General features: G+C 45.3%; 3 protein-coding genes across 11 annotated transcripts in view; all 3 read right to left on the bottom strand.

Annotated features, from left to right (window-relative positions):
- dnmt1 (DNA (cytosine-5-)-methyltransferase 1) overlaps positions 1-7,990 on the bottom strand; it is a 30,845-nt gene extending 22,855 nt beyond the window's left edge. The window contains exons 1-15 of the mRNA XM_056287292.1: positions 7,827-7,990; positions 7,243-7,285; positions 6,716-6,823; positions 6,376-6,619; positions 6,177-6,243; positions 5,927-6,011; positions 5,779-5,819; positions 5,659-5,704; positions 4,364-4,447; positions 3,575-3,684; positions 2,207-2,325; positions 1,970-2,062; positions 1,723-1,874; positions 922-1,109; positions 1-94 (exon numbers count right to left, since the gene is read on the bottom strand). The exon at positions 1-94 is cut by the window's left edge and continues 90 nt beyond it. Of these exons, the coding sequence (XP_056143267.1) occupies positions 1-94; positions 922-1,109; positions 1,723-1,874; positions 1,970-2,062; positions 2,207-2,325; positions 3,575-3,684; positions 4,364-4,447; positions 5,659-5,704; positions 5,779-5,819; positions 5,927-6,011; positions 6,177-6,243; positions 6,376-6,619; positions 6,716-6,823; positions 7,243-7,285; positions 7,827-7,873 (1,521 nt within the window). The 5' untranslated portion in view covers positions 7,874-7,990. The remainder of the gene's footprint in view (positions 95-921; positions 1,110-1,722; positions 1,875-1,969; positions 2,063-2,206; positions 2,326-3,574; positions 3,685-4,363; positions 4,448-5,658; positions 5,705-5,778; positions 5,820-5,926; positions 6,012-6,176; positions 6,244-6,375; positions 6,620-6,715; positions 6,824-7,242; positions 7,286-7,826) is intronic.
- A 2,040-nt stretch (positions 7,991-10,030) lies between these two features.
- On the bottom strand, positions 10,031-33,020 carry s1pr2 (sphingosine-1-phosphate receptor 2). Of its 8 annotated transcripts, XM_056287174.1 has the most exons (3): positions 32,332-32,350; positions 16,119-16,417; positions 10,031-13,188 (listed from the first exon to the last, which is right to left on the bottom strand). In XM_056287174.1, exon 3 carries the CDS (start codon positions 13,049-13,051, stop codon positions 11,936-11,938), a length of 1,116 nt encoding a protein of 371 aa, XP_056143149.1. In that variant the 5' UTR covers positions 13,052-13,188; positions 16,119-16,417; positions 32,332-32,350; the 3' UTR covers positions 10,031-11,935. The 8 variants fall into 8 exon arrangements, with proteins under 8 accessions (XP_056143149.1, XP_056143147.1, XP_056143146.1 ...); XM_056287172.1 differs by lacking the exon at positions 16,119-16,417 and having other exon boundaries at positions 32,295-33,020; XM_056287171.1 differs by lacking the exon at positions 16,119-16,417 and having other exon boundaries at positions 32,332-33,020.
- Positions 33,021-92,412: 59,392 nt separating this feature from the next.
- septin12 (septin 12) lies at positions 92,413-221,288 on the bottom strand. 2 transcript variants are annotated; one of them, XM_056287544.1, is made up of 11 exons: positions 221,005-221,288; positions 186,355-187,968; positions 118,346-118,756; positions 113,210-113,338; positions 109,583-109,664; positions 107,644-107,781; positions 104,991-105,108; positions 103,650-103,745; positions 102,570-102,666; positions 98,214-98,265; positions 92,413-94,706 (listed from the first exon to the last, which is right to left on the bottom strand). In XM_056287544.1, the coding sequence occupies exons 1-11, from the start codon at positions 221,057-221,059 to the stop codon at positions 94,541-94,543; spliced, it is 2,958 nt and encodes a 985-aa protein (XP_056143519.1). In that variant the 5' UTR covers positions 221,060-221,288; the 3' UTR covers positions 92,413-94,540. The 2 variants fall into 2 exon arrangements, with proteins under 2 accessions (XP_056143519.1, XP_056143520.1); XM_056287545.1 differs by lacking the exons at positions 186,355-187,968; positions 221,005-221,288 and adding an exon at positions 132,823-132,892.
- Between the last annotated feature and the right edge of the window lie 67,070 nt (positions 221,289-288,358).

Genomic DNA, 288,358 nt, shown 5'->3' with positions numbered 1-288,358 from the left:
GTAGACAAGCTTGGTAGTGGTTGCCTTTGTGGGGCCTTTACTATCCTTTTCTATCTTGGTTGGGTGACGAATGGCCTGTCTTCTGGCAGCTCTCCTGTCAAAGGAAGGAAAATTGAGCTTTTTTAGAGGATAGGTTTGTCTGAGTTGAAAACACCTGAGGATGCATGGGGTTATGGCATTTACGGAGCCCTCTGGTCGTCAACAAGCCATAGCATCAGGTGTATGAACCATGCAACATGAGTAACAAGCAAAGCGGACAAGACACAGGAAGAATGTACAATGCCTAGTTCACATGAATCACATCTGGGCAGTAAAATGAAAATCAAATAAGAGCCTTGGAAAAGCAAAATAGATACTTAAGACTGTTCCCCATTTATACACAACCTCAGATAGCATCACACCGAAAAAAGAAAAACAGAGAAACAACAAGCAAGCTAAGGATGCATTCAGATCAAGGCCTACCTACCAGTACAACAGCATGCTGCATTAGGAAGTGTCAGAGGAAGGTTAGACATTACAGAGGACAAGAAGCGAGCAGCAGGAAAACAAACTAAAGAAACAATACGGACAACTCAAAACCCCTGAAGCATTTGTGCTGCCAAAGAGAGAAGCAGCTAAGTAAATAAGCTAAAGGTCAGGGAACTGGAGAGTTTATGGGGAGATAGAATATGCAGTTAATTTGCTGCTGATGCAAAATATGAACAACATTAAATTTCCCTTTAAAAAAGAAGCTATGGACAACTTGCTGCTATGAAGGATCAATACTGCAATTTAAAAAAAAAAAGAAAAAGAAAGGTTGTCTCCATCACCTAGAGTTCCAGTCTAGGCCTCATGGTAAGGAAGAAACAGGGCAGTTAGTATTAGGCAAGGGGCAGAGTGAATAAGTACCCCTCCACACCCCCCAAACACCCTTTGCCCTACCTTTTCCCCAGAGTGACTCCAGCCAGCTTGATCAGATCTCGCATGCAGGGAGTAACAATGATAGGCTGCTCATCAGAGTCTCCAGCCTCATCGTAGCTCTCCACCTGCTCCACCACAAACTGGGCATGGCGCAGGAGAGTGTCTTCAGTGAAGCGGTTAAAGTTGAGCCCTGCCGGAGGTACCGTTGTCTGGGGGGAATTGTAGGGAGGACTGTTAGCAATGGCTATATCAAGATGTTACTCCAACCCTCAGCCATATTTAAAGTGAAACAATTTAATAGCGATCAGGGGCATCTGCATTAGCTGGTTTTAAGCAACAAACAAAACAAAACAAAACAAAACAGACAACATCACTGGACTATGGACTGTCATCAAAAATAAAACGGAAAGGTTAAAAAGAATTAGTTGTGAATGGAGGAATTAAAAAAAATCAACTTCCATTGCTTGGTTCCATAATCTCTATCCATGCCATTTTTTTGTTTTCCACTTCAAGCGAATATAAAAGTGTTTGCAATGTTAATGGTAAGATTTTCACTATGTTGGTGTGTTCAGTTTCTTATTTGCAACTTCTTTCTGGTAATTTAGTGCAAAGTTAATTCAATTTGAGGTCTCAATTATAAACTTGCAAAGTTCAATGAGCACACATTCATTGGGGCAAGAGCAGCAGAGATCTATTAATGTGTATACAGATAGAGTTGGCACACTGTGTGTAATGTGGGTGTATCAAACCCTCGGGGAATATTAAAAGCAGCATTTTTTTTGAAGAAAAGGTCTTGATATCAGTCTGTTTAACAATCCTCACCTCAATCTTGTTAAGAAGGTCTTCATAAGAAACGTCAGGGTTCTTCTGCAGGAATTCCACCACTATCTTGCTCATGTAGATCTTCTCCTGCATAAGTGCAAAGATGGGTCCATACTCCTCACTGGGCTGCATCAGGATGTAGTCAGCAAAGGCTACAAGTTTGACATGACATTAATACATCATAAAAACAGGCAGGTAAGACTGAAAAAAAGTTTAATAAAAAGTGTAGCAGTAAAAACTTTGTTACCTGTAGTGAAGCCAATTAAGGCTTTTTCTCCACCATCAAAGCCAGTGATCCACCAGGCATTGATGGGTCCAAGCTTCTTGGCAGGAACTCCACCTGTAAGAAAATGGGGAACAGACAAACTGACATATAGGCATACTTGCTGAAGCCTGTGCTTGATCATATTGGCTAAAAGAAACTTTCAGTCTGATAAAAAAAAATACATATAAACGAATAAATTAAAACCAAGGTATTTCATACCATCCAAGCATGGATTGTCATCATAGATAGGCTTGACTGCACAACTGAAGTAGAGCTCCACATTCTTCTCAATAAGGCCAGAGTCAAAGGGACAAAGGTGGCCATGCTTGTCGTACACGCTGCAAAACAGGAGCTCACGTTTAAGATTACAGGCCTGCAGTAATTCAGATGCTATAAAACAACATACAGCTACTGGTAGGGATGGGTACTGTAAGATTTTAACGGTACTACTACTCTTACTGATACTGCTTATCAATCTGATACTTCAGTTTTTTTGTTATTTAAGAGAAATAACAAAAAAAACAAAACAAAAACAAAAAAATTAAAAGAGAATTAATGTTGCTTTATTTTCTTGTGTCTGGACAGAGCATTACTTTTAAGTCATTTGTATAATTTAGTTAAATCCATGTGGGCTCTAGGCTGCTAGCATACATAAAATACCTGAGGTGGGTGGGGCAACAAGAGATGAACTACAAGCAAGGCAGTGGAAAACTGCAATTCTCCGCATGTATTTCATGCAGTTTCGCTAGATGTTTTCAAATATTCTCAAAGAAAGCTGAATCAGTTCATCTGGACACAACGTTTATTGATGGAAACGTTTCATCACTCATCTAAGTGACCTCTTCAGTCTAAAGAGGTTACTTAGATGAGTACCTCTTGCACATACGACAGGCTCTGAGAGAGAGAGAGAGATCTCTCTTCTGGATTGGGAAAATTGAAAATGCATCATAGAAGAATGTCTTAATTTTATTGCACATTAGAAATGGAGTTGTTGAGATAAAAGGTGCAAGATAATGTTTATGTAGCTTAATTAGATATTGTCTTAATTCCTCCAATAGCAGAACCGTTAACGTCAGCGCTTATCAATATTACGGTCTTTAATAATTTAGCACTGGTACCTGTTTAATACCGGGTTTCAGTACCCATCCCTAGCTACTGGTTCAGTTTACTGGGGCCAATCAGCCCCACTTGGCCTAACCATGTTGTGTAGAAATGAAAATGTATTGTGGCCAGATAAAACAATGAGCTATATTCTCTCCACAGGCAGTGGTTAATGGGTTAGGTGGCCTGTCCTGTCACCTAAGTATTCCAGGTTCAAACCCAGTGACAGACAACCAATGTTGTTTCAATAACCAGCTTTATGTGCAGTTGATAAGCACAGAACAAAGCATTTTTCCCAACTCCGTATAAAAAGGTGCTTTCTGGTCAGCAAGCTGGACAAAGTCTGACATCCAGGCTGCAATGCCCTGTGCCAACAGCAGTCACTTTATCAGTCAAACTGTATGTAATTTCCCTACTCCTTAGCTTACAGAGGACATGAATTATTGCAGATTCAGGTTGCTTAAAACTGTATAGTTCACCATTTACCTGAAGTTTGTAATCTTGTGCTGTGGCAGGTCTTCGTAGCTCTCAAATCCATCTTCATTCGCGTCAAACAGTGAGAGACGCTCATCTGTTAACATCTCTGGCTCATCCAGCTGTGGACGCAAAAGAGCAAAGTGAACTCATTACATGCTCTTAGTCAGTGACTGTGACTACAATGAATAGGAACTATCTAAAAATAAATTGTTTCATGTCAGACTTTAAAAACTGCTTAATGTTACATCATCGTTCTGCTGTTTCAAGTCAAAATGAAAATAGGGAAAAAAATTAAAGACCTTAGGGGACTATCACAAATTGAAAGCAGCACGTGGGCTGCACTGGGGATGTTCATTTCAACACAAACTGTGAGACCATTTGGGGTAAACTGGCAGATATCCCCATTGTCAAAGATAAGATGAGAATGCACCACCTCCTTCTCGAGGGACAAAATCATTTTAAGTTTTGGAGAAAAAAAATGCTGCAATACTACCAGTCAAGTCAACTTTATCAGTGGGAATGCAGGAAACTTATGTATGAATGTATGAACTTATGTATGTATAAACTTATGTATAAATGTATTAATGTATGTATAAATTTATGTAGGTGTTTAAATTTGTCACATTTAAACACCTACATAACTATTCCATTAAATCAATTAAGTGACAAGAGTAATAACAGACAGCTGTATTCCGTTCCAGTTGTTTATTTCAATGGGTGCTAAATCCCACCTTATTGTCCCTCTCAGCATTCAATTAACTCAAGCACAACACTTCCACTTCGGCAAGAAACTCTCACCGCATTATCAGGATCACCCTGAAAGAACTTGAGATCGGAGTCATCCAGGTATTGCCTGCAGTCGGGACATTTTGGGGGTGGTGTCTGGGGAAAAAAAAAGGAAAAAAAACAAAAACCAAAACACAAAAAAAAGAATTTTCTTTTTAAACGACTGGGACTTTACTCCTACCTAAAACGACCATGGGCAGTCAAAAAGACTGCTGGTTTTTAAACTCTGTATTCTGTCAAAATAAATACCCAATTGAGATGTTAATGCACTGCATATGTTAGTATGTCTGTTAGGAAACATCTGACACCAAAGTTAACATTTTAACAACTACAATACTATTTTTAAACAATTTAAACTTCAGAGAGACATGGTCAAATTTGGAATATCAAAACTGATAAAGTGAAAATATTACCAAAAACAAAACAAAACGGAAAACACATATTGCTAATCTAACAAATATAACAAGGCCTATAAAACTTGAAATGTGAGAAAATAACCGAAAATAACCATTGAAACAGTCCCAAACAATGACCAGAACTTAAACACTACTAGAATGACCATGGGCTGTCAAAATGACCAGGGGTGGTCAAAATGACCAGCAGTTTTTAAACTCTATATTCTGTCAAGATAAATACCCAATTGAGATATTAATGCGTTACATATGTTACTATGTCTGTTAAGAAACGACTGACAATGAACATTTTACATTTATTAACAATTAACATTTTAACAACTTTAATACTATTTTTCGAACAATTTAAAATCGCCGCTGTCCAACGCCTGTAAATACTGCAACGCCTCGGTGGTAGTCATGGTGCATCTGAAACAGCGGCTGTACCCAGACACGTTGGCAATAATCAAAAATCAAGTTTAGACTATTACTCTGCACTGGAGAATGCTAGTGTGTTTCTAGGACAGAGCAAAGAACATCGCAAAGGAAATGATGTGACCAACACGTCATAAATAGTGACATGACGCACAAATGACGTGTGGTCATTTTGACCGGTCATGATCGATTTAGGTAGATCTTATCATAACTTGGTTTTTTTGTGCAACTGATCTAAAACTCATTTTAATGCAAATATAGACAATTTTAGGAGCATTCAGGGAGCAGCAGGTCTGTATCTTTTTTTTTCTTTGTCACAAAGTTATTAAACTTTTATTAAACTTTGAAAATCCAAAACAGTCAAAATGACCGCCTTGGTTGTTCTAATGTTTAAAAAGTTTCAAGAGTACACCAACCAGTGCAAATAGAAGATGTAAAAAAGCTACAGTACAATTTGCTGGACCACAGAAAAAACTTCACCTTTGCAGCAGAAACTGGCTTGGTCTTAGGTTCTTCTGGGACTTCACTAAAAAGAGAATAAGTATTAATTTGTGTAATTGTTGAGTTGCGTGGCAATTGCTCAGAGGGTAAATGACTTACTTTTCATCTGAATCCACTTTGAGTCGCTTCTCTTCCTGGCACTGGGAGATTTCAAATTAATGTTATGAATAAGGTTTTTTTTCCATATTTCAATTTGTAAATTTTGATAATGCTCTAAAGAAATGGTAAATAATGGTTATTTCATCACCTCTTCAATATCTTCCTCCTCGTTCTTCACATCTATTTGACCATTTGTTGCTTCTCCATTCACCTCATCTGACTTGCGTTTTTGACTGCAAGTGAGAAGTTTAGTCAGACAAAAAAAGATGCAATTCTCTCCCAGATAAAGCAAATGAGTTGGGCTTCTTACTTCTCCATGTGACGTAATGGAAAAAGTGAATGATAAAATATAAAAGGTAAAAGATCAAGTGAGATTATTATATTTCTACTATACTCACACTTTAGAAAACATTGACAAAATGGTTGGCTGTTTCCCACTGTTCCTAGTGACCCTGGCACTGGTCTCTACAAAGCAGCAGCGGAAAAAAAGGAGGATGAAGATTTCCCACAATCATTTCATAGTTCCAGGTGATCAATTTTTGAATTCAACTTTTCAACAGTTAGAGATTCTCTAACATGCAATTCCACCAAGCTTACTTTTAGTCTCCGAGTCTGCCTTGCTCCGACGTCCACCTTTCCCTTTGAGAGCAGAGGGGGATTTCATGGACTCTGCTTCCTCCTGGGTGTCCATGGTCACCTCTCCATCATCCTCATCTTTGTGGGAACCATTTGTAGCAAAGCCATTTGTCTTTCCATTCTGTTCCACACCATCAACATGTGAACCATTCTCTACACACAGCTCTCTTCCCAGTACAGCCTCTACTTTGGAGAGGTAGCCATCCTGAAAAAAATACAGAATTGTAGGCACAGCACAGGACCAGTGAGATAGAGGCATGGGGATTAAGAAAAGTCTCAGGTCTCAAAGGCAGTAACTGACCATTGAAAGCTCTGAACTCTTCATCTTCTTCTCCAGGCTTTTGAGTTGGTCCTGAGTGTCGACATTCAAGAAGTTTTGCACCAACCTGAGCTTCTCTTTCACACGCTCCTGGGTTGACGTTTATGGGGGGTACATTGAGAAAGGCACCACGATGTAATCAAAAGCATTGTAATGATTAAAAGTAGGAAACAATGATACAATGACAGCGCGCGCACACACACACACACACAATGTCAATCACGAGACATATATTCTGATATTCTTTTGCAAAGCCCGAAATGAATACCTACAGTTGGGAAACATAATTTGCTTAATCAAATGTATAATTAAAAATTCTGACAGTGGAATTTTGTGCTCACTCATTCATCATTAACGATTATAGACGTACAAGTGTTTAAAAGGTCTAAAAAAAATCCTTTCGAAAGTTGCTTTTTTTATCTTCATTTACATAAACAAACCAGCAGGTCGACAATACCAACTAAATAAATTGCGGACGCCCAAAGCAAGAGTCTCACCGCAGGACCTACCTCTTCCGAAAAGCCATCCTCATCCTTTTCCAACACCTGCAGCCTGGGGGGGGGGAGACAAAACAGAAGAGATCGTCTTAAAACTAAATAAAACCTAACAAAAAGAATAAAATAAAATACGCGACTGCACGCTAAGCTGTCAAACAAAATGTCAAGGGAGGCAGAGGGAAGCCGCTAGCCCGTCATCGATGCGCCTATTTGCATGAACACGCAACGTGACAGCGAGCTAGCGGCAAAACTTGAGTGGCGCCAATTCTCCCACGTTGTTCAAACCCACATACGCCAAGCTGCTAACCAGCTAACGTTTATTTCCTTGTTACGACGGGGCTCTCACCCCTTCCCGCATCGGTCTCGCGAACTGCATCGTGTCTCGGCGCCAGCTAACGTTAGCTACAACTTCATGAGAGCGCCGTTCGGGCGACACGGCGATCGAAAGTTGTCCGCTAGTTCAAACACATCACCGGGGGGAGGGGGGGACCGCTGTTATTGTGCGTGTTGCGTTGGACAAAAGAGAGGGAAAAAAATAGGACGATACGTGCATGCTACAATAAACATGGCTTTATTAGCATCAGGGGTTACTATACCTTTCCCTGACATCCTCCGGCAGAGACAAGGAAGTCCTGGTTGGCATTGCAAACGGCTATGTAAACGTGTCACACTTGAAAGATTTAAAAACGTCTTTAAAAGTTGATAAAACGGTGTTAAAACGCGACTCTAGTGGCAACAGTGCGCCTACAGACACTACGGTGTTATCTGCAATGGATGCTGTGAGGAGTCTTTTCGCGCGGTAACCCGGGTATTTTGGGCTGTACCACTATCGCAAAGTCGAGGTGATGCTCGTACCCTTCGGGATATGATTTTTCACGTTTTTTGACTGCTTAGACAACAACGAAAATTATTTTGATATGTTCCATTGTATGATAAAGCTCCTTATTTGTAAAATGTTTATAACTTTGCCACTTTCTCGCCTGTCTTGTATAGTTACCAAATTGTTCACCCCGTCTGATATACTTGGCAATTGACCAAGCGGAAGCAACGCACAGTTCCTCAATAAAGAGTCTGGGGCATAAACGGATTGTTGTCGAGCTTGCGTCTGCGGTAGCAACTTCACTTGTTTCTGCACAGACGTCTGTGAATAAACGTGTGCCTTTTCTTTAGGAAGGACACGTAGTTTAGCGAGAGGGTGCAGCTCATTCTCCAATGTTGGTGATGCAGAAACCCCTGAATGGAGCAAATATTGTAGACTCTGCAATATATTATTTGATACAAACTACTTGTGGAAGAGCAAGCTTTGAAATCTTGACGTTTATGATATAACCTGTACTGGTGAGTTCGTACAGTGAGAAGATAGAAGACTTATTCCCTTGTTCATCTCAGTCATCAACTGGTTGGTACAAGTAAAGGGTATGTACCATATTTTGCCACAGGGTGGCACCATATGTCTATTATTTAGCTTGAAGCCTTGAGTAGCGTTCACAGGTTGTTTCTACATTATTGCCAATTGGACAACCTCGTGGTTTTGCATATTCTCTCTGGCATGTAGTAGCCTTTGCGAACCTCAACTGGCCAGATTTACAATGTCTCGTAATTACAGCAGGATAACGGACTTTTACCATGTTGATCATTTTTCTCGCACTGAGATTTGGCAGTATGACAGTTTGTCCTTAATCAGCCCACTCCCTGTATTGAATAAAACACATAGCTTTGACTGTGTGTTTGCACATTCGCGATAGGATTTAGCTGTGGAGAACCATCATGGAGAAATCCTGCAAGTCTGTTCTTCAAAAGATGTTTGAAAGTGAATCTGTTAAATTCTGCTTAAGTTTGATATTGTTCAGCCTTGTCCATATCATTCCGTGCAGATAAACGCTGGTGTAAGGTCTGCTATAAATGTTTTTTTGTGCACATGAACTTCATCTACAGGTTTCTGAGTCTGATGTCATATCCTGCAGTGTGCTGAAAAGACTTGGCAGTCTTCCCAGCAGTGCAGCCTCCTGGGGCTGATTCAGCCAATGTTCCCACCCAGGAATCCTGGACGTCTGACAACAAGCAGGCCCGACTCTCCCAAGGCCGTACTGTCAGCCTCTCCCCTCACCCAGAGTCTCCCCCTGAGCCAAAAACCTCTCTCAGGGCCTTTCTTCATGCTACTCCCAGACAAACTAACTCACAAATAGCCATTCCTCTGCCACACCACACCCCATTTTCACCCTAGCTGCCCTCTTACCCAGCTTCCCATCATTACCCTATTCTCGCTTAAGCCTCTGAGCAACTAAATGATTTTATTAGGCAAGAGGGCCGTGATTGCTGGGCCAAGATATATTTCCATGTCACACTTAAAACTTTCATGTTGAAACGAGTGTTTTTCTGACCTTGTCAGAGCATGTTAAGATTAAACGCAGCTTTTTGATCACTCCTCAGATACGGGCACTATGGGGAGGCATCTCACGGCCTGCAGACACACAGCTGACATTAATTTTGTTGAGGCTTTACAGTTAAGCAACACCATTCATTTTGAATCATACTTTTAACTAATTCAAGCACACACTGGAATTCTTTTGCCATTTCATTTATTTTATAAAAAGGAATGCAAATAACAAAATGTGTATGTGTTTAACGTCATGTTTAGTGTTTAACGTACCGATTTTACACAGGAAGCGTATTAGACACATAAGGATATTGCACACAAGACATTTCATACAATAACACGCTTTCATACATGCTGTACATAGATACATACATACATACATACATACATACTTACAAACATACATAGTTGTTCATATATTTATTATAAAAAAAAGTCATATAGAGGCAACACAACGAAGTGATAGGTACAGACACGTCTCCATCTGAAAATCCTGGGGGGAAACAGATACCCTTAAAGCTGCCAAAGTGCTTTTCACCGCTTCAACTTGGCTGTCTAAATTACAAATCCTTAACAGAAATGGTGACAAAAAGGAGGGCGGTTATGCATGTGGAGAAGTTTGGCTAAGAGTGTGCATGTGTGTATTTGGGTGTACGCATGTGCATGTCTGTGTGTCTACAGGAAGAAGGTTAAGCCAACCCTGAACAACAGGAACCGGACTATGAAAAACAGGACTTCCTACGGCTGAAGGAAGTTGCGTGTTATGGGTCTTCAGAGAAAGAGGATGAAGCTGACCTCCCATGAGGGTACGCAGATCGCCTCTACTCCTTTGAAATTAGATCTGGTCCCTCTTTGCAGGGGAAGTGAGGAGATTTTGGAAAGACGAGATGCGTTTACTCTGAACAGATCTCGTGCCTTCCTACTTGCACAAGGCATATGTCTAGCAAATTAAACCAGGGTGTTCACAATAGTTTTCTAATTCGTGGCGCTGTTGAAGACTTCACAGTGAGAGTGACCTACCCTGTTCATCCCACTCTCTGCCCATTAAAGACAAGTAAATGTACAAAACTAGTCAATAATACTGTCAAAAGTTGGGGCATTTGCCCCAAACACTTCATACTTACATTCAGCCTCATTTTCCCCTAAGAGGAAGGCATAAACAGAGAGAGCACACTGTTGCTGTGTTGCTATAACACTGTCAAGACAACAAAAAAAAATCCCATAAGAACGTGCTACTCGACACCTGTCATTGAGTCAAATTTATCAGTGCCAACTCACTTCAGGAAATGTGCCTTCTGATTGGGCCTTCCTCTCAGGAAACTGTTAAGATATAAAAGACGACAGTAAAAACAAGAGGGACAGATTACGAGAAGAAACGTGGGGGCGGGGTGTTAATTATGATGCTGGAGCTGAAGCATACCATACACGTTAGCACTTACAAGCAAGTTAGAAATGCATGCATTATATGTGAGTAGAGTACGTAAGTTGGTTGCAGTTAATCAAAGGGCTCTATGCAAGGTTACATAGGTAATACGAAGTCCTGGTTTAGGAGTGTGTGGGGGTGGGCACTGATTTATTGTAATTTGGTTTGTCCCATGTTAACCTCATCACTAACTCCTGGCTCTGTTATGTATGAGCAATGAGTGTGCAGGCGTTATATATGAACAACGGAGACTTATATGTTTAAGCCTTTCATAAGCTAATAGCCTATGAAAAACAATCGCAACACTGCCTACAAATCTACAAAGTGCATCTTTGCAAGCTTTGCACTGGCACAGGCCTTAAAGTTTTTGCATATTATTTGATCCGTTTGTATATTTGGCTTTTAATACACGCACATTTTTAAAAAAAAAGAAGAGGAAAGTCATGTAAATTAAAAAGGTTTACAGCTGCATATTAAGACATTTTCTGTAACTGGTCAGAGTACCCATGAAAAAGCCATTTTTTTCACATTTCTGCAAGGTCTCACGTCAGACAGCGAGTTCATAGAACATTTCCTCTTGTGTTTTTACACCTTTGCATGATTTTAAGCCAATGAAAGCTGATAACATAAACACACGCTATTTTGATTTGTGATGAGATAAAGTCTTGCTTAGTAGAATGTGTCTCAAAAGACAGCTGTGTCTCAGCCATGTGTGGGTCTCCGGTTCCTAGCCGTTTTCTCTCAAGTCTCTTCGCCTGCTCACAGTCTTACTTCTTGGTCTAATATAAACATGCACACTTTTTGCTTTCTCTCTCCCTCTTAAGGATGTTTTCTCTCTCTACCGGTCTCTCGGTCTCTCTTTCTGTCTCATACTGAACATAGACACAAACAACGTCGGTGCGAAATCAGACGCAAGTGGTACAATCCTGCATTATGGGGGTGGTCTGATGTTCATGTTTGTTGGTGCAGTGCTCCAGAGAGCTGGAGCTTTTCAGGGGGACCAGACAGCGGTCAGCGGAGCGTCCGCTCTGCAACAGGCCCCAGCAGCACAGTACGCGCAGGAACTCCTTCCTCATGTCTTTGCTGCGCAGCGTGTAGATCAGGGGATTCAGAGCTGAGTTCAGAGTCGCAAAGCCAAAAAAGACTTCGGCCTTGGAAAGGATGGGGCAGGATTGTATCTTACAGGATGAGTCCAGGAGGAGAATGGTAAAGGCTGGCACCCAGCACACGATGAAGACGCCCAGCACTATGGTAACAGTTTTCAGAAGGGCGTAGGCGGGGGAGTTGGTTGCTTCCTGGTGGCTGGAACGCACAATCAGATAGATCCTTACGTAGAGGATGACGATGGATAGCAGTATGATGCTAAAAATGGTGACAACAAAAAGGATGTACTTCTTGGAGTAGAGGGGCAACACCGCAGAACATTCGGGGAGGTCATTGATGCAGTTCCAACCGATGATGGGAAGGCCCCCCAGCAGGATGGAGGTGACCCAGCAGGTTCCTATGAGGAGGAACATGCGGCAGGTCTTGTTTGAGCCGTACACCTTGACTTTGGTGATAGCGATGTAGCGTTCTATGGCGATGGCCAGCAAGCTGAAGACTGACGCCGTCAGAGCGATGAAAGTCGTGCCCTCCCGAATGAACCACTGCACCGGCACTAGCTCAAAGGTCCTTGGCCCTGATAAAAAGATGTTGGCTATGTAGGCGGAGCCTGCTAGCAGGTCAGAGAAGGCCAGGTTGCCAATGAAGAAAAACATGGCAGAGTGGAACTTCTTGTTGCGGAAAACGGCGATGAGAACCAACAGATTCTCCAGGATGATGATGCTGCAGAGGATCACGATGACAACGTTGAGCGTGGTGAGCCCTTTCTTCCCCATCGTGCGCTCCTCCAACTCCTGGTTGGTCATGTTCTTGGCAAAGGCATAGTAGGACTGGATCAAGGTCCGGTTGTAGTACTGGGAATACTTGCTCTTCATGGCGACGGGGTGGCAGAGCACGGTGGCTTTACGGCATAGAGTCATTCACACAGTGGAGTGGTGGAGCGTGTCCGGGCCGATGATAGTTACTCCCTCCCAGGAAGGGACCGGGCAAGGGCGCAGGCTTGGGAGGGAGACCGCCTGTCCCACAGTCACGTCGCAGGGGAACCTATGTGGGTCACCTGCAGACACAGAAAAAGAGAGCGAGAGATAGTTTGAGTAACCGACACGGGACATTTTGCTACACCGATGCAAGTGGCTGTTTTACAGAGAAAGCAAATGTGCATTCGGAGCATGGTTTGTTACAATAAATAGTGTTCATCAGCTGTAAGAGCAAAACAAAGAAGAAAAAAGGACAAAACAGATAAAATTATAGTGTCAAGGCAAACACCTGTCGTGTACTGTGGTTTGGTTTAAAACTCTCAGATCAAGTCAAATGTATGATGGAAAACACGGTAGAGTATTTTGTAAGCATTCTCATATGTTCACTAGAACCACTTTTTTTTTTTTGCATGAAAGAATGCATTACACATCTTTTCTGGATTTGCAGTACCCGTATTTTAAAAGAGCAGTGGGAGAAAGCACAGGCTTCAATAAAATCCTAAATTTCTTTGACATGACACAACTCCCACAGTAACACGGACGGATTAAGAACGAGGGGCTGGTATTTCCTTTAGACATATAAAGATCTCCAGTCGCAGAGTAAGTGTGAGGGCAGGGCCGGCTGCGTGGTCACCTGCTTACAGTAATGCAAACGCACTGCATTCTCTGCACCCATTTGCTGCCTCCAGCTGAACACCAACACAGGCGGGCGGGCGGTCAGTGGTGGCTGCTAGCCAAGCCGTCAAATGGATTTGGAGAGCAATAATCCGGAAGCTCGGGATTGGAGTTGAGGTAACCACAATCTATTATCATGAAAAATTGCTTTTTGTGGCAAACCTAAAACTTAAAAATCAATTCCAGACACAAAAAGAAAGCAAGAAAGAAAAATCCACTATATTTTCCTGTTTAAAGTGGCGAACTTAAAGCAGATGGAATGACTAACGTGTCAGGCTGAGTGCTGGTGCTCAGACAAGAGCACACACTTTCAGACAGAAAGGGACATTCCATGAACATTGTCCAAGGACTCGGCTGTCAACACACGGCATTGTTGTGCGGTGCGAGCGAGCGCGCGCACACACACACACACACACACACACACAAACACGCACACACACACACACACACACAAACACGCACACACACCCCATTCCACCCGAGTGAATTTACCTCTCTCACTTCCAACATAGCTCCTGGGTCAGACAGGCCCATCCATCGCGACCAGCCCGTTCTGGCTGCTCCACACAGCCGGCAACAAAGCAGACACACACCTTTGACTAAAAATGATAGGAGTTTTCCTGACTTGCTGGGAAAATGCCTCCATTTTTACATTTGGATTCAATGCCAGTTGTTCAAATCAGTCCGTTGTAGTGCCGGTTAGATATCCTTATTTATCCCTATCTATTCTAACAATGTGGAAATAACGCAGGTAGTCTTGCATGTACAGTGGCTTCTAGTTTTTAGGAACGTTGCCTTGGCTGACCCACGACTGCTGAAAATCCCCTAATATTATTTCCAAGACCTACTTTTTTGACAGTGAACACCCCCCCGCCTTTTCTCCCCAACTGCACCCAGCCCCACTCTTCCGAGCCATCCCGGTCGCTGCTCCACCTCCTCCGCCGATCTGGGGAGGGCTGCAAACTACCACATGCCTCCTCCGACACATGTGGAGTTGCCAGCTTCTTTTCACTTGACAGTGAGAAGTTTCGCCAGGGGGACGTAGTGTGTGGGAGGATCACGCTATTCCCCCCCAGTTCCCCCTCCCCCCTGAACAGGCGCCCCGACCGACCAGAGGAGGCGTTAGTGCAGCGACCAGGACACATACCCACATCCGGCTTCCCACCCGCAGACACGGCCAATTATGTCTGTAGGGACGCCCGACCAAGCCGGTGGCAAGACGGGGATTCGCCGGGCAGGCAACGGAACAGACCGCTATGCTACCCTGACCCCCCCAGACCCCCCCTTTTTTTAATGATCCATCTATAAACACACAAACAAACAAACAAACAAATGAGACAAGTGAAAATGGGCTGTAGCTGCTTGGCCTAATAGGAAAAGATGCTGCTGCATTTCTAACAAAGGAAACTTGGAGGCTTGCTTCTGGAAAGCTAATTAAGAGTTGCAGCGGGTGTCTTAAACCTGTCACGGGTCATGCGATCCCTCTGGAGAGCAGCTCCGGCGGAAACTTAACACCGACGCCTCCATCGCTGCCCTCGGCTTTTAGATGGCTGCACTCTGCTACTCGCTTTTACTAGGAGCTGAGCCGCCACACCATTTCTGCCGGGCCGGGACTTGGCTTCACAGAGGGTTATGAGAGAGGGGGTTGGGGGGTGGGGAAGACAAGAGACAGAAAGAGGGCATCCATGTGGAACGGCATCTGGACATAAAGGCAGGAATCTGAGACACTGCTGCTTTGCGTGCTCAACAGGCGCACACAAAAAAACCACGGATGTGTTGCAACACACAGGGCTGCGCAAAGGGTGCACGACCTTCTCTACACACACCTGAGGAGGAGACAGAGACGCGGTCTTCTAGGCACAGCAGTCTGGCTCTACGCAGACAGGTTAAACACACATCTGCACGCGGCTGCCAATAATAATCAGTGCACTGTTTCCTGAAGCATGAACAAAGAACAATAGTCTCCTTCAGTGAGCAGAGTGCTGCGTCCCGTAGCCCCGGTGCGGGACACAGCGCTTCCATTTGGCTACTGCGACTGTATCAGTTGAGTTTTAGTAGACAGCTCAGCACTGCATTACCAGAACTGCTGCATGGGGCCACCGTCTCCCTCCCTCTTTTGGGTCCATTAGGCGACGCAAATAAGGGTGTGAGTGCTGAGAGCACGTGGCCGCACTAACCGAGTAAGTTACACCGCTGCAGCCTTTAATGACGTTGCCGATGGAGCAGCCTGCAAATTCAAACTATATCTGCATCTCTACAGTCTTTGGTTTTCTCACCGACTTCGGTGAGAAAACCAAGGTCCATGACCTTTTTTTTGCTTTTTATTTAGTCTCACCATTGTGTTGGCTCTGCAACTCGAGGCCCCACTGTTGTGGAGGAGTCTTGTGTGTCTGTCATCGAGGGATGTGACAGCGTGTGAAACCTGACGGGCTGGTTTGCCTGCAGTGCTGTCTCGCCGCAGCCCTGCCCTGCTCCCATCTGCTGTGTTATCATGACGTTTACCCCTCCAGCTGCTCGACAGAGGGCGAGTGTCTATGGAGAACCTCCCTGGCAAGAAGGCGACAAAACTTATGCCCCGCGTTTGACCCATACCTCACTGTCACGCTCCCACAATGGACATAAGGCATAAAAAGACTGTAAAAAGAAAAACAAAACAACTTTGGTCACACCAAGCTGACTAATGACTCCTTTCCTATCTGACACAATGGGATAGCGAGAGGCTGAGACCACCCCCTGTGCCGGCAGTGTCTGAAAAAGACGAAAAACCCCACAACGAGGCTGCAGTTTAGAGCGGTGTCACTGTATCTGACTGCAAATGAAGATCTCCAAATCCACAATATTGGCTGTAGAAGTCTGTAGAAGAGAGTAAAGCTTGACTGATGGATGATTTTATTCGCAGCTGCCTAGCCTAGGTGGCCTTACAAGACAAGTTGGTCCATTCATTCACACATCACACTGCTACATTGCATTTTCCTACACAAACTGGTAGCAGAGAGCGACCTCCCATAAGCAAACAGCATGCAGAAATACATGTAGTATACTGTGTAGTCACTTGCCTTACAAAAAACAAAAAGATGGAGACGAAAGAGTTATTTTTCTGCAAAGGACACTCTCCGTCTCATCATATAAAGGAGCTGGTTATAATGACATTAAAAGTCAGTTATAAAAGTCAATCTCCTGCCTAGACTTTACGTTATACGATGATGAGATGAGAGCGAGCGCCGTGAAAAGAGGGGATAAGGGAGACAACTGAGTACATAACAGTGGAAAAATGACAAGGAGACAGAGGACATCGAAGAAACAACAGAACCAACAGGAAGTCCCGTCTGTCAAAGCCCAACACAAACATTTTACTCATCTCCTTGACCTAAATGGCCCATGCTCACGCTTCAGAAAGAGTAAAAAAAAGGGGGCGCCTGGGTAGCGTAGCGATTGCCGGTTCAAACCTGCGTTACCTCCAGCTTGGTCGGGCATCCCAACAGACACAATTGGCTGTCTGCGGGCGGGAAGCCGGATGTGGGTATGCAATAGCGCCTCCTCTGGTCGGTCAGGGCGCCTGTTCGGGGGGGGGGGGAGTAGCGTGATCCTCCCACACGTTACGTCCCCCTGACGAAATTCCTCACTGTCAGGTGAAAAGAAGCGGCTGGTGACTCCACATGTATAGGAGGAGGCATGTGGTAGTGTGCAGCCCCGCCCGGATCGGCAGAGGGGGTGGAGCAGTGACCGGGACGGCTCGGGGAAGAGTGGGGTAATTGGATGGGTGCAATTGGGGAGAAAAAGGTAGAAAAATGGCAAAAAAAAGAAAAACTGGTTAATAAGTGCACAAAGCTGGTGGCCAACGACCATGTTTCCGTTCTGTAACCTCAGGTTGTCCAGTACATGAAGAATCTCTAACACATAGTAATGCCAAAGCAGCAACAAACCCAGTAAGTCACGCTGAGTTTTAAATCTCAAAAAGAGAGAATATTAGACAGGAAGTGATGATTCTGAAACCCTGACCACAGGCGGCGTTTCTCTGTCCATCATGTGACTGACGGTTCGGTTGCACAAAGGCCCCAGGTGCTGTTTGGATTTCCCAGGTACACCTGATAAGCCCCAATTAGCAGTCTGCCTGCTCACAAACACTGCCTCATTACAACACCTGCTACCTGTAAAACACACACACACACACACACACACACACACACACTAGAAGCAGGCTCCAGTTTCTCCTGGCGAAAGTGCTTCAGACCTGAGGCCTGTGTCACAAAGGGAAAAAGTGGTCTGCGATTTCCAGCTACACAAATCCAAAAGGCTGCAATTGCAACGTCTGTAAATAGGATTGTAACTTCCTGTTCTTACTGCAGTGATGACATATGTATTGCATAGGTTTCAGCCGCATTACAGCCGAGGCTCTAAACATGTGCAGAGGAAGTCCACTCTCCCTGCAGAATCCATATGTGATGTGAGCTGTGGCCAGGTAAAGCCATGTCGCTGCACACAGCAGGTTTTTAACACCCTCACCTTGTCTACAGCCCCTCTTTCTATTTGTGTCCTCAAGTTCATTTTTGTGTATAACAGTCAAGAAGATTTACAATCCAAATAGGTCGTCACTATATCATCTACAGTTTATGCACAATAACCTAAACACTAAACTAAAAATTGGTGACATAGGATTGAATTACAAAATAAAAATATGAATATGAACAATACTGGGCAAAAAAAATTAACTTGGGGCAAAAAAATTAACTTTCAAAGATGTTGAACAGATTAATAGCTTTCTTACTTTTAATCACAATGTACAATAATTGAAAATGTCCCCCCCCCCCTTTTCTCCCCAATTGTATCCGGCCAATCACCCCACTTTTCCGAGCCGTCCCGGTCGCTGCCCCACCCCCTCTGCTGATCCGGGGAGGGCTGCAGCCTACCACATGCCTCCTCCCATACGTGTGGAGTCGCCAGCCGCTTCTTTTCACCTGACAGTGAGGAGTTTCGCCAGGGGGACGTAGCATGTGGGGGGGATCACGCTATTCCCCCCAGCTCCCCCTCCCCCCTGAACAGGCGCCCCGACCAACAAGACGAGGCGCTAGTGCAGCGACCAGGACACATACCCATATCCGGCTTCCCACCCGCAGACACGGCCAATTGTGTTTGTAGGGACACCCGACCAAGCCGGAGGTAACACGGGGATTCAAACCAGTGATCCCTGTGTTGGTAGGCAACGGAATAGGCCGCTACACCACCCGGATGCCCCAGAAAACAGTTTCAATACCTTTTGGATGGCCACACAGTTGCATCTGTGTGCATGTTGGTACAGATTTGCATTTATGCATGAAAAATTTGGCTGGAATAATAAAAAGTGACCACTGGAAATGATAAGTGACATCTATCTTTGTTCACAACTGTGCACCCAGATCGACAGGCGACACTTTTGAGAATTGCCCTGTGTTGACCAGTGAACTGGTGGGCAAGCGGGGGTCTTCTCATATTCGGATCCGATAGGCTGGACGTAACCCGCTCCTCTGCAGGTGTGCAGCTCCAGTTACCACACGTGTGTAACGTACCCTGGTTAAAAGTAAAACCTCAATCTCAAAACCCAAAGTGGCCCTTAGACTTGTTTGACCCTGTCGGGTTTTGTTTGTGCTGCTCGTTGTGTGCTGCGGTGGGTGGTGCAGTATAGAGAGTGTTGTGTGCACCAAGCTTGTTGATATATTTTGTTCTTATTTCTATGTCTTACTTTATCTTTTATTTCTATTTGTTTCTGTTTTCTTGTTATCTTGTATCTTGTTAGTTTTTTCCTACTAGAGCGTGAGTGTCTGTAATAGAACCCGGTTTCCCCTCGAGGATGAATAAAGAGTTCTGATTCTGATTCAAGTCCTGACTTACTTCACTAACTCAGGAACGTTGCTTAGCGAGACAGGCCATTGGACTATTGCCTTAAACCTTGACATTGCAGCCTTACACACTTCCAACACACACACACACATTTTCAATCCTGCCCACAATCGCACCCAAACATTTGGTTCCAGATAAGAGAAGTGATAAACTTGTCTTGGGGCAGTTTACATTTGCAACTTACGTTGTTTGCATTGCAGCGAGTTTACCGTTAGTTCACCTCGACCGAATCCCTAAAAGTGTCCACTATTAAATGGTTCCTCTTTGGTAAAGAACTTCCTGGAACGCATCTCGCACTATCTGTCCTTCACGCTCTCTGCTGATAAGCTGCTATAATCACAACACAGAACTAAACGACCAGGGCCCACTTACCAGCCACCTCCTGATACAAACTCAAACGTCTCGAGTTTACCCGTTTGCTCAAGGTGTCCCACCACGGGACCAAAAAGGGCCATTTTAAACCTGGAAAGGATATCCAAAGAGACAACTTTATCTGTTACATTTTTTGGCAACGGGGCACAAGATGTTAATTACTGGAATTTTATTTTGGGAGACATTTTGACGGCTCTAACACTGCCGTGCTTGGTGCCGGATATCCAATGGCGGTGAACACCAGACTATTGTTTCCTCTAGAGTACACTTGTAATCTCTCTGGGTTTTTAGAGCTGCCACAAGGTTATCTATCATGGATACACAAGGTATCTGCTGCTGTGATTTATCTTGTCCTCTGCTGCTCAATCTCAATCCTACACCTACACACACACACACACACACACATACACACACATGCATAAATGGTGAGCGGGTGTGGTTATGAACTCTGAGAGCGCCACTACAACCGCCAAGGAAATCATCCCGCACCTTCTTGTCCCGACATCACTAATCTTGTGTGGGAGTTGCTGACGTAAGTGAAGCAAGCTAGCCGGCGCACAATTTGGGAAGGAAGACAAGGGAGTATCTTAGTCAATTAGCTTAGAGCATGATGCACTTGGATGATGAAAAGCTGAGACACCCCTCTCCCCCCGCCATCCCAGCTGCTGTACATGGTCCACTACCAACCACAGCCACCAAGCTAACAGACTGTCAGGTTTCAGAGGAAAAACCAAACTACAGTGGCACATGAACACTCGAGGATGTCAACCCACATAATTTTTGCATCTTTCCTGTAACGCATAACTTGTAGAGTATTATGGATGAAGAACTACGAGTGAAAGTAAAACTGCTGTAATGCTACCTACACAGGAACCCCTGCTGCAAAGTTTCCCTGCCACAACCACAGCAGTTTCATTCGGGAAATAACAGAAGCAGACGATGACACAAATGATACTCAAACATGTTCCAAGTTGCAAGTATTTCATACATATACTTGGAATATTTATTCAAGGCATACCTCATCATCCTCCGAACAAACCTCAGCTCTATCAGCGGCCTAGTGATCCTCTGAGCCGTCACACGTTTTTGTACATTTGCTAATTGATGCGAGGCCTTTTTACACCAAGCAAAGTCAATGTGCAGTTGCTCTTCGTACACTTGGAAACACAGGTTCAGGCCCTCTCTGCAAACGGTGTTAGCAAAGTGGCCACGGCGCGCCGTCTGACGATCAGTCTTAACCATAAGCTCTTCACACCAGCATGCCGACATCATTGATTGCCCCCACAGTCAATTCTCAGGCGGCGCTGCGTACATTTTCAGAGGAATGGTGTGTGACAGGGCTGGAGGAAGGGATTCATCCCACTGGTGTAACACGACTGAGAGGTGCCGTGGTGGTTTAGATGACCTTGGTCCACCTTGGTACATCACAGTGAATCATATTTGGAGATGGTGGAACGGCTCAGAGTTGGCCTTTCTACTGCGAAGGCCAGGACAGCCCCCTCAAAACCCCCCTCCCTCCATATCATTCCCATGAGATCCTACTGCCAGAGCTTATCTGAGTAAAGAGGAAAAGACATTAGCGATGGACAGCCCTTCACTGCCCTTTTCTCCTCCACCATTATCTCTGTTACACGCTTCAGTGCCGACCCGCATGCTGATAACACCGACGGCCAAAACAAGAGGAGATAAAGAGGCACTGCTGACATGAAAACACCACAGGTAGACGTGCACGTTTGCAGTCAGCCAGACACCGATCAACCCAACTGAAAGGAAAATAACATAAACCTAATTTAGACACCATGCTAACTCACTGAAATCACAATTCACTTACCGTCACATCCAGACACAACATTCTCTTATCAGAGCACGCCATCATCTAAATATCCACAACTGCTTCATGGTCACTTCTTAAACAAAGGAAATGGTAGTAGTAAAGGCCTGAGGAGCGAGAGAGCAAGAGAGAGAGAGAGAGAGAGAGAGAGAGAGAGAGAGAGAGAGAGAGAGAGAGAGAGAGAGAGAGAGAGAGAGAGAGAGAGAGAGAGAGAGAGAGAGAGAGAGAGAGAGAATGGGGTGGGAGCTGATACATGCTGGCAGTGATTACACAAGAAAAGGTGAAAAACACGAGGATCTCTTGTATGAGTATTTATATGTATATAGTATAAATATAAAACGAGTATTTTTTCTAAAAAAAAAAAGAAAGAAAAAGAAAAAAGACAGCAGGTTCAAGGTGAAGCAAAGACAACAGATAATGGATAGAGTTGGTTTTTGAGTCGCTCTGTGACTTGTACTGTTGAGAGCCCACAGAGACGACAGACATGAGATGGGGCCTGTGATATCTCAGAGTTTGGTGCTTTAAGAGGAATTCCAGAGAAGAAACAGCAGATTTAAGACAGAGAGAGAGAGAGAGAGAGAGAGAGAGAGAGAGAGAGAGAGAGAGAGAGAGAGAGAGAGAGAGAGAGAGAGAGAGAGAGAGAACAGCTGAAAAACATCTTGTACTTTGTGTAAACCTGCCAGTGTCTCAGGCTTACACAAATCACATTCCTTTCAGTATTTTCCAAAAGCATAGAGATCCTGTCCTCTTACAAGTCTGTATCAATATCGTTCTCATAATGATTTATCTGTATCACCAGATTAAACCAAAGGGGGGAAAGAGCACAGAAAGACATTTCACGTTTTAATTCCTTGATTGGGCAGCCACTTCTAATTTACTTCCAGTCTGCAATAGCTCTTAGCTTCCTCTGCCTTTGTCCGTTATTATGCTAATTCCAGAACCACGCTTCATTAAAAGCTTGTTTAAGATGCTGGATATCAGGGGAGTGGGTGTCCCCAATACACAGGGTTTAATCACGTAATTAGGGATTACCCTTTCGCTCATCAGACGCTGACAGTTTGGGCACAACCCCCTCAGACGGGGTCTGGTCTGTCTACACGGGTCTGTCAGAAAGACAAGACCTTTATTCACCGTCTCAGTCACTTTGTCCTCTCTCCTCCTCAGTCTGGCTGTGCGACTTTGCTGTGTTTTTGTTTTACGACAGCCGTTCATGCGCTGGTGGGACTCTTAGAGCAAAAGTGAGAGGGAACCGAAGACAAAGAGCCATGCAAAGATGGGCATCACAAGAGCCTCGTGACCAGCAGACATACCCCCGCCACTCCACCCCATCTACTCCCCTCCTCCATCCGCAATTTGGCCCTTGGGAGCCCAGAGGGTGGCGCCTTACAGGCAATTACTGTAATGCATTCACCCTCGGACTGTGCCTGTCAACCAAAGAACTATCCATTTCGAAATTATTCATAAGCTTGTATCACTTTCGCTCTGCATATTTCCCTTTCATCCCACCCCCTGATTTACGGCATCACATTTCCCTCATCCAAACGGCTGCGCCGCCTCCTACTCGCTTCCTAATATATTTTGAAACTTCACGGCAGAGATCAGAAGAGGCGGCCACAAAGAGGTGATTAAAAGCACATCAGGAAAGGGATTTATTTAAAGAACATCTGGGACAGACATGTTCGCGTAGGACCCTATTAAAGACTTCATTATGCCATATTCTGTAGAAAGGCTGGCGATTAAAAGAAGTCTGCTGGCACACTCAAAAAAAAAACTTCTTGCTCAAAAATTGAGTTTTATTCCTAATCCCTTCCCCTGCTGAAGAAGTGTGATAATTGTACCCATGGTTAATAAGTGCACATTTTCTTGTATTAAGATCATAACAGATAAAAAAAAAACGCAGCACCTTCATAGCTAACAACCTAATATCATACATTGGTACTTTAGGTCACTTGCAAGGACCGTGGAAGCAGTAGAGCCTACCTACATGTAAACAATTCGAATCCAACGGTAGCAATATACGTCATACACTCGGCCCCCACACAGCCAATCACAAAGCAGCACATTCTGTTATCTAAAAACGTATTAGCTAATTGTGTCATGTGATGTGAATCAAATTTTCACACACCAACGCTGCTCCCTTCATAAGGTTAATATTAAACCGCCACCACATTCTCTGGTTAGCCAGTTAGCGTTTAGTGAATCATTAAACGCCGAAAAATAACAAGTTTTTTTCCGGGGCAATGCCAGCGAAAGCCGGGGGATTGCCAGACGGAAGACAGTTCTTCGGCAATATTTAAAGAGCAGTGGTGAGTTTGGCGTTTCTTTTTAAATTCAGTACGATAGGACTTATTCTTTAGTGTCTTAACAACGTGTTACCTGTCTAACGTGCACGGATAAGTAGACACGTTGGCCCTTGGCTAACGGTTCGGGACCCTTCAGTCGAAGCGGTTAGCGACGTCGCCCGCGGTGCGGGAGATACGGGTTCGCGTCCCGGCTGTGGCGTTGCTCCCGAGTGCCCACCGAATTCGCTACATTGGTGTGAGAAGTGGGATGGTGAGATCGTGAGGCCATCGGAAGCGTATGCGCCCAGAGGCGTGAAGAAGCTGAAATCCTTAAGCGCGGGGACGCGCTTCCCGAAGGAGGGGGGTGGCGTAACGTGCATGGATAAATAGAAATAGTCGACGTTGTCGCTTGCGGAGTGGGAGACACGTGTTCGCGTCCCGGCTGTGGCGACGTTCTCCCAGACTGCCCCCCGAATTCGCTACACCTGTAATATCATAACGATCGTAAAAGTGGCTCCGGAAGTCAAATCGGTTCAAAGTTGGGGGGTAGTGGCATTGTGTTTGCGTGCGTGCGTGTGTGTGGGGCTGATAGTCCTGACCAAGCGTTCCGCGCGCAGTCTATGGACACTGAAAAAGTCAAACGGTACCGGTGAGGTGCCGTATACTCTTCGGCAGTCCACTGAAACGATGACTGTGATGCGATTTAAGCTCGGCAAGCACGCCTGTGGGCCATCAGGCCCGCGTTAGAGCGACAATGTCGTTCACATTTGTCACAGACGAATGTTGTTCGAGTTGGTCTGAGGTGTCGTATACAAGGTGTGATTAGAGTCTAGGCCATGCAGGATAAAAGTCTAATGATAGTTTTACCAATTCAAAACCAAAAAGTGTCCACCGGCGCTAAGTCTACGTCTCTCTTCTCTACCAGTCCCGACAGGAAGCTGTTCCCAGAATGCCAGCTACAGAATAAACCGAGCTAAAGGAAAACCACCAACACGCATTAGAGAAGTGTGCTGCTGTTCTCTAGTTGGGCTGAACGATAGAGGAAAAAACATCACTTGATATTTTTGCTTTGTTTTTTTTGTACTACATAAAATTGAATAAAAAAGAGATACATGGGCGTCCGGTAGTGTGGCGGTCTATTCCGTTGCCTACCAACACGGATCTTCGGTTCAAATCCCCGTGTTACCTCCGGCTTGGTCGGGCGTCTCTACAGACACAATTGGCTGTGTCTGCGGGAAGAAGCCGGATGTGGGTATGTGTCCTGGTCGCTGCACTAGCGCCTCCTCTGGTCGGTCGGGGCGCCTGTTCGGGGGGGGGGGGGCTGGAGGGAATAGCATTATACTCCCACGTGCTACGTCCCCCTAGTGAAACTCCTCACTGTCAGGTGAAAAGTGGTTGGCGACTCCACATGTATCGGGGGAGGCATGTGGTAGTCTGCAGCCCTACCCGGATCGGCAGAGGGGGTGGAGCAGCGACCGGGACGGCTTGGAAGAGTGGGGTAATTGGCTGGATACAACTTGGGAGAAAAAGGGGAAAAATACCCCCCCCCCAAAAAAAGAAGAAAAAATAAGAGATACATAATTTGACCAGCTATATGCAGCTTTTAACCGTCAAAGTGTCATTTGAAGAATTTGTCCCTCTAGCAATGATCAGGGTGATTTCAGAGGAGAAATAAGGTTGTCCGATAAGACATTAAATCAGAAAAAATCTAATTTGTCAGATGTGCAAGATTACTCCAAAAGCAGTCATAAAAAGCGGAATTTGCTCATTTTTAAAAACGTTTTTTTTTTGTTTTACCCTAACATGAATGGTGGGCCCAATTTGCCTTAAACTGCATCCTTTGTAATGTGACTCCTATACGTGTATGTCAAAATATCGACTCTGAAACAATACACCACATTGTTGAGCCCTATTCTCCAGGTAAACTGGTTTGACCCAGTAAAATCGGATGATGGTTGCGAGATGAAAACTGGACAAGTCTTACTGGCCCTAGTAAGGCAAGTTACAGCGGAACGATATCTGGGGCTAACATTATGCTGCAATGTGGCATTATGGATTTAGACACAGATATGTGCCTGGTTCAGGTTTCAATCATCCCACTACTCTCACACCTACCCATGTTCTTGTCTTGTCTATCTTGTCAATACAATGAATGCTCCACCACCACCTGGCCACCACCGTGCATCTAAAGAATGGCTTTGAACCCTTGTTCTCATCTCCTTTGTCCTGTGGCTTCCTGCTCCCTTTCTACTGTGTCGCTGGAGCCTGGACTCCACCCCATCTCATGTTCCCTGCCTGGTTAGGATATTGTCATGGTCTCGGGAGGGCAACACACATAGATGTGACTATTTCCTGTGTGTCTTGCCAGTGAATGAGTGTGTGTGTTTGTGTGTGGATGTGCGTTGGCAGTGGGGGCATTTGCTGTGACTATGGTCCTGTATGCTCGTTCATGGATACGGATGTTGTGCTCTTTAATTCTTTGAAACCAGCACACAATCACGAGACATCATGCCAAGAGGTGATGATATGGAGGAGAGGAGTGTATGTGGTGTGTGTGTGTGCGTGCGTGTGTGTGTTTGTGTGTGTGGGCGGGTTGATGACAAAGAAAAGATAACAGCTGCACACAGGAGGCACAAAAGTGTCCTGATTGCTTCTGTTTGCTGATAAGATGACCAATTGATGGAGTACCTCCATCTCACCTCATGGTCCAACATAATAACAAAAAAACAAAAAAAACAGGTCCAGACTCCCCTGGCAAACACAGGCCCATTAAACAAGAGTACTGATGATAGGGAAAACCATGGTTGCCTGGAGAAGGAACATTGTTGTGTCCACACATGACAGTGGTTCCTCTGTATTTTAATAATGCTTTATACTATACACACGCAAAAAAGAAGCAATAAAATCTGGCTTTCGGAGCCCGAAACATTAGATATTAACACATATGGACATCCTACTCCCAGAGATTGACAGTATCTATGTGGAACCAATACAAACATTGTGCTGCATGGAAACAAGCTTGAGGTAATAGAGAGCTGTAGCGTTTTGGGGGATATTACGTCCATTTCACTTCCTGGCAAACATCACTTGAGTCAAGTATTTATAAGCAATGGCTCTACAGTAAGTCGTTTGGGTTTTTATGGAGCGCTGTTGAGCCAGCTGCCAGATCTGGTTAGAGTTGCCTGCCAAGGGACATTTTGTAATTGTACAACCAGGTCTGAAAATAATGCAGCTTGCTGAGAGGTAGTGGTTTCAAGGATAATGAGACAACAGCTACTTGACATTGACCTAGACAAAGCTGACCTCAAATGGACAAGTTTGAGCAGCTGTCATGTTGGGTTGAAACAAAACAACATCCACTTCCACTCTATCTGTCTCTTTTAACCAGTCTGAACTCTACCGTGACCTGGCTTGTGTTTGGCTCGAGGTTAGGTCCATCACGTCTTTAAGCTTGAACAGATAACTCAAAGTCAAGCCACCAAAGGGTAAACAAACGGCTTTCTCTAACAAAATACGCCATCAGAGTTGGCTCATGTGTCTTCACTGCTAAGTTACCAGACAATCATATGACGACCCAGAACAGCTTGTCAACAGCAGGGACCTATTCTCTACGCCGAGTTTGACAACTATGCAAACTTTTCTACAACACACCCAGATGATGTATTTTTCAAGTCCCAAAGAACTGGACGGGGGCATTCCGAAAATCCACGAAGACCGTCTCCATCTTACCCTCTGATTTTTTCCCCCTACTTCTGCATTTGGGGGGGGGGGCTGTAATGCCGGTGAGCTTTCCAGCTGCACAAACAAAGCCAGGGAGGATAACAAAGGCTGCCAGCAGAGAAGGAGAAAAAGAAGAAGAAGGAGCAGAGAGAGGATGGGGGTCCAAAAACCACAGCATCTCAGTGTGCACTACCTGCTCCAAGATGGCTGCAGCAGGAGCGTTGGGATTGACGAGACATCAGGAAACCACGACATGACCACAGTGATTAAATGTGCCACTACAGCCAGCAGCAGCCGTCCATAAATCAGGCTGCGTAACCTGTGCAGAGTTAGCAAAGTGCGGCCATTCCCGTCCAAAGCCACAGGCGCAAAACCAAAAACCTTGTGTTAAATTCCCTTGTCATCATTTCTGAAAGATCTGTCATGACGTTTGTGTGGGTGTGGGTCATAGATTAATGAGAAAGAAAGAGAGAAAAAAATCCCATTTAGAGTTCTGCAAACCCCTTTTCGACACAACCACCAACTGGCAGTACATAGAAATAAGGGTGGTCTTGGCTTGAAGTGTGATGTGCAGAATGGCATAACTGCAGCGCAGGATCATTCAAACAACCCCCCTCCCCTGCCGACAAAGTGTTAGGAAATCCTGGCATGCTGTTACAAGCATTATTGCCTGGGCATTTTGGAGGTGGGGTTGGGGGGGGACACTTTTCTAAGTCATCGGAGAGGGAAAAGCATGTAACAGGAGCTTTTAAAGCTGATGGATTCTTTCATGGTAGGTACGAATGGTGTCTTAAAATAGTCAGAACCTGTCTTTTCTCTCCACCAGACATCAGCTCGTGTAAATATTTATGAAATCACACGCGAATGTTGACAGCATCTTCAACATGACCAGACAAGATTATATTTTTTTTTTAAAAAGAGGGATGAAGAAATTCACAGGAGAGAGTGGGAGAGTAAGCCTGTGTGTGTGTCTGTGTGAGAGAGAGAGACAGACAGACAGACAAAGAGACAAGAGAATTAGTTTTTGCACATCTTTGTTTACAGATATATGGATATACAGACATCTCAACCTGGTAAGACTGCGTAAAGACTCCGTTGTATTTGCAGACGGGAATGGGAAACGCAGAGGAGGCCGACTAGATTCCTCTGATCCCAGACACTCCCCGTTGGCCGAGAGACAGAAATCTACATGCTGTCAGCTGTATGTTGCGACTTGCGCTTCGGTAGCTTCCTAACAGAAAGCGTTTCTTTTGCTCCAGTTGCCACACCCAAGGAAAGTGTTTTTCAGGCAAACTGGGGGTGGGTACCAGCTAAAATACTTAGCCCATGCAGCCCAGATGGCTGTGGCACCACAGAGCACTATTAATATCACAGAGAAAAGCCTACAAGCAATTTCTAAATAAATTATCCGCATTGTTGCCTGTGATCTGGTGACCTGCCCGAGCCAGCAAGTCTTTGTTTTTGGAAGTTATGTATTTACCCATTGCCACTGACTGCTTCCTTTTAAACAGGGAGAAGGCCAGGAGCCTCTGGCAAGTCTCTCCTGTTCACCTGTCTGATCTTTCAATGTTTTTACCTCTCCAATATGGTGGCCTTAAGTGCTGTGTGTTGACAACAAAAGAGAAGTCGCCCTCCCAGAGGAAAAGCCTTCTCGTTGCGTCCTATTAGCGGCCTCTCCCAGAGCTGGGCTGAAACACGAGCATCCTTCAGGGATCGCCCCACCCACTCCAAGCACACCCCTGCCTTCAACACCCAAGTGACCTGCCCCCCCCAAAAAAATCCCACACTTCCAGTTCCCACCACTGAACTATCATTCATTTATTTAACCATCCATTCACTTCTACGTCTGTTTATTTATCCTCCCCATCTATTTGTCTTGATTTCTCACGCACCCCTGGCAGTCCTCAATACGAGGGCTGTGATTATAGCGGTCCCCCTGGCCCACGTAGGCGGTGATGATGAAGGCTGGCTGACTGAACACAGCTGGCAGGGTGGGCAACACGACGCTGTCCAGAGACCTCTTCAGCCCCGTCACGTCATAGTCTACCGGACTGAGCCAGTCTCTCGGCTCTGACATAATGGATTTTAAAGACCTGCTATATGGACTGGTAAAACCCATAACGGTGTGTGGGTGTGGGTGTGTGTGCGCTCGCGAGCCAGGGTGCCACAAAATCCTCGTGTGTCTAAAAGGCTTTAGCTGAGCATGTGCCTGGAAATACGGAGCATCCAGCCAAAGCGGTATTGAACCACCCGGTAGCTCTCCTCTGGGCCAAGGATGGTGGAGTGTGTGACAGCGTGTGTGAAGAAGCTTGGCAGCAGCCAGGGGGCTGTGGTGTGGCGGGTTTTGTTCTGGTGTAATGAGCCGCGAGTTCACGTGGCCAAAGATGCAGACGGCAGGCTGGCCGAATCATGCCCGGTCTCCAGCCGCTTCACAGCACACTGAGAGATTCGGCCATGTCACCAAGCAGTACCTGAGAACATAAGCATCCCCCCCTCCCCATAACCCCTACCCCCACAAAAAAGGAGAAAAAGCCACATCACTTTCAGCAACAGCTTCATGTATGGTGTTGACAGAAGCCCCTCAACACTTGATACAGCTACCATTCTCATACCACTTCCTACCGTTAACCACACTTCCTGTCTGCTAACCCTGAATGATGGTCTTCATGTGGTCGGCCTGTTGCAATGTCCAAATGTGTCTGAGGGTTCAGTTTCATTTGGCTTTAGCACTGACAAGCAAGTGATAATGCCACTGCAGGCTTTTACCATTACAGACAACCTGCTAATGAGCACTACTCCATCAGAGTCTACCACAGGAGAGGGGATGATGGATGGAGGTTTTTATCTAGGCAATAAAGGCTAAGCTTATCATCTTATCTTACTGTTATTTGGGAATTGCCCGACAACAAGGAGCTTCGTGGCTGGGCTACTGACTCCTATCTATGCCCCAATGTTGAATTTTCACCCAATGTTACTTTCAGATACAAGGAAACACAACAGATCGCACAGCGGTTCTGTTAGTAGGGATATTGACAAGGTACACCAAGTGTCCCTCTATTTTCTTGGGGGAAACCAGAGAAATTTAACCGCCAGATATAGCAAAGGGCTCAACCAACTCCCAAACATAAACATCACAGTTAAATAACTGTTTTTGGAGATTTAGCTCCACCTTCACAGAGCACCGTAGGGCTGCAATCAACGACTGCTTACATTATTGATTGAGCTACCATTTTCCCTGCTTAGCTGATTAATCATTCAGTTGGTTAAATGTCAGAAATAATGAGATATGCCTATCACAAATTTCCAGAGCACAAAGTGATGTGGCAAAGCTGTTTACTTAGTGTAATGATATGAATCAGAGAAAGGCCAGCAAATCTCAGCATCTGTGAACTTGTGAGCAGCAAATGTTTGACTTGATCGTCGACTTAATCCATTAATCGATGAGTAAAACTGTTAACTGGTCAATCCCCTGTCGATCAGCTCATCGATTTATCGACTCGTCGTTGCGGCACCACACTGTGCGTGTGTGTGGGGGGGAGGGGCTGTCCATAGAGCACACCTAAGTCTGTAATTCACTTCTTTTTGCAGTGAAAGTAACATCCTATGGTTTTGCGAGTTTCATTCTCTGACAGCAAAGCTAGTGCAAGAGGTTAAATCTCTGCCCGCCTCAAACTCCCAAGAGATTAACTCTCCGGTAGAGGGGATAATGGCAGCTTTTGTCTTATTAATGCATCCTTTCAGTACAATGCCTCTCTTGGAGAGACGGATGAACAAGCCTAAACAACATCGGAGGGGGGGGGGCACAGCAGGCCTTCGCAACGGCTTCGAGAAGCTGCGGACCCCCCCCCTCCTTAAAAGGACGCACCAGGGGGCACAGCAAGGCGCACCCTCCAACATAAGCCTGCATAGGAAGGAAGCAAAATTGCATTGATCACACGACCAACAACCGGCGGCGGCTGGTTAATATTTAGGCTGACGAGAGGTTAGTTAGTGATGCATACTCCCCGTTGAACAAATGGAGCTGTCACATGGAGCGCTACCTCCATGTGGCTGTCGGTGGGAAAAACACAGCGTTTTTCGTTGGCGGCGACCCCAAATGTAAACGCGGTAGCGACGCAAGTCGAGTCGCCTCACGCGTGTTGCGCAAATCGATTCGAACTATTTTCGGACGGCGTCAGATACGCCGCCAACTTGCGAGTCCCATTTCAACGCGTGCGATTTAGCATGAACGAGACTCGCATAATGGACTGAATGCGGGGTTGTAGGCGACTGCGGACGACATAACCGAGCCCTGAATTCACTGGGGGTTTTTCTGGTCATGTGTGATTTATGCTAAAGTCGCATATCTAGGTTGAGAGGCAGAATACAAACCGCTCTTGCTTTTGTTCCCCCTTTTCCTCGGATATCTGCGGCACACTGGTTTCAATCTCACCATGATGTTGAACGCGTTTCTCGATGCTGTTCCTTACCCCATGAGAGAGAGGGAGAGGGAGAGTTGGGCGCAGTCAGAGTTGTCCTCTAGTATTCTTCCATGTGGACGCCAGTTTCCAAAACGCTCTTGTCAAAAGTTCACCTCGTCTTTATGCTATTCTTTTTCTTTCCCCCGGGTCAAGATCGAGGGACAATTAGAAAAAGAACAAGTGAAAAAAAAAGCAACACGATGACGATCACAACTTTCGAAGAGCACTAGATGATGTTCCCTGTCTGGTCGCGAGTAAATCCATTGCTGGGCTGCGCCGCCGGATCCGAGTAGAAATGTTAACGCCGCAAAAAATACAACAAAATCGGTACGAGCCCTGAGGAGGAGGGGGGAAAGAAAGATAGCGCGGTACTGAATTAAAAATAATGGATACTTCAAGAGGAGGTCATGCCTTCTCTTTTGTCGCTGTTGAGCGTCCGCCTGATTGTCCTTTGCTCTTAACTCTGGCAACTGCTCCACAGGCTGCGAAACGTCAGTGGGGCGCGCGCACAATACACGGTCACACAAACACACACACACACTCACCCCCACACACACACACTCTCTTACTATTTACACACACACACACACACTCTTACTCACACTCTCACTACTTACACTTCACGCGCGCGCACACACACACACACGCACGCACATCACCACACTCCGTCTTTGGATGTCCCCATATTGACTTTCCAGAGAGAGCATAGTACCCCGATATCGAAATATAATGGCGATCTAGTTAATTCGATTTTGGGACGAGTAGAGTACATTCAGACTGCTTATGTTTCAGTCCCATTTTCCACTCCTGAATGGTACAAATGAGGTCCAGATGTTTTCATCCTGTTCCACCTCCTCACTTCCTCTCTGCTGGTAGATCCCAGCGTGAACGCCAGTACACGAGTTCCCTTTAAAATCCCCGACTAGTCCGCTGCAAACCCATATCCACCTTATAGGACCATATAATAATGATGATGATGATGATGATGTTAACTTTCTTAAACAGAGTTGGAAAGGGCTTTACACGAGGAAACAATGGCGAAGCAGCAATAAATGCAAAGCAGCGGTCAGTAGATTTTCAAATCAGTTTCTATTTCTAAAGCACTTCAGACACAGCACAGTGGATCCGAAGTGCTTCACATGACAACAGAGCAAAAACGACGTCAAACCAGTAGGGGGGCACGTTGACAACACTCACACGTGAGCATAGCACAGACACACAACGTACCCACACACGCCATAAACGAGAAGGCAACAGGAATCAGTTGCAAGGCCAAGTGTTAAAGCGTTTCATGCAGGCTATGCATGTTATTTGTAGACAATAGGCAAAATAATTTGCTTTCTCGTTTTTCACACAGAGAAGCTGGGACAGCTTTTTTGGGCAATTCCCATTTGGCATTAAGATGCTCCTTAAAATGACGTTTTACTATCATTACTGTTATTGTTGCTCTTCGTTGGAGCGGGTAGCTCGTTCTTCTCCATGATAATGCCCGAGGTGTGTGATGGGAGTGTGACGCGAGGGTACGTCGGGGCATGTTAGTCAGCAGGACTGTGTCTGAACTCATACGGGGCAGGTGCTCGCATATAGGAACGGGCCCTTCGCAGAAGCAGAGGGGAGCGTAACGTCTGCACAGTCATTCCCCTCTTTAAGTCAAAGTCGTCTCGAGTAGCAATGTTGTTATGTGTCTGTGACCGCTGCAGGTTGCTAGCTGACGTTGTGATCATGTTTATTAGAGAGAGAGAAACTGAAAGATTATTGATGTGAATCACTTCTTGTAATTGGGGATTCCTCTTTTGCGTAAAATTAGACAGGCAAGCTTTATGAGTTGATTGATGGGATTTAAAAATTTTTTTTTTACGCTTGATTCTTTTTCTGTACTGTCAAAAATGAGCCAAAATGTCCCACAGACGTCTTGTAACAGAAGAGAAATCTTTGGGCAAGATGGAATACATGCCATGATTGTGTTTGCTAAGTTATGCCTCGTGTGACTTGGTCATCACGACAGCTTGCTCGGTTTGGCTGCGTGAACCACAGGCAAGCACGCAATCTGCTGTCTTACCTTCCAGCTCTTCAGTCTAAACTTGTGATGGCTTGGTGTTTCCATAGTGAGGCTTTTGAAAATACAGTTGCAGCAGCCTAGAGAAGGCTGCGTTCTGGTGACACAGCAACCACAGCATGGGTGAGAACTCACTGTGCTCAGCACACCTTTGCGGTGAAGGATTCTTGCCAACAAAAATAAGCATGTTGAACCAAGTTGTTTCTGGTAGATGCCAGACTCTGCCAAAGAAAGGGTTGATCATTTGGAAATCCACTCCTGCAGTACTCACCCCTGCCTCCTCCCTGCTCCAGTTGGTGCGTGGGATGTGCTCACACAGAAAAAGAGGAACTTTTGAAATGACCATAAACTTTGCCGCCACTTTTGTGTTTTTTCACCGCCGCCTTAAAAAAAGTGTGTCTCAACCTTAGGCCTTGTGGTGCTGGTGGTGGTGGTGGAGGGGGTGGGGGGGCTCATCTGTGGTGCCCTTCAGTGCCGTTGCTTTCTTCCCTGTATTTGTCACGTCACCCTCCACTCATGTGTCGGCAGGTTGAATGGACGGCACGTAATCTGGATGTCTGGCAGACGTGCTTTATGACGTTGGCCGCTCCACTGTCAACAGGGTTTATGATGGGGATGAGTTTAGGAGCAGCACAATACTCCTCTGAGGAACCCCATTGCTACGTCTCCCACTTAGCGTAGAGGGAGGGGTCAAGAGCCCTGACCTCACTTCCTGTAAGGGGGCTCCTCACAAGCATTCCATTGTCTGTGAGAATGAGCACGGGCTCATGGGACTCCCCACATCTGGCAGCTGTTATTAGCTAACCTCCTGTATATACCCTCTACCCCCTGCCCTCCACCCACCACCAACCCCACCGACACCACCCCAACCCCCCTAAAACAGACTGGAATATGTTGCTTGTCGAAGTGTCCCCCAACGCACCCCTAAAACAAACTTTTTTTTTGGGGTTGGCATTGTTTGAGAAAAACAGTCTTGCTCGGGCCCAAGGCCTCTGGCTGGGTCTAGTGTGACAGCTGGGTTTTCATTTTATTTATTTATTTGTTTATTTTTGTTTTTCTTATATGGGAAGCAACTCGTGGACCTGGAAAGCCACTCACTCACTGTAAGTACTCACAGCTAGCTGGCCCATCTCTGAGGAAAGAGAAATGGGGCAAAAAATAAAAAATAAAAAATTGAGAGCAGGACTCAGCAGTTAAAATGTGTTCAGCGAGATTGAGAGGCTTCGAAAATAAAAACAGAACGAGAAACTTCATAATTTAAAGCTGTGCACTTTGTGACTGGGGGAGGGGGCGGGTAGTTATTGCAAAAACAGAATGTGAAGAATGACAGTCATAATGCTTTATGTTTGCTGACGGACTCAAAAAATAAAAACGACAGAAAATGACATTGGTCTCGATTTTTAGTTCTCCAAGTTTCCGTGTCGAGTTCTGGTTTTTGTTTTCTCAAGCAATTGCTTCTTGACATTTCTGCGTAATTCTGCTGTTAAGTACATAAGTGATTATAGAGCATGAAATTGTTTGTTTTGGACTTACAATCAATGTGTTTTGATGAATGTGTGCTTTTCTTAGTGTGACAAATAACCTGGCCTCCGCCTCCATGTGCTATAGCACTTGATCCATATATCTCACTAAAGGACGGGGATGACTCATTCTCTCCTGGTTGCTGAGCTGGTCACGGATTTCACTTTCATCGATGCTACGGACGACTTTTGTCTCAAAGCTTCACTCGTATCGTTTCTGAACCGAAATGTCGAGACACATTTTAATAGAAACACAATGAAAAGCTATGACTGTGTACAGCATGTAATGTACCCAAAGCAAATTCACAAGGTCTGCATAGGCTTTGGACTCGATAACAGTCATGCTTCACATCTATGATACTGTATGTCCTTGTCATCCCATAATTCACTTGGGCAATGTCTTCGCACCACTCTTTTCTCCAGTATTATGTGACGTACCGGCCACGCTCTGCAAGAGATGTGGACTTGAGGATGTGCGCAACTCTGCAAATAAAAAGGGGAACTAGAGTAAAGACTTTGTTTTCACCTTTATACCACAATGATCGCAGACGAAGAGTGATTGTTACAGATAGCACTGTAAATGTAGACTGTGGTTATCCGATGTGGCTGTATCCCCTTTGTGAAAGTGAGGTCAGGTCAGGTCAGACACACAGGGAAAACGAGAGAGAGAGCAAAAAGGATGCAGATGCTGAAAGTAGGGCGTACATCTCCCTGACTAAGACCAGATATGCTATTATTCATCTTAATCTATTACCCAACCCTGTACCCCTTCTTTCCAAACAGTTTAAGACCCAAAAAGGCAAGGAGGAAAAGTCTGAATTTCCTTCGATTCTACTTTTAGACACAGGCTTACACTGGGGAAGCCATTAACAGTCAACTACAACTGTTCTCAGGCTCCATATTGTGGGGACTTTCCATCCTTTGTTGATGGGCCTAACCTAATTTCCATACCTTGTATAAGTCAACGTATGGCGTTGGCTGTCCGTAAATGAAAAACAGGGCAATGACCACCTGCAACGAACAGCCTGCAATGAACAGCCTGCAAAAATGATCTCGTTTTCTTGGGCGTATCATTTACTTTAGTGTGTCTTTGAGAACATTTCCAGGGTCGAGTGTTTTGCATAGCCTGAGGGTTTCGGGTTGGGTTGATGCAAAGCAAGCCCCCTAACAGAAAGAGAGAGAGAGATGCAGAAGAAGGATCCTGCATTACTTCCCCTTCTGAAGTCAGAAAGTCTCTTTTGCCATAAAGGATAGAAATAGAAACCTTCCCTTTTCCACAGAGATGCTCGGACACACGCGTATTTTTAGCCGGCAAATCCTCTGTCGGTCACGCAGGGATGAAAAATCCTGTGATTCAGTCAGAGCTGATGCGGTGATTGGACCTAATTGGCGAAAAGAGAAGGAGATGTGTGCGGCCGTTCATACCACCCCTGCAGTGTGCTGCTGACAGTTAAAGGGTATTTTTAAACATTCCTCTTACGTAGATGCAACTCAGTCATCCCCAACTGTTTTATTTGGGGTAGGGATGATGAAATAAAAAAAGGTCTTAAGTGACCATAAAAATTCGTTTTGTTTCCAGTGCCCTTGAGTGTCATCAATGAACATGTACTGATATTAGGAACAAACTGCACTGTGAACATCTCAAAAAATGCACATCTTATTCGCAAGGCGTTCTCACCTTTAACAATCTCAACAACTCAAACAAAAGAAATCTTTTGATGAAAGCTTTTCTGATGCGTCAGCTTGCTTTTCTGGGGTTGCTGGGTAGCTAAAGAACATGATTCAGAAAAGCTAATTTTAGCTCTGTTGCACCGCTGCAAAAACATCTATTTCACAATATCAATGCAAAGTGTCCAAACAGTATGTTGTGTAAATATGTAACATAAGCTGCTCAATCGAACATGTGCAGTCAGCATAGGCGTAATTTATGTTCACCACTTTATGTCATGGCTCATTTCATCCCCACCACTTTTTGAAAGCCTTTAGCTAGTTGAACTTCCATCCATCCCTCCATTGTCTTAACCTCTTATCCTGCTCTCAGGGTCGCGGGGATGTTGGAGCCTATCCCAGCAGTCATTGGGCGGCAGGCGGGGAGACACCCTGGACAGGCCGCCAGGCCATCACAGGGCCCACACACACACACACACACACACACATTCATACCTAGGGGCAATTTAGTACGGCCGATTCACCTGACCTACGTGTCTCTGGACTGTGGGAGGAAACCCATGCAGACACGGGGAGAACATGCAAATTCCACACAGAGGACGACCCGGGATGACCCACCAAGGTTGGACTACCCCGGGGGCTCGAACCCAGGACCTTCTTGCTGTGAGGCGACCACGCTAACCACTGCGCCACCATTTATATGTTTAAATATTCACTTAAATATTCACTAAAAAGGTCTGTCTTTAAAATGTATATCAAGATATTTTGAGACAGAAACAACTTTTCAGTCACAAAGTAAGAGCTGCAATCCCTTTTTGGTGCATGTTATGGGTTGTATTGCCCCTTTAAATGTATTTCAACTGGTAAAAAGGACCGGGTGAGCTATAATCTTTACAATATAACCCTCATGAATGAAATCAAGCCATTTCGAGGCAGAAAAAAACCTTTCAATCACAACCTAGGAGCTGCAATCACTTTCTGGCAGGTGGAAACCGCGGACGGCAATTAGTTTTCGGCAGACGACCTCTTTTTGGCACGACACCTGCACTCAAAATGAAACTGAAGGAACAGAGTTTATGAATAGCCGTATGCAGCGCGTGAGACCCATTAATAATAATAATTAATAACACCTTTATTTATACAGCACTTTTCTAAAAATGTTAATAGAATAAAACATTTAAAATTGAAGCTCAACGGAACCTTAAGGGGAAAAACGCCTCTCCATTAACGTGGTGATTTTTTTTTCTTTTCTGCCCACATGGCTCAAGGGACTGGAAACCACATTGCTTTTGGAAAGTAATCAAGTGAAAATACTATGAAAATAACTATGGACACAAAAGAACACTGTACTACATGGAGAGTTTTTAGTGGACCATATGAAGGTAAGACTGGTTTATTAATAAGCTTTGCTGTTTTAGCTAAGTTCCACGTGTATTTGCCCACAACTGCTTGGGCTATTTTAATGCTAGCTAGCTAGCCTAGCTAAACGTGGGTGTTACAGGCAGCAGGAAGTAGCTGGTGCTAGATAGCTAACGTTAGTCAAGCTGGTTGTGCATTTCAGGCAACAATTAGATAAATATTGGGATATAGACTGATGCGTATAGCAAGGCCAGTCGATTTTCATGTTGGCATATAACAGAGATAGGATAAGTAACTACACGGTTACTTTTGGTCTGGGATATCCTTCTGATGGCCTGGCGGCCTGTCCAGGGTGTCTTCCCGCCTGCCACCCAATGACTGCTGGGATAGGCTCCAGCATCTCCGTGACCCTGAGAGCAGGATAAGCGGTTTGGATAATGGAGGAATATCCTTCTGAAAGAAGAAGACATCCTTCATCTCTTCTAGGGACTGTATTGCACTTGACTAATGTCAGCATGTTTGGGGGCTGACAATGGATGTCAGTTCTACCAGTGACAGCCTTGTTGATGTTGGCACTGATGTCAACATTTCTTGTTTCTAGTGTGCTGCAATATGCTTGGAGTAGTGATATCCATAGGTCTAACAGTGTCAGTATTTAGGAAAACATGCCTAGGTGGTGTGCTTGACAGACATGTCGGTTATGTGGCTTTCATAAACTTTTTATTGTTTTACATGACAGTGACTTTCAAATCACTAGAATAAAAGATGCAGATGTGTCTACCTTTTCATTGTCATCCATGTGAGCAGGTTAACGTTATTGCATTGTAACACATAAAAAGTGCAAGCAGCTTTTAGAGGCGATCCTTAAAGGGGTGCTGTTTACATCTAGCAGCAGTATATGGCCCACTGAAATAAGGTCCCCAGCACTTTTCAAAACAAACTGACGCCCATGGCAGTCAGGACTACAACTATTTCCAATTACAAACTTCAGGCAATGATCCTGCATCCCTCTGTTCAGAGAAAGTCACACAACAGTTTTGCTTTGCATCTTATACAATGTCCTTGTTTTGTTTTTTTTTTGTTTTGTTTTACTGCTCATCCCCAAACACAAGGAGTGGTGTATAGAGTCAGCATGGCTTACCTGTCTCCACTTTGAATTACTGGCTCAAGTGTTGGCTGTGCCACATGTCTCGGCTGTTTACAGGTTTAAAAGGTAATCCACCTCTCCCCAGTGCTTCCCTTTAGACGGTGTAGTGTTGGGTTTCCCCTTATCTCTGGCTTATCCAATGTCATTTTTCCAGCACAATAGAATTCCTGTTCCAGCTTCACTTGATCTGTTCATTGTGGCGGCATGAGGCTCGACTCGACTATTCGCATCCACGTAACCCGATCAGAACAGAAACAAAGGAAAATATGGTGTGGCCTTGATTTGAGCCATTATGTTTGTGGTAATCTTTGACTGAGCATGGGTGAAACCACATTGTTTTCAACCTGAGGTGTTGAGCCTGGTTGCCGGCCTTGTCTATCTGCTGTGTTTCCAGTGTGACGTTTAAACTGGGGCTTCAAGCAGAGTGGCAGACACATCTAAATGAGTGTTTACCTTCTTTGTATTACTCAGTGAGTTATGTGTGCTTGTAGTGTGGCGGACAACAATGCTTCTTCGATATTTCATAGCTCCTTTCTTTGTGCTGAGGAGTCTTTTACAGCCGAGCTACTGAAATGACCGTAGATGCGTGTGTCTGTGTGTTGGTTTCTGTATGACTATTTGCTGTGTTTAATGTTGTGCTTTGCGTGTTGTCCGTCATCTGATCCACTGGGGACAGTTATTTCTCTCAGAGTCGGGCAGGCCAATATACACTCACTGGCCACTTTATTAGGTACACCTTGCTAGTCCCGGGTTGGACCCCCTTTTGCCTTCAGAACTGCCTTAATCCTTCGTGGCATAGATTCAACAAGGTACTGGAAACATTCCTCAGAGAGTTTGGTCCATATTGACATGATAGCATCACGCAGTTGCTGCAGATTTGTCGGCTGCACATCCATGATGCGAATCTCACGGTCCACCACATCCCAAAGGCGCTCTATTGGATTGAGATCTGGTGACTGAGGAGGCCATTTGAGTACAGTGAACTCATTGTCATGTTCAAGAAACCAGTCTGAGATGATTCGAGCTTTATGACATGGCGCGTTATCCTGCTGGAAGTAGCCATCAGAAGATGGGAACACTGTGGTCATAAAGGGATGGACATGGTCAGCAACAATACTCAGGTAGGCTGTGGCGTTGACACGATGCTCAATTGGTACTAAGGGGCCCAAAGTGTGCCAAGAAAATATCCCCCACACCATTACACCACCACCAGCAGCCTGAACCGTTGATACAAGGCAGGATGGATCCATGCTTTCATGTTGTTGACGCCAAATTCTGACCCTACCATCCGAATGTCGCAGCAGAAATCAAGACTTATCAGACCAGGCAACGTTTTTCCAATCTTCTATTGTCCAATTTTGGTGAGCCTGTGCGAATTGTAGCCTCAGTTCCTTGTTCTTAGCTGACAGGAGTGGCACCCGGTGTGGTCTTCTGCTGCTGTAGCCCATCTGCCTCAAGGTTCGACGTGTTGTGCGTTCAGAGATGCTCTTCTGCATGCCTCGGTTGTAATGAGTGGTTATTTGAGTTACTGTTGCCTTTCTATCAGCTCGAACCAGTCTGGCCATTCTCCTCTGACCTCTGGCATCAACAAGGCATTTTCGCCCACAGAACTGCCGCTCACTGGATATTTTCTCTTTTTCGGACCATTCTCTGTAAACCCTAGAGATGGTTGTGCGTGAAAATCCCAGTAGATCAGCAGTTTCTGAAATACTCAGACCAGCCCGTCTGGCACCAACAACCATGCCACGTTCAAAGTCACTTAAATCACCTTTCTTCCCCATTCTGATGCTCGGTTTGAACCGCAGCAGATCGTCTTGACCATGTCTACATGCCTAAATGCATTGAGTTGCTGCCATGTGATTGGCTGATTAGAAATTTGCATTAATGAGCAGTTGGACAGGTGTGCCTAATAAAGTGGCCGGTGAGTGTATATTCTGTGGTGGATGGAGCGCAGCATGGCTGAGTTTGAATCTCGAGGCTTCCTGCAGATTAGACTGATGTTTATAGAGCCTTGCTCAAACACTTCCAGCTGAATACAGCATAATCCACTTGTCAATTTTTACAGTCTTGTCCCTTAAAAGTAACACCGAGAAAATACAAAGCCATGTCAAGGATCTGTCATACAGGAAGTGATTCATCTCCTGTCAGTTGTACTGTCAAAGCGTGCACGATAGTCAGGAGTGTTGTGAAGCGGTTGCTGCAGATAGCATTACTCAACTGAGAACTTTATCTACCTCACCTCCCTCATGTGTACCGGTAAAGGATTTTCTGCTTTTTCCTGACTTTTAATTAGCTCTAACTTAAACAGCATTGCATTTTAATGTACCAAATGTGATTCATAGGACAAGTTTGATTAATTAATTGAGTGAATTGACTGTTATCTAACCCTCAGAAGCAACACAGAGGGCACGGCAACAAAACCTGTTGTTTTGACCCCAGAACATATGGCAGGCATCAGCGGCTCCTCCTGTCATTGGCAAAGAAACCCAACCCTGACTGGTCCAGCTAATACTTTGACCAGAGAATGACTTCAAATGCTTGGTCATAGGTTAAAGTGTGTGCATTTTCACCATGATGTGCGTGTGTGTGTGTGTGTAGGGGGGGCAGTGTGTGTATTTGTGGCAGAGCGGGGGAGCAGTCGTGAGCCAATATGTTGTACATTAATAAGAAAAGTTGATGTTTTTTCGCAGATGAGACTCTGAACTACTTAACCCGGAGCACTCTGACTTGAAGAGCAGCTCTCAAAAGTTGTACAAGGCGGTCATGAGACGCTGGCTGCCGTTCTGTCCCATCTGGGATTACCCGTCGCAACATCTGGTCTGCTTCTTTGACCTCAGCGCTGACTGAATGGAAAGCACTTCACTCAGGTAAAAGACAGGGGAAATTAGAGCACAGATGTTCCACCCCCCCATCCCCCGAACAACAGCCAGAAAAAAAGACCCTTTCCACACCCACTCATCTGTGTGTGTGTGTGTGTGTGTGTGTGTGTGTGTGTGTGTGTGTGTGTGTGTGTGTGTGTGTGTGTGTGTGGAATTGAAGATCCCATAGATGGAGACTGTGTCCCAGGAGGACCCACAGGGAAATGGCCGAGAGGTTGAAAAAAGGAAGTAGAGGAGGGATGGCTGGGTGCGAGCAGGGGAAGTGAGGGAAGTCAAGTGAAGTTGGTCAATAGAGGGTAAAATAAGCTTTCAGTAACCAGGTCAAGCATGCACCTATTGGAATCTCGGCTGGAGAAGCTTGCACGCAGGCTGCTAGCTGTGTCTCGGAGACACGGAGGCCGGAAGCAAACCTCTGTGCATTTCTGGCTGGAGGCAGAAGGCGCGGTATTTGTTTGTAAACGTTTGTACAAAAGAGTGCTTGAGCGAACGTGTGCGTCACGTGCTCTCCTCTCTACCACGCTTTAATGGTCTATGTTCTGGGGCATGCCGACTTGGCTGCTAAGGTCAATGTTTGGGGTCATCAGATAAAAGGGATCAGGGTCAGGCCATTAATTTAAATCTAACTGCATTCACCAGACTCTTCTCATGGTCTGTTTTCTACCCCATACCCTCATTAAAGGTGAACCAACGAGTCGTGGTCGATGTGGTAAAATGGTCATCCATCCATTATCTACACCCTCTTAATCCAATTCAGGGTCACTTGGAGGGCTGAAGTCTATCCCAGTACACATTTGGCATGGAGACACTCAAGACAGGTCACCAGTTCATCACAGGGTACACACACACACACACACACACAATCACTCGCACATCATTCACACCAATGAGCAGTTTAAAGACTCCTATTCACCTAAAATGCATGTCTCTGGACTGTGGGAAGAAACCAGAGCTACCCACACAAACACCGGAGGAACTTCCAGACTCCATACAGGTGGGCTGGGGTCAAACCCGCACCTCCTGCTGGGAGGCGGTAGTGCTAACTGCTGAGCCATCCATCCATTGTCTTAACTGCTTATGCTGCTCTCAGGGTTGCAGGGATGCTGGAGCCTATCCCAGCAGTCATCGGGCGGCAGGCGGGGAGACACCCTGGACAGGCCGCCAGGCCATCACAGGGCCAGATCAGTAACATATATTTTGGAAATGCCACAAAATGTTAATGTGTTGGAGAATTACGATTACTACTACTTTCGGCTGCTCCTGTTAGGGGTCGCCACAGCGGTTCATCCGTTTTCATCTCTTCCTGTCCACCCAGTAAGGGTGATGTGCCCCTCAGAAACAAAAAAAAACAAGGACTATGAGGCAAGATGACAGGAGGGCAGCAGGGGTCTAAATCTCACACTCTCCAAATACAGCCTCAAGTGTTGCTTTCTATAAAACTGATCTCACACACACACACACACACACACACACACACACACACACACACACACACACACACACACACACACACACACACACACACACACACACACACACAGTAAGTGGATTGCATTTATACAGCGCTTTTCTTGCTACAATAGCCACTTAAAGCGCATTACAATCAATGAATGCCTCTCATTCACCCACACACACACTCAAACACTGACGGCGGTGTCGGCCATGCAAGGCGCCAACCAGCTCATCGGGAGCAGGTAGGGGCTAAGTGTCTTGCTGAAGGACACATTGACATTATTGCAAGGAGGAGCCGAGGATCGAACCGGCAACCCTCTAGTTACCAGACAACCTCCTGGGCCACTGTTGCCCCACGTGCACATGCATACACAAAACAAACACTCACACCCATATGTAACCCAGGTCAAAATAACCCAGGTTCAAATAACCTACATATAATTACAGTTGAATCATAATAAATAATCATAATTATTCATTTTGCAAATAAATAGTAAACCGTAGATAAGTAATTCATGGTACCAATAAATTCATATTCATATTGTTGGTTCAGATTGCTATTTCTTGAACGCAGTGCGTGCAGTGCTGATTAGCCAATCAGCTGCCTTGCTCGAGAGGGAGGACGTCTCAGAACCAGCTAGGTTTCAGAACGCCAGGCAAATGCTTGAGAGAAGCCACTAGAACGAGAGATAAAAGATTCTGCTTTGAAATAGCAGTGAGCTACAGTTGTTTCTTTCGTTATCCAAGTTGAGTATTTTGTTGGTCTGGTCATTCTCCGGGCCCTGGGTTTTGTATTGTGTCCGAGTATCGTCCTGGACTTGGTGAGTCAATTGCTAACTAGCCAAACTTTTCTGTTTTCAATGTCTGTGTGCATAAGCTAGTTAAAGCTATAAGTAGCTCAGTTATGTTGTAGATCATAATTTGTGTAAAGATTGTTGAGGAGCTACGTTTTTCTTTTGTGAACCGAATTCAGAATGTATTTTTCTTTTGTGCAAACCGAGTTGATGGGCTGGCTACTTCCAGCTGGGCCGCAGCAGCATGGTGTATCGGCACAGAAATTAAACTGCGTCACGCTTTAGCGGTCGGTAGATTGACTATGTCAATCGGTACTTCTGTTGTTTTCTTTTGATTATTTTATTGAGAGATATGTAAACTAATGTCTTTGCATGTGTGATGTGCCTGTTATAATGCAGGCCAGGTTTTTTCTTGGATTGGGAAGATCGCGCTTGGTGTTTCTTACCCCAAGCTGGAAACAAGATGGCGAGCCACCTATAGGAGCCCTGCTGAATCCACGTGGTCTGTCTGCGGCTTCAGACAACTCATTCTCAGGACAGTAGCCTACAGATTCGAGCACCTGGATTGTGGTAGGACTGAAATGTCCAGTTTGTTACTGCAAAACGAAGTTGGACTCATTGGAGCAACAACGGACTTTCCAAAAAGGACGGATTATAGTCTATATTGATTATTGATTTGATTTTTGATCTGATATTGTATTTTTAATTGCAGTATTGGCTGAGTTTATTACTCATTCATACTGTTCATGGGGTAATGCAATTGTTTGTTACTTTTGGCATTCTGATTTACTGGTTAAGTAACTTAGGTTAATGGAAATTAGAACTGAAACTTAGAGGCCTAATGGAAAAAATAGAACATAAAACAAATTAACATAATTTGTTAACTCAAACAAGAGATAACTTCAAATTAGAATTAAAAGGATCCTAAATTAGAACTAAAATATCTATCTGTAGAGGAGCTCAAGCAGGAGTCGTGACAACTTTCTCTTTCGGCTACACAACGTGCACCATTTATTCCTTCCACCATTACCACTACAACAACAACCCGCGCAGCGGAAGTGTACCACTGTAAACCCGAACCGAGAAAACAGCAGCTGTAAACAAATGTTCCTACCAGCTCAATAAGGGGAATTATGTATCCCCATAACCACTACACACGTCCCCCCAGAATTCGCCTTAATACGAAAAGTCAGTGTGGCGAGGGGGGCGGATCTCTCTGCCCCAACGGCTCCACAGAACAGGAGCTGGGGGCTGGTTAACCGCAGGCAAAGCAGCAGAGTCCTCACAGCTGGACCGGGGAAAGGGAGGGGCTGAGGAAGCAGAGGGCGGCTCGCCGTGGGGGCAGGGCAAGACCAACAGGGTGGTCTAAGTCCAGGTGAGCAGGTTTGAGGCGGTCCACAGAAACCCGCTCCAGCCTGCTGCCAACCTCCAGCACAAAGTGCTTATCTCCAGTGTCCCGTACCCGAAATGGGCCGTCGTAGGGTGGCTGCAGGGCACCGCGGTGCGTGTCGTGACAGATGAAAACATAATCCACCGACCGCAGCTCCAGGGGGCATAGGACTGAGAGCCGCCATGCTGAGAAGTGGGGACCGGTGCAAAAGCGCTGGCTTCCTCCTGCAGCGCAGTCCGTTGGCAGCTGGCGGACCAGGGAGGTGTGGCGGTGGGAAGGAAATCCCCTGGGACCCGAAGTGGCTGTCCGTAGACAAGTTCGGCGGATGAGGACTGGAGGTCCTCCTTGGGGGCCGTCCTGAGCCCAAGCATGACCCAAGGCAGTTTGTCGACCCAGCGGTCGTCCTTGAGGGTAGCCCGCAATGCGGCCTTCATCGAGCGATGGAACCTCTCGACCAATCCATTCGCTTGAGGGTGATACGCTGTGGTGCGATGGAGCCTCACCCCTAAACCTGCGGCGATCTCCTCCCAGAGCGCTGACATGTATTGCGGTCCTCTGTCCGAGAAGAGGTCAGATGGGGTGCCAAAGCGGGCGACCCAGGTTCCCATGAACGCTCGGGCAACCTCAGGTGCTGTCGTGGACGAAAGCGGGACAGCCTCTGGCCATCGTGTGGTCCTGTCGACCATGGTGAGCAGGTATGTGAAACCACGGGAGGGGGGTAGGGGGCCTACCAGGTCCACATTCACATGGTCAAACCTCCTCTCAGGTACCGTGAAAGGTATCAGGGGCGCTTTGACGTGCTTGAGCACTTTGGAGCGTTGGCACTCCACACAGATGTCAGCCCAGTCCTTCACATCCTTTTTGAGTCCATGCCAGACAAACTTTGCCGCCACCAACCTCTGTGAAGGCTTTCTGCCAGGGTGAGACAGCCCATGGACTGCGTCGAAGACCCGCCGCCTCCAAGCAGTCGGAACGACGGGGCGGGGCTGACCCGTAGAGACGTCGCACAGGAGCGTGGCGCCTTCGTCGTCGAAAGCCACATCCTCCAACTGCAGCCCTGTGACGGCGGTCCTGCATGCCTGCACTCCTGGGTCGGCGGCCTGGTCAGCCGCCATCTGGCTGTAGTCGAGTCCCAAATGGGCGGCACCAGCGATGGACCGGGAGAGACAGTCGGCGACCGGGTTGGACTTCCCAGCGACATGCCTCACGTCGGTGGTAAACTCAGAGATGTAGGCCAACTATCGCTGCTGGCGGGCTGACCACGGCTCTGCCACCTTGGCCATCGCGAACACCAGTGGTTTGTGATCAACGAAAGCCGTGAACTGACGGCCCTCCAGTAGGAAACGAAAGTGCCTAACAGCGAGGAAAAGGCCAAGCAGCTCACTATCAAAGGTGCTGTATTTGCGCTCTCTCAGGTTCAACTGCCGGCTGAAGAAGGCAAGCGGCTGCCACGCGCCGCTCACCCACTGCTCGTAAACCGCGCCGACAGCGTAGTCCGAAGCATCTGTCGTGATGGCGATGGGCGCTCCAGACACAGGGTGTGCCAGCATTGCCGCGTCAGCCAGGGCGGCCTTCACATCCTTAAAAGCCTTGTCCCTCTCTGCAGACCAGTCCACGGCATGTTTGGGGGCTGTGCCCTTCAGAGCCTCATATAGGGGGCGGAGGAGATCGGCAGCCCGGGGGATGAACCGGTGGTAGAAGGACACCATGCCATGCCAATGAACTCCCGGAGTGTGTGGGTGTGGAAAGTCTGCGACGGCCTCCACCTTAGATGGAAGGGGGGCCGCCCCGTCCTTGGTGACCCGGTGGCCCAGGAAGTCGATGTTGCTCAGACCAAACTGGCATTTGGCCGGGTTAACTATCAACCCGTGCAGGCTGAGCCTCTCGAAAAGGGCTCTGAGGTGGGACAAGTGCTCGGACACGGAGGTACTAGCAACCAGGATGTCATCCAGGTACACAAAGAGGAAAGGCAGGTCCCGCAATACTGAGTCCATGAGGCGTTGGAAGGACTGAGCGGTGTTCTTGAGCCCAAACGGCATGCGCAGGAACTCGAACAGTTCGAACGGAGTTGTCACAGCCGTTTTGGGGACATCAGCAGGATGGACGGGCACCTGGTGGTATCCACGGACGAGGTCCACCTTGGAAAAGATCACTTTCCCAGCCAGGTGGGCAGAGAAATCTTGGATGTGAGGGACCCGGTAGTGGTCCGGTGTTGTTGCGCCATTGAGCCGATGGTAGTCACCACATGGACGCCACCCACCGCCAGGCTTAGGCACTATGTGGAGGGGTGAAGCACACGGGCTGCTGGAGCGACGGATGATGCCGAGGCGCTCCATGTTCTCAAACTCCGCCTTGGCGACAGAGAGCTTGGTCGGGTCGAGGCGCCGAGCTCGGGCGTGCACCGGCGGGCCAGTGGTGACGATGTGGTGCTCAACCCCATGTTTGGTCGTAGCTGACGAGAATGTGGGCTGAGTGAGGTCAGGGAACTCAGAGAGAAGATGGAGAAACACGTCCTCGTTGGAGAGCATGCTGGACAGCCTGATGGAGCCTGTATCGCTGAGTGCACACGCGTGTGAAGCGAAGGTGACGGCGTCAATCAGGCGTCGATTCCTGACGTCCACCAGCAGCCCATGAGCACAAAGGAAATCTGCACCGAGGAGGGGAAATGCCACGTCGGCGGTGATAAAATCCCAGCTGAACCGCTGTCCATTAAAACACATGTCAATGTGCTTCGTGCCGTACGTACGGATAGAGCTGCCGTTAGCAGCTTCTATGGGAGGGCCGTGAGCGCCCGACAGGGCGTCCACACTCGATGCAGGTAAGACACTCCTCTGCGCCCCAGTGTCGCATAGGAAACGCCGCCCCGAGATGGAGTCTTGCAGGAAAAGTAGCCTGTTGTCCTCCACGCCGACGCCCATGGCCACTAGTGAGCGCCGGCCTTGGCGTTTCCCGACGAGCTGAAATTGCACAGGGAGTTGCACTTTTTCGCCTTGGCCCCGAACTTTGCATGGTAAAAACACAGGCCGGGCTCCTGTCACCGACCGGGGGTTGCCGCGGCGGCCACCATGAAGTCACCAGGTGGTGGCGTGTGGGGGTGGGCAGGGGTGAGCGTGGACGCGCAGTGCTGCTGTTGGCTGGCCAGGAAGAACTTGTCAGCTTCTTCAGCTAGCTTGCGGCAGTCGGTAATGCTGGTGTTAGCCAAAGCGGCCCGCACCTGAGCAGGTAGTTGTCGCAGAAACAGTTGGACAAAGAGGAAATCAGGTGTGTGCGCCGGTCCCAGCAGATTCAGCATTGTGTCCATGAGCTCGGATGGCTTGCTGTCACCCAAGCCTTGCAGAGAAAAGAGACGGTGGGCCCTCTCGGCGTCGGAAAGTTCAAAAATCCTCAAGAGGTGATCTTTGAGCCCCTTGTATTTGTCTGCCGCTGGAGGATTTGTAAGGAGACTCACCACTCTAGTTGCAGTCGAACACCCGAGCGCCGATACCACGTAGTAGTATTTAGTAGCATCATCTGTTATTTTGCGGATAGCAAACTGCGCTTCCGCCTGGGCGAACCATGTCGTTGCCGATGACTCCCAGAACTCTGGCAATTTGAGAGAAACCGCGTTGATTTCGTCAACCATGTTCGTTCGAAAGATTGTCTCTGATAACTACCAAGAGACAAACGTCGGGGTCACCAGTGTAGAGGAGCTCAAGCAGGAGTCGTGACAACTTTCTCTTTCGGCTACACAACGTGCACCATTTATTCCTTCCATCATTACCACTACAACAACAACCCGCGCAGCGGAAGTGTACCACTGTAAACCCGAACCGAGAAAACAGCAGCTGTAAACAAATGTTCCTACCAGCTCAATAAGGGGAATTATGTATCCCTATAACCACTACATATATAAATTATCTGAAACTCAAAATAGTGGTTTAATAAGGGTTAAATCATAAAACAAGAGGTTTCAAGGAATTTATCCATTCTCACTGTTTTATTGTGTAATTGTGTATGTTTCTCTGTCTATGTTTACAGTTCTTTATATAAAAAACAAGCCGGCAGTTCAAACTTTATTTCCTGGTCTGTGGTCTGCAATCATTTGATGCTAGTTATAAACTGTTCCTACGAACCTAGAACTGGTCCTAGTCAACTGTCAACATCTACAGTGCTACACATACACACAGCATGACCTAGGGATAGCCCCTACAACCACCCGGGCAAGGAAATGGTTACACAGGGAACCAGAATTTCAGCTAGGACCACAACCAACTGACTGAGCCATTCATATTTTAATTACATTGAAATGTAAATTGCACCTCTTGCCTGTCATGTTCCTCTTTTAGCATTCAGTTATGGCAACAAACATTGTGACTCTATGCTCATGCTGTAATGTAAAATGAATTAAAAAGGGTAATTTGCAAGCCTTTCGTCACGTGCAAGGTTGTAATTTCAGTCTAGCTGACAAAGATTTGAAAAATAAGGCGTTTGTCAAATGAATCAAATTGATTAATAAAATGGTCAGCATACATCAAGTAATTCAGCAAAACCTACAGTCCTTTCAATTAATAAACTCTCCATAGAATCCATTATCCAAACTGCTTATCCTGCTCTCAGGGATGCTGGAGCCTATCCCAGCAGTCACTGGGCGGCAGGTGGGGAGACACCCTGGACAGGCCGCCAGGCCATCACAGGGCTGACACACACACACACACACACACACACACACACACACACACACACACACACACACACACACACACACACACACACACACACACACACACACACACACACACACATTTTCACACCTAGGGACAATTTAGTACGGCCGATTCACCTGACCTACATGTCTTTGGACTGTGGGAGGAAACCGGAGCTCCTGTAGGAAACCCACCCACACAGACATGGGCAGAACATGCAAACTCCACACAGAGGACGACCCCCAAGGTTTGGACTACCCCCGAGGCTCGAACCCAGGACCTTCTTGCTGTAAGGCAACCGCGATAACCACTGTGCCACCGTGCCGCCACCCTTCATAGAATAGGTTCTGCTGTTTCTCTCACAGATATTCTGTGAAGGGCTGACTTAGTATGTTCTCATTTTGCATTTTTTGCCGTTTGTTTCTTTCTGTGCTGCGTGGGCATGTCATTCTAAAACCACCGCTGAGACGCTACCAAAGGTTTGTGAATAGTGACGTTATGGCTGGGCGCCACCCTGAGACCGCCGCTTTGATCCGTCCGCTCATATGCTCCTCTCATCACCGTCTCACTTCTCCGTCCAGTGGAGATTATTGGCTGCAGCTGGAACACCTCCAGTCCCACACACCCCACCCAACCAGCAGGTCCGGCGGGCAAAAACGTCCCGCTTCCAAAACAAACATCAGCCCTCCTCCATCTGATTTTCACTTCTGCCTGTGAACGCAATCATCGGAGGTCAGGAAGGAAACTCGTCAGGCAGGTTCGGATCAGAAAGGATTTGTCAGTGAAAGGCCACGGCCATTGTAAGCTGAAAAGGGCTGTTAAGCCTGTTCAATACATTACACCATCATCGTGTGACGCCATTAGATGTTAAAAAACAAACAGAACAAAGGTTCGATCCGGCGATCCTCTTTTTCCGTGACCTCCCCCAAGTGTCGTGGGCAGAAAGGAGGTGAGGATGACGAGGCTGCAGCATGCAGGGAGGGACGTGGAGGGAGAAAGCAGTTTTGGTTTGGGCCAAGTTCGGTACTGTTGATACAGCTGCACCATATTAGATGATGACCTCACCGGCCACATCCAGTCCAATTTAAAATAACACACTGGCCACAGCCAATCAATTTGTAATTGCCTTGGCAATTAAAAACAAGAGGAACAGGCACACTATAGCGGAGCGAGTATTGAACTTTCTAACGGTTGCTATTTTAAGAGAGGCGCTGTATAAACACAATATAAACAACACGTGAACAAACGACGCACAATGAGCGCCAGCTCCAGATTCCACAGGCCTGCTCAAGAACTGACAACCCTTCAGGAAACTTAAAATAAACATTCAGGCTTTTAGCCCCCCCCCCCCCCCCCCCCCCGCAGACATCCAGGCTGACACGGCACTATTTGAAAAGATGCCTCCTCATGTTCGATTTCTCATTAAATCATTTTAATAGGAGGCCCAGTGTCAAATGCGTCCATGGGCCCTGGACCCTGGATCCTGGATGCTGGATGCAGCCGTCTGTGACAGAGGTTCTCACGTGACGGCGGCTAACGCTCTCTAAACTGACTCGGCTGTTTACCAGCCGGGTCGGTTGTGCTTAAGACGTTGAGCCATAATAAGTGAGTCATGCTGTTAACAAACACGAGAGTCGAGTCAACACGGAGACTGATAGACTGCTGCATCACCGCCCAGTCTGACAGCTGGTCAGACTGGGAGGGACACTGCTGTGCAAGGGTGCAGAAAAAAACCACGAGAAATCCCCGCAGAAAGGTTTACAGAATGGTTGATGGGAGATATAAAAGTCCAAACATTTTTTTTCCATTTCTTACTGATCCCATTTTGAATCCTCATCATCACACCATCGTCACACTACCTCTTCCTGTGTGCATGCATGATGCATGCATGCGTGTGTGTGTGTACGTGCAGGTTCATGTATCTACGTGAACATCATGTCGTGCTGTGCTTCCTGTGGGTGTTTTAAACGGGTTTCGCGGACAGACATTCGCAATCGTGGAGCAGAGCCAGCATGTTTGTCCCAAAAGTCAGAATCTGGCAGAATACGCAGCTGCCTCGAAGAGCACCCCATAAAATGAGGAATATATCACTGCTGGATAACACAAAGAGAGGCTGGATTAAATTAACAGCTCACAAGAATTCCTCCACGGCTGGCAGCAATCACTTTAATCTGAAGCAGACTGGAAGAGTTGTTTCTTAGGGCCATGCAGCAACACAACCACAGTGGGGACCCACTTTAAGAAGAGTTGTTTTCACAAACTTAGAGAGAGGTTAGTGCCGAGCTTTTGCAGCGGTGCTGCTGGGAATAATCGTTTCATACACCGTTGTGACAATTTTCCTTCAAGCGGTGGGCCCATCAAATGCATATATGCACCCACAACTACCTCAAATTGTTTAAAAGTACTGCGTTGTCCGTTACAACAAATAAAGCGCCAGTTTCCATATTGCATTCATAATTTTATACGATTTGTTTTCGTTTTGTGCTACCGAGTATTGTGTAAGAACGCAAGTCAGGCAAAACGTCGCTTTTCTGATCAAATGGTGGACAACCCATTCTGATGAGAGGTTTTAACTGGTGCTGGGATTGCCCACGGGTGACTCATTATGCTCTTTAAAGTACTGTTACCTCAGTTTCACGTGTCCCCCCCCCCTTCTGCTTCGATCGGGGTCAGCGGCAGTTACCTCATCGTGTGCACCGCTGACCCCAGCGGGCTCCAATAACACTGCTGTTTTTGGTGGGGGTCCAACTTTGAGAAACAGCCTCAACCTCTGGGAGCTGCAGGAGAGACCCTGAAACTCAATGCAATGTGCAAAAAAAAAAAAAGAAGAATGGGAAAAGAGGGAACGTTTGTTAGCTTGCTGGGTTCCTGGTCCTTCTGGAGGTAAGCCGATTTAATGGCCCCGGTGAGATATAACTTCTATCCTGACTTCGGACCACACTTGCCCCTCTTGACCTTCGTAGTCTCTAGCAACCCCCACCACCTCATAACAGCCCCAAATTCCAGGAAAAGTTGGAGTGAAGGTTTGGGGTCCATAAATCACAGTTTCCCTCCCAAGCCACAGTGAAACATCACCCCTGTCCCTTTCTCCACCTCCCCACCAACCATCTTAAAGACCACGTCCAAAAGCCAATTTCCCCCTGTTCCACCCCCCCCCCGTTTCTACACCTTTTTTCACCGTGCTCGGTGAAGATTGTGTCTCTGAAACCACGCGACTGGGCGAGGCCTGCCGAGTCGCATCCTCAGCAAATGGCGTAAAAATAACACAAATTGTAATGCATACGCAAAGGTCGATTTTTGTGCAGTGGCGACGGTAACTACCGTTACGGTAGTTCAGGTTAAGCATTAAAGTTAGTACAGAGGTCATGAAATGGTCCAGTAATCTTGGTTTCCAAGAGGGTGTCTATGGAGATCCCCCCCTCAGCTCTGGAGTCAGGACGAGTAAAACCATTCGTGCCTCACCTGCTGGCTGACGACATGGTCACGTCCTTCGCCTTTTCACTCAGAATCAGGAAAATTAACGTTTTCAGCCAAAATAACCCATTTTGGGCCTAATCTGAATTTTTACTGCATGTACATTTGTATTTTAGTATGCTTAAAGTTGCAACATTGTGGGGCGTCCGGGTAGCGTGGCGGTCTATTCCGTTGCATACCAACACAGGGATCGCCAGTTCGAATCCTCATGTTACCTCCGGCTTGGTCGGGTGTCGTTCTGGGCGCCTGTTTGGGGGGGGGGTTAATAGCGTGAGCCTCCCATGCGCTACGTCCCCCTGGTGAAACTCCTCACTGTCAGGTGAAAAGAAGCGGCTGGCGACTCCACATGTATGGGAGGAGGCATGTGGTAGTCTGCAGCCCTCCCCGGATCGGCAGAGGGGGGTGGAGCAGCGACCGGGACGGCTCGGAAGAGTGGGGTAATTGGCCAAGTACAACTGGGGGGAAAAAAGGGGGAAAAAGCCCCCCGCCCCCCAAAAAAAGTAGCAACATTGCCGTAAAATGTTCATTGCTTGATGTTCGTCGGTCGGGGTCTTTAAAACAGTGCAGAGCAGCGGATGAGTGTTTCATTAACACCTCAGATGCTCAGAATACCTGAAACAGGAAGAGTGGAAAAAGGTGACCATGCTAACCCTTGAAGTAAAAAGCAAACGTAAAGAGTGTTTTTTTTTTTCCATTAAGCAGACACTTGTCACAGAGATCAGCGGGACCTTTGTTGGGAAAGCTCAGCCCAGACTCTGGACGCTCACCGGGTGTCAGATCCTCTCTGAGTCAGCCTCTCGGCGCTCAGATCTTTACGGCCCTGTCAGACTCACCACAGTGGCGTCAAAGTCATGCTGCTTCAACTGCCTTGCCCCGCTTTATCTACTTATTAGTGTTGCTGCATGTGGTCGCAAGTGTTGTTTCCCCATTTTATTGCCCCCAATCCACCGCCACGGTGCCCTTCAGTCCTCACAAACTGCTGTCTGTGATGGCTCTTGCAAGGGCAGCCTATACGACGCCAAAGCACTTGACTTGGGAAGCCTCTCAAGAGGATGTGTGACAGAGAGCTTTTCTCATGAAGGGAAATTAAAAACACGATCTGGGGAAGAGTTATTACATGGGGTGTTAGAAAAGAGAGACAGAGTGTGACACAGAGGCCTTGTTTTGCTGTATGGGTGGAGAAGTGTGTTATTGATTGTCCTGTGATTATGTCTGAAAGGAGCGTGTGACTGTTATGTTCCAGCCCAACCTGTGTGAGTGATCGACCTGCCTCTGCACGCTCACTCAGCGAAGCCTGGGTGATTAATAGCCAGGATTACATTTGCATGTAAATGACATATCCCTCAAAGGGCAGAGTTTCTGGGACAGTCAGGCCGAGGGCTCTGGCAGGAACTCTCAACCCGGCTCTCATGGATAGCACATAAACAGAGAACATCCGTAAACAGTTTACAAGACCCGCTCGGAGTTCGCTCCGAACAGGGGTGGGTGGGAAGGAGGGATGAGGCGAAGAGGACAAGGAGTGGAGGGGGTGAGAGAGTGAAGTTCTGCAGCTGATATTCCCTCTATGGCGGTCCAACGGGGAGGAGCAACATCAGGCCGCCTTGCTGTGTTCCTATGGGACACTCTGCCTGGATAAACAAACCGACCTCAGGCCTCTGGTCTAATGGGAACCAGACCAGCTAAGGAACCAAACACCCCCCCCCCCGAACACACACACACACACACACACACACACACACACGCACACACACGCGCGCACACACGCACCCCTTCTGTCCTCCCTTTACTCTTTCCCTCTGCGTATCTCTCCCTCCCTTCACACCCAGCACTCCAACAACACACATACTCCAGATGAAGGACGCACTTCAATTATCCCAAACAGACCTGAAAATATTCCCTCTCCCGATTTTCCCACACGGAAATGGCTCATGACGTTCCACCTTCCTTTCAGCACACCCTGACCTCCGTGACCCCTCCGCAGCAGCCAGACCCCTAATGCCTTTAACTTATCTCCTCAGACTCTCTCTTCTGCATCAATAACTCTTTTTCCCCCTCTTTCTCTCTCTCTCTCCCTCTATCTATCACACACCAACACAGAGAAAAAACCCCTCTTTCCATGAGTCATGCTGACACTGATCCCCTTTTGTTTTTTCACCTCCTCTTCATTCTTTCATCTCTCTCTTTCTCTGAGCTCTTAATTGTGGGGGTTTTCCATTTGAACTCTATCCTGTTTTGTCGGGTCCCTCCCAAGCATGCTGCCTAATATCGTGTTTAGCGGAACATCACACACTTCACCGGGTTATTAGACCTCTAACTAACGATGGCGTTGTGTCTCCAGCCAACTGCACGGCAACGCGGCGGACTGCCGGGCGCGCGGCTCGTCTGCGACCAGACGTCTGAATGACGTCATTGTGAGAGTTCAGAGTTTATCTCGGCACGTCCGCCATGGATCACTGAATGTCTCGTTTCACCCAACTATGAATATTGGCAGCCCGTCAGAGGGCAGAAAGAGCGGCTCTTAAGAAAACAGCCTCAGCCGCATGAGCTGTGTACCCAGCACAGAGAGGAGGAAGAAGAAGAAGCTGATGAAAGTAGTGACTAGTCACATTCTCTACCCCAAACACTGGGCCCTGTGCTCCTCGCTAAATGATGCAGCCCAATTAAAATGTGCCGCTGTTTCCCTCCTCCCCTAGTAGAGAAGGCTGTGTGTGTGTGTGCCCGATTTCTCGTGCGCAGGCATGTTGGGTATTATCCCCATTTCCAAAGGGTGAGAGCGTTTTTTTCTTCTTCTTTTTTTTGCATGTCAGACTTGGTAATTAACTCCCTGATGAAGAGCCTGGAAGAAACAGCAGATTTGTGTGAGGAAAGAGTGGAAGTGATTCACGGAACAGCGGGTGGGGCAGAGCTCAGGTCCCCCTCTCTCCCTCCCTCACATCTGGACAACCCCCCCTTCCTCACACACACACACACACACACACACACACACACACACACACACACACACACACACACACACACACACACAGACACACACACACAGCGAGCTCCTCTGAGGTGCTCTGTTTTTTTCCTCCTTCCTGTGTGGAACTGCTGTTGGCTCTTCTGGCAAGCGCCGGTGTCTTTGTGGCGTGCGAGCCGGGAGTGGCCAAGCCCAGACACAACCCCTTCAAGGAGCGACGTGTGTTTGTGCAGCGTCAGCGCGAAGCCAGACCCGCTGGTAACAAACGTGTTGCGACTCACTCGCTCCCGGCTGCCCCGGAGAGCTCGGAGCCGGGGCAGGTGTGTCTGGGAAAAGCGGGCGGAAACTGTGAGAGAGCGCGTGAGTGTACCCAGCCTTGGTCTGCACGGGGGCTGTTTTATCGCGTGTACATAATGTACGCGTGAGCTCGATTGTGTGCTCGTGCGTGTGAACGTTGGCTTGCGTGATGACCTCCGCATGCCTTTCTCTCATGCTCAATCGATCGGCTGTAAAATACGTGCTCACATGCCTCAGTTTTGATTGATGAAATGAGAATGGATCGATACTGTAGCGGGGGGCCGCTCGCTCCCCCCTCACCGCCCCCGAACACAAACCTTACGTGTAGTGAAACCAACACAGTCGAAACTGGCACCGATCAATAAGTGTATGGGCCCATCCGCACCGACGTGACCGCAGCTCACATGACTTCACGACTCACATTCCCGCATGAACGTCGTGTCATTGTATCGCAACACGTTTTACGGCGTAATGACACAGAGGTCGCGCTCTTGCGTGAATTGCAACACTGACAAAACACAACCCCGGCCCTGTAAATGTAACCACAAAGAAATTACACTTTATAATCTACCCTCGATAAAGGGCGAGGTGGGTGCGCTCCGACCTGGGCTCTCCCGTGTATTTTCGGTTTAGATTCCGACTGATGTCGTCTGTTGACGCAACACGAGCTTTGCAGGAAGAGGCGGACAAACAGTCAAGGTCGTCGACCCGCTTCAGGACATGCACCAATAGGTTCTGACTGACTTGTCCCTGACAGTTTTGAGAACAGCGCTGATTTAGCTCGGGGGGTGGGGTTGGGGGGTGGGATGGCGAATCGACTATTCCTGGTCTATGTAGATGATATAACTCTTGTCTTTTTTTGTATAAACCTCATCTTTTGTCCTTTGTTGAAGTTCCTTTCTCCCTTTATCCTTCCTCTGCATTGTTCAAACCGCCACGGTGAAGCCCAACGGAGAAGGGGGAGAAGGATGTGGTGGTGTTTGTGTGTGTGTGTTTGTGTGTGTGTGTGTAGTAGAAGTAGGGTGGGGGTGGGGGTACAGACACCTGGATCTGGATCCGTCCAGAACCTCCTGGTTCCGGGGGAAGTCAGCGGTCACGTGATGACGATGACGTCACACATTCTGACAGTGAGAATGTGGTGAGCCAATGGGACTGCCTCCCCCCTACCTCCCTCCCCCGAATCTGACACGCAGGGAGGGATGTGTGGGATTACTCTCACGGGGGGGAGAGCGAACCTACCCCCCCCCTTCCACAGCCATGACTTCCTGCCACATCGATGAGGTCACTGGTCTCAGTGGGAGTGTCTGTGAAATGCCTGCTCAGTAACAGGCCCTCCCTGATGGGAAGGCAGGGTGGTGAGGGGAGAGAGGAGGAGGAGGAGGAGAAGAGAGAGAGAGAGAGAGAGAGAGAGAGAGAGAGAGAGAGAGAGAGAGAGAGAGAGAGAGAGAGAGAGAGAGAGAGAGAGAGAGAGAGAGATCCACAGGGGTAGTGGGGTGGAGGAGTAGATGACAGGTTGATGTGGGTGGTTGGTGGGGGTAGTCGGGGTTAAAAGGGGGAGGAGATGAAGGGAATAAGACTGTCCAGTGCCTGTCTCCATTGAGCCCCAGGCACTTGGCAGAGCACAGCATGTGCTCGTGTTATGGAGAGGACTCTGCACTCTCTTGAAGAGAAAAAAAAATAGACAGAAGGGGTTGGGGTGTGAAAATCACTCAGCCAGGAAAATCTCACGAAATGGCAAAGAATGTTCCAGAAAATGCCCGGCAAACTCTCTACTTTTAATTAATCACAGATGCTTCAGTGAGTAATTGCCTCTTTCTTCTCTGTTCTCTCTTATTTTCAAAGGTAGTGTTTTAAGGTCTTGGAAAAAAAATCTCCGCCTGCGTACTGATAGATGGATCCAGATAAGGCTCTCCACTCCATTAACCAAAACGCTCTCCTCCCCGAGGCTGGCGTCCTTTATGACTGACATTGTGAGAGGCCCTAAACAAGTAAGAGATTGTCTCTCGAATTTTATAACTGTCACGCCGCCGCAATAAAGCAGCTCTACACAGAAGGGCGGCCTAAAAAGAGGCCATTATATACAGTATAACACTGTACAATCTGTGCCTAATCTGTTGAATCGCTTGCTGTTTCCTGTCAGCTGGCCTGCCTCTCATGGACCACTGGCTAATGTCAGTGTCCTTCTGATTAAAGTGTGTGCTGTCCAGCCTCTTTGTGAACTTGCAAGCGGGGCAACAGGGCATCTGTGAGGCAGATGAGGGGGAGCACCTGGTGTGCTGTGCCTCAGGCAGCAAGCCTGTATATAGGTAGGGGTGAGGGGAAGGAAGGGAGGGGCTGGCCGGCCATCCCGCATACAAAGCCATCTTGTTTTAGACCCGGCTCAGATGGAATTGCTCTTGCCAAAGATCCCAGAGCGCTACATCCTGCTGCTCTGTGAAAGGCCCAGTCCTCAAATGAAACTGGATTTTAGAAAAAATAGGAGAGGAAAAAGACCCATACAGGCTGTGTGCTGGATGCACATGCACACATGGATATGTTGATGCACACAAGCACACACACAAACAACAGATCGACTGAGTACACTGTGTTTTGCTACCCATATCTCCCTCCAATCTATGTTTTTACCTCCCCTCTGCCACCCTCAGTCATACCTCATGCATTTCTCAGGAGGTCAAGCTTTCGTTCCCTGACTCCGAAAAAACAATGCAATTAAACCAATCCCTGTAACAAACACACACACACACACACACACACACACACACACACACACACACACACACACACACACACACACACACACACTCCCCCCTCGTCGTCTCCCTGCGTCTCACCCTTGGGCAGTAACAGCCTAATGCCTTCCAGATGTTATAATGTTGTACTCCCCAGCCTTACTCAATGTTGGAAGTGAGTGCCCTTCTTCTCTCATGGTGTTAATGGTGCCCAGGAGGCCTCTGACGGGGGAGGGGGGAGGTCACGGGACCTTTCAAGCGCCTACCAAGCCTACAAAAAGAGCCATGCATCCTTTCCCCTTTCACAAGGTAATCGCAGAGTTTTCCCTGGTCAGTGGGGGTTCCAAGGGGGGGAAGCTACATGAGGAGAACTCAGGTGTGGTCTTCAAAAGACGTGCCGGTCGCATGTAAGGAAAAGAGGTTAGGTCTTGCACACATGAAAACAAAGTCCTCTGCAGCTGTCCCCTGTTCAGATGTGTAGCAGCGTGTCCGTGGAGTTATCGGGTTTCACCGGGCTGGGTATCTCGTGTCGGCTGCTCATCATGGAGCCTTGATACGTTTTCTACCACGCTTTCAAGGCCGCTTCCCTAAGAGTATTTCTCAGTCTGGTCCCATGAGCGTACAGCGTAGAAAATCAATGACCGTTCTCAAGACCCAGCTTGTGTTACTGTCCCATACCCTCCTTCTCCAACCTTTGACCCTCACTAAATGATCTTTTGCCACCGTGTCAGATTTATGCTCCTCGAGCTCTATTAATCCTGTGAAAAGCTTGATCAATAGACCCTATCTGTTCCACAGCATGGCCCCCGAGAGCATCACGGGACAGGATAGGGGGCCGCGGTCCCCGAGGCCCCGCTTTTTGCTATGCTAATCCCCAGAGCATCCATGGATCTCATCTGGCTCAACTAAACGTTGCTACTTATTTATTAATGAAGTGTTGTTGAACAACCGTAGGGTTGCTGTGAGTGGTTAAATATTAATATAGCTGACACAAGACTGTTCACAGGGGTCTTTGTGGCACCCCCCCCCGGGGAAACGCATGATGGCTTGCCTGTCTGTGGTATACTGGCAGCGGTGAAGGAGGCAGACTTGTAAAACCAGATACTAGCACCATCATGGCAGGATTTTACAAGACTTGGCTGGTCCAGCAGGTCCTCAGAAGTGAGGTCATGACTGCTGCCCCCAGACTCAGACCAGAGAAAGCGGGAGCTGGCAAGAGCAGGGAAGAAGTCCAGGCCTCAGGACAGGAGCTCTGTGAGAATATGTCTGTCTGCAGCATATGTTGGAGGCCGCCCAAAACAAACAAGTTAAAATTAAACCACAGAAAGACAGCCGATCTCAGTGTTTAAAGTACTTCCAAACACAGGATTACTGTGTTACCATATCTTAAGACCTGAAAAATAGTTATATTTGTAGTTTGTGCAACCACAACACAACCAATAGCCTTGGTGACAGTATCATCAGTTTCTGAGGAACGGCTGGTCCAAACACATAGGCTTAGTTGCTCTGTGACTCACTTTGTATGTATTGATTTTAAGATCATTTTCATGACTTATTCCTACTGTTTGGGGGGATAACCGGATGATTTACAAGCCATTTGGAGAAATATTTGTACTACTGGTGAGATATCCACCATCTGAAAATAAAGAACGAGACGTTTGATATTTGCTGCCAAGAGAATAAATCCTATAATGAAGCATTTTTAACAGCATGAAATTCTCTATACTTGCTGTTGTCTAACTTTGTTTCTTCTTATAAAAAATAGGAATCAAGGAGCATCCGTGTGGTATGGTGGTCTATTCTGTTGCCCACCAACACAGGGATCGCTGGTTTGAATCCCCGTGTTACCTCCGGCTTGGTCGGGTGTCTTCGGGTGGGAAGCCGGATGTGGGTATGTGTCCTGGTCACTGCACTAGCGCCTCCTCTGGTCGGTCGGGGCACCTGTTCGGGGGGGAGGGGGAACTGGGGGGGATAGCGTGATCCTCCTACATGCTACGTCCCCCTGGCGAAACTCCTGTGAGGTGAAAAGAAGCAGCTGGTGACTCCACATGTATCAGAGGAGGCATGTGGTAGTCTGCAGCCCTTCCCGGATCCAGGGTGGCGTAACGACTGGGACGGTTCAGAAGAGTGGGGTAATTGGCCGGTTACAATTGGGGAGAAAAAGGGGGAAATCCCCCCCCCAGAAAAAAACAGACCCTAACGCGTAAACAATAAGTAAATAAATGTCTGAAAAGGAGCTTAAAAACGGTAGGCCTCCAAAACCCTTCAGCTGCCCCTGTAGCTCCTCCGCACACAACGGAAGTGAAGTTGCTTTTGAAACGGTGAGATAGTGGAAAACAACCATGTGTTGCACGCTACGGGGGGCCATCTGAATTCACGGCTCAGATGAATGACGTCTCCACGAGCTCTGCCTTCCAATCACATTTCCTGCCTAATGACCTGATTAAAGATGACTCAAGCTGCAGAGATGCTGCGTGTTTGTTGACGCTGTGCGGGGGGGGGGGGGAATCAACTACGTCCTCATGGTTTAGATTAAAGCACGTGGTGGACTTCGACCACACATGAGAGGCCCATGCTTTCCCTCCGTTGCTAATGATTAATTCAAGGTAAGTGTGTGAGTAACACGAATCACATGTTCCGAGCACGTTGGCTATGGCCTCACTAATTGTGTTTTCCCATGAGTGATGTTATGGCCTCAGACTGACTGTATGCGGTCGCTGTGGTTGCCACTGCTGAGGTTTTTTCAAATCCATATGATATCAGATTTGTTGTTTTAGACCTCGTCCCCCAGCTCTTATTACAGCAACTGGCCTGCTGTACCGGTTTCTGTACAATTACAGTTATGGCGTCCTGCTGGTTACCAGAAAGTGTGTGTGTGTGTGTGTGTGTGTGTGTGTGTGTGTGTGTGTGTGTGTGTGTGTGTGTGTGTGTGTGTGTGTGTGTGTGTGTGTGTGTGTGTGTGTGTGTGCGTGTGTGTGTGTGTGCGTGTGTGTGTGTGTGCGTAAATTCGTGTGTACATGTGTGTATAGAGAGGAGGACAGAGACCAACCTTATCACTATAGTGCATGCTTTTTAGGCCACCCGTATGCTCGGTTTTACATTGTGCTGCTACCTAGTGGTGGGCCTTAATAAACCCGTGCAGCGTTACAGTTTCCTCACATCTGCTATTGTCTTTGAGAAACAAAGTAACTTCCTCCTTTCGTAGATTTTGCTTCATTCACATTAGCCTTATCGGCAAGTCGTGCACCGATACCTATGCAGGGCATCTGGAGGGATTAGCTGCGGTCAGCCATTTGATTTGGGCTCTCTTGAGCCTGTATTTTACATACGTTCTGTTATATCAGACACATTTCCTCTAATATAACGGGCCGAAAGAGTGCACAACCAAATAGGCTTCATTTCCGTATGAGGAAACCTTATACCCTGCAAAGAGATACCTGCTTTTGCATGACATCATCTTTCACAATCCCCTTGCTCAAGCACGTCCCACCCTAAAACCCCCTTTTTCTCAAACGAGGACATTCTTTTAGCCTCATGTCAATAAAACAAAAACCACAGTGAAGGAATAAGGATGAATGATACCCTGTGTTTTTTTTTCTCATTCATTACAAAGTGGTTGGTGTGAGGAAGTGATGGACTGCGTTAATTATTAATGTCTGTCTATTGAGCTGATGGCATTGCTGTAATGTTAATGGACATGAATTAATCTGTATCCATCCATCTATTATCTTAACCGCTTATCCTGCTGTCAGGGTCGCGGGGATGGTGGAGCATATCCCAGCAGCCATTGGGCAGTAGGCGGGGAGACACCCTGGACAGGCCGCCAGGCCATCACAGGGCGAATTAATCTGCATTAATATGCAAATATAAAACAAATTTCATCAGTCTGGATTTGAGTTGTCTGAAGAACAGAAAGGGACTCGATCTTGGCCTGCAGCCATCATGCATCTCAGAGAACAGGAAATCAGGTTTAACGGTTAGGAAACTCTCATAAAGGTGCAGACTTGGCCCTGTTTTCATGAGTAGGAGTGGGAGCACACTGCCTCTCTGCAGCAAGATCTCTTGCACCCACCAGTATTTAGGAGTGCTGATGGCAGGTGGCGCTGAGTCCAAGACATGCACATACATTCTGTGGCAGACCTGCTTGAATGAATTGGGTTTATGAATATACATATGAACTTTACCTGAGTGGAAGCCTTTTTTTTTTGACTGACCTTATCTGTGATGCAAATTCTCCGTCAACGTTGAGATCTTCTTGTACTATCTCTGCGGAAACAAAAGGATCTTTGCGCGCGGGCGTCCGGGTAGCGTAGCGGTCTATTCCGTTGCCTACCAACACGGGGATCGCCGGTTCGAATCCCCGTGTTACCTCCTGCTTGGTCGGGCGTCCTTACAGACACAGTTGGCCGTGTCTACAGGTGGGAAGCCGGATGTGGGTATGTGTTCTGGTCACTGTACTAGCGCCTCCTCTGGTCGGCCGTGTCTGCCAGTGATATGCCGGATGTGGGTGTATGTCCTGGTCACTGCACTAGCGCCTCCTCTGGTTGGTCGGGGCGCCTGTTCAGGGGGGAGGGGGAGCTGGGGGAAATAGTGTGATACTTCCACGCGCTACGTCCCCCTGGCGAAACTCCTCACTGTCAGGTGAAAAGAAGCGGCTGGCGACTCCACATGTATAGGAGGAGGCATGTGGTAGTCTGCAGCCCCGGATCGGCAGAGGGGTGGAGCAGCGACCGGCTCGGCTCGGCTCGGCTCGGAAGAGTGGGGTAATTGGCCGGAAACAATTGGGGAGAAAAGGGGGGGGGAATCCCCCCCCAAAAAAGGATCTTTACGCTTCCAGGCCAGCGAAAAAAATAAACAGCAAAACGTCAACAATCAAACTTTTGATTGTCCTGACATTTAGCGTGCAGTTTCTTTAATTTTCCCACTACTCAAAGCAGGGTTGCCAACTCTCCTGTATTAGCCGGGATGTCCCTTATATTGGGCAAATTGATTTGTCCCATACGTGACCTCCTTTGTCCCGTTTATTGACTGCTACTCTGCTCTAACCCCTACAGGGCAATCTCACAGTTGTATAAAATTTGATACAACAGCAGTAGCAGCAGTGCTGATTACGACGGGTGAGAACGATCACCTGTCATCGTCCAATCACAGCCCCCCTCACGCGCATCCGTTGTACATGTACAGTAAATGCGCCAATTCCTTCAAAAACAGAAAAAGTTCCGGGGTATTCTGGTGCTGTTCAGTCGGTTTGGCATGTGGAAATATGGATTAACCTGAAAATATTGATAAACCTGCAAAAAAGAAAAGGCTGTGCAGCTACAATAAGCAATGGGAAGTAAAAAAAAGATGTGGGGTAAGCCCGTCAGTGGTGAGTCAAACAAAAGCCTTCTGTACTTAATGTCGTAGGGAATTTTCAGTTGGCCGTGGAGGTGAGAATGACCCGACTCAGCATGCTTCCACAGAAATACACAAGAAGGCCACACTAGCTAAAGGTGCAAGTAATACCGCTGCATTCCTCGTGGCATCTACTGTGGAAAATGACAAAATTGCGGCAAGTGAAGCCTCGTACGTGTATCATACTATTAAACATGGACTCAGCTACAACAGCACCGACTGTCTTGTTAAGCTCAACAGTGCGTTGTTTCATGACTCAAATGTTGTGAAGAAGATGCACTGCGGAAGAACGAAAGCTGAGATGATCACAATGAATCTTTTAGGAACAAATACTGTGCAGGATATTCTGGATGATCTGTCCCCGACTGAAGGTGAACCTGTGTTCCACTCGACTGCCACCATACCTCAAACAAGGGGAATAGAAAAATGTTTCCAGTGTGTGTGAGATATTTTTCTGTGTCTGATGGAGTGCAGTGCAAGTTACTTGACTTGTATGAAGACAGTGATGAAACTGCAAATGGTATACATCAAGCTCTGATGAACTGTCTAGACAAGTATGAACTGGATATTAAGAATATCACAGCCTGTGCAGCAGATAATGCCAATGTCAACTGTGGAAAACACCACTCCGTTTACCAGTTATTGAGCAGTGCCAACAGTCGCATTCTGAAAGCTATTGCCCGGCTCACATGGCTCATAACACTGCAAGCACGCCTGTGATCAGCTGTCAGCGGATTTGGAGTCTCTCGTGTTAAAGATCTACAGCCACTTCTCAGTATCTGCTGCCAGAAGAGAGGAACTGCGCGCATACCCGGTATCACGACTTTTGGTGTCATCGTCACGAATGATTAATCTATGTATTCGTGCCGTGCTACGTGCTGACCAGCACGAAATACAAGTATATATTCAGTTGGAAGTTTGTTTCGTGTCTGCACCACGTTTTATTTTGATGTCAATCGGGACTCGGGAGCACAGAAGCCGTATAGGTTAGGGTTAGGGCCGGAGAGGGTCCGTCGCATATCGACCTGTGGATTTTAAAGACATCGTTAACATTTCTCAACACAAAAACACGAAAGTGTCCCTTGATACCTCAACAATATGACAGGCTAATGTTACACCCATCCGTTTTCATTATTTCTCCTTCGATTCTGAGAAACCAAGCTTGTTTTGGTCGGTTTCAATAGCGGAAGGCTACGTTAGCCTACCCATGATCCTCAGCAAGTTTGAAAGTCGTGCTGAGTGCTACGAAAAACGAAGAAAAATTCGTGTCAGTGCACACGAATCAATAGATTAAATGTCGTGACTATTTCACGAACTGTCTTGATCCCTTGTTGTTTTTTGCCTTTGTTGACATTGAGTGGCGTAAAATCCTGCGTCATGTTCGCACGCGATGGCTGTCTCTTCATCCAGCTGTTGATCGTCTCCTGCAGAGCTGGCCAGCTCTCATCTCATACTTCAGTCCCTTGGGGAGACCTGTCCTGTGGCACTGAAGAGGATTTTTGAGGACGAAGAGAAAACCGGAGCTGCTGAGATTTATCTGTGCTTTTTCCACAACACGGGGTGTGGTTTTTTGACACACTCGTTAGAAAGCTGGAGGAAACAACGCTCTGCATCACAGATGTTTAAGAGGAGGTGGGACAATTCAAAGCGATGATGCTTCAGTGGAAACAAGACAGCTTTTTGGATATCAGACTGAGCAGCTGATGGATAAACAGTGTCAGTACAAAGACCAAAACAGCAAAAGGGCTTTCGGGAAGTTCTATGACTCTGTCATTGCATACATAGACAAGTGGTTTGATTTCTCATCTACATGAGCAGCTCTCCGTCACTGACCTGGAATAGGTTGTGGCTGCCCTCAAAATGACAGAGACAGTCAGTATGGACCAACTCTATGAAGAGTTTTGTGCTAGCAGGGAGGAAATACAGAAAGCCAGACAGGATACAACAAAATCCACCAATGAGAAGTGGGTGGCAGTTTTCCAAAAACACAGGGTAAGCTAACTTGATCAACATGTTCAGGATTGTCTCATTTGTCCTCAGTCTGCCAGGCTCAAATGCCTTTGTAGAGAGGATTTTCTCTCTGATGACCATTAAATGGTCAGACTCAAGAAACAGATGCAGCACAGAGCTGATCAAACATGAACCTCAAATATCTGTGAACTGTGACTTGTCATGTAAGGACTTTTCTCTGGCTGCACAAAAGGACAAAAGACTGCTTGACTCGATCAAGAGCACCAAAAAATATCCATGGAAAAAGTAGACTTGGTGAGCAGAGGCATGCCCCTCTTTTCCTCTTTTGCATTGAAATGTTGTTTTGGGTTTTTTTGTGAGGGTCCAAATTGTTATTTCCATCTTACATATAGTTTTAGTGAATAAGAATATGAAGCATTCATTCCCCACCACTGTTTGTGTACACAGAGGGTGCACCTTCTGTGAGTCTCTGCTGTTTGATTCCTCTGCAAAACTACAGCATACAGCAGCTATTGTTACGTCTAGTTTGTCACTTGTAGGATTAACAAGAAGGGGATAACTTTTTCTCATCTACAGTGCAAGAGTCACAAGTGCTTTGACTTGGACTAATGGTAAAGGTAATAGGTAATAGGTAATGGTTCAAAGAAAGGACTGTGTTAAAGGTGCTTGCTGTACATTAATAAACCATTATTAAACCTACCGTATGTTGCCAAGGCATGAGAGTTGTATATTGATCTTTAATTTGAATATAAGAGATTAACTATCATTATATAAGTATATATATAAGTAAGATATCATCCAAACTCCACATGATTATGCTTTCCTCCACTTCGTTATCTGTTCTGAAAAAGGCACCCCGTAACGTAGAGTCGGAAATGAAAAATTACTTTACAGAAATGTAAAGCGCTTTGAGTGGCTGTTGAAGCTAGAAAAGCGCTATATAAAATGCAACTTGATTGATTGATTGATTGATTGATCATTATGACAAATGGCTTAAAACAATACAATGTATAGTCACACAACACCATACCCACACCGCCGCGGCACGCCACCCTTTTCCCCTTTATTTGGTAGTGAAAAAGTTGGCAACCCTAATCCAAAGTGACGTAACAGAGATAAACCACCTTCTGCAACACGCCATGTTTCAAGGCGCTGTTGTTGGTTATTCGTGGAAACTATATCAAGATTATTGGCCTAAGTGTGTCCAAGGATGCACTTGTGAATTGTAATTGACATCACCCCGGCGTATATAAGCAAATTGCACTGGATTCAAACCAATTGATTTTTTAAAAAATTGTATTTCTGATTTTTCCCTTTTTCTCCCAATTTAGTGGTCAATCGATCCCTATTTTAATTCAAACACCCACCCTCGTACTGCAAGCGTTCGCCAACTGCATCTCTCCGGCCGGCAGTCTCGAAGGAGACGCCTCGCCACTTTCGTGACAAGGTGAATCCAGGTCTCGCCACTGCCCCCCCCTACACACACACACACACACCCACACACACACACAGACGCATTCATGTGACGAACCAGAGCCCTAGAAAGAGAGAGTTACGTCAACTCCGTAGACGTCAATGGGCCAATTATTTAACAGCAGTGGCGGATCATGGGAGCCCCGGATAGTTCCAAACAGCGCGACCCGGGGCAATAGGATTTATATGGCGAAGGTATGTTTCTCACATTAATCAAAAGTTAATTTACAGGTAAGAAGCTACAGTTGACATTTTAATGATGACCATTTTACAAGCACGTTTGAATCAAATTAACGATGTAATTTAAAGCGTGATAGCTCGTCAATTTCAAACAAAATATTAGTTTTAATGTTCCTACACATGCACATAGAATATGTGTCATGTTGGAATATATCTATATATAAATTTAAAAATCTGAAAATATTGGTTAGGAGTTACCAGAAATCGCGGCTAAGCAGTTCATTTAAATGACCCGCCAAGCTTCCTTGGAACTCTTCGGCGACTACATGAACCACGCGACCCTCTCGCGTTTCTGACCCCTCATTGACGTAACTCCCTCTTTCTAGGGCTCTATGACGAACACAAGCCGACTCCGCCCCCCTCCCGAAGACAGCGTTGCCAATTATCACTGCTTCATCGACTCCGGCCATAGTCGGATCTGACGAGACCGGGGCGCGAATACTGGTCTTCAGTGGGCAACTGCATCGACACAAAGCTGATGCTTAGACCGCTACACCACGCGGACCCAAACCGATTGATTATTGATGTAAATTGCTGGATGACCCGGGTGCAGGCAAGACTCAAGGGTGCTCAGTGAAAGTGTTCTCAAACTTTTGTTTGCACACAGCACACTTCCTGGATGTCACTTTCCTGGTGACGAAGACGTTTACCAGAAATGTGTTGTTCGTGTTTTTCTTTATGACTAGACATTAGGCCTATTTGATGAACAAAACACTTGCTAGTTCCTTGATCATCTCAGCCCCTTTCTGTAGAACTGACCCTATACAAAACATGGGGACACCTACTGGAAATACTGCGTATTGCACATACAACGTTGCTGTGTATGCAGCATATTATCTACCGTTCAATCAAACTGACTGACATGATACAAACACCAATAACACTTCTTAAAGCATTACAGCAATCGCATTGTTCGCTATAACATCCATGAAACTTCCATTAACAGTTTCAGTGGCAGGTAGTATTCGACTTTTCTACTTTATAGACGCAAGTTTACCACGAACTGTAAGCTCTTCATTGTCACCATTTCTCTATTTTGTTTTTCTTGTCAAGGATACACTCACTGAGTTCCAAACAGTTTTTTTTCTTTGTTTTCTTTTTTTCTTTGGGGGGGGGTCGTCCCGGGATCCCACAAGAGGACCTTTTTAACACATAGTTTTGGAATATCAGCACGTGTGTTTGTAACTGTGTGACATATCACCTGTCACCTCATTATGTTTACTCTCCTAACTAAAACAGGTCTTGTGTTTTCAGGAGACTGTGGTGTTTTCTTCTGAGGCAATATCCTTCCCCGGTGTTGACGTACAGGACATCGATCCTACCTCCTGGAGAACAGGAACCTTCCTGATCTGTGTGTGTTCTTGGTCTTGAATCCCGACAGCATCCTCCCTTGTGAGTTTGTCCTTAATGTTTAGTTGACTTGTCAGATCAGCATCTCAGACATTGTATCTCAGATTCACCTTTCTATTTGGCTTTTCCTCTGTGTAGCATGGAAAGTGCAGTGGGAGGCTTGCAATTCATGGTGACAGTCCATAGAAGAAGTCTTGCAACTCAGGTGAGCTAAGTAGGAATCACACCTGCTGTCTGTAGCTTCCTTCAGTAGCAGCTCGACAATGTGAACTCCCCTCTCGAGCCTTGCCATGTGCCTGTATATGAAGCGGACTAGACGTGACATGCAGCAAGTAATATTGTTTTACAAACTGCAGCCACCCCTTGCTGTGGTAACTTGAAAGTTGTAATTAACATCAACCTTTGGTATGCCGTGCCTGACAACGATAAATTTAATCATCTGGATTATATTGCATAAAGGGAAAAAAAAAGTTTGGCTGTTTTCCCGTACGTCTGAAATCCAGTTGATCCTAAATATGGAAACACGACACTGGTAGGGTTGCAAAATATTCCTTCGCCCATTGATATTGTGGTGAATGGGAGTGGATGTTTGCACTGGTGAGCTGGAGATGAGTGGGCATAGTGAAGCTGCCCAGCATAAATCAGTGAAGGAGAGGAGAGACAAGCTGTCATTTCACACATCCTAAAAAAACGGAGTAGGGAGCCGTCACTCTTACCTCATTTTAGTTTTACTTTACTGTCATTTCCAAGTCTTTCTTGGTAACTTTGCCTTTGTGAGTCATGAGTCAAAACCCTATGAGTCAGAAACAAAAATAACAAAATTGGCCTAAAGCAGTTTTCAGACTGGAATGACGGCTAAAATGCAGCTGCATGTTCACTTAAACTGACAAAGAAAATTATGAGGATCTGAGTCTCAACAACAGAGTTGAAGGGACAGTTTATGGCCTTTACCCTGTCTGGGCCGCCTATAGTAAAGTTCCCCCATACCAAGCAGGTCAAGGTCAGAAAAATAATAACCAACCCGAAAATTGGGTCCTTTACAATAACTTAAATGACAGGATTTACAGCCTTTATTCAATGTGGGCTAGCCGTATTGAAGTTCTACTGTAAAGAGCACCTCGTGCACTGTCCCAAATCATTATCCCACCTGTCCCCTGTTTTGTTTGTTGTTTTGACATGAATGGACTGAGACCTTTTCCAAATTCACTCCGAAGCTTTGATTTATCCCACATGCCAGACTCTGTGTTTGTACCTCGCGACCTCTGACCTCAGCACATCACTAGCCTGCAATGTAACATCTAGGATTCTGGGTAACGCAGTTCCTAACAAAGGCATATAACACCACAGCTTCCCTTTAAAAAAAAATCAACAAAAAAACAAGTCTTTCCTTAAGGATGAACAGCATGAAATATCTTAAAATACAATAAACATAAATAACTTCTTTTTTTTTACATCTCAGACACCTTCAATTAATCTGTCTGATTTCTTAATAATCCTTCTGGGTCTGCTGCATGTTTCAGCAGATGTTTTGACCTCAGGACCTGCAGCATCTGTTTGCTTCGGTAAACCAGAACAAACCTGTTGATTTCTGGCATGTCCCACTGTGTCTTCAGAGGTGTCACTGTTTTGATTTGGCTCTTTTATTTTGAACTGACTTCGACGATTGCGTCTGAAGATTTGTCTTTCCTCCATCCTCACAATGAATGACCGTGGAGCTACTTCTACTGTGGCTTTCGTACTCCATCCATCAGGATCCTCAATCCTGACTGTATCATTACTAGACAGCAGTGGAAGCTGCTTGGCTGTCTTGTCATAAAAGGACTTCTGCTTCATCTTTTGTTGCTGTAGCTTTTGTTCCAGTTTTGGATGTTTATTCTGCTTTAAGTAGCTCGGCGGTGTGGTGCGCAGCTTTCGATTCATCAGCAACTCAGCAGGTGACAGTCTACACTCAAGTGGTGATGCTCTGTAGCTGAGTAGAGCGAGATAGGGATCTGACTCGCTGCCAGCAGCTTTCTTCAGGAGCTGTTTGAGAATGTGGACGCAATTCTCAGCTTTTCCATTTGATTGTGCATATAGAGAACTAGATGTCACATGCTTGAAGTCGTACTGTTCTGCAAATTTCTGCCACTTTATGCTGTTGAAGCATAGTCTGTTGTCACTCACCACTGTGTTTGGTGTGCCGTGTCTGTCAAAAATGTATTTTGTGTGTGTTATGACACAGGTTGACGATGTGTTTGACAGCAATGCCATTTCAGGAAAGTTTGAATAATAGTCAATGACCACTAGAAAGGCTTTACCTTTGAGATGAAACAAGTCCATTCCTACTTTGTGCCATGGTGCTGTTGGCACATCTGCTATTATCATAGACTCTTTGGTTTGCTTGTTTCTGTGTTTCTGACATGTCTCACACCTGCTTATCAGTCTCTCAATGTCTTTATTAATTCCAGGCCAGAAGACTGTCTCTCTTGCCCTCCTTTTGCACTTCTCGACACTGAGATGACCGTCATGTAGTCTTTGTAGTATGTCCTGTCTCAATTCTTGTGGGATGATGATTCTGTTTTGCTTCAGCAACAACCCATCAACAACACTCAATTCATCTCTGATGTTGTAGAACAGTCGACAGGAACCTGCAGGCCATCTATTTTTTATGTTCTCAATGACACATTGCAGCTCTGTGTCTTTTGCTGTTTCCTCAGCTATTTGTCTGAACCTTGTGTCTGATACAGGAAGCGCAGCAGACACCATGTTCACACGATCTTGAACATCCTCCTTGGTTGTACTCATATTTTTCCCTGTGGGTGCTTTTGAAAGTGTGTCAGCAAGTATCAGGTGCTTTCCTGGAGTGTAGATCAGCTCAAAGTCAAATCTCTGCATTTTCATCATGAGCTGTTGAATTCTTGTTGACATCTCATTCAGGTTCTTTTTGATGATGGCATCTAGTGGATGGTGGTCTGTCTCTACAGTGAAGGTGAGTAGGCCATATATGTAGCCGTGGAACCTTTCTAGGCCAAACACTAACCCCAGGCATTCTTCTTCTATCTGAGCATATCGACACAGTCTCTGTCATGGACCTGGGTGCATAGGCCAGTGGTTTCCAATGCTCACCTTCAGCCTGTAAGAGTACTGTACCAATTCTGTCCTTAGAGGCATCAGTCGATACTTTCACCCTCTTTGTCAGGTCAAAGAATGTCAGCACAGGTGCAGTTGTGAGTGTCTTTTTGAGCTCCTGCCACTCATGCTCATGTTTGGCTGTCCATTTGAACTCAGTGCCTTTGTACAGGAGCTCAAGGATGCAGGATGTATTTGCAGAGAGTATAGGAATGAATTTACCTATAAAGTTAACCATCCCCATGATGCGTAGCACACCTGTCTTGTCTTGACCATTGGCATGTCCTGTATGGCATTGATTTTTTCGTGGTCAGGTTGGACACCTTGTGCAGAGAGCTTGTCTCCAAGGAAAACAATTTCTTGTGCTCCAAACTGGCATTTGCTCTTGTTGAGTTTCAATCCATATTTTAGTACCCGCTCCAGCACTTTTTTTTCCAGTCTTTCATTATGTTCATGAAGTGTGGAGCCCCAGATCATGATGTAGTCCACATAGACTCTGACACCTTCCAGCCCCTCAATGATGTGCTCCATTGCTCTGTGAAATATTTCTGATGCTAAAATTATTCCAAAAGGCAGCCTGAGGAAACAATATCTGCCAAAAGGTGTATTAAAAGTACAGTATTTGGTGCTGCTTTCATGCAATTTTAAATGCCAGAAGCCTTGTGGTGTGTCAAGCTTTGTGAAGAATCTGGCACCTGCCATCTCACTGGTGATTTCTTCATGCTTGGGTATCTGGTAGTGTTCATGCTTGATATTTTCATTTAAATCTTTCGGGTCCATGCATATTCTGAGGTCACCATTCTTTTTCTTTGCGCACACTATGGAGTTGACCCAAATCTGTTGGTTCCTCAACCTTCTTTATTACACCAAGCATTGTCATCCTTTCCAGCTCTTTTTTAGGTAGTCTCTTAGTGGTGTTGGAACTCTTCAAGCATCATGCACGACTGGCTGTGCATTTTCTTTCAGCTGGATTTTGTATGTGAACGGCAATACACCAACACCTTTGAAAACATCTGCAAAGTTCTGTATAATGGAGTCAACAGAGTCACTTGGTGTGCTCACGGCTGTCTTGATGCAGTACTCTTTTCACCAGCCCCAAATCTTCACAGGCTTTATCACCCAGTAGTGACTCAAGTCCTTCAGCAACAACAGAGAAGAGTAGGTGGTGTGTTTTATTTTTCACCATTACTTCAGCTTGCATGTGCCTAAACACTCGATTCTCTGTCCATTGTAGTATTTCAATTTAGGTGTTTTTTTCTGTAATTTGGGCCGATCTTTAATTTCTTTTATGCCAGCATGCTGATCAGGTTTGCTTTTGCACCAGTGTCCAGTTTCATTGTGACTAAAGTCCCATTTATTTGCAGATGTGCTACCCATTTATCTTCTCTCACAGCATTAATTTCTTTCTCTGGCTCATTTTCAAAGTTCACTATGCCAAAAAAAAAAAGTTTCACTTAGCTCAGTGTCATCCTCAGTGTTTACATATTTTATTTTATTCCCCTCTTTTCTTTTTGAGAAACACTGTTTAGCAAAATTATTCGTTCCCTGGCAATTAGAGCATTGCTTACCAAAGGCTGGACACTGTCTTGGCTTGTGCTGTGAACTGCAGCGTTTGCAGCTGAACACCCCGTCGTCTGTCCGCTGTGCAGGTCGGGTCTGTGTGCGTCTTCTTCCTTGGCTTTAGACCGCATCGCATCAACAGCCGCGCAGTCACTCACAGTCACTGTGCCCGCCGCCATGTCGCTGAACTTCCTCACATGCATTTGGGACAGCTCACTCGCCAGGCAGATCTTAATAGCTCCTTCTAGCGTTGGCTCCGTTTCCCCCAGTAGCCTTTGGCTGACCTGTTTATCCTTCACTCCAAAAACTATCTGGTCCCGGATCACGGAGTCTTTCAGTGTAGCAAAGTTGCATGACTATGCTTCTAGTTGCAGGTCAGTCAGAAAGCTATCAAAAGGCTCACGTTGTTGCTGCACACGTGAACGAAATACATATCTCGTATGTTTCATTTTTCTTTGGAGAGCAATGAGCATCACATTTATCAAGCAATTTATTGAGTTTCCCTTTGTCATCTTTGTAGTGTACGGAGATACACACGAAAGCAAATGTTTTTATTTGCAGTAATATGTATTTTATGTTTGACCTCTGACCCTCGATGTCTATTGGTTGTGTATGTTGTATAAATGTATGCCCGCCACTCTGGTGCGCGCCCCTTGGAAGAAGACAGAGCAAGAGGGCCACTCGTGTTTTCGTGCCTGCTTAACGCAGTCGTTTTGTAATGTTAGTACGGTCTTGTAGAGCCGAAGGAACGGAGAAGACCGTAGGTTCACACTTTAGCCGTGTAGGCAACTTTCTTTAATCAACGGTAAATCGGAGAGACAACAAAACCACAGCTCGACTGAGCGGAGGTGGCAAGAATAACCAGAAAATTGGCTGAACAACCATAACTTAACCCTGCGTTAACCTGCCAGGGCAACCCTGACTTAACCCTTAGTTCCTGGGGTGAATCCTATCCCCAATACGTGTCCACCACATGAGCTCCCCCAGAATTCGCCCTAGTAATCGAAGTCAGGCGCACGGATGGCTTACCGCCTGGATGAGAGAGGCCGTGCACAGCTTCAAACACGGGGCGTCTCCAGCTGTCCGGGACGATGGGCCTGGGCTGTCCTGTGGAGACGTCACACAGGAGGGTGACACCTGTGTCGCTGAAAGGAACGTCCTGCAGGCGGAGCCCCGTGTTGGAGGTCCGGAGACAGAGGATGCTCGGGTCCGTGGCCTGGTCAGCGGCCATCTGTGCATAGTCCAGGCCTAGGTGGACCGCTCCAATCACTGCCCTAGAGAGGCAGTCAGCTACCTGGTTAGACTTACCAGCGACGTGCTGGATGTCGGTTGTGAATTCCGAAATGTAGGAGAGTTGTCGCTGCTGGCGAGTGGACCATGGCTCGGCCGTCTTGGACATGGCAAACGTGAGGGGCTTGTGGTCCACGTACGCAGTAAACTCGCGGCCCTCTAGCAGGAACCGGAAATGCCGGACGGCGAGCCAGAGACCGAGGAGTTCCCTGTCAAAAGTACTATACTTGCGCTCTCAGGGTGTAAGCTGGCAACTGAAAAAGGCCAAAGGCTGCCAAGCCCCCTCCACCCACTGCTCGTGAACCGCACCAACAGCATAGTCCGATGCATCCGTGGTTATGGAAATAGGCGCTGTAGGTGAAGGATGCGCTAGCAGGGTAGCCTGGGAGAGCGCAGCTTTAGTCTCGGTGAACGCACGGTCCCGCTCTGCTGTCCAGTCGACCGCCTGGTTGGGGGACTTGCCTTTCAGCGCCTCGTGCAGTGGCCGGATGATAAAGGCGGCTCGGGGAATGAAGCGGTGGTAGAATGTCACCATCCCGATGAACTCCCTGAGCGCACGAGCTGTTTGGGGGCGCGGAAAGGCCGCCACCGCTTCCACCTTTGAGGGCAGGGGGACCGCCCCATCCCCAGTGATGCGGTGCCCGAGGAAATCAATGGCCGTCAGCCCGAACCGGCACTTCGCCGGGTTGACGATCAGCCCATGCTGGCTGAGGCGTGTGAAGAGGGCGTGAAGATGGGACAGGTGTTCTTCCTCGGAGGCGCTGGCGATGAGTATGTCGTCCAAATAGACGAAGATGAAAGGAAGGCCACGGAGCACTGAATCCATCAGCCGCTGAAAGGACTGGGCCGCGTTTTTGAGTCCAAATGGCATTCGTAGGAATTCAAATAGGCCGAATGGGGTAGTCACCGCTGTCTTGGGGATGTCCGAGGGGTGCACGGGAACTTGATGATAACCACGGACCAGGTCAACTTTTGAGAAGACGCGTTTGCCAGACAGGTTTGCAGAAAAGTCCTGGATATGCGGGACAGGATAGCAGTCGGGCGTGGTGGCGTCATTTAGTCGGCGGTAGTCCCCGCATGGGCACCAACCTCCATCAGGCTTAGCGACGATGTGGAGTGGGGACGCCCACGGGCTGTCAGAGCAGCGGATGATCCCCATGCGTTCCAGGTGCTCGAACTCAGACTTGGCAATGGTGAGTTTGGCGGGGTCGAGACGCCTGGCTCTGGCGTAGACCGGGGGCCCCTTCGTAGCAATGTGATGCTCCACCCCATGCTTAGCGGTGGGTGCAGAGAAGGTAGGCTGGGTGAGGTCAGGGAACTCAGCGAGGAGGCGGTTGAACTTGTCTGCCTCTGAGAGAGAGTTGGCTAGACCTGCATAGGCCGCTTCCCCCCGCGTACATGCGAAGGAGGAGAAGGTTAAGGCGTCGACCAGACGGCTGTTCTGAATGTCCACTAGCAAACCATAAGTGCACAAAAAATCAGCTCCGAGGAGGGGAAGCGTTACGCTGGCCATGACGAACTCCCACGTGAAACGTTGTCCACCAAAACACAGTTCTACAGACCGCACGCCGTAGGTGTGGATAGGGCTGCCGTCAGCCGTCGCCAACTGGGGGCCCCGCTCCCCGCCCATGATGTCGACGTCAGTAGCAGGGAGCACGCTTCTCTGTGCGCCCGTGTCACAGAGAAATCGCCGACCGGAGATGGTGTCGAGGATGAAGAGTAGCCTGCTCGTATCGCCAACACTCATGGCCACTACTGAGTGTTGGCCCTCTCGTTTCCCGTCGGCCTGTAGTTGCAGGGGGAACGGCACCGTTTAGCTTTCGCACCAAATCGAGCGTGGTACATACAGAGTCCAGAGGGCTTGTAGCGGTCTGACGCTGTGGCGCCACCGTCGGGCCACGCCCGCGATGTCGGCGGGGGGCCAGTGAAGGTAGGAGCCAGCACCCCGGCATGGGAGGAACGTTGTGTAGCGACGAAGAATCGGTCAGCCTCCTTTGCCAGCTCACGGGGATCAGTGATGGTGGAGTTAGCGAGCGCAGTCTGGACGTGGGGCGGCATGTTGCGCAGAAACAGCTCCATAAACAGGAAACATGGCTTTTCTTGACCCAGTAGATTTAACATCCTGCTCATTAGCTCCGATGGTTTGCCATCTCCCAAGCCCTGAATTGCGAAGAGGCGACGTGCTCTCTCCGTTGTTGACAGTTCAAAAGTTTCAAGGAGGAGATTTTTAAGTGCGGCGTATTTACCATCGGCCGGTGGGTTGGTTATGAAACCGCTTATCCTGGAAGCCGTAGCGCCCCCCAGCGCTGCCACTACGTAGTAGCACCTGGTCTCGTCTGCTGTTATGTCTCTGAGCGCGAACTGTGCCTCAGCCTGCGCGAACCACGTAGCCGCGGAAGACTCCCAAAACTCCGGCAGTTTAATTGCAACGGCGTTCGTAGCCATAATGTGTGTAGTTTCAGAAAACTTATCCGAAAACCGACGTCGGGGTCACCAGTGTAGAGCCGAAGGAACGGAGAAGATCGTAGGTTCACACTTTAGCCGTGTAGGCAACTTTCTTTAATCAACGGTAAATCAGAGAGACAACAAAACCACAGCTCGACTGAGCGGAGGCGGCAAGAATAACCAGAAAACTGGCTGGACAACCATAACTTAACCCTGACTTAACCCTTAGTTCCTGGGGTGAATTCTACCCCCAATACGTGCCCACCACAGTCTAGCAAATAAAAGAGGAAGACCAAGATACACCTTGATCGTTGTACAATTCAGTTATCCTGTATGTCATGTACCGGTTTGGCATGTAAGGGCACCCGTATGTATGTGACGTCACCTGTTGACGTGGGGAGAAGCGCGAGGAATATTGTTCGGGCAGTCTTGCAATACGGTGGAATAAAGCAAGCCACGTTAGGCATTGTGTAATAACGGTGTGCCTAATCATTTATAATCAAGGACACCTAAATAAGCATATAGGTGGGAATAACGGATCAGAACAATGGCGACGAGTGATGTACCGAGCCTAAGCTAAGTGATGAGCTAAAGTTCGTAACGTTTAGTTAGATCTGAAGTGTAGCTAACAGTTGTAGCTAGCTAGCGCGGCAGCATGGACAAGACAGCACGCATACCGGCGTTTGATTGCTACTCCGACCCGGCGACTTTGGGGCCGCGGTGGACAAGATGGCTTATGTCATTTGAACTGTTTGCTGATGGGAAAGGTCTGATCATCGAGGATAACACCGAGGATGCAGTGAAGCAGCGCCGGAGAGCACTTCTTTTGCATCACGCAGGTCCAGACACACAGGACATCTTTTCAACTTTGGACGCCACCGGAGAGGTGACTGATTATGATGCCGCTGTTGCAGCTTTGAACAGATATTTCGTGCCCCAAGTAAATGCTACATTCGCCCGCCAGACATTTCAGAAAATCTCTCAGAATCAAGGGGAGACAGTACAACAATTCGCTACACGCTTGAGACGTGCGGCAAAAGACTGCGGTTTTGGTGGAGACACAGACGATCAGATTAGAGATGCAATTGTAAGCAAATGCACGTCAAGTTATGTTCGCCGTAGACTCCTTGAGGAGCGTGGTTTGGTGCTTGCTCGCGCTCTCGAGTTGGCGGCACAGTGTGAACACATTGAAGAACAAATGGCGGAGATGTCTGTGAGGGAGGGGAAAGCAGAGGCGACTGTGAGTTGTGTCTCACAGAAAGGAGGGAAATATCAGAAGAGAGGACAAGGGAGACCGGGCGCAGATAGAGGAAAAACGGACAAAATGGACAAAACGTGTTTTAGATGTGGACATTCAGACCACTTTGGGAAAGACCCCAATTGTCCCGCGCGCGGCCAAACGTGTCGCAAATGCAATGGTAGAGACCATTTCGCAAAGCAATGCAAAACAAAAGGTGCAACAGGAAAGGAAAAAGCGCATAAAATAGAGATAGAAGAACATGATTATGCCTTTGTATTGAGTGATACAAACAAGTCAGATAGGCTCAACATAAATGTGGGAGGAGTTAGCTTGAAGATGCTTGTCGACTCCGGGGCTACTTGCAATGTGATAGACGAAAAGACCTAGGAGGGTTTAAAGTCAGAGAAAATTAGGTGCCACTCATAGTATGTCCCAAAGCCGGAAAGGAAACTATTTTCTTATTCATCTAACCAACCTCTACCCATGAAAGGGGCGTTCACATGCAAAGTAAAAATAGGAGAACACTGTGAACAAGCAGAATTCATAGTAATCAGAGGTGATGGAGAACCACTACTAGGAAAAGAGTTGGCCATGAAACTAGGTGTACTGAAAATAGGTGCCAACATATCAGCCGTCAGAGACATGAACCGATCACTTCAGCAGCAATACCCGACTGTATTTCAGGGGGTAGGGAAGCTGAAAACAAAACAGATAAAGCTACACATAGACCCAGAGGTGACACCAGTAGCACAGCCACTCAGGCGTATACCCTTCAACCTACAGGCGCCTGTGGAGGCCAAGATAAAAGAGCTCCTAGATCTAGACATAATAGAACCGGTCGATGGACCAACACCATGGGTAAATCCAGTGGTCATCGTGCCCAAGGCAAACTCAGAAATAAGACTGTGTTTAGACATGCGACAGGCAAACCTTGCCATCATCAGAGAGAGGTATCCAATACCCACTGTGGATGAGCTACTACAAGGGATCGGTGGTGTTTAGTAAACTGGACTTAAAGTGGGGCTACCACCAACTTGAAATGACCCCAGAATCACGCGGAATCACCACATTCGCCATCCACAACGGAGTCTACAGATACAAGAGACTCATCTTCGGCGTGTCTTCCCCAAGCGAACAGTACCAGCATGAAATCGCCGCTGCACTGGCTGGTATAGAAGGTGTGGAGAACATCTCAGATGATGTCATAGTCCACGCTAAGGATGAGGAGACACACAACGAGCGACTACACACAGTCATGAGGAGACTGGAGGAGTGCGGACTGACGCTAAACCCTGCCAAGTGTCAGTTCAACATGGATCGACTGATTGTCATGGGAATCCTGCTGTCTGAAAAAGGAATCGGTCCTACAGAGGAGAGAGTGAGAGCCGTGAGCGAGGCGAGAGAGCCGGAAAACGCATCGGAGGTGAGAAGCTTCCTCGGGCTCGTAAGTTACAGCAGCAGATTCATTCCACAGTTTGCAACAGTGTCAGAGCCGCTGCGACGCCTGACAAGAAAGGACACTCCGTTTGAATTCGGTCCAGAACAGAAACAAGCGTTTGAGGCGCTGAAAGAGGGCTTAGCCAAAGCAGGGACACTAGCCTACTTTAACAAAGACGCACCGACCAAAATCATTGCAGATGCTAGTCCAGTGGGATTAGGAGCAGTGTTAGTACAGACCCAGAATGGAGAAAATGTTCCCATTTGTTATGTCAGTCGTGGTCTAACCGACTGTGAACGCAGGTATTCTCAGACAGAGAAAGAGGCCTTAGGTCTGGTATGGGCGTGTGAAAGGTTACACCCATACATCTATGGTAGACGATTTGATTTGGTTACAGACCACAAACCTCTTGAATCTATATACAGCCCACGCTCGAAACCATGCGCTCGTATAGAGCGATGGGTCCTAAGGTTACAGCCTTATGATTTTAAAGTAGTACATATCTCGGGCAAAAAGAACATAGCAGACCCACTATTACGTCTGCTGGGGATCAGCGCACTGAAACAGAAACATGCACACGGATCCGACGAGTATGTGAGATTTGTTGCAGTGAGTGCTACACCCAGAGCATTGACAACCCGCGAGGTGGAGGAGGCATCAGCCTACGACGAGGAGCTGATCGAGGTGCGTAAAGCTATTGAGAGTGGACACTTTGAGAAGTGCGCAGCATATGCCGCAGTGGCTAGTGAGTTATGTGTAATAGGACAGTTGGTTCTACGTGGAACGCGTATTGTGCTGCCACAAGTACTGCGGGCACGCGCTCTCTCACTAGCACACGAAGGACACTTAGGAATTGTCGGAACTAAACAGCACCTCAGGAGCAAAGTCTGGTGGCCAACAATGGAAAGAGCAGCCGAGAGACATTGTAGGTCATGCCACGGATGCCAAGTTGTTGCTCGGCCAGACGCACCGGAACCGTTAAGATCAACAGAGTTACCAGAGGGGCCCTGGCAAGATATTGCCATTGACTTACTCGGACCCCTGCCGACAGGTGACTCGATTCTAGTTGTAGTTGATTACTACAGCCGCTACTATAAGTATGACGTGTTAAAGTCCACAACCATGTCAACAGTGATAGACAGTCTAGAGACAATCTTCAGTCGACATGGACTTCCCGTCACACTGAGGTCGGACCAGGGTCCTCAGTTCAAATCAGAGGAGTTCAGTGAGTACTGTGACACCAACGGAATCAAGCATGAGAAAACAACGCCACGATGGGCGCAGGCGAACGGCGAGGTAGAACGTCAAAACGCCTCGCTGATGAAGAGGATTCGCATCGCTGTTTCAGATGGACTCAATTGGAAGCGAGAACTTAGAAAGTATGTGACAGTATACCGGAGCATCGATCACGCGACCACAGGGAAGAGTCCCGCGGAGCTGCTCTTCAAAAGAAAGATGAGGGGGAAGCTGCCAAGCATTACAGCAGCACACGCTGGTCTGGAGGTAAGAGACAGAGACGCAGAACAGAAAGGACAATCAAAGATCTATGCAGACGAACGGCGTCACGCCAGGTACTCGGATGTCAATGTCGGTGACACGGTCCTGGTGAGACAAGAAAAGACTGATAAACTGACAACACTATTCAACACAACGCCACACAAGGTGGTGAGCAAATCAGGAAACCAAGTTGTCGTTGAATCTCCAACCGGAGCCAGATACACACGGAACACAACATTCGTGAAGCGATACACCAGTACTCAGGAGACACCTGCCGGAGCAGAAGCATCACAGGATGCCGAGGACTGCACATCAAACAGAGAGACACTGGGTGCTCAAAACGCAGAGCGGAGCAACACCAGCAATGACACCCCGGGGGCAGACAGGCCTCCAAGAGAGAGACGCTTGCCATCAAGGCTGGCAGACTATGATATGACATAGACTGGAGAAATGTAAAAAAAAACCTGTTGGGTCAAGTTCAGTGACGATTGTTGTTTGATGATGCAAATGTGAAATTAACATGTTTAAAAGGTCTTATGTGTTTACAGACTGTTCATAAGTGAATATGTGTTAATGGAGAATTAATACATGGTTCTAATTAAGGTGAAAGCATACATAATATGTGGTATCTGTTTTGGTTAGGAAAGTTTTGATACTGTCATTATATGGGTTCATATTTTTGAATTGAAAATAACCTGAAGTTTATTTCCCAGAAAAGGAGGGATGTCATGTACCGGTTTGGCATGTAAGGGCACCCGTATGTATGTGACGTCACCTGTTGACGTGGGGAGAAGCGCGAGGAATATTGTTCGGGCAGTCTTGCAATACGGTGGAATAAAGCAAGCCACGTTAGGCATTGTGTAATAACGGTGTGCCTAATCATTTATAATCAAGGACACCTAAATAAGCATATAGGTGGGAATAACGGATCAGAACACTGTAGATACACGACAAGCTTTGGCGACGAGGATGGGATTTTCCTCTGTATTTTTATGTGCAACGGGTTGCTCCCGTCTTGACCAGTAATTTTTGAACGATGCTAGCAGCTTAGCAGCTAACGTACGCGATGGCACTGTGTAGTACTGATACAGGACTGCAGTTCGACGAGACGGCAGAAACCTTCGACAATTATGAAGAAAGGCTTATGCAGTTCTTGTCTGCTAACAACATTGAGCAAGATAGGAGAAGAGCCGTATTTTTGTCCGTGGTTGGACCGAAGAATTTTGCCTTGCTAAAGGACTTGATATTGCCGGACAAGTTCAGTGAAGTTGCTTTTGCAACCTTGCTACAGACGTTGCGGGATTTTTACACGCCAAAGAAGACCGTATTGGCGGAAAGATTAGCTTTTAGAAGCCGTAGACAACAGTCTGGAGAGGCTTTTGCTGATCACATTGCTAGCTTGAAAGGATTAGCTTCTACATGCCATTTTGGCACGAGCCTGGAGGAGCAGCTCCGAGATCAGCTCGTGTGTGGGACATCTAACATAGAGCTGTGCCGGAAGTTACTGAATGCCGCCATTGGCGAGGGGTTAACATGGCAAAAGAGGGCGGAATTAACGAACAATTTCGAATGCACGAATTCTGGATTAGAAAGCATGCAGAAGGGAGAGTCATCTGTGCATATGCGAGCGGATCATGTCGGAGTGCGGAGACACCGAGAGCCCAGGACTGCGCGGAACCAGAGGGAGGTCCGCGACAGCCACCGGGACTGCTACAGGTGCCTCGGGAAAGGACACGGACCGGGGAGCTGCCGCTTCAAAGACTTCCAGTGTCGCGGATGTGGCAAGAACGGACATCTGGAGCGAGCCTGTCGGAACCAAGGGGTGCGGTCGGCTGGACATTCGTCTGCCCGCCCGCTTCGGACCAAAGGCGGCCCGGAGGTGAACTTTGTGGACCAGGCAGACGCAACTCGCGAACCGGACTCAGGGACTGATTCTGAACAGCAAACTGATATGAGACTGTATTCAGTAAAGACTGAGTGTGAGTATGTGAAACCTTACAAGGTGATGGTAAAATGCAGTGGTTTTAGGATGTACATGGAGGTAGATACCGGGGCAGCAATGTCAGTTATCTCAGAGAGCCTGTACAAATCGAAACTGAAAGGGTCGAAACTGCATTCATGTGATGTTACATTGAGAACATACACAGACCAACCGTTAGCTTTGTTGGGTTAAATCCTAGTTAATGTGCAATGTGGGAAGCAGCATTTACAGCTGCCCTTGCTAGTGGCCCGTGGTAAAGCACCGGCGCTGATGGGGCGTGATTGGATTCGAGTGCTCAACTTAGATTGGTCAAAAGTGAATCGCGTTGCCGCATCTGAGCTAGTGGAGCAAGTGTGCTCAGAGCACAGAGCAGTTTTCAGCGCAGAGCTGGGCCGTGCAAAAGGCGTCACTGCATCCTTGCGTGTATCACCGGATGCTATACCAACATTTTGCAAAGCGAGGCCAGTGCCTTATGCACTGCGTGAAGCCGTGGATAAAACGTTAATCGAACTAGAACAGGGAATTATCTCTCCTGTGCAGCATAGCGAATGGGCTGCGCCGCTAGTGTGCATTCCGAAAAAGGATGGATCAGTGCGTATTTGCGGAGATTATAAGGTGAAAGTAAATCAGTGGCTTGATGTAGACCAGTACCCACTTCCAAAACAGCAGGATTTATTCTCCACTTTAGCAGGTGGAAAGCATTTCACTAAACTTGACTTGACGCAGGCCTACACTCACCTCGACATGGATGAGAAAAGCAAGCCGTTTCTCACCATCAATACACACAGAGGTCTCTATGTATGCAACCGCTTGCCATATGGGGTCGCTAGTGCGCCCGCTATTTTCCAGCGCACTATGGATGAAGTATTACAAGGGTTTGATGGCGTGGTGTGCTACTTAGACGATATTCTGATAACAGGAACAGATACCACCGCACATCGGCGCAATCTTAAACAAGTGTTACAGAGACTGGAAGAACATGGGCTTAGGTTTAACAAAGAGAAATGTGCCTTCTTTCAGAACAGTGTGGCCTACCTCGGGCATGTAATTGATGCTGAGGGTGTGCGCCCAATTAAAGAGAAAACTGAGGCTATTGACAAAGCTCCTGTGCCAAAAAATGTGACAGAATTGAGGTCGTACTTTACTATGGCAAATTTATACCAAACCTGTCTAGCGAGATTAAGCCTATGACTGAGCTCCTACATAAAGATAAAGAGTGGGATTGGACAAGAAAATGTCAAGAGGCGTTTGAGCGTACTAAAGCACAGCTCGTAGCCGCGCCAGTGCTTACGCATTATGATCCTAAACTGCCTGTAATTTGGGGATGTGATGCTTCGCCTTACGGCGTAGGTGCCGTGATTTCACATCCATTTCCAGACAACAGTGAGAAACCTATAGCCCACGTGTCTAGGATACTCACTAAAACAGAAGTCAGTTATTCTCAGATAGAGAAAGAAGCACTTAGTATCATCTTTGGGGTGACCAAGTTTAATGACTATCTGTATGGACGAAAGTTTACTGTGCTTACAGACTACAAACCACTCCTAAAGATACTAGGGCCCAAGACTGGAGTGCCTACATTGGCAGCAGCTAGGCTGCAGAGGTGGTCATTAATTTTAGCAGCATACCAGTATGACATACGTTACAAGCCATCCTTACAACATGCAAATGCGGATGCATTATCGCATTTACCACTACAGACTCAAGAGGCAGACTCAGATTATAGTTCTGTGTTTAGGGTCTCATTGTTGGATAAAGTGCTAGTGTCTTCACAAGAGATTGCAAAACAGACAAAGACTGATGCAGTACTACAGAGAGTGAAGCACTTCACATTGAATGGTTTGCCAAAGCATTTGAATGAAGATGAGTTAAAGCCATACTTCATAAGAAACACTGAACTGACTGTTGAATCTGACTGTGATGTGGGGTTTCCAGGTAATCATACCAGAGGTGTTAAGACCACAGATGTTACGTGAATTGCATGAAAATGACCAAGGAATGGTAAAGATGAAGGCATTAGCCCGTAGTCACTTTTGGTGGCCAAACCTTGATTCTGACATAGTCACTGGTAAACAGTTGCCAGACATGCCAGTTAAACAGACACCAACCTGCCACAGCTCCTGTTCACAATTGGAGCTGGCCTAACCGTCCTTGACAGAGGATACACAGATTATGCTCAGAAGGGAAAGTTCAACTTCCTAGTGGTCACTGATAGCTATTCACGTTGACCAGAAGTAGCTTTGATGAGTAGCACTACATCTGAAAAGACCATAGAAGTTTTGAGGGGATACTTTGCCACTTGGGGTCTTCCAGACGAACTTGTGTCTGATAATGGACCACAATTTGTATCTGCTGAGTTTGAAACATTCCTGAAAAACAATGGGGTGAAACACATTAAGAGTTCTCCTTACCACCCAGCTTCTAATGGGGCTGCAGAGCGTTTGGTGCAGAACCTGAAAACAGCTCTTGAAAAGGGAAAGAGTAGCAATATGACGTTGCAGCACTGCATACACAATTTCCTATTCTGTTATAGGAGTACACCACAGTCTACTACAGGGGAAACACCTGCAGAATTGTTTTTCAGACGTCAATTCAAAAACAGGTTGTCTCTCGCCAAACCTAATTTCGTAGAGTCCATGCAACAGAGACAGGACAGTCAACAGTCCAAGCAAGCAGATAAGTTGGCACAAGTCAGACACTTCCTACCAAAACAGAAGGTGTTGGTTCGAAACCACAGGGGAGGGGAAGGTGTTAAATGGATATCTGGGTGCATTGTAAAGGCACTTGGTCCTGTCACATATCTTGTGAAAGTGTATGGAAAGGTGTACAAGAGACATGTCAATCAAATGATCAATACTGAAATTGAGAACTGTAATGTGTCAGATGAATCTGATGATGATCTGAGGGTTGTTCCAAATGTATCACATGCATGTGTAGCAAGGCCTGTAAATGTTCCAGAATCCACTGAAAGGGTTGTACAGCAAGGATCCAGTGAGACTGCTCCCTGCTCAGTTGCAGAGGGTGTCCAGAGGCTGCAGCGGCATGTGAAGCCGCCCGACAGATTAAATCTGTGAGAACCCAGTTGTTGTAACAATTTAATGTTGAAAGATGTAAAAAAAAGAAAAAAAAGTACTGTAAATGTACTGAGTTCAGATTTCAGGGGAGGAGTGTAGTGTACGCCGATACAGACGAAAGCAAATGTTTTTATTTGCAGTACTATGTATTTTATGTTTGACCTCTGACCCTCGATGTCTATTGGTTGTATATGTTGTATAAATGTACGCGCCACTCTGGTGCGTGCCCTTGGAAGAAGACAGAGCAAGAGGGTCACTCGTGTTTTCATGCCTGCTTAATGCAGTTGTTTTGTAATGTTACCATGGTCTAGCCAATAAAAGAGGAAGACCAAGATACACCTTGATCGTTGTAAAATTCAGTTATCCTGTAGATACACGACAGTCTTCATTTTCATACACGAAAGTATTGTACACTTTAATGGCGTGTGTGGGCCTGCTATCGTTCGCAGTAACGCTACCCTCCTAGCAGCCGGCTTTATTTCCAGACCCATGGCCGCTATGTACAGTTGAAACTGCTGCTTGAAGGCCCGCCATTTGCTGTCGACATTCCTGGTAAGTTTCAAACTCTCCGGTGGTTTTAAGCTCGTCACAATTTACACCTCACTGTATTTTTACTCCTGGTACCATGTTTTGTTTGTTGTTTTAAAATTAATGGGCCGAGACCTTTTCCAAATTCATGCCGAAGCTTTTATTTATCCCATATGCCAGACTCTGTGTTTGTACCGCCCAACCTCTGACCTTAGCACGTCACTAGCCTGCAACATGACATCTAGGATTCTGGGTAACGCAGTTCCTAACAAAGGCATATAACAACATGTCCCCTATTATTATTATTATTGTTGTTGTTGTTGTTGTTTTTTTTAAATTTTTTATTTTATTTTCCTCCCATTTTGCTTCCAATTGTAATTGACTGATTACCCCACTCTTCTGAGCCGTCTCGGTCGCTGCTCCGCCCCCTCTGCCAATCCGGGGAGGGCTGCAGACTACCGCATGCCTCCTCTGATATACGTGGAGTCTCCAGCTGCTTCTTTTAACCTGACACTGAGGAGTTTCGCCAGGGGGGGTGTAGCACACGGGAGGAGCACGCTATTGCCCCCAGTTCCCCCTCCCCTCTGAACAAACGCCCCGACTGACCAGAGGAGGCGCTAGTGCAGCGACCAGGCGCTGGACCAGGACACACACCCACATCCGGCTTCCCTTCCCGCAGACATGACCAATGTGCTCTTTTCACAATAATTTCCGCATTCTACTTAATACTGCTTGTGTGTTTCCGGTCTATCGATGGTTAATGCTCTGTGCTTTATCAGTTGTTAGTTCTCTCACAAATGAAGAGATGCCGTTTCTTGTAATAGAGCAGTTCAGAGAGTGATCAGGATCCCATTTTGAAGTCCCGAAGATCTGCTGAAGATCTGCATCAACCGCTATGAGTTGAAGCGATATTTTGACAGTCCCAATGAACACTTAAAACAATGTCATTCCTGGCGACGAGACCTTTCCTTATATATAATGACATATTGATGATAGAACATGAGGAGATGACTTTCTTTATGAAATCATCATCATCAGAGACACCAGAGGCACTTTGGACAGCTCATTACTTTTCTCATTTCTGCTACTCGAATCACTTTTCTATTCTGCTACAGACACGTATTTGCTTTGTGGAGAAAGGTGTTCAAGCAGTGCCAAAACCAGTGTTTTTTCATATTTGACAGTTGTCTGCTGGTGCCTCCTGTTTTGTGTGACTGAAGTCACTTGATTTGAGTTATTTGACTAACGACTCGGTTTCTGTGGCGGTGGCCTTAAGTCACTATAGCCTACTGTTTACTAGCTTAATATAATAAGCATATGAAGTAATGAACTGCCCTATGTGAAGTTAAAGCCAATGATGGGAGGTTGACCACCCGCCTACCTGGTGCAGCCAGAACAACCTGGATCTCAACCCCCTGAAGACAGTGGTGGTCCCTCCCACACACACACACACACACACACGCGGACCCTGTGTGACATCACTTCGTTTCCAGGGCACCACCATTGATCAAGACCTCAAGTGGGAGCTCAACATCAGCTCCCTCATCGAGAAAGCACAGTAGAGGATGTGCTTCTTGCCACAGACAATGATGGTGGATTTCTAGACCTCCATCACTTAGTCCATCCTAACCTCCTCCATCACCATCTTGTACGCTGCTGCCACCACCAAGGACCAGGGCAGGCTGCAGCGCATCGTTCACTCAGCAGAGAAGGTGATTGGCTGCTACCTCCCATCTCTCCAGGACCTGCACGCTTCCAGGACCTTGAGGCAGGCAGGGAAGATAATTGCCGACCCCTCCCACCCTGGACACCACCTTTTTGAGACTCTGGCAAGAGGCCAAGGTCCATCAGGACCAAAACCTCATGCAACAGGAGCAGTTTCTTCCCTGTAGTAGTTGGACTAATCAACAGGCCCCCTGCTCCCCACTGACAGAGTTAGTTTCCCTTTTTGCCCCCCCCCCCCGGATGTTTATGTATAATGTGTGTGTGTGTGTGTGTGTGCACGCATTTGTATGTATATTTTTTGTTACATATTCTATTTTATTTTCTGTACAAACAACACCGAGCTATATTCTTAGTGCATGTAATAATGCACATGGCAATAAAATAACTTCTGATTCTGATATTGCCATGGATCAAAACTGCGATATTATCCATTCTTATAATCCATTGTAATCCATTCATTTTGCACTCCACCAATTCAACCAATTATTCTGTTTGCTGAGACGTTATTAGTCTCAGCTTAAAACTTAAATGTAAAACTTGTGTGTTTAGGTAGATGCAGAATTTCAGAAGTCTCCTTCACACTTCTAATTAAATTAAGTCAACACTACAAGTGTAACACACTTGTAGTGACAAGTGTGTTACACCTTATGTCCCTGAAAAAAAAAGCAAAAAAAAAGAGGGATGGTTGAGCCAAGAACTTGAACTGAGAGCACAGGCAATTTTTAGTGTTTGTTGTAGACTAGCCCCTTTCACATCAAACTAAAATCCTGTTGTTAATGGGATTGCCTTTGGTGTTGAAGGCATTGTGGCTGAAAATCCTGGCATGCTGTTTCTGGGTGCAGCACGGAAATCCCCCTGTGGCATTGGCACAGCGTTGTCCTGCAAGTGTTTTGGTGTGAAAGGGACTCCCAATGAATTCCCAGCATTCACACATTCAGTAAGTTGTGTTCGACACACAACCAGTTATATTCCATGTGTGCATTCAGGGTGTGCATGTAGCAAAGACGATGGCTTCAGACAACCATATATTCACTCTTATTGTAGCTGCTCTGTGACGCTGGTGTAGTGACAACAGCAAGAAAGCAACTACAGGTTGTGCAGATAGTAGTAACGTACGACAAACAGGAACCCATCAGAGTAATCTTGGTCCACCTGACATTTTCCGTGTGGACGATGTGGAGGTGATCATAGGACAGGATGGGGACCGATGTGTGGGTTTGCTGAGCGGGCGTAAAAGCGGCTTCCTGAGAAAAAGCTAGAAACAGCTTGGTAGCGTTAAAGTTTGGCTTATTTAATCACAGAATTTGAAACCCAGCAGGGTTTTGGTGTGAAAGAGGCTTCAGTAAAAGCTGGTAAAAGATTGTGAGACAGACCCCGGTGGAGCCCTTTATTCAAACGGCGTGAATATAGCTCGGGAAACAGGAAGTAAACAGTAGAGAGAAGCTTTACAGTGCCATAGTCACTTTGGCAAAGCAATGTTCATATTACACACTGATATAACAAGTGGATCCATCAATGAGGACGCTGCCCCCATTGTTCTCCATCAGAAATACCGTCAGTGCTAACAAGCATATTAGGAGAGCAGGTCAAGTGGAGACATCTTTACCCAAGTAAAGTTAGCTGTATTAAATATGTTGTTAGTGTCACATATCTCTTAAATCCCTGGAAAGTAACACAAAGTTATCTCTCTTAGATGGTGTCAGGCAGTTAGCTTTCCAATCCTTCATTTGGTGTTAAACTGCTTTTTCAGACTGATGGGTCCCACGTGTACATTCCATACAGCAGAGATATGAAGAAATACACACCATATAGGTGGCGCTAGAGCCAACTGTGCTTTATTAAGATCAAAGTGGAGTGTTGTCTTCGCATTACAACACGACTAAGTGAAAGCTCATTTTAGTACTTCTGGGTGTCGCCAATGGAAAGTGTCCACGTGATGCTCTCACCCAGCTGTGCATCCTGGCAAACTCTTAACGGTGGTGGTGGTGGTGGTGGAGTCACCGTTTTGGAAAAGCCTCTATATTTTTTGCCAAACAGCTCTCGTCCTCGCTTCATTGAAAAAAAGGCCCCTCGACGTTATCCTACCACCTGACACGAATAGCCAGGCTATCTACAGTCACTCACTAGACCGCTCACAAGCTGTTATTAACCAAAAATAATCTTTTATTAGCAAATCCAGCATTGTAACCTTTTACTAGAAGATAGTAAAAATTATTTAAAAAAAAGACTGTTTCATGAGAATTATTATTCCCAGGTTTGAGTGGTCCCAAATGACCCCCGGTGACTGAACTCCCCGTGTATTCACATATACTAATGGTAGATCAGCTAACTGATGAGGAAGATGCTTTTTTACTTTATTATCAGTGTGTGCATGTGTGTGTGTTGTGTGTGTGTGCATCTGCATGTGTGTGTTTGTGGTTTAAGAGCTGAATGACATTAAAATGTAAGGAGTGTTACATGCTACAGGTGTGTCCACTGAACTCTTAACATTTAGTCTGAACGTCTGACATCTAAATGCCCCAACGTAACATCAGTAACGTCAATAACTCAAGTCAGAATGTTCCAGATGGTTGTTCTTTGTCCCTGTGGGAGACATTACAAAGAGCTACATTTGACCAGCACGTGATCAGAAAGGCAGGCGTCCTCTGAAAGAGATACACAGAATCACATTTAAGCGTGGCGTTGCATTGTGGCGTTAACGCACCTCCGCACGCGACAGTAAAGGTCACTATGAGCAAAAATTTTCAGCACTTCAGATCAGGAGCTCATCGAGTACTTTTTGATATATATTCAGACACGTATATTAAAATATAAACAGGGCAGCGTTTGGAAAAGAAAGTAATAATCGTATATAATTTTTTTTCCTTTTTATCATTTTTCCACATAAAAGTGTTAGCGCGTTGAAATGGGTGGATTTGCTTTCTGTATTTACCGTAGCTATTTTCCTTACTTCTTGGTCACATTGTCGGTTTCAGTGTACGACAAAATTCTGGGCGCGGAGCGGTCCTCATGCATCGCTCCGGCTTACAACAACATCAGGTCACGGCCATGCTGGGACATTTTAGCATGAGGACGCAAACAACAGAGGATCGTTCTAGCCGAGACCATGCTGGAGTCCCCAGCCGTCGGCTCCCCACTTTCACGATGCCCTGTGTGTGTGTGGCGGCATCCTTCCAGAAAACATATACTTACTTTCGCAAAAACATATTCATATTTGATGCTTTAACGCATTATTGTTTTGCATAACATCTCAATAGAATTTCTAATTTACGAAAAAAAAAAATCCACTAGTTGGTCCCAAAACAGGAAAAAAAAAATCATCTCTCCATTATGGGGCAAAAAAAGGGTTCCAGCTGTTTCTCCGTCTCAACTTCTCTTTTTCTCTCTCTCGTTCTGGTTGGAAGACAAGGTAACGGGGACTCTTTCCACCTGCAGCCGCAACAAACGGGAGACCGTGGGAGGGATCTGGGTCGCTGTTCTGCACACAACTCCTCCTGGCCATCAGAGGTGGCTCTCCGACTCGCTGACATCGGCTTTTCCGTTCTCCACTGGATGGGGGGAAGGTAGCAGTCCATTGAGGTTAATGTTGCTCTCGTTCAGCCGCCGCACGCGATACGTCTCATAGTGGATGTTGTGGGTCACGTCTTTCAGGTCCTGCAGGTGAGACCTTTGGAGGAAAACAAAGCACATGTTCACGTCACAATATTTCAGTAGCAAGACAGTTAGCACTTCCGGCTGCACTTGAATAGAACAGAAATTACAATAGAAATTCTAGTTGATTTTAGCTGACTTTTATTTTTCATGTTTTGGACCCCCCCCATTGTATCCGACCAATTACCCCACTCTTCCAAGCTGTCCCGGTCGCTGCTCCATCCCCTCTGCTGAGCCGGGGAGGGCTGCAGACTTCCACATGCCTCCTCCGATACATGTGGAGTCGCCAGCCGCTTTTTTTCACCTGACAGTGAGGAATTTCGCCAGGGGGTTGTAGCGCGTGGGAGGATCCCTCCAGTTCCCCTTCCCCCCCCGAACAGGCGCCATGACCAACCAGAGGAGGCGCTAGTGCAGCGACCAGGACACATACCCACATCTGGCTTCCCACCCGCAGACAGGTCCACTTGTGTCTATAGGGATGCCTGACCAAGCCGGAGGTAACATGGGGATTCGAACCGGCGATCCCTGTGTTGGTAGGCAACAGAATAGACCGCTACGCCACCCTAACTTTCATTGTTGTGCAGTACTTATGAGAGAGAAGCCAGAGGAAAATGGATGTACCTGCGGCAGAGGAGAAAATCCCTGCAGCCGTAGGGCAGTGCAGCGCTTCATGCCTGGCTGCGGTCAGTACAGATCTTGAGCCTTTCAAAGTGCACCTAGTCTTAATTCGACATAATGTGTCAATGTAACGAGTATCTGTGATTCTACCTGCAATTAAGTTGGCAGTATCACCAAAGGCATTACCCTGCCTTTGGTGATACTGCCTTTACTCCAGTGGGGACCCTTGTACATTGCAGACCTGCAGAGAGATTTTCCTCAGTCTGCTGTATATCACCCTAGTGGTAGGTAGAAAACTTCACCAGCACGATAAAAAGTTGATCTTTTTTTTTACAATTGTATCAGTTGTGAATTACGCAATCCTTCAGTTTTGTTTTAAACATTCGGTAGCCCTTAAATCTGAGTTTTCCATTTTTATTTCGGGCAATATATAACTTAAAGTAGGACAGCTATTTATCTCCAGCGGCTGTCAGGTTGCTTTCTTTAGTCCAGTATAGTGTTTGGGACAACAAGTATGTCGAATATATCCTATAATACCAGGCACATCATCTTAATGTTTGCATATTTGGTTCTTGTTAATACTTAAATAATTGCTCAGCCCGCTGAATAACATCCCAGTATCCAATACGGTGCAGGGCTTTGACTCTAGCTGCAAGATCTCCTGTCTTCACCAGATAAACGACACAGTTATGAACCGGGGGGCCAAAGACAGATCAGACTACATTTTAAGGAACATCACAGCACAGAGGTTACATGGGAAATACATTGCCACACTCCAGTCTGCTGCAGCGGTTGTTACCCAATGTGTTGCAGAACCTGACAGTGTTTGTCTTCACAAAAAAATACTGAGCTGGAAGGACATATACATAATCCTCCATACAGAGGGTGTACTTGAATCTGTCTGTCTCTTGATCTTCAAGCGGGACAGAGGCCATGGTAGCTTTACACCTTAACTTGGACCAGTGGAGAAGCTACAGTATGTCTGGTTGGTTGCATTTACAACCTAACCATGTGACGTGTCCATTGCTTGGAAAAGCATATGTTGAAGTGTGCTTAATTAGGCTACTATTAATTGTCCAGCATGAAGTACATCCTTATTCAATATTTGGCAGTTTCTGAGACCACAGGCAATGGACCACAGGCAATAATGTGCATTTTATATATTAAGTGCACATCACATTCTTTTGTTATATCACTTTATTATATTTTAACATATCTATTATATATATTCATTCATTCACATTATCCAAACCGCTTATCCTGCTCTCAGGGTCACGGGGATGCTGGAGCCTATCCCAGCAGTCACTGGGCGGCAGGCAGGAAGACACCCTGGACAGGCCGCCAGTCCATCACAGGGCTGACACACACAGAAACAGACCCCCCCCCCCCCCCGGGACAATTTAGTATGGCCGATTCACCTGACCTACATGTCTTTGGACTGTGGGACGAAACTGGAGCACCCACCACCAACATGAGGAGAACATGCAAACTCCACACAGAGGACGACCTGGGATGACCCCCAAGGTTGGACTACCCCGGGACTCAAACCCCAGATCTTCTTGCTGTGAGGAGACTGCGCTAACCTCTGTGCCACCGTGCCACCCTATTATATATTATATTAACTTAATTACATCTGTAAATAATGCTGTGGATGGTGTTGGGTTTTAACCACCGATGCTGTTCTAACACCAAATGTCACTGGTAAAACTGCATGCCGCCCACCACATCCAGCCCATGCAGGAGTCTGAATACTTCTTTAGTGGAAGAGGAAAGTTACTTAACATGATTTCTCAAACAGATGGGTTGTCAGCGCAGGAACCAGAGGTTTCATCAGGGTGCACTCATGCATGGATGCTGTAACCAGCGAGTCGCTGAAACCCAGTCTTTAAGATGCCACAGCAGACTTTCACAAGACACCAAATTCCAAGACACCTAACCGACTATTTAAAAATATCCCACAAAGCTTTGTAGGATCATACATGTAAAGAGGGAAAATTATAGAGCTCCCGACCATGAAACAAATTGCTTTTTCAAGGGGAATGTTTGATAGATGCTGATTTGCTGAACACCGAATGAGGTTAAAATCACAGTTAAACATGACGTTAGCTTTTTTCTTTTTTTTTGTGCGCATTTGAGCCCATATCGCTCAAAGGCACATCTGAGCTCACATCATAACATGGCAGCCAGAATCTGCTGGGACTTGATAATGACTCTTCGTCCAACCACATATCGTAATTTCAGCTTCCACAGTTATAATCATAGAAGTCAACATATAGTCATGTAATGCCTGCTGTAATATTCAATTCAGCACTCCCATGCATGCCCCCTTTGCTACTCCATCCATCACCACATGCTGCAGCAGATCACAGCTGTTATGTGCGAGGTGTGCAGCATCTCGGTGTGAGCACATCTGTCGTCCCACATGACTAAGCATGCAAGAATCAAGAACAACAGAAACGGTTTGTGTTCTGCTATAACAGGTGTCTGAAACCGAGATTTGACCAGAAATATAAAGCGCTTTGAGTGGCTGTTGCAGCTAGAAAAGCGCTATATAAAATGCAACTTGACTGACTGATTGAACAGCTGAGCTCCCTGCTGCCGTGTGCTTAAACCTCAGTTAGATGTGAGCACATGAGCGCTTAGCTGACATTTTCTCAGCTCAGACACCAAGTGAGCTTGTGTTAAACCCACTGGAGATGGGCTTATCCCCTCCCCCAAGTGTGAATGTTCAATTATTTTTGCAGGAAAAAAAAAAACAAGTCCATTTGGAAATATGTAGGTTAGATGCCCGATGATATTACACAGACACCCCAAGATCCATTACATAACCCTATAATGAACAATCTCTCATTCTTTCTTTCTCTCTTTTTCATACATATATTAGCCTACCCATAGTCCAACTCACCTGATAAGCAGATCTCTCAGGTTGGCAAACTCACAATGTGCAACATTTTCAACTGAGGACAGAGAAAAAGGGTAGATTAATATACAACAGACACTAACACACACCCTTGTCTGTTTCCTTTCAGTTTGAAAAAAAATGTGTTATTTTCATATGCTGATATTGTATAGGTTCCCCCCACCCCCACCCCCTTTTCTCCTCAATTGTACTTGGCCATTTACCCCACTCTTCTGAGCCGTCCTGGTCACTGCTCCACCCCCTCTGCTGATGCGGGGGGGGGGGCTGCAGACTACCATATGACTCCTCCAATACATCTGGAATCGCCAGGCGAGGAGTTTCGCCAGGGGGACGTAGCGCGTGGGAGGATCACACTATTCCCCCCAGTTCCCCCTCCCCCCCGAACAGGTGCCCTGACCGACCAGAGGAGGCGCTAGTGCAGCGACCAGGATACATACCCACATCTGGCTTCCCACCCGCAGACACGGCCAATTGTGTCTGTAGAGACGCCCGACCAAGCCGGAGGTAACACAGGGTTTCAAACCGCCGATCCTTGTGCTGGTAGGCAATGGAATAGACCATCACACCACCCGGACGCCTGATATTTTATAGGTTAAATTCTTTAAAGGCCTTGCAGAATGTGGGTTGCTGGAGGGAAGGTGCACCCTGGGTATTCACCTTGGGTCTCTAAGGGTGCTCACATAGTCTCTAAGTACAGGATGCATACACTGTGAGGACAGACCACACCTTTTCATCGTCTTTTCATAGTCCAGTTGTACCAGCGCATACCCAAGGCCTACATTTTCCACAATCTTTGCGCTTCATTCTCCTTTTCTGCCAGAATTTACAGACTAAACAACATGGTGCTGTCCATGGATGAGGAAGAAGAGCTGCTCTGTTGCCAGGCTATGCTGGGAAGAAGACCCTCGTGGAGGTGGTATGTTCGACCACTTAATGACGGGAGGGATGGAGAGGGGGAGTTCAGCATGTTGGTGAGGGATATGAGAAGTAGGGATGAGGAAAAACATCATCTCCATACTGTATAAAAGTTGTAAAGCCACGAAGAAGAAACTAAAGAAGGTTTCCGGCGCCACACGAAATGCATGTCGATGTGAAAGTTTCATACGGGGTCATGTTTTGTGCGACACCAGTACGCGGACACTAGGTACACACAGTCACAAAAATTGAGCTTCACATGGACATGTGCAGGCGGACGTACGCTGAGGTCCGCAGTTGCGTCATGTTAGTCCACGCGGACCCCTGCGGAGTACGGTCCATGTATGGTACCACGTCAAGACTACGTATGAATTGGCCTTATGTGTGTGAGTGCTGCTGAAGACTCTCATACTGGAGGAACACAAGAGGGAACTGTAACGCCACAACCAGTCATCATCTTTCCTTCCCATTTTACAGGTTGATGAAAATGTACAAGATATCATAAAACACAATGTGCAAGATGTAAACATAATGTTGATCATAATGTATATAGCTGTTAGTATTCGTGACCACAGGTGTGATTTGGTTGGTTGATGGTTTTTTTGTACAAAACATCATTCACATGCCCCAAACCAGCGCTTGGCTCCTGAAAAAATGAGTAGGTGAATCATCGATTTAGCTTTATTTGGCCACTCTTCTCCTGGATCGCCACCTTGCTGTTGTGGAGATGCTTGCACGTACCAATGATCCCAAGAGCTATGCCGTCCGGAGCTTGGCTCCTGGTAGGGTCACCCAAGGCGGACAGGTCAAGGGGGAGGTTCCAGATGAAGCACGATCCAACAAAGACCTCAACGGCGGAACTGGCGGAAGATGTCTCCAGTTCACAACGGCAGTGAAGGCGAATGAAGGCTGCAACAGAGGGTGGTCCCCAATCATCTTGGTCCTCCATGTCATTGGACTCTGGCCACCCCCTGCCAAGGACTGTGTGGTGGCTGCAGGCACATCAGTCACTCCATGTAAAAAGCTGTCACGCGCAGGCGTCCTCCCATTATGCGGCTCCAGGGTCGGCCTCTACACCCACCTGAGGACCCAGAGGGACTTAGAAGGAGGACAGTCATACTCGACCCCGAGTGACCGCCGATGATGATGATGAATTGGCCACTGTTTGTTATACATGGCTCTCTTTCCTGGCAACATGACAAACGTTACTTCACTGCACAAGAGTAGGAGGGTGCCAGGGCTCAAGGTACACCCAGTATACATGCAACCATCGCCCCAGCTGATTTAATGTATAGTGATTTAGATTGATTTTGTGTTATGACAAATACTAATATGTGTCTTGTTATTTTATTTTTGTTAGAAAATTGGAGTGTATTTGGCAAGGACATTGCAATACAATAAATAAAAAAAATAAAAACTAACAGCGGACTACACTATATTCTCAGTTTAGGAACCCCCCCCCCCCAATTCTTGAAAATGGAGAATGAATAATTCCTACAGAGAGTCACATGACCATGGCTTGCAATATAAAGGATTCTTTAAAAAAAGGGCGGCACGGTGGTGCAGTGGTTAGCGCGGTCACCTCACAGTAAGAAGGTCCTGGGTTCGAACCGTGGGGTTGTCCAACCTTGGGGGGGGTCATCCCAGGTCATCCTCTGTGTGGTGTTTGTATGTTCTCTCCATGTCTGCGGTGGGTTTCCTCCGGGTGCTCTGGTTTCCCCCACCATCAGAAAGACATGCATGTTAGGGTTGATACTTCTGTCTGTGCCCCTGAGCAAGGCATGGCAAGACGAACTGGAGTTGGTCCCCAGGTGCCGCATGGCGGCTGCTCACCGCTCCTAGCCACACAGCTAGGATGGGTTAAATGCAGAGCTTAATTTCCCCATGGGCATCAATAAAGTATCTCTCATCTCTCTTCGAAGGATTTACTGTTTGATCAAATGTCAGACTGGGCAAGAGGAGCTATCTAAGCGAGTGTGACCTTAATAGGTTTTCTGGTGCCAGTTGTGGTGGTTCCAGAACTGTTCTCCTTCCTGAAAGATTTTCCATTCATGACAGTGTCTTGGATTTCATAAGAATGGCGTCACAAAAAACCCCTCCACTAGGTGGCAGTCCTGTGGGAAAAATAGCTCACCGATGAGAGAGGTCGGAGGAGCATGGCAGAATTAAGAAAACTGACAGTCGGGCCACAAACAGCCAAATAAAGGTGCAGTACAACAGCGGTGTGCAGCATCGTAACCCAGAATGCACAACTCCACCTAGACACAGACGAACTGTAGCACAGGATGACCACACTGGGTTCCCGTCCTGTCAGCTGAAGAAGAAAAGAGGAGGAAGTGGCTCCAGCGGAAGAATGGAAAAATATTGCATGGTCTGACAAAACCCAGGTCCAGATCCATCATGCAGATGATAGGCTAAGTGTTTGATGGACCGTGGACTCATCCTGTCTGGGTCAACAACACAGGCTGGTGGCAGTGGTGTAAAGGTGTGGGGAGTGTTTTCCTGGCACACATCATTTCCTTTGATATCAAGTGAGCAGCGTTTGAATGCCACAGCATACCTAAACATTGCTGATGGACACCTTCATGGCTACAGCTTACTTTTCATCACATGACTACTTCTAGCAGGATAATTTGCCGTGCCAAAAGCACATGCTGTGTCAGAATGGTTTCAGGAACATGACGGTGAGTTGTTTCCTCGAGTGGCCTGTGCGGTCCCCGGACCTCAACCCAAAAGCTCAATTTAGGATGCATTGTAACAGGTTGGGTGGCACAGTGGTGCAGTGGTTAGTGCGGTCGCCTCACAGCAAGAAGGTCCTGGGTTTGAGCCCCAGGGTAGTCCAACCTTGGGGGTTGTCCCGAGTCGTCCTCTGTGTGAAGTTTGCATTTGCATGTTCTCCTCGTGTCTGCGTGAGTTTCCTCCGGGTGCTCCTGTTTCCTCCCACAGTCCAAAGACATGCAGGTCAGGTGAATCGGCCATACTAACTTGTCCCTAGGTGTGAATGTGTGTGTGTGTGTGTGGGCCCTGTGATGGCCTGGCAGCCCGTCCAGGGTGTCTCCCCGTCTGCCACCCAATGACTGCTGGGATAGGCCCCAACATCCCCGCGACCCTGAGAGCAGGATAAGCGGTTTGGCTAATGGATGGATGGATGGATGTAACAGGCTGTTCAAAGTCTGAATGCACCACCATCCAACATCCAGAAACCGTGTTGCCATTGTTTTAGTACGGACCAACATCCCTGAGGAAAGTCTCCAACAGTTTGTTGAATCCTGCCCTACAGCATTCCCATTGTCCCGGGCACTGCGGGGGGTTTGACCCAGTATACCATGGTTGTACTTCATAAACTGAGCACGGAGCGTGTGTGCACTGTATTAAAAGTGTTTGATAAACCTACTCGAGGGGATCAAGAGAGAATCTGGTCCTTACCTTCAATAATTCCCCACTTTGTTTTGCGGCCCAACACGGTGTTCCCATTCACCTGGTGTTCTTTGTCGGTGCCCACAACTGCAAATGGAATACTTTCCTGTAGACACAACGACACAGTATGAGACATGGACCCATTTAAATAAAGCAGCTCAAAATAAATCTCTATCGATGTTTGTTCTGTATCAACATTACCTTGCATGAGAGTAAAAACACTGGTATTAGAAGATGTCTGCAATTCAACATATGCAGGATTTAACCATTTGTACTTTACATTATGTAAATTGCACAGATAACACAATGAAGTTGCATCCCAAATGGGTTTTTGGAAGGAAAGCTTTCTCTTAAAACCACTGGTGGTGAACTTGAAAGGAGGCTTTCAACCCCTTAGTTTTTGATAGCATGCTCATTTAGCAGTTGGAGCGCCTGACCCATAAAGGTCACAATAAGTTGCCTTTATTAATCCCCTTGGGGGAATTCAGTTACTGCAAATTAACCCATCCTAGCTGTGATCTGTGTAGCTAGGAGCAGTGGGCTGCTGCCTTCATGCTGCGCCCGGGGACCAACTCCAGTTCTGTTCCTATTGCCTTGCTCAGGGGCACAGACAGGAGTATCAACCCTGACGTGCATGTTTCTTTTGACGGTGGGGGAAACCAGAGCACTCGGAGAAAACCCACCACAGACAGGGGGAGAACATACAAACTCCACACAGAGGAAAACCTGGGATGACCCCCCAAGGTTGGACAACCCTGGGGTTCGAACACAGGACCTTCTTGCTGTGAGGCGACAGCGCTAACCACCCGGCCACCGTGCTGCCCATAACAGGAACTCATCATGTTTGATCTCGGTGCTGTTTGAGTGTCCTTAAATGACTCAGGAAAGCCCAACCTGCTCCATCTTTGTCAGTCACTTCTGTTAAGAGTGAAGCTAAACGCTTGCTACCGAAGCAAATCAGATCACTCAAATATGAATTGTTAACACTGGGCCACCTCTGCAAAGGAAGGTAGAATAAAAAAACAAAAACCGAGATGTCTGAATAACTGGCAAGATAACTTGACTGAATCAGTGCAGGGGAGGAGTTACCCTGATCCTCTCATTAAGAATATGGTCCTCTGCATCCTCATCATATGCTTTCTGAGGGTAGACACGGATCCCATTGGCCAACAGGTCCTGCTTTATCTGCAGAAAAATAAGCAAATAACACTTACTTAACCAATAATACTCTCACAGATACACCGATTTCATGAACTGCTTCATAATTTTATTTTAAAAACTCAGTTAGCAGAACACGATTTCGTAAAACTGGCTGTTTAATTAAAATAGATGATGTACTGATACATTACCAGACTCAATCGTTTGGTCAATAAGATCCATTTTTATCACTATATTTAAGATTGCAACTAGATATACGTATGTATATGTATAAACTGCATAGGTCATCTGTCATTTGGTGCTATACTTGACGGGTGTTGTGCTACAGCAACGTGTTATGGGGTGTATGTCTGGTAACATCGGGTGCACAGTCAAAAGATTATTTGCTCATGCAGCATGCATCTGTGATTCTACCTTACACACACTCAATAAACAACACGCTGCAAACACAACAAACTCATTTCACATCATATGTGCATGCATGGAATGGAAACGGATGAGCCGCTGTGGCGCCCCCTAACGGGAGCAGCCGAAAGTAGTAGTAGTAGTAGTAGTAGTAGTAGTAGTAGTAGTAGTAGTAGTAGTAGTAGTAGTAGTAGTAGTAGTAGTGCATGCATGGAATAGGTTCTGGTTGGTCTGAACACAGACTAGTCTCAACACAGGAGGCTGAGGGATTTGCGTTGCATAATAAGGAAGGTAAACATCATCCTCTAGTGGCAAAAAGCCATAGTGCTGTTTATTGATGGTGTCCAAGGGAAATTTCACTGATCGTTTTGTGTATGTGCAATCAGTACTGACGAGTAATTTAGGGGATTCAAGCAATAAAGTCCTTACTGTCTACTATACTGACGGAGAAATCGGTGCGTTGTCCTGCTCACAGCGCTTACATGTACCAGAATGCATTGCGCACAAGCCTCTGTATTGTCGTCCATAAAATCATCTACGCTAGTGTTGTGGGACGTCATTTACATCCATGGAACTGTTGCTTAGTCAAGAGAACGAGAGTGTGTGTGTGTTTTTGAAAAGCATGTTTAGAGTAGATTAGAGTATCATAAACCCAGCTAGGCTGTATGTAGTTTTTCCGGCGGCCAAATGACATCACAATATGTCACTTGGCGGCCGGAAAAAACTCTGTTTCACTGTCACTCTAGAGATGCAGAAACAATGAGGAACAACTGCAGGTGTTTTTCATGTGCCATCCCTGTCGCAGATAGACAGACATAAAGTTGAAAATGTTCCTTTGTTTTTTGTGTGCATGTGTTATTCCCTTACCCTCTGCTTGAACTCTTGTCTCTCCTCGATGGTGAGCGTGTCAGCTTTGGCGATGACTGGCACGATGCTCACTATTGTCCCTAACCTCTTCATGAACTCGACGTCGATGGGACGTAACCTAAAACAGCAATGCATAATGTGTAAAGAAAAAAAAAGATGAACTAGTCTTTGATATGCTAACATCCTTTACATAGCTGTGTCACGCTATATTACGTACACCCTATACAGCAACTAATGTCAGAAGTCAAATGCTTCACATTGAAATTTGAATTACTGAACATGCAGGGATGCTTGGAAGTTTGTGAACCCTTCTGGAGTGGCCAAGTCAAAGTCCTGACCTTAATCCAACCGAAATGCTGTGGAAGGACCTGAAGCAAGCAGTTCATATGAGGAAACCCACCAACATCCCAGAGTTGAAGCTGTTCTGCACGGAGGAATGGGCTAAAATTCCACAAAGCCGATGTGCAGGACTGATCAACAGGTACCAGAGGATCACATACTTTTGCCACTCATAGATATGTAATATTGGATCATTTTCCTCAATAAATAAATGAACAAGTATAATATTTTTGTCTCATTTGTTTATTTGGGTTCTCTTTATCTACTTTTAGGAGTTGTGTGAAAATGTGATGCTGCTTTAGGTCATATTTATGCAGAAATATAGAAAATTCTAAAGGGTTCACAAACTTTCAAGCACCACTGTAGATAAAAAGAAAAGAAAGGAGTGCGACAGAAGGTGGCCACTCTTTCAAGGACGAGGATGTGCACATCCTTGATAGGGAAGAACGCTGGTTTGAACGGGGAGTCAAAGAGGCCATCTATGTGAAGAGGGAACGACCATCCCTGAACCACGAGTGTGTGTGTGTGTGGGGGGGGGGGGGGAGACAAGAGTACATCTATCGCCATCTTACAACGCTGTGATTGCAAACATTTCCCAGTCTTCGGTGATAGCACACATGGCCATTGTAACTCTAGTTAATGGTCAAGGCACCTTGCATATGAGAGCAGTGATAGATCGCTGGTTTCAGTCACTATGCAGCTGTACTGTTGAGAAGGCTGAGGATACCTGCAGTCAGCTGAGACTGATAGAGTCACTTAGATGAGTGATGAAACGTTTCTCCCGCTAAACCTCTTGCCCAGGTGAACTGATTCACCTTTCCGTGCTTACTTACCATTGCTATCTTAGCAATAACCATAACATTTAGGCCGCAAAGTATATATATGTATTAATTTTTTTCCTGTATCCATGTTGATATGTATATATATATATATATATATATATATATATATATACATACATATCCCCCCCCCCCTAGAAATTAGCAAACTTAGCAAATTTCTCAGCAAGGAGCTGACAACAAGGCCTTTGGTGCACTGTTGAGTAATACAAGATATAAGAATATATGAAGTGATCATTAACGATGGCAAAACTACAAGGAAAAAAGCCTAATTCATTCTGTTTGCAAAAAAAAAAGAAAAAAAAAGAAAAAGGGAAAAACCACATCAGCTGTCAGTTATAGTTTAAGATGATGTCTAAACAAATCAAAAGCACTCAATTTTAATTAGACTTTTCATATATCTTCTGTCAGGCAGTGAAAACTTGATTTCTGATGCAGAGTAGCAGCCTACTCTGTCTGGTGCCGGCACTAATCTACCTCTCCTGCAGTCTGCACTGGTACAAAAACCTGCACAGTCCTGCAGCGGGGGTCCTAGCACCAAACATGGAGTGGAGAAAAGTTAGGATGTAGTTGGACAGGATAATTCTTGTCTAATTTATCCAACCATTTAGAAATTTCTTGTCAACCCACTTGATGGTAATCAAGATCTTATACTGCCTGTGACAGGAGTTACTGGCTCTGTTGAGATTTATTTCATGGCCTTGAAGACGTTCCGCTACTCTGCAAAGTTCACATTGTATTGTAGGCTGAATATGATTTATATGTTAAACCGATGCTGTGTCGGGGCCGTTCTTGATGGTGTTCTTTCTACTGGGGCCAGAAGGACCCTAAATAGACATGCATTATACTTTATAAAGGGGATGTGAAAGTTGTAAAGGGATTATTTTCCCTCTTCTTTTTCTAACAGGGTAGTCGGGTACAGGTACATATAATTCGGGACGGTTCTTTAAGAACTGAACTACACTAAAACTACATGTATGCATAAACATCAGCCTGCTTGCGAGCATGTACAATGTATTGACACTGCTGTGTGTACAGGTGTTTGCCTACACTGCTGTTGCTTTTTGTTTTTCTTGCCCTTTTGTATATGTTTAAGTGGGAGAGTACTGCTGGCGTCGTGTGAGGCTGCCGCTTCTCCCTGTCGTAGCCCCCCTTCCCATCCACCCCTGTATGTCCATGTTATGTTTATCTGTTGTCTTGTTTCGCCCCGTTTATTGTAAAGCGACTTTGAGTGTTAGAAAAGCGCTATATAAGATCGATTTATTATTATTATTGTTATTATTATTACACACTTGCACATACACCTTGTGTGTCCTAGAGGGCAGTGTTGAGTTTACAAACTAATCGTCCCTGTAGTAAAATATGAATTTTTATGCATGAAAGACTTTGAGAAGAGACGGGGGGAACCTGGTTGTCTCCGTTTTGTGTATTTGTTTTTGCTTCCTCTGAAGGTTTAGAGGCGAACTTCTACTCACCGATGTCCAGTAGCAGGAAGGAAGTAGACACAGCAGTGGACACGTGTGTCAGGGATCCTCCTCTTACGATTGACGTGCAGCTCCTCTTTCAAGTACTTCTCATACTGCTCATTGACGTACTTCACTATAGGCTCCCAGCTGGTGAGGAGGAGGGGAAGTAATGGGGAAAGGAGAGGAAATTGGGAGACGTTTACCTCCTTTACATGCAACCTGACGCCTGCTGACATGTTACGAGCAGAGAAACAGTAGAAACCCAATCATCTGCTGATGACTGTGAGGAAATACATCATATATTCTAGCTGTCAGTTTAAAATAACGCCAACGTGGGGTCCGGTTTTATATGAAATGGAAGTTCATGTGTTCCTTTATGTAAGTTTTATGGGGACCCATGATATCCATGGCATGATTTAAAAAAGGAACTAATGTAAGTCTGAAAATAAGAGTGACGTCGTTCATTCATGAACATTTTACTTTTTGGAGATATTGATCTACATGCTAAAAAAAAAAGATTAAGTCTAATACAACATGCAGTTTATATGGCATTTTTTTAGCTGCATTAACCTTTTACTGTGGGGGAATTGGACTCTCTCTTAGTATTTAAATGTCGACTCAAACCCATTTCAGTCAGCGTGGCAATATAAATTTTGAATGTATTGCATCTGCATATGAAATACACTAACATCTATCAAGAACACGGAGTAAAATGTTCCTGTATGGTACACAGAAGCAGATCCAAACAGGTGGCGGGGGGGGGGGGGGGTCAGGGGAGCAGGACCCCCCAAAAAATCATTACAGCAACACTGCAAAATGGTGTCCACAGCCTGACCTTTAGCAATGGTGACTGTGGTTGGTGTGTGGTTAATACATGACATTGGGGTCAACAATCGGTAAGTTCCTGCGACTTGACTTGCCCCACCCGTTTATTCAGCCCCACAGACAACTCTTTAATGTAATGCTTTAACTTTAACTAATGCCTTTCTTTAACGCTTTAACTCTTTTGGTTCCGACATGTCATTTGTCGACTTCTTCTATTCCTACCCCAGGGTTGACCGATTAGATCATAACGATGACAGATAAAATCATAAAGATGAGCGATAAGATTCACATCCTCTTTTGACCCTCTTCACTTATTCATTAAAAGCATCCATACCATCTCACACCAGAACATCATGCAACTTTTCCTAGAAATCAGTTCAGTTGGTTTGATATCACCTGAAGCTCTAGCTAGTGCAACAGAAACACCTTTCAAGCATGGAAGTACAACCTCCCACCTGAACAGTGCCTTTGATATGTTGAGTGTGTAACGTTTTGCATCACAAATAGCAACACTAATGGATCTGTGCATTTTTACCTATTGGAATATTACACAAGAAAAATATTTTGGCCACATGTACATAGACTTGGGTAGTACTATAGTGGCAGATAGAAGCTTATATTTTCAGGATTACTGGAGCTCTGACATTATCAGTACAACCCTACAGTGCAGGTTGTGGGGCCAAATAATCCAAGTACTGTATTTTCCGGGCTACAAGTCGCACTCAGCAAAAAACATGTGTTGTGAGGAGAAAACCATATATAAGTCGCTTTGGTGTATAAGTCGCATTTATATGGCAGTACAGTTTTTTCAATTGAGTCACAAGACTAAACAGTGCCATCTCGTGGCTTTGGTTGAAATGCAGAATGTTCGTCTGACAAAATCACATTGTATAAATCGCTTTGGAATATAAGTCGCAGGATCAGCTAGACGAGTGAAAAACAGCAATTTATAGTCCGGGAACTATGGACCATAACGTATATATACTTGTACGAGCTAGGCCAAAATAATTTTTTTTTTCAAATGTGCGAACAATGATTTTTTTTTTTTTATCACAACATTCTGATCAAGGGCCAAACTGACAACATCTCCCTTCCTCCCACCTCACCATCTCTCCAGACTCACCAGTTTTCATTGTTGATCTGGTCTCCAAACCCTGGGGTGTCGATCACTGTCAGCTTCATCTTCACCCCCTTCTCCTCGATCACTGCAAACACAACAGAGTCAGAGAGGAGGGAGGAAAGCTTAGAAAACAAGGTATTTCTGTCTCAAACGTCACTGCATACCATAATTACAGCATGTGCTTTTTTCTTACGAAACAATGTGATTTAACTATCCATGCAACCGCAGGAATCTGCTGAAATGGAGCGTCTGTGGGGCTCAGCCGGTCCAGTCTTAGGCAGACTGGCAGAACATTTCTGATGCAGTTAAGGAACGAGACAGACCGTCACAGCCAACAGCGAGGTGGGCGCAGCTCTGAAAATTTACAATTTTGCATCAGGCGACACGGCACTCATTTCTTACAAGCTTTAGTTGGAGTCAGACTTTATTACTTTTTCTAAAAAGATTGCTTTTTTTCTTGTAAGGCCTTCACTAGAATAAGGAGAAAGAGAAAGACGTACACAATGGCACGTAGGGCTGGCTGCACATTCTTGTACGTGCAGTAGGTGAGATATGGTAGGCGACAATATGAGAATGAAACGTACAATTTGCCCACAAAGTAAACACAAATAAGAAACATAACCCTCCCAAATTAATAGTCCAGATGAACGGATTCACCTTTCTGTGATTTTCTTACCTGGATTACTGAGCATGCATAAGCACATACTGTCTAAATATGCTTTTTGCATACGTAGAAATAATAATAATAATAAAAAAACCCTTGAAAATAAGCCCAAGATTTTTTTTAAAGAGTTTTCTCCCCAATTGTACCTGTCTCATTACCCCACTCCTCCAAGCTATCCCAGTCGCTGCTCCACCTCCTCTGCCGATCCGGGGAGGGCTGCAGACTACCACGTCTCCTCCGATACATGTGGAGTCGCCAGCCACTTCTTTTCCCCTGACAGTGAGGAGTTTCATCAGGGGGACGTAGCACGAGGGAGAATCACTCTATTCCCCCCCAGTCCCCCCCCAACAGGCACCCCGACTGATCAGAGGAGGTGCTAGTGCAGCAATCAGGCACACACCCACATCCGACTTCCCACCCGCAGACACAGCCGATTGTGTCTGTAGAGACGCCCGACCAAGCTGAAGGCAACACGGGGATTCAAACCAATGATCCCCGTGTTGGTAGGCAACGGAATAGACCGCTACGCTACCCAGACGCCTGGAGAAACTAACTTTTATGCCTGTTGCTAAATGTAAAAAGGTTCTGCACTTCATGTCTCACTATGCACTCAAAAAATCTCAAAGATAAGGAAGCAAAATGATAAAGAGAAGAAATAAAAAAGATAATAAATAATTAATAAACACGACTGTAGATGGCTCGACCGGGGGAAATGAAGACGACGACGGACAGAGAATACGTAGACATGCAGAAAATGGAGCAAAACAAGTGTGAAATTGAATTGCCATTCTGGGATAAAGAAAGCTGTGTGAGTCTGAGTCTGAATCTTCTAATGTGAGTCGGGCGGTGAGAGAGATCAAAGTTTCCGGTATCACACAGACGAGCACATCCAAAATAACTGCATTCATACACTCGGAAGAGCTTAACAGTGCAAACACTCCTGTTTGGCTTAGTTCTTATCAGGAGGCTTGCAAGTTAAGTGTCATGTGTATATTCGTGTGTGTGTATGTGTGTACATGTGTGTCTCGGTGTGTGTGTGTGTGTGTGTGTACACGTGTCTCGGTGGATACGTTTCATTTCTGTGTATCACATTTCTTGATGTGTATCACATCACTTTTATTTTTCATTTGATTTCATGTACCTCATTGTACTACTTCGTAGCCGATCCAGTGCCAGGAAAGACTGATCTTTCTATTGAATAATAACACTCTCATTGAAGACAGTCTGAGAATTTATGTATTTTAGGAGTTGTTTCCATCAGGAAGCAACCGTAAAGGAAACTTTATGGTGGCTGACCTAAGATCTTAGCTGTTCCTAGGACTGCACTCCTCTGGACAGAGACCTCAGATGTTGTTCCTGGAATCTGCTGGAGCCACTCTCCCAGTTTACAGGTCACAGCCCCTAGTGTTCCTATTACCACTGGGACTACTGTGGATTTTACCTTCCACATCCGATCTAGTTCTTCCTTCAGCCCTTGGTATTTCTCTAGCTTCTCATGCTGTTTCTTTCTGATGTTGCCACCAATTGGGATTGCTACATCGATCACTACTGCTGTCTTCTGTTCCTTGTTTGACCACCATAATGTCTGGTTGGTTAGCCAACATCTGCTTGTCAGTCTAGAACTTGAAGTCCCACAGGACTTCAGGCAGCTGGATCGCAGCTGGACAGCTCAGTAGGTAAGAATGCCGGCTTTCTTGCTGGAGATCGGGGATTCAAACCCTGGTTGTGACAGGTCTCCAGTAAGAGTCTGTGGCTTAGACTCCTAATGCTATACAAGCAAACTACCTTAGCTATGAGTGAGAGTAACATGAATAGAGTCATACCGGCTCTAGATATGAGTGAGAGTAACATGAATAGAGTCATACCGGCTCTAGATATGAGTGAGAGTAACATGAATAGAGTCATACCGGCTCTAGATATGAGTGAGAGTAACATGAATAGAGTCATACCGGCTCGGACCTTGTCTGGGTTGACAAGGTCTGCATCAGGTGTTGGGGAACTAGGGCAACCTAATGAGAAATGGCCTACTGCAACAAGACATTCATGGACATAGTAGCGTTCCATCAGTTCCAGGTTCTCGGCCCTTGTCCATGAATGTCTTGTTCCAGTAGCCCATTTATCATCAGGTTGCCGGGTACTCGTCATGAGCACAAAATCGAAACACCGTGTACAAACAGTATACCAATTTTTTTCGTCAAGTATGTAACAAGCAAATTCTTAGTCTCACATGAGAGAATTTATTACTACATACTACGACATGATGATGAGAGGTTGTAATGAACAGTAACTGGACACACAAGTTCCTCAAATTTATCATTAATAAAACTGAGGCTATCCTACTGCCAAGTTCAAGTGTTACCTATAACCCACCTCTCCTCAACTGGTTAAACCAAATCCTTGATCCCCCTCCTCAGAAAGCTAACCTCCCTTTAAAGAATGTTCCTTAGAGGGATCTCTAGCAGGCGCTCCATCACATCCACAGCAGTGTGACAGCATCTTCATGAGTGTGGATAAATACCCAACAGATCTGCCTGGGCTCCTGTCTCCCTTCAAGTGTAATTCAAAGCCCTTGCCACCTGACTTTCCAGTGAATCCACAGAAAGACCCCTCCCAGTATCATGGATCTCATCAGCCCACACATCTTTATTCAAACCTCCAGGTCAGCCCTTACTGCAGCGTTGCATTATCACCTGACACTAACTTCAGCGTCTGGCACCAAACTGCTCGTTTGGTCTTGTTTTTCCTTTTCATTTTAATTCGCTGATGTACAATTGGTTTACCTTTCTCTGTACCTCATTTTCCAAAAATACATTATTATCATTATTATCATTACTGCCATGGGAAAAAAAGCCTTGTACGTGTGTTTTCGGGTGAGTGTTTTCATATGTGTGTGTGTGTGCGTGTGCGCACGTGTGTGTATGTATATGTGTGTGTGTGTGTCTGTGTGTGTATGTGTGAAGACTCACTGTGGCTGATGGACTCTAGTTTCACTGTCTTAGAGATCTTCTCTTCATAGTTGGGAGTGCAGGACTTTCGGCTCACTTTGGACTTGAACAGAGTGTTGACCAAGGTCGACTTCCCCAATCCACTCTGACCTGTAAACACACACACACACACACACACACACACACACACACACACACACACACACACACACACACAGGTACAAAGAGGAAGAAATCAGTGTTTTTGCATGAGCGCAAATGCGTGTGTGTGTGTGTGTGTGTGTGTGTGTGTGTGTGTGTGTGTGTGTGTGTGTGTGTGTGTGTGTGTGTGTGTGTGTGTGTGTGTGTGTGTGTGTGTGTGTGTGTGTGTGTGTGTGTGTGTGTGCTTACTGAACTCCAATGACTACTTAGTGGTACAGTGGCGCAGTGGTTAGTGCTGTCGCCTCACAGCAAGAAGGTCCTGGGTTCAAACCCCGGTGTTGTCCAACCTTGGGGTCATCCCAGGTTGGACATGCAAACTCTGTGTGGAGTCTGCATGTTCTCCCTGTGTCTGCGGTGGTTTTCCTCCGGGTACTCCGGTTTCCACCACCATCAAAAAGTCATGCATGTTATGTTAGGGTTAGTACTCCTGTCTGTGCCCCTTACTGAGGCATGGCAAGAACAACTGGAGTTGGTCCCCGGGTGCTGCACGGCGGCTGCCCACTGCTCCTAGCTACACAGCTAGGACGGGTTAAATGCAGAGCCTAATTTCCCCACGGGGATCAATAATGTATCTAAAAAAAAAACACCTGATCATAAATATGTTAATTTCTGACTAGTAGCGCATTTGCTTGTTTGGAAAACATTTGTCGCTGTGCTTAAGTGTTGTGTGTGTCTGTGTGCTGTGTCATGATGTCTTTTCGTTCCTTGGTTTCATAAACACAGACCCCATTAGTAACAGAAACTCTCAGGTATGTATGTTCAGTTCCCCCTTCTCGAAGCTTTAGTGTGTGTGTGTGTGTGTGTGTGTGTGTTACTATAGTCCTGAGGTCGGGCACTTGACAGCCCACCTTTCTTGTGAGGACCGACTTGGTACGTGAGGACATTTTGACCAGTCTTCACCCCTTCAACGGTCTATAGTTTAGGGTCAGGACTTGGGTTTGAGGTCAAGGTTAGGTGTGTAGTAATGATTTTTAAGGTTAGAGGTCGGGGCCAGGGAATGTGGTCAAAGATGGGTCCTCACACTTAGGTGTGTGTGTGTGTGTGTGTGTGTGTGTGTGTGTGTGTGTGTGTGTGTGTGTGTGTGAATGAGAGAGAGAGAGAGAAGAGAGAGAATGTGTATTATTATATTATTATTAAGATGAAGTTTCCTTTATTAATCCTCTTGGGGAAATTCAGTTACTGCAAATGACCACATCCTAGCTGTGATCTGTGTAGTTAGGAGCAGTGGGCTGCCCCACCCTCATGCTGCACCCGGGGACCAACTCCAGTTCTGTTCCCATTGCCTTGCTCAGGGGCACAGACAGGAGTACTAACCCTAACATGCATGTTTCTTTTTGATGGTGGTGGAAACCGGAGCACCCGGAGAAAAACCCACCGCAAACACGAGGAGAACATGCAAACTCTGCACAGAGGACGACCTGGGATGAACCCCCCTCCAAGGTTGGACAACCCTGGGGTTCAAACCCAGGACCTTTTTTGAGATGACAGCGCTAACCACTGGGCCACTGTGCCGCCACCGTGTGTGCACATGTGTGCATGCACGTGTGTGTCAGTGTGCTTGTGTGTGTCAGTGTGCTTGTGTGTGTCAGTGTGCTTGTGTGTGTCAGTGTGTGTGCTGAGATTGACTGTAGGAGGCAACTAAATGTGTATGTGTGTATGTATACCCAGAGAGCAAATAAGAAGCAAAGCAAACAGTGAAAGTTTGCTGCACTAACTAGCTTAAGAAACATGCTTCTCTGTGCTTAGGGGTGTTGTGGGCATGTATTTGTCAATGTGTGTTGGGGGGGGTGGGTTTGTATTAGTGTGCTTGTGCATCAGTAAGTGAATTCATCAGCATATGACGGGAAAGAGCAGAAATCCCCAACTCTCATAACCACTTTCTACTAACAGCAGCCCACTTCCTCTCTGACTCTTCCACCATGCTCCCTACTCAGAGAGAGACAGAAGGAGGTCAGCCCCAACTACAGACAAAACTGAGTCACTCTGAGAAAAGGACAGACGACTACACAACAGAGAGACCGGCAAACGGTCAAAAGACAAGTAGATAGAGTCAGCGAAAATCTTTCTCTTTCCAGGTCACCCTCAGCGAGTCAGCGGCCACGTGCGGTGGCTGTTTATTGGTTGGGCTCTAAGCTTGCCACTCTGTCGGCCTCTGCCGATAGGCTGAGCAGAACCCGGCCCTCTGTGCAGAGCTGGCGGTCGGCCGCAGCTCAGTGTTTTATAATCACAGGAGGTTCGGTAGGTAAGGCTGCAGAGGAATGCTGTCTCTACGGCATGCACACAACGGGAATATACACTGCTGCAAACACCACACAAAAAGTCGTACACGTGCACAAATGAGTGCAGACACCAGTACTGGTTAGTGCACACAAATTTATGCTTCCATATGAGACAAAAAAATGTAACAGAGACAATGGACAACCAAGATGCACGAGTGTGTGCGCATACAAAAGGTGTGTTTGTGTCTTGAGCCAACGCAGTGGGTGAATGAAACAAAAGAAGGAGCCACTCAGCGAACACAGTGTGCGTTCGGCGAGGCTGACTCAGTGTTTGGAGCGTGAAGCGCATGACGATCCTTTGAGGCATTGGAAACGGGTGGGAGACGAATTACGGAATCAACAGCTTCCAAGGAAAAGGTTTTTTTTTTGTTTTTTGAATTACAGAGATGGTCAACCCAGATCACATGACTTTTTTGGAAAACGTGCAGAACGGGGGTCAGCAGCACAATATGAACTAAAGGTCATCACCCTTAACACTAAAGAATGTCATCTGGGTCAGTCACTGAATACTTTATACATACTGTATAACCCCCAAATGTCATGCTATTGCTTTGAGAAGGATGATGAGCACTGGTCCCCCCCCCCTTTTCTCCCCAATTGTATCTGGGCAATTACCCCACTGTTCCGAGCCGTCCTGGTTGCTGCCCCTCCCCCTCTGCCGATCCAGGGAGGGCTGCAGACTACCACGTCTCCGCCAATACAAGTGGAGTCGCCAACTGCTTCTTTTCACCTGACAGTGAGGAGTTTCACCAGGGGGACGTAGCAAGTGGGAGAATCACGCTATTCCCCCCCAGCCCCCTGAACAGGCGCCCCGACCGACCAGAGGAGGCGCTAGTGCAGTGACCAGGACACATACCCACATCCGGCTTCCCACCCGCAGACATAGCCAATTGTGTCTGTAGGGATGCCCGAGCAAGCCGGCGGTAACACGAGGATTCGAACCGGGGATCCCCGTGTTGGTAGTCAATGGAATAGACTGCTACACTACCCGGACGCCCCAGAGCATTGGTTTCTGATAAATTAGGGGATTACTACTTGTTAACGAGAGGACTGGGTCAGTTATGGGGGTTACCCTCAAAACGTCAAAGAAGGTAAACAGGAAAGAACTTGCTGGCATAAAATGTGTGTATGTGTGTTTCCATGTGTTTGAATGTGCCAAGGGTGCAATTTCGGGCAAAGACAGTATAGGAACAGTTTAAGGCCCATTTATTAAATCACATCAAGTTAAAATTTGTTTCAAACTTGTTGTGCACTTCATTGGCCAACTCCTCGCATTTAGACTTCACTGAGAAACATGTTAAGCTTGAGGGAGAAGGGCATCCAGGTAGTGTAGCAGTCTATTCTGTTGCCCACCAACACGGGGATCGCTGATTCGAATCCCCGTGTTACCTCCGGCTTGGTCAGGCGTCCCTACAGACACAATTGGCCGTGTCTGCGGGTGGATGTGGGTATGCGTCCTGGTCACTGCACTAGCGCCTCCTCTGGTCGGTCGGGGCATCTGTTCGGGGGGCTGGGGGGGAATAGCGTGATTCTCCCACGCGCTACGTCCCCCTGGTGAAACTCCTCACTGTCAGGTGAAAAGAAGCGGCTGGTGACTCCACATGTATGGGAGGAGGCATGTGGTGGTCTGCAGCCCTCCCCGGATCGGCAGAGGGGGTGGAGCAGTGACCGGGACGGCTCGGAAGAGTGGGGTAATTGGCCAAGTACAATTGGAAGAAAAGGGTGGGGAAGGAAAAGAAAAAAAAAAGAAAGAAAAAGAGGCTTTAGTCATCTTTTGTTGCTATTTTTGAACGCACAAGTGTGGTGGGATATAATTGGCTGCTCTGTGGCAACAATGACACAGACCCGATACACCAACCAATCCCTGTCATGCACCGCTCGCTACATACAGCCCACCCCGAGAGCAAGTGTGGTCTGGTGAGGAGGACGAGACCACAAATACAGCAAATGACAATCCACATCCATAGGCTGATCTGCATGACAGGCAGCATGCAATAACACAAAAACAAAGAGCCACATGGTGACTTCCTTTACCATTAGTCTGTCGTAGTAAAACCATCTGTTAACTAGAAGAACCGCAAGAAAAAACAAGACCCATTTGGACTTGGCTAACTGCACAAGTGAACAACGCAAACAAGCAACGAGTGACAGTTTTATTTTTTAGTTTTCATGACAGACGCAAGGCTCTTTTTGTCAATAGGTTGATCTGACTCAAGAGAAACAGCTCCCAAAATAAATAAATAAACCGATTAATTGATAAATAAACCGTAAAAAAAAAAAGCAGCCAGCTAGCCAGGGGCTAGCACTTGTGGAACACACGGGCCAAGCTTCATCAATTTAAGAAATTCGGCTATCCATTGCTCATGTTGACTCTTAATGACACGAAAATAGGGCTTAGGTTAAAAAAATACACAGGTTTTCCTTTCAAATAGAACATTTTGTGTGTGTAAGTGTGTGTGTGTGTGTGTGTGTGTGTGTGTGTGTGTGTGTGTGTGCGTGTTAGCTAATAAGGGGAAGTTAGAGAGGTTGTGGACAGTGTTGTGATACCAGTGTTTGCATTAGATTTCATAAACGTGTATGTGCAAACATGCCCGGTGCGTGCATACATGAATGCATCTATCTGTGTGTGTGTGTGTGTGTGTGTGTGTGTGTGTGTGTGTGTGTTTGCATGACTCACCTACAACCATGATATTGAATTCGAAGCCGGTCTTCATTGTTTTGCGTCTCATCTGATCCAGCACGGCTTCAATGCCCACATAGCCAAACAGGTCACTGCCCCTGATGGTGTCCATCTGGGAGCTTGGCACGGACTGGCACACTGTGCTGGCCAGAGTAATCTCTGTCTCCACCTCTGTCTCTCTGTTACCGCACGCCTCTTCCATCCCTGTTTCCTCCTCCGTTTTCACTCCCGGGGACTTCTCCTCCTCTTCTTCTCGGGCAGGGTTTGGGGTGTTAATGCTGGGAGTCACGTCTGTGGGTGTCCATTCCTCGGTCTCACCATTTCCTTTCTCTTCTCTTTCGGCTCCTTCCTTCCTCATTCTTTCCTCTACCAGGCCAGGGGCGTCCATCTCCAGTGCTCTCGTTGAGCCTATGGGGAAACAGCCTCCGTTAGCACACTTCGGTTTACATATGACACGCGTTCAGATGTAACAAACATAATCACAGGAGGGGCTAGTTTAGTTCGGGGGACTCTGGCTGACAGTGGATGTGGTGGGTATCAGCCCGGTAGTCACCACACACACACAAATTACAATAAGTGCAACTGCAGTAAGCAATTGCATCGCACATATTGCGTCTACTAAGAGGTCTGTCCCTTTAACTGGAGAAACTACCAGTCAGTGTTGAACATCTGCAGCATCTGCTATTATTCACCTACATCCACTCTCCTCACCCCCTCAGTGGATCTGTTTCTATATACTGTACCCGGGGGGGGGGGGCTCTGTTTGACAGGTATAGTACACTCAAACCATAGTACATATTGGCAGATCCATTCATTGCCGAAGCTAAAAAAACAACAACACACATTCCCCATTGTAATTCTGATAACATGCACTTTTATTCTGACATAAATAAGCTATTTAACGTGGAGAGAAAGTAAGAGAGAGGGGGAGACAGAGAGAGGGATAAGAGAGGAGTATACCCAACCTCGGCCACACGTGTATGTAGTCTTACAGACCTGTGCAATGTGCACATGCTTAGAATATCAGACCCATGTAAACCCACAGCATATTGTAAACATGACACAGTTGGAGTGTAGATGTCTAAACTCGTGGGTGGGGGGTGCACACTGGCCACGACACCCTCATGTTGCGGTTATCTGCACTTTATTCGTATCGGCGTCGAACCTCTGTCAAGTATGTACTAACAAAGTCTGAGGAACAAAGACGCCACAACCACACACACACACACACACACACACACACACACACACACACACACACCACTGGGTCTAGGGGCCCCCTGTAGGATGGGAGGGCAGGGCCCTCAGCCCAAAAGAATATTTTCAAAAGCCGCCCGCGTCTTCTCTAACAGTCAGTCCTGGTGCTCAATTCAAATCCATTGAACCGACGGCCGGGTCTTTACTTGTGTAGCGCGTTTGTGCAGACCGTCATTAACAGAAGAGGCAGTCTAGATTTGCTGGCGTGTGATGGAGGTGGACAAATTAAACAACCCGTCCTTTCCTTTCATAGAACTATAGAATACACAAACAGGACAGAATAAATGCAGCAAAAGTTGCCAAATTTGCAATTGTGTCTTATGGCTTTATAGATTATAAAGCTATTGGTTCAAAAATCTGGATCTTTCTGTTAAATATAATGGGATTTTGAGATTGCCTGCACAGTGTACTGTCTACTGAGCTCACAGGTCGCAGGAGTAGTCTGCATTTCCTTTCTATGTATTTTTCATTAAATTTCAATATATTCTATGTAATTGTTTATCTTATATTTCTAATGACACTAGCTGATAAATTAAATTATTCTCAATGAAACTGGGACTGAATGTACTATTAGATGTTCACCATAGCATCCTCAGCACAATTTACCGTCAATGCTGCAAAATAAAAGATGCAATGAGCTCATAACTTCTGACAGGTCCGACCTTATTTACCAAAATCAACTTTTGAGTGAGGCATGTAGCATTTGGGCCGGTAAAATTAGTATAAAAAAAGTATAAAACATAATAGTTGTCTCTTCCAAATGCTTACACCACATGCCAACTGACTCAGCAAAAGTTGTTATGATGAACATGCTCTTGTATGTAGCATGCTAAGGTAGGTGCTGTGGCTCAAAATGGCACAAGGTATGCATGTGCGAGAGATGAAATTATACATTAAAACGTCATAAACTCAGTTTAAAACCTTCCCCTGAGAATCAATTATAAAGCACAGAGGTTGAAGTTGTGGGGCTCCTGTGTGTGTTCAAGCCAGGCGATTTTTGATGCTAAGCACGACCAACCCAGACAGATGGCTGGGGGCCTCCCTGTCTGGAGCTTTCCTGCACTCAGGGGTTGTGGGGGTCCTCGCTACGCCATAGCAAACACACACACACGCGCACTAATGCATGCACACACACACACACACACACACACACACACACACACACACACACACTCATGTACGCACGCACACACACACACACACACGCACAAACACATGCACAAACATGCATGCACACACTGCACACACTTTAAACTGAGTATGTGAAGTTTTAATGTATAATTTCATCTTATCTCTCTCACATGCATACCTTGTGCCCCTCTGAGCCATAGCACCTACCTTAGCATGCTACATACAGAGCATGCTACATACAACAGCATGCTACATACAGAGCATGCTAGGAGCATTAAAAGGTATGTGGTGTTTTGGGGCAGCTTTGACACTTGGAGACAAAGACAACATAAACAGCATGTCTCCCTTATTCTGCCTGTCTATCACTCTGTCTTTGTGTTGTCTGACTACACAGAATATCCAAATGAAGCAGGCTGCTCAAAGAGTAACACACACACACACACACACACACACACACACACACACACACACACACACACACACACACACACACACACAGACAGACAGACAGACAGACACACACACACACACACACACACACACACACACAGAGTTCTGGAGACATGTTATTTAGCTGGTCTATATGACGGAATGATACAGGTCCAGCCCGTGTGTGTGTGTGTGTGTGTGTGTGTGTGTGTGTGTGTGTGTGTGTGTGTGTGTGTGTGTGTGTGTGTGTGGTCTAGTCTGGCTCCCTGGCACAGCCCTCTAAGAGGATTGGCTGATGGGGTCAATCCTCCTGAGAACAAAAAAAAAAGAGTGCTACACACATAAATCACATACATATGATGAATGAGGATGCACCATTATAATACATTACTGACAGGAGGACAAACGAAAGACTGGGAAAGAGGTGGGGAGAGAACGAGTGAGTCAGTAAAACCAAAGCTAGAAAGGTTGTGCCTGAACAGACAGTCTGACTGCTGTGCTGCTCCAAGTTACCAATCCCTTCTTCTGTGTGTGTGTGTGTGTGTGTGTGTGTGTGTGTGTGTGTGTGTGTGTGTGTGTGTGTGCCACTTGTAATATGACATCATGGCCACCCCAATTAAATATCTACTTTGCCTTTGTTTCACAAAAAAATTAGACAAACACACACACACACACACACACACACACACACACACACACACACACACACACACTGAAAATCATAGTGGCAGTAGCGGCAGAGACCGCTGGCTAGCAAGACTGTCGGCTACTGCAAGTTCACATAATTTAATCAGCTAAAAATATCCAAACCTATCGGCACTGGAGCAGAACTAATCCGAGGCTAATGGTGCTGCCTGAACACCGGGGGGGGGGGGGGGCTTGAGACGGACACATGCATGGAGGCAGCTAGTAAGATACATACTGCAGAAACGGATGTGAAAGAAACAGTAAGATATGTCAACAAAAAAAAGAGGCAAAAAGTGAACAAAAAAAGAGTAAAGATAATACCAAGAAAACACACACACACACACAAACACACACACACACACACACAGGCTGTGGGTTTGAGGAAATGACTGAGCAGTGGGTCTGAGGGACGCATGTGAAAAGCAAACAGAAGCGGAGCGGTGGACAGCTGAGAGAAAGAGCCATGACGGGACGCAGCATTTGCAGAGGGAACTCGAACACGGAGGAAAAAAGCCCGTAAGAGAAAGAGCCGTTGTCCAGACAGACTGGTTTTACTTCTTCACCACGACTGAAAGCTAGGAGCGAACACTGTCTGACAGTCAGATATGTCTGCATGGCCAGAGCTGTGGGTTTTGTATAGGCTTCAGTAATCTTCAGATCAAACACACACACACACAACTTCCTTCTCACTGTGTGTTTCCACAGATGCAACCAAACAACTTGAATACAGAAGCACTGAACAACATCGTCTGTAGCTTTAGTTTGTCGCGACTTCTTAGATTATGATCTAACTCATGTCTTCCTGCAAGTTGTTGATCTCGTTGCAAAAAAATACTCAAACATGTACTTCTAAAACTCCCTTAGATGCTAAAAATATAATTGTAGATGGATTACAGGTGTGGCAATGTCATTTAATGTCCAAGGTTCAAACTTAACTTACTTTGTCTCAGTGGGATGCTCCACATAAAGACAAAAAGCGATGTAGAAGAACCTATTACATGCAAACAACTCTGCATATCTGCTCGATTTGTAATTTACACTTTGACTGTCGTTTAAATCTTTCCAAAAATCTCAAAGGGATGACCAACAATCATTTCAGCTCACTGATAGATGACAAGATGACAACCAGAATACATAGCACCCGCAAGAGAACACATTTTTAATCTCTTTGCAGCTTTGTTATGCAATGCAATGCAAGAAAAAGAAAAAACAAAACAAAACAAAAAACCCCCAAAAGGCATATTGTCGGAAAACACTACCAGTGCGCACTGAAATAAAGCCCAACTCATTCAGGCTTTGTCTACTCAACTGCCATCCTCCAAACCTTTTAAGCAGGATTCAGCTGTGCTTCCTCAGCTTGAGGTTGCAGTTCATGTGAAGTCATGCTACATGAAGTAGCTAGGTCTTGCTGAGGTGCTTTTAAGATGGACATTTTAAATGTTCTCAGCTAACAACAGAGGACTTTCCATCCATTCCATCCATCATCCAAACCACTTATCCTGCTCTTAGAGTCACGGGGATGCTGGGGCCTATCCCAGCAGTCATTGGGCGGCAGGTGGGGAGACACCCTGGACAGACCGCCAGGCCATCACAGGGCCGACAGAGGACTCCGCAAATCCTAAATTTGAAAATGGAAATGACAAGTCCAGATGGTGACTGGGTTTGACAGACGCAATATCTGAACTTAATTTTCTGGAGATTTGACCCACGGTTGAAAGGACCATGGTACCACGAGGTTTCTAAAGATTGGTGACGTTAACCATACTCAGCAGTAAAGCACATGTGCCATCTACCATCAGCAAGCACTTTACATCAGGAGTGTTGTCAATACTCAACTGTACCAAGCTTTGCAATCGCATGTGACATCAGACAAAAAATATTAGCTGCATTCATTCAAGTGAGCGAGACACTCTTTCATGTGTCTTCATGATAGAGACCAACACCTATCATCAGTCTGGGGATTACTGTGCTAACAACTCAATAATGGATAGTGTTTTCAGTGATTTCTCTAAATGATCAGCAGAATATTGTAATCTGGTAGCTGGCAGAGCCCCTTCTGACAAGCAGGGGTGTGCAAGGTGATGACAAACCTGGGTAATTTGCTAAGCAGAAGAAAGGTGAGACATCTTCTCATCGGTTGTGTAGGCAGGATTACTGGTAGCCTGCCTGACATAAATAGCAACAGCAGCTTCATGACTGCCAATGGTGAGCTACAGATCAGATGCGTCCTGCACACCACAAAAACTTGTTGGCTTCCCAGGTGAGAACCAGATGGCCGGTTCAAACTCTGGATGTCGGGAAACAAAAATGTTTGCCAATTTCTTGGTTTTGTGCTTTTTTCAATTTCTGTTCTTTGTCCTGATTTTCTGGGATGACTCATGTATCAACAAGCAAAAGTAGATGGGGAACAGCAGCGTTGCTGAGAACCAAATGAGGGTGGTGGAATAAAAGGTGCAAATGTAACCATCCCCAACTCAATGTCCGCAAGACTAATGAGATTTTAATTAAGAAGCAGTTATTTAAGAGCTTTATTAAGGAGTCAATTGAGTGCTAAATTCTCAGTGTACCATGGAGAGCTTTAGGAAGTCCTTCGCCCTCAAAGCCATGACACTTTTAAGGACTCTCTCTTGTGCCTGGGACTGCAGGGGACCATCTCTACTGCCTACCTCTGTAACTACCATGTGCCATTTCATTATAGATCTTTGCTATGATCTTGTCAAGTATGCAATAACATCATATCTGGAACTTTAATACGTGACTAGTGCAGATACAACCCTGTTTTACTCTCTCACAACCATCATTAATAACCATGCGAATTCATTTTAAGCATCTATGTTGGACACTACCGCTGGTGTTCTGTTTCATGCCTCTTGCTTGTTCTCCTTTTGCAGTACAAGTACATGCAGTTTAATTCCTAATTTCTGACCATACAAGTTCCTGCTGTTGACCTGTCAGGCTGGACATGTGATTGATACTGCTAGGAAATTCACATTTCTTTGTGTAATTGTCAGTGTCAGTTCTGGTGCCCTGTCAGTTCATTTCTTAGGTAGGACGTTATTTTTCAGGGGGAGCCTTGGTCCACATTACTCAATGCAACTGCTTGTTTCTTGCTCTGTGCCAGTGGAAGTTAGTGGGATTGTAGTCTTTTTGAGTCTGCCTCTGCTGCACAATTCAGCCTCCCACATGAATGAAGAAATGAAACAGTTTTATTTTGCCATATTTTCCCCTGTCTTTTTTCTGTTTGGTTTATCGCTAGGTAGAAAAGCTTGCTCGAGCTTTTGGTGAGTATTCCCCAGCATCAAGTCTGTTCATGTTGGTCCAGTGACATGGCTGGCCAGCCCCCACCTCGAAAACACACACCGAGTTAGATGTATTTCTGTGAAGCAACCCAGCTGAGCCAGTATTAACGAGAGGAAAACACCAGTGAGGTTAAACGAATCCCTTAAATATCAGCAATGTCTGCTGATCAATCTGTACTTATTATTTACTGCTTGACTATGACAACCTATTAAATCTTATTATGTCTTTACTGTAAATGTGGAAGGCTTTCTCGGCCAAGGGAGCAAAGAGAGAGAAAAGTGAATGGAAAAAGTGATGATGCCATTAGAAGTGGACCATGATTACATTATCGCCACATGGAGAGCTGCTGTGTGACAGTTGACAACAACAACTGGTATTAGTTTGGTCGTGGACCCTCACAATAGAGGCGCTCTTGGGGACCCCATTTTTCCAGGAAAATTTTTTGAATCCAGTGTGAAAGAGATGGTCTGTATCTCCATGGTAAGCATGTCCTGCGGTCCCACAATGAATCAGAATGGCTCGGAGTTGTAACTCGGAGCAACAGGTCCCCTACTCCTTTCTCACCAATCACCTTAACTCCATATTCACTTATGACGGTCTAATCTTTTTCTTGACCCCCTGCAGAGCGGCATCAGCATAACACACAAAACAGCAGGTTAGCAATAGCAAGCTATGCACATGCAACACAAATGTCATCATGCTAAAATGGACGCTAAGTGACGTTTCCTTGCACTACAAAAGACGCAAGGACACCAAGTATGCTGGAAGAAGTCAGATGTTTACCGGTTGACAAACACAGCTTATGCTAAATTTTCCTAATGCCGTTGTATTAGCCACAACACACCAAAGTTCAGAGCAACAGCACTGACATTGAAACAATTCAATGATTCAATCAAAGTGCATGCTTTGAAAGAGGGCATAATGTTTCCCTTCCCCCCTTTCCTCACTGCCAAAGTGGACCAATCCTATCAAGCTTCATTGTTGCAAGGGAATTAAGCATGGTCCACAAGACCCATGGGGGGAGGATAAGAGAAGAATTCCTACCTTTTCTCATTCACAACACAAAGTTCTCTGGCTCCTTCTTGAGACATGCAGTTCGCAGGCACCCAGAGAGTGAAGGCCTCCCTGAAAAGGCGAGGAGGGAAAAAACGTCCTTTCCTTTTGAACTCGTCTTCTGTGCACAACTTGCAACCAGAAATAGTGATGGTCCTGTGAGCTGATGTCCTCTCTCTCTCTCTCTCTCTCTCTCTCTCTCTCTCTCTCTCTCTCTCTCTCTCTCTCTCTCTCTCTCTCTCTCTCTCTCTCTCTCTCTCTCTCTCTCTCTCTCTCTCTCTCTCTCTCTCTCTCTCTCTCTCTCTCTATCTCCCTCTGCCCTCTTTCACTGTAGTTTCCCTCTCTCTTCTCCCCTAGCCACTTCTCTCTCTGTCCCTCTGTATTTCTCTAATGTGAGAACTAGAGGGAAACAGAGAGAGTGGGGTGTGATGGCTAAAGTAGCTAGCCAGGGCCATTCACATGCAAATGGACCAAGGAGCTTCCACTAATCCCATAGAGGAGAATCTCAACGCCTCCTCCTCCCTCACCCCTCCCTCTGCTCAGCTCACCGCAAGGGCCATTTACACACGAGTGCATGTGCTGTCAGTCAGACTCCAGGGGAGAGAGAGAGAGAGAGAGAGAGAGAGAGAGAGAGAGAGAGAGAGAGAGAGAGAGAGAGAGAGAGAGAGAGATGAGAGAGAGAGAGAGAGAGAGAGAGAGAGAGAGAGAGAGAGAGAGAGAGGGACCGACCACCTTGCTGACTGCAGATTCAAGTGTGTAAATAAGTGGCATTTAAAATCAATTAGAAGAGGGAAGCCAACCTTATTTTCTTTTGATTCCTCTTGTCTCAGTTTCTCCCTCTCTTTGTTAGCGCCACACACCTCTTTCATCATGTCTTTCTTGCCTTTTATCTTTTTATTTATGCTACTGCACACACACACACAGACACACAGACACACACACACACACACACACACACACACACAGCTGGCACCATTAATTTTCTATACAAAATCCAGTGTGACCAAGAAAGGGGTTAGCGGTTACTTCACTTCATCTGAGTGTCAGAGTGTGTCTGTGTGTGAGTCTGTGTGTGCACTTGCGAGTGGGTTAGAAATACAAAGCAAGTGCATGCCTCTGAGAGAGAGAGAAACTGAGATGGGAAAAAAAAGGCTCTTGTGAATGTAGTGTATGTGCATCAACGATGCCTACCCTGTGATAATTTAATGAAAATAACCGTACAACAAATTCATGACAACATATCAAATCTCACTCTAGTTACAAGTATGCTGTGTTATAATGTATTTTTAATTATATTTTTATGTCCTTGTCAAGTCCTTAAGCTTCTAAGAGTGAAACGCCATTTAGGGCACAAGCTCGCCTACTTTTTCGATGGGAAGGGTAGGTCTGCTTTTTCAGGGTCGCCTTTAATGTTGGGAATTTCGGAGTTTGTGCATGCGTATTGCGTAGCTGAAGGCGACATCAATGGACGAGGAAAGGCGCTGCTTATGGCGGGAGGGCGAGCCAATCAGAGCCATCAAGCTGCTAAATTGCTACAATGTCATAGATATTTGTGCTATCAATGTAGCAAGCTAGCTCATTTGAACCTGAGCAGCATAGCTACACTTCAGAGCAAAATCAGTAATGTCGACCATCGTACCTCTTCAGAGTTTTAATAAACTGGATTACCAGCAAAATTACTTGTCATCAAGCAAGGCAGGCCTACACCAGCGTAAAGGGCAGAAAATCATCCCATCATTCCACCTGGAGTGGTGCATAAGGAAAGAGTGGCTATGCGGCTCTGATGCGACCACCAGCAGGCTGTACTGCTTCCCCTGTTTGCTGTTTTCCAGAGAGCGGGTCAATGTATGAGTAGGTGCCGGCTGCTGTGACCCGAACAACCTGCCTGGAGCGCTAGTCAAGCAGGAGCAGTCCAGTTCACACATTCAACATCAAATAGTATTGAAAACCTTTGGAAACTGCACTCTGATCAACCTAGCATTAAACGATCAACCTAGCTTTAAACGATCAACCTAGCTTTAAACGATCAACCTAGCTTTAAATGATCAACCTAGCTTTAAATGATCAACCTAACTTTAAATGATCAACCTAGCTTTAAATTAGGCTACCAAACAGCAAGTCTCTGCACACAATGCGAAGGTGAGGGGAAAACCGTGAGATTCTGAAGGACTCGATACGTGCTACTTGCTACTTAGGGAAACAGGAATTAGCCTTCAGAGGAAACAAGGACAGCACCGGCTCATCAAACCGGGGAAACTATGTGGAGCTCTTAAACCTCATTGCGGAGAAAGACCAGCAGTTGGTGACACAACTTGAAATTTCTTCAGTGTTTTCCGGAACATCGAACCATATTCAAAACGACCTTATTATCTTGGCAGTAAGTGACACTCTTCCACAGGACATTCAGAAGGTGGATGATTCAGAAGATGATGCAGATGAGGTAAATGCAGCCTCTTTTGTGTCCGTACAAGTCGTTGAGACCATTGACACAACCAACAAAGTGCAGCTATCTGTTGTATTGCAGTATGTCTGCCTAAATCTCTGCTCATCTTTTCAGGTAATGTTTCAACAATATTTACAAATAGTATCTCATAACTGCTGTTTGTAGGGACTGCAATGAAACCCACGATGGTTTGGGCGCTCGAAAGGCAATGGTGTTACTCAGTAATTTCACAGCTGTCAAAAACCATATAAACCAAGAAAAAAGTAGTTCATATATACTTTGACAATCTTTTTGTTAAGGTTTTCATTTGGAATGTAGTTCAGCCAGGGGGGCACACTATTCTAGAATTCTGTGGCAGTTGGAAGAACGAAGAAGGCTCAGATTGTTATAAAACATTAGAGGGCACAAAAGGATGTCCTTTGGATTTGTGAATGCCCACTGCCTACCCAGCTACTGACCTCACCGCACGTCACTGACTATGCAATCTTCCACTAAGATGATGCTCGGTCTTAAAGTGGCCAAAACCAAGAAAGAAATCCGTGGTCCATGCCACAACCAGATCCTACTGACTTTACATGACTGCTTTACGCTGCTAATTGAAATGAGCAAAATACACCCTGAAGGACAATACAAGTTTCTGTTCTTCTACTCTGGTTAACTGAACTACACAATCCCCACCCACCTTTTTTCTCCCCAATTGTATCCGGCCAATTACCCCACTCTTCCGAGCTCTCCCGGTCACTGCTCCACCCCCCCTGCCGATCTGCCGATGGCTGCAGACTACCACATGTCTCCCCCGATACATGTGGAGTCACCAGCCGCTTCTTTTCACCTGACAGTCAGGAGTTTTGCCAGGGGGACGTAGCGCATGGGAGGATCATGCTATTCCCCCCAGCTCCCCCTCCCCCCTGAACAGGTGCCCTGACCGACCACAGGAAGCGCTAATGCAGCGACCAGGACATATACCCACATCCAGATTACCACTCTCAGACATGGCCAATTGTGTCAGTAGGGACGCTTGACCAAGCCGGAGGTAACACGGGGATTCGAATCGGCGATCCCCGTGTTGGTAGGCAATGGAATAGACTGCTACGCTACCCAGACGCCCAACTACACAATGTATCCTGTTCATGTATTGCTTCGACAATACATTTACTAAAATGTATCCTTTTCACATTCACACATATTAGCTGTCACATATTGTACCCACAAGCTCTCTCTCTCTGTCTCTCTCTCTCTCTTGCTCTCTCTCTCTCTCCCTCTCTCTCCCTCCCTCTCTCTCGTGCAGTGTTAAATGGTAAGCAGAGAAAAAGCTGGAAGGATGAGTAAGTTCATGCTGCCGGTGGAAAGAGAGACTAAGTGGTGGCATTGCTGTAGAAAAAGTAAGGCTTCTACCATCTTCCTGTCCTCCATTAAAGGTGCACCATGGTAAGACACCCCCCCCCCATGTGCAGACATATAAAGAATCAAAATCCAAACAAAAACATCTTGGCCTCTTCCATTAATCCTCCATCAACACAATCACACAAGCGCCAAAGGAAAAAAGGACCATTACTATAACTTCTAGTGGATGATGGAGAGTGCTTTTGCCCCAAGCTGATGCCAGGTAAGGAGGAAATGGACTACTGTGTCCACTTGTCAACAGAAATGTATGCATTGCAACAAGAACGTTGCCTTTAGCATATGTCCATACCAGCCATCTGTTGGTACTGCAGATAAGTGCATCTTGCACACACGTGCGCACACACACACACACACATACACACACATACATACACACACACAAACACACAGAGTTTTAAAGAGTGTTTTTATATGCAGACTAGTAACCCGTTCATAAGCTGTTTGAGACATTACTCCGACTTCAGAACCAGCCACATAAGTGGCTTCATCTGATTATCATTATCTAGATAATCTAGATTATGGCACCTAGATTTCTGCTCAATCTTTCGGTTTATTAGCACCTGTAATTAGCTTAGTCGGGTTATAATCATCTTTTTTGCAACCGTGCATGCAGGACACCAGACAGGATAAACAGGATTGTTTAGACAATATAATTCAGCGTTGGGAAATTTACCACTTTGCTGAATCTCCCTGCCAGGCTTCAACACAGTCCAATGGGGCAAAGACTGAAGCCCCCAAAAACCATGATAATGAGGACTGCTTCTTCGGAAAGCTCACAGTACATTCACACATATCTTCATTTATTTCATGCTGATCTAGATTTTTCTTTTTAGATACTTTACTTTACCCCGTAGGGAAATTATACTCTGCATTTAACCCACCCTAGCTGTGTAGCTAGGAGCAGTGGGCAGCCGCTGTGCAGCACCCGGGGACCAACTCCAGTTCATCTCGCCATGCCTCAGTCAGGGACACAGACAGGGGTACTAACCCGAACATGCATGTCTTTTTTTCTATGGTGGGGGAAACCGGAGCACCTGCAGAAAACCCACCGCAGACACGGGGAGAGCATGCAAACTCCACACACAGGACGACCTGGGATGACCCCCAAGGTTGGACAACCCCGGGGTTCAAACCCAGGACCCTCTTGCTGTGAGGCGACAGCGCTAACCACTGGGCCACCGTGCCACCCAATATGTTTTGAATGGGAGCACAATTAATTAATGAAGAGCTAAATTTAGAATTACGTTTTGCAGATGACACGGTCCGTCCCAACCATCTGTTAATTTCTGCACGTTTTAGCTTGGCAGCTCCACAGAATAGGAGAAAACAATTCATGGGCGTAGCAAAGAAAATGTATCTGCATTAGTGCAAAGTAAAGTAGTTTTAATGAGGCATGGTTTGTGACTCTCCTGTGACCTTCCTCTTTTTGAAAAAGAAAAAAAAAGGAAAAAAAAGACATTTATCATGTCTTTATGCATGCTCAGTAATCCAGGTCAGCTATTGGGAGTTCAGGTAGTGTAGCGGTCTATTCTGTTGCCTACTAACATGAGGACCGCGAGTTCGAATCCCCGTGTTGTCTCCGGCTTGGTCGGGCATCCCACAATTGGCCGTGTCTGTGGGTTGGAAGCCGGATGTGGGTATGTGTCCTGGTCATTGCACTAGTGCCTCCTCTGGTCGGTTGGGGCGCCTGTTTGGGGGGGCGGTAACTGGGGAGGGGGGTAGAGTGATTCTCCCTTGTGCTACGTCCCCCTAGCGAAACTCCTCACTGTCAGGGGGAATGAAGCGGCTGGCGACTCCACATGTATGGGAGGAGGCATGTGGTAGTCTGCAGCCCTCCCAGGATCGGCAGAGGGGGTGGAGCAGTGACCGGGACAGATCGGAAGAGTGGGGTAATTGGCCGGGTACAATTGGGGAGAAAAAGAAGAAGAAGAAGAAAAAAAAAGAAAAGAGAACAGTACTAACCACAGCCTAGCAAACTACTGGAACCATAATGCTGTGGAAACGTACCTTTAAGTGGCACAGGCTCAGCACCTACTGCAGGCATGGCGAGTGACCGTAAAGCTCTGGGACTGAAACGTGGCTTGGGGCTGAACAAATCACATCTGACCTGACTTGCTATACGTCTGTGCCTCCATTTTAGATTACATTTATTTGCAGCAGCAGCGGACTCAAAAATGTGTTTTCCTACTTAGCCAGCATGAGAGTGTCTGTAAAACAAAAAAAGAAGACTGGCCAGCTGATGGTAATTTTAATGGTACTATGCATGGTTGTGTGCTAAATGTTGGGGGTTTACCTCAAAACCTCAAACCGTTCATTACCATCCATGTTCAGTGCAGCTGCACTACACATCATGTCGGCACAGTCACAGCACTTTGCAACGAATACGAATTGGTGCCAGCTGTTATTTCGCCTGCACTTCCTTAAACAGTCCTTTTTTCTTTTCTTTTTTACTTGCAGTTCGCAGTTTAATTTGTGTGTTTCCTGACTTGCAGCAATGTACGTATATCTACTTTGCACTCTGGTTTCCCTGTTCTCTGCCTCTACATGCGATACGGCACACGTGCACACCAAATGCATGCTGAGATTTTTTAGTTAACAGCGTTTCGAAACGGAAACCTTTAACACGTCAAGGCCCGCATGAGGAAACGTAACTACACAATACCAAAGCAACCTACTCTGAGTTGGAGCCCAAAGTGAGTTTTGTGCTGGAACGAGGCTATTCTAAAGGGACAGTGCAATGAAAAACAGGAAGCAGAAAGCTGTTCTTTACCTGATGCGGCACGAAGAGCAGTCAGGGAGCAGCACGCGGTGACACGGATGCTGAGCGGCTCAGGGCATCAGAAGGGTGCATGTCGGGAGGCCTGCCTCTCAGTGTGAGTGAATGGGGGACATGTCAAAACCGTGCATGTGGGTGCGCTTGTCAGTGTTTTCAGAGAGTGATGCGTTTCCTGGTATGCGGGCAAACTGTTTCCTGTTAAGGACGTCAGCTGGCTAAACAAATGATACCATTATCTTTTTTTTTGGTGTGTCCCTCATTTTACACTTCTCCTTTTCTAACGTCTCTCACTGAGTCATCACTCTAAAGCGAGGTTCCTCTCTTTATTCCCACATCTCTTTCCCTTTCTCAATTTCCTCGTTTCCCAGACTCTCACTTCTTGCCGACTATCTCCAGCTCACTTTCAGGCTTTCCTTTTACTCTGCAACTGGTTTTTTTCTACCCCTGTCTCTTTCCCCCGTCTTATTTCACATCCTCCGTCTCCTTTCGTTGTGCTGAGGGATCTGAACCCCCGCAGCTCAGGCCACGGCCCAGCAGGACACACATTCCCACATCTACTCTCTACCGCACATCGCACCGTCCCCATCGAACGGCGTTACTTTCCCGCTCACTTTATTTGCTCTTTATAAACAAGCCTTAGCTTAATTTCTGCACAGGCACTTGGCTCTTCAATAACTGCCCCCCCCCCCAGTTGTCCCCCTGCAGGACACCTCAGCAGGTAACTATGGGAACCGAACACACATCCTCTGCTTATGAGATGCCCTACGCAACCGCTGGGCCGTCCTGCTACGCCACTGCTGCACAGCATATATATATATATATATATATATATATATATATATATATATATATATATATATATATATATATATATACACACTACCGTTCAAAAGTTTGGGATCACATTGAAATGTCCATATTTTTGAAGGAAAAGCACTGTACTTTTCAATGAAGATAACTTTAAACTAGTCTTAACTTTAAAGAAATACACTCTATACATTGCTAATGTGGTAAATGACTATTCTAGCTGCAAATGTCTGGTTTTTGGTGCAATATCTACATAGGTGTATAGAGGCCCATTTCAAGCAACTATCACTCCAGTGTTCTAATGGTACAATGTGTTTGCTCATTGGCTCAGAAGGCTAATTGATGATTAGAAAACCCTTGTGCAATCATGTTCACACATCTGAAAACAGTTTAGCTCGTTACAGAAGCTACAAAACTGACCTTCCTTTGAGCAGATTGAGTTTCTGGAGCATCACATTTGTGGGGTCAATTAAACGCTCAAAATGGCCAGAAAAAGAGAACTTTCATCTGAAACTCGACAGTCTATTCTTGTTCTTAGAAATGAAGGCTATTCCATGCGAGAAATTGCTAAGAAATTGAAGATTTCCTACACCGGTGTGTACTACTCCCTTCAGAGGACAGCACAAACAGGCTCTAACCAGAGTAGAAAAAGAAGTGGGAGGCCGCGTTGCACAACTGAGCAAGACGATAAGTACATTAGAGTCTCTAGTTTGAGAAACAGACGCCTCACAGGTCCCCAACTGGCATCTTCATTAAATAGTACCCGCAAAACACCAGTGTCAACATCTACAGTGAAGAGGCGGCTGCGGGATTCTGGGCTTCAGGGCAGAGTGGCAAAGAAAAAGCCATATCTGAGACTGACCAATAAAAGAAAAAGATTAAGATGGGCAAAAGAACACAGACATTGGACAGAGGAAGACTGGAAAAAAGTGTTGTGGACGGATGAATCCAAGTTTGAGGTGTTTGGATCACAAAGAAGAACGTTTGTGAGACGCAGAACAAATGAAAAGATGCTGGAAGAATGCCTGACGCCATCTGTTAAGCATGGTGGAGGTAATGTGATGGTCTGGGGTTGCTTTGGTGCTGGTAAGGTGGGAGATTTGTACAAGGTAAAAGGGATTCTGAATAAGGAAGGCTATCACTCCATTTTGCAACGCCATGCCATACCCAGTGGACAGCGCTTGATTGGAGCCAATTTCATCCTACAACAGGACAATGACCCTAAACACACCTCCAAATTGTGCAAGAACTATTTAGAGCAGAAGCAGGCAGCTGGTATTCTATCGGTAATGGAGTGGCCAGCGCAGTCACCAGATCTGAACCCCATTGAGCTGTTGTGGGAGCAGCTTGACCGTATGGTACGCAAGAAGTGCCCATCCAACCAATCCAACTTGTGGGAGCTGCTTCTGGAAGCGTGGGGTGCAATTTCTCCAGATTACCTCAACAAATTAACAGCTAGAATGCCAAAGGTCTGCAATGCTGTAATTGCTGCAAATGGAGGATTCTTTGACGAAAGCAAAGTTTGAGGTAAAAAAAATCTTATTTCAAATACAAACCATTATTTCTAACCTTGTCAATGTCTTGACTCTATTTTCTATTCATTTCACAACATATGGTGGTGAATAAGTGTGACTTTTCATGGAAAACACAAAATTGTTTGGGTGATCCCAAACTTTTGAACGGTAGTGTATATATATATATATATATATATATATATATATATATATATATATATATATTGCTGTAGGTGAGAGTTTACACAAGCTGTCAGGAGTAATGGAGCAAATTCAATTAAACCAGAGCTCCAGCAAAACCACACAGGGTCCCAATAACTAGCTGTTAGTGCTCATTAGAGCAGTTCTCCATGCTGTGCAGGACATGTACACACACACACACACACACACACACACATCTGGGACCCCTCATTGACCACATTTATTGCGTAGCCCTGAAACCCTAACCTTAACCATCATAACTACATGCCTAACCTTAACCCTTACCCTAACCTTAACCTAACCCCAATTCTAAACCCACCCTTACCCTAACCTTAACCCTAAACCCAAGCCCTAACTCTAAACTACACCCTTTTCCTCATGGGGACCCATAACATGTCCCCACAAGGTAGGTGGTTTCAGGTTTTTCTGTCCTGATCCCCATCAGGATAGAAAAACCTGGTACACAAACGCACACATGTCACCATATACTTGTGGGGACCCCCTAACACACACACACACACACACACACCACATAAACCACAGATAACGCGAGGCCTTCTTGGGTATGGAGAGAAAGACAAAGAGAAGACAGACAGCACACAGGAAAGTAGAGCAAGGTGAGAGAAAGTTAGAAAGACTGAGAGAGGTAGAGGGAGGGAGTTAACAGTTACTACCGATGTCGTTTTAAATCACACACACACACACACACACACACACACACACACACACACACACACACACACACACACACACACACACACTCTAAAACACACGCACACACACACTCTAAAACACACGCATACACACAAATCCACCGTCTGACAGGAATCTGAGGCGTTCGCCCGCTAGCAAGTGTCAACGTGCAAACACAAGACGACATGCTAAAGCCGCATAATTCCCCCTCTCCTTCTCCGTCGTTTTATCAGTTCACCCATCCACGAGCTGCTATGTCAACTATGACATCAAATCCTCACTTCTCTTTTTTCAGCACCTGGGACGCTGCCAAATGCAGCACACTGGTGCAGTGGAGAGACAGGGCCAGGGAAGCAACACGGGAATGAGCATCGATCATTTCCAAGACACCCAGCAGTTCACTCGGTCCTCCTCCAAGCTGCTGGAAGGTAAAGCTTGTTGCATGTCGGTGACCTCAGTTCAAAACTATCCGACTGCCGCACGGGTCATCCTTAACCGAAGCCTGTCAACGCCGGTGTTACATGACAGCCGCGTCGTGAAGCGCTGTGTAATTACGCTACACCGAACGATGTTCTCACCTGCTCATCCATCACTCACCGCTTGTTTATTCAAACGCTCTGACTGGGAAACGGGGAAACGGGGAAAACAAGAGCTGCTTTTGCGGATTACAAGCAAGCTAAATGCAAATGTTGGTACTGTTAAATACACAGCAATCATGTTAAAAACAAATTACTTTTAAAACAAATTGTGAAAAGCGGGTGATTACTTGTTGGTGAACAAAATCACGTGTCAAGAGAAGAAAAACTGAGATTACAAGGTTGTACACTTGATGATTTATCTATTTATGTGACCAGAGAAGTTCAGTATATACATGAGACTCAAATTCCTCCCACATCCTGTCAAGTCAAGCAAACCGCGCCTCAAAGGAAGTCAAACGATATGGACGACAATGGCGGCTTACTGCCCCCAGGTGTTGAAAAGGTGCAACTGCAACTCCTGACACACAAACACACACACACACACACACACACACACACACACACACACACACACACACACACACACACACACACACACAGTACAAAGACCAGTCAGAGTTTATGTGAAGATATAACCCACATGAAAGAATAAGGAGTCAATAGAATTTACAGTTTCACGTTGGTAAACAACAACAGCCAGTCTCACATCAGCAAGACATAGGATTTCGTGTTAGATTAATGGCTTTGTCAACCTGATAAAGGCTTTTCTTGCTGCTAGGAATTTGACCTCTTGTCCGCACATTTGATTCACTGCAATCCTTCTGATCTCCTCTGAGCAGTAATTACTAGTCACTCCTCTCAGATTTCTCTGGCCGGCTCTTTCTGGCTCCTGATAAGAGAGCAATTGACTAGGAATACCTTCTTATTTGCAGTAGTGGCCTCTGGGTGTAGCTGCAGAGGCAGGAAGAGTTGACAAGCTTTCATACATGCATGCACAACAGAGAGAGGTTTGCAAAACACGATTCAGATTTGTAGTTTTTGGACGACAGCCTGGGCAAGCCTTCCAGTTAGACGTACTATACCTCTCCAAGAACCAAGTTAATGTAAAAGGATTTTAGTCTTGTTAAGGTTTTATGAGCCCCATAATTTTTCTCTCTCTCTGCAATTCATGAATAATTGAGTCCTTAATGAAAAGAATGTGATATTTGTCTGTCAAATTGTGTTCTGAATCACACCCATTCACAGTCTGTAAAAGTCATTACCTCCCCCATAGTTGTAGTAACGAGTTCAGGCTTGTTGTATATTGTGTTAAAAGACCCTCATTTGATTTCTCTTCATGGGCTGTAGTTGGCCTCACATCAAAATAGGCTGCTAAGCCTTCTTTCTCTGTCTTTTTCCACTCCCCCCCTCTCTAACTCTCTTATTTTGCCAGAGGGTATTTCAGTTCCCACTCCAATTACTTTATCAAAATATTTATGCAGAAACAATACTGCACAAACAGTATACAAAAGATGGAAGATCAGACCCCGTGGAGCCCCAATTCAGACCGATATCAACTTCCATGTGATGAGAAGCATCACATGGCATCAACAGCCTGCGGTGTTGATGCTTAATTTTACCTCAATCTACCTCTATTTGCTTGCATGCAAGGGTGAAACCATGGTACAGACATTGTCCAGAATTTGTTTTAAGCGCATTTCCCACAATTCTGCGATACTTATATAGGAAAACCTAGAAGATAGTTTTGAGGACTTGCATTGTGACCAAATACTATTTTACCAGACTGACTGACCTTGATGGTCATTTTAATTCGAATATCCTGCTTTTATTACTAGTTTTATTTACTGCCGACATGTACGCCTAGGTTAAAACTAATGTTATCAAGCTATTTAGTCTCGCGTTCCAGTTTATCATCAGATCTGTATCTCCAGAGCACGTCCGTCTGGCCACTGCTTTCAGCATGCCTCTCCCTGTCTCTTTGTGCTGCCTGCAATGTGGCCAGATACCATTATTTTACCAGGAGAACGACGACTGACCTTGATAATCACTTTCATTTGGTACATTGAATATTCTGCTTGTATTTCTAGTTTTATTTGTTTTAATGTTAATGAACGTGTAACAACTAATCTGATGTATAAGGAGATTTGTTCTCTGAGTTTGATGCCTGGATTTGTTGATCACTTCAGGTTATAGGTCTGTGATGTATTTTGTTTGTCTCCTCTGGACACTTCCCTAGGCTGCCGTTAGAGGGCGCCAGTATATATATATATATATGTGTGTGTGTGTGTGTGTGTGTGTGTGTGTGTGTGTGTGTGTGTGTGTGATGCCCATATATATATGGGCATCACTGTTTCCGGGTTGTCTTATTCTGCGCTCTCCCTCTGGAAAGAAGCCGGATCACAGCACAATGAAATTCCGCTTCGCTCCTGTTATTGTATTACGTACTTCAAGTTTAGTACAGAGAAGTCGGCGACTTCCGTCCGTGAATCTAACAAGGTCCTTATCGCGTGACGTAAAAGCTGCGTGCGCGCAGAACGTGTGGCTAACCATAGCCGAGAAACAACGTGCGTACCTATGAAACGCACAGATGAAAACGTATAAAACTTATAATTAAATTGAGAAAAGTTAGAAATGTGAGAAAATGGAAATCTCAGAATGTGTTGACGGTCTGAGCAAAGAAGGCAGAAAGCATTACGAGTCGAAACTTCCGCTAAGCACAGGAGAAAAACTTGCCGATCCGTTTATGATGCTGAAGCTCAGCGGACAAGTGACGTCACCAAGTTGCCAAACATCGATCGGCTGCAGGGATGTGACCGAACGCCTCACAGACACACCGAGTGTGTTTACGAAAGAATCAATGAAGGCGTACAAGTCTTTAGAAGTATACCATTACTTTGTTGGTGGACATGTTCAAGACTGCTTTTACCATCCATTTTCGAAGGAAAACAAGTTTTGCTTCATCAAATCAAAGGTAAGCCCTCATAGTTTAATTGTTTGTACCGTTGAATTGTTTGTATTCAAGAAATGTAAATTTTTTTGTACGGTTATGAGACCGAGGCTGGAGTCAAATTATGACCTCAAACACCATGACAGAAGAAAGCTGATGGGATCGTTGTCAAACTTGAGGAAGGCGAGGCATCAACAGCTCAAACTTTGGTTTGGCAGTTGCTCTATTAGGACAGTATCACATTTAGAGCTGTTACTTACGTATGTTCAATCACAATACTTATTCGTGCAAGAAACGGATACACACCAGATGTGACATGTTCTCCGTAAATCTAAGCGTTTGATATTTGCTCTTCTGACCACGTCTTACAGTCCTCCCGACGGATTACATGAATCCACACCTATCTTCGTTTTGCGATTGGAGTTTTCCCTTTCGGCATGCGATAAAAATGCTTGTTTTTACCATCTTTACGATTTACACAACCGACAGCGCAACAACTATGAGGCATTTCGTTTCGTGACGATCTCTTCGAAATGAACGTAGTAACGTTTACAAACACAAGACTCGTGGCCCCTTTCTGCCTCACAATCTGCGCACGCACATTCGGCGCACGTAAACAAGGGAACATGTCTATTGGCAATGGATTATTTGTATGTTATATATCCTGCTTATTTACATGTTTGAAATAAATAATCATTCATGCAATGTTAGCATGCTGTTTAGCTAGCTATATAGTGTAGCGAATTCGGGGGGCAGCCGCGGGAACCGCCACAGCCGGGACGCGAACCCGTATCTCCCGCTCCACAAGCGACAACGTTAGCCAGTTGACTAAAGGGTCTGACCCGTTAGTCAAGGACCACCGTGTGTATTTATCCATGTTATTTATTCCCCCCTCCTTCGGGAAGCGGGTCCCCGCGCTTCAGCATATCAGCTCCCTTACGCCTCTGGGCGCATGCGCTTCCGATGACCTCACCTCACGTCGACTGGTTAACGTGTCGCTTGCAGAGTGGGAGACACGGGTTCGCGTCCCGGCTGTGGCGACGGTCTTCCATACTGCCCCCCCTCCCCAAATTCGCTACAATAGTAAGCGTACAATGTACAGGAGTAGCAACTACCTGAAACGTTAGCTATTGCCTTATCTTCTAAGCCAACTCTACTTATTTAGATATCTAGTTAATTCCTGTCTGGAACCCGCCCCCCAAAAAAACCCTCGAATGTCTGGCTACCGGTGTCGACATGTGTCGTGCGAAGGTACGTATCCCCTGATATAAGTGTGCCTCTGGCCGAAACCTGAGCTCGCTTTTCGTTATTCACCAGACCGAACAAACACCAAAACGTTCAGCGTGTCCTGCTGAACCCAGCGACCCCAAGTGTGAAACGCCGACTCTGGACGCCGTCGGAAGTTGCCCTCTGATAGAGGTGTACCTCTGGCCGCCCCGAGGGTCGTAGCATCAGACGTAGAGGTCAGATTGCTGCGACCCTGGCACCAATTGATTCAGTAGAAAACACTGAACATTTCTGCTGCACAACAGGTGTATGTTTGAAATGGTGGGGCCGAACACAGAAGTAAATAGCCATCTGCTGGCAGATCCCCACAGAAACTGCTTGCTCTACAAACACTTCGTGTGTCTTCGGTCCCACATTTCTAAACTAACCAACAGACACATTTTATATATAAAAATGTTCAGCGTTTTCTGTTGAATCCAATGGCACCAGGGTCGAAGCAATCCCAACCCATGACCCCCTGAGCGGCCAGGGGTACACTTTCTATCAGGGGATACGGACCTTTTGGCACGACAGCGGTCCTGCTTTCTCCGCTTTCTAGGTAACGTTACTTCCTCCTTCGGTTAGCTCCACTGACTGACCAAAAACACAAAAACCCGTCAGATTACCATCACAGCACAGGACAACGTGAGATGGGTTAGAACGTTAGGCGACCTGATTCTGAGCTTTTTTAGCGAACATTAACGGCAACATCGATCCATCCATCCGTCCGTCCATCCATTATCCAAACCGCTTATCCCAATCAGGGGCGCGGGAAGCTGGAGCCTATCCCAGCAGTCATTGGACGGCAAGCGGGGAGACACCCTGGACAGGCCGCCAGTACATCACAGGGCCCGGGCCCGCCCACTCACTCACTCACTCACTCACTCACTCACTCACTCACACACACACACACACACACACACACACACACACACACACACACACACACACACACACACACACACACACACACACACACACACACACACACACCTAGGAACAATTTAGTGTGGCCGATTCACCTGACCTACATGTCTTTGGACTGAGGGAGGAAACCCATGCAGACATGGGGAGAACATGCAAACTCCACACAGAGGACGACCCCTAAGGTTAGACTACCCCGGGGCTCAAACCCAGGACCTTCTTGCTGTGAGGTGACTGCGCTAACCACTGCGCCACCGTGCCGCTAATAATAATAATAATAATAATACTAATAATAACAACAACAACATGCTAAATCACAACAACATGTGCTACAATTGAGGGGGGTGTGTGTCACACACTTCTGTTTTCCTTACAAAACGGAAATAAATAGGAAATAACAAGAGACAGATCCGTTGACAGGGTTCATAAAGGAGAACATATTTTCTACGGTAGATTGGGGGGGCAGATTGGTATTTTCTCAGTACTGGGGGCACAACCCCCCCCCCATAGAATGTGTGGCTACGCCCAAGCTTGCATGTGTGCATACCGTGCATAACAGAAACCCAAGTGACAACTGCACAATTCAGATATATTGTTACACAGCAGTTATTGTAGAAGGCTGCATTCTATGAAACAAACACTTTCATTGTAAGGTCTCATTTCTCGTTGTTCTGCTCTCACCAGAGAATCAAACGTGAAGGATCACTGCAAGTTTCACATGTTTTTGTGCCTCCAATTTTGGAGCACAGTCAGTGAAAACGAACAATGTTGACACATCTGGGTAAAGCATTTTTGAGACCATTTCTGCCCCTCTAATTTTCTCTTGAAATCTACTGTTTTTGCATTACTTTTGCATTAGATGAGCTTTTTGTGTTGGCGGCACGGTGGCACAGTGGTTAGCGCGGTCGCCTCACAGCAAGAAGGTCCTGGTTTCGAGTTCTGGGGGTAGCCCAACCTTGGTGGGTCATCCCGGGTCGTCCTCTGTGCGGAGTTCGAATGTTCTCCCCGTGTCTGCGTGGGTTTCCTCCGGGGGCTCAGGTTTCCTCCCACAGTCCAAAGACATGTAGGTCAGGTGAATTGGCCGTACTAAATTGTCCCTAGGAATGAATGTATGTGTGTATGTGTGTGTGTGTGTGTGATGGCCTGGCGGCCTGTCCAGGGTGTCTCCCTGCCTGCCGCCCAATGACTTCCCCGCGACCCTGAGAGCAGGATAAGCGGTTAAGATAATGGATGGAGCTTTTTGTTTTCACACAAACATGGGTGTGGTCTTGACCATTACTTAATGTGACATTGTACCGACTGTCTCAATTCTATGTCTATAGATATGTTTTGTGTACACACACACACACAGACACAAGCTATTAGAATGTATTTGGTGGATGAGAGCGGTATTCTCGGTGTTTCAGTTGTACGAGAGGTTAGACACAGGTTTGGGAGAAGGATGCTGAATATGGAGCTGCCAGGGAAGAGGAAAAGAGGAAGGCCAAAGAGGAGGTTTAATAATGTGGTGAGAGAGTACATGCGGGTGGCTGGTGTGACAGAGGAAGATGCAGAGGACAGGAAGAAATGGAAACGGACGATCCTCTGTGGCGACCCCTAACGGGAGCAGCGGAAAGTAGTAGTATTGTCGTAGTAGTAGTATTGTAGTAGTAGTAGTATTGTAGTAGTAGTATTGTCAGTGTTTCCAGGGTGAAAAGTTTAGCACATCAGTGTTGGGTTGTTCAGTGACAGGCATGGGCAAAAGCCCATGAATACTGGGCTGGCATCCAGCGCTTCACCTGTGCCCCCATCCATAGGGTTAGTGGTTGTACCAGGAAGGGCATCCGTCATAACATTTTGCCAAATCAGTATGCGGACAAGACAGGGTCATATCGGATCGGTCGAGGCCCGGGTTAACAACAGCCACCATTGGTGCTGTGCCCTCACAGGGTACCGGTGGAAACTGTAAAATCCGCTGTGGCGATCCCTGAGAAACAGGGAACAAGCCGAAAGAAGAAGAGAAGAAGAAGAAGAAGAAGTATTGCGACACCTCCTCTGGTGTGTCTTGTTGGAGACATCTGCATGGACTATGGCAAATGTAAAGAAGTGTTATTGTCATATTCAGTTTTAATTTCACTATTCTGTGAGCATCTGTGTGTATCTATGAATGTGTGTATGTAAATGTTGGTTGGCTTGTAGGTGCAGGTCCAATGTCTGTGTAAGAAAAGTCCCCCGACTTGCCCCAGTAATGAGGGCAGATCGGATATGAGAATGGCGATCAGATGACAGCTGACCTCAGTGTAAGTCTGTACCAGGAGACTGTACGCACTTCACCCTGATGCCCAGCGGTGTGCGTCTGTGTGCATGTGCAGCTCTGTGTGCATGTTTTGCTGTCGGTGTCAAATGGCATTTGAAACACGACATGTAAAACATTCGTTTGTGTGTGTAGTTGGGCAGGTGTGCGTGTGTGTGCTGGGTGGCACAGAACATATTGTCCCGATAATCACATGGGATTTTATGCAATATCCATATTATCATGATATCTGCTTAGGTAGGCTACTTAAGCCAAAACGCCATATTTAAGAAACCAAGTTAAAGTCTCCAAAATGAACGGTGTGCCCGTGTAAAGTTTCATGTCAAACCAAAAATAAATTTAGTAAAACAACCTCACATATTTCACACCTTATTCTGCAAGAACATTTTAGGTAATATATTCTACCTGATACATGAACAAACCGTGTATCACAATATGACAATATCTGAATTTCATCCCATTACAGGACCAGTGAGAGAGTGTAAATGCTAATATTGCCCAGCCCCAGCAGGGAGGGGTTTGCCGGTTTGTTTTTTGTTGGTTTGTGTGTATTTCTCCTTTTCTCTCTATAGGTTGTTCATGTTGCTGACATATAAATGTGCATCTGACAGTTTGTGCACGTGCGTGCACTTTTGCGTACTCTATCTGTAACATGCTGAACGCATGGAATCATTGCTGCAATGTGCGTGTTAGTCAAAGTGGTGTGTGTGTGTATGTGTGCTCTCAAGATTGTGTGTCTGTGTGTTTAGATTTCAGAGCAGAGGTGTAGAATAACGTGTACATATTTGTCTTGTTTGTGTACATGTGTGTATTTCGTGTGATGTTGTAATGCATGGAAAAATCATTGGTTCAGTCTAGGTAGTGTGTGTGTGTGTGTTCATAATTCTGTATGTGTGTGTGTGTTCATAATTCTGTATGTGTGTGTGTGTTCATAATTCTGCATGTGTGTGTGTGTGTGTTCATAATTCTGTATGTGTGTATGCGTGTGTGTGAGTGTGTGTGTGTGTTTGGATATCAGAGGAGAGGTGTAGAATCATGTGTGCATATTTGCCCATATGTGTGTTTGTGTTGTAAAGGTTAACCATTGATCCATTCTTGCCCAACAGCAGCACAACTTCCTGTGTGAGAGCAACCATTACTAACGCTGGATAGACAGACGTGTGGCTGGGCTGCTCAGTGGGCTGAGAGGAAGGAGAAACAAAATCTGGAGATAAATCCTTGCTCATAGGATTTCAGAAACTGCCGAGGCATTAAAAGCCGGGTCACATTAAGGGTCACTGGGTTGGCGCAGCAGCAGAGGATTCAAGTCTTATCTAGGGAATTTACCCACGGCCAGGGAGGAGGTTTTATGACCAAGACAAGGGCTGTGAGAGCAGTACACTTCACCTCTCTGGTACCGTCTGTCTGTTATTCTCTCTCGCTCTCTCCATCTCTTTCTCCCCTTCTATGGCATTTCCCCTTTCTCATCCTCTTCCCATCCCTTCCTCTCTCCATGTTTCATGAAAACAAAATGGATTCCATCTCAGCTTTCAAAACACCTCCCGTCTCCTCTTCCTGTGTTTGTGTGAGAACGTCAACAATCTTTTTTTTTTCTTTTTAATCACAGCCCCGCTAATTAGGTGATGGAGTATATGTGTATTTTTGTTAGTCTGTTTTGCACACATGCATCCTTGTGCAACTGTGTTTGCTGAACGGAGTGTCAGATTACCGTAGTTTGCTCTTTGCTCAGCAAACTGCTTCGCCAGACGGATATTTTCTATTGACAGTAACCAGGCTGGTAATAATACACCTCTACCTCAATATTTACCGTATATCTACATCGCCTGTCCGAACAGAAAAAAGCTTTGGGGGTGCCCAAGGTGGCGTGGCGGTCTATTCCGTTGCCTACCAACATGGGGATCGAGGGTTCGAATTCCTGTGTTACCTCCGGCTTGGTCAGGCGTCCCTACAGACGCAATTGTCTGTGTCTGTGGGTGGGAAGCTGGATGTGGGTATGTGTCCTGGTTGCTCAACTAGTGCCTCCTCTGGTCGTCAGGGTGCCTGTTTGGGGGGGGGGCTTGGGGGAATAGCATGATTCTCCCACGTGCTACGTCCCCCTGGTGAAACTCCTCACTGTCAGGTGAAAAGAAGCGGCTGGTGACTCCACATGTATCGGAGGAGACATGTGGTAGTCTGCAGCCCTCCCCAGATCAGCAGATGGGGTGGAGCAGTGACTGGGACGGCTCGGGAGAGTGCGGTAATTGGCCGGGTACAATTGAGGAGAAAAAAAAAAGGGGGGGGAGTCAAGTGCTTTGGGAGATTCGTTTAGGTGTTACCATAATTTTCTCTCATTGGACACCGCATATAGGACATTATGTCTTAAATTCAATTTCAAGTGGAGACTCACAACTTCAGATTCAATCCGTTTTACAAAACCCTTCAGCACTTCTGAGAACCACAAGTAACCACCACAACTTCTCCTGCGGCTCATTTTGAACTTTTAAGTGGTAATTAATGAAAGTGATTCAATTTAAAACGTTTATTCAAAAGGGTGAAGAACTTAGTTGTCATCAGAATGTGAGAAGGGCATGATTATTTTACTGTGTTGCTACTTTTACCCTTACTATTAGCACTTTTTGTCTTTGCTTCCCAACGGGAGTTTGGTGTTCCCTGCTCTGTTTAAGTTAATGTGCACAGCCTGCACTGAAAACAACTATTACTGTACAAAGGGGGTAGTTTCTTACACAACTGTTGGTATCATAACACCCATCAAACAACACACACACACGCACACATGCGCACACATGCGCGCGCGCACACACACACACACACACACACACACACACACACACTAAGTCACAGCGAGGGAGATGCGCACATGACACATGCACACACATACTGTGTGTCAACAAATGAACACATGTGATACGAATGTGTACGAATGAGTCATGCCATAAAAAAAAGGTTTGCTTGAAAGTGGTACTTGAAGCTTTACAGTTTCCTGTTGATGTGAAGTTAAGTACAGTACTGTGCAGCCCCCTGGGTCCACCACATGAGTTAACATCCCTACAGACACACAACCTTAATGCAGTCATTCGTTTGTAATAGGTGGGGAAATAGAGGGATGTGTTACTTCCTCAGTGCAAGGAAAAGCAGGAAATGTTAAAGCATCAAAAGGTCTACTTAACAAGGAGGAGGAACTGATCTGAGTTCTTTAATATTCCACATTTTTCATTTTCTCAAGTTCACAGACAGCAGTGAGCACACGGTGCAGCAGGTAATCTAATGCAAATCACAAAAAGAAACTGCAGACATATGCAACATGACACCCACAGCAGCCATGCTAGCCCTAAACTAAGGTGCTAAACTTGTTTTAACATCAATCATCAGTTCTGTAACAGCTGATGCTTCAACAAGTCTCTTCCACCACTCCCTATCCATCGCAGCTCTCCCTGTCTCCACTACGCTCATCTGTAGCCATTCTCCGATGTTGTTTATCCAGGTTTTTCTCGGTCTCCCTCTCTTCCTAGTCCCTTCTACCAGGCCTTGCAGGATGTCCTTTGCAAGTATCCTTTCCATTCGGCAAACGTGCCCAAACCAGTTTAGTTTCTTCTCTTTTTTTTTATACCATTGTCAGTAAACTATCATGGTGACCCATAGCTTCCTTAACCTTTTTCAGCACTTCAATGTTGGTGACATGCGCTGTGTATGGGATTTGCAGCATTCTTCTCTATGCTCTGAGTTCAAATCCAAAGGAGTTGAATCAAGTGCAACTGGACTTGGTATATATCCGTGAAGACGTTTCGCCTCTCATTCAAGAGGCTTCCTCAGTTGCACTTGATTCAACTCTTTTGGATAACCATGACCTGGATGAATGAGAACATTCACAGACATGTTCTGAGTTCAAAGGCTTATATATTTTTTCTCCATAGCTTTTGTTAGGGTCCAGGATTGTATAGAAGAGTTGCTATTATGATGGTGTGGAGCAGTAGCATTTTTGACTTCATTCCAAGGTTTCTCTCGTTCTAGATTGTGTTGAGCTTGGTCACCGCGCTTGTTGCAATGGCGATTCTGCTCCTAATGTCTTTTTCCAATCTTCTGTCTTCGCTAATCACAGATACGAGATATTTGAAAGATGTGACTTCAAGTTTTTTGCTGCCAACAATGATTTCCGTGTTCTGCTCTTCAATCTCCCTCTTCAGGTGATCTTGTGTTGTCATGTTTTTGCTTTTTTGAGTATTGATCAACATACCCATGTCCTTAATTAGCTGCCTTGTCCAGTCTTCTGGTTATTTCAGCTAGCTCTTCCCTGTTGCTGGCGATTAGATCTATGTCACCTGCAAAGTGAAAGTTGGTGATTTTTCTTCCGCCGATTGACAGAGTTGGTTCAAAACCCTCCATAGCATTGGTGACGGTCTCTTCAATGAATACATGGAAAAGGCACGGTGACAGTACACAACCTTGTCTCACTCCTACTGTTGTAATGAACCAGTCGCTGGGTGTGCTGTCCACTAGCACTGCGTTTTTCGAATATAAAGAGCTTCGATAACTTGGACAAGGTGTTTGTTGATGTTATGTTTTCTCACCATTTTCCATAGAGCCTGTTGCCACACTCTGTCGAAAGCTTTCTTAAAATCAATAAAGTTGTGATAGACTTCTCGTTGATGTTCTATAAATTTCTCACAAAGAACCCTCAAATTGGAGATTTGCTCGGTTGTGCTTCTTCCAGACCTGAAACTAGCTTGTTCTTCTGCAAGAATCTGCTCAACTTGTGGCGTTGCTCACAAGGCTGATTAGACTAATGGTTCTATAGGTGCTGCATAATTTCAAGTTTCCCTTTTTTGGAAGTGGAATCAGTACCGAAGGAGTCCACTGCGTAGGCCATTTCTTCAGGCTATAAATTTTGTTGCAGATGCTAAGTAAGATGTCTATAACTATGTCACCGCCATTTTTGATTAGTTCCGCTGGTATATTGTTTGCTCCTGGTGCTTTGTCGTTTTTCAGATGTTTGATGGCTTCTTCAACCTTGCAGCTTAAGATGTGATCTTTGTCTTCTGCGTCTTTGTTCTCATCAACCATCAGTTGGTTGTATACTTCCTGATTTTCATTGAGTTTACAATTGTAAAGATCACTGCAGTATTCCGCCCACGTCTTTGCAATCACTTTTTTGTTTAAACGCTGGTGTTACATAAGAATGTTCCTCATCACCAAACATAAACGTGGTTTCACCTCCCAGTGTTGCAGAATGTGCTGGTGTAAGTCTTTAAAGTTGACCTGTATTGTTCATTTGGCTCAACAGACATTTGTACATATTGTTACCTATATTGCTTTGACCAAGAGCAACCCAGCACCATCTAGGCCACTTTCGGGGTGAAGGGCTTGGCCCAAAGGCACAACTGACACACCTGGGACACTGATAGCAGCAGCTCAGACCACACCAGGCTTACCCAGCTGGTCCTGAGATTTGAACTCCCTCACCAATAGGTTTCACCCAGCCCCAGTTCTGGTTACGTAGGTGAACTGCAAAGTCACAACCATCTACAGGAGGTTGTTTCTACAAGTTTAAACTGCTTTCTCATTCATCTTTATATCTGGTGCACTTGATGGTTTGGTTTGGTTTGGAGGATAACAGCCTGTGTTTCGAGAATTACGTGTCAAAGGGAAGGGACAGGTGTAATCTGGTGTCATGTGGATATGAAACAGAAGGTATAGGCCTACCTCTATATAAAATGTTATAAGTAAATGAATAATACATATGAGTTTTAATCAAGATACATTGCACAATATCAAATCCTAATTCATATCTTTGATCCTTCTGATTAACAATGGATTTTGGAAAATTGGGAAAATTTTTGGATCCCCTTTTGCTCTGCACTTTGAATTAGAATGTTTTTGATATTTATCATATTATACACTACATGCTGTTGAACAAAAGACACAAGAAGCCTTTGATAAGGCCCACCATGCAAGACATAACAGACCAACTCAAACAACATCTGTCTGTCACAAATGTGGAAGATATTGTCACTCTAATGCAGGCCTGATGGCCCACAGGCGTGCTTGCCAAGCTTAAACTGCATCACAGTCATCATTGTTTCGATGGATTGCCGAAGAACACTATACATGGCTTCACTGAATTTACAATGGATGTGTGTATCAGATTAACAATAATAATAATAATAATAATAATAATAATAATCATCAATCAAACTTATGTAGTGCTTTTCTAACAGTAAAAGTCGCTTTACAAGAAAAGGCAGTGAAACAAGACAACAGATTAACATAATACAGACATACAGGGGTGGATGGGAAGGGGGGACTACGAGAGGGAGAAGTGGCAGCCACACACGACGCCAGCAGTACTCTCTGACTTACAGATACAAAAGGGCAAGAAAAAAAAAAAAAAAAAAACAACAGCAATGTAGACGTTGATTTTCTGCAGGGGTTTACTCCTGTAGCCTATTCCTCCCCCGAGGTATCATCTAGGCAGTGGCACTATTTAACCCATAGCTGGGGGCTGGTCCGTGGGCATCAGGGAATATCCACACACCAGTGGGCCTGCGTACCACATGTCTAGGGGCCAGACCTCCTCCATGGAGAGTCCTGCCTGATCTTGTCCGTCAACCTGTCCCTCACCATTGCAAACAAGAAAGGGCTCAGAGCCGATCCTTGATGTAATCCCACCGCCACCTTGAACCCATCTGTCATTCCAACCGCACACCTCACCATTGTCACACTTCCCTCATACATATCCTGCACCACTCCTACATACTTCTCTGCAACTCCCAACTTCCTCATATAATACCACACCTACTCTCTCGGCACCCTGTCGTATGCGTTCTCTAAATCCACAAAGACACAATGTAACTCTTTCTGACCTTCTCAATCAACATTCTCAAAGCAAACATCGCATCTGTGGTGCTCTTTCGTGGCATGAAACCATACTGCTGCTTGCTGATCATCACCTCTCCTCTTAACCTAGCTTCTATTACTCTTTCCCATATCTTCATGCTGTGGCTGATCAACTTTATACCTCTGTAGTTGCTACAGTTCTGCACATCACCCTTATTCTTGAAAATCGGTACCAGTATGTTTCTTCTCCACTCCTCAGGCATCCTCTCACTTTCCAAGATTGTGTTAAACAATCTAGTTAAAAACTCCACTGCCATCTCTCCTAAACACCTCCATGCCTTCACAGGTATGTCATCAGGACCAACTGCTTTTCTACTCTCCATCCTCTTCATAGCTGTCCTCACTTCCTCCTTGCTAATCCACTGCACTTCCTGATTAACTATCCCAACATCATCCAACCTTCTCTTGCTCTCGTTTTCTTCATTCATCAGCCCCTCAAAGTACTCCTTCCACCTTCTCACCACACTCTCCTCGCTTGTCAGCACATTTCCATCTCTATCCTTGTTCGCTCTAACGTGCTACACATCCTTCCCAGCTCGGTCCCCCTGTCTAGCCAATTGGTACAAGTCCTGTTCTCCTTCCTTAGTGTCTAACCTCTCATACAACTCACCATACGCCTTTTCCTTTGCCTTTGCCACCTCTCGCTTCGCTTTACACTGCATCTCCTTATACTCCTGTCTACTTTCTTCATCTCTCTGACTATCCCACTTATTCTTTGCCAACCTCTTACTCTGTATACTTTGCTGTACTTCCTCATTCCACCACCAAGTCTCCTTGTCTTCCTTCCTATCTCCTGATGACACACCAAGTACCTTCCTAGCTGTCTCCCTCACTATTTCTGCAGTGATTGCCCAGCCATCCGGCAACTCTTCACTAACACCCAGTGCCTGTCTTAACTCCTCCCTGAACTCCACAAAACAGTCTTCCCTCTTCAACTTCCATCATTCAACCAGTTGATCCTTGGCTCTGCCTTCAATCACTTCCCCTTCTTGGTCTCCAAAGTCATCATGCAGACCACCATCCAATGCTGCCTAGCTACATTCTCCCCTGTCACCACCTTGCAGTCTCCAATCCCTTTCAGATCGCACCTTCTACATACAGTCCACCTGTGTGCACTTTCCTCCACTCTTGTACGTCACCCTGTGTTCCTCTCTCTTCTTGAAATATGTATTCACCATCTGTCCTTCCACATTTCTGTCCTTGACACCATGCCTACCCATCACCTCTGTTCCCTTCACCAACATGCCCATTGAAGTCCGCTCCAATCACCACTCTCTCCCCCTTGGGTACACGCTCCACCACTTCATCCAACTCACTCCAGAATTCTTCTTTTTCTTCCATCTCACACCCAACTTGCAGGGCATATGCACTGATGACATTCATCATTACACCTTCGATTTCCAGCTTTATACGCATCGCTCTGTCTGACACTCTCGTCACCTCCAGCACGCTCTTGACATACTCTTCCTTCAGAATTGCCCCTATCCCATTTCTCCTCCCATTCACACCATGGTAGAAGAGTTTGAACCAACTTCCGATTCCCCCTGGCCTTACTCCCCCTCCACCTGGTTTCTTGTACACACAGTATACCTACAGTGGTGCTTGAAAATTTGTGAACCCTTTAGAATTTTCTATATTTCTGCATAAATATGACCTAAAACATCATCAGATTTTCACACAAGTCCTAAAAGTAGATAAAGAGAATCTAATTAAACAAATGAGACAAAAATATTATACTTGGTCATTTATTTATTGAGGAAAATGATCCAATATTACATACACTACCGTTCAAAAGTTTGGGATCACCCAAACAATTTTGTGTTTTCCATGAAAAGTCACACTTATTCACGACCATATGTTGTGAAATGAATAGAAAATAGAGTCAAGACATTGACAAGGTTAGAAATAATGATTTGTATTTGAAATAAGATTTTTTTTACATCAAACTTTGCTTTCGTCAAAGAATCCTCCATTTGCAGCAATTACAGCATTGCAGACCTTTGGCATTCTAGCTGTTAATTTGTTGAGGTAATCTGGAGAAATTGCACCCCACGCTTCCAGAAGCAGCTCCCACAAGTTGGATTGGTTGGATGGGCACTTCTTTGAGCAGATTTAGTTTCTGGAGCATCACATTTGTGGGGTCAATTAAACGCTCAAAATGGCCAGAAAAAGAGAACTTTCATCTGAAACTCGACAGTCTATTCTTGTTCTTAGAAATGAAGGCTATTCCTTGCGAGAAATTGCTAAGAAATTGAAGATTTCCTACACCGGTGTGTACTACTCCCTTCAGAGGACAGCACAAACAGGCTCTAACCAGAGTAGAAAAAGAAGTGGGAGGCCGCGTTGCACAACTGAGCAAGAAGATAAGTACATTAGAGTCTCTAGTTTGAGAAACAGACGCCTCACAGGTCCCCAACTGGCATCTTCATTAAATAGTACCTGTTAGAGCCTGTTTGTGCTGTCCTCTGAAGGGAGTAGTACACACTGGTGTAGGAAATCTTCAATTTCTTAGCAATTTCTCGCATGGAATAGCCTTCATTTCTAAGAACAAGAATAGACTGTCGAGTTTCAGATGAAAGTTCTCTTTTTCTGGCCATTTTGAGCGTTTAATTGACCCCACAAATGTGATGCTCCAGAAACTCAATCTGCTCAAAGAAGTGCCCATCCAACCAATCCAACTTGTGGGAGCTGCTTCTGGAAGCGTGGGGTGCAATTTCTCCAGATTACCTCAACAAATTAACAGCTAGAATGCCAAAGGTCTGCAATGCTGTAATTGCTGCAAATGGAGGATTCTTTGACGAAAGCAAAGTTTGATGTAAAAAAAATCTTATTTCAAATACAAATCATTATTTCTAACCTTGTCAATGTCTTGACTCTATTTTCTATTCATTTCACAACATATGGTGGTGAATAAGTGTGACTTTTCATGGAAAACACAAAATTGTTTGGGTGATCCCAAACTTTTGAACGGTAGTGTATCTGTAATTTTATGTCCATAATAATTCTGTTATCCTCTTTCAATGTTGTATTATGTAAATTGCGTGAACACAACATCCATTGCACGCTGTCCGTCTTGGGAGAGAGATCCCTCCTCTGTTGCTCTCCCTGAGGTTTCTTCCTATTTTTTCTCCCTGTTAAAGGGGTTTTTTAGGGAGTTTTTCCTTATCTGATGAGAGGGTCTAAGGACAGGATGTTGTGTTGCTGTTAAGCCCACTGAGGCAAATTTGTAATTTGTGATATTGCGCTATACAAATAAAATTGATTTGATTTGATTTGATATGTGAGTGACAAAAGTATGTGAACCTTTGCTTTCAGTATCTGGTGTGACCCCAAGTGCAGCAATAACTGCAACTAAACGTTTCTGGTAACTGTTGATCAGTCCTGCACATTGGCTTGGAGGAATCCATTCCTCCATATAGAACAGCTTAAACTCTGGGATGTTGGTGGGTTTCCTCACATGAACTGCTCGCTTCAGGTCCTTCCACAACATTTCGATTGGATTAAGGTCAGGACTTTGACTTGGCCATTCCAAAACATTTTTATTCTTCTTTAACCATTCTTTCGTAGAACAACTTGTGTGCTTAGGGTCGTTGTCTTGCTGCATGACCCACGTTCTCTTGAGATTCAGTTCACAGACAGATTTTCTTAACAATTCGCTGATATAGTTCAGGATTCATTGTTCCATCAATGATGGCAAGCCTTCCTGGCCCAGATGCAGCAAAACAGGCCCAAACCATGATACTACCACCACGTTTCACAGATGGGATAAGGTTCTTATGCTGGAATGCAGTGTTTACCTTTCTCCACAACACTTCTCATTTAAACACAACAGTTCTATTTTGGTCTCATCCGTCCACAAAACATTTTTCCAATAGCCTTTTGGCTTGTCCACATGATCTTTAGCAAACTGCAGATGGGCAGTAATGTTCTTTTTGGAGAGCAGTGGCTTTCTCCTTGCAGCCCTGCCATGCACACCGTTGTTGTTCAGTGTTCTCCTGATGGTGGACTCATGAACATTAACATTAGCCAAAGTGAGAGAGGCCTTCAGTTGCTTAGAAGTTACCCTGGGTTCCTTTGTGACCTGGCCGACTATTACACTCCTTCCTCTTGGAGGGATCTTTGATGGTCGACCACTCCTGGGGAGGGTAACAATAGTCTTGAATTTCCTCCATTTGTACACAATCTGTCTGACTGTGGATTGGTGGAGCCCAAACTCTTTAGAGATGGTTTTGTAACCTTTTCCAGCCTGATGAGCATCAACAACGCTTTTTCTGAGGTCCTCAGAAATCTTCTTTGTTCTTGCCATGATACACTTCCACAAACACGTATTGTGAAGGTCAGACTTTGATAGAGACCTGTTCTTTAAATAAACCAGGGCGCCCACTCACACCTGATTGTCATCCCATTGATTGATACCACCTGACTCCAATTTCACCTTCAAATTAACTGCTAATCCTAGAGTTTCACATACTTTTGCCACTCACAGTTATGTAATATTGGATAATTTTCCTCAATAAATAAATGACCAAGTATAATATTTTTGCCTCATTTGTTTAATTGGGCTCTCTTTATCAACTTTTAGGACTAGTGTGAAAATCTGATGATGTTTTAGGTCATATTTATGCAGAAATATAGAAAATTCTAAAGGGTTCACAAACTTTCAAGCACCACTGTACCTTTCTTCTTTCCATCATATCAGCCAGCTCTCTCCCTTTTCAAGCCATACTGCCACAGATTAAAGCTATTATCAGTAATTTACTTGAATCAAAATGCCATATTTGATACATTTTCCCAGCCACAGCCAGTCAGTACATTAGCGTTCTGTAATTGCTCCTCTCTATGCTAGTTTTTATTGGTGTCGGTGGAGTCCTTTCCCAAGTATTCAAATGTGATGGCTCATGTGAAGGAAATGTGTTGAGTCTGCCGCAAAAGAAGAAGAGGAAGAAGGACCATGCATGTCAAACATGGAAGAGCAAGCGATAGGTGGTAAAATGCAACGCTAAATATTATCCAATGTTAGCTTTAGTCAATGTCTGATATGTCTTAATGTGTTGCTCAATATTATGTCAAATGATATTGTTCAAAATATGTACACTACCACCTGATTATCTTCTCAAAGCACTCTTACAGCCATAGTGCCTAGCCAAGCAAACCATGCTGGTGTTAATCTGCAACCATGGAAAACTGGCCTCCACATGCACATTTTTGTGCGTTCAGGATCACATGCATTTTGTATTGAAATCTGGGATTTGCGGTATACAAGTGAACGATTATGACAAGAGGCCGCTGAATCCATCAAAATTGAAAAAAAAAATTAAAGATAACAACTCATGTTACCTTCATGTTATCTGCTGTTAAAAAGCTGCATTATCTTGAACATTTGATTTTAGCCACATCACACTTATGTCAACTTTAATGTCTCCAGTCCAGCCTGTATAGTGTCTCTGTGAAGGAAGGTATGGACAGAACAGTATCTTAACATAATCAAGAATGAGTTGACGTTTGCAAGGTGCCGCTTTGCAGGTTGCAGCATTGTTAATCTGTGACTGAATCTGCTGGCACTTTATAAACAAATCCATTTCTTCTCCTTCTGACTGCTGATGCACAGTCAAATAAATCTGTTACAGATTTGCACTGACGCTGCTTTTGTAAACTGCAACTACGCCAAACTCACAAAAAAGGCTCTGGGGTGAAAATGTACACCTCTTTTTATGATGTTATAAATGTAATAATCATGGCACAATAAGTTGCTGATACTCCTTTTGGCCTATTATGGTATTTGTCAATGACAGAAGTAGCCTTAGGTAGGAAACTAAATCATCAAAGGCCTATTAAAGTTTTCCTCTTGTTAAATAACATGCCGCTGGCTGTAACTTGGGAAGTGGTATGAGAAGCACAAATGCATGTACATTATACAGACACATACACACACTTACACACAACCTGCTCACTTCTGCCAGAAAATCTCTCCACCTGCAGCAGGAAGTACTCTCAAGCTGGTATTCATTCTTGTCTCACTTCTTCTGTTTCTCACTTCCCAACCTTTCCTTTTCTCTCTCTCTCCTTCTTTCCATCTTTTAACGTCTTTGTTTTCGAAGTCACGCAGTATGTTATTTTTCTTTCATCTCTACCACTGTTTTAGATGGGGTGGGGGGGTGGGGAGGGGCAGGTGGGGGTGTGTGTTTCATAATGATGCCCCCCCCCCCAGCGCCCAAGGACAACATTTCTAGGAATCTAGTTACACATATGATAGGAATGCTTTCAATTATGTGCATGCTTTTTTGGAGCAGGGATAATAGTTTGGGATGCTGGCAGCCATGAAGGGTGGAGTTCTGTATATCAGGTCTAGCAAATGGGTTAAGCTGAAAGAATGGTGGGAAGCTCACTTAAAGGTCACACATGGTATGAAGCAATCACACCCAGTCTGAGTCCTGCACTATACTGTAGTGAAAAAGTATGGCCGTTTTTTTTTTAAATCACGACTTTCAACCCATTTCTACCACGGTGAACACCTTCTAACCTTCAAATGAATTGTGGTAGTTCACACAGGGAATCAGATTCCCTATCTGTCTGATTTACTGTAAACACAGCTCTTTGCAGAGGGAATCCAAGAGGAAACGATGGTGCCAAATTAAGGCACTTCAGTCTATTGTTTGGCATGAAACTTAAAAGCTACCACCATCTATCATATATTCAGACCCATCTATGGGATAAATTAGGACTAGATGTTGTAAATAATAATGAGGCTAGATTCCCAATATTCAATGTACAGTGGAAACAGGCCACGGTAAAACAATATATCATTATATTAGTACAACTGAAACTCTTCTGCTGTGCTACACCCAGTGTTTTCTGCATTTAGGTCAAGGGAATTTACACAAATGAGTGCATGAACAAGTGTGTGTGGGGGGGCCCTGTGATGGATTGGTGGCCTGTCCAGGCCCCCCCCCCCACCTGCTGCCCAATGACTGCTGGGATAGGCTCCAGCATCCCCATGACCCTGAGCAGTTTGGATAATGGATGGATGGATGGATGGATGGATGGATCAGTTTGGAGAGGTCACATCCATTGTGTATTTTGGAGAAAAAAATGACACCTGTCATTTATAATTTAAATCTGTAACATATGGGTTGATCATGTCTCTCTAAGGTAACCACTTTATTATGCAAAGACTTGAGCTAACTACTCTAACAATGAACAGATTTTCTTTTTTTCCTAGCAATCATCTAGTCGTAGTGTAGTTGACCTTTCTCCGGCCGATACCTGGTCCGAGTCCAGCCTTTTAAGAAACGCGTCTCCTGCATGTGGGGTGTGCAGAGCGTTGTCTCCTGGGCTCTTTGCAGTAATTGGACATGCCAAAGGGCAGTGATGTTAAGACAATTGAACAGATTCGAGACAAATTCAGACCAACGCTTACAGCAGGTCCTGGCTTCTTCTATGCGAGACACACATTTACACACGCCCACAAACACAGAAACTGGTCTGTACGTGCCTACCGACAGACATTCCCTCTTCCTTCACACATGAGCGCTGTGAGTGAGCGAGACGGCGTCGTGACACATCCTGTGTTTTTCTGACCTCTCAGTCTGAAGCATTCTCTATGAGATGTCGGCGCTGCACCCCAACATGTACCAACCAGCCTCCTTCCCGCCGTTTACTGAGCAAAAAAAACCCAACACAGCCAGTATCACTGCAATGAGGAATCCCTTTAACAGTTTTTCCAAAAGGTGCTCATGAAATAGCAGTAGAAAAAAAAAGGATTGTCAGATGTGCTACATTACTGCATTTCACTGCGCTAATGAATATATTTTTCTTTTGTTGTGGATTTTCCCCCTTTTTCTCCCAATTTTATTCGGCCAATTACCCCACTCGCGTGAGCCGCCCCAGTCGCTGCTCCACCTCCTCTGCCGCTCCGGGGAGGGCTGCACCCTACCACATGCCTCCTCCCATACATGTGGAGTTGCCAGCTGCTTCTTTTCACCTGACAGTGAGGAGTTTCACCAGGGGGACGTAGCGCATGGGAGGATCACGCTATTCCCCCCAGTTCCTCCTCCCTCCCGAACAGGCGCCCTGACCGACCGACCAGAGGAGGCGCTAGTGCAGCGACCATACCCACATCCGGCTTTCCACCCACAGACACGGCCAATTGTCTCTGTGTTGGTAGGCAACGGAATAGACTGCTGCACTACCGGGACACCCCTAATGAATACTTCTTGCAGCAGCTATTAAGTTGTGATGGCCCACATAGGCGTCAGTCAAACCAGTAAGTGTACAAAACACTTAAGGAAACCCATTCATTACAACTGAAATGAATGGGTTATCACATAGGTCATCATTTTACTGCCTGTGTCGCCCAGACTGGGAGCAGCGCAGCAAAAGGTGAACAGCAGCATCGTCTGGGACAGTCAGGGTGAGGTGCCTTGCCCAATTGCACAACGGCATGCTGGTTGTTTATGGGATCCTGGGACAAGCAACCCTCTGGCTGTCACAGCCGCCCCGGCCCAACTGAGATTACCCAGGCTGCAAGTATTTAAATCTGCAGGCGTGCAATTACACCCGTCTTATCTTACCACAAGTTTACATGCAACCCTTTTCAGTATGATTTACTTCATGGTTACCTTCCGAGCTCTGTCTGTCTCTCAGGGCCATCTCTTTCTCCTGTCCTTGCTATCCCTCCTACACGAGTTTTCAGGCAGTGTCACTGTTCTGAAAGGCGAGCTCGAGCTTTCTACTAATGATGTGCCAATTACATTCCGGCCATGATCACATGGACTTTATTTCCATGTATGTTTCCTATCTGGCCCTATGTGAATTAGATTATTCACACAGGGCCAAAATGCAGTTAAGAGTTTATAACTCTGGTCAGAATCAGAAGTCTTTACGACAGCCAGTTGGGAGTAGCTGTGTTCACCAATGCTGTCTGCAAACTGCATAAAAGTGTCTGTCTGAAATAGAGGATAAGTCACGTAAAATAATCCAATCTCGATAAGGCTTTATAGAAATATTCACCACTTCCCCACCACCTAATCTGTTTTTAATTACAACCCAGATCCACAGCTTAAGCCCCGACTTAAAATGGCCCCGGCCGACAGGTCCTTTCCCTAAAATGTCCTCTCATCTTCTATGTAGACCTCTAGTTGCTCAGGCCCACTAGCAAGCAAAAACAAAAACAACACACACACACACACACACACACACACCGTGTCTCCCTATACTTGTGGGGACCCCTCATTGACTACATCCATTCCCTAGTCCTTATCCCTAACCATAACCATAATAACTACAAGTCTAACCTCAACCCTTACCTTAACCTAATTCTAACCCTAACCCTTTTCCTCATGGAGACCCATAAAATGTCCCCACAAGTTAGACTTCAGGTTTTGTATCCTAATGGGGACATTTGGACCCAATTACGATAGAAAAACCTGGTGTACACACACACACACACACACACACACACACACACACACACACACACACCTTGTGGATCAACAACACACCACAATTTTGAACTCATAGCTTTTACAGGTCTTCCCTGTAATTAGATCTCCTATAATTTATATTTGTTTGGTTCACGGTGCACATGTTCACTTGTGACTCATTTTTTAATTAGAAATCTTGAAGTCATCCTCCTCTCCTTGAACTTCTTCTTCTGTCTCCCTAATTCACTATTTAACTCAAGAAATGAAATCCAGACCAATGTGCATTTGCATTGATGTCGAACTTCAGTCTTGTGCCCAAGTCTGTTTGTGTGAAAGCACGTACACCCATACACCCCTGCCTGGCTGTCTATCTGCTGACTGGTCTCTAGTCTTCCTGCATCTGTGTTTTATCAACGTCTTCTTCAGGATCCTCTATTGATGTGTGTGTGTGTGTGTGTGTGGACCAGTGGCTTGTATGAAGTTGTGGCCTTAGCGTTGTTGGCGTGCTGACCTTATCTGGTGCAGGAAACACATTTCAGGGTCCTGCACCACACAACTGTAGAGGAAACAGGGTCCTATCTCACTCACTGGGAAAAGCAAACAAACAGTCCTGTAACAGCTACAAATAGTGCTAGAAAGGAGGCTCCCCCAGGAAATGCTACAAAGGGCTATTTCCTTTATCCGCTGGGTTTTCGGCCTGTTTTTCTGTACTTCTGTCACTTTATTGACTCTCTCCTTCAGTCAGAATCACTGCTTTACTCATTCATGACCACTGAATAGTTCACTTTTTAAATGCTTTTCAATTCCAACCTATGTCCTCTCCTCCCCCGTCTACAAAAGAAATACGCGTCATTATTTTCCTCACTTGCAACCTTATTGACTATTAGACTGATTATGCAGCCATTGCCTTGTAAGCCTTGGGGCCTGTATGAGATTCATCCTCACCATTTCTCAAAATCTCTTATTGGCGGGAATCCAAAGCTAAATTAAGACCATTTCCTAATTTGTCCCCCCCCCACTCCAAAAGCTCACTTTCACCCTTCTCTCCATCTCTTCTAGCAGCGTTATCAGCTCTTTGTTTTTTTCATTGTCCTCCCCGAGTGGCTCTCTTTGTTGTATTCAATTTGTTGTTGACATTCATTTACCATTCATATCATTTCAAGGTTGTCCAAAACGGTTGTCATGGACTTTGAATCGATTCTAGTCTTTAACAGGGTACATTTTCCACACATCTTGATTAATATTCGCCCTAAAAATATTGTTTGAGAAGAAGAAGAAGAAGAAGAAGAAGAAATAATTACACCAGTGGGTGGCAGCATTGCACTAAACCGTGCCTAGTCTGCCGGAAAACTGACGAAAAAGAAAATGTCTGTCAACAAACCAAAAGCATATCCCGAGAGTTGTTTGACTATTCTGGAAAAGAAAAGAGAATGGTGAATGAATGAAGTGGGAGTCAAAACAAGTGTGTACCTGAGAAATAGTTATCGCAGTTATCTCAACATCGACACGGATGGTTCCAAGAGCAAACAGGAATGTGTGGGAATTGGCGTGTATGTCCCTGAGTTTAAAATATCTATTTCCAAAAGAATATCTGACCAGTTATCAGTAACCATCCATCCATTATCTGAACCGCTTATCCTGCTCTCAGGGTCGCTGGGGATGCTGGGGACTATCCCAGCAGTCATTGGGTGGCAGGCGGGGAGACACCCAGGCCATCACAGGGCCAACACACACACACACACACACACACACACACACACACACACACACACACACACACACAGACACACACATTTAGGGATAATTTAGTACAGCCAATTCACCTGACCTACATGTCTTTGGACTGTGGGAGGAAACCAGAACCCCCGGAGGAAACCCACGCAAACACGGGGAGAACATGCAAACTCCACACAGAAGATGACCCAGGATGACCCACCAAGGTTGGACTACCCCAGGACTCAAACCCAGGACCTTCTTGGTGTGAGGCGACCACGCTATCTACTGCGCCACCGTGTCGCCGACAGTTATCAGTACATACAGCAGAAATAGCGGCAGTCATCATTGGGTTACAGTGGTTGAAGAGGTCAGACCTGATAGGGTGGTGATATGTACAGATTCAATAGCAGTGTTGGAAAGTATAGTCAACAAAAACTGTCAGAGAAGATTTAGTCATTGAAATTTACCATAATTTGCTAAGAGTACACAGATGTGGTATAGATGTACAATTCTGTTGGGTACCAGCACATGAGGGACTGAAAGGGAATGAGTGTGCAGATAAACTAGCAAAAAGGGCACTGCAAAAAGAAATAGCAGCATCAGTCAACTTGGAAAAGGAGAAGGAAAAGCAGTGATTAAGAGGAAAGGATTGGAGATATGGCAGAAAAGGTGGGAGGACGACCAGAAAGGAAGGGGATTTGACAAAATGCAAAATTCTGTCATAACAAAGAACTGTAAAGAAAGGAACAGAAGGGAGGAAATCATAATAACAAGACTAAGAGTGGATCACACAGGATTAAATGGCACTTTGTTTGTAATGGGGAAAAGGGAGAGTGATAAGTGCGAGGACTGTGGAGTTAAAGAAAACGCTGAACATGTAATATTGCATTGTAACATGTATGAAGTGGAAAGAGAAAGGTTACAGGATAAAGTCCGAGAGGCGGGACGGGAGTGGAATCTGATGGGGCTACTGGGAACAGAAGGGGAGAGAGAGGGGATTAAAATCACCAGGAAGGCACTATTTACTTTCTTAAGTGACACAAGGTTGATGGGTAGAATTTAAGAAATAGGGTAAAATGACATGTTACACACTCATGTACAGTAGGTGGTGGTATGCACCTTAAAGTTGTTTGCAAGCCGCCAGTAAACCGAGAGGGGAAAGAAGCGGAGTTGGGACACAGAGAAGGGGGACGCCGGCAGGTTTTTCGAAATCGTTTCGCAGAAGCACGATAACGGGAGAGAATCCGGAAAGAGAAGTCACAAATAAACTGGTTTGTGACTGGATCAGGATGGCGACTCAGGTAGATGAAGAGGATGATGAGATGAAGTTTCATGACTGGGCTGAAGTTTCTAGTAGGAGAGGACGAGGAAATAGGGGAAACAAGCAGAGGTGGAAAACTCCGCTTCAGAAAGTAGACGTACTAACCATGTATTTGCTCCACCCATGTACTAAACCAGCTGATTCTAATTAGCACAACCCTTCAGCTAGGTAGGAGAACTAATTAGTGAAATCCGCTGGTTTCATCCCTGGGTGGAGCAACCACATGGTTAGTACTTCTACTTTCTGAAGCCGGGTTTTCCACCTCTGGAAACAAGCGAGATGTAAGACAGAATAATAAAAGAAGCTTGGAAGACAGCTGTTCAGATGAAGACAGGAGAGTTGTTCGGCAAAAGGTTGTGAGGGAGGATTTTAAAATAATCCTTAAATTCAGAAAAAAAATGATGAGCAAGTTCACCTTAGTCCAATGGCATTGTCAAGAGAATGAAAAAAGAAGCTTAAACCAGAATTGGAATTTATTATCAAAGTATATGATAGTTTCCACAGATAGGGGGGAGGGCAATGGCGGAGGGTGTATTATATTTTTGACGCAAAAGATGCAATATAGAGTTTTGGGGAAAGCAGCAGAGTTGGAATATTTGGTTACTGAAGTTTGGACAAGACAGGGAAATGTTAAAGTTGTTAACTTTTACAATCCATGTAAGAAGCTTTCGACAGAATTAATGTACATTTAGGAGGGAAAGTGATATGTTGTGGTGATTTTAATGCCCGTAGCACATTATAGGGTAATGGTAATGATGACAATGGAATGTTGATTGAAGAGTTAATGGAGAATAAAAACCTAGTATTCCTAAATGACGGAAGTGGTACAAGAATTGATAACAGAACAGGCACAGAATCGGCATTAGATCTTACACTAGCGTCAGATTCATTGGAAGATGTTTGCTTGTGGGAAGTAATTAGAGAAACGACTGTAGTAAGTGACCACTATCCTATAGTGATGAAGTAGGGTTGGGTTGAGAACATGATACTGATGGGTTACAGAAATGGTCTTTCATTGGTGCTGACTGGGAGAAATTTACATATACTGGTGAACAAGAAATGCAAAAAATTAATATTAGTGAAGATATTGATAGTTTAAATGTTGCTGTTTGTAAAGCTATTCTAAAGGCTGCAAAGAAGTCCATTCGGATGAAGGATGGTAAGCACAAAAGGAAGATTGTACCATAGTGGACAAAAGAAAGCGATAAAGCAATTAAATCTAGAAATTTAGCTTTTAAAATGTTGAAAAGGAATCAAAATTTTCAGAATCTTATTGAATATAAAAAGATGCAAGCAAATGTAAGAAAAATCATAAAAAATGAAAAGAAGGAATTTTGGAGGTCATTTTGTAACTCAGTGGGGAGGGAAACAGAAATCGCTAAAATCTGGAGAATGAAAAGAAAAGAATGAATGGGATCAAAAGAGAATATGAGTATCTAATATTCAATGATGGTGAAGTAACAGCAGTGAGAGATGAAGGGAAGGCAGAGATGTTGGCAAAATTTTTTGTTAAAATTCATAGTTCCAACAATATTAGCGAATAATCAGAATACTTTATTTATCCCTGAGGGGAAATTGAGTAAGGTAAAAGAGGAAGGGGAAAATACAAGAGCAGAGAATGAAGAGCTATTGCAGCTAGAAGACACCAATGACCTATTAAATAAGCCATTTACAAAGACCGAACTGGACCGCTCTCCCTAGAAAACCAAGATGTCAGCACCAGGAAAAGACCAGATCTGTTATTTAATGATAAACCATCTTAGTGAACCATCAAAGGATATTTTATTGGAATTATATAAGAAAGTTTGGGAGGGTGGAACATTTCCACAAAACTGGAAGGAGGCTGTTGTAATTCCAATATGTAAACCAGGAAAGGGTTGTACAAACCCAGAAAACGATAGACTAATTGCTTTAACATCCAAGATATGCGAAATAACGGAGAAAATGATAAATGAAAGGTTAACATATTGTATTGAAAATACAGGTTATATATCTAAATACCAGAGTGGCTTCAGGAGAGGAAGAACTACCATGGATCCAGCTGTATGTTTAGAACATAAAATCAGAAAAGCACAGATAAACACAGAAAGTGTAGTGGCTGTCTTTTTTGATATAGAGAAGGCATATGATATGATGTGGGGGGGAGGATTATTAATTAAACTTTGTAAATTAGGTATCAAAGGTAGAATATATAGATGTATTAAGGACTTTTTGCAAGGAAGATCAATACAAGTTAGAATAGGAGAAAAATACCAGCAAAGTTTGTTGTTGAAAATGGAATACCTCAAGGAAGCATAGTAAGCCCTTTATTATTTTCCATAATGGTAAATGACGTATTTATGGGAATGGAGAATGAGATGGGCCTTTCACTTTTTGCAGATGATGGGGCAACTTGGAAGAGGGGAAGAAATGTGGAATTCATTATAAAGAAACTGCAGGGGGCTATTATGAAAGTAGAAGAATGGTCATATAAATGGGATTATCTTGTCTCGCATGCACGTAACCCTGTGCAATCTGACAAGCAGCTAAACATGTTCTCCCATCAATCACTGGAGACTGGTATCGTCTTGCGTCAGTTCATTGACAGAAAGAGGGTGAAACTGAGAAATAAAACACAATTATCAACGTCACTTAAATATAGAGATGAGTCACAAATACCATACAACATACAAGTAAAAGAACTTAAATCGACTTACATATAGCATAACACAAGGTAAGTGTAGCCAACTAGCTTACTAAACATACTAGCATGCTGCTGTCCCGATGTGAGCTATCAAACAATCATCGTCATCAAAATACTAACACTGCACATCAAACTCAGTAAGCATAATCAACGAATGCGTTAGAACAGTATGTCAGTATGCATCTGACGTACCGAGAATGCTACCAAAGGCATGGAACGTAGAAGATTGAAGCGGATTTGAAAAGGCAAATGGAGACAAAAACCATCACGCCGTTGGGCTCACAATCAACTTCCTGACTGAGTCACATGATACAAGGTCACATGCCTACATGCATAAACTGATGTTAGACAAGGAACTGCCTGCAGGGGGAGATAAACCAAACTAAAAGAAAATGTCCTGATGGGGACAGAACAGGGGTTTTAAATTTTCAGTTGATAAGACAAAGACAATGTTCTTTACAAGGAAAAAAAAGATAATGAAATAAAACGAAAATTATATAAACAAGAATTGGAAAGAGTGAAACACTGTTTTTATGGATATGGTTTGATGAAAGAATTACATGGCATATACATAATCAGAAAGTAGTAGACAAATGTTAAGAAGTTACTAAATGTAATGAGGTGCTAAGTTGGAAGTGAATGGGGAGCAGACAACTGCTTTGAAGGCCATATATAGTGGTTTAATTCGGTCAGTATTAGATTATTGTTGTGTGGTGTATGGGTCAGCAGCAAACACTTCTCTAAAAAAAATTAGATAAGACACAGTATCAGGCTTTGAGGCTATGCACAGGTGCATTTAACACAACCCCAACAGCAGCATTACATGTGGAAATGGGAGACATCCCACTAGAAATGAGAAGGATACAGCTATCACTGAACTACTGAGTTAATTTACAGGGCTATAGGATCATCCAACACTAGACACTGTTAATCCCTTGTTGGGAAAAGGAGAGGAGGGAAACAAAAAGCTTTGGCTGGACAATGACACAGAAAGCAATAGAACTTGGGAGTAGATCAATTAAACATTAGTCCAACAGTGCCTATGCCAGCAATACCACCTTGGATACTTCCAGATGCCACCGTGGATTTCACATTATTAGAAAAGAAGAATAAAGATAAGGAGCTTGGTTATGATTCATGTACCATACAGGCTTATATTGATTACCACAGTTACGTCCAGATTTATACGGACGCATCAAAGAGTTCAGTAAATAAAGTAGGAGTAGCATTTATTGTTCCAGAATTTCATATTAAAGTAGGGAAAAGGATCAACGAGGAAATATCAGTATACACAGCAGAAATGCTTGCAATATTGTTAGCAGTGCAGTGGATAGAGGAAACAAGACCAATGAGAGCAATTATTTGTTCAGACTCAAGTTCATCGCTGGCCAGTTTACAATACAATCATTCAGAACGCAGATCAGACAGTTTAATAGAGGTACAACAAATATTATATGGAATTCAAATGATGGGTCTTACCGTATCATTTTTATGGGTACCGGCACACATTGGCATTGAGGGGAATGAAATAGCAGACAAGGTTGCAAAGAAGGCTACAAAACATAAACGCATTGATTTGGTAGTTACTTTAAGCAAGACAGAAATAACGAGCATTGCAAAGTACAGATTGAAGGAAAGGCGGCAAAAGCAATGGGAGGAAGTCAGGAAAGGACAATGGTTTTACACAGTTCAAAGGACAGTGGGAGAAATGTGGTGTGCAGGAAGGAACAGGAGAGATGAGACAATTTCAAGACTCAGATTTGGACACCCTGGACTTAACTACGGTGGGCCTGAAGTGCAAATCACAACACCATTTCAGAAAACGGCCCTGAGGTGCAAAACACAGGACCACCGTACTAAACAGTACACTTTTCAAAATAGGCAAACACAATTCAGGCAGATGTGACTACTGTGGGCAAGAAGAAACATTAGAACACGTTATAATATTGTCAGAAATATGAGGCTGAAAGAAGGCGTCTGATCCAAAATCTCAGAAAAATAAAAATGCAATTTGAATTAGTTGATATTGTAACGTGCATGGATAAGAAGACACGCTGGCCGCTGGCTCGTGAGTCTGACGCTTTAGTCGAGCGGTTAGCGATGTCTTCTGCGGTGCGGGCGATACGGGTTCGCTACCCGGCCGCGGCAGTTCCTGTGGTTGCGTTGTCCCCCGAATTCGCTACAATATTCTATAGAAAAAATCCGCCGAGTGTTACAAAATCTTGTTTCAGTTTCTGAAGTAACTAATTTAATTAAGAAGATTTGAGGGGTTTTTTTGGGGGGGGGCGGAGGAATAGCGTAAATAAGGCATTCTGCTCCATACCAGCTGGTGGCGGTAATGCGCCAATTCGTTGTTTGTCAACCGCCAATAAACAAGAAGAAGACGAAGAAGCAGAAGAAGAAGAAGCAGAGGCAGAGGAGCGTGTTGTTTGAACTGCGGTAGTGCGTCGACTCTGTCAAGGTTTTAAACGGCTTTAACTTGGTTAATAAACATGGGGACGGAGCATTACCAGTTCATGGATATCCTGGGGGGAAAGCGCGTCAAGCTGACCCTCAAGAACGCGTCATTGATCGGCACAGTGACGCGAGTCAACCGCAATAAAACTATCGTTTTAGCGGAAGTTGTCGATGTCAAGGATGGGAGGAAATACCCTGGAGCGAAATTGTTCTTTGCCCGTGAGATTGTGAACGTGGAACTTTCTTTAGAAACCGAGATCGACAGTGGACCTGTTCTGGAGGGGTGCCTGACCGGAGAAGAGCTTGAGCAATACAAGAACAACATATTTGAGGATGACGTCGAGTGTGTCAACTATGTGGTCATTCATGTGTTAAATGATCAGTTTGGGTCTGCTGTAATGGACATTAAAGATAAGCAGGTGATTGGGGTTGCAGCCTTTGGGATGGATGCATACCAGCATAGACTGTGTTGGCTACTGATTGCGACAAAGCGCAATGTTTACTTGTTTGACATCCTGCTGCTCGGAACTCAGGCCTTTAAGAACGGTCTCTCCATGATCCTTGAAAATAAACTTATACTAAAGGTCATCCATAACTGCAGAGGCATTGCCAGGTGTCTGATGGCTCAGTTTGGAGTAAATCTTACAAATGTCTTTGACACACAGGTGGCAGATGTCATGTGCTTCTATTCCGAGACGGGAGGCTTCCTTCCAGATAGAGTCAGTACTCTTCAGGAGGTGGTGAGCCTCTACCTGAAGGTGCCTTCCTCCATATTGCCATCCCTTGAGATGCAGTCACAACTCACCAAGGATATTTGGTACAGGCGTCCATGCCCTTCACCGTTGTTGAAGATGATGGCTCTGTCGGTTGTTTTACTGCGGCCTGTCAGACCGGTGCAGCTTCACACTCTCATGAATGACTGCATGACACTGGTGAAATCCTACCTCAGCAGCAGTCAAAAAGGACCTGGCAAAGTCGACATAAGCATGAGCAGTGTGATGGAGTTGCCCTGGGAGCTGCAACAACTGAAGCATATGCATCAGGAGCGTAAGGAGCAAGCCCTCGCTCGCTACCCTGTCACAGAACAGCGCTTGCTGGATCGCTTCAACCCCTGGCCCAGCCCCTATGCCCCACCAGCAGAGAGACATACCCAGGATCCTGAGTGCCACATACAACCTAAGTCCCCTTCACCTACAACTCTGGGGCCTTCCTCCTCAGTACAAGCTAATTTTTCTTACTCCCAACCCTCCAGAAGTGCCCGAAGTGTTGCCTCTGTCCAATCTACTACTGTTTCCCCTGCAGGCATGCCTTCTGCCTCTGTCCCAGTAGCTCAGGCCCCAGTATCAGCCCCTATGACAGACCTCAGGGAGCAACCATCTCTTAACAGCCCTGTGTCTGCAGATGGAGGCCCAGGACTCAAGCAGATAATGTTAGATACAATGGGGAGAGGGAGGCCTTTGGAAACGGCCTTACAGCCATCCTTTCCTGTCTTCCCCTCTATAGGAAGAAGCCTTACCCTGCAGATACCACGACCCCACGTCCCTAAGGAGAGTCCCGGGGCCGTGAAGGCTCCGGGTAGGGTGGAGATGGCTCCTCCCAGGTCCTGGATCCTCCCAAGTCCCAGATCCAGCCTTTCTCAAGATGAAGTAACACCCTGCCTTGCCAGCAGTGGTAATGCCCTGCGTGGAGTGTCCCTGCCCTGGGGAGAGGCAGCTTTATCTCAACTTACCCGGCCTGCCCCTCCCTGATGAGTCAATCTTTGACATGGAAGAGCTGTTTAGATTTGCTTTTTAATTGTTTCTCTGTTCACTTTGTGTTACTCTACGTTGGGCAGTAGATGGCAGTAATTATTCTTTCATCTAAATGTTTATAATGAAACCAAGTGTTAGTGTTGGGAAATTATGTTGGCTGTTGGTTCTGTGTTTGAAAAATGTCTCTTTTTTGTATTTTGAGAATTACTGTTTACATTTATTATTTATCTGACATTTGTTTAGTTTGAGGCATATGATTGCTGTTTGCTGTTGCATTTTGTTTGTATTCATGTTTCATATAACCAGCGCCATGTTAATAAAGCTAACGTTTCTTTGTTAAGAAGTTTGTTCTCCTCACTATATGTTGTATCTATTTGTATTTATTTGCCTTATGTGTTCTGTGGAGTGTTCGTGTTTGAATGTTGCCGCTGCTACACAGCAATTGCCCCTCTGGGGACAAATAGAAACCTACTTTGACTTTGACTTTGAGTTCAACTGATCCATTGTACTCTAAGGTATGCAGTCATTTCTTGGATGGAGACATCTCCTTTGTAATTAAAAACATTAAATTGAAAAAAGTTAATTTTCTTCATGCAAATTACTGTAAAGTCAGGCGTGGATCTAGCCTCTGTCTGGCTCTCTCACTTTCCATGTTTCGTTCTGTCTCGCTTGCCCTACCTTGTCCCAAACCCAACCTTTTCGGAGCCAGAGGGCTTATAATGAGGAGAGGATGAAGGGGTGGGGGTTTAGACATCTGCTCGAGAGGAATTTATTCCCTAAATCACTGTCATTAAAGCCTGAATAAGAAAGAGAGAGGGTGGGACTTGTCCAGACAGGTCTTAGCATGATAGCCAGACACTAAGAGGGGCAGAGAGATGTGTGAGGAGAGGAGGTGAGACGAGTGAAGAGATGGTGATAAATTGGGGGGGGGGGGTGGAGTGACAGGGGACATCCACTTTCTTTCATATGTGCAGATGAAGGGTAAGAGGTAGAAATGAAATGCCCCAAGGCAGCGAGATAAGATGGAGGCAAAAGGTGGCCCCTCTGGCAAGCAGACATCCACTGTCCAGCTCAATTCCCAGTCAAAACTCTATTCCACAAGTCATTCAGTGGCCATACATGGCTCATATCGTTCTCTGAGGTGTTGGCACGGTTTGAATTGTTAGACTTTGTGATGTCTTTTGTGATTGTGTCTTGTGAGGTAGGGACTGAGTTGCATGGCATGCATCACGACACATCTGCACCCAAATTGACACCAGCCCTACATTTGAGATTTGAGATCCTTTATTGATCGCTGTGGGAAAATTACATTCTGTGTTTAACCCATCCTAGCTGTGTAGCTAGGAGCAGTGGGCAGCCGCTGTGCAGCTCCCGGGGACCAACTCCAGTTCATCTTGCCATGCCTCAGTCAGGGGCACAGACAGGAGTATTAATCCTAACATGCATGTCTCTTTGATTGTTGGGGAAACTGCACCACCCGGAGAAAATCCACCGCAGACACGGGGAGAACAATGAAAACTCCACACAGAGGACAACCTGGGATGATCCCCAAGGTTGGACAACCTCAGGGTTCGAACCCAGGACCCTCTTGCTGTGAGGCAACAGCGCTAACCACTGCACCACCATGCTGCCGTACATATGCGTTTCAGTAGGTGAGACAGGAGTGGGTGAGACCCCTGACCATGTGTTTCAGTGGGCAAGACCCCTGACCACATGCTTGGAAGCCTGGGAGGGACATGTGGACTAATGCTTATAACAAAAAGAGTTGACCTGGTGTACACATAGACTGTTTTGGATGATGTTAAAATTGAAAGCCATGACTGTTCTCCCTTAATAAATCACTACTTTATCGATCTGGACTATTAGGTAACCTGACTTCATAGTCCAGATGAATAAAATAATGATTTTATCCTTCTGGACTTCATAGTCCAGATGGATAAAATCATTATTTTATCCATCTGGACTATGAAGTAAGCTTACATAATACTAACTGGCATCTTTACATTGGTTGGAGACACCCTCCAGGTCTCTGTATAAGGCTGTTGAAATGTTTTGACGGTGTAATACTGCTGCACCGGCAAACACAAAATGTAATCCTGATGTGGCAACGGCTCTGTTGAACAGACAACCAGCATTACTGGAGAGACATACTGCCATATATCTGATGAAGTCTGTAATCCATCAGGTTGCCTGCATTAGCTTTGGTGCAAAGACCAAAGACAAGGGTGGGAAGATGGCACCCAAATGATAATGGCTGCTACACCTTGTTTGTAGACTGAGAAAATCCATTGCAACAGGTCTCCCTCTCCACCTCCTACATTGGACTATATAAGAACATTGTACTGTAAGACTGACTGCCTGTCCAACAGATTTGCTAGGCCGTTATCATGTCTGAAATGGATAACATGCATGATTACAATTATTTATTTATTTTGGGGGGACCCCCCCTTATTTATTTTTTGGGGGACCCCCCCTACTTTTTCTCCTCTATTGTATTCAGCCAATTACCCCACTCTTCCGAGCTGTCCCGGTCGCTGCCCCACCCCCTCTACCAGCCCGGGGCTGCAGACTACCACATGCCTCCTCCGATACATGTGGAGTCGCCAGCCGCATATTTTCACCTTGACAGTGAGGAGTTTCGCCAGGGGGACGTAGCGCGTGGGAGGATCACGCTATTTCCCCCAGTCCCCCCCCCCCAAACAGGCGCCCCGACTGACCAGAGGAGGCGCTAGTGCAGCGACCAGGACACACACCCACATCCAGCTTCCCACCTGCAGACACGGCCAATTGTGTCTGTAGGGACGCCCGACCAAGCCGGAGGAAACACGGGGATTCAATCCGGTGATCCTCGTGTTGGTAGGAAATGGAATAGACCGCCACGCCACCCGGACACTGATAACATGCATCATTAATGAAGAAAAGTCGCAGTAAACTTTAGACCGAGCAATCCAGGTACATTATCATTTTCTGCCTAATAAAGTGCACAGTATTGCTCATCTCCCTCATGTCCTTCCTGCTAAACACACCTTGTACAGCATGCTGTCCTTACCTTCATGGTCTGGCTTGGCTTGGCCTGTATGGACTGGATTTCATGTCTAATAACTGATTGTCTAGTATCTAATAACTGATTGCCTGGTATCTAATAACTGGTTGCCTGGTATCTAATAACTGGTTGCTTGTGGTGTAATGGTACCGGTGCATTTTTGAGTAAGCTGTTGCAACTCAAATAGGTTTGAAGTAAGAAAGCAAAACAATCATTCCACCGTGGAAACTGTTTTCACACCACTGACTTGTTATTTACAACATAAACACAGATTACTGTGTCTGTGTGCGCGTGCACACGAGCACGTATAGTGTCTTTTTACCTACAATGACAGGTAAAAAGAACAAGAAATAGAAGAAGAAAGCAACTGTATTTAGGTCTGTGTGCTCCCTCATGTTTGCAGGTCTGCATTCAAGCATGTTTGCATGTTCATAGGACCAACTTCACAGAATGCACAGAAATTCAACGACACCATGAAACCGTGTTGACTTTTAACACTAATAATGGACACACATTAGCATATGCAAGCAAGCAAACACACACACACACACACACACACACACACACACACACACACACACACACACACACACACACACACACACACACAACAGCAACAAATACACAAGCATCTTTGTTTCTGTCTGAATATGGCTGTGTAAAAGGTGTGCATGTGGAAAGTTGGTTTGGGGGGGATTTTGCTTGTTTTTCTATTTTATTTTATTGTTTCTGCATAGTGTGTAGAGTGATAGTTTTTTTTTCAACTTTAAATGCACTGAATAAAAAAAACAGGTTGGATTTCATTATGGTGGAGGCGCGTCGTCCTGCATGCTGCACTGTGGACTTCAGGTGTCCTTGTGACAGTAGAGGAGCTTCCGGGGGCTGCTGGGAAGCTGATATGTTGGCTCAGTGTCTGGGGTGAACAAAGTGGGCATATTCATAAACCAGGAATAGTGTCTGCATTGTTTGTTCAAGAGTGGCATTTATGTGAACGGACTTTATGATCAAATCAACTGGCTTCATTCATGCACCACGTAAGTCTGAGAATGGCCTCCAGTTTGTACACAGACAATGCTTCGATTGTGGGAATGCAAGACGGGACAGCTGGAGTCAAGATGAGAATGCAGACAAAGAAAACCAGAAAGAAGTCTATGCAGCATGGCTAATGCTGAGCATTTCAACCAGGACCTTCTCAGGGTATGACTATGGTGAGGGAGAATGCTGTCATAAGCCACATACTTTGATTTCAACCAGTCTCTTGTCAAGTTTTTTTTTTTTTTGCGTCATGCGCAAAACTCCTGCATGTCAATGTTCGCCATCCGGTCAACTGGGACCACCTCCTGCTGGGTTTCTATTGTGCCAGGTAGCCAATTTCATTCACCCGTGTGCCAGGTTTATAAACCTGCCACCTGCGTCTGGGTGGCGTGGCGGTCTATTCCATTGCCTACCAACACGGGGACCGCCCGTTCGAATCCCCCGTGTTACCTCCGGCTTGGTTGGCTGTCCCCACAGACACAATTGGCGTTGTCTGTGGGTGGGAAGCTGGATAAGGGTATGTGTCCTGGTCGCTGCACTAGTGCCTCCTCTGGTTGGTTGGGGCACCTGTTCGGGGGGGAGGGGGAACTGGGGGGAATAGCGGGATCCTCCCATGCGCTACATCCTCCTGGAGAAACTCCTCACTGTCAGGTGAAAAGAAGCAGCCAGCGACTCCACATGTATCGGAGGAGGCAAGTGGCAGTCTGCAGCCCTCCCCGGATCGGCAGAGGGGGTGGAGCAGCGACCGGGACGGCTCGGAAGAGTGGGGTAGTTGGCCAGATACAATTGGGGGGGAAAAAAGGGGTAAAATCCTAAAAAAAAACCCAAAACATTGCAGCCATATAGGGAGGGAAACCATAGTGAGCACATAGGGAGTATGAAGAGTCATGACAGCAGAACTATGAGTAAGGAAAGAAGATATGAGGTTACATAATGGGGAGAACTCAGTGTGATTAAATGTTTTTAATTTACTGTAATTGCTTTTCTGTTTCTTTCTCAGGCATCACTTAAGGATAGCATCCTTCTATTTGAAAAGGAGATAAGACGGCCTTGACTTGAATGGAAATTTAGAATGAAAGCCCTTTATTTGACATTGCATTCTTACAATGAAGTTTGTCTTCTGCATTTAACCCATCCTATTGTATAGGAGCCGTGGGCAGCTGCAGCGCCCGGGGACCAACTCCAGTTCTTCTTTCCACTGCCTTGCTCAGGGGCACAGACAGGAGTATTAACCCTAACATGCATGTCTTTTTGATGGCAGGAGGAAACTGGAGCACCCGGAGGAAACCCACACAGACATGGGGAGAAAATGCAAACACAGAAAGAACCTGGGACGGCCTGGGGTTCGAACACAGGACCTTCTTGCTGTGAGGCAACAGTGCTGACCACTGGGCCACCATGCCAATAGATGGCTGTTAGAGCGGCTTTAACAAGAAACACATAGTGTTAACAAAGTAGACAGGGCGATAGATTAGTTAGGTGAATGTGACTGTGCTCATGTGTCTAATGCTATTTTGGGAGGAGTCATCATTTTAAAGTGTGGTCTATGGGGAAGGATAGAGGCTACAGTAGAAAGAGAGAAGATGCAGGTTCTAGTGACACAGGCTGATAGTCAGGGTTTTAGATTTCTAAAACCTTGTTTTGGAAATATAAAATATAAACCTTGTTTTAGAAATTTCTGTTGGCTGGCACGAGGTAGGAAAGAGTGGGATTATTCCAGATATTGGAGAGGGCCCCCGACTTGTTGCAGTACTAGGTGCGGATTGTAAGCATGTACATAGTGCAGCTTATAGGGGGCCAGAGTCAGGCAGGAACCCTTACTAACAGTCTGTAAACCTGAGAAAGCTCTTCAGCAACTACTGAGACAGTCTTCATGGGCTGGATTATTGTAACCAGGGTAGATATGCTCGATGGGCTCTCACCACATGCTGGGTGTTGATGTCAGCTTTACATACTTTTCTCGACATAATTATACTGGTATATCAATTTCAAGCAACAACAAGATGGGAATTGTAATATTTTTTCAGTTGTGGATCTTTCTGAGATAATTTTATCACACCGTATGTAGACAGTGCACTATATAAAAGCCCCCATAAAAAAAAAAATCATGGACGTCTGGGTGACATGGTGGTCTATTCTGTTGCCTACTAACACGGGGATTGCTTGTTTGAATCCCTGTGTTACCTCCGCCTTGATCGGGCATCCCTATAGACTGAATTGGCTGTGTCTGTTGGTGGGAAGACGGATGTTGGTATGTGTCCTGGTCACTGCACTAGTGCCTGCTCTGGTTGGTTGGGGCACCTGTTTGGGGGGGAGGGGGAACTGGGGGGAATAGCATGATCCTCCCATGCACCACATCCCCCTGGTAAAACTCCTCACTGTCAGGTGAAAAGAAGCGGCTGGTGACTCTACATGTATCAGAGGAGGTATGTGGTAGTTTGCAGATCCTCAGATTGGAAGAGGGGGTGGAGCAGCGACCAGGACTGCTCGGAAGACTGGGGTAACTGGCCAAGTGAAATTCGGGAGAAAAAGGGGGAAAATCCCAAAAAAGAAAAAAAAATCATACCGTTTATTCAGCAGCCTATCATATCTCAACCACATGTGGTGACCAAGCTGTGCAGGGAGGAGGCCTTTTTCTATAGGGAGGTTAAGCCTGAAGAGCACTTGTTCTCACGCTACTCTACGCTGAGGGACTTGTCAGCAGATAGACCAGGGCTGATGCAGTATAGAGCTGGGAAGTTACTTCCCCTAAGAGTTAGGAGGGCAAGCTACATGGTGCGTCTGCCCAGCGATTGTCTGGAACGGGCTAAACTAGCATACTTGAGGAGAAGAAAGAGAAGGAGAAGTCAAGGTCGGGGTTAGAGAAGGCAGACAGGATTATGCCGGGGTTGATAGCGTCAAACCTCTGGGTGGAATTTTCCTGTAATATGTTAGTGGGTAACATTCCTCAATTTGTTGTTTTGCGGGGTGTGGAGACAAGGCAACGTTTGTTTTGAGAAAGGAATGCTGGAAATAAATTCTTAAAATATGAGCGTTTTAATGTTTTTCTGATTACTTTAAAGTTGTAACAATACCGCAGTCATCTGGATTATACAGCCAAAAATTGGGTCGAAAAACGCCTCAGAACTGTAATCGTCTGTCCCTTTCTTTCCCTCTTTTTGTCGCTCTCTCCTTCCCTCTCTCTCTTTCATCCACTCCCCCCCATTTCGTCCCATCTCTCCCACTGTCATGTGAGCCTGCATTAGGGGAGATCAAATTGAGATGGGCTAAAGAAAGATCTCTAACATCACACAGGAATTCAGGTAATTCCCCTTAAGATACCGGATGAGGGTCATGAGGGGAAAATCCCCAGAGGCATGTAAACAGCCTACCGACTTTCTAACCGTCTGCTTCACTTTAGTCAGGCTGCAGGTGAACGACTATGTTGCTCATTGCTTTATGTCTGAAATCCAGATGAAAAGGTTCTCAGATGGACGAATGCAGGAATAGATGGAGGAGAGAATCAGAAATCTCAGTTTAGTCAGTCACTAGCCATATCAATATCATATCCCTCCCATGATTTGAATATCATAATACAAATTGCTCTGTGTTCCATGTAAATCGCCTTGAGTCCTCAGGGTTTCCCCTCAACTATGGACCAAGTCCACATTGTTTTGGGATTACAAATGAGCAAACCCATCCAATGGATTAAAGAGAGGTTTACCAGAGTACGGTAGACTATGTAATCCACACATTCCAAAGTATATTAATCATTAACTATGTAAATATACAGTACCCCCCCCCCCCCAGACGTTTTTATGTTTTATTGCTTTACAACACTGAATCACAGTGGATTTAATTTGGCTTTTTTGACACTGATCAACAGAAAAAGACAATTTCATGTCAAATCTCTTAATTAATTGTAAATATAAAACACAGAATAATTGATTGCATAAATATTCACCCCGTTTGATGTGACCCACCTAAATCATGACTGGTGCAGCCAAGTGGTTTTAGAAGTCACACAACTATTAAAATGGAGATCACCTGGGTGTTTCAAGTGATTGTAGTTTAAATACACCTGTATCGGGAAGCTTCAGTTACTGGTGAGTCAGTAATCAGAAGAAAAAAAACTACACATGGCGACAAAAGAACACTCCAAGCAACTCTGCTAAAACGTTACTGAAAAGCACAAGTCTGGGGATGAATACAAGAACATTTCCAAGTCACTGAATGTCCCTTTGAGTACGGTTAAGTCAATTAAGAAGTGGAAAGAACATGGCACAGCCATAAATCTGCCTAGAGCAGGCCATCCTCAAAAACTGAGTGACCGTACAGGAAGGGGACTAGCGAGGGAGGCCACCAGCAGACCTATGACTCCTCTGAAGGAGTTACAAGCTTCAGTGGCTGAGATGGGAGAGCCTTTGCACACAACAACTGTTGCCTGGGTCCTTCACCAGTCACAGCTTTATGGGGTAGTGGCAAAGAGAAAGCCTCTGCTGAAAAAAAACCCCAAAAACATTAAATCTTGGCTCGAGTTATCCCAAAGGCATGTGGAAGACTCTAAAGTCAGCTGGAAGAAGGTTCTATGGTCTGATGAGACCAAACTTGAGCTTTATGGCCATCATAGATGCTATGTTTGGAGTAAACCAAGCACAGCGTCCCCACCGTGAAGCATGGTGGTGGCAGCATCACACTGTTGGGATGCTCCTCTGCAACAGGTCCTGGAAGGCTTGTGATGGTAGAGGGTAACATGAATGCAGCACAATACAGGGAAATCCAAGAGGATAACCTGATGCAGTCTGCAAGAGAACTGCAACTTGGGAGACGATTTGTTTTCCAGTAAGACAATGACCCCAAGAGTACAGCAAAAGCTGCACACGAATGGTTTAAAACAATGATGTCAATGTTCTGGAGTGGCTGAGTCAGAGTCCAGGCCTCAATCCAATTGAGAAATTTGTGGCTGGACTTGAAAAAGACTGTTCACTCTTGATCCCCATGCAACCTGACAAAGGCTGGACAGTTTAGTAAAGAAGAATGGGGAAAAACTGCAGTGTGCAGATGTGCAAAGCTGATAGAGACCTATCCATACAGGCTCAGGTCTATAATTGCTGCCAAAGCTGCATCTACTAAATACCGACTTGAGGGGGGTGTATACTTATGCAATCAATTATTTTGTGTTTAAAGAGCGACGCCATCTGCATTCTTTTCTGGGTTGTTCAAATGGAAACGCCCACTCAGCCGTTAGCAAAAAGCAGTGAAGCGAGTTAGCGCTTATGCCAGACCCCCCCCCCCCCAACACACACACACAGAGTTCGCTGACAGTGTAAGCATAGAGAGCAATGAAAGTGCCTAAACCTATCTCGGGTCACATGGGAAAAAGTTTTTAGAGGGGCTTGAGAAAATAGTATTTTGATGCAAAAACATACAACTTCAACCAAAATTTGAACTTTTGGATTTGCATACATAGGGAATACTACTGGGAAGCCACAGAATGATATAAAAACCTCAACCCCCCTCCCCCTCCACCCAGCCACCCAAAAAATGGACCCCTCCTTTAATAATTGTAAAAATTTAGAACAATTTTTAATGACACAAAAGTCTTTTTCTGTTGATCAGTGTCACAAATGTCAAATTAAATAGACTGTGATTCAAAATTGTAAAACAATAAATCATAAAAACTTCCAAGTAGGTGAATATCCCAGAAAGTTGAATCAGTTCATCTGGACACAAAGTTTAATGGGAGAAATGTTGAAAGTGCAAATGCTGTGACCATTAATTAGTAACAATGACCACGTGTACTAATTCTAATTAATGGTCTAATTAATGATCATGCCCATATTTGCATATGAAACTGGTCGTTGGTTTCGGTCATTATGCCACTGTATTGTTCATAAGGGTGGGGACACCTGCAGTCAGTTTAGACTGCAGAGGTCACTTAGATGAGTGATGAAACATATCTGTCAATAAACGTTGTGTCCAGAGGAACTGATTCAACTTTCTTCAATTTCCTTACCTGGATTATTGGGCATGCCTCAAGACAAGGGGGTGAATACTTTTTATAGGCACTGTATATGGCAAATATCCATCCATCCACCTATCTACCTGTCCATAAATATATATACTATATATATATATATATATATATATATATATATATACACTCACTGGCCACTTTATTAGGTACACCTTGCTAGTACCGGGTTGGACCCCCTTTTGCCTTCAGAACTGCCTTAATCCTTTGTGGCATAGATTCAACAAGGTACTGGAAACATTCCTCAGAGAGTTTGGTCCATATTGACATGATAGCATCACGCAGTTGCTGCAGATTTGTCGGCTGCACATCCATGATGTGAATCTCCCGGTCCACCACATCCCAAAGGTGCTCTATTGGATTGAGATCTGGTGATTGTGGAGGCCATTTGAGTACAGTGAACTCATTGTCATGTTCAAGAAACCAGTCTGAGATGGTTCGAGCTTTATGACATGGCGCGTTATCCTGCTGGAAGTAGCCATGAGAAGATGGGAACACTGTGGTCATAAAGGGATGGACATGGTCAGCAACAATACTCAGGTAGGCTGTGGAGTTGACACGATGCTCAATTGGTACTAAGGGGCCCAGAGTGTGCCAAGAAAATATCCCCCACACCATTACACCACCACCACCAGCCTGAACCGTTGATACAAGGCAGGATGGATCCATGCTTTCATGTTGTTGACGCTAAATTCTGACCCTACCATCCGAATGTCGTAGCAGAAATCGAGACTCATCTGACCAGGCAACGCTTTTCCAATCTTCTATTGTCCAATTTTGGTGAGCCTGTGCGAATTGTAGCCTCAGTTTCCTGTTCTTAGCTGACAGGAGTGGCACCCGGTGTGGTCTTCTGCTGCTGTAGCCCATCTGCCTCAAGGTTCGACGTGTTGTGCGTTCAGAGATGCTCTTCTGCATGCCTCGGTTGTAATGAGTGGTTATTTGAGTTACTGTTGCCTTTCTATCAGCTCGAACCAGTCTGGCCATTCTCCTCTGACCTCTGGCATCAACAAGGCATTTTCGCCCACAGAACTGCCGCTCACTGGATATTTTCTCTTTTTCGGACCATTCTCTGTAAACCCTAGAGATGGTTGTGCGTGAAAATCCCAGTAGATCAGCAGTTTCTGAAATACTCAGACCAGCCCGTCTGGCAACAACAACCATGCCACGTTCAAAGTCACTTAAATCACCTTTCTCCCCCATTCTGATGCTCGGTTTGAACTGCAGCAGATCGTCTTGACCATGTCTACATGCCTAAATGCATTGAGTTGCTGCCATGTGATTGGCTGATTAGAAATTTGCGTTAACGAGCAGTTGGATGGGTGTGCCTAATAAAGTGGCCGGTGAGTGTATATATATATATATATATATAAAATAATATTATATATAATATAATAATATAAAATTATATATAATAATAATAATAATATATAATATATTATATATAATAATATATTGATGTCATAAGCAATCATCAGCTGTCAATCACATTTGACAGCCCATAAAGAATTTATTGACTTATTGGATTTTATATATATATAATGGATGGAAATGGATGAGTTGCTGTGGCGACCCCTAATGGGAGTGGCCAAAAGTAGTAGTAGCACATACATATATATATACACTACCGTTCAAAAGTTTGGGATCACATTGAAATGTCCATATTTTTGAAGGAAAAGCACTGTACTTTTCAATGAAGATAACTTTAAACTAGTCTTAACTTTAAAGAAATACACTCTATACATTGCTAATGTGGTAAATGACTATTCTAGCTGCAAATGTCTGGTTTTTGGTGCAATATCTACATAGGTGTATAGAGGCCCATTTCAAGCAACTATCACTCCAGTGTTCTAATGGTACAATGTGTTTGCTCATTGGCTCAGAAGGCTAATTGATGATTAGAAAACCCTTGTGCAATCATGTTCACACATCTGAAAACAGTTTAGCTCGTTACAGAAGCTACAAAACTGACCTTCCTTTGAGCAGATTGAGTTTCTGGAGCATCACATTTGTGGGGTCAATTAAACGCTCAAAATGGCCAGAAAAAGAGAACTTTCATCTGAAACTCGACAGTCTATTCTTGTTCTTAGAAATGAAGGCTATTCCATGCGAGAAATTGCTAAGAAATTGAAGATTTCCTACACCGGTGTGTACTACTCCCTTCAGAGGACAGCACAAACAGGCTCTAACCAGAGTAGAAAAAGAAGTGGGAGGCCGCGTTGCACAACTGAGCAAGAAGATAAGTACATTAGAGTCTCTAGTTTGAGAAACAGACGCCTCACAGGTCCCCAACTGGCATCTTCATTAAATAGTACCCGCAAAACACCAGTGTCAACATCTACAGTGAAGAGGCGGCTGCGGGATTCTGGGCTTCAGGGCAGAGTGGCAAAGAAAAAGCCATATCTGAGACTGACCAATAAAAGAAAAAGATTAAGATGGACAAAAGAACACAGACATTGGACAGAGGAAGACTGGAAAAAAGTGTTGTGGACGGATGAATCCAAGTTTGAGGTGTTTGGATCACAAAGAAGAACGTTTGTGAGACGCAGAACAAATGAAAAGATGCTGGAAGAATGCCTGACGCCATCTGTTAAGCATGGTGGAGGTAATGTGATGGTCTGGGGTTGCTTTGGTGCTGGTAAGGTGGGAGATTTGTACAGGGTAAAAGGGATTCTGAATAAGGAAGGCTATCACTCCATTTTGCAACGCCATGCCATACCCAGTGGACAGCGCTTGATTGGAGCCAATTTCATCCTACAACAGGACAATGACCCTAAACACACCTCCAAATTGTGCAAGAACTATTTAGAGCAGAAGCAGGCAGCTGGTATTCTATCGGTAATGGAGTGGCCAGCGCAGTCACCAGATCTGAACCCCATTGAGCTGTTGTGGGAGCAGCTTGACCGTATGGTACGCAAGAAGTGCCCATCCAACCAATCCAACTTGTGGGAGCTGCTTCTGGAAGCATGGGGTGCAATTTCTCCAGATTACCTCAACAAATTAACAGCTAGAATGCCAAAGGTCTGCAATGCTGTAATTGCTGCAAATGGAGGATTCTTTGACAAAAGCAAAGTTTGATGTAAAAAAAATCTTATTTCAAATACAAATCATTATTTCTAACCTTGTCAATGTCTTGACTCTATTTTCTATTCATTTCACAACATATGGTGGTGAATAAGTGTGACTTTTCATGGAAAACACAAAATTGTTTGGGTGATCCCAAACTTTTGAACGGTAGTGTATATATAAAATTGTATCCCGTTGTGTGTAAATGTACACGTGTGTGTGTGTGTGTTTGTTTTGTGCATTGGTGCTCCGTATTTTTATATCAATGGCACTATTTGATGGAAAAGCATTGACGTGGGTGTGCCTGCTTGGTTCTGTATCCTGAAAAAAGACAAACAAATAGAAAAACAATGAGACGGAGAAACACTGAGGAAAACATCTGCTGCTGCTGAGGTTTTTGGAGGGAGTTTTTTGTTTGTTTTTACCATTTGAAAGAATATGAGGCTCATGTCATCTTGGGATGAACTGAAATTAAAATTCTTGACCAACATATGGTAAAAAAAAAGAAGAAAAAAAAAGAGTTTGCTTGGTTATTTGAGCCAATGAACTCCAAGACCTGTTAAAGAGTACCTTTTGTTTTGGCACCGTCCCTGTCAACTTTCATTGTGTACCCAAAGACAGTGGCCATCCGTGGTATGTTGGGGGGAGTGTTACTTTCTTTCTTTCTTTTTTGGGGGGGGGGATTTTTTGTCCCCTTTTCTCCCAATTGTATCTAGCCAATTATCCCACTCTTCTGAGCCATCCTGGTCGCTGCCCCACCCCCTCTGCCGATCCAGGGAGGGCTGCAGACTACCACATGCCTCCTCCGATATAGTCGCCAGCTGCTTGCTTCTTTTCACCTGACAGTGAGGAGTTTCACCAGGGGGACATAGCACATTGGAGGATCACACTATTCCCCCAGTTCCCCCTCCCCCCAAACAGACACCCCGACCAACCAGAGGAGGCGCTAGTGCAGCGACCAGGACACATGCCCACATCCGGCTTCCCACCCGCAGACACGGCCAATTGTGTCTATAGGGATGCCTGACCAAGCCGCAGGTAACACGGGGATTCGAACTGGCGATACCTGTTCCTGTAGGCAACGGAATAGACCGCCACGCTACCCGGACGCCCAGCAGTGTTACTTTCTCACTTGACATTTTATTCTTGTATTTGGTATGTTAGTTGGAGTGTTTTGTTTTCAGGTGGTAAAGTAGTCTTTCAGCAGTGACGTTCTTTGCCAGTGCACACCCTCTCAGATTACTTCAGCATAGCTGCTTTAAAAAAAAAAACCCCAGCTATTTTGTGTTCTTTGTCAGAGATCTTGAAATAGGCTCCATACTGCTGACATTTCAGCTCTCGTTAAGCCATCAGGCTGTCATTCATTCAGAGCGGCCACGAGGTGCATGGTGTTCTGTGTAATGTAGACTAAGAAGGACATAGTAAGAGAAAGAGAGCATTTAATACAGATAAAGAATTATCTTCCATAATTTTGGTCATTATTATTCCTAGTAGGTGATATCAAAAAATGTCATTGATGCCAACCGAGGGCCGAAATTTCAATGCTTCTCTACTGTCACATTTTGTTTAGATGTGACTGGAACACAGTCGTACAGTAAGCAGGGCAAAGGAAATTTCATCCAGAGTGCAAACACACCCTACTTGAGGATCAAGCCTACACATCACACCCCCCCCACACACATTCTTTTTTAACTTTATGAAGTTTATTGGCAGGATATACCCTTTGAGATGTAGCATCTTGTTTCCAAGGGGGCCTTTCCATCTGCAGCGAATAAATTGCACTTGGTAATTAGAGCCAGCTCTTGTTTTCTGCTTTCTTCACTCATCTATGACTCACCTCAAGTCCTCAACTGACCTGGAATTGATTCTTGGGATGAAGTGCTCTCTAGCGCCACCTCTTGGATTTTCACCATATACGAAGTGGCCTGGCATTGTAATTATGCATCCATCAGTCCCTTGCTCCCCTTTATCTTAAAACTTTATAAGAATGTGTTTGTCCAATACAAGGGATTGAAAGGGTGGAAAGAGAGAAAGGAAGTTAAGCAGAGAGAGTGTGCTGAATAGAGTCTTTCATGTCTTCCACTGCGAGTATTGGATGACATGATGTGAATAACACAATATTTGTCTTATGAGGGGAAATGTGACACCGCAGCATCTGTTTGTGCTGCAGCTGGTTGATGTCAGTAACACACGGATACACACACATAAACTCATGAACACATACCACCAACCACTTAGTTAGCACATAGCCAACACTCAGTTGACGTGGCCTGTTGTGACTGTTTTGCAGTTGGCTAGCACCGTGCTTACTGATACCTTGGTGCAGCAGGGTGCTAAGTTATTGTCTTGATAACTGGCTAGAGTTTGCTGGGTTGCTGGAACTTGCAGCAGTAGGTAGGACTCAATAGCTAATTAGCATTTGGAAACATTTACTTGACAGCACTGTGTCTACCATATTAGTTCACCACTCCCATAGTGGCCAGTATTTGTTGCATTTGGGTACAAATGAGTAGCACATGCATGGCTGAGCTTACTGATGTGAAGCAGCAAGCAACAAATAGCTCAAGCTTACTCTTACAATAATTTAATAATAATTTAATAGTAATTGATTTATGTGATGCAATCTAGTTTCTAAAGTGCTGAGTAGACCATTTCAAGCAGACATTTAGCTGTCCCTTTAGTCTGTTAGTTTACAATAAATCAATATGACATCACTATAACAACAAACATACTTGCAGGTAGATAACATATCCAGAGGATACCAGCCACCATATGCATAGCACCCCAGATAGAAAGTCAAGGAAAAAAAAACCCCAAATTACAATTAAAAAAAAAAAAAAAGTGAAATACTGCCCATGTTTATAAACTCAGCGTACCTTTAATGTACGCACATTTATAATGTATCAGTACACTATCTCTAAAGCCCCTTAACCCATGTTGCCTGTCTCTTTGCATCAGTGCTTGACACAAAAACACAAACATAGACTAGCAGAAGTAGTGGCCCTACCTTCTTTGTTATTCTTCCAATGCCTCTGAATAGGTGTGGGTTCCATTACTGCAGTGTCTTGATGCTCCGGCTTAGGCGACACACTGGCGTCTCTCTTCATACCATTGCTGAGGGTCCTGGGAGATGTGGTCTTAGTTGCTGGGGAGATGTCAGTGGCAGCAGGCCGAGAAAAGGAGGCAATCCTTTGTAAGATGGAGCCCACGCTTTCTCTTGCCTCATCTTGGGTGTCCTCCAGAAGCCTCACTGGAAAGGGGCCAGAACCTGAGGGGCCAGGGCTAGCGGCTGCCACACTGACCCCCTGTGGCCTAGAAAGCGGCTCCAGATGGGGAGTCTGGGCTGGGGAGAGTGACACAGGAGAATGGCTCACTTCGGGGACAGGGATGGCACCCTGGGAGGGAATCTGAGAAAGCTGAGAGAAAGGTGAGAAGGGGTGGTGAAAAGAAAGTAGGGGTGTTTCAGAGGGGCTGTCCAAGCTGCTGAGAGAAGGGGAGGGGCTGGCTGAGGCAGAGGCAGAGGAGGGACTGGGGGGGTACTGGGGGCCTCCCGTGCTCGCTGGAGGTGGTTTGAGGCGATTGGTTTTGGGACTCAGGACTTCAACTTGAGGTTTGGTGGTGGAAGTGGTAGAGACACTGCTCACCAAGTTGTCCAGGTCCAAAGGGAACTTGTTGAGGCGTGGGATCTCTTTGGCCTTGGGCTGAGGGACCTGAGGTGGTTGAGGGCCCTCTTGCTGGTATTGATTGTTGGAGCTACAGTTGCCTTCTTTTCCCGAAGCCCTGGTATTATGCAAATGAGTGTTCCAGTTGGTATTGGCACTGGCACACCTCAAGCCTGGAGACATCCCACCTCCTCCTTTCTGTATAGCCACCATCCTCCCTCCTCCATCCCCAATTTGTAAGTCTAAGCTGGGCATGGATCCATGGCTCATCCCACGTGGCTCGGGAACATTTCCCAATGCCATGCCAGGACCAACCTCCATTTCAGAATGGAAAACACTACCATGGGAGGAGAATTTCTTTAGGGTATGATTACTTTGCAGGCCCACCTCCCTCCCCAGGTGCTGTTGCTCCACTCTGGGCTGCTGCTGCTTGAGTTGGGGTGGAGGCCGATGAAACTCACCCAAAGCTGGTGGGCTGTGGAAAGGCCCAGGTTTGGCCAAAGGGAGCACTCCTCCACTACTGCCAGAATACTCCAGGCTGGATGAGGAGCTGTGGAGGCTGTCATCATCGCTGCCAGGCCCAGAAAGGGTGGAGGAGAAATACCCATTCGGGTTAAACCGGTTCTGGAAGGATGCAGCTCGGGTGACCCCAGATGTACTGTTATTGTTGTTGATTGCAGGTTTGTTCATGGTGCCACGATTGAAGGACAGACTAGTGACCACCGTGCGTGACTTAAGCATGGGGCTGGGACTGGAAGCCATGTTGATGCGAGATTGGTACGCAGCAGAGCTGGAGGTGTAGTTGTTGAAGGCTGCTGTTGCTGACTGCACACCTCCTCTCCCCTCAATGTCTTTGTTGTGGTTGAGTAGAAGGAGGGAGGAGGTGGGGGAGATGGGCGAAGAGATAGGTGAGGCTGGGATGTCATCCACATCTTCAATTTCAAAGGATTGCTTCAGTGCTAGAGGGGATTTGAGAGAAATAAACAGTCATTAGCGGCACTGTAATCACTGTTCGGTCTTATTATTAAGTCGACAGTTTGTGTCGCTTGGCATATAGGCAAAGTATACATTAATGCACATGAATATTTTTTTTGTCGATTTGGGTTATTCATCACAATATATGTTTTGCTGCAAAGGTTGGAGTTTGTCTTACTATGCATGACTGCCATTCATGAGTCAACTTGTAGGGCATTTAAATTTCACATATGCTGAAAGTGGCTTTTTATGAGGACAGTGTGAGCATGACACATCAGATGTTTAATGTGTTTTGCAGGCTGAGGCTATCGCATCCTTGCAAAGCTTAGCCAGTAGAACCACCAGGGTAATTTTTACTAATAAAGAGACAATAGTCTCTTTGATAAGTTTGTCTATGTTTGTAAGGTTGGGCCTTCATTTACAAACTATTGCCAGATTTGCTCGTGTCCTGTTTTCTATTTCCATGGAAGTGCATGTGCATCTGTGATGCATATATGCAGGTCTGTGCATGCATATATTTTTTTCTGTATGCTTTTGTGTTCCTAGGTGGTCTAGGGGGGACCCTCTAGTTGGGTATTGACAAGCTGATGGATAGTCTAAAGACTTTCTTACAGCAGTGGTTACCTACTGCTGTCCTTGGGACCCACAGCAGTGCTTGTTTTCAATGCCGTCAGGTATTCCAGCTGTGTAATCATGCAGATTTTAGAGCTGGAATAACACGTGAGTATAATGAACTACCTGTCAGAATGGAAACTCAGCGGTACTGTGGCGCTCAAGGGCAGGAACTGAGAATCACTGTCTTATATTCAGAGCACTGTGACGGTTCAAGATCACATACTTATAGGATATACAAATATAAATAGTAAATTCTCACTACTAATTCAGAATGGATTATAAATTCTAAATGACTATATCAGCAGTGTCTTTACTTTTAATCATGTAAATCACTCAGGTGAAAATTCAAATTTCAGTTTAGAAGCCCATTGGACAACACACTTTTTTTTTTTTGGATTCCCCCCCTTTTTTTTCTTCTCAGTTGTATCCAGCCAATTACCCCACTCATCCGAGCTGTCCTGGTCACTGCTTCCCTCCCTCTGCTGATCTGGGGAGGGCTGCAGACTACCACATGCCTCCTCCAATACATGTGGAGTCGCCAGCCGCTTCTTTTCACCTGACAGTGAGGAGTTTCGCCAGGGGGACGTAGCACGTGGGAGGATCACGCTATTCTCCCCAGTCCCCCCCTCCCCCCGAACAGACGCCCCGACTGACCAGAGGAGGCGCTAGTGCAGCGACCAGGACACTTCCGGCTTCCCACCTGCAGACACGGCCAATTGTGTCTGTAGGGACGCCCGACCAAGCCGGAGGTAACACTGGGATTTGAACAGGCGATCCACATGTTGGCAGGTCACGGAATAGACTGCCACGTCCCCCTGGCCATGCACTTTTCAACCCCTTTTTGTGACACTATTTTACACGTTTGTGTTTTATGAAGTAAAACATTTGTTTTCTGATTTGCCTTTGGTTATGAAAGATGAAAAAGGCTTGTTTTCTGTGTTTCTCTCCCGGCTAGGTCTCTGCGTTTCTCTCCCAGCTAGGTCTCTGTGTTTCTCTCCCAGCTAGGTCTCTGTGTTTCTCTCCCAGCTAGGTCTGTGTTTCCCTCCCAGCTAGGTCTCTGTGTTTCTCTCCTTGCTAGGTCTCTGTGTTTCTCTCCTTGCTAGGTCTATGTGTTTCTCTCCCGGCTAGGTCTAGGTCTATGTGTTTCTCTCCCAGCTAGGTCTCTGTGTTTCTCTCCCAGCTAGGTCTCTGTGTTTCCCTCCCAGCTAGGTCTCTGTGTTTCTCTCCCAGCTAGGTCTCTGTGTTTCCCTCCCAGCTAGGTCTCTGCGTTTCTCTCCCAGCTAGGTCTCTGTGTTTCCCTCCCAGCTAGGTCTCTGTGTTTCTCTCCTTGCTAGGTCTATGTGTTTCTCTCCCAGCTAGGTCTCTGTGTTTCTCTCCTTGCTAGGTCTATGTGTTTCTCTCCCGGCTAGGTCTAGGTCTATGTGTTTCTCTCCCAGCTAGGTCTGTGTTTCTCTCCCAGCTAGGTCTCTGTTTTTCTCTCCCAGCTAGGTCTCTGTGTTTCTCTCCCAGCTAGGTCTCTGTGTTTCTCTCCCAGCTAGGTCTCTGTGTTTCTCTCCCAGCTAGGTCTCTGTGTTTCTCTCCCAGCTAGGTCTGTGTTTCTCTCCCAGCTAGGTCTGTGTTTCTCTCCTTGCTAGGTCTCTGTGTTTCTCTCCCAGCTAGGTCTGTGTTTCTCTCCTTGCTAGGTCTCTGTGTTTCTCTCCCAGCTAGGTCTCTGTGTTTCTCTCCCAGCTAGGTCTCTGTGTTTCTCTCCCAGCTAGGTCTCTGTGTTTCTCTCCCAGCTAGGTCTGTGTTTCTCTCCCAGCTAGGTCTGTGTTTCCCTCCCAGCTAGGTCTCTGTGTTTCTCTCCTTGCTAGGTCTATGTGTTTCTCTCCCGGCTAGGTCTAGGTCTATGTGTTTCTCTCCCAGCTAGGTCTGTGTTTCTCTCCCAGCTAGGTCTCTGTGTTTCTCTCCCAGCTAGGTCTCTGTGTTTCTCTCCCAGCTAGGTCTCTGTGTTTCTCTCCCAGCTAGGTCTATGTGTTTCTCTCTCAGCTAGGTCTCTGTGTTTCTCTCCCAGCTAGGTCTCTGTGTTTCTCTCCCAGCTAGGTCTCTGTGTTTCTCTCCCAGCTAGGTCTCTGTGTTTCTCTCCCAGCTAGGTCTCTGTGTTTCTCTCCCAGCTAGGTCTGTGTTTCTCTCCCAGCTAGGTCTGTGTTTCCCTCCCAGCTAGGTCTCTGGTTTCTCTCCTTGCTAGGTCTATGTGTTTCTCTCCCGGCTAGGTCTAGGTCTATGTGTTTCTCTCCCAGCTAGGTCTGTGTTTCTCTCCCAGCTAGGTCTCTGTGTTTCTCTCCTTGCTAGGTCTATGTGTTTCTCTCCCGGCTAGGTCTAGGTCTATGTGTTTCTCTCCCAGCTAGGTCTGTGTTTCTCTCCCAGCTAGGTCTCTGTGTTTCTCTCCCAGCTAGGTCTCTGCGTTTCTCTCCCAGCTAGGTCTCTGTGTTTCCCTCCCAGCTAGGTCTCTGTGTTTCTCTCCTTGCTAGGTCTATGTGTTTCTCTCCCGGCTAGGTCTAGGTCTATGTGTTTCTCTCCCAGCTAGGTCTGTGTTTCTCTCCCAGCTAGGTCTCTGTGTTTCTCTCCCAGCTAGGTCTCTGTGTTTCTCTCCCAGCTAGGTCTCTGTGTTTCTCTCCCAGCTAGGTCTCTGTGTTTCTCTCCCAGCTAGGTCTGTGTTTCTCTCCCAGCTAGGTCTGTGTTTCCCTCCCAGCTAGGTCTCTGTGTTTCTCTCCTTGCTAGGTCTATGTGTTTCTCTCCCGGCTAGGTCTAGGTCTATGTGTTTCTCTCCCAGCTAGGTCTGTGTTTCTCTCCCAGCTAGGTCTCTGTGTTTCTCTCCCAGCTAGGTCTCTGTGTTTCTCTCCCAGCTAGGTCTCTGTGTTTCTCTCCCAGCTAGGTCTATGTGTTTCTCTCCCAGCTAGGTCTGTGTTTCTCTCCCAGCTAGGTCTCTGTGTTTCTCTCCCAGCTAGGTCTCTGTGTTTCTCTCCCAGCTAGGTCTCTGTGTTTCTCTCCCAGCTAGGTCTCTGTGTTTCTCTCCCAGCTAGGTCTGTGTTTCTCTCCCAGCTAGGTCTGTGTTTCCCTCCCAGCTAGGTCTCTGTGTTTCTCTCCTTGCTAGGTCTATGTGTTTCTCTCCCGGCTAGGTCTAGGTCTATGTGTTTCTCTCCCAGCTAGGTCTGTGTTTCTCTCCCAGCTAGGTCTCTGTGTTTCTCTCCCAGCTAGGTCTCTGTGTTTCTCTCCCAGCTAGGTCTCTGTGTTTCTCTCCCAGCTAGGTCTCTGTGTTTCTCTCCCAGCTAGGTCTGTGTTTCTCTCCCAGCTAGGTCTCTGTGTTTCTCTCCCAGCTAGGTCTGTGTTTCTCTCCCAGCTAGGTCTATGTGTTTCTCTCCCAGCTAGGTCTCTGCGTTTCTCTCCCAGCTAGGTCTCTGTGTTTCTCTCCCAGCTAGGTCTGTGTTTCCCTCCCAGCTAGGTCTCTGTGTTTCTCTCCCAGCTAGGTCTCTGTGTTTCTCTCCCAGCTAGGTCTGTGTTTCCCTCCCAGCTAGGTCTGTGTTTCTCTCCCAGCTAAGTCTATGTGTTTCTCTCCCAGCTAGGTCTGTGTTTCTCTCCCAGCTAAGTCTATGTGTTTCTCTCCCAGCTAGGTCTGTGTTTCTCTCCCAGCTAGGTCTCTGTGTTTCTCTCCCAGCTAAGTCTATGTGTTTCTCTCCCAGCTAAGTCTATGTGTTTCTCTCCCGGCTAGGTCTAGGTCTATGTGTTTCTCTCCCAGCTAGGTCTGTGTTTCTCTCCCAGCTAGGTCTCTGTGTTTCTCTCCCGGCTAGGTCTATGTGTTTCTCTCCCAGCTAGGTCTGTGTTTCTCTCTCAGCTAGGTCTATGTGTTTCTTTCCCAGCTAGGTCTGTGTTTCTCTCTCAGCTAGGTCTGTGTTTCTCTCTCAGCTAGGTCTATGTGTTTCTCTCTCAGCTAGGTCTATGTGTTTCTCTCTCAGCTAGGTCTATGTGTTTCTCTCCCGACTAGGTCTGTGTTTCTCTCTCAGCTAGGTCTATGTGTTTCTCTCCCTGCTAGGTCTATGGTTCTATGTGTTTCTCTCTCAGCTAGGTCTATGGGAGAATGAATACCATGCATATGGCTAATGAGTTAAAACTGAAGACAACGAAACATATTGGGACTAAATCTTGGCTTAGTCTCTTAATTTTATTGTGATGAGGAAAGAAAAGTGCAAATAGATGTATTCATTTTTTTACACATAAGAATCTTTTGAACATTTTATTTTTCCCATGAAAGTAGTGACGGTGTTTAGATAGAAACCAATACTAAAATTACACAGCATTATCAGTTAAAGGCAAGTTGATGAACACGTTTTTCACTCGTTCATTGATCGAATCACTGACACGGCCATGGAATATGCTGAACATAATCAATGTTTGTCGCTCGGTTCATGACAGTATGCCATCTGTCCCAGTAGACAGGCATCTAACTAGCTAAAGGCGGTTTCATGTTTCACGTCTCCATAAAAGCACGCCATTTGCTGGTCACACCGTCTGGCGACCTTTTACATAGGCAGTTCAAAAAATAAATAAATAAAAAAACAAACGACAGCCAGCTAAAATGTTTACATGTTCTAACGAATCACATCATTGAGCAAAACTCTTAATCCTTTAATCCTGTTGTGCTTACTTGGATTTTGAACTTGTCCCAGTAAAGATAATCAGATAAAGGTGGATATATGACTTTCTCTAAAGTCCAAGTAATGCACTTACAGGTAATGCATCAAATTATACGTCTGCTTAAAAACAAATTCTTAATCTCTACCTCTATTCAACAGTAAGCTCACAAACACACACACAAACTCATGCATGCATGAACCCACACACGCATGCACGCGCGCACACGCACGCGCACGCACACGTCACTCCTCCCTCCAGCAGACACAAAGGGTGGATTGAGGTCTGGGACTGCAGTCGGAGCATCCAACGAGGTTTTGAATTGCAGGACAGACAGACTGCAACATAATTCAGAACTCCTCCTTCTAAAACGCAACAAGGACAGGAACAAGGGGGCGAGGGGTGGGAGGTGTTTCTATTTTGTCCCACCTCTCTACAGGGACCAGCAGAAGAAACATCCGATACATCTGGAGGGAAACAGCAGTCACAAGGAAAGGTCAGCGCTACCACAAGCCATTCTTATTTTGGCCGTTGTTGTTGCCGACTCAGGACTACAGTGCAAAACAAACCATTTTCCAGAAAGGTTGTGGTCATATGACCTGTGCGGTCATCCTTCCAAATCCATCCTCCTAACCCCGGAGCAGACTTCTGGCTAATTTACTTTCAGTCTAAATAATTCATCAACTCTTCTTTTTTTTCTTTCTTTAAAAAAAGAAATGGATGAGAACAAATGCTCCATGATTACCTAGTTAAGTCTTTTGACTGCAGGGGAGGGAAAGAAAGCGATAAACAGACAGATAGGGAAAAAAAGAGCAAAAGCACAGCAGGAGCAGAGAGAGTGCGTAGGAAGAAGTGTCGTGTTTCTCATGAAATGACTTTAACGTACAAATACACCTAAACCCGGTTGGAAGTTTTCCCATAAATGTTCTGCCCAATTAGCTTAATGCTAGGTTTTCGCATGTGACATATGATACAGTATAGGAACTACCGGGAGCTGGTAGTTTTCCATGGCTAGGGGAACATTTGGCTCTCTCCTATGTAAACAGTGCTGTTATCTAGCCTGCTCTATCACACCATTCCCTTCACTGCTGCAGATCTTATCATCTGCCCTCCTCGCAAACGGCTTGCCCCCCGGGGCTGGAAATGTGTGTGTGTGTGTGTGTGTGTGTGTGTGTGTGTGTGTGTGTGTGTGTGTGTGTGTGTGTGTGTGTGTGTGCATATGTGCATGGACGTAAGGGAGAGAGTGAGAATCTACATTGGTCTGCGAAATACACTCCAAAATTTGGGAGTAATTCAAAATGCTTCCCACAGTATGGCGTAAACAAGTTTATCGAAGAGGAAGTAGATTTTTAATGAATACACATAACGACACATGCTGGTTTGGCTCCGCATGCCAACATACTATAAAGGGGGATGTAAAAGACAGATGCAGCTTGTTCTGCAAAGTCCCAGCCTGTGGTGTGGGGAGCATTGTGGGAGACGGAGACATGTCTGTTAACCTGGGGCAAGGAGATGAATCTCTGTCTAACAGTCTGACATCCATCCAACACAGGATGGTATGACACACTTTTTTTTTCTTTTTTTGAAAGCTGCTTGGTCAGGTCATCTTGACAAATGTTAAATTTATGTCCAATATTGCTTGGTTTGATCAGCTTGAAGGCGTGTAGACATGCGTTGTACAAAAAAGATGATTTAGCCTAGTTTTTTTTTTATAACTCTGACAGATTCTGCCCCCAGTTTAAGAAGTGGGTAAGGAAACAAGACTTGCATATCACATACTTTTTCCAGCTTCAACCCACATAAATATGATTTTGTTTTCTGATCAGTCATTTTGTCTTGTAATTTTTTTCAAATTTGTCATAGTTTTTAAATTTTTTGTTTGTTTTGCAGTTTGGTGTTTTGCGTTCATGTGTTATTTTCTGATTTGGAAACTTGTTCTGCATCTCGGGGGCCACCAAACCCACTGCATACTCTGCAACCCACTTAGAGGCCACTTTATAAACACAAAATACAGTTTCTTTAATATTTTAGCCCATTTTCAAGGTATGATGCCTTGGCGACAAATAGAGAGGATCTCCCATATGCTAACTATCTGAGTTTCTGTATGCTATTGACTACCCGCCGACTATTTCCATGTCTCTCCTCTCCTTTGTGTTTATCTGTTCATTTGGATGAGATGGGCTTTTGTCCAGGCAGAGTACACTAAGAATAATAATGCAAAGTTTATAACAATTCACCAGAAAGTCAAAATACAAACATATTCAGGTTCGCAATCATCAGTCTTTTACTATATGAGGCATAGCTTCCTGATAACGCTATGAGAAATGCTTTCTATTAAGCAGTTGGCTATAAGGAAATGTCCTATATGACGCTGCTATGAAAATGCTTTATATTGTAATGACCAAGGATGTGTACACTCGCTAGCCCTTGGCTAATAGGTCAGACCACTGGTTAACGTAGTCGCCCGTGGTGTGGGAGATCCGGGTTCGCGTCCCGGTGGTGGCACTTCTCAGCTGCCCCCCGATTTCGCTACATTGGTGTCAGGAGTGGGATGGTGAGACCGTGAGGCCATCAAAAGCGCGCGTGCCCAGAGGCGTGAGGGAGCTGAAGCCCAAAGGAGGGGAGTAGTGTAATGACCATGGATGTGTAGACTTGTTAGACCTTGGCTAAAAGGGCGGACCCTTTAGTCGACTGGTTAATGTAGTCACCCGTGGTGCGGGAGACCCAGGTTTGCGTCCCAGCTGCGGCGATTGCCGGCTGCCCCCTGACTTTGCTACAATATTAAGCATGTTCTGGCTAGACCGCAACCCAGATAGCAAAATTGCTGTGGCCCAGACCCGTCCCACAGCCGACACTTTCATCCGGCCCAAATATTGCGTGGAATGATGGCACTTCGGCGGTCTGCTCCTGTTTGCCAGATCTGGGCCAGAACCAAGCCATAGCAATTCCGCATGTGCCACATATTTGCCAAAGGTGGCCCATATTTGTTTCGTGATATTTGGGCCATATTTGCTATTATACATGTGGGCCACTTCAGGCTCACATCCATTTTGTCAGGGTCAGAAGAAGGCCATCAGTGCTGCATCATTGCCTGAAGTGGCCCACATCCAGATGTGATCTGGGAACAGTGGCGCCAGCCCTACACAAGCTGTTGTCTACGACTGAGCGAGTGATGGAGTTTCCCCATTGGTCGGATGGCCGTGTTGCAGTTTCCCCATTGGCCGTGTAAACAGTGTTCTATTATGTCATCAGCTGTTCACAGAACCGATGTCAAAACAGCCGCTTTTTAAATGTACTCGTGCAAAAACAGCCGTTTAATAAATGTAGTCGTGGTCCAGCCATATACGAGGTTTTAAGCTGATCTTGTTAGTTAGCAGTAGAGCCAGGTTATTATCGGGAGGTGAACCAATTACTGGTAAACACCAAATCTGTGCTTCTGGCCTTGGCGCCGAGAAGTAGGTTGTGTTCACTCAAATGTTTATTATATCACAATTTCTAATCGGATATGTTACATTTATCAGTCTTTGTGACACAAAGGTGTATTAAAATGAGTCCCTACGTTAGGCATAATAATACAAGCATGTTCTTAGAATGAACACAGTTACATGCAATCTATTAATAACTTGGTAATTGAGTTTTGTTTTTGTGGCATGGATTAATAGTGAATGGCAAATTGGCTTTTCCAATACTTGTTGCCCTGATGTTACTGCCTGATCATTGTAGCGACAATCCTCAAGCGTCTCACATCATTTTGTTCAGCTGTATTTGTGTTTTGTATTGTGTACAGCCAACAACCCATTCACTGTGTCTGCTAGCCTCCAATAAGCTACGCTGGGAAAAAAAGCGAATAGTAAAAATATTAAGTGTGTATAACGCTCACTCCCATTTTGACCTGCATCCCATTAAAGATAATCAGATAAACTTGTGCAGATTGTTTCTTAAATCACAGTAATGTCTTTGTTGGCCTATGAGCAGGTTAGTAGTCTGCATGTACACAAACCCAACATGAGTTTGACGGGAAAAGACCACCGTTCATGTAGGCATGTGTGTATTTCTGAGTGTGGTCAGGCTGCATTTGTAGCCCAAAAAACACAGTGCGAGTACAGTACATCCTGCACATTAACCCCAGAGGTCTGCAATATCCTTTCTGGATCATGAGAAAAATATTTTTGGAAATTTTAGCTGCCCATAAAACCCACTAAGTCACAGTTTGCTACAAAACAGTGAATGTGTGAACACAGATTGGCTTTATTGTCAAGCTGCAATCAAAATGAGACGGTATCTTTCACCAACCAGTCAAAACACCTGTGTAACTACACTTTAAACACGCCGCTTGGTTTTCTGGGGTAGAAGTAGAAAAAACAAGCTTTTTGCATTCAGAGGCCACTAGACTGAAAACTCCAACATGGTTTTAATGTCTGAGGGGCCAGTTTTTTTCTAATGTGGTGACATCACCATTATTATTATTACTGGGAACCGATAACAATTAGCAATCAATGGGTCATGATGCAAATGTTACCCTAATGTGTGTAAATCATTTTAACCCTGGAATAAAAAGCGAGGGGTGGGTGGCAGGAGGAGGCTGGGCTGGCGGGACTACAAGTGTGAACCTGTCCACGACGCCACAGTGAACAGATAACGAGACCCCGGTATCAGGTAATTGCTGGCACCCTGTCAAACAGCGGGGGGGGGGGGTATGTTTGCAGTGGTTGTGTCCAAGCTCTGGCTGTGTGTGTGTGTATGTTTAGCAGTATGTGGTGTGTATGTGTGTTTAGGAGTGTGTGGCGTGTGTGTAGTGTGTTTAGGAGTATTTGAATGTGAGTGTGTATACTGTGTTTAGGAGTGTTTTTGTGTGTGTGTGTGTGTGTGTGTGTGTGTGTGTGTGTGTGTGTGTGTGTGTGTGTGTGTGAGATGTGTTTAGGAGTGTGTGTGTGTGTGTGCCTGAATGTGACTCCACCCCTTTCTTCCAACACTCATCAGACCTTAACTCACTCCTCTTACACAATGCCTCCTACATCCGATGGAGAAGACAAGCAGTCCCTCACATAGCGTATGTTCACATGCAGACTAATACTTCAACCATACACTGATAAAGGCTTTGCTCCACCTGCCATGCTTTAATCTGATTATTTTTTATCAGGGAAAGGTCGAAATGGGCCTGAGTATAAAATGACTAAGAAACCAAGACTTTTTTTTTTGAATTCCCCCCCCTTTTCCCCCCAATTGTACTTGGCCAATTAACCCACTCTTCTGAGCCATCCCGGTCACTGCTCCACCTCCTCTGCTGATCCGGAGAGGGCTGCAGACTACCGCATGCCTCCTCCGATACATGTGGAGTCACCAGCTGCTTCTTTTCACTTGACATTGAGGCATTTCGCCAGGGGGACGTAGCGCATGGGAGAGACACACTATTCCCCCCCAGTTCCCCCTCCCCCCTGAACAGGCATCCCAAGTGAACAGAGGAGGCGCTAGTGCAGCAACCAGGACACATACCCACATCCGGCTTCCCACCTGCAGACACAACCAATTGTGTCTGTAGGGATGTCCGACCAAGCCGGTGGTAGCTCGGGGATTCGAACCGGCGACACCCATGTTGGTAGGGAATGGAATAGACTGCCATTCTACCCGAACGCCCCAAACCAAGATTTTTGCCCAGTCATTAAATGTTTTGCTGCAGTATCTAAAAGGGGTTACTTCTGGCTTTAGGAAACCAAGTATGCAAATGCAGTCAACATGTTTTTTATTCATACAGTTACTTGGCAAACAGCTAATGCTCAGATAGGATGGCTAACGCTCAGATAGGATGGCTAACGCTCAGATAGGATGCCTAACTATCAGATAAGATGGTGAATAGGAACTCTGCCATTCTGCAATAACACATAAAAGAATAAACAAGTAAAAAAAGATAGGCAGAGAAAAAGATCCGACTGTCCTGTGTGAGGACCGTCACTTCCAGTCGGGCTGACCATGGACGAGCTGTTTCAGTAGAGTCACTTTAACCCCTCATCAAGAGAATCCACTGATACCCAGATATAAAATAAACTGCTTTATTTCAAGTCACGTAATCACTTGTAACAAAATATTTCCTCAAACTGATTATTTCCATTATCTGGGGTATTGGTTTGTTTGCAAATGTACTCACAATCACGCTAGTACCAAATCACATACATATAGAAATATGTATGTATATATGCTTAAACACACACACACGCACGCACGCACGCACGCACGCACGCACGCACGCACGCACACACACACACACACACACACACACACACACACACAGTGTTGTGTGTTGAAAGAGGAATAGAGATGGTAGGACAGGGTAAACCCTCCATGCCTGCAGGTCAGTTTGCTGGAAAATGGAGATGTGTGAAGGGGAAAGGGTGCTACGGTTTCTCTGTGGTGATGACAGCATGCTTCCTGGGGGGGGGGGGGGGTCCTGGGTTGAGGAGAAAGCATCACTTTGGTTAATGTTGTCGAAGTTGGCTGAAACAACAAGGGAGACTGAATCAATGGTTTAAAACTGCTGTCTCGCGTGGGACTAGGAAAACACTATTTAAAAATGAGGTATTAGTTATAGCCCTCATCTCTAAAACAGACCTACTATATTACCATCCAAGCATATAAAACAGGCTTTTTTCCCCAGCTGAAGCTCCTGACAAAAGTTTAAATGCACTTCTTGTGGAGAGCTGGGTTGTCTAATCAACAAATTCCCCGAAAGTTACTGCAGCCATTTCAACAATCAAATATGTATATATACTGTATAATCTGTTTTCATTAGAAAAGTTATTCCAGTAATTGAACAACTTAAATGACTGCGACATACATCCAGGACAGTTCCACAGGATGCCCCGTGTTCCTTTCCAAGCTCAAATCTCTGACACTGGAAAAGTCAAGAACCACAGTTGCTGTTACTCTGGCACAAGGCCAAAACTCCAGGGGGGGGGGCGAGAGAGAGAGAGAGAGAGAGAGAGCAAGAGAGAGAGCAAGAGAGAGAGGGAGGGAGGTAGGCAGACAGACAGACAGACAGACAGGCAGGCAGGCAGACAGAGAGAGACAGAGACAGACAGACAGACAGGCAGACAGACAGAGACAGACAGAGGCAGACAGAGAAAGAGACAGAGACAGACCGAGAGACAGACAGACAGAGAGAGAGCGACAGAGAGAGGCTGACAGACAGACAGACAGACAGACAGACAGACAGACAGACAGACAGACAGACAGACAGACAGAGATAGAGAGTGAGAGCGAGAGATTTTAACAATACTTTAATAAAAATGACAAAAAAGTCACAACACAATAAGCAGGATAAAGACCAACATGGTCAGTAACATCTGAGTCACAGAATCTGAATCATTTCAGTACACCCCCAAAGATCAGCTCATCATCCACAATACAGCAAAGCACATTTTTGTAAACCACACACTGCGAAAACTTTCAAGATTTTTCATCATTTTGAAGTAGCAAAGATCTACTTTTAAACATGCTTTGAACATTCTATAAACACAAAAACAGCATCATCATCATCCCCAGCTTCCTCCATTCTGTTTCTTCTGCTCAGATACACGACCATCTTTGCACTCCCCAGAATGAAATGAAAAAGCTGGCATTTGACCTTGTTTTTCTGAGTGTGCCTGTAGCCCAGAATGAACATGGGTTTGGAAAAGACTTCCCCAAGCAATCCAAAAACATTTTCCAGCATTGTAAAAAGTGGCAGCAGTCGACAACATTCCATGAAACAATGAAAAACAGTTTCACGATTAGAGCAAAATGTGCAACCATGGCTAACCTCAGAATTAACAACAGACAAAAGCATTAACAGCCACAATACCATGTAAAAACCTCCACTGCAGGTCTGCAGCTCTTTTGACCAATGGTGGTTTGTACAGCGCTCGCCACTCAGGTCCAACACTGTCACTCAGACCCAAGTGAGCTCTCCATGGAGTGTCAGGTTTACCATGTAATTTGTCCCTGTTCAGAACTTTAACAAACATTTTATACACTGACCTTCCATTTGGATCCTTAAAAGAAAACAGAGGAATTCTCACTTTCTAAAAGAGGTCCTGTACAGTCCTTAAAATCTGGGGAAATGTTCATTGAAGGGAAAACATCCTTCTCATCAGGTCTAACACAGCCATTATAAGACTGGATCAACAGTGTTCGCTCACCACTTGTGAGAGCTTCCCTCTGTTTGTTAAGCAGCAGAGTGATGACACGAGTTGATCTCAGTCCCAAGCGGGAGGCAAGAGGAGCTGCATTGTCCATGTTTGGGCCTGCAAGCTGAACTACATGTCCCGGAGTCACCAAGTTCGACACATAACCGCCTGAGCAGAGTTGGCCCCACTTGACAGACTGTACTGAAATGGGTGCCATGTATGATTGGTTCCTGGAGCAGCCAAAACAAAGAGCCGTGTTGTCTCAGTCTCTTTGTTTAACAAATTCCACACCTTGAACAGCCCACAGTAGAAGTCAGGTAAGTCCTTGATGTTAAGCTGCTTCAAGTCCATCAAGACCAAAGATCTGTTCAGTACCAGTCCACCTAACTGACTCAGAATGGTGCAAGCCAGCGACCTCCACACTAACTCAGTAGGACTGTACAGAAACCTTTCTAGGAACTAGAAATGGAAGGTAGCCCCCCTGCTGCTCAGGTGGATCAGGCCCTGCCCTTGGCAGATACAGCATACGCTGAGGCACCCAGTGCAGTTTGTCCCAGAAGAAGTTGACAAGAGCCTGGATCGTAGACAGCAGGTCTGGTAGGGGGTCAACAACTGGCAAGTGATGTCATAAAATTGATGATATCAAGTTGTTAGTGATCAGGACTCGACCTCTGTAGGACATCTTGGTTAAAATCCACTTCCACTTTGCCAACCGACATTTTCAAGAACATTTTCCCAGTTTCACCTAGAAACACTCCTAAATATTTCAGCCCCCCCACCTTCCAAATTAACCCCCCAGGTAAACGGAGCTTTTTCTTCAGTACACCCCCAAACACTGACAGCTTCGCTTTTGATCCAGTTAACTTTGGCTGAAGATATTAAGCCAAAGTGGATGATGTCCCTAACCAACATGTCAAATTTATGTCAGATTCATGTCAGATTTACTAAATCATCTACATAGGCTGACAGTTTTAAAGGTGCACTAACCTGGGATAGTTATACCCTGAAGGTCAGATCTAAGTTTGTGTAACAGAGGCTCAAATGCTAGGGAATACAACATGCCTGAGAGGGCAGAGCCTTGTTTAATTCCCCTTTGCATTTGAAAAGGAGCACTCAAACCACCATTAATTTTCAGCACACTCTGAATGTCACAATAAATCACCTTAATTTTGTTAATAAAGCCAGGACCAAAACCAAAGGCACTCAATGTGATCAAAAGCATTTTCTTGATCAATTGATACGATGCCAGCTTTGAGGCCAAGCATCTTACAGATCTCTAAAAAGTCTCAAATCAGAATGATGTTATCTGAAATCAACCTGCTGGGTACACAGTAGGTCTGGTCACGATGAATCACTTGGTCCATCACTTTACTCAGCCTGGCTAATAACACTTTTGAGAGGAGCTTATAATCAGTGCAAAGCAGTGACACAGACCTCCAGTTTTTAATGGACTCTGGGTCACCTTTCTTAGGCAGTAACGTGAGAACCGCCCTCCTGCAGCTTGATGGCAGATGCCCTCTGGTGAGACTATCATTTAGCACTGTCAGCAGATCCCCTCTGACCACCGACCAGAAAGATTTGTAAAAATCAACAGGTAGACCATCAATTCCAGGAGCTTTCCCACTCTGCATACTCTGCAGAGCAGCATAGAGTTTGTAAGAGGAAAGATCTGCTTCCAACTCTACATTACGCTGCTGTTCAACCTGAGGGAGATCGGTATAAAAACTCTTGAGCCACTGCCTGCTCCTCTATGCACACATTTAAACAGGTTACTGTATTAACTGACAGCACACTTACGAATTGCAGTATGGTCAGTCAGCACCTGCCCAATGTCAGATTTTAAGCTGTGAATGAACCTCTTCTGTCCATTCTTATGCTCCAAACCAAAGAAAAAATGTGATGGGACATCCATCTGGGCTACAAGTTGAAAGTGGGACCTGACCAAAGCCCCCTGAGCTGAAACACCCAGCAGGTTGTTTAAACGAGACTTTTTCACTGCGAGTGCCTCAGTATGGTGTTGGTCTCCTGTGGCCTCAGCCAAGCCCTGGAGTTCCTCTACTTCAGACTCCAGAGCTTTCACTGAAGTCATTAAGGTTTGTGTGACATCCCGAGTGTACTGTTGACACAGTTGTCTTATTTTGACTTTTCCAATACAGACACAAAATCAGATTTTTTATTTTGGTGTTTTTTCCAAAAACAGACAAAAGCATCCTTGAAGTATTTATCCTCTAGTAAGGCTGTGTTAAATTACCAATAGGCACTATTGGGTTTTACACATTTTATAAAGACAGAAACCATTACTAGTGAGTGATCAGAAAAACCAACAGGGCTGATAACACAACTTTTGAACACACTGAAGTGATGTTTAAAACAATAAAAACTATCAAGCCTGGCCATAGACATCAAGTTATCCTTAACATGTGTCCAAGTGTATTGTCTCTGTTTATTATGAGATCCTCTCCACACATCACACAATTCATGAGCCTCAGTAAGATGAACCAGATGACTGTGAGAAGCAGTGTGAGGCTCTGCATGGTTCCTGTCTAACCTGCTGTCCTCAGTACAGTTGAAATCTCCACCAATAAATAAATATTCCTCAGTTACAATTCTCACTAACTTCATTTAAAACATCTAGGAAGACTAACCTCTCCACTCCCACAACTGGAGAATAAATATTAATAAACACCATTTTTACCTGTTCATAAACTGCTGTTAATTTTAACAGGCGGCCTTTAATAATTTCCTCAGACTCGACAGACTGAGGAATAAAATTCCTGGAAAAAAAGAATCCCAACTCCACCACTGTTACTGGTTTTGTGACTTAAAAAGGTCTCACCAGTCCATTCTGTCCTCCAGTCAGCCTCATTATCTGTGGTAACTTGTGTCTCTTGGACAAAAAAAACACATCTAACTTTTTAAGGGCACACAGCTTGAAAAGAGAGGCCCTTTTCTCATCATTCCTTGCTCCATTTAAACTTAAACTACCTATTCTTATGTCTGCCTGTCTGTGAATGTTCTCATTCATCCAGGTCATGGTTATCCAAAGGAATTGCATTGAGTGCAACTGGACTTGGTATATATCCGTGAAGACTAGCTTGGTCTAGTCAGAAAGGCACGAACTGATGAAGCCTCTTGGATGAGAGGCAAAACGTCTTCACGGATATATACCAAGTTCAGTTGCACTCGATTCAATTGCTTTGGATACTTATGTCTGCCATAATACAGAAAAAAATTGTAAAACAGAAACAAGTGGACAAAGAAAGAATAAATGGAAAAACTTGTTCATCATCCTCTAACTGCTTTTTGACCTTTTGATCTATTTTTTAAAACTAAGTTTCCTGTTCAGTGAAAGCTTTCTCCCCCAGACCACCAGGACTTCTCAGAAAAGTCTTCACTGAATCAGGAAGAGTTGTAAATCAGGGAACACTTTTTCAACGTGTACATTTCTAGCTCCCTTACTATCCTGCAAGAACTTCTTAATACTCACTAAAGAGGATCCATTCTTTTTTTGAGTCCACGTTTGCGAGGAAGCTAGAGACTCCACATCACTCTCCTCATCACCTTCACTCTCATCCGACTGCAGACACCTACTCTGACAAGAAACCTTTGTCGCTATACTAGAAGGCTGAGACACCTCATCAGGTTTCCTCTTCTTATCCTTGACATTAGAAGAGTCTTTCTTTATCAGCAGCTCATGTTCCTCCTCCACAGAACATCCTGCTTCATTAGTTTCACACTGTGTGTCCATTACATCACAGTTAATAATATCTGTGGGACACTTTTCAACAACCTGACAGTATCTTTATGTGTAGGGCCCGGATCAGCAGCACCTGAACCCACAGCCCCCGAACTTGCCGAACCCATCAGCAACTGAACCAGCAGCCCCCAGTTTAGCAGAACCTGGATCAGCAGCACCCAAACCAGCAGCCCCTGGATTAGCTGAACCAGGAACAGCAGCACCTGAACCAGCAGCCAGAAACTCAGCTTCACTCTGGGGTTTTTTTCTGCTGCGTTTTTTCCTGCTTCGAGCTCGGTGCTGCAGTCCCAGTTTGCTCAAAGCTCTGTGCTGCCGTCTCACCCTCATTTGGCTCAGCAGTTGGTTTCTCTGGACAGGGACGTATGAGATGACCCTCCATTCCACGGCCAAAACATTTCATTGTCTCTGAAGATACATACACATTGTATTCAAAACCATCCACTCTGAACTTCAATATCAAATTTAACTCCGTGTTGTCCTCAGAACCATAAAGACCTGCCCTCTGAAGGAAACAACATGTTTTAAATGTGGAGATTTGCAGCTCAGAAGAATCAGTTTTATAGGGGACATTAATTTTCCGTGTCTTGTTAGTTCTCTCCGTTGCTAATGAACAGAGGAAGTTTGGACAAAATTACCTTTTTGGCCGGATTAACCTGCAGCACCACCTGAACAAAGGTGTCTTGGATTACCACGCCTTGCTCCACAACCACATTGACTTTATCAATACTGTCAAGAAACTCAAGGACTCCACTATTCATTCTAGATAGACAACACATTAACGCTGGAACGCACACTCACTCTCACAGACTCCCGCTCCCAGCATGCACTCCGAGAGAGACAGAGAGAGACAGACAGACAGAGAGAATGAGAGAGAGAGAGAGAGAGAGAGAGAGAGAGAGAGAGAGAGAGAGAGAGAGAGAGAGAGAGAGAGAGAGAGAGAGAGAGAGAGAGAGAGACAGACAGACAGACAGAAAGAGTGCGAGAGAGACAGACAGACAGAGAGAGCGAGAGAGAGACATAGACAGACAGACAGAAAGAGAGAGCGCGCGTGCACGAGAGAGAGAAAGACAGAGAGAGAGAGGGAGCAAGTGAGAGAGAGACAGACAGAGAGAGAGAGGGAGCAAGTGAGAGAGAGACAAGGGGGGTAGGGGGTAAAATATGAACAGGACAAGCCTGTGAGTGGTGAATTGTACAGGATATTTGTGGTCAATTTCCCCTTGAGTGTGGAAGAAGAACATCATTGTGTACATGTGTGCGGGTGTGTGGGTGTATGTACGTATGTGGGCATGTTAATGTGTGGTTGGGGTTACATGCTTGTGTGTGAGTGCAGAATCAGGGACTTGAAGACATACAGGAATCAGCCAAGGACAGGCAAACAAAATAAAGCCTGAGACTTAAAAGTAAGGGAAACGTGTGTGTGTGTGTGTGTGTGTGTGTGTGTGTGTGTGTGTGTGTGTGTGTGTGTGTGTGTGTGTGTGAGTGTGAGTGGTGGTCTAAGATAGCATTTTGCATGTAGCCAGTGAGAGTGCTGCCTCGGACCATCTGCTTTCAGCAACTCTCCCCTGACTAACGCTCGCCCAGAACACCCTCTTCCTTCCGACTTGCCTCAACTCCCCTTCATCAATCTGCAGCACAGTCGACTTGTCGCCCTGCCTGCCTCTTGGATTCGTTACACACCCCTTTAGGATCAGTTTCCCATTGGTCAGACCTTTGCTTTTTAATTGCATTGACAGTTTAAAACCGATTCCTCTGTTTTGGATTTACATGTGTGACTGAGAGAATGACGGAGGGAAAAGTTTGCTGAACGATACAACTTAGCATGAGAGAAGTGTTTGCAGCTTCTCCTCTTTAAAATTACACCGAATCGGGACGTAAATAGTTCATAGTAACAGGATCTATAGGGGTATGTAAAGCGAGGAGAACCAAAAGCAGGAAACCCTGGAAGGGATTATGTGGAAGGCAGAGGGGGGGGGGGGGGGGGTTGGGGTGCCACTGAGGACCCAGGCTACTTGTCTTGCAGGGGAAGGTTAGCCTGTGGACAGGCACGGAGGGAAGGATGTGTCTGGGCATGTCTTGGTACATTATCCCCCCCTTCCCCACACATTCCATGGGGGTTTGATGACCCCAACACAGAAAAGAGCTTGTTCCTCACTACATGCTCATGCACACACACACACACACACACACACACACATACACACACACGCACACACACACACACACACGCAAATAGAACTATATACACATCTTTATGGGGTGGCAAAAATGTAAACTTATCCATACATCACTGCAAATACATACGTGTGCCCCCCGCCCCACCCCCACCCAGCTTGGTTCAGCGGTGACGACCACTTCCCATTACAAAAAGCACATCTGGAAGATGCATTCCAAGCAGGCTTTTGAAATGTCATAACATTGAAAATAACATAGAACCAACCCCCCGACTCACGGACACATACACACACTCACATATAAAAACAAAGGCTTACATCACCTCGCTTCAGACCTCCAGCTACTGTTAGCAACATAACAACCTGTTGGCTGTAATATCATGTTAGATGTCAGCTCGGCCCTATTACAAACCTCCTGTGCCAACACTTCATAATGAACTGTGGGTTCCTGCCGTAAGGAGTGTCTGAAAACAACGGGAGAATTTGGTCAAATTTAACACGACGGAGCCAAAATCTAGTGTCGCGTCACAACATTTGCCATTTAGGCTGTATTCTGATGGAGGATACCCACCGTTTGAAAAAGTGACACAAACATTTTTTTTTGAGGGGGGGGGGGTGTTTCTCCCTTTTTCTCCCAAATTGTATCCCGTCAATTACCCCACTCTTCCGAGCCGTCCCGGTCGCTGCTCCACTCCCTGTGCCGATCCAGGGAGGGCTGCAGACTACCACATGCCTCCTCCCATACATGTGGAGTCGCCAGCCGCTTCTTTTCACCTGACAGTGAGGAGTTTTGCCAGGGGGGCGTCACGCGTGGGAGGATCACGCTATTCCCCCGTCCCCCCCCCTGAACAGGCGCCCTGACCGACCAGAGGAGGCGCTAGTGCGGCGACCAGGACACATACCCACATCCGGCTCCCCACCCAAAGACACGGCCAATTGTGTCTGTAGGAGGTAGAACGGGGATTTGAACCGCCGATCCCCGTGTTGGTAGGCAACAGAATAAACCGCCACGCCACCCATGTGATTCTCCACATTTTAGAAATATTGAACATCTCCCCCAAACAATGATAGAGAATGTAATGTAGAATGGGGAGAAACAGACAAAACACATAATTAGACAAAACGATAATCTGGACAAAAAGGCATATAAGGTTAACCCTGACCGGAGAGATCACTGGTGACTTACCAATGGGAAAAAAAAACAAAACTTATTCCACATTTAAGTTCCAATCAACATTCCTCCTTTCCATCTGATCAGGTCGGCCTCCGTGGCCATTCCCTCACACGGTGTATGGATCACATGACAGATGACAGGCCTGGCTCGTTTCCTGCTTTGGCTGAGATGTAGGCTTTCACATACATTGACTGGACTGTTGTAGGATATAGGAATGCTACTTTCATCACAAACCCTTTTTATTTTTTATTTTTTTGACATGGGGCCAATGCTACACTTACTCTTCACCTACACTAGCAATAACGTTTCTGTTTTTTCGGAAGGGAGAAGTCAGTGTTTTGGATACAGCTTTTCATATCAGTAACTGGAATATGGAATCTAATTGGCTCATTAGAATCTACAGTGTTTAACGAGCTGATGGCTCTGACAGGTCATGTGCCCTGCTCACTTGTCTCCAATATGGAAGAATGGCTTGGCACCAGGCAATAAGCCCAACCCAGGGTTACGTGTGTGTGTGTGTGTGTGTGTGTGTGTGTGTGTGTGTGTGTGTGTGTGTGTGTGTGTGTGTGTGTGTGTGTGTGTGTGTGTAAGTGATTAAGGAGCTCAGGATAGAGACTTTCCTTAAGGGAAGATTAGTGAGGAGCTGCTTGGTAGGTAGGGAGGGAGGGATAAAGTTGAGTATGATTGCAAGTAAGTATATGTAATTGTCTCGTGAATCCTTATACCTGTTACTGGGAACAGTATGTTCCCATCCAAATGTTGCCAAAATTTTTAGCCGATTTTTGAAAAGTCAACATGCAAATTTGTGGCATGGTGGTCTATTCTGTTGCCTACCAACACGGGGCTTGCCGGTTTGAATCCCCATGTTGCCTCTGGCTTGGTCGGGTGTCCCTACAGACACAACTGGCCGTGTCTGCGGGTGGGAAGCCGAATGTGGGCGTGTGTCCTGGTCGCTGCACTAGCGCCTCATCCGGTCGGTCGGGGCGCCTGTTCGAGGGGGAGAGCGGGGTGATTGGCCAAGTACAGCTGGGGGGGGGGAATGGGGGGAACATGCAAATTCGTGTGTTTGCATGGAGCGAAAGGCAACATCTCTTTTCCAAAACCAAACTGTGTATATGTGGGAATAGGTCAAGAAATCTGGAAAGGAAAACAAACACACTCGGAGAACACAGAACAGTTCCCCCGCTGTGTTGGCAAGCTGAAATTGTTGCAGACTGGTTATATTGGTTTAAATTGGTCATTTGAATTGAATTACTATATCATCAATGATTTACTCTCCAGGAGATTCAAAACATTCTGCCATACTTTTCATAAAAAAAAGAACTTAAATAGAATGTGTAATTCAATGCCACAATCTAATCAACTGTTGGGAAATTATCAGTGAGAAATCCTACAGAGATATCTTACTAACAGATCGATAAACAAACAACCGAGGGAAAAAACTTAAACCTCCTCAGTAAAACAGAGCACCAAAACCCAGGTTATCACCTCCCTCTTGGTTCTGTGGTGTACTGATTTGTCTTTGTCTGTTGAGTTGTGTCTGACTTTATTATGGATTATTGCCTACGGTGTTGGTTTCGCTATGACGTCCTGTTGCCAAATACGACATCGTCAGTCAGCGTTAGCATGAATGCACCGTCTGGATGTTAGAGGCGTGCACGTCTGCATCTCTGCAAGTCAATGCCAGCCACAGCTGAGTGCAATGAAGGAGTTTAAGTGTACCTCCACAGGAGCATGGCCTGCTCTTATCGTCTTAGATGGTGTGCTAAGTTATGTCCGAAAAGCAGAAAAAAAAGAAAACTAGAAAAAAAATAACAAAACAGCAGCATGTGACAGTTACAATGTTCTGAGAAATAAGTTTTTCTTTTCCTACATGTGACAGATCAGACAGCTAACATGACATCTAGGGGCGTCCGGGTGGCGTGGCGGTGTGTTCCGTTGCCTACCAACACGGGGATCCCGGTTCAAATCCTCATGTGACCTCCAGCTTGGTTGGGCGTCCCTACAGACGCAATTGGCCGTGTCTGCGGGTGGGAAGCCGGATGTGGGTATTTGTCCTGGTTGCTGCACTAGCACCCCCTCTGGTCGGTCGGGGCGCCTGTTCGGGGGGGAGGGGGAACTGGGGGGAATAGCGTGATCCTCCCATGCGCTACGCCCACCTGGTGAAACTCCTCACTGTCAGGTAAAAAGAAGCGGCTGGCGACTCCACATGTATCGGAGGAGGCATGTGGTAGTCTGCAACCCTCCCTGGATCAGCAGAAGTAATAATAATAACAATAATAATAATAATTATTATTCATATAGCACTTTTCTAGACACCCAAAGCACTTCATATTGAAGGAGCAATTATATACATATTATACATGTATACATATATAAAAACAGTTTCTTTCCGCAGGCTGTCATTCAAATGAACACTTTTTCCTGTTCGATTACCATCTGTTGCAATTCAGCTCACTGGATTTTACATCACTGATCCGGTCGTGCAGTATATATCATAGAATCGGGACCTCATCTCGGGGGTGAGAAGGGATGAAATCAACTGAGGTGGTAGAGCAGTGATCAGCAAGGCTCGGAAGAATGGGGTAATTGGCTGGATACAATTGGCTGGATATCTGTATTTTTTTTTTTCAGGGGACTGTGTTGTTGGGAGGGAGAGGGATGTGATGGGGGGGGGCTGTTATATACCCCCTCCGTTCTTGTTTGTTATATTTTGTCTTTAAAAACCCAATAAAAAATGTACAAAAAAAAAAAGAAATCCCTGTGTGTGTGTGTGTGTGTGTGTGTGTGTGTTTGTGTGTGTGTGTGTGTGCGCCACTTCAAGATGTGCTCGTAGTTGGTAAACTTTCTTTAGGCCTTTGGCTACTACGATCAGCTACACCTAACAACATAGTTCAACCTAGTTCATTCCCATTCATCAATGTGCTGCCCTAAGCTTTTGTGCACCAGATCCCAGCCAAACAAAGCATTCATCTTGCAGCACGGGTATGCTGAGATGCCCCTATCCATAGCTGTATGTAGTCACTCAGGACAATGGTCGGTGTCTGGATAATTATTTAAAATTCTTAAAACTACTTTAAAAAAAATCACCTATAAATGAGAAAGGGGGATAGATAAAGAAAGAATGTGGACATTTAATGGTGTTGGTTCTGGTGGACGTTATGGGTGCAGAAAACATACGATAGACAACTTGATGCTAATGAGTGCAAACACAGCCAGAGCCAGGCATCGCTGCTCACCTGAGAGATTCAAAGATCTGCAAACACACAGATAATGGACACTCAAGTGCGGGTGGGATTAGAGTGTGCGTGAGACGACTATTTCGTGATAGCATCAAACAAGAAGAGCCTATTCATTGTTTGTGAGAAAAAGGCAAAACAGTACAGTCTTTCTCAGATTGACAGAGGGTTGGAATATTCTTCTGTTCTTCTGAGTGTGAGGGGGAAAAAAGCTAAGGTTGGATGCAGGGGGTTCACAGCCCGTTCTTTAGCCGGAGCGTTCAGAGGTCTGGGCACCGAGGGAGAGAGGAGGAGGAGAGCCATTCAGTGTACCACCGATGCAGCAGAGACTCAGAGGGCCTCAAGATGGCTGTGGCTCAAAAGAGGAGAGCCTTGGAGTCATAAGTAGCTAGCCATATGGACACAAGCTGGGGTCTGACCAGCCCCGGCTGGAGGAGGGTGTATGATGTCGAAAGACCAAACACCCCATGGTTCCGGGAACATCACTGAAGATGTGTCCAAGGGCATCAGTAATCCCATATAAGGATTTCTCATCTTCACCAACTAGCCCTCTATACCTCTTCAGAGACACAGTTAGGAGTGCTGAAGGCCTCATTGCTCGAGTATGTACAGAGATTTAAATACAGAGATACTATCAGAACAGATTATATAATTTAGCTGACATACCCTTGGTGCATACCGTTGGTGCAAAACCACCGAATGCCCAGTGTTGATTAAAAGTACAGATACCTAAGCCCACTAAATCTGATTAACAGGTAAAAATACATGCTGGTAACCTGAAGATCAAAAAGGGCCATTCCATTTTACATTTATTGAGGAAGTCTGGCCATTCATGTGTAGTCACTAATTGGGTTGATTTAGTGTTTTTCAGATCATTTCACAGCCAATAATGAAGGTGGTCTGGAGAAATATATCAGGGTAAATGATAATGTAGGTCTTTGCAATGGACTTCAGTTCAAGTGAAGGTTGTCAAAGATATAACACCCAAGTGCAGCACAGACACATCTAGTAAATACTTACATACACATACACTACCAAACGATTTCTACCTTCTAACTTTGCCTTGGGATGGGCGATATAATATTGTTCACAATAATACCAGTGCAATTTTAAAGCTGCATAAGAAAGACCTTTTTCACAAACATGGCCGACTACTTCCTGTTGCCCGCAATGTTAAAAAGCCAACTTTCTTTGAGAATCACAAAATGCAAACAGCCCCGGAATTAACGTTAGCCTATAGTATTCTGTCACCCTTGATCAAATCTCTTTTTCATAGATGCACAGTTGTCCAACAGAGACAAAGACATGTCAGTAACAACAACTGTGTTGTGTCATACGTTGTGCTGAAATATTTTTTCATTTGTGTATAACCAACAAAATCACAGCATTCGACTTCAATTTAAATAGCATAAACATTGCATACACATTAGATACATGCTTGTCTATAATTATGTAAAATAAATCACTTCCCGTGTGCCAGTAAAAATATCACAGAAAAGCATGGGACGTGCTCAGCAATCCACAAATAGGTAAATCAGCAAATCCATGTAAAAAGGTTGTTTTTTTATTTACATTGGTACTTGGGGGGGGGGGTTAGTGGCCATTAGTGTTAACTAATGGCCATTAAAAGTTAATATTTTACCATCAAAAAATTCCCAGTGCAGCTTTAAAAACAACTAGGCTATGCTTTTGGGATAATATGAATATGTAATGTAAAGATGAGCAGTAACCCCTGCTTTTCAACACACGGTGGTTTTCTGGTGTGAGCATACTGTGGTTTGAAGTTGCACCGGGACGTAATGATGCAAAATTATAAGTTGAGTAACAACAAGCTAGTTAGGAGGAATCAGAACATGGCTGAGCAAGTGCCACTGGGAACAAGATGATTACTAAAAAGGGAGTCACTTCCCAGTTAGCAATTTTTGGGAGACTAGCCGGGTGAGTAAACGTCTAGCCGTCTCGATCCAGCTTTGGGTGAAAAGCGAAAGTCTGCGAGACGTCTCTTGTAAAACGCCTTCTAGTCGCAGTGCAGATAGCTCTTAACGTTAGAATATGGTTAGTGGGCGTAGGTAGGTATTATAAAATGCATTTGTTTAAACTTAAATATGATAGATATTTCATTTAACTGCTTGAGCTAAGAGGAGTCTAGACTTTTGGATTCCTCAAACAATATTTTTTTAATGTTTAAGATTGTCTTAGTCAGGCTAGATGACCAGATAGGACACACTGCCCATTCGGCACTCATAATCGCAGATTGGAAGGAGGGGACGCTACAATGGATGGGGCAAGGGACTGTGATCTCTCTTTTGTTCGCTCAGACAAATTTTTCGGAGCAAATTTCATAGTAAAGTTGTTTACTGCTTGTATGTTTTTTTTAGTTTTTTTTTGTTTTGCTTTGGTCTCTCTGTTTTTGGAAATCTGGATGTGTTTTTGTCTTTTGTGTTGCACTGCTGTGGGCTGGGTGAAGCGAAGTTTCGTTTCTTTTGTGTACTCAAGTACATGATGGAAGTGACAATGGGTTGTCCTTGATTCTTGATTCAAATGCGACGATATTTGTCACACTGTACATCCCCGTCTCTTTTGCAACACTAGGTACATACAAAATGTCCTTTTCAAAATAACAGGACAATTGATCTTGATACTGTCTTGTTACAGTGCTCTACGGTGACAGAAACACTCGAACACTCACATAAACCCGGCAATAACAGCCATCGCTGGCTAGAAGGTGAGGTCATTTGTTTAGCCACATAGATAAACACCTGTCAAAACAGAGAGATATGGAAAGAGGGGAAGAATTAGAGTGAGAGGGCAGCTTTTGTTCTACTGTCCCTGCAGGGTCTCAGCAATGATGGATCATCCTGTGGAAGACAAGTTTCCTCTTATTTAGTCCCTTCTTTCCCTCGCTCTTTGTTCTCTTGTGCTAAATATTTGTAGTTATTAAAGCATTCCTTTCATTTGTTCCATAAGCTTATCTGCTTTTCATTTTAGCCCTTTATTTACTAAGTCTTTTCGTTTAACTTGAATCACTTTCATCATTCTGTTCCAAATCTCCTTCTTGCTCCCTGGTTTTTGAATTGGTGCGATGATGGAAGCCATAATGGTTGCTACAACTGCACGATCTGAGGCACACGGGGCAGCGTTGCAACAGAGCAACCCCGAGACGCCGAAGGTCTAAAATTGGCAGCGGGGGTTCTCGTGGGGCTCAGTAGTTTGGGTTTCCAAAATATTTTAGATGCAAGCTTAAATTTGTTACAGGTAGAAATGCATGTGGTTGCTGTCATATGAGACTGGCTACGACCCCCACGAAACAAAATACATAAGAGCCTCTCAAATTATACACAGAACACAGCTTTTTTCCATTTGTCACTCTGGCCTGAGGACTGCAGGTCTGATCAGGTATGAAAGGAAGTATTGGAATGTAAAATCACACCATTACTATAATTAGCATAAGTATTGGCAGTAACAGCAAAGTAAAAAAAAAGTGCCAATATTTAGCATTATGTAAAATCTTATCATAGAGTAACAAACAATTTCATGGACATATCTTGTTTGGCCTGAGCAAAACATCAGGTCCTGACTTTAACTTAATGGATACTTTCAAGTATTTCACAGTTGGGGATGTTTTATGTTAACAGTGATAAAAGAAGAGTAAAACCATTCATCGATATGGAGTGGGTGCTCATCATGTCCTGCTAACTAGTGTAAAAATCATGCCAGTGGCTGCTGTCAATTCGTATTGAATTCTAGCGATACAGAAAGAAACTTCCCTTATAAAAGTGGAAATCTTTTTAAATAAACAGCTTGTTCAAAAGCCCATTTTTAAGCTGTACACTTTTTTTGTATGCTTTCTAGTGAAATACATTTATCCTCAACAACATATATTAACAGTTCTTCATTTCATGAAGCCATTTCTACAGACAACATCATAGATTTCCCATTGGTTGAAGGGGAACACCCTGGTGTAAAGCCCTGCACGGCACTGTTTTCTTAACCCCACTCTGGCTGCATTTCTGACCATTACTGCCTGCACAATATAGTTCCATTGATTTTGTGTCTTCTCCCATCCCGCAGGGACAACACGTTATTTTACTGTGTAGTATTAATAAAGACATGCGTACCTGTCAGTAATAAGGTAGCAAAATTAGGCTCTAGTGCATAATTACATTCATAGTAGAGCAATAATTACAGTTATTCTAGTGTATTCATGCATATTCCAGTAGTAGTAGTAGTAGTAGTGCAATCAGTACACTACACCTATTCTTTGGCAAAGTTACACTGTATTAATTTATTTTAGGACATGTGGTGTTGGGCTGTGTTTGTTTGTTTTGCTGAAGTTGTTTTATTTTTTTCGTTTCCCTGTGTACTTTAACGCACTGATCAGGAGTATTTCGTACTACAGTGGTTGGGTGAGGCAGAACATCTTTTACATTGGGGTGGCATGGCTCAGGAGGTAGAGCGGGTTGTCTAGTAATCGGAAGGTCGCTGGTTCGATCCCCGACTCCTGCAGAGAGCGTGTCGAAGTGTCCTTGAGCAAGACACTGAACCCTTAACTGCTCCTGATGAGCAGGTTGGTGCCTTGCATGGCAGCCTTCACCATCAGTGTGTGTGTGTGTGTGTGTGTGTGTGTGTGTGTGTGTGTGTGTGTGTGTGTGTGTGTGTGTGTGTGTGTGTGTGTGTGTGTGAATGGGTGAATGTGAGGAGTACACTATAAAGCGCTTTCAGTGGTCTGTAGACTAGAAAAACTCTATGTAGTACAATGCAGTCTGTTTACCATTAAATTTGCCGTATTTAGCGGGTACGTTAACAATGTGTTGAACTATGTCAATAAAGCCTTTCACAGCAACAAAGTCATATGGCCGAATGTCTCTACAGTGCGACTCATTTCTCGATAGTATCTAGTTTAATATGTGCAGGAAGAAGTACTTTATCTTTGAAGGAGAGCTTACTTTGACCGGGGAGAATGGAGCAGGCATGTCGCTTCAACCCAGAGCTGCCACATTTGTGCCCATTGCAGATCAATATTTGCACATTTGTCGCAACACATTTCAGTTCATTTCCATCTTTGTAGGCTACAACTGAGAAATTTTTCCAAATGTCAGATTTGCCTTTCCTTTATTTTGTATTGTATTGCTCTGATCTTCTTTTCAACTTCATTTGTTGACTCCATCCTTCTGGTTAGCGCTAGCTAAATCCTGGCACCCGGTTTATTTTTCGACCGATTGCTCCTGTGAGATTTGCATTGGGTCTTGTGGGATCTGCGGGATCCCAGTCTCAGTGCAGTCCTTTACCCTGGTGGACTTCTGGTCCCAACCCAATTGATGATTTACAAGTCGACTATAAAGCCGCATTCAGACACAACACAATTTGGGCTGCGCTCACCTTTGGGTTCAGCGCAGAGGACAGCGCAAAATAGGCACAGTTTTCAAAACTTCTAGCGGGACTTTTCAAAACTCCAAGCAGAAGTTTGTCATTTTGTTGGTGTCAAAAAAACTGAATCATTTCTCAATTAAGAAACTTTAATAGGTCTGTAGCGCTATTGAGGCGAAACACTTTGTAAACCATATAACAAACATAGGCTATGTTTATCATACAGGTGACACATATTGCCTAACTACAAGCTACCTGACTGTTAAAACACATCTGATATGCCTACTTGGTTGGAAACGCGTTTCCAAGCGAGGGTTTGAAATCAATATTAAAATTAAGATTAAGATGTACTTTATTAATCCCCATAGGGAAATTCATCCTCTGCATTTAACTCATCCCAACACACACTGGAGCTAGCAGCAGTGGGCAGCTGCCGTGCTGCGCCCGGTGACCAACTCCAGTTCTTCTTGCCATGCCTTAATCAGGGGCACAGACAGGAGTATTAACCTATGCATGTCTTTCTTGCCGAGGTCTCTATACAATTTTAAACATGTGTTGTACAACTCAGAGAATTCTGACACACACAATATTAACTTTTCCTCCACTTTGCCTTCCGTGCCTGGCTGGCTCCCTCATTGTTATTGGCTGCACAGGTATTCATCACACCATTCTGCTGTGCCCAAGGTTCAACCAAGTTGAACCCGTTGTCGCATTGTGTCTGAAAGCTCCTTAACATGTAAAACGAAGTTTGGCTTAGGACATATTTTAATATATAATTACAAAATAAATTTGAGGAATGGTTGAATGAGTAATTTTGAACCCCATTTTCAAACTCTGCCAAAGACTCTACTGCTGTCCCAAGGGCTTGAGCTGGAGGTTCAAATGGATAAGGCTTAGAAACCCCTAAACGGCATAAGAGCTGTGAGATTCCATGTCCATCTCCATAGTGTAGCCTAAACTAAACATGTAGGTGCAGTAGTGAGACTCTAAGCTGAGCAACTCTGTGACACTCCATGCAGGACGGCAGTAGGGCGGCTCAGTGGCTAGCACTGTTGCCTCACAGCAAGAAGGCCCTGGTGCCACCTGGGCCTTTCTGTGTGGGGTTAGTATGTTCACCCTGTGTTCATGTGGGTTTCCTCCCACACCAAAGGCACGCAAGTTAGGGGTGTACTCCTCCACTGTCTCTAGATCTGAACATGCTGGAGAAATGGCTGTCCTTTGCTTCTGATAGTCAAGCTGGGTGAAATGCAGTAGACAAATTCTGGGTATGTGTAAAAATGTACTTAATTAGCACATTAATTCCCCTTTTATGAGATGTTTTAGAGGCAGGGGAAGGCTGAGAATAGGCTGTTTCAGTGTTCACGCTTCTATTTAAGAGCATTACTGCAACTCTAATTTGGTTCATAAGTAGTGCTGGTTCAAAGCATAGGTGACAACAGTAGTCACCCAGAACGCAATCTGTCTGGGTGCTTGGCAGGCCGAGAGAAAGGAAATCTCTGAATTAGGATAGGTTTGGAGGAAATAAATAAAGCCTTACATAGAGGGGCTATGGAGGGGAATACATTAACTTTCCTGTTAATTTTCATTTGATGCAGACTTCAACAAGCGAATCTAATGCTTTTTTTCTGGCTGTATTAGGCTAACTAGCTATTTGGCTCCAGCTAGTTAGACACAGTTAAAGCTTAACCCTGAAGAGTTATAAGTAAACAAATGTCCTTTTTCACACTTCCTATCACCAGCATATTTAAGACAATAACTATATAAAATGATGAATGATTTTGTAATTTCTAATTTTATTGGTTATTGTCAGTAAGGAACTTCCCAAAAAAATGAAGACACAGTGCTCAGCATTTAACATCTTAACCATAGCAGCTGAATACGCAAGAGCAAGACAGGTAGCTTCGAGTTGGAGGACGAAGCAAAGTAAATGTAGCTAACAAGCATATACTGCAGATCAAACTCGCCCCTACCAATATACAACAACATTAACAGATTCAGCTGGGTTTCAACCATGTTACTTCCTGCAGTGGTGGTAATGGTGTTGACACAGCAGCATCAGATCTATTTCATATCGGACAGATCGCCCAGATTTTAAGTGGTCAAAAATCAATGCAATTACCAATATCACCAGAGGTATCAGGGATGATTGTAGCTTTAACTTACTAAACTAAAACACGTGCAATGAAGGCTGCAGCCATACATCTGTTGGGGAAAAACAGACGTTATCTGCAGTCACCAAATCTAGTTCTGATTCTAGTTTGAGCTTCAGAGATTGACTGCACAGTGGGAATAGGCTCATCATTTGGTATAGTTGGTACTTCTCAAGTCAGTTATGTTGCTCAGGGGCAGCAAAATGGCAAAACAGACTGCCAGGCAGGCTCACAGAATACCAAATAATATCATACATTCAAATTCAGGTCTTGGTCGTAATATCCTACATCTAAATGTTAAAGTATAAAATTAGGATTGATAGAAATTAGTATAAGACCTCTAGGAAGAAAAGCAACCGGTGTTCAGAACTCAGTATTACTTCCTTGCGAGTACTTAACTGGTATTTTGCCATTTCTACCAGTCAGATAAAACCTTACTTGAACTCTTGTAAACAGGATTTGATGTTTGTGTTTTTCAGCTGGAGTTTGAGAAACCCTGCGTGTAATATTGATGGGATGTTGGTTTGTAAACACCCATTGATCGGGCCGCAGCTCTGGCTCAAGCGGAGACCCTACTCGAAGTGGAGGTAATGCAGATGAGAGGAGGGCTATGTGCTCACCCAACTAATGACAGATGAAGAGTGCAGGGGACACACAGTATGGAAGGTCTGTCAGAAAACCACACTGTCCACTGTAACAATTCAGAAAAACAGGTTGTTGCTATGGGGAAAACTGATGGGGAGACCAAGGCAAGGTGAACAGATTCACCAGAATTATGCAACCCTTAATACAATACACTACATCACTCTCTCTTGCTCTCTAACACAGACACTGCTCTACAGGGGATTTGGATTTATAACTCAACACACTAAATAACATATGGGAATGTTTGATGAGGTGAACTGAGAGGCATTTCAGCATATGCAAATGGACAAATGTAAACGCAATGAGAGGATGACATTTTGAAAACGCAGAATACCATGAGAGCCAAGAAATATACCTGCGGCTGCCTCTAGCGATGCCTCATTATTAAGAAGTGCCTTTACAGTCCAATAAAGGATCGGCCTGAGGCCAGGGCTGTTCAGGGGGTACAATTATCCCATCTCTCTCTCTCTCTCTCTCTCTCTCTCTCTCTCTCTCTCTCACACACACACACACACACACACCTTCCTGAGGGCATCCACTACAGTCAGACACACACACACACACACACACACACACCTTCCTGAGGACATCTACAGTACAGTCAGACACACACACACACACCTTCCTGAGGACATCTACAGTACAGTCAGACACACACACACACACACACCTTCCTGAGGACATCTACAGTACAGTCAGACACACACGCACACACCTTCCTGAGGACATCCACTAGAGTAGTCACTCTCTCTCACACACACACACACACACACACACACACACACCCCTTAGCTTGCCTCTGTAAACACTGCCGCTTTTCACACTTAGTGCCGACTTCTTGGTGACAACATCCTGACCTCCCTACCTTGTTCAAAGACGAAACAAATCTCTCGTTATAAAAACGAGGCATTACGCAAAACGTGTGTCGTCCAAACAAACTAAAGAAAACGAGATTCCCTCATAGTTAGCGAGAACTTTTCGGGCTGAATTTCACTCAAACGGACTCCGCCGGGTGAGAGTGGTCGGCGGGTCGGTTCGCTGGCCGTCTCCGTAGTTACGCAGACACCCCGCTTACCTTCAAAATCCGATAATATCCCCTCAAGGTGGTCGTTCACGGACAAATCCGACATCCTGATGCTCGCTGCGCGTCGCAGATCCTGTACGGACGCCGCTCTGAAGTCGAGGGGGGGAAGGAAACGAGGGCCAACAGAAGTAGGGGGGCTTTATGTAAAGCAAAACGCCCTTTCGCACAACATAAAGGACACTCCTGGAGCCACACAGAGGCGGTCAAGGGTTGACTGCTGCTGCTGCTGCTGCTGCCGCCGCCGCTGCAAATGTGGCGGGTCCGGGTCCGCTGGGCGACTTTGGGGCAGAGTGCGGGACTGTGGTTGCGTAGGCGCCGCCTTCTAAACCCCCCCCCCTCCAACCCCTACCTCCGCCTCCCTCCACCGGGAGGGGTGTTGCAGGGGGAGCTTGGGGACGACCGACCAAACAATCCCCCTTTCCTTCAAACTCCTGGAGATTTTGGAGTCACAAAGTTTTCTTTTTCTTTCGTTTGCTTTTACATTGCGTTTACTAACTCGCCCCCCCCCACACACACACACTTCCCCACCTCCCACTAACAGGTAACTTAACTAACTGATTGGGTGACCAGATGCGAACAGTCCTAGTGCAGGGCAACCCGAACATTTGGGGACAGATGTATGATGCCCACTCTTTATGGGCTGCCAGCGCAAAAAAAAAAGAAAAAAAGGGGCAGCGCAATTTTGATGTAACGTGTACGTCGGTCTTAATTAGAGTTAGTTTTAATTATATCCCGCCTATAGTTTCACCCTTGCCCACTATCAATGCACAACAATATGTAATATATAAGAATAACAGATCAGAAAATAAATGGGTGCTTTGTTGCTGTTTTTTTTGGGGGGGGGGGTTGACTGAAAAGTGCCTCAATTCTGGTACATGAGAGCAGAGACAACTATGAGAGGATGCCAGAGATTATAATGAGAAACTGATCGTTTAACGTTTATGAGTGCAGCCGTGCTGACTCACTGGCTCAGCACCTCTAGCCACTTTCACACTCCACACGAATCAGAAAAGACAAGTCTTGAATCCAAAGTGTCTTCCTTTTTTTGTTTTGTTTTTACTGGGAAATTAAACTTCAGTGCAAATTAAAATGATGAATTCTAGACTTTACAACAGAAATGACATAACGTGACGGTGTGATGCTCTCTGGCCCAGCGCTTCTAACGGGACATTTCCGGGCTCACCTAGTCATAGTAGCTTCAGCAGCCAATCAAAATGCATCACACTAAATATTGTAACATCCATGGATAAGTAAACAAGTTAACCGACAGATTCAACCCTTTAGTCGAGCGGTTAGCGATGTCTCCTGGGGTGCGGGCGATATGGGTTCGCGTCTCGGCCGCGGCAGTTCCTGTGGTTGCCCCCCGAATTCACTACAATATTTTCATATGTGAGCTTACATATAAAGATTCCATTTCTCGCATTTAAACATGTTCACTAAATATAAAATTATGTCCAAGGTATAGCACAAAATAACAAATATGCATATTAAATGACTTTACAGAAGTGGCTCTAACAACGTTTAAATGGAGGAACGTGTAGGTCGAATGTGGTTCTTCTGGTTCAAAATACGGAAAGATGTGGGTCAAAATCCTGTGCAGTTTAATGTAAAGCAGGCACTGGTGGACAGCGGGCCCCATGTTAAAAAAAAGTTGCAAAAGTGCCTTTTTGGATGTCCCTATGGTAGCTAAAAGACGACTAGTTTTCATTTCTTTTTTGTTTGTTGGTTGTTTTTTCTTGTGTGTGTGTGTGTGTGTGTGTGTGTGTGTGTGTGTGTGTGTGTGTGTGTGTGTGTGTTTGGGTGTGAGTGAGTCAGCAAGTGCTAGAAGCTGCTGTGTACCAGAGTCAAATTCCTCGTATGCATAGGCACACACTTGGCCAATAAAGCTGATTCTGATTCTGATAAAGTGCCCTCCAGGGTGGCCCAATGTGCAAGACAACATGATAAAGTGCCATCTAGGGTGCCTTTCCAGTGGACAAAACTTGATAAAATGCTCCTAGAGTGCCTTTTCAGTGGTCAAAACGTGATAAAGTGCCATCTAGTGTGCCCTTCCAGTGGACAACATGTGATATAGTGGCCTCTAGGGTGCCCTTCCAGTGGACAAAATGTGAAAAAGTGCCCTTTTGGGTGCCCTTCAAGTGGACAAAATATGATAAAGTGCCCTCTAGCGTGCCCTTCCAGTGGACAAAACGTGATAAAGTGCCCTCTAGGGTGCCCATCCAGTGGACAAAATGTGAAAAAGTGTCCTTTTGGGTGCCCTTCAAGTGGACAAAATGTGATAAAGTGCCCTCTAGGGTGCCCTTCCAGCGGACAAAATGTGATAAAGTGCCCTCTAGGGTGCCCCTCCAGTGGACAAAACGTGATAAGGGTGCCCTCTAGGGTGCCCTTTCAGTGGAGACAAAAATATCCAGTGCATTTAATGGGTGCCCTTCCAGTGGACAAGATGTGATATAGTGGCCTCAAGGGTGCCCCTCCAGTGGACAAAACATGATAAAGTGCCCTCTACGGTGCCCTTCCAGTGGACAAAACGTGATAAAGTGCCCTCTAGGGTGCCCTTCAAGTGGACAAAATGTGATAAAGTGCCCTTTAGGGTGCCCTTCCAGTGGACATAACGTGATAAAGTGCCCTTTTGGGTACCCTTCAAGGGGACAAAATATGATAAATTGCTCTCCAGGGTGCTCTTCCAGTGGACAAAACATGATAACGTGCCCTCTAGGGTGCCCTTCCAGTGGAGAAAACACATTACAGTGCCATGTAGACTGCCCTAGACCAGAGATTCAAAGGGACAAATGACACTCCAACTGGGGCAATCCTATCTTGTCTTTACTGCCTTACCATCAATCAATCAATCAAGCTGCATTTTATATAGCGCTTTTCTAGCTGCAACAGCCACTCAAAGTGCTTTACATTTCTGGTCAAACCTGAATTTCCAACACCTGTTATAATAGAATAAAAGTCGTTTTCTGTACAATTCCAAGTCACTGGAAAGGCATGGCAGATGACAGAGCTGCTCTCTCTGTTAGAGATGTTTGCTGGTTTTATCACAAGAAAGAAGAAAACTTTGTCACTGAACACAAGGTGTTCGTTCTACTCATCCTATGCTCTTCCAACCAAGCTATGCTAAGGTGCCATAAAGTCAATGATGTGGACACAGTTTTCCATACCCTGACCAAACTCCTCAAAATATATACCACATTGCCAGCAATGTTGGAACCCATCGGCTATCGTCTGACAACGATTTAGCTATGGGGACAACGGATAATATTTCAGGGCTTCCGGTGTAACTGCTGGTTGCTCGCCTCGGTTTCCTATGTAGACTTCCTCTTCCGTTCACGTGTCTTTGTTTACAGTCTGATTAGCAACTTGATATGCGAGAATGGAGTTAAAGTTGAGAGACGACGTCTACCATCTCGGAACCCATTGTTTATTTTCTGATGATGATTACACAATACAGAAACATCGACAATTCTTGTAGGTGTTTTAGGCCCAGACGACATTTCGGCCAATGACTTCCGCCTCTTTCGCTCCCCACATGGACTCTTTACCGGCATACAACCAAAGCATGTTCCTGTAGAGATCGGTGCCTATTTAGACGTGATTAGTAAATACTACTCGGACTACAACGGAAACGGAAACCAGAAACTGATCAAGACCCAGTTCAGGAACAGATGTGGGGAAGGCAGGTCTCTCAGATCTTCTGCTACTATCCATTGAGAGGGACATACTAGTTGACCCAAATGAGGTCATACACATGGCCAAAAGAAGATTTCTACTCTGATTCCACCACCCTGACTATCCCCCTACGATGACTAAGCTCCTCAATATAAATCTCATTTTCACTGACATCATCATACATGTGTTTTTGTGAAATAAATTATTAAATAATTAATCATTCCCCGTGTGTTTAATTTCAGAGGTGCAGTAGTTATATTCACATAGGGACAGCTCAGGTTGGACGGTTTGGAGACAAAGCAAGAGAGGCAAGATTGAAATGGTTTGGACATGTGTGGAGGAGAGATGCTGGGTATATTGAGAGAAGGATGCTGAAGATGGAGCTGCCTGGGAAGAGGAAAAGAGGAGAAGAGGAAGGCCAACAAGGAGGTATATGGATGTGGTGAGGAAGGACATGCAGGTGGCTGGTGTGACAGAGGAAGATGCAGAAGACAGGAAGAGATGGAAACAGATGATCCGCTGTGGCGCCCCCTAATAGGAGCAGCCGAAAGTAGTAGTAGTAGTAGTAGCAGTAGTAGTTATATTCACATAATAAAACAATTTTAATCTTAACCAGGGTTTGTAACTGTTTCACCATAAATGCATCATGACTTTCTGCGTGCTGGTGCCCTTTTTATTTTTTCTCCCTTGCCCCTCAAACAGCCATGGAAGGCGGGTCACCTCGCTACCCCCATACAATTCTAAATGTTATTTTCAATACCTGAATACCTGAAAATCAGAAAGAGCAAAAACATTCTTTTGAAAACTTTATATTGGGGCTGAAGGATACAGACAAATATAGCATTGTAATATGTTTGTGTTTTACAAAAGTAACCTATGGCAGAATTAAATAAAGAAATAGGAGTTGCATAATTTCACCAGAAATATGCAGCTTTTAACTTTCAAAGCTTCATTTGCAAAGAATCTATTACTCTAGCAAAGATTAGCATGAATTCTGAGGGGGGAATAAGGCAGTTACCCCAAAAAGTCATTAAATCAGACCAAATTATATCATTTGTCAGAAGTGATAGAATATTTTCCTTCAGGAGTATTCATAAAGAAGCGGCTCTTGCTACATTTTTGTTTTCTATCACAAGAAGAGTTTTAACTTTCATCATTTGCAATGTGACTATTTGTATGTTTATTTCGCATTGTTGATTCTGATACTAGGTATTTTTCAGCCCTTCTTTATACTTTTTCATACTCTTGCCTACTACTACTACTACTACTACTACTACTACTACTTTCGGTTCTCACTTATATCCTAGTATATAACTTACTGTACTGTATGGTTTTATCTAGCCACTTTACTCTGTACAGTTTCTTGTAATTTATTCTCTCTATTTATCTATCCTTTTTTTGCCAGCCATTTGTGATTTTATATTCTTATTCATCACGTTGTGGGAGTGCAGGAATGAGGAGACGGCGAGATCGAGTCGAGTCAATCCCGATTATTTGCCACATAAAACAACACCGATACAGCACAATCTCTCGTGGCAACCAGCTAACCGCTAGGCTGCTGCAAACATGGCTCCCCCGGAAACCCTAAGCAGTGCCTACGTCAGCACTCTGAATGTCTGCCTTAAAGGAGAAGCGGCCCCTGGTGAATCTACCCCCAAATGTGTATCACCACACAGCCCCCCCCAGAATTCACCATCACGAAAAAACGCAAAACAGTAATGCAACACAAAAATACTCAGTGAAACACAAACAGTCAACAGGCGAACAGTCCTCATTGAAACAGTCAACGTCTCGGGGGCAGACCAGGCGGCCAAAACGGCTGTGTTGAATGGGTATGGGGGCGGGGGCAGGGGCAGGAGACAGAGCCGGAGCCCGGGCAGGGGCTGAGGCTGGGCCAGGGGCCTGAGAAGGGGGGCATCCATGCCACGAGGGCAGGGCCAGTTTGACCAGCCCACCCAGGTCCAAATGGGCAGGCTTGAGACGGTCCACCGAGACCCGCTCCGGCCTGCCCCCCATGTCCACCACAAAGTTCTTAGGCCCCGGCCAATGGTGCCCACTGGCTGGCGACACCGTGTTTTTGACGTTATCCATGGCCTTTCCCACCCGGGTGTGAAGGCGTCCACTAAGCTGGTGGGGGCCAAGTTCATCTGGCCCGGCCTCAGGAAGGACGTCAAGGCCTGGGCTGATTCCTGCGTGGCATGCCAGAATTCCAAAGTACACCGTCATACCAAAGCCCCCTTGGCTCCATTCCTGGTGCCTGAGAGGCGTTTTGACCATTTGAATGTGGACCCGGTGGGCCCCCTGCCCCCTCCCACGGGCTCACTCACCTTCTCACCATGGTGGACAGGAGCACCAGGTGGCCAGAAGCTGTTCCCCTGTCATCGACCACTTCTACTGAGGTGGCCCGGGCGTTCATCGGGTCCTGGGTGGCCCGTTTTGGCACGCCGGCTGACCTCACCTCTGACAGGGGTCCGCAGATCACGTCGGGGTCACCAATGTGGGAGTGCAGGAATGAGGAGACGGAGAGATCGAGTCGAGTCAATCCCGTTTACTCACCACATAAAACAACACCGATACAGCACAATCTCTCGTGGCAACCAGCTAACCGCTAGGCTGCTGCAAACATGGCTCCCCCGAAAACCCTAAGCAGTGCCTACGTTAGCACTCTGAATGTCTGCCTTAAAGGAGCAGCAGCCCCTGGTGAATCTACCCTCAAATGTGTATCACCACAACGTCATGTTTTCATTTGTGATTTGAAGTTGCCATTCATGGTTTATTGTCTTGTGCTGACTGCCAAGTCCAAATTCCTGCATGCCCTTCACATTTGGTGATAACATAAGTGTATTTCTGATGCTGATTAATGAAAAATACTCCAATAAAATGTAGACTACAACATACTAAAACCAACTTTTGTTAGAAATCAACAGCAGAGTGGTTCTGTTGAATTGTGAGATTGACTTTACAACTTGGTCGCGCACCCGCACCTTGACAAATATGCTTTCAAGCATGCACACATATTGAAAGGCAACTTTAAAACTCAAAACATGTCCTTTAATTCACTCTTTGTCTGATCTAGATTCTATATAAGCTCAAAAGGCCACACATATGCACACACAGAGACGTGTGCACACACACAAACACAAACACACACCCATCATGCAGAACATGAAAAGTCTCTGTGACGCTAATCCTCCTCACTTTGAGCAACATGGCTTATGAATGCTCCTCGACCCTCAAGCCTAACAGCAGTCTATTGGTGTGTGTGTGTGTGTGTGGGGGGGGGGGCAGAGTGAACTAAAGGAATTCTGTGAATGTAATTCTGTGTACGCTTGGAGGTATCTTGTTGAAAAAGAGTCTGTAGAGTGTGTGTGTGTGTGTGTGCATGTGCATGTGTGCGTTCGTGCATGCATGGATAAGTGTGGGTGTGTGTGCCTGGAAGTCATGGCTGTGGGAATTCAGTCACATGAATTTCAGGGGCTAAATTGGCATGTGTTTCCTGTGATAGGCTTGTTAGCGGCACACACTTAATCTGTGTGTGTGTGTGTGTGTGTGTGTGTGTGTGTGTGTGCACAATTACTTTCAAGCCTTTCATCACTCGCTACTTCATGTTTGTGACAAATAGTTCATGCCTTGTAACAGTGTGAAGTAGCTCATGCCAGTGTAATTTGCAAAGAAGGATTTCCCTCTAGGCAGTAGTGTGCAGAAACATGAAAGGTAGACTCACAACAGTGAACAAACGAGGCTGATTTGTAAGACTCCACTCTACAAGTTTAGCCCTGTTAAGTACAAGGAGAAAGACTATGCAAACTAAACTAGGAGTTCATCAGAGGATATTAATCACAATATCTTTACCTGAAAATTCACTGTGCAAGTCTGCAAGGTCACGAGACATCTCAGTATCTCTTAATACTCCCATTCGTTAATAGAGGGACCACTGCATCCATTTGCATCATACACAAGTTGCTGTTACTTGGTATTGCACTCAACAACCTGTAAGCCACTCGTTGACTTTCAAGCCAAAAGGTTAGAAAGCTAGAAAGACGTTATCGGCATCACCACAGAATAGCGTATCTCTCTGGAATGCAAAATGCCAGATAGGGCTGGGCATATCCTACCATGCTGAAATAGGAACCGAGTGTTGGGTAGGGTTCCCTCAGAGCTCTGCTCCAGAAGATCAATGGCTCAATTGTTGGAAGAAAGTCCCGCAGGAAATGCCCTTCCTGATGAAGCTGAAATCTCCCAGGAACAACCACTCCATTTTTTGAGATCATAATTAAAAAGCATACGCATCTCTGCTGCAGTTGGACATAGCTCTGTTTCATTGTCTTGTTTCAGGGTCGGGATCAATTGAGTTGCTGCACTGCTTAACACGTACTTGGCAGTCATCACTAGTTGTCAGCAGCCTCCTGTCAGAGAGCTGCATGACACCGGGGCCAGGAAAAAGGACAGGAAGGATATCCATCAACCCTGCCCACCCGGCAGCAACCTCTTTCTAAATCAAAGTTTGCACCATGCACACCCATGTGTATTTCAGACCTCGAATATGACGATTTTCAGCCTCAGAAAGGCGTCGTGCAGTCTTAATTATACCTTAGACCTCCAAAATGTTCTGCTCATGGCTCAGGGGAATTATCCAAAACCCATCCAAACCTCAAGATTTTCTCTTCTTCTTTCCTGTGACACAAACGTAGATGAGTGCACAAATCGCTTAGTAAAGTGGAGCCATATCAGCTAGGCGTCAGAGGAATTCAGGCTCTCACACTTCGACTGTGTGCTTTTCCTATTGTCATGTTTCTTTTTGGGAAAATTATTGACTGGCTGCTACGCCTCGTTTATGGCTCTTGCTGCAAGAGGAAAGAACAGATTGAGGAAACCGTGGATTTCAGCTTTAATATTGTTTTTTTTTCCTGAAATAGCAAATAAATGTTTTGTTGTTAATTTTGACCGTCTTGTTTATTCCTCTGTAAAGATGCTGCTCACATTTAATTTCACTCCTTTGTTGTGGATGCTCATAATAATCTTGGGATGCTTTGACAGCATCTCCAACAACCTGATGAGATCTTCATTTCTGATATTTCTAAAAGCACCGTATAATCACCTTCCAGTGCTATGAAATGTATTTGGATATTGTCATGAAGATTCAAACTAAAATCGCCACTGTTTGATTAAATATCATAGTATCAGTACTTTTCCTCTGAGGTGCTACAGGTAGGTTTTGGGGGTTCTTCAGAGTAAACAATTTGTTGAACCCCAGAAGGTTAAGTCAAGTCAAACCAAGTCAATTTTATTTGTATAGCCCAATATCAAAAATTACAAATTTGCCTCAATGGGCTTTACAGAAACACAACATCCTGTTCTTAGACCCTCGCATCGGATAAGGAACAACTCCCTAAAAAAAAAACCCTTTAAAAAGGAGAAAAAATAGGAAGAAGCCTCAGGGAGAACAACAGAGGAGCGATCTCTCTCCCAACATGGACAGATAGATGTACAATGGATGTTGTGTGTACACAATTTACAGAATACACCACTGAAAGAGGATAACAGAATTATAAGATATATGAAGAATATGATGAGGAGGATGCCAAGCAGTATCCAGATGCCACCGGGAACACATAGGACCTGTGCCACGTGACCACCATCACCATGTAGACCCTAGCAGGAGGACAGACTACACATGCACACAGGGGAGACTCACGTCACGCCATTCACATACATAGGAGAAAAGACAAGAAAAAACAGTCACATGAGAGAAAGAAGGATATAACACTGAAACAAGATAACAAAATTATATGGATTTACAAGATATATACAAAATGGTTTGCATGGTCGCTTCACAGCAAGAAGGTCCTGGGTTCGAACCCTGGGGTTGTCCAACCTTGGGCGTCATCCCAGCCATCTTGTGTGTGGAGTTTGCATGTTCTCCCCATGTCTGTGTGGGTTTCCTCCGGATGCCCCGGTTTCCTCCCACAGTCCAAAGATATGTAGGTTAGGTGAATCGGCCATACTAAAATTGTCCCTAGATTTGAATGTGTCGGCCGTGTGATGGCCTGGCGGCCTGTCCAGGGTGTCTCCCCACCTGCTGCCCAATGACTGCTGGGATAGGCTCCAGCATCCTGCGACCCTGAGTGGGATAAGCGGCTGATAATGGATGGATAGATGGGTGATGATGGGGATACCAAGCAGTGTCCAGGTGGCGACCACCATCACCATAGAGACCTGGGAGGAGGACAGACTACACATGCACACAGGGGAGACTCACATCACAACATTCACATACACAGGGAAAGAGAAAGGAGAAGATGTCATTCAGAGAGAGAAAAGATGTGAGAGAAGAGAACAGTTTGCAATAGTCACTCTATACTCTCTAATCTCGTTGCGTTGGCAGAACAGTGCTTAGTAAATTCATTGAGACAGAAACAGACCGCCATGCAGTACAGGTTGTGAAGTACTCAATTTAAAAGGCAAAAAGATGAGTTTTAAGTTTGGATTTAAAGGACTCAACAGATTCTGATTTTTCCGACGGCAGCAGGCAGGTTATTCAACACCCTGCCACCAGCTGACTTCTTTTTAACTTTGGGTACACACAGGAGCCCTGTATTTTGAGAGTGGAGAGCTCGAGATGGAATGTACAGTTTAAGGAGATCAGACAGGTAAGATGGGACAAGCCCATCTAGGATTTTATAAGTCAGCAGAAGCACGTTGAAATCTGATCTAACATGGATAGGAAGCCAATGAAGGGAGGCGAGAATTGGTGTAATATGGTCAAATTTCCTAGATTTAGTTAGGATTCTAGCTGCAGCATTTTAAACCATCTGAAGACGTTTAGTACTACTAGCCTGTGGCAGACCTGAAAACAGAACATTACAGTAATCAAGTCTGGATGAACCAAATGCATGTATTAGAGTCTCTGTGTAAAACGTGGAAAGGAAAGACCGAATTTTAGCTGTTAGGTGATTTCTTTAATGTGCTTATCAAAGAAAAGACAAGATCAGGTTACCTGAATTGTTTCATTAAAGCCTTGAAGGGACTCTACACCTGTTTTTCTCTTTCACTGGCGTTCAGAGGAACCTGTTTTTTAGCAGGGAGAACTTAGCCAAATACCTCCCACAAGTATTTCCTTGAGGCCACCCAAGGAGTTTTGCCAGAATTTAAGAGGAGCCCCATAAATAGACACAGAAAACCATTTAATTCAACAGCCTACGATTTAGGTGAGGGTATCTGAAAAAAGGTCAAGGTCCAACTGACCTTTGTGCGTTTTTGTGCTAATAGCTCATTAACGTTATCTTTGCTAACCTTGTTTTAGCAGCCGCTGCTCTCCAAACAACCGAGGCGTTTAGGGGAAGCACAGTGTGCTACTGTACGGCCGGCTTTATCTCCCGAATTAGTAATCCTCCAGGAAATGAGCCCAGAGAAAGTCCTCATATGTCTGGTAGAACGGGGTTTTCTTAACTCGGGCCACACAGAGGTCAAGTTACGGTGGAACCAAGTATATGTGAATGTGTCCTTTATGGGAAACACGACTTCATCCTTTCACAGTGTTTTAAATACCAAACTGACAGTGGGTGTGGTTGGAGTGTAGTGTGTGTTCTTTTTTTATAGCGTTTTGTTTTCCCCCCACACACCCACCACATCTATAATGTGGAAGGGTAAATGAAAAGAAAAATGTACTTGTTAACACTTTGATGAAAGTGTGGTTGACACTGAATTTTTAAAATGTGACACGTGAAAACAGTAGATACATTAAGTTGTAGTCCACCTTCTTCCACTTGTTTCAAATGCTAACGAAAAAGTATATTTTTCACCACAAAAAAAATCCTTAAAATGAAAGAGCATTTTAATTTTTGTTGCCTCCTTACTGCAAAGCTCCATGGTGAATGTAAAAAGCTCCATTGGGATAACGAGCTTCTTCTAACAAGCTGAACAGGTTAGACTCAAGGTGGAAAATCCCCGTATAGGGTAAATTAAATGAACATTTGTTACTTGATTACACCTCTGTCCTTGCCCGTAATGGGACATCCGTAACATCTTTTCCTGGCATCTCTCTAAACGAGCTCCCAAATGGTTGCTCCATCAGAAGTTAGACTTGGTGTTGTTATCGTAAACTGTGTGTGAGGGAGGGGCATCGCTGGGGAACAGTGTGACGCTGTGCAAACAGCACACAGGAAACAAACAGGGCGGCCTTTTTACTGCTCCTGCAGGTATGAATGTAAATGAGTAGGGGGCGTCCGGGTAGCGTGGCGGTCTACTCCATTACCTACCAACACGGAGATTGCCGGATCGAGTCCACATCTTACCTCACGTCTGGGGGTGGGAAGCCGGATGTGGGTATGTGTCCTGGTCGCTGCACTAGCACCTCGTCTGGTCAGTCGGGGCGCCTGTTCAGAGGGGAGGGGGAACTGGGGGGAATAGCGTGATCCTCCCACGCGCTACGTCCCCCTGGCGAAACTCCTCACTGTCAGGTGAAAGGACGCGGCTGGCAACTCCACATGTATAGGAGGAGGCATGTGGTAGTCTGCAGCCCTCCCCGGATCAGCAGAGGGGGTGGAGCAGCGACCGGGGTGGCTCGGAAGAGTTGGATAATTGGCTGAATACAACTGGGGACAGGAAGGGAGGGGGGTCCAAAAACAAACAAAAAATGGAAATGTGTTAAACCTTTTTTTTTAATAAATACGTAGTAGTGGATGTGCAGCAAATTAACAGAGGGTCTTGCCACATATCTTGAAATTTGTGATGTGCTTCTTTGTTTGGTGGCTCTTGTGTTTGCAAAGTACGTCCCCTTGGACTTGAACTGTAGTGCGTTTTCGATATAGTTTTTAATGTAGTTCTTTTATCTTATTGATTTTTACGAAGAACAGACCCCAAATGCATAAAAGATAAAGCAAGGCCAAACAGATTTGGGAGACTGCCTAGTCGTTCGTCATCACCCTGTGGAGAGTTACGTGCTGTGCTGACTCAGGTCAACCAGCATTAAACTACAAGGGGGCAACGTAAAGGAAAGGGCCTTTTTCTTTTTTTTAAACAACTCATTTTCAGGTTTGATTCCAGGTCTACGCTGTTGAATATCAAGTCGATCATCTACTGAACAGGAGGATAACGGATCATGTACTGAACAATAATACATCAGGTACTGAACAATAACACACCAGGTACTGAACAATAACGCATCAGGTACTTAACAATAACACACCAGGTACTGAACAATAACACACCAGCTACTGAACAATAATACACCAGGTATTGAACAATAACACACCAGCTACTGAACAATAATACACCAGGTATTGAACAATAACACACCAGCTACTGAACAATAACACACCAGGCAGCCGTGCCTGACCATTTGGATTTGGGAAACATTTTTTGGATAACTTTTTAATCAGGTGTTATGACTGAAATCAGAATTGTGTGAAACACGCATGCATATGAAAGAGGATACTAAGAATGACACTAGTTTAACTACTTAAGGAAATGTAAAATTAAGCCCCTAGTTCCAGTATGTTAACACACATTAAATGTTGCTTGACAATCCCTGTTTGAATCCAGCAGCAGCTGTCTTTGACAGGGATCCTTCTAGAGTGGGACAGCTGTACTTATGTGAAGTGGTGGATACTCAGTCAAAAGACAATGTAGGTCTGACCCCATCTCACCCTGTGGACAAGCTGACCCTACACCTCTGATGGATGTCTTCCCAAAATTATTATTACTGAATTTTATTATTCAGTCATTCATTTTCAGCCGCTTCTCCGGGGTCGGGTCGCGGTGGCAGCAAGCTATGGGCACTCCAGACGCCCCTCTCCCCAGCAACGCCCTCCAGCTCCTCCTGGGGAATTTTATTATCATAAATTACAATTATAAATTAATATATATATAAAATACAAATAATAAATTATAAATGATTTAATAAATATATAAATGAATAAATATAAATAAATAAATAAATTATAAATACATTTTATATCAATTATTAATATAATAATAATTATTATTTTACCCTTATCAAATATGACTGGCATGTGAGACATGCATGCACATGCGTACCATATATGCATACATGCAAATGCACATTTGCGCACGCACGCACGCACGCACGCACACACACACACACACACACACACACACACACACACACACACACACACACACACACACACACACACACACACACACACACACATCCCCAAAGCTGAGAATCCTCTAGGGGTCGGTGTTTCGAGATGAAAAGTATTTGGACCTGGAGGGGAGATTTTTACAATCTAACAAAATTCCTTTTGCTGTGTGGTAAATCAATAATGCAGTCTGTAAAATTGTCACATTTTGTTTGTTTAAATGAAATTCTTTCTTGCTTGTTATTATCTGGTAAATTCCTCTTCAATTTATTGGCTTTAACCTGTGGCATTCGACCATGTGCTATGGAAAGCCATGTGTACGCAGGTCTTCTTTCTAACCCAACACGGGACCATCTGAATTTCACTGATTAACACACCCTCAAGACACAAGGTTGGATACCACCAGCTCAGACAAAAGTAGGTGTGTGTGTGTGTGTGTGTGTGTGTGTGTGTGTGTGTGTGTGTGTGTGTGTGTGTATATATATATATATATATACGTATATATATGTGTGCATATATGTATATATATATACATATATGCACACACACACACACACACACACACACACACACACACACACACACACGCGCGCGCGCACTAAGCACAAAAAGTAAGGAAATGTGTGCCTGTTTATCCCCCTTTTAAATGGGGCCACGTGTGTAAGGAACATGCATTTGTGGGATGAGCAGCAGAGCTGAGTATGTGGGTTGCACCCATGAAACAGTCACCAAATCTTCTCTGCCAATGCCAAACAGCTTATTTTGCTGTTGCTATTGACTCTTGTTTTGGGCTTCTGGTACCCCAGGTGCTGACAATCAGCTGCCTGATATAAGATTTATTGCCAAGAAGCATTGTTGCAACAAGGAAATAATCTACCAAACACACATTTCCTTACTTTTTGTGCTAAGTTTATATATGTACACACACACACACACACACACACACACACACACACATTATATATATATATATATATATATATATATATATATATATATATATTAGGGCTGGGACTTTAACGCGTTAATTCGATAATCAATTATAGGAAAAATAACGGCATTAAAAAAATTAACGCATTTTATCGCATTTTATTTTTACACTCCAGTCAACACGGAACGCTTCTCAGTGCACTCGTTTCTGGCATACAGCTTATACCGATGCACCGAGTGACGTCAGTCAAGCGGAAGGCGGGGTAGGTCAGGCTAACAAGTTAGTATGCTAACAACAGATGTAATGGACGACAAGGATGACACCGTGTTGCTTAGCTCTGTGGATGGGAAATTTACGATTAAAAAGCGGTCGGATGGAAGCCTAGATAAGAGCACTGTTGTGTGCAGACTCTGCAACAAAGAGTTGGCATTCCACCGCAGTTATTCAAGACTCCGGTACCACCTAAATGCGAAACATGTTGCAGCTAGTACGAACACCGGAGCTAATGCTAACGCTAACGCTCCTAGTACAACCAAGCAGAGTCGCCAACCGACTCTCCACCAGATGACCGGTTTCAAAGCCAAGACGAGTAAGTCCACGTCTGATAAATTAACAAACTCACTGGCGAAATGGATTGCTGTGGACTGTAAACCACTTTCAGTGGTAGAAGATCAGGGGTTACAAAAAGTACTGTGTTTACAAAACAAACTTGTTTTGAACAAAACAAACAGGATTTTGTTGTTTAAACTTATGTATGTGTCTATTCATTGATTTAGTCATCTACCGAGACCTGTTTGAATTGAAAAATGTTGCTTCTGGTGTCAAATATCGATATGCGATTAAAATGCGATTAATTACGATTCATTAATTACAAAGCCCATAATTATATATATATATATATATATATATATATATATATATATATATATATATGAGCTTTATTGACAGATCATAATTGCTTATGACATGAAACAGGCTTTTACTGTCTCAAAGAATTTTCTTGACTCACTGGATTATATATATAGCGTTTTTTCCGAAACCATCAATGGTGTTGAGTGCTCGTCTAATGAGTGGAATATCAACATATATATATATATTTATATATATAAAAATAAATAAAACGTATGTATGATTTAATCTCTCTGTCTTTCTCTCACTCTCTCTGAGTATCTCTCATAGAGTGCCATATGATGCCTGTCCTTCCCCAGAAGGGAACAATTAGCGGTTTAGATCAGGCTATTTGAACAATACGTGACCCTTGACCTTTGCCCTCACCTGCCTATGGGGTTGGGTTTAGCCAAGACCATCTCTGTGGGCAGGTATGTCCCTCGAGAGGCGCAGCTGAACGCAGTGCTCCCCCAGAGCACATTGACCACCACTGATACACCAATCACGGAGAGCCCATAGCGACCCGCGCTCTCTCTCAACATGCAAAATGATAGAGATCCACACAATTGTAAGCCGACGGGTGAATCAAAACTGACACGCGATCGCAACTCCTCAGTTCCTCTTTTCAAGATGTCTTCATGCATGCTCAATAGGTAGGTATTCATGTAAGGAAATCAAAGGTTGAATCAGTTCACCTGGATACGACATTTATTGACAGAGATGTTTCATCCTTCGTCTAAGTGGCCTCTTCAGTCTCAGCTGACTGCAACAGTTGGCAGGCACAACACAGGAAAGCCAGCACGGCAGGCCGGGACTCCGCAGTCTACACCATCTACAGGCCAGTGGCCACTCTTAAAAGGATGAGGATGTGCACATCCTGGATAGGGAAGAACGCTGGTTTGAGCGAGGAGTCAAAGAGGCCATCTATATGAAGAGGGAACGACCATCCCTGAACCGAGGATGAGGGGGTGGGGGGATGCCTAAGAGTATGTCTGTCACCATCTTACAGTGCTGTGATTGCAAACATTCCCCAGTCCTCTGTGAACAGTACACATGGCCATTGTAACTCTAGTTAATGGTCACACCCATATTTGCATATGAAACTGATTGTTGTCGGTCATTATTGTTTATAAGGGTGGGGATACCTACAGTCAGTTTAGACTGAGGAGGTCACTTAGATGAGTGATGAAACATATCTGTCAATAAACTTATCCAGATGAACGGATTTAACTTTCTTTGACCTCTTTTCAAGCGTTTTTCTGTTCTTTCCTTCATTTCTCTTTGCTCTCCTCCCTCGACTATTGATCATTATGCTGAAACACGCTAAAAGGAGAGAGCCATACATTTCTCTCATAAGAAAGAGTTGCTTCGGTGTTGCTTGTGCCCTCCAGTTGGCATATATGGGTTTCGCCACAAAGTAATATGGCATTATCTACATGCCATTTTCTAACATTCCTTGGGATGAGATGCTATGGTCCCGCCTGGTGTCATGGTGAATTCAGCCAGTGGCAGATGTGTAGACCTGATGATGTACTAAGTTACGGGCAGTGTTTACTGAGGTATTTTCCCAGTTTGTATATTTACTCAGCTAAAAACATGGATGACAGTTTTAGATTCAGGCATCGCATTTATTTCATCATCTAAACCGAATCAAGCCAGTCGACTGAAACAACCAATCAGTCAGTGCTTCATTACATGCCGACAAGGTTATTTTGTGTTTCAGTAACTTCTGGTGAAATCAGAATTCTGTTCGGGCCTTGCACCACAATTTAAAATGATTAGTGAACGGCACAGATGAATAAACCCAAGAGAGCCTACGTAAAATACTAAATAAATATGCATTATCTACTTTCCAATAAGTGCCGGGTTGTTTCTTTAAACAGATCAGGAGAGGACGGTTTAGGTTTGGACAGAAGTCCGGGGTTATTTGGGTTCCACGCTGGGTCATTTGGCGTTTTGATGTTTAGTAATGTTTGCCCAACCCTGTGCCCGGGTCATCAGTGCCAGGCAACCGGGTAAATGTTTGGGCCATGCTGATCTTCCCTCATCAGCAAGTTGAGGAGTCTTTGGCAGTCCTCTCATATTCATTATCTACTGGACGTCCCCACACAAGACTACGGCCAACACGTGGTGCAACAAGTAGACCATGCCTGCTGGCGACAGGGCCATGCCATTTGTCGGGAGGCACCTTGGATAGCTAATAGCTAGTTTTTATGCATGTTAAATTATGTATTTCTTATTGATTTGTTCTTTCTACAAGTGCGAATATTGTGTTTAAGTACAGTGAATCTTACTTAGACATGATTTGATGAACTGCTGTTACCAGGAGGACCAGTGGCTTACTCGTTTAAAGGAAAAGTAAACCCATGGTGAGAATACATCTAGGACTATAGATTATGACACACACAAATGATTCATGTGCATGTCAGAGCCCTAGAAAGAGAGAGTTACGTCAACTCCGTAGAGGTCAACGGGCCACAGCAATGGCGGATCATGGGAGCCCCGGATAGTTCCAAACAGTGCGCATAGAATATGTGTCACGTTGGAATATATCTATATCTATATATAAATGTAAAAATCTGAAAATATTGGTTAGTAGTTACCAGAAATCGCGGCTAAGCAGTTCATTTAAATGACCCGCCAAGCTTCGTTTGCAACTGTTAGGCGGCTACATGAACCATGCGACCCTCTCGCGTTCTGACCCCTCATTGACGCAACTCCCTCTTTCTAGGGCTCTGGTGCATGTTTGAAAATAAAGAGCTCACACAACTGACCACAATTGTATCTGGCCAGTTACCCCACTCTTTCGAGCCGTCCTGGTCGCTGCTCCACCCCCCTCTGCTGATCTGGGGAGGGCTGCAGACTACCACATGCCTCCTCCGATACATGTGGAGTTGCCAGCCACTACTTTTCACCTGACAGTGAGGAGTTTCACCAGGGGGACGTAGCGCGTGGGAGGATCACGCTATTCTCCCCAGTCCCCCCCGAACAGGCGCCCTGACCGACCAAGACACATACCCACATCTGGCTTCCCACCCGCAGACACGGCCAATTGTGCCTGTACGGACTCTCGACCAAGCCGGAGGTAACATGGGGATTCGAACTGGTGATCCCCGTGTTGGTAGGCAATGGAATAGACCGCTTTAAGCAGAATTGACGTTTCATTGGTGCCGGGATTTAAACTATGCCAACCATTCGTATAAATTCTGCACACGGTGGGTAAGACTTGAAGCATTAAGAGTGCAGGCCATTACATCCACCTTTATTTTCAGTTTATGTGTTTCGTCCCTTCTGCACTGAAGCATGATGCCAGCCGGGTTTGTCAGCATTGAACCAACGTTACAGCACATGTTCTGCGACCAGATAGCACGGAGTCTCCTGGTGGCATTTGAACAGCGTTACAAATACACACCACTTTCTCATAAATAGTCAAACATGCCTAAAACTTTTCCCACAGGCTCTCAGTAAAACAGGCTACCAGCCTATACATCTTTTTTACTTTACTTTTTCTATCCCTTTAAATTAGAATGTGAGCCTGCTGATAAGGCACAATTCCACCATTCAGAAGGCTAATATATGTATATTAACAATTATTCAAGGATAATTAATCCACTTTTCCTCCGATGAAGGCAAATCATTGCCTGGAAAGGACGGTGCAGTAATATTGTCACCTCTGCTTCAGAGAGTAGTGTCAGCCAGCAGTATTTTTGACTAGACGGAGGATAAACCGTACTTGCGCAGGACCCAGTACTGAATGCTGGGTCATATCCTGTTCTTTCACAAAGTGCACGAGCCAGATGATCAACCCAATGTTTAGGCTCAAACAGTTGGGTCAAATTCCCCCATCGTGTGCCGTCCCATAGCGACTCAGAAGCATGGTCATATTTAAGGTTATTTTTTCAACATATCACCTTTTTAATTATTTCCTGGCTGGACCGATGGCCAGAATCAGATCATATTGAGACCATTTTCAACTTCACAAACTGGATGCATGCCCCCCCCCCACTCCTTATTTTCAGCGTGCCCACAGAGCATCCAGGTAGAACTAACCCAGGGTGGAGACATGTGCAAAGCCAGAGGGCATAGTAGTCCCTAATAATCTCCAGAAAAATGCAAATCCTTTTTCAACACCTGTGTTGGAGTTCTTCAGTATCCGTTTCTTTTCTTCTGATACAACACGTCTATAAAAGAATACATCTGGAGGGAAGGACACCATTTTTTTCTTACTAAAATACAACTGACTGGTGGCAGATGCACTGGCATTAAGGGTAAATTCAAGTTTAATTGCAGCTTCTTTTTTTCTTTTTTTTAAACTTTTTACAGTGTCTTAACAGAAGGCGATAACAAACGCCATTCTAATGGACCTGGTGATAGGATGCAGCACGCCTCTCGCAGTCACACAGAACCAGCATTTCCGACACTTCCACGCCATCCGTGTAGTGTGTGTGTGTGTGTGTGAGAATTAATTAATTGAGTGGCTGTTGCAGCTAGAAAAGTGCTATAAAAATGCAACTTGATTGACTGATTGACTTTAAATCAAACTTGCTTTGTTTGCTTAAGTAGCGAGAACTTACTTGAGTTACTTGCAGTGGTGAATCTCTACCAACAGCGAGGACCTAGGAAAGGGAAGCTGACCCAGCACCTTCCTGTACGAGCGTCATTTTTTCCAAAGCTGTCTGGAAAAAAAAAAAAAAAAAAAAACAGGAACAAGATTTCAAACTCATTTTAAGGCCAGATGTGTGCGCGTGCTGAAGTTAACTGGGTCATTCCAGAGTATTTAATTTTCCTATCTGCCGGCAGCTTTTTCCAGTTAAAGTGATTTGATTGATACCTTCGCTGACTTCAGAAGATCTTGGATGACATGTGGCATCCAGTAAATGAGGCCGTCATATTAACAGTACATTTACGTAATCCTCTGGCCCACAGGGGGTAATGGTTTTTGAGCATAGAGAATGCCATTCAATCTGAAAAGGTTAGTGTCACCAGAGGCAAAAGGCCTCATATCATTCCTTCATCTGTCAATCACAGTCTACCATCATCTTTGCATTAGCATGTCCCTATTTATAGGTTAGGTTAAAGATAAAGAAAGATATTTATTGTAAATACCAGCACACCGAAATTTTAACAAAGTGTCTTGTAACAAAAACAAGATTACACTCTATTACCAGCAATTATCTAGGTTTTTTTCTTTCCTTCTATAAAGCACTCTCCTAAAAGCCTATAGCAGTGGGTAACCCTCACGTTAAATCAGTCAGAGAAACAAGGAGGCAAGAAACAGCATTTGTGGAACATGACTGCCATCAAATGGTCAGAGCCAAAGCCTTTTTTTAACGTGACACCCAGTTACTTTTCCATCCGATGACATCCTGTAGTACCATCTCTCCAAGTAACCTCCATCCATATTCAGTTACATCATTAATAATGGACCATCTTTTCTCTCTCTCTCTCTCTCTCTCTCTCTAGCTTTTTTTTCGGAAACCGTCAATGGTGTTGATAAAAGTGCTCAACAAATGAGGAGCGGAATATCGATATAGATGTAGGAAAAAAACTTTTAATACATAGCAGTACAAGCTTGTTTCGTGCGTCGCACACTCATCAACTGCTAATATCATTATCCCACTCTATAATATATATATATATATATATATATATATATATATATATATATATATATATATATATATATATATATATAATAGCTCAAAAGTTGTTAAATGGCAGAACAAGCCTGTTTCATGCTCAGTGCACTCATCATCTGCCTCCAGGTGATGAGTGTGCTGAGTTTTGTGCTGCACTACCGCAGCACAAAACAAGCAGCACAAACAAAACCCGACAGGGTCAATCCAATGACCGTTAACTCCGAGTGTCTGACAGTCTGAATCTGAGGGAGGAGTCGTAAAGTTTGATGGCCACAGGCAAGAATGACCTCCTGTGGCACTCCTTAGTGCTTTTCGGCGGAATGAGTCTATTACTAAACCTACTTCTGTGCCCAACCAGCATGTCATGGAGTGGTTTGGAGACATTGTCCATGATGGCACATAATTTCAACAGCGTCCTCCTCTCAGAAACCACCGCCAGAGAATCCAGTTCCAGCCCCACAACGTCACTGGCTTTGCGGATCAGTTTGAGCCTGTTTGCATCTGCTACCCTCAACCTGCTGCCCCAACACACAACAGCAAACAGGAGAGCACTGGCCACCACAGACTCATACCACATCCTGAGCATTGTCTGGCAGATGTTGAAGGACCTCAGCCTCCTCAAAAAGTAGAGACGGCTCTGTCCCTTCTTGTAGAGGGCATCAGTGTTCTTATCCCAGTCCAGTTTGTTGTCTATATACACCCCCAGGTACTTGTTGTATTCCATAGTGTCCACACTGACCCCCCTGGGTGGAGACAGGGGTCACTGGTGTCATGTCCCTCCCTCAGATTAACAACCAGCTCCTTTGTCTTAGTCACGTTGAGCAGCAGATTGTTCTGCTCACACCATGTGACAGTTTCCCACCACAGCCCTGTACTCAGCCTCCTCACCCTTACTGACGCAGCCGACTATAGCAGAGTCATCAGAGAACTTCTGAAGATGGCAGGACTCTGTGTGGTAGTTCAAGTCCATGGTGTAGAGGGTGAGAAGGAAGGGAGACGGGACAGTCCCCTGTGGAGCCCCAGTGTTGCTGATCACTCTGTATAACACACAGTGTTGCAAGCGCACATACTGTGGTCTACCAGTAAGGTAGTCAAAAATCCAGGACACAAGGGGGGCAACTACCTCCACTGCTGTCAGCTTCTCACCCAGTAGAGCCAGCCGATTGGTGTTGAAGGCACTAGAAAAGTCAAAGATCATGACCCTCACAGTGCTCGCTGGCTTATCCAGGTGGGTGTAGGCATAGTTAAGCAGGAAAATGATGGCATCCTCAACTCCCAGTCGGGGTTGGTAGGCGAACTGGAAGGGGTCTAAGTGTGGCTTGACCGTGGGCCAAAGCTGCTTCAAGATTAGTCTTTCCAGAGTCTTCATGATGTGTGAAGTCAATGCTACCGGCCTGTAGTCCTTGGAGTCCCTGGGATGCATCGTTTTAGGCACAGGAACGAGGTGGGACATCGTCCACAGCACAGGTATCCTATGAAGTCTAAAATGTGTCCTAAGTACATATTTCAAACCTTGCATAAATAGGTATCGAATTTCTTTTGCTAATTCAAACTTTAATATTTGCATTAATTCCGTATTCATACAAATCCAGAGACTAAACTGAAAACATTAAACTAAGCCGGAACTTAGCTCATAAAACCTCTAATCTTGTTTGATGAGACTGGTCTTACTGCTCTGGAGGAAATCCAAGACTTTCTTTGCTCTTTTCCAGTCATCCATGTTCAGACTGTTAACTGGTAATCTGAGCTCAGGCACTCTGAGCTCTCTGTGCATTAGTCTCATTTCTACAACACAGTTTTTACAGGAGTGATTTTTTTTCTTTCAACTATCTGCATTTCTTGCCCACCGGAGACCGGGGTTCGCGCCTCGGTCTTGCCAGATCGACTATGGCCAGAGTCAATGAAGCAGCAACATTGGCAAATGCTGTTTTGGGAGGGGGGAGGAGTCGGCTCGTGTTCGTCACATGATATACCTCTGTGTGTGCCGGGAAAACAGGCGTTGGTTCGGTTCGCCTTGTCACGGAGGTGGCGAGGCAGTTCCTTCAACACTGCCGGTCGGAGAGATGCAGTTGGCGAATGCATACAGTACGAGGGCGGGTGTTTGATCTAGAATAGGGATCAATTGGCCATTAAATTGGGAGAAAAAAAGAGGGAAAAAAATCAGAAATAAATTTATAGAAAAACTATCTGCATTTCACACCTGTCATCTTTACCACCCAAAACTAGGCCATCAACCCAGATGATATTTCCATGAGGTCCCTCCTATTCTCTCTTGATTGAGCCCTCACTGGGCAGCACAGTGGCACAATGGTTAGCGAGGTCACCTCAAAGCAAGAATGTCCTGGGTTTGACCCCGGGGTAGTCCAACCTTGGGAGTTGTCCCAGGTCGTCCTCTGTGTGGAGTTTGCATGTTCTCCCCGTGTCGGTGTGGGTTTCCTCCCACAGTCCAAAAACATGTAGGTCAGGTGAATCGGCCGTACTAAATTGTTCCTAGGTGTGTGTGTGTGTGTGTGTGTGTGTGTGTGTGATTCCTGTGATGGCCTGTCCAGGGTGTCTCCCCACTTGCTGCCCAATGACTGCTGGGATAGGCTCCAGTATCCCCGCAACCCTGAGAGCAGGATAAGCAGTTTGGATAACGGATGGATGGATGATCCCTCATACTTTTCAACTGATACGCATTTTTACTAATCTTGTTTCCATTGATGGCTGATGCTTCTCATTTTGTAATATCTCCAGCCCCCAATGCTCAACATCAGCTCCGATTTTTAAATGTGTAGATGTAACCTGATATTTATCCATCCATCCATTCATTATCCAAACCGCTTATCCTGCTCTCAGGGATGCTGGAGCCTATCCCAGCAGTCATTGGGCAGCAAGTGGGGAGAGAACCTGGACAGGCCACCAGGCCATCACAGGGCCCACACACACACACACACACACACACACACTCCTAAGGACAATTTAGTACGGCCGATACACCTGACCTGCATGTCTTTGGGAGGAAACCGGAGCACCCAGAGGAAACTCATGCAGACACAGGGAGAACATACAAACGCCACACAGAGGACGACCCGGGACGACCTCCTAGGTTGGACTACCCCGGGGCTTGAACCCAGGACCTTCTTGCTGTGAGGCGACCGCACTAACCACTGCACCACTATGCTGCCCGATATTTCTCTGCATTTACAAAAAAAGAAGCTAATGTAATTTTGTATGAACATTTTTTATTGTCAAGTTGTGTATTGGCCTGAAAAAACCGCAAATGTGGGCCGTGTGTTGTAGCCCAAACAGGAAGATATCTAATATTTGTCTTCTCCTGTGAGAAAAGTTGAACTGAGCAGTGGTTATGCATAATTTTTTTTTTTTGGTGCCGAATAAGACACACGGGAAAACTAATTGCTTCTCCGTCTTTGTGTCCATTCTATAATGATTTATATCTATTTAACGTGTACCAAATATGTTCAAAAGAACGATAAAAACAAGATTATCTACACATGAACTTTGCTCTCCTTTCCTTGACAAATGTAAATATCTCAGTGTCTGTGTAGTTGAAGTCATGCGTATCTTTAGTAATTTCTTTTTCTCAGCACAAATGAAGCATTGACATAGTACTGGGTCATGGTGCTCTGTAGGAATGTTTTTATCCTTTTCACAGTTGAGAAACAAATGTCTGATTTCGATGATGTCATGGTAGTGGTGATTGCCATCTTCACATGAGAGATGTCCCAATTTGGTTCTTTAAAAATATCTGGAACAATGCCTCTTCATCTTGGCAGCTCTACAACTCATCACTGACACGGATGAGAGAGACTTCACTTTTCGGTATATTTATTTCAGTCTATCAGGCTATATTTAGCAGCAGCTAATCCTCCTCTGTAGTGTTCAGGCTGTTTCAGTGAACTGTATGCTGTGTTGCTGGAACTTCTCCCCCTGCAGCACAGTTGCTCTTGCGAGGTGCTGAAGGAGAACGGCTGCTTAATAGGTCCATATGCCAGGAGAATATCTCAGAAAATGAAAACAACATTTTTGAGAGTAAGGTATACACATAGACAAATGTATACACAGACATACATTCCTTTACATATCATAAAAAATACTAAACTATCTACACCCATCAGCCAAAACATTAAAACCACTGGCAGGTAAGTGAATAACATTGATTATCTCGTTACAATGGCACCTGTCAAGGGGTGGGATATATTAGGCAGCAAGTGAGCAGTCAGTTCTTGGAGTTGATGTGTTGGAAGCAAGAAAAATGGGCAAGTGTAAGGATCTGAGCAACTTTGAAAAGAGCCAAATTGTGACGGCTAGATGACTGGGTAAGAGCATCTCCAAAACAGCAGGGGTTGTGGGGTGTTCCCCGGTATGCAGTTGTCAGTACCTACCAAAGCGGGTACAAGGAAGGACAACCAGGGTCACGAGTGCCCAAGGCTCATCAATGTGCATGGGGAGAAAAGGCTGGCCCATCTGGTCCAGTCCCACAGAAGAGCTACTGTAGCTCAAATTGCTGAAAAAGTTAATGCTGGCTATGATAGACAGGTGTCAGGACACAGTGCATTGCAGCTTGCTGCGTATGGGGCTGCATAGCTGCAGACTGTCCAGAGTGCCCATGATGACCCCTGTCCACTGCCAAAAAGCACCTACAATGGCCATGTGAGCACATCAGAACTGGACAATGGAAGAAGGTCACCTGTCTAATGAATCATGTTTTCTTTTACATCATGTGAACGGCCAGGTGCGTGTGTGTCATTTATCTGGGGAAGAGACGCCACCAGGATGCACTTTGGGAAGAAGGCAAGCCAGCAGAGGCAGTGTGATGCTCTGGGCAATGTTCTGCTGGGAAACCTTGGGTCTTGGCATTCATGTGGATGTTACTTTGACACATATCACCTACCTAAACATGGTTGCAGACCAGGTACACCCCGTCATGGCAACGGTATTCCCTGATGGCCTCAGGTGGTTTTAATGTTTTGGCTGATATACCACCATAGTGAGAACTATATAATAAATATCAATGTGTGACACAGAACATCAGTTCAGCCTTTGTAACACGTCTGAAAAAATGACCAAATCAAAAGCATGACACATACACCACATGCTCAAACCTTTCATAAGCACTTTGACTTTAAATGTTGTCTAAACTGAGTGTGCACAGTCAACCTTGTGCGGTCACTGTCGCTGTATTACATTTCAACCATATGTTGTGAATATTTTTAATTGCTTCTACCTTTGTTTTCCTGTTTCTTTACCATCACTCAGTTATAAATTCCAGCCAAAAAATGGTCCTGGTGGACGGAGCGCTCTATACTTTATGCACCAGCCAGAATGAAGTCTAAAACCAGGCTCACACTGAATCTGTTCTCAAATTTTGGACCAAACGGTTTGATTTTAGTTTGGCTTTCAGGTTCTGTCAAGCTCTGGTTAAATATACAATTGCGACTTGATAGTCACATTTTTCACCACTAAACTTTTTACAAGTCTTTTCTAGATTCCTTGGCTTTCTGCTTGATGAATCCTTATCTTGGAAACTTCATATCAGGGCCATAACCACGAACATGGCCAAGTGTAGTGAATTTCGAAGGGGGCCGGGAATCGCCACAGCCGGGACGCGAACCCAGATCTCTCGCACTATGGGTGACTAGGTAAACCAGTCGACGAAAGAGTCCGACCCATTACCCAAGGGCTAGCGAGTCTATTCATCCGTGACCATTACACTACCCCGAAGTGCCTCCCTGTGCTTCAGCATATCAACTCCCCCACGCCTCTGGGTGCACGCGCTTCCGATGGCCTCAAGGTCTCACCATCCCACTTCTGACACCAATGTAGTGGAGGGGAGGGGCAGCTGGGAACCGCCATAGCCGGGACGCGAACCCGAATCTCCCACACCACGGGTGACTACGTTAACCAGTCGACTAAAGCATGCTAGTCTAACTCCAACTCAACAACGAGCCTCGCCGAACTGATCGAACAAAGGTAAAAGTAAAGTGATGTCTGACCCAGAGGAAATGTCGCCTGAGAGGGAGAGAACATTGGGGGAGATAGAAGAAACTTTGCCTTTGCTTACGGTATTGGAGTTAAATGAGACAAGTAGAGCCCTTAGCCTAATCGTGAATGAGAGTGACATACATGTACTTCGCAGACTGAGAAGATTTATTCTGCAATATTTAGAAGGGGGAGATGTGTTGTCATTAGAAGATGAGGGGCTATCAATATTACCAAGTACAAGAGACTGCACAGATGCAATTTTAAAATAAAAAACGAGGGTGACAAATGTCAAATCGGCAAACCAGTATCCAAGCGTCATCGTGTGGGGGCTGGTGGTATTGCATCCAATGAACAGAGTGAAGATAATGCATACCAAAATGGCGTCGAGTCCACCCTGTAAGAGGTCAAGTTATTTACACACTGTATAAGAGAGACTTAATGGGGCAAATAATGGGACAAACTAAGCTATGTCAACCTTGAAAGACAAATCCAGAGGGCTCCACAGAAGGGGTATGATGAAGGTGAGGTAGTGGAGACCCTTATCCAAGCCATCGTGCCAGGAATAAAATTAAGGAGTTACCTGGAAAGCAGAACTAATTGACACTCCCTGCTCTCAAACAAATTCTAAGGGCCCATTATATTGAGAAAAACGCCACAGTGCTGTACCATTCACTTACCCGTGCAGTCCAGGACCCAAAGGAAACCCCCATCCAGTTTTTGGTGTGGGCCATGGACTTGAGACAGCAGTTCCTCTTTGCCTCAGAAGGAGCACAAGCAAGACTGAAATACAGTGCAGAACTAATCCAAAATCAGTTTCTCCAAACAGTTATGACTGACCTCCATGATGACACTATCCGATCAGACCTTAAACCATACTTACAAGACCCATTGATACAGGATGAGGTTCTGCTGGAGAAAATGAATGCTGCTTCCAGTCTGGAAATGGAAAGGAGAAGAAAGTTGTCAGCTACAACAAGAATCAGAATGGTTAAAATAGCAGCAGTAGATGATGAGGAACATGAAAAGGCTGAACAAGATTGCCACCCTAAAGCGGAGCAGAGTAAAACTAAGCAGAACAATTCACTAAGCGTGACACTCTGATGGAAAAAATGGTTGACAGTAACAAAGCAATATGTGAAGCAATCCAGAGCCTTACTACACAGGTAGCAAGCCTTATTCAGACTCCTCCTCACCGAGCAACCAGATGGACTGACCGGCCCACTAAAAGACATCAGCCACTGACTCACACAGCATATACCCGAAGGTATTGGCAGTGTGAAGCATCAAATCCTGCAGGGAAGTGTGACCACTGTTATAAGTATGGCAGCAGTGAACACTGGGCAGTAGGCTGCCGGACAAAGACTGACCAAAGCCACTGCAAATAAAATTGAGGTTCTGTCTTCCACCGAAACAAAGACAGGCCCAGCAAATCTGTTTCACATCACAGCACCTCTAACTGCAAAGCAACAGAAGATGGCTAGACTTTTTGGGAAGAGATGCATAGTCCGAGGCTCCATGGGGGGGGGCGGGGGCGGGGCTAAGTACATCAGTATTATGGGACACAGGCTCACAAGTATCTACTGTCGGCAGTGGTTGGAAAAGAAAACACTTACCTGATGTTGAAATAAGACCGGTCGAGGAGCTTCTTGAAGAGGAGAAATTAGATCTCTCTGCTGCAAATGGAACAAACATTTCATATGAAGGATGGATGGGAGTCGAGTTCACCCTATCTAAGAATGCAGTGACCGGGATGAGTGACAAACTACTCCTAGTGCCGATTCTGATAGCCATTAATGGCTTTGAACGCCCCATTATTGGGTTCAATGTGAATGAGGAGCTGGCGCAGAGAGATTTGAAGAAAAAGGCCAGATGGTGCAAACCCTGTGTTCAGCACTGGAAGTAGGATGAAAAACAGCAAGAGCAGTTCTCTCTGTCCTGAGGAGACAAAAATCTGACAGTGACCCCCACATAGCCAGACTAGAAAGAAAACCAGTCATCATCCCAAAACAAACAGGTGAATGTAAGGTGTGGGAGACTGAATAAGAAAATAATGAGCAAGTTACATGTAATCTTAAAGCCCAACCAAGACGCACCGTAGCCAGCAGGACTGGTTGTGAGGGAACAGCTCATTCAGCTTCCAGAGGAAGACAATGGAAAAATTACAGTGACAATTGAAAATATGACGAACAATGATATCACACTATCTGGGCGCATGACACTAGGCTGGCTGTATGGTGTTGATGCTATTTATCCACTGGAAAAGAAAATGGAGTGTGAGGAGCCCCAGCCAGCTGCCTGCAATACTGAACCCCAGGTTGAACAGCCCAGCCAAGCATCAGAAGATGGGTACTGGGATCCTCCAGCGGACTTAATGCATCTGCCAGAGTATCGACGACAGTGGGTGCAGCAGATGCTCCTGGAGGAGTGCAATGTGTTTGCTAGGAACAACTGGGACACGGGATGCATCCCTGACCTGAAAATGGATGTACAGTTGAAAGATAATGTCCCAGTCCAGAAAACAATTCAATTCCTCGACACCTCTATCATGAAGTAAAAAAAACAAAACAAAAAACAAAACAAAAAAACCCAAAACAAAAAACAACACACATACAAGACTTGTTAAATCAAGGATCCAGGAATCACATTCCTCTTATTTCTCACCAGTGGTGTGTGTCAGAAAAAGGATCGGAGTCTACGTTTATGTGTTGACTACAGACAACTGAATGGGAAAACACTGCCCGATCATCATCCAATCCCCAGGATACAAGCGATCCTGGATAACCTGGGGGGCAACTCATGGTTCACTGTGTTGGACCAGGGCAAAGTCTATCACAAGGGCTTTGTGAGCAAGCATAGCAGACCATGCACCACATTCATTATGCCATGGCGGCTATACGAATGGATAAGGATCCCACTTGGCCTTACAAATGCACCAGCCACCTTTCAACACTACATGGAGGGATGTCTGCGAGACCTAAGCCCGAAGGGATAAAATTTGTGTTCCTTATTTGGATGATGTGCTGCTGTTCAGCAATGGCTTTGAACAACACAGTGAGAAAGGCAGGAAGGTACTTCAACTACAGAAGAAATGTGGCATCAAGTTGAGGCAAAAAAATGTTGACTTTGTCAAGCGAGAAGTGTGCTATGTTTGGCGTATCACCTCAGCAGAGGGATACAAAATGAACCCAAAAGAGACAGAGGCAGTGCAAGCTTTGAAGCTGGAGACACCAACCATCGTTCATGAGGTGAGAAAGCTGATGGGTTTCCTCAGTTATTACCGTCCCTATATAACAGATTTTGCCAGAAAGGCCAAGCCTCTATATGCACTGTTAGCAAAGCCGCAGAAAGGGGGCCATCAAGTGGCCCAGCTCCCACCATCCCATCCAGCCGAACTGACTGAAGCCCACAAGGAATGAATACAGTCGGTGTTACTGCTTCAGGTCCATGAGTTGTAATGAAGGAGACTCAAGCAACACAGTTCCCTCACAGGCAGAACTAGGCATGAGCAATAGAAAACACGTCAGTAGATTACACGCTGATAGTTGAATTTGGGGAAATAAACACTGTAAAACGTTACTTCAACTACATTTCCCCAAAACATTAGGGAAAGCAAATTAGATGGTGTCTTAATCACATTATCTCTTTTTAACCTCTTTTACCTGGACAGCAAGAGCAATGGATAACACATCTCTATACCAAAGCAATGGATTGCAGATAATCCGATTAGCAGATCAGAGTGCATTTCTAACTATCTTTTTGTAAAGCAATGACTTATAGCCATTTTAACTTATTCAGTGCACATTTAGTGGATTTTTTAACACTTTTCCCATTCAGTGCATCTAGTAGACATTTTCATATCCATATCCATTTTCATATCCGGGATGTCATCCTGACATCTCAACAAATGAGTTCCATCAACTTTTCAAGCAGTTACCCAGTGCATTTGATGCTATTGGTTCAACCTCGCAACGGTTCGTACATGTAACCACTCTGCTTTATCAAACGTCCATGAGTGTATGGAACGTGTGTGTTTGTCAGCACTCAGCCGTTTCAACAGTCCATGAATGTACGGAGTGTATTTGTGTATGCATGTGAGCACTCAGTCCTTCACAGTCCATGAGTGCATAGAGAGCATGTGTGTGTGTTAGCACTTGGCTTGTCCAAAAGCCCATGAGTATATGGTGTATGTGTGTGTATATTTGTGTTAGCACTCAGCTTTTCACAGTCCATGAGTGTATGGTAGATGTGTGTGTATATGTGTGGGTGCTCTTCATTCATTATCCTGGTACAACAGTAGGCTGGCAGTTGAAGTGCTGTGCCGGAGTCATCCATGCCCCTGTTGCTCGCATCGTTCCATAGGGCACATAGGTCTCAAGTCTCACGCATTGAGACCCCATCTCACGGTCTCTCTCTCTCCGAAATCTCACGCATCCCGCAAAATCTCATTGCATTCCACCCAGAACCCGTTAGCTGCACACATAGCAAGGGAAAAAGCTCTATAAACATGTTAACGAAATAGCCTATACTTTAGTTTATTACTTGGTTTGGTTTGATTTGTTAAGTGTCAGAAATACATGAACAAGGTAAAATGTAATTAGCTGAGTGTTACTTTAGCCAATCAGACGCGTTCCTTGATCTCGCTCAACGGCGGGTTTACGCTTGTGCCACTTGATGTTTGCGACAGCTAGCAAACATGTCGAAACAAAAGTTTAGCGGTGCGCACACATATAAAACCAAATTCAACAATGAATGGATAAAGTCATCCCCCGAATATGGATGCATTCATCGAGACAAACTGGACGTCCACAAATTTTTCTGTGACATTTGCAAAACATCTCCAAGCTGTGCTCACCAAGGACGGACAGATGTTGAACGTCACATCACGTGCTCCATCTATGGTGCAGTTTTCTCTGAATATACAGACTATTTTTATTGTCTAAATGTTTGTGTAGTATATGTTAATAAAAATACACAATAATAATTGTATTCTTCGTTTTTTGTTAATAAATAAATAAATAAATAAATAAATAAATTCTTCATTTTTGACCGCTCTGTCTGTTTGTCAATAAATCTCACGCATTGGAATTCTGCAAACGTGAGAGCTATGAAGGCACTGGTGGGTACCAGTACATGGTGTTATGTGGGAGTCCAGTGCTGTAACAACCGTGTAATGACCCGTCTAGGGGTTAAGCGTGAAAGATGGAATATATTTACAAAGATGTATGGAACCAGGAGTTGTAATGGGACATATAAGCACACTTGGGAGGACAATAAAAGACACACAAGATGGACTACAGTGAATTGGGTGTTTATGGTGAAAAAGGTGAAGATTATTTACAGGTATTTACAAAACATAAAACACCACACCAAGTTACACAACCGAGACCAGTCAAAACAAAAGGAGTGGTGTTGAAAATAAACAAAACTCCCTAACTACGGCTTGTAATATCTACCTATATCTTTACAAAAAAACAAAACCTCTCTAGCTAATCTCACTACAATTAGCATTCATAAATACAGGGAGCGACACCACCGTTAAACTAATGTGCCTAGACAGAGAACTCACCCTACGTGTAAGCCGTGTATAGGGGCCCCTGTATCTTACCTGGCACTGGTCTCAGAAGTGAAACAGGGAGATCAAAGATTTAGACAAAAACAACCTCTCTCACAAACTGAACACAGAACTAACGCAAACAGCACAGAAGCGTAAATGAGGAAAAACAACAACCAGCTGGCATGGATTGGAGCTATTGCAAATGGAGAGATGAGAGTTGATTGGAGAAGGCATAATTGTAGGAGGAAGCTGATTGGCGGGGGCGGGATGATAAGCAGATGGAATAATGATTGACAGCAGGTAGGACGAACGGGGATGACGATGGCTGCACATTGACTCTTGCAGGAATTGACAGCAACAGAGAGAGCGAGCGAGAGGAAGAGACAAAAGAAAGAGGGGAGGAAAAATGCACGCACACATCTCACACACGAACGCAACACCCCCACACAAGAACGAACTAATTAAAGTTTGTTCAATACACAATAATAGGATAGAACACAATACAATCCAGTATCGTACACACACTAAACTCAAGACAGCGCATCTGCTACCACGTTATCCTTCCCCTTCTTATGTTTAATCACAATGTTGTTATTCTGTACAATCAAAGACCAACGCATGAGGCGGTGGTTCTGGATGTACATTCTAGACAAAAACACCAAAGGATTGCGGTTCTAGTCCTGTGCCCATTGCTGTCAGTGTAGACAGCAATGGGCACAGGACTAGAACCAAGATAGACCTCGAAAAACTGCAATGCTAAGAGCAGTGCAAGCGCCTCCTTCTCAATGATGGAATAACACAACTAGTGCTCATTAAACGTCCGGGAAAAGAAACAGACGGGGTGATCAATTCCTTCCACATCCTCTTGCAGAGGCCCTGCACCAGCTCCCAGGGCACTTGAATCTAACTCTAATTTAAACGGTAGTGCAAAGTGTGGGCAATGAGCACAGGGGCGCTACATAACAATGCCTTTATACTCTCAAAGGCATGCTGACAATCTGGGGTCCAATCAAAACGTTTGGACACACTAAGGGCACTAGTCAAGGGGGCAATGACCACAGAGAAGTTTCTACAAAAACTTCTATAATATCCAGCCATCCCAAGAAAACGGCGTAGTTCACACCTTGTGCTAGGCGCAGGAAACTCAGCGATGGCAGCTACCTTTGCATCAACTAGACGGACTTGACCTTGACCCACCCGAATCCCCAAGTAGGTTACAGTCGCTTTACCAAATTCACATTTGGCCAGGTTCAGGGTGAGCGTTGCTTTGGCCAACCTTTCAAACACCAATCGTGTTTGATTGGGCCAGCTGTCTGACTTTACAGCCAAATCATCTATTTAGCATAGCAATCAGGTACACCAGCCAGAACGGTATTCACCAACCACTGAAAGGTGGAAGGGGCGTTTCAAAGTCCAAAACATTATACTGCAAAAAGTTATCGGGAGTGACGAAGGCAGAAATCTCAGAGACAAGGGGTATCAAAGGAACCTACCGATACCCCTTAAGTAGGTCGAGTTTAGTCACAAATTTTGCAGAACTAATGTTGTCAATGCAGTCCTCCATCCACGGCAGAGGGTAGGAGTCTGGCACTGTGACTGCATTGACCTTGCGGAAACCTGTACAGAAACGTGATGTACCATCGGGCTTTGGAACGAGAAGACTGGGTGAACTCCAGGGACTAGAGCTGGGCCTAGCCAAATTGTTATCTAAAAGATATTGCACTTCCCGTTTCATAGTATCCCGTTTTGCAGCATTGACACGGTATGGCTGTTGTCTAATGGGAACAGGGCCATTCATATCAATATCATGCTGCAAAATGGTTGTCTGAGAGGGGATGTCACCGAAAAGTGACGGATACGCACTGATTAACTGAACTACATCACAGCTCTGATAATCTGATAAATGAGCCAGATGAGAAGACAAGTTCAACAAGGTCTCAGAATTTGGTAGTTGAGGTGTGTTCCGAAGCACAAGACCATCTTCATCCTCTGCACAGAGACGGGAGGTTTCAAGGACAGGGCTAGCAATAGAAACAGGCAATACCTTCTTCCCCTCCTCTGACGGAGGTGTTTCTCTAACGTGGTATGCCTTGAGCATGTTAATGTGGCAAACGCATGACTGGCGCTTACGTTCGGGTGTTCTAATTACATAGTCAGTTTCACCAAGTTTCTCTTCCACAGCAAAAGGACCAGAAAAGCGAGCAGACAGAGCAGATCCAGGAATGGGCAACAACACTAGGACCTGGTCTCCTGGCTTAAAAGAACGCACTACAGCCTTTTCATTATAATGATGCTTTATGGTCCTCTGTGAGGAGTAAAGTGCCTCTTTGGCAAGTGAGCAGGCACTGTATAAACGCTCTTTAAACTGACTGACATAATCCAATACAGTAGACTGGGAGGACGAGTCAGGCATAAACTGTTCTTTCAAAACCTTCAAAGGACCTCATATAGCATGTCCAAACACCAGTTCAGCTGGGCTGAACCCTAACGATTCTTGGACTGTTTCTCTCAGGGCAAACAACGCAAAGGGCACAGCCTCATCCCAACATGTTCCTGTCTCCAGACAGTATTTGCGGAGAGCAGACTTGAGTGTTTGGTGCCAATGTTCCAGTGCCCCCTGCGACTTGGGATGATATGCACTAGAAACCCGATGTGCGATAAACAGAGTGTGTAAGAACTGTTTAAAGCATTTGGAAAGAAAGTTTGTGCCTTGATCCATCTGAATAACATTTGGGAATCCAAATGTTGAGAAAAATTTAGTCAGTGCTTTGATTACATTTTAGCAGTGATAGTACGCAGAGGAATAGCCTCAGGAAACCCGGTCACTGTACACATAATCGTAAGTAGAAACTGTTGACAAGATTTTGCCTTGGGGAGGGGTCCCACACAATCCAGATTACGTGCTGGAAGGGCTCACCCATTGCAGGAATTGGACAGAGAGGGGCAGGAGGAACAACCTGATTAGGTTTGCCAGTGACCTGACAAACATGACATGACCTACAGTATTTTGCTACAGAATTTTTAAGTCCAGGCCAGAAAAAGTGCTTTAACACACGGTTATACGTCGTTGTAACCCCCAAATGACCAGACCATGGGTTTTCATGTGCCAATGATAACACCTGCAGTCGGTAAGCAATGGGCAGAACAATCTAAGTCACGCCCCACTCCATAACAGCAGCAACAGGAGAAGACCACTTCCGCATTAACATAACATTCTCCACAAAATAAGCTACAGGCAATTTTTTTGCTGCTTCAAGAGTAACAGCTGTGTCAAAACACTGACGCAATGACTGATCACTCTGATGAACTAAAACAAGACTTTCGCAAGAGACAGGCAGTACCAGGGAGGGCACTTCTGATTGTGGATTAGTCGACTGGTTTTCCTTCACCTCCCCCAGCTCACTTGTCATGGCCTCAGCTTTGAGCATGTCCTTATGCAGAACTCTAGCAGTTTCAGTTTCTGACACATTAACATCACAAGGGGGTGCTAACACAGACTCGGATAAATTGATCTAATCTCCCTGCTTCCGTGCTTGGGCACGAGTGAGCACACAGGCCGGAAACACCTCAGACAGGACTGAAACATAAAACATGGTTTGGGCTGTTCTACAACCTGAGGCAGAGGTCACATATTACCTCCAGCAATATAATTTCCCATAATAAAGGTCACACCCATGACAGGAGAGCAGAACACACAGCAACATCAAAACATCCTGAGGCCAACTTGGTGTCAACCTGCACTCTGTGTAACGGAACAGTTTTATATATACCCCATCTCAATACCCTGAACAATCACATTGGCGCCACTGGAAGTTGCTTCTGACACAGGCAACACATCAGTCAACATGAACGACTGTGATGCACCAGTATCTCTGAGAACCCACACTGCTTTTTGATCAGCCGGTGCACCAAGAAGAGATACCAGACCATTAAAAATGAATGGCTCATGGCCAGAGTCGGTTTTCTTATCAGGGTCAACCAGGGGAGATGTCTGGGAGACTGTTCTCACAAAGCCCATGGGCTTGAGTGCTTTGGACGTCTTATTTTTGTTCTTCAATGCCATGCAATCAGCAATAAGGTGACCAGACTTTTTACAGTAGAAACACAATCGTTCTTCTTTAGGATTTGCTTTCCAGTCTGTTTTATGACTGGCAAGCTAGGGCGAGCAGAGCCTATCAGCTTCTCACTCCAGGTGTAAGGACCGTTGCCACAGGGCTGAAAACCGCCAAAACCATGCTTATGGGTTAATGCATAATTGTCAGCCATCGCAGCAGCATCAATTGGCTTCAGTACGTCACACTCACTTGAGTAGCGATCGGCTGTGACACAGTATGTTTAAATTGCTCCAAAATCAAAAAATCACAAAGTTCCTCATATGAAGTGGCTTTGGAGGCTTTCCTCCAGAGATCAAAATGAATTACCAAATCTCGCACAAACTCCACATGAGTCTGTTTGTCACTTCGTCTAAGTTCTCTGAACTTTTGCCTGTAGGCTTCCATGACCAACTCAGAAGCTTTCAAAATTGCATCCTTCACATCCCTCATAGGACGCCCAAGTTTTTGTATCAAGAGCAGAAAATACCTCCTGAGCTTTTCCCACCACAACACACTGGAGCAAAAGAATCTTATCAGCTGCCGACCATTCTCAGTTTGCTGCTAGCCTCTCAAAAAGTGTAAAAAAAGTATCCAAATCACGCTCATTAAACTTTGGAAGCAACTTCAAATTATGTACAGCACTACTATGGACAGGTGAATGAGAACCCTCACTTTCAGACAATAAAGACGCATCAAGTTTTCCTTCCATAACTAAACTCAAGCGCTGATTTCGATAGGCCACCGCGTCTTTTTCTTTCTCCTCAGCTAAATGCAATTCTCATTCCCGCTCTTTGAGCTTTGCATTAATCCTAGCAAGTTCAAATTTGTTATTAAACTCCATTTCAGCAAGTCTTAATTTAAGTGCAGCCTCAGTAATTTCTGTGGTCATTGTTTCAAATTTTCAAAACGCCTCGCTCATCCGTGAGTTCAGTGAGGTGCTGTCGAAGTTCAAAAAACCTAAATCCCCCAGTACACAATTCTCTAGGCTCACCCCAATGACGAGCAAGTAAGACAAATTCCTCCCTCTCAAGGGAACGTAAAGTAGAAAAAGGCAGTCGAAGTAGAAACTCAATGCGTGGACTGTTATGCAACTGAGTCAAGCTTTTGCTACGACTCGAATACATTCACTATGTACGTCACTACCAGGTACAGGCCAATACCAAAAACTAGAGAGAGGGATTAATGAACACAGGATCTACAAAGTAAAACGGTAAATACTGTTTGCAAAATACTAATACAAAATCACCAATAAACAACGTTTCCGCCAGCACACAGTCATAAATATTACCCTCAAAAGGTGCTTATATCCCAGATGAGCCCCCAATTGTAAAGATCCGTCTAGGGGTTAAGGGTAAAAGATGGAATATAGTTACAAAGTGGTATGGAACCAGGAGTTGTAATGGGATATTAAGCACACTTGGGAGGACAATAAAAGATACACAAGACGGACTACAGTGAATTGGGTGTTCACGGCAAAAAAGTGAAGATTATTTACAGGTATTTACAAAACATAAAACACCACACCAAGTTACACAACCGAGACCAGTCAAAACAAAAGGAGTGGTGTCGAAAATAACAAACAAAACACCCTAACTACGGCTCGTAATATCTACCTACATCTTTACAAAAAAACAAAACCTCTCTAACTAATCTCGCTACAATTAGCATTCATAAATACAGGGAGCGACACCACCATTAAACTAATGTGCCTAGGCAGAGAACTCACCATACGTGTAAGCCGTGTATAGGGGCCCCTGTATCTTACCTGGCACTGGTCTCTGAAGTGAAACAGGTGAGATCAAAGATTTAGACAAAAACAACCTCTCTCACAAACGCTACACAGAACTAACGCAAACAGCACACACGTGTAAATGAAGACAAACAACAACCAGCTGGCATGGATTGGAGCCATTTCAAATGGAGAGATGAGAGTTGATTGGAAAAGGCATAATTGCAGGAGGAAGCTGATTGGTGGGGGCGGGATGATGAGCAGATGGAATAATGATGATTGACAGCAGGTAGGACGAATGGGGATGACGATGGCTGCACATCGACTCTTGCAGGAATTGACAGCAACAGAGAGAGCGAGAGCGAGAGGAAGAGACAAAAGAAAGAGGGGAGGAAATGCACGCACACATCTCACACACGAAAGTAACAAATTGGGATTGCCCAGCTGGTCATGTGTGAAAACTCTCAGAGCTCGTCTCTCTCTCTCACTGGTCGGTCGCTGGTATCGTTGTTTGTTTTCATTGTTGTTTTCACTTTGAACTGGAGACAGTAGTACTGGCAATCTCCTCTTGAACTGTCATCTCCTCTTGGCCTGATGTGTCCGCTGTCAACACGTCTCCCCTGTTCTGATCCAGCTGAGGAATGTCTTGTTGCCGAGGCTTGGCATCCTGTGAGGGTTCTTTGATTTTCCTTTCAGTATCCTCTCAGTCCGTATTTACCTGAGGCTGTATCAGAGGCAGAGGCTGGGCATATAGTATCCATAGTCATCATCATCACTATCATCATTATCTTCTTCTTGGTGTGGTTGTTCCCCGTCCATACTGGTCTGAGCTGTAATTTGTCCCTTTGATTTTGCAGGTTTTAACTGAATCTTGAGGAGCAAGTGGTCACATGGCAACAGGAGGTTATGGTGCAGAATTCTACTTCCTCTACCTTTGCCATGCTCTGGTATTACTTCATATATGGGCATATTTTTTCCCACCTGACGGATGACTTTGTGGATGCAATCTTCCCAATGGTTCCAGAGCTTCCCCGCTCCTCCTCTGGGCGTCATATTCTGAACTAGGACCCGGTCACCCTTGAGCTCCTTACTTTGTTGTCATGGTTCCGCTTGCTCCTCTCAGCACACTTTTTTGCATTTGCTGTTGTGATCTCATATGCCTCTTGCATCTGTTGTTTCCACTTTTTCATGTATTCTTGATGATCAGTAGTTTCAGTCTCAGGGGTCAAGCCAAACAGCAAGTCAACAGGTAGTCAATGGTGATCTCCCAAAGCAGAGATAGAAGGGAGAGAAGTCTGTGACTTCACATCGAGTGCTATTGAATGCATAAATGAGTTTGGACAATGACTCTCTCCAATTTGACTTCTGCCTCTCAGTAAGCGTTTTCAGCATTTGCAGTGGTGTTCTATTTAGACGCTCAACTTGCCCATTGCCTTGTGGGTGGTACGGTGTTGTTCTCGAGCCCTTCACTCCACAGCTTTTCTTTAGCTGCGCAAACAACTGATTTTCGAATTCCCCTCCCTGGTCAAGAGGGATCCTTAAAGGAAACCCAAACTTCAGCGTATAATCATTAAATATTTTATCAGCAACGGTTTTTGCAGATTACGATGTTGTGGCATAGGGTTGTGCAAAGCGTGTGTAATGATCGACTATCACTAATATGTATTCATCTCCACCTTTACACTTGTCTAAATGCAGCAGTCACTGGATACGAGTTCGAAGTGCTGGGTGAGTTGTGACAATTGAGGCGAGTGGAGCGCTCGTTTCTCTACAGGGCTTTTTCTGTTTGAGACAGGCACCGCTTCGACACATGTAGTGCTCTATCTCTCGCTGCATGTGTGGCCAGAAGAAGCGATCCCGAATGAGTGATGTCATGCGTTCCACACCTTGATGTCCCATTTCGTCGTGGAGTTGTCTCAGGACTGCTGACTTGTATATTTCGGGTAGAACAAGTTGTGTTCTGGTTGCAGTCTTTCGGTCCAGGCTGAGTTTTCCCCCACTCACGGAGTAAACACTTGTGTGCTGAATGATTTTAGCTGCTGCCCCACAGTTGTTTCATCAGACTGTTTGCAGGCTATGACGGGGGCAATATTCTGATCATCTTTCCGAGCTTGACAGATAACTGCTCTTGAAAAGGGCTTAGACATGCCCTCTTCTGTTTCTGCACATCCGACAGCCATCACGGACCATACTGTGTGTGAGTCTTTCATTTCTGCAGTTTGTATTGTAGCTTGGACTGAAGGAGAGGACATTTGCTCTGTGCATTCCTCCATCATTGTTTCCATGTCACAGGGCATTCTTGAAAGGCCGTCAGCGTCACAGTTCTCTTTGCCCAGGCGGTATTTGATAGTTAGGTGGAAGTCGGCTAATTCAGCAACCCACATACATCCCGTTGCATTGAGCTTGGCTGATGACAACACATAGGTAAGTGGATTGTTGTCCGTGTATATGGTGCAAGATGAGCCAATTAGGTAGTCCCGAAACTGTCCGGTAACGGCCCACTTCAAGGCTAGGAATTCAAGTTTCCCTGAATGAAGATGGTGTGGTGACCCATATCTATATAACGAGAGACATTCACCTAAGAGGACGGTGTACCTTTAAGGGAAGAGGCGAGGGGTCAGATAATGCACTTCCACTTCGGGTTGAGAGTCAGTTCAGTGTCGTTGTCGAATGTATGACATGCTAAGTTGGAGCTGGTAAACTACCTCGACTACGTCTACTCTCACGTCTCCTGTCTCGTTGTTTTCTAACTCCACATTGGTGACCCCGACGTGATCGAACTACTAATACGAGTATGTCTGACAACGAAGACGCCGGGAATAATGCTGCCGCGGTACCCGCTCCCGACGCCGGTGCTAACAACATGGCTATTGCTAACGCTAGCATTTACGCCGCTACTGTGAAGCTACCCGACTTTTGGCAGCATAATCCACGGCCGTGGTTTCAACATGTGGAAGCCCAGTTCCAGCTGAGAGGGATAACGCAGGATGCAACGCAGTACTTCCACGTAGTGGCGGCGTTAGACGCATCGACAACGGCGCGAGCAATGACACTGTTGGAAGCTCCTCCAGCTGCTGGCAAGTACGATGCTATAAAGACATTCCTCCTGAAACTATTTGAACTGTCGGAGCTGGAGAAGGCAGACCGTTTACTCTCCCTGAATGGCCTCGGCGACGGCAAACCGTCTGAGTTAATGGAAAAAATGCTGTCTGTGCTTGGATCGGCTGATCCGGCCTTTCTTTTCACACACATTTTTCTGAGGCAGCTCCCCGCACCTGTACGCACAGCACTGGCCAGTTCTCCTCTCGCCGCCTCCAAGGACTACCGTTCTCTGGCTGCTGAAGCAGACAGGGTTTTAGGTTTTAGGTTTTAGGCCGCCAACCTGACGACGGGCTCTGTTATTACCATGCCAGGTTTGGGGCAAAAGCAAAACAGTGTCGCAAACCCTGCAGTTACAAGGTTCAGGGAAACGCCAAGGCCGGCGCTCGTTAACGGCTATGGGCGCCGGCCGTGACTGCAAGCTGTTGTTCATCAGAGACTCCTTGTCGGGCCGGCGGCTGCTGGTTGACTCTGGCGCTCAACGCAGCATACTACCAGCACAAGCTGTGGACACGATGACCGACAGTCACGGCCCCCAGATGGACGCCACCAACGGCACGTCCATTCGGACGTACGGTATCAGACATGTGGACGTGTGTTTTGGCGGCCGACGTTTCGGCTGGGACTTTGTGATGGCTGCTGTATCTACCCCGCTCCTAGGTGCGGATTTCCTCTGTGCTTTCAACCTGCTGGTGGTTGTTAAAAACTGTCGCGTGATTGATGCCGTCTCTTTTGCGTCATACCCCTGCACGCTTGGGGGGGCTGGAGCGCTGTGCCTCGCTAACACACTCTCCACCGGGGATCCATACCAACGCCTGCTCGCCAATTTCCCCAAGCTCACCACACCCACCTTCTCCTCGGCGGTGGCCAAGCACGGCGTGGAACATCATATCACCACAGTGGGCCCCCCAGTTTATGCCCGGGCCCGACGCCTCGACTCGGCCAAGCTCGCAATAGCCAGGGAGGAGTTTTCGACTATGGAGCGCCTCGGCATTGTCCGCCGTTCTGACAGCCCGTGGGCTTCCCCTCTTCACATGGTTACTAAGGCCGACGGGGGTTGGCGCGCGTGCGGGGACTACCGTCGCCTAAACAGTGCCACGACCCCCGACCGGTACCCCATACCGCACATACAAGATTTCTCTACCCACCTGGCTGTCATCACACCCTTTGGGCTCTTTGAGTTCTTACGTATGCCTTTCGGCCTTAAAGGGGCGGCGCAGACGTTTCAGCGCCTTATGGATTCTGTGCTCCGCGACATGCCATTTTTGTTTGTGTACTTAGACGACATCTGTTGTAGGGTAATGTTATGCAGCCAACAGCTCCCCCTGGGGGCACTGATTGATGTACACTTGCAACAACATCCTCGTGGCCAGCGCGTCGGCGGAGGAACACATGACGCACCTCAGACAGCTGTTCGACAGGCTCAGCGAACACGGCCTCATCATCAACCCAGCTAAGTGTCAGTTCGGGGAGTCGTCCATCACCTTCCTCGGGCACCACATCACTCCACAGGGGGCCGTTCCCCTCCCTGCCAGGGTTGAGGCTGTCACCATGTTCCCCCGCCCCCGCACTGTACAGTCGCTGCAGGAATTCCTGGGCATGGTGAACTTTTATAACCGTTTCCTGCCCCGTGCCGCCCACATCATGCGTCCCCTGTATGAGGCCCTGCGGGGTAAGAAGTCTAAGGACGAGCTGGACTGGTCCTCGGGGATGGACGAGGCTTTTGTTGCCGCCAAGACCGCGCTGGCAAACGCTACGCTGCTAGCTCACCCGTCGCCTGCTGCCCCCATAGCCCTTACAACGGATGCCTCCGACTACGCCGTGGGGGCCGTGTGTGAGCAGTGGGTGGGGGGGGGGGCTGGCAGCCGTTGGCGTTCTTCAGTAAACAACTCCGTGAGAGCGAGCGCAAATACAGCACCTTTGATAGGGAACTACTGGGTCTCTTCCTCGCAACCAGACACTTTAGGTTCCTATTGGAGGGCCGCCAGTTCACCGCTTTCGTGGACCACAAACCGCTGACGTTCTGTATGGCCAAAACCTCAGAACCGTGGTCTGGGCGTCAGCAGCGCCATCTCGCGGCGGTTTCCGAGTTTACCACGGACATACAACACGTGTCGGGCAAGGATAACTTCGTCGCCGACTGCCTTTCACGGGCGGTTGTTAACGCCGTTCACTTGGGACTCGACTACGCCGCTATGGCAGCGGACCAAGCCAAGGACGCGACCGTTCAAGACTACCGGTCGACCCCTACGGCGCTACGGCTGGAGGACGTGACGTTCGACGCGGCCAACACCACCCTCCTCTGTGACATCTCCACCGGTCAACCGCGCCCCCTGGTGCCTACTTCCTGGCGGCGCCGAGTTTTCGACACCGTCCACGGCCTTTCCCACCCGGGAGTGAAGGCCTCGACCAAGCTGGTGAACGTCAAGTTCGTTTGGCCTGGGCTCCGTAAGGATGTTAGAGCCTGGGCCGGCTCGTGTGTGGCGTGCCAACGCGCCAAGGTGCACCGCCATACCAAGGCCCCTTTGGCGCCGTTTGTGGTTCCAGAGAGGCGGTTTGACCACGTAAATGTTGACCTGGTGGGTCCCCTGCCCCCCTCCCGTGGTTATACGTTCCTCCTCACTATTGTGGACAGGGCCACCAGGTGGCCAGAGGCTATTCCCTTGTCCTCCACGACGGCAGCAGAGGTAGCACGGGCGTTCATCGGCTGCTGGGTGGCCCGTTTCGGCACGCCGGGTGACATCACGAGCGACCGGGGCTCCCAGTTTACCTCGGAGCTCTGGATGGCGGTCGCTGAGCACCTGGGGGTGAAGATCCACCGCACTACGGCGTACAACCCGCAGAGCAACGGACTTTGTGAGCGGTTCCATCGGGACATGAAAGCCGCTCTGCGGGCAAGCCTCACTGGCTGCGACTGGATGGACCGGCTCCCGTGGGTCATGCTCGGCCTGCGTTCGGCCCCGAAGGAAGACCTCCAGACCTCCTCCGCTGAGCTGGTGTATGGCCAGCCCCTGCGGGTTCCGGGGGAGTTTCTTCCGGATGCTACGGCTCCCTGGTCGGTCGCCTCTCACCTCAGTGCGTCCCGGAGCACTGCCGGTGCCTTCGTTCCCGTTCCGATGTCTCAACACTGCCTCCCCCGGTCCTATATCCCCAAGGATCTGCCATCGGCGAGGTACATCTTCATTAGGCACGACAGCCATCGGTCCCCGCTGCAGCCCCCATATGACGGGCCCTTCCGCGTCCTGGAGGCGGGGGATAAGAACTTTGTGGTGGACATGGGGGGCAGGCCGGAGCGGGTCGCTATAGACCGTCTCAAGCCCGCTCACTTGGACATTGGGGAGCCAGTGCAATTGGCCCTACCCCCGCGGCGGGGGCGCCCTCCTAGGTCGGCCCCGGCACCTGCCTCTGTTCCTGCTTCGGCCCCGCCTATGGCCCGGGTTTCGGCCCCATCTGTTTCCCCTCCTGTGAAGTGCAGCCGTTATGGCCCCAGGGTCCGCCCCCCGACTCGTCACCTGTTTTCCCCGTGACTTTGCACTATGTCATTGACTGTTCTGTTGTAGAGTCTATTTTTATGTTCATGACTTGCACTTTTGCTGTTTTGCATTGTTTTGTGTAGGTGAATTCTGGGGGGGCCTGTGTGGTGACCCACATCTATATAACAAGAGACATTCACCTAAGAGGATGGTGTACCTTTAGGGGAAGAGGCGAGGGGTCAGATAATGCACTTCCGCTTCCGGTTGAGAGTCAGTTCAGTGTCGTTGTCGAATGTATGACATGCTAAGTTGGAGCTAGTAAACTATCTCGACTACGTCTACTCTCACGTCTCCTGTCTCGTTGTTTTCTAACTCCACAATGGTAGTTTTTTTTCTGCTTTGGTCAGTGTGCGAGAGGCATAGGCTATAACACGTAGCTTCCCCTCCTGCTCCTGATACAACACTGCACCTAGGATTTGGTTTGAAGCATCTGTGTGCAAGATGAACGATTTGTTGAAGTCTGGGAATTCAAGTATAGGCAGCTCAACCAGACAGTCAATCAATTTTTCCAGTATCTGTTGGTGATTGTCAGTCCATGTTATCAGCTTGTGTGAGGGTGTCCCGTTTGTTCTTCCCTTTTACTTTCCTCATCCTTGCGTTACTGTCCTTTTGTTTATCTGATCCAGGGTCCAATTGGTCAGGGCATATAGCAATGTACTGACGGTAGTAGCTTAGTAGTCCCATGACTGCCCTCAGCTCTCCCACAGTCCGTGGCCTCTTCTCCTTCCAAGCTCTCAATGCAAGAGTATCTGCGGGGTCCATTTTACTGCCCTCAACAGACACGATGTGCCCTAAGTAGCGGACTTTACGCCTGAACACCTCACACTTACTGGGTTTCAGCTTTACTCCATGCTGCTGTATAGCACTGTCCTCACATCCTTCACGTGATCCTCAAAGAACCTACTGAAGACCAGGTGTCATCTAAGTATTGAATGCAGATCTCATACCTCAACGCTTCCAAACATTCTTCCATACAGCGTTGGAAGGCAGCTGGTGCATTCATCAGGCCAAAGGGGATCCTGATCCATTCATAAAAGACCCCACAGTGTCACGAAAGCGGTCATGGGTCTGCTCTCCTTTGCCATGATACGCTTTCCCTTGATCTAGGAGAGAGAACCAGGAGTTTCCTCCTAGGCTGTCCATTATGTCCTGCACCCTGGGAATAGGCTGGCGGTCTGGGAGAGTCTTTCTGTTAACTTCACAGAAATCAATACACAGTCGTAGACTCCCATCTTTTTTTCGAACACAGACTGTTTCAATTCACTGTCCACAATGAGCCCAATGACATTAGAACCAATAATGGGTCGAACAAATTTACCACCCTGTGGGGACACTAACTTCTCTGGTAGGTGCACCCCCTGGGGCTATTCTGAAAGTTATCTCTACCCAACCTGCATATGGCATGTTCTCCCCATTTGCTGCCACTATGTCCAGAGTCTCTGTTATGTCCAGAATTTCTGAAATGTCTCTTAGTCTTGTGTCTGGTAAGTGCATTTCTTTCCATAGCTCATCAATTATTGTCACCTGAGTCCCACAAAGCCTGGACACTTTGATCCTGGATGAAGCAATCAATACTTTTCCCCTACCAATGGAGCCATTTTTAGCTTGTTTTTGTCTTTTCAGGGGAGTTTTCGTTTTTGGGGTAGTGTTCGTAGTCATACATGTGGGTGGCACTGGGGCACATTCTTTTCGGTGCACAGTCCAATGATTAGTTTGACATGGACTAGAACAGTAGAGCACTTTCTTACATGATGCACATTGTTTCAGTCTTACCCCTTCGCCCTTTTGTCCACAGTGAACACATGCTAAGACCTTGCTGTGTAACTGGTCACTCCCTGTCCCATGCAAGTGACCCTTCCCCATTTAAAGGCTCAGCTCCAAACTGTCTCTGTCCCCTCGCTCAACACCCAGCTAGGAAGTGCTCACTGCTGCCACACCTGTAACAGTGTGTGCAGTAATCTTCGGCTCCACTCTGTTGACAGCTAAAACATTTCCTCATGTGGCCATGGTTTGATGGAGGAAAGCTGCGCTGAGGGGCAAACCTTTGCTGATACTGGGCGGTCCCTCCTCTGTGTCTGGGGCCAGGAGTGAACCAGTATCCCTGTGGCAGCTCCTGCGTCTGCTGACTTGGACACTGTGGGACTGACGTGCCATGCGGTCCCCCTGCTGGTGGGTGCTGTATGGGCATGTACTGGGGCTGTTGCATGACTCCCTAATTTGAGACACTTCAGCTTTAAGATCTTTCAGCAGAGTCATTTCAGACCTAATTTCTTCAAGGTGGGAGAATATAATATGGGGGATTTTACCAGGGTTTCATTGAGCAAGCGTTCTTTTCCTCTCTTTTCCACAGGAGCGTCTCTCGACTGGGCTGAGTGGATAGTGACAGGCCGTTGTTGTCCTAGCTTTTTTTTTTATTTCGCCTTTCTGCCTCATAGGCACATGCTGTGTTCATTCACTCAAGTAACAGTTCATCAGAGATGTCAGTTTGCTCCAAATAAGGCTGGAGGTCACGTTTGATGTTGTCACTCTGCAGGCCAGTTAACACAGTGTGAAGGAACATTATCTGCACCAACCCGGGGTCATATTGGAGACTGGACTCCGATTCCTGCGAAGCAAACAAGATCTTTCTCTCATCTACGTGACGCCAGTTAGCAAGCATACTACAGTCGAGCAACATTTTCATGGTTAGCCAAACTAGAATCACTTGCTAAAATTACTCTAGACACAGATATTTTACTCTCCGCGTGTTCTATATAGCATAAAAACATATATACATGGTTAAACATATCATAACCTTCGTTCTTATCTGTGAGGGGGAATATGAAAGAAATGAATGCAGAGATGATGTTGCTGCTTCAAGTTCCAAAGTTGTGACGGATCGCACGATGGTCAACGCGCGTGTCGAAAAGTTCCTCTAAAGTTGATATTTAGGCAGGTTACCCCCCCCCCCCACTAACCACTCGAAAATAGCAGTGTAACCATATCATGCAAAAATAATAAGGGAAAAATCGAGAAGGAAGCACAACAAATGCGTGCAGAACATCCTAGAGACATATCCCTGGCGGAGCACAGGTATGCGAAGCTAGCAGCAGCAAAGGGAATCTCGAAGACATGAACGATTCCCCACCTGTTACACGGTCCAAAGGAGTCCACGCTCGGAAACTGACCAAAAATGACGAGCCCCCGTCCTCCACTGTGCTCGGTGCCATCCATGCACTTGCGGCCAGATTCGACAATCAAGAGATAAAGATGGAAGATTTTGGTAAATAGATGACACAGAACACAGTGATGATTGCTAATCTCACGAAGACAATGGAGTTCAAGGCAGGGGAGGTGAAGGAAGGCAAGGAGAGGATTTATACCTTGGAAACCAAAGTACTCACCTTACGCAAAGAAGTTGACGAACTCAGAGAAAGGGGGAGAGAGCAGGACCAATACAAAAGACGGTGGAACTTGAGGATCAAAGGAATGAGGGAGAAAATGGGTGAAAACACCAGGGACGACATGATACAGCTGCTCGGAAAAATCACCCCAGAATGGTCACAGAAAATAGATGAGTACGTGGACACAGTCCATCGGATTGGAAGATATGAAGAGAACAGAACCCGCCCAGTGATCATCCAGTTTACTAAACGTCAACACAGGGATGGCATTTGCAGGGATCTGTTTCACTGAAGATTTGACCAGAGATGACAAGCTGGAGAGGGGAGCCCTGTGGTCACGCACTGAGCAAGCTAGAAAGGCAGGTGAAAAGGCATACTTTCGTGGGCCTTTCGGATTCATAAACGGTCGCCACATTTATGCAAAGGAGAAGTAGGTTTGCACTAGAGACATTGACTAGTTACGACACAAGTTGAATGTGGGGGGATATTTGAGTTTACATAAGGGACGACCCTTCACTCTACCTCTAAAGCCAAGTTTAAAAAACAAGAAGCTTAGGCTTAAGTTACTGTTTTTTTTTGTTTTTTTGTTTTTTATTTGTTATTGCCGAGTTCATCCAGCAGTTTTTACGTTGTTGTCAAACACAAATCTAGTCTTTATTTCGTTAACTGCAAGGGGTCTGAAAGACAATGTGAAGCGAAAAGCTACTTGCTTATTTTGTAAAGGGCAAAAGGCCCACTGCACTTTTCTAAGAGACTCACTCATGTGACGCTGATGCCCCCTGCTGGTCAAACCAGTGGGGCGAGAAAATACTGTTCAGTCATGGCTCTAACCGTTCTGGAGGTGTAGCCATGTTTCAACCGATGTCTTGGGGAGGTAGTCACATTCAAAGCTGATGTGGACGGACATTGGCTGGCTGTTGTGTTAAATGCGGAAGGTACATTTTGTATTTTGACTAATGTTTATGGAGACAACAATAGTAATCAAAATAAGCTGTTGTTATCGAGTGTGACAGATATTATTTCTGAATATAAGGACCGTTATCATACAGAATTTATTTTGATGGGTGGGGATCTTAATTTGACACCTGATGAATGGCAAGATAGATGTCCCTCTAGATATAATATTAACCAATATAATACTGAAATTCTTGATTTCACTAATTCCAATTCGCTAATAGATGTTTGGAGGGACAGATACCCAGATGTTAGTCAGTTTTCATGGATTTGTAGGATTAAACCCAATGGTAGCTGTAAATCCAGAATAGATTTTTGGTTAGCTGCACCCGAAATTATGAGGTATGTATCTGATGTGTAAATCTCTAGTGCTCCTTTAACAGATCACTGCCTAATTCATATTGTCTTGAACCCAGGAGTTAGGACGAAGCATAAAAAAAGACTATTGGACATTTAATGCTGAACTGTTAAAAGACGAGGATTATACTAAAGCCGTTAAAGATTTTATGCTGAAGATTAAGAATGATACGACTATAAACAGCTTTAATAGTAGATGAGAGTATTTTAAATTTAAAGTTAGGGAGCTTTCAATACAATTCAGTAAAGGTAAATGTAGGCAACAAAGAGAGTATGATTTTAAATTACTACAGGATATTAGTAAATGCCGACATAGGACATTGGTATCTGATGAGGAGAAGAACAGACTTATAGACAAGTTTACGCGGCACTCCGTGGAATTTCAAGATCAGCAGCGGTTGCCATCCTCCTAAAAAACTTCAGAGGTCAGGTTATATCCCACAAGGCAGATGAACATGGCCACTGGTTGATTCTTACCCTAAACATACTACTACTACTACTACTACTACTTTCGGCTGCTCCCGTTAGGGGTCGCCACAGCGGATCATCCGTTTCCATTTCTTCCTGTCTTCTGCGTCTTCCTCTGTCACACCAGCCACCTGCATGTCTTCCCTCACCACATCCATAAACCTCCTCTTTGGCCTTCCTCTTCTCCTCTTCCCTGGCAGCTCCATATTCAGCATCCTTCTCCCAATAAACTCAGCATCTCTCCTCCACACCTGTCCAAACCATCTCAATCTTGCCTCTCTTGCTTTGTCTCCAAACTGTCCAACCTGAGCGGTCCCTCTTAATATAATCGTTCCTAATCCTGTCCTTCTTCGTTACTCCCAGTGAAAATCTTAGCATCTTCAACTCTGCCACCTCCAGCTCCGCCTCCTGTCTTTTCATCAGTGCCACTGTCTCCAAACCATATAACATAGCTGGTCTCACAACCATCTTGTAAACTTTCCCTTTAACTCTTGCTGATACCCCTCTGTCGCAAATCACTCCTGACACACTTCTCCACCCACTCCAACCTGCCTGCACTCTCTTCTTCACCTCTCTACTGCACTCCCCGTTACTTTGGACAGTTGACCCAAGGTATTTAAACTCATATGCCTTTGTCACCTCCACTCCTTGCATCCTGACCATTCCACTGTCCTCTCTCTCATTCACGCATAGGTATTCCGTCTTGCTCCTACTTACTTTCATTCCTCTTCTCTCCAGTGCATACCTCCACCTCTCCAGGCTCTCCTCAACCTGCACCCTACTCTCGCTACAGATCACAATGTCATCCGCGAACATCATCGTTCATGGAGACTCCTGCCTGATCTTGTCTGTCAACCTGTCCATCACCATTGCAAACAAGAAAGGGCTCAGAGCCGATCCTTGATGTAATCCCACCTCCACCTTGAACCCATCTGTCATTCCAACCGCACACCTCACCATTGTCACACTTCCCTCATACGTATCCTGCACCACTCCTACATACTTCTCTGCAACTCCTGACTTCCTCATACAATACCACACCTCCTCTCTCAGCACTCTGTCATAAGCTTTCTCTAAATCTACAAAGACACAATGCAACTCTTTCTGGCCTTCTCTATACTTCTCAATCAACATTCTCAAAGCAAACATCGCATGTGTGGTGCTCTTTCGTGGCATGAAACCATACTGCTGCTCGCTGATCTTCACCTCTCCTCTTAACCGAGCTTCTATTACTCTTTCCCAAATCTTCATGCTGTGACTGATCAACTTTATACCTCTGTAGTTGTTACAGTTCTGCACATCGCCCTTGTTCTTGAAAATCGGTACCAGTATGCTTCTTCTCCACTCCTCAGGCATCCTCTCACTTTCCAAGATTGTGTTAAACAATCTAGTTAAAAACTGTGTGGTGTGATGTGCAGAACTGTAACAACTACAGAGGTATAAAGTTGATCAGCCACAGCATGAAGATTTGGGAAAGAGTAATAGAAGCTAGGTTAAGAGGAGAGGTGACGATCAGCGAGCAGCAGTATGGTTTCATGCCACGAAAGAGCACCACAGATGCGATGTTTGCTTTGAGAATGTTGATTGAGAAGTATAGAGAAGGCCAGAAAGAGTTGCACTGTGTCTTTGTAGATTTAGAGAAAGCTTATGACAGAGTACCGAGAGAGGAGGTGTGGTATTGTATGAGGAAGTCAGGAGTTGCAGAGAAGTATGTAGGAGTGGTGCAGGATACGTATGAGGGAAGTGTGACAATGGTGAGGTGTGCGGTTGGAATGACGGATGGGTTCAAGGTGGAGGTGGGATTACATCAAGGATCGGCTCTTAGCCCTTTCTTGTTTGCAATGGTGATGGACAGGTTGACGGACAAGATCAGGCAGGAGTCTCCATGGACGATGATGTTCGCGGATGACATTGTGATCTGTAGTGAGAGTAGGGTGCAGGTTGAGGAGAGCCTGGAGAGGTGGAGGTAATGCACTGGAGAGAAGAGGAATGAAAGTCAGTAGGAGCAAGACGGAATACCTATGCGTGAATGAGAGAGAGGACAGTGGAATGGTCAGGATGCAAGGAGTGGAGGTGACAAAGACATCTGAGTTTAAATACTTGGGGTCAACTGTCCAAAGTAACGGGGAGTGCAGTAGAGAGGTGAAAAAGAGAGTGCAGGCAGGTTGGAGTGGGTGGAGAAGAGTGTCAGGAGTGATTTGCGACAGAAGGGTACCAGCAAGAGTTAAAGGGAAAGTTTACAAGATGGTTGTGAGACCAGCTATGTTATATGGTTTGGAGACATTGGCACTGACGAAAAGACAGGAGGCGGAGCTGGAGGTGGCAGAGTTGAAGATGCTAAGATTTTCACTGGGAGTAACGAAGAAGGACAGGATTAGGAACGATTATATTAGAGGGACCGCTCAGGTTGGACGGTTTGGAGACAAAGCAAGAGAGGCAAGATTGAGATGGCTTGGACATGTGTGGAGGAGAGATGCTGAGTATATTGGGAGAAGGATGCTGAATATGGAGCTGCCAGGGAAGAGGAGAAGAGGAAGGCCAAAGAGGAGGTTTATGGATGTGGTGAGGGGAGACATGCAGGTGGCTGGTGTGACAGAGGAAGACTTAGAAGACAGGAAGAAATGGAAACGGATGATCCGCTGTGGCGACCCCTAACGGGAGCAGCCGAAAGTAGTAGTAGTAATCTAGTTAAAAACTCCACTGCCATCTCTCCTAAACATCTCCATGCCTCCACAGGTATGTCATCAGGACCAACTGCCTTTCCACTCTTCATCCTCTTCATAGCTGCCCTAACTTCCTCCTTGCTAATCCGCTGAACTTCCTGATTAACTATCCCCACATCATCCAACCTTCTCTCTCTCTCATTTTCTTCATTCATCAGCTCCTCAAAGTACTCCTTCCACCTTCTTAGCACACTCTCCTCGCTTGTCAGCACATTTCCATCTCTATCCTTGATAGCCCTAACTTGCTGCACATCCTTTACAGCTTGGTCCCTCTGTCTAGCCAATCGGTACAAGTCCTTTTCTCCTTCCTTAGCGTCTAATCTGTCATACAACTCACCATACGCCTTTTCCTTTGCCTTTGCCACCTCTCTCTTTGCTTTACGCTGCATCTCCTTGTACTCCTGTCTACTTTCTTCATCTCTCTTACTATCCCACTTCTTCTTTGCCAACCTTTTCCTCTGTATAATTTGCTGTACTTCCTCATTCCACCACCAAGTCTCCTTGTCTTCCTTCCTCTGTCCTGATGACACACCAAGTACCTTCCTAGCTGTCTCCCTCACTATTTCTGCAGTGGTTGTCCAGCCATCTGGCAACTCTTCACTACCACCCAGTGCCTGTCTTAACTCCTGCCTGAACTCCACACAACAGTCTTCCCTCTTCAACTTCCATCATTTTATCCTTGGCTCTGCCTTCACTCATTTCATCTTCTTGGTCTCCAAAGTCATCCTACAGACCACCATCCGATGCTGCCTAGCTACGTTCTCCCCTGTCACCACCTTGCAGTCTCCAATCCCTTTTAGATGGCGCCTTCTACATAAGATATAGTCCACTTTCCTCCACTCTTGTATGTCACCCTGTGTTCCTCCCTCTTCTTGAAATATGTATTCACCACAGCCATTTCCATCCTTTTCGCAAAATCGACCACCATCTGTCCTTCCACATTTCTCTCCTTGACACCATACCTTCTCATCACCTCCTCATCACCTCTGTTCCCTTCACCAACATGTCCATTGAAGTCCGCTCCAATCACCACTCTCTCCTCCTTGGGTACCCTCTCCACCATGTCGTTCAACTCACTCCAGAATTCTTCTTTTTCATCCATCTCACACCCAACTTGCGGGGCATATGCGCTGATAACATTCAGCAATAAACCTTCAATTTCCAGCTTCATACTCATCACTCTGTCTGACACTCTCTTCACCTCCAGCACGTTCTTGACATACTCTTCCTTCAGAATTACCCCTACCCCATTACTCCTCCCATTCACACCATGGTAGAAGAGTTTGAACCCACCTCCGATACTCCTGGCCTTACTCCCCTTCCACCTGGTCTCTTGCACACACAGTATGCCTACCTTTCTTCTTTCCACCATGTCAGCCAGCTCTCTCCCTTTACCAGTCATAGTGCCAACATTCAAAGTTCCAACTCTCACCTCCACATGCCTACCCTTCCTCCTCTCTAGCTGCCTCTGGACATGCTTTCCCCCTCTCCTTCTCCTTCGCCCAACAGTAGCATAGTTTCCACCGACACCCTGCTGGTTAACAGTACCGGTGGCGGTCGTTGGTAACCCGGGCCTCGACCGATCCGGTATGTAAATCTTATTTATGAGCCGCATATTTGATTTGGCAAAGATTTTACGCCGGATGCCCTTCCTGACGCAACCCTCCCCATTTGTCCGGGCTTGGGACCGGCACTAAGGATGCACTGGCTTGTGCATCCTCAGCGGCTGGGTTTCTTACCCTAAACATAGATGAATTGAAATTCATCCTGATTAATGTTTATGGCAACAACAATAGCACAGAAAACAGAAGACTATTTGATCAAATAAGCTTACAATTAGACAACTTAAAATGACCATACTCAACTGATAATATTATAGTTGGAGGGGATCTGAATTTAGTCCAGGATGATTTCTTTGATAAATATCCTCTTAGACATTCTGCAAGTCACCCTAATTCCATATTTTCTAACTTTTGCAATGAACAAAATCTGATTGATGCATGGCGATATTTAAATCCAGGTATATTTAGATACTCATGGTTCAGCCCAAATTCAAATTTAAAATCTAGAATTGACTATTGGTTAATTGCAAGCCACTTGCTGTGCTATGATATCAACTCTAATATCTCGGCTGCTCCACTTACTGATCACAGCATTATTTCTCTACATGTTAAACCTAAAAACAGGAGTACTTATTCTCACAAATATTGGAAATTTAACTCCAGTCTAAATAAAAATTCTGATTACTGTAGAAGAATTAAACTATTGATTCAAGAGATCATAAACTCTGAAGAACTAACAACGCCTGTCAAGAAATGGGAGTTCCTAAAATATAAAATATGCCAACTCACCATCTCATTCAGTAAAAAAATTAAAAAAGATCTTGAAAGAAAAGAACTAGATATAATTAAACAGCTTAATATTTACTGCAATAAACCTAATCCCACTGAAGACGATAAACAGAAAATATTAAACCTTCAACCCAATTTGGATGAAATCTACACTCAGAAAGCAAAAGGAGCCTTTATTAGGTCTAGAGCTAAATGGATAGAGGAGGGTGAAAAAAACTAAGCATATTTCTGTAACCTTGAAAAAAGAAGGCAGGAAAAAAATAACATTAAATCCTTGATAATTGATGATATAGAAACCACAGATGAAAAATTAATCTCCTCGGAAATCCTTAAATTCTATAGCCAGCTTTACAGCTTTAAATTTTCTAATGAGGATTGTCATGCATTCTTAAAGGATATATAGCAAGTTATATTCCCAAAATTGAAGATGGTTTCAAACAAACTTGCAATCATCAAATAACAATTGCAGAACTTGATGCAGTTATTAGTCGCTTGTCTGTAAATAAAGCCCCTGGGTCAGACGGCCTCACAGGTGACTCCTATAGACATTTCTGGGAAGATATTAGAGAACTACTACATCAAGTTTTCATGGAAATATTTGAAACTTGCACACTTCCACCTACAATGAAACAAGGGATTATCATTTCAATTCCAAAACCTGGAAAAGACCCCAGAATTATAGATAATAGAAGGCCCATCACTCTTAGAAACTCAGACTACAAACTCCTAACCTACATTTTCACTACTCGTCTTCAAACAGGGATTTCGAATCTTATTGCAGAAACACAATCAGGTTTTCTAAAAGGAAGATCAATCCACAACAATATAAGGCTGGTAATGGACATTATTGAATACAGAAACCAAATTGAAGATGATGGGTTTCTCCTGTTTTTAGATTTCTATAAAGCATTTGACTCTGTGAAGCATCCATTTATCATCTTGGTACTTGAACATTTTGGATGTGGAGTTTATTTTAGGAATTTTGTCAGTGGACTGTATCAGAATATTACCAGCTGTGTCATACTACCCCCAGTTTTAAGGTTAATGTAGGGATTCCTCAGGGTTGTCCGGTTTCTCCATATTTATTCATACTAGTTACAGAAATGTTAGCAATTTACCTCAAAAATTGTGATGACATTACACAACTAAATGTATTAGGTACAGATATTATCATCAGCAAACTAGCAGATGACACGACAATTTTCTTAAAAGATGGACACCAAATTCCAACAACTATTGAAAAAGTTGAAAAATTCTCTAAAGCAGGATTAACACTAAATTAAAAAAAATGTGAACTATTGGCTGTACATGACAACCCACTAAAAGAAATCTGTAATATTCCTATTAAATCAGAAATCAAATACCTGGGAATTTTCCTTTCAAAAGACCAAAAACGAAGTCAGTCTTTGAATGTAGAAAATAAGTTAAAGGAATGTAAATCAAAGCTAAACATCTGGCTCCAAAGAGACCTATCGATTCTTGGCAGAATTTATTTAACTAAGATGGAATGCTTATCAAGGTGTATTTACCCAGCCTATTCTCACGCCATTCCAAAAAATTAATCAAACCAATCAATCAGATTAATTTAAATTTCATTTGGCGAAACAGACCACACTATATAAAGAAAAGCCATATGGTTAAAGAAGTAAAGGATGGAGGACTAAAAGTTATTGATTTTGATTGCCTTAATGGAACTTTGAAAATAAATTGGCTAAAATCTTGGATCAAACATAGTATAACTCCTTCTGGTACTGTATTCCAAATCACTTATTCAATAAAATTGGAGGATTGAAATTTCTACTCAGATCTGACTATAATATTGATAAACTTCCTGTTTCATTATCAGAGTTCCATAAACAGATACTGTTGTATTGGAGAATGTTATACGTACATAACTTTTCACCCCACACCACTGTACTTTGGAATAATAGATATATATTATATCGGAACAAGTCTTTATTCTTTAAAGATTGGTATGAGGAAAATATATGGTCAATAGTTGATCTAATGGATCCTAGTGGTAATTTATTAAATTATGAACAATTCCAGACAAAACATACTTTCAAGCCTTCCAAATCAGACTTTACTAAATTACATAAAGCACTCCCCAAAGAATTTGTATATCTGATAATGACTCACCAACCTATACAGCCACGATTGGCCCCACTGTCAATTCAAGGGTTTTTAATCTTGGAATAAAAATGTGATAATCATTTTATTAGAAACTGTCTCACTGAAAACTTATTCCCTGAAAGACAAAACAAAAATGACATATTACATAAATTTGATAAAAATTCAATTATTAAATTGAGAACAATGTATCTAACATTTCCTATCCCCCCCAAAGCGAAGGAAACACACTTCAAAATTATGAATAACATATATCCCTCCAAAGAACTACTTAGATCACGGTTTGGTTTTGACGATAATACATGTTCATTTTGTGAAAATGACATAGAAACTACGGACCATGTATTTTTCTCATGTGGTGTGGTACTTGTGTTCTGGCTTGACGTTCACAAATGGATAAAGCAAAGGATTTTGTCCTTTCCAACTTCGATTTCTAGAGACAATATAACATTTGGTATGATTTTGCAAAACAAAAACGATGAACTCTGTTGTAATGTAATCTTCTGCTTAGCCAAATTCTTTATTCATAAAAATAGATACTTTAAGTCATTCCCCAAATTTGTTGTTTTTTTAAATGAATTTAGATTATACTTGAAATCGTTAAAACTAATGACCGATACAAAAGCTCTAAAGATTTGAGAGGTGTTAAAACATTTTCCCACTGAATTAGAAGACTGATATCCTTATTAATTCCCCCTTGTATGATGGACTATGTTTTATTATTTTCAATTAGTGTATGCCATGTATTTAATTTTTGTATGTACCCTTATTTTCATGATACATTACCGTATATTTGTCATGTGACATTCAACCTCTATGTACTTCCTTATATACTGTATAGAAATGTTTACATACTGTTCCCTTCGGCACTTTGGATATATCTATGTATTTTTGGATGGAATGTATATTTGCCATGTTTGTTTTATAATGAACTTTCTTCAAGAATCTGTACATGAATATGAACAATGTTCAATAAAAATATTTTTAAAAAAAAGTTTACGCGGCACTTCCGGTCCATTTCCGTATTCGGGCCACCCTGTGCTTTTCTTTTTCGGCGTAATGAGTAGCTACAGTTACCACAGTTCTGGAAAAGGGTTTTCTTTGGTTGGCTTTTTGGCAATGAAGTGATGGGAACAAACAAATATGTTTTTCGGTAGTTTCTTTAAATTCAAAGCCTTCAACCACATCTGTGATTTGAAATCTGCTGTTGGTTTTCTGTGCAAGGAAAACAATGGGATGCAGGGACATTGCCGTTTTGTGGCAGGTCGATGGGCAACACACTCTCTATCCAACCACTCATTCAGGCATTTCTGTGTGTTAGTACAGCCACGCACCGCACAATGTGTCCCTGAACCATTTTTTTTGGATTTTCTAATGCCCATTTTTAATGTTTAATGTTGCTGAAGATATCACAGATCTAGGCTGATGTTTACATCCGGCTACGGATGTTTAGACCGGAAAAACAATGCACCCACCCCGGCGCCCTAGGTAAGGGCGGGAAAACTCGTCTATAAGCTTACAGTCCAAGTTAGATGAGCTATTTCTTAAAAGAGCGCAAGGTGCCTATTTAAGATTCCGAGCTAAATGGATACAGGAAGGAGAAAACAACACTTCCTACTTCAGTGGGTGTGGTGATGCTAAGGGACCACTCCAAAACACACGTCTGTTAGCATACGCTTCTTTACTTGAACAACCCATGGCACATTCCTTCTCCCCTCTTACAGTCACTTACATCCCACCTTGTCCTCTAGCTCCCCCTCCTGTCTTCCAACTGCATCAACTCAAGACATCACATAGCCCCTTCGCAAAAGATAACGTTTACATCACTAACTATACAATCACTGCGCTGCTTATGCTGAACTGTGTAAGCTATGAGCAGTCTTACAATACCAACAGAATGCCTTGACCATAAAACAAATAACAGTTTCGAAATAACAGTCTCATGCAGACAATACTAGATCATTAAAAAAATAACAGTTAAGAAATAACAGTTTCATACAGACAATACTAGGTCTATAAGAAATAACAGTCTCGAAATAACAGTTTCATACCAAATATAGGCTACTCTTGTTTTAGTTTACCGTCCTCACATGACATAGTCCTGTGCCAAAACGGGCGGCCTCCTGACCCTGACCTCTTGCAGAGGGGGCTGAGCATGTAATGGGTCAGGCTGGACTCGGCTACAGTCTATGTCAGGGCCCTTGGGAGGAAGGGCCTGCCCAGGGTCCGCGTGACCCTGAAGGGGTAGTGCTGGATCGAGATAGGATGCATTCCAGGTGCGCCCATCAGATGGTCTGGAAGTGTACTGGCCTCTTTGCTCATGCACCTGAAGAGGGCGAGAGTACTTTGACTGTCTGTTGCATGGTATACCTGGTCTCCTAACTCTGACCCAAGACCCAGGAGGAAAGTGCACTGCTTTTGCCCCTCTCTTCTTGTCTGCATACTCCATCTTCCTCTGCTTCTCTTTCATTGTTTGTGTTGTGTTTTGTGCTTGTAGGGATATGACAGGCAGTGTTTTGTGGAGGCCTGTCACATGGAATTTGGTGTACATTTGACGTCCGTGCAACAGTTCTGCAGGAGAGCATTGAGTGGTGGCATGCCTGGTTGCCATGTAGACCTGGAGAAAGTATCTGGTTGATGCTGTCCATTCCTTTCCTTCTATTTCCGCAGTAGGTAGACTATCCTTCAGACATTGATTAAATCTCTCAATTTCCTCATTGGCCTGAGGGTAGTAGAGTGAGGAGCGTTTGTGTGCAATTCCCCTGTCCTTAAGAAAGGATTCCATTTCCTGTGAAATCAGTTGACTACCATTGTCGGAGATTAACTCTTTTGGGTTTCCTTCCCTGCTGAACACTGTAGACAGTAAGAGGATCACTGATGCAGAAGTAACTTGGGACGTGAATGCAACCTCAGGCCACTTGCTAAAGTAATCTATGAGGGTAATACCAAAATGGCAACCAGGGGCTGTGGACTCAAAAGGGCCTACAATGTCTACTGCTACTTTTTCCCACGCAGCATCTGGGAATGGAACAGGTTGCATAGGCATAGTATGTGTAACAGCTGTCTTGTCATGCTGCTGACATGTAAGGCAAGATTTGATTGTGGCTTCGACTTGTGCATCCATCCCAGACCACCAGTAGAGGTCTCTGAGACGTTGTTTCGTTCTGACGATGAACTGATGCGTCTCGTGAGCCAGTCGTATCAGTTGTGGCTGCAGTTGCTGTGGCACCAGTAGACGTGGTCTCCCCGCAGGACACATCCATCCACTACGGACAATTCTGCTCTCAGTCTGTACTAGGGTGTCAGTGTTGGATCCAGACCTGAGTGTGGCCATCTTGTGGCGATGAACTCGCACAGCTGTGACTGAACAGGGCATGCTTGACAGGCCTCCTTGAATTCCTCTGCAGACACAGCTGAGAAACTGCCGATGAGTGCCACCACCTCCAGCTCGTCCTCCTTAGCAATGGGAGCCTGGACAGACAGTCAGCTGTAACATTTTCTGTGCCAGGTCTGTACTGCATGTCATAATTAAACGACAGCAACCTAGCTGACCACCTAGCTATACGCATACCAGCTCTGTCCAGCCCCTTAGAGGAGAGTAGCGTAGTGAGGGGGCTGTGGTTTGTACGTAACGTGAAGTGTTTGCTCCACAGGTAGGTCTTCCATTTCTCTGTAGCCAGACACATCCCAAAGCTTCTTTCTCCACCGTGGAGTACTTCTGCTCTGCTGATGAAAACGTGCGTGACGTGAACGCCACTGTTCTCTCGGAGTTGTTTGGGTGTATTTGAGTTAGCAACAGCCCCAACCCCATAAACTGAAACGTCAGTGGTTACGATGGTGGGCAGTTCAGGGTCAAACAAGGTCAGCGCAGGACTTTGTACAATCAACTGTTTCACTGTTTCAAAGCTCTGCTGTGCACTTGCGATCCAGACATATGCAGCATCTCCTCGCAACAGGCTGCGCATAGGCTCCCCCACTGAAGAGTAGTTGGGAATGAACTTTGCATACCATGAAGTGAGCCCCAGAAAGGAGCGGAGGCCAGAGGCATCCTTGGGTGCAGGTGCCTGCAATACTGCCTGCACATGACAGGGATCTGGCTGTATCCCCTGGGCTGACACCCTGTGGCCTAGGAAGCCAAGCTCTTCCTGCCTGAATTTGCACTTTGCCATGTTCAGTTTCAGTCCTGATGCATTGATGGCCTAGAGTACTGCTCGGAGATGGGCATCATGTTGTTCCCTGGTTTTCCCATGGATGATCACATCATCCAAGCAGCATTGGCATACGGGTAAGTCATCATCCGCTGGAAGCAGCTAGGCCATGAAGCCAGTCCATATGGGACACGTTTAAACCTGAAGAGACCCTCGTGTGATGAAAGCTATGAGATTTCTGCTGTCCTCATGGAACAGCACCTGATGATATGCACCCTGCAGGTCCAGTGTGGAAAAAAACAGTTCCCCCTCTGAGCTCTGAAAACATTTCCTCCATGTGTGGGAGAGGGTAGCTGTCCACCACTATAGCCTTATTAGGCTCTCTTAAGTCCACACTTAACCTAATAGCTCCCTCTTTCTTTGTGGTCATTACAATAGGGTAAATCCACTCTGATGACTCAATAGGCTCTATAATGTCCTGCCTTTGAAGCTTCTCAAGCTCCTGCGTAACTGCACCTCTCACTGCAAAAGGCAGGTAGCACAGTTTTTGCTGACTTGGGGTCACATCTGTGCGCACTTTGATTTTGTGAACAAATCCTTTTGCATAGCTCAGTGTCTCCCCATTGCCCTGTTCTGAAATGGATGAAACAGCGTCTGGGTGACGTGTGACTGGGGAGCAGGTCAGACTTGCCACCTGACCATTCACTAACTGCATATCAAGTTCAGCAAACAAGTCTCTGCCTAGAATGGCTGTGCCTGAGTGTGTAACATACAATGCATCCGGAAAGTATTCACACCCCTTCACTTTCCCCTCATTTTGTTATGTTACAGCCTTATTCCAAATCCAAAATAGATTAAATTCCATTTTTTTCTCATCAATCTACACACAATACCCCATAATGACAAAGTGAAAAAGGTTTTGTAGAAATTTTTGCAAATTTATTAAAAATAAAAAACTGAAATATTGCATGTATTCACACCCTTTGCTATGACACTCAAAATTGAGCTTAGGTTCATCCTGTTTCCACTGATCATCCTTGAGATGTTTCTACATCTTGATTGGACATGATTTGGAAAGGCACACACCTGACTATATAAGGTCCCACTGTTGATGGTGCATGTCAGAGCAGAAACCAAGTCATGAAGTCAAAGGAATTGTCTGTGGACCTCCGAGCAGGATTGTATCGAGGCACAGATCTAGGGAAGAGTAAAAAAAAAATTTCTACAGCTTTGAAGGTCCCGAAGAGCACAGTGGTCTCCATCATTCGTAAATGGAAGAAGTTTGAATCCACCAGGACTCTTCCTAGATATGAAAACAGAGGCGAGTAAACTGGCAGCTATGCTTACCGTCACTGCAGCCGTGAGCCGGTTCGGGACCCCCCCGCCAGGACGTCTCCCCTCAGTGGTCCGAAGACTGCAATCTCAGCTCCCGTGAGTGGCCAGTCCTGTTCGTTTTAGATAGTGTTCAAGTCGTTTGTAGCGGAGGGAGAGGTGTGTAGAAAACACTGTTCCTTCCACTGAGTGTGCGCAATACAGTTCCCCAACTTGCCAGCCGGCGGTAACCAATCAGCCATTCCCGCCAAGCGAATGGACAGGACGTGACGTCACACTCAGGAAACCTGTTGCACTGGGATTTGTAGTTTTTTCTCTTTTAATCTCCCGGGCGTCACACAGTATACAACACAGTAATAAGCATATCTGTGGCATCTCATGTTTACAATCAGCGCTGCACAAAAGACAGAACGGAAGGGGAAAGAAAGATTCCAAAACATATCCGTAACTATATATATCTGAAGATTGTTGTGTTGTTATTCTATGGTAATGTAAACTACTAATTACCCTTTAGCCGAGCGGTTAGTGATGTCGCCTTGTGGTGCAGTACACTCCGTATCGAATCCCGCACCGGGCAAGAAAATAACCGGTTACAGTAAGTACACAGAGAGCCAAGAAACCGGAGTCAAATCCATGTAGTGTAAACCTACATGGCCAATAAACCTGATTCTGATTGTGGTGATACAAAAGCAGTGACATCTCTACTTGGTTTCAGGTCTCATCTCTCCCTCAGATACATTCTAAATTTGTGGCTTAAAACTGACCAAAGAAGAACTGAAATGCTGCAGGAATATAATTGTGGCATAGAAATTCCAGATCGAGGTGATCCTTTCCCTCAGCTGGGTTTTGCCATAAGATTAAATGGATTTACAGAATCATTACTTGAACATGTTGAGAGTTCAGATTTATATATGTCAACTGGAAAAGCAATATATTGTAACGTGCACGGATAAGAAGACACGCTGGCCACTGGCTCGCGGGTCTGACCCTTGAGTCTAGCGTTTAGCGATGTCTCCTGCGGTGCGGGCGATACAGGTTCGCTTCCCGGCCGCGGCAGTTCCTGTGGTTGCGTTGTCCCCCGAATTCGCTACAATATATATACTGTGTAAAGGCCTTAAACAAAATGAAACAGAATGACCTAAACGTGATACAGGTTCAAGAGACAGATTGAATGTTGGATAAAATGTTAAAGCAGTTTTGATTTATTTAAAAAAAAACTCTCTTAAATAACAGATCAGGGGATCTTCAATGGAGGATTTTATATGGGGCTTTTGCTGTTAATGTCTTTGTGACTGAAAGTAACCCAACTGTCTCCAGTAAATGCCCTTTCTGTGACAAGCAGTTTACGGATTTTCAGAACGTAAAAGGCTTGAACCTTTGTTTGAAATGTTAGAGCTTTGGTTGTAAATTTGCCTGTGAATGGTCCATAACCACTTTCATGTTTGGTGCTGGGTACAGCAAGAATAATGCAAAGAAATGGAAACTTCTACATTTTGAAGTTTCCGAAAATGTTTCTTGTCACGAGTCAGTTCCTCTTCTTGTGGCATTAGTAAAAGCCAGCGTATGGGTGGGTTTTAGATTTCATATGGCCAATAAATAGTCTATGTGATGAGAATGTGGGGCTATGAAGATATAATCTGCTCAGTAATGGATGATACGTTATTTTTCCAGCCCTGTTTTCACATGAAATGTATTTTTTTAAGTAAGTTATTAATATTTTATTGGAATGAATTATTTATCATTCCATTGTTAATAAAGATGATTTTTAAATCTCTCTCTCCACCCCACCCCCGCTCTCTCAGATCCCACTCAGTCCTTTTGCAGTCAGTTAAACGACATTCGCTTGGAAAGCGGGGCGACAGCAAACAGGCCTTCTCCGTTCACAGGAGTCTCGGAGGCAAACTGCATTTCTGGCGGATTTACCGTTCAGTCACAGAAGTATGCACGCGCGCATCAGCGCACCGCCGCTCGCTCTCCGCCGCTGTGGGCACAGCAGAGGATGAGGGAGTAGCAGACTAACAAGCAGGCAGAGCCGGCCGCCTGTTCGATCACCTGCAGACCGATTCCTCCTCTCTGACTCACGGACTGACTGTCGTCTCCGCCAGCGCGCACAGGAGGTGAGTGAAACGACAGACTGTAAGTGCAGACGCGAGTGCATGGTGTCCGTGTTGTCGCTCATCCGGCGAGATGGACGCGTGATGGTGAAGTGAGCCCACTTTGGTTGGTGCCGACCGCCTTGTGAAATGCACGATTTCCTACGGCGTGCAAACTGCTTTCCGCAAACATTTTGGAAAATGTGATTTAAAAAAAAAAATTTTTTTTTAGTCGTGCATGTTTGTTAAGGGATGTTAGTGGTTGTTAATGAAACTGGACGTTACGTTGATCTTTGATCAACTGTATGGTTGTACGGGAAGTTGACGCGACCACAGCTGGGCTCGGTCGTCATGTAACCTAGGGAGGGGTGTTCGGGTCTGTTTTTCTTCCTCCCACGAACTGGAGTTTATCACTTCTTTGTAAAAAAGAAATTGTTTCTGGATGCTTTTTATCCCATTATACATCTGATGGTCTTTTAAAGTAAGTAAACTGAGACCAACTACTTTGGTGTGGCTTAGGGGGTAAGCCCCACGTTTTATTGAGACCTGATGCAGGATAAGTGCACCTACCTGTACTACAAGACCTGATACAGGATACGTGCACCTACCTGTACTACAATAGAAATATAATGGTCGTCTACTTGTCACCTGTGGAACTTGCAGGATTCCACTGATGCTTAGACATTACAAGAGACCCCCCCATACACAAAGCTAGAGCTAGAGATTCAGAGTTGTAAATATTATTCAGAGCATGCAACTACATTAGATATAAAGGCGATGAAGACTTCAGTAGTGTGGGGCAGCAACAAGACCCATGCATTTTCAGAGACTGGTGGATTGGCATGCAAACAGCGAGTACAACTGGATTTAACCAAATTGGGATGAAAATCAAAAGTCCACGAGCTGGCACATTATGAGTGCTAACAAGCTTCGACCTCAATCACCATTTATCACAGTTGAGTGAGTGGGCTGAAGGGAAGGTTCTTAATACAAGGAATTCAAGTTTTCTATTCAAAAGCAGAGTCGAAAAGGGCCGAGCTCAAACCATTCAGTATCTTATTGGTGCAACAAGCTCTTAAAAGACAGTAAGACAGTCAAGTCAATTTTATTTGTATAGCCCAATATTACAAATTTGCCTCAAGGGGCTTTACAGCAATACAACTTTCTATCTTTAGACACTCGCATCGGGTAAGGAACGACTCCCTAAAAAAACCCTTTAACAGGGAGAAAAATAGGAAGAAACCTCAGGGAGAGCAACAGAGGAGGGATCTCTCTCCAAAGACGGACAACGTGCAGTGGATGTTGAGTTTACACAATTTGCACTTTTCAACATTCTTGCCAATAATGTTCAAATATCTATCCTATTATATATATACCAGTGCGTGATGCACAAAACTGGCTTGTACTGCTATGAATTAAAGTTTTTTTTCCTACATCTATCCCAACACACACACACACATATATATGTATTTATAAATAAACAAATAAATGGTGGTCAAAAAATGTCCTTCGTCCTTCTGCTAACCTCAGCTAAAACCGAAATCTTTCCTTCTGGTCCTGTCTTGACTCATTAGATCACATCTAAAAATCTGAGAGTCATGTTTGACCCTGATGTTAATTTTGAGTCTCATATTGAAAGGTTAATTCAATCATGTGTCAATCAAAGAGAATAAACTGAGGGATCACACCTGGCATTGAAGTGTACTGATATATTCCAATGAAATGTTGTTGCAATGCAGTTGTCCAATGTAAATGACCTTAATGGTCAATTTTTGCAGCCTCTGATGCCCTCCACTCATTTTGACTGGTGTTGATCAACCCCGTTGTTCACGAGAAATTCTGTCAAAAAAAATAACGAAATTCGAATGAAGACAAACATCTAATTTTCTTGTTCAATGAAAGGAGAGTGCTCCATAACCACAACCAAACCTCAATCCTAGGACATTTAAGCATAGTTTGAATATAACTGTGTGGCGAGCCGGTGTAGAAGAATGAAGAGATGCAGAGCTCTGATTTGCAACTCACGTGTCTCATACACCACACGACCCCGAGAGTGCTATTTAATTTTAGTGCCCCATCAGAACTGAACGGAAGTGACGGGAAGGAGAAGCAAGAGGCAAGAATGCTTATTAGAAGGGCAGCTCCTGTGTCCCATGCACCACAGAAGCCCGAGAGT

This window comes from Lampris incognitus, chromosome 10 (genome assembly GCF_029633865.1).
Source record: "Lampris incognitus isolate fLamInc1 chromosome 10, fLamInc1.hap2, whole genome shotgun sequence".
Taxonomy (NCBI): Eukaryota; Metazoa; Chordata; class Actinopteri; order Lampriformes; family Lampridae; genus Lampris; species Lampris incognitus.
This window is presented reverse-complemented; position numbering and strand designations above follow the sequence as displayed.

Coding starts and splice junctions, on each gene's coding strand:
- s1pr2 (XM_056287172.1), bottom strand. CDS start 13,051: ATGACTCTATGCCGTAAAGCCACCGTGCTCTGCCACCCCGTCGCCATG.
- septin12 (XM_056287544.1), bottom strand. CDS start 221,059: ATGTCGGATTTGTCCGTGAACGACCACCTTGAGGGGATATTATCGGAT. Junction 187,969..221,004: donor GATATTATCGGATTTTGAAG/GTAAGCGGGGTG, acceptor AATCCCCTCTAG/CACTGAAGCAATCCTTTGAA. Junction 113,339..118,345: donor ATTCAATATCATGGTTGTAG/GTGAGTCATGCA, acceptor GTGTGTTTACAG/GTCAGAGTGGATTGGGGAAG.